General features: G+C 37.5%; 18 protein-coding genes across 27 annotated transcripts; 9 read left to right on the forward strand and 9 right to left on the reverse strand.

Annotated features, from left to right (window-relative positions):
• The first annotated feature begins 27,690 nt into the window (after positions 1 to 27,690).
• On the forward strand, positions 27,691 to 29,056 carry tilB (touch insensitive larva B). The gene has a single exon (XM_034970664.2). The coding sequence runs from the start codon at positions 27,740 to 27,742 to the stop codon at positions 29,033 to 29,035; it is 1,296 nt and encodes a 431-aa protein (XP_034826555.1). The 5' UTR covers positions 27,691 to 27,739; the 3' UTR covers positions 29,036 to 29,056.
• Positions 29,057 to 29,338: 282 nt separating this feature from the next.
• Positions 29,339 to 45,640, reverse strand: LOC117983862 (annulin-like). Of its 2 annotated transcripts, none has more exons than XM_034970493.2 (12): positions 45,216 to 45,640; positions 38,071 to 38,295; positions 36,471 to 36,749; positions 36,005 to 36,156; positions 34,927 to 35,167; positions 34,267 to 34,427; positions 32,908 to 33,093; positions 32,103 to 32,213; positions 31,682 to 31,861; positions 31,159 to 31,359; positions 30,608 to 30,850; positions 29,339 to 30,185 (listed from the first exon to the last, which is right to left on the reverse strand). In XM_034970493.2, exons 1-12 carry the CDS (start codon positions 45,340 to 45,342, stop codon positions 29,994 to 29,996), a joined length of 2,298 nt encoding a protein of 765 aa, XP_034826384.1. In that variant the 5' UTR covers positions 45,343 to 45,640; the 3' UTR covers positions 29,339 to 29,993. The 2 variants fall into 2 exon arrangements, with proteins under 2 accessions (XP_034826384.1, XP_034826391.1); XM_034970500.2 differs by lacking the exon at positions 45,216 to 45,640 and adding an exon at positions 38,959 to 39,234.
• Positions 45,641 to 53,192: 7,552 nt separating this feature from the next.
• LOC117983788 (hemocyte protein-glutamine gamma-glutamyltransferase-like) lies at positions 53,193 to 57,727 on the reverse strand. The gene is made up of 9 exons (XM_034970409.2): positions 56,982 to 57,727; positions 55,895 to 56,733; positions 55,616 to 55,811; positions 55,345 to 55,533; positions 55,048 to 55,267; positions 54,624 to 54,888; positions 54,251 to 54,535; positions 54,039 to 54,164; positions 53,193 to 53,950 (listed from the first exon to the last, which is right to left on the reverse strand). The coding sequence occupies exons 1-9, from the start codon at positions 57,583 to 57,585 to the stop codon at positions 53,798 to 53,800; spliced, it is 2,877 nt and encodes a 958-aa protein (XP_034826300.1). The 5' UTR covers positions 57,586 to 57,727; the 3' UTR covers positions 53,193 to 53,797.
• A 2,161-nt stretch (positions 57,728 to 59,888) lies between these two features.
• LOC117984182 (transmembrane protein 231) lies at positions 59,889 to 63,027 on the forward strand. Its single transcript, XM_034970799.2, has 5 exons — positions 59,889 to 60,171; positions 60,650 to 60,819; positions 61,400 to 61,528; positions 62,010 to 62,238; positions 62,522 to 63,027. Exons 1-5 carry the CDS (start codon positions 60,033 to 60,035, stop codon positions 62,779 to 62,781), a joined length of 927 nt encoding a protein of 308 aa, XP_034826690.1. The 5' UTR covers positions 59,889 to 60,032; the 3' UTR covers positions 62,782 to 63,027.
• A 452-nt stretch (positions 63,028 to 63,479) lies between these two features.
• LOC117984374 (mitochondrial import inner membrane translocase subunit Tim21) lies at positions 63,480 to 65,300 on the reverse strand. The gene is made up of 3 exons (XM_069498069.1): positions 64,859 to 65,300; positions 64,267 to 64,449; positions 63,480 to 63,714 (listed from the first exon to the last, which is right to left on the reverse strand). Exons 1-3 carry the CDS (start codon positions 65,186 to 65,188, stop codon positions 63,559 to 63,561), a joined length of 669 nt encoding a protein of 222 aa, XP_069354170.1. The 5' UTR covers positions 65,189 to 65,300; the 3' UTR covers positions 63,480 to 63,558.
• A 3,534-nt stretch (positions 65,301 to 68,834) lies between these two features.
• LOC117984244 (solute carrier family 66 member 2) lies at positions 68,835 to 83,611 on the forward strand. Of its 6 annotated transcripts, none has more exons than XM_034970868.2 (6): positions 68,835 to 69,234; positions 69,658 to 69,794; positions 70,421 to 70,546; positions 71,416 to 71,632; positions 73,385 to 73,517; positions 75,097 to 83,611. In XM_034970868.2, exons 1-6 carry the CDS (start codon positions 69,032 to 69,034, stop codon positions 75,151 to 75,153), a joined length of 873 nt encoding a protein of 290 aa, XP_034826759.1. In that variant the 5' UTR covers positions 68,835 to 69,031; the 3' UTR covers positions 75,154 to 83,611. The 6 variants fall into 6 exon arrangements, with proteins under 6 accessions (XP_034826759.1, XP_034826767.1, XP_034826773.1 ...); XM_034970876.2 differs by having other exon boundaries at positions 70,469 to 70,546; XM_034970882.2 differs by lacking the exon at positions 70,421 to 70,546.
• Positions 83,612 to 85,361: 1,750 nt separating this feature from the next.
• LOC117984345 (ubiquitin-conjugating enzyme E2Q-like protein 1) lies at positions 85,362 to 112,291 on the forward strand. 2 transcript variants are annotated; one of them, XM_034970972.2, is made up of 6 exons: positions 85,362 to 85,435; positions 96,559 to 97,228; positions 106,406 to 106,598; positions 107,020 to 107,221; positions 108,576 to 108,817; positions 109,531 to 112,291. In XM_034970972.2, the coding sequence occupies exons 2-5, from the start codon at positions 97,098 to 97,100 to the stop codon at positions 108,809 to 108,811; spliced, it is 762 nt and encodes a 253-aa protein (XP_034826863.1). In that variant the 5' UTR covers positions 85,362 to 85,435; positions 96,559 to 97,097; the 3' UTR covers positions 108,812 to 108,817; positions 109,531 to 112,291. The 2 variants fall into 2 exon arrangements, with proteins under 2 accessions (XP_034826863.1, XP_069354442.1); XM_069498341.1 differs by lacking the exons at positions 85,362 to 85,435; positions 96,559 to 97,228 and adding an exon at positions 104,742 to 105,010.
• A 269-nt stretch (positions 112,292 to 112,560) lies between these two features.
• Positions 112,561 to 113,981, reverse strand: Nedd8 (Nedd8 ubiquitin like modifier). Its single transcript, XM_034971068.2, has 3 exons — positions 113,764 to 113,981; positions 113,556 to 113,686; positions 112,561 to 112,764 (listed from the first exon to the last, which is right to left on the reverse strand). Exons 1-3 carry the CDS (start codon positions 113,779 to 113,781, stop codon positions 112,680 to 112,682), a joined length of 234 nt encoding a protein of 77 aa, XP_034826959.1. The 5' UTR covers positions 113,782 to 113,981; the 3' UTR covers positions 112,561 to 112,679.
• A 977-nt stretch (positions 113,982 to 114,958) lies between these two features.
• On the forward strand, positions 114,959 to 119,068 carry Tango6 (transport and golgi organization 6). The gene is made up of 5 exons (XM_034970422.2): positions 114,959 to 115,171; positions 115,972 to 117,977; positions 118,142 to 118,355; positions 118,497 to 118,648; positions 118,736 to 119,068. Exons 1-5 carry the CDS (start codon positions 115,120 to 115,122, stop codon positions 119,051 to 119,053), a joined length of 2,742 nt encoding a protein of 913 aa, XP_034826313.1. The 5' UTR covers positions 114,959 to 115,119; the 3' UTR covers positions 119,054 to 119,068.
• On the reverse strand, positions 119,067 to 145,850 carry LOC117984055 (uncharacterized). Its single transcript, XM_034970708.2, has 6 exons — positions 145,475 to 145,850; positions 122,709 to 122,863; positions 121,416 to 121,647; positions 120,757 to 121,021; positions 120,191 to 120,387; positions 119,067 to 119,987 (listed from the first exon to the last, which is right to left on the reverse strand). Exons 1-6 carry the CDS (start codon positions 145,560 to 145,562, stop codon positions 119,716 to 119,718), a joined length of 1,209 nt encoding a protein of 402 aa, XP_034826599.1. The 5' UTR covers positions 145,563 to 145,850; the 3' UTR covers positions 119,067 to 119,715.
• Positions 145,851 to 146,468: 618 nt separating this feature from the next.
• Positions 146,469 to 151,423, forward strand: LOC117984355 (tetraspanin-7-like). The gene is made up of 5 exons (XM_034970983.2): positions 146,469 to 146,646; positions 147,037 to 147,225; positions 147,894 to 148,055; positions 149,453 to 149,581; positions 150,105 to 151,423. Exons 1-5 carry the CDS (start codon positions 146,569 to 146,571, stop codon positions 150,258 to 150,260), a joined length of 714 nt encoding a protein of 237 aa, XP_034826874.1. The 5' UTR covers positions 146,469 to 146,568; the 3' UTR covers positions 150,261 to 151,423.
• TfIIFbeta (transcription factor TFIIFbeta) lies at positions 151,415 to 154,273 on the reverse strand. The gene is made up of 4 exons (XM_034970935.2): positions 153,817 to 154,273; positions 153,183 to 153,394; positions 152,340 to 152,465; positions 151,415 to 151,775 (listed from the first exon to the last, which is right to left on the reverse strand). The coding sequence occupies exons 1-4, from the start codon at positions 154,118 to 154,120 to the stop codon at positions 151,605 to 151,607; spliced, it is 813 nt and encodes a 270-aa protein (XP_034826826.1). The 5' UTR covers positions 154,121 to 154,273; the 3' UTR covers positions 151,415 to 151,604.
• A 2,215-nt stretch (positions 154,274 to 156,488) lies between these two features.
• LOC117983756 (uncharacterized) lies at positions 156,489 to 166,474 on the forward strand. Its single transcript, XM_034970381.2, has 7 exons — positions 156,489 to 156,739; positions 157,609 to 157,814; positions 158,639 to 158,852; positions 159,534 to 159,715; positions 160,380 to 160,518; positions 162,024 to 162,154; positions 162,467 to 166,474. The coding sequence occupies exons 1-7, from the start codon at positions 156,698 to 156,700 to the stop codon at positions 164,769 to 164,771; spliced, it is 3,219 nt and encodes a 1,072-aa protein (XP_034826272.1). The 5' UTR covers positions 156,489 to 156,697; the 3' UTR covers positions 164,772 to 166,474.
• A 283-nt stretch (positions 166,475 to 166,757) lies between these two features.
• On the reverse strand, positions 166,758 to 171,900 carry LOC117984120 (growth hormone-inducible transmembrane protein-like). Its single transcript, XM_034970775.2, has 8 exons — positions 171,728 to 171,900; positions 171,339 to 171,535; positions 170,405 to 170,510; positions 169,743 to 169,884; positions 169,045 to 169,220; positions 168,366 to 168,526; positions 167,579 to 167,711; positions 166,758 to 167,087 (listed from the first exon to the last, which is right to left on the reverse strand). Exons 2-8 carry the CDS (start codon positions 171,526 to 171,528, stop codon positions 167,000 to 167,002), a joined length of 996 nt encoding a protein of 331 aa, XP_034826666.1. The 5' UTR covers positions 171,529 to 171,535; positions 171,728 to 171,900; the 3' UTR covers positions 166,758 to 166,999.
• Positions 171,901 to 173,896: 1,996 nt separating this feature from the next.
• Positions 173,897 to 185,639, forward strand: Got2 (glutamate oxaloacetate transaminase 2). The gene is made up of 9 exons (XM_069498423.1): positions 173,897 to 174,081; positions 176,600 to 176,756; positions 176,895 to 177,038; positions 178,550 to 178,756; positions 180,330 to 180,425; positions 180,900 to 181,050; positions 182,067 to 182,241; positions 182,905 to 183,055; positions 184,284 to 185,639. The coding sequence occupies exons 1-9, from the start codon at positions 173,990 to 173,992 to the stop codon at positions 184,404 to 184,406; spliced, it is 1,296 nt and encodes a 431-aa protein (XP_069354524.1). The 5' UTR covers positions 173,897 to 173,989; the 3' UTR covers positions 184,407 to 185,639.
• Positions 185,640 to 193,617: 7,978 nt separating this feature from the next.
• LOC117984529 (BRCA2-interacting transcriptional repressor EMSY) lies at positions 193,618 to 202,153 on the reverse strand. 2 transcript variants are annotated; one of them, XM_069498435.1, is made up of 6 exons: positions 201,958 to 202,153; positions 201,642 to 201,816; positions 199,687 to 199,990; positions 199,345 to 199,516; positions 197,455 to 199,257; positions 193,618 to 196,317 (listed from the first exon to the last, which is right to left on the reverse strand). In XM_069498435.1, exons 1-6 carry the CDS (start codon positions 202,016 to 202,018, stop codon positions 195,845 to 195,847), a joined length of 2,988 nt encoding a protein of 995 aa, XP_069354536.1. In that variant the 5' UTR covers positions 202,019 to 202,153; the 3' UTR covers positions 193,618 to 195,844. The 2 variants fall into 2 exon arrangements, with proteins under 2 accessions (XP_069354536.1, XP_069354532.1); XM_069498431.1 differs by having other exon boundaries at positions 193,618 to 196,320.
• Positions 202,154 to 205,181: 3,028 nt separating this feature from the next.
• Positions 205,182 to 214,313, forward strand: LOC117996740 (centromere protein I-like). Its single transcript, XM_069498439.1, has 13 exons — positions 205,182 to 205,518; positions 205,973 to 206,125; positions 206,387 to 206,472; positions 207,241 to 207,348; positions 208,553 to 208,699; positions 209,096 to 209,158; positions 209,271 to 209,380; positions 210,058 to 210,218; positions 210,351 to 210,508; positions 211,431 to 211,577; positions 212,355 to 212,487; positions 213,074 to 213,242; positions 213,753 to 214,313. Exons 1-13 carry the CDS (start codon positions 205,350 to 205,352, stop codon positions 214,138 to 214,140), a joined length of 1,992 nt encoding a protein of 663 aa, XP_069354540.1. The 5' UTR covers positions 205,182 to 205,349; the 3' UTR covers positions 214,141 to 214,313.
• A 32,219-nt stretch (positions 214,314 to 246,532) lies between these two features.
• Positions 246,533 to 251,168, reverse strand: LOC117984469 (uncharacterized). 2 transcript variants are annotated; one of them, XM_034971091.2, is made up of 2 exons: positions 250,938 to 251,168; positions 246,533 to 248,683 (listed from the first exon to the last, which is right to left on the reverse strand). In XM_034971091.2, exon 2 carries the CDS (start codon positions 248,679 to 248,681, stop codon positions 248,187 to 248,189), a length of 495 nt encoding a protein of 164 aa, XP_034826982.1. In that variant the 5' UTR covers positions 248,682 to 248,683; positions 250,938 to 251,168; the 3' UTR covers positions 246,533 to 248,186. The 2 variants fall into 2 exon arrangements, with proteins under 2 accessions (XP_034826982.1, XP_034826991.1); XM_034971100.2 differs by having other exon boundaries at positions 246,533 to 248,687; positions 250,938 to 251,165.
• Positions 251,169 to 288,358: the final 37,190 nt, after the last annotated feature.

A 288,358-nucleotide genomic window follows, 5' to 3' on the forward strand; every position in this document is an offset into this window, starting at 1 on the left:
TATTACCGAATATATTATGTATACAAGAGTTAATATAGTTCCATAATAATATTTTTTGGGGTCGGTGCCAATGAGGTGCCATTGTGGAGTCCCATAAAAATATGAAGTCTAGACGATTCGCGCAGCTAAAGCTAATTGGCACCGGAACCAAAAAGTATTATTATGGAACTATATTAACTCTTGTATACATAATATATTCGGTAATAAATTAAATTATTTTTCAATTTTTAGTGTTTGTGTAACGAAGTCGGTTTTTATTTTTTTTGTAAAAAATTTTTTTCAGCTAAGTTATTGGATTGCTTGATGAAAAAGTCAGAAAAACTAACTAGGTGACTAGATAGGTAAGCACTTATATTATTATAGATACATATACCTAGGTAGGTTTTAATTAAACAAATCAATAACTATTTCATACTCTTTTTCTCTTGAATGTTATAAAATTATGTGTAACGTTGGCCTTTACTTTAAAAATATTATGGCTCTAGGAAATTGGTAGGTAGGTACCTAAGTTAAGTAGCCCTATTTGTGCTTATCATCCCTTAGGTAGGTATACCTATCTACTTATTACTTATGTGCTATTATTCTGGCCCTGCAATCTCGTAGAATTCAATTATCTTTATAATAATTGTAATAAATACAAAATAGAAACAAAATTAAAAACAACAGTCAAAAGCTAAAGAAAATATTACACTATGAAATCGCGCGCGCATTCACCGCGTCCGCGCCGCCCATTAATTTTGATCAGTAGATTAGAGCGAGTTAGAAGTCTTATGATATCTTAAATAAACTGATGTCAGAGCGGGACAGCACTATATTCGTCTAGACAGGCATAAACTGGTAAGCAGGGGAGCTGCGTTAGTAGGTATAGTATTATTGTGTGACAAAACAAACAATATGGAAGAGCTTTCACCACAGAATAATTGCTTCCACTAACAGTATCTAATATAAGAGAATAGGTACCTATAAGAATCTCTATAGGTATAATATGTGTTAGCTATAGGAACTGCTAATATTTTAGGAGAGTTTCCTGAGAACGAGATTCTAACGGCTGTGGCTAGTTAGGTACAGTTCTTGCATTCACGAAGGCGAGTGGCTCATGCTAGTGTTTAAGTCTTATCGGTATAAGTAAGGTGCTTGCTCGCGACTGATTGGTCCGACATGCACGCACACTAACGCAATGGCCGCGTATCTGACGTAACTACAAGTAGGTAGGTAAATAGGTACCTACTTAAAGTCCACTCGCCTTCGTGAATTGCAAGAACTGTAGGTAGGTACTTACCTACCTATACCACCCTCACCTTGCCGACAAATTTAGCGTTCCGATGCCATGCTGCTTAGAAACCGACCAGAGGTATTGTGCCTATCATACATTTTTACAGATTAGCGCGCTACCATCTCCGGCTGCATCACCAGTTAAGTACCACCGCAGGTGATATCGAAGTCAAGGGCTAACTTGTATCTAGGAATAAAAAATTGAGAAAGATTTTCAGCGCCACTATCCGTGGAAAACGAAGTAAAACCTAATGGGAATAGATTCAATAGACCATAGCTATACAAACCCGAGGCATCAGGCATCAGACATCAAGAAATAAGTATCGCTAGTTAAGGCGGTAGGTACCTACCTACTTACTTGTAAATACCATCTGTAGTAAGTAGGTAGGTATAGGTACCTACTTACCCACTTATTAATCTGAATCCTGATTTGTCTGAACATTGCTGAGAAATGGCTGAGAAGTGTGTAAGCGTCAATTCCGAATGAACCATAATAACCCGAACACACTTTTCTCCTATTAAGTATTTGCCTCACTATTCACTACCCGTACCTATATCTATCATACGTGGTACCTACTTAAATGCGAAAGTGTGTGTATTAAAAATCATAACAAGACAACGTGATTTTTTGCATGTAGGTTGTAGATAAAGCGTGATATACTTAGGTAGGTACCTACTTGGATATATAGGCTACTTTTTATCCGGAAAATCAAAGTGTTCCCACGTGATTTAAGAAAAACTTTAGTTTTTTTGCATGGCTTTATAAACGCGAACGAAGTCGCAGGTATCAGCTAGTCATAACCTTCCATTTGTGGTGTCGTATATATCTCGTTACACATCAAGTTATTTAACGCATTAGGTAGGTAAGCACACCTCACGTATTCTCAAACAATAAGTAAGTATAACATAGGAGTTGTAATATGAAGCTATATGAGATCTCGTATAAATAAAGTCGGTTTTAGCTAGAGAGTTGGCAGTCGTCATAATGTGGGTCGGCGAAGGCAATATTTCACGGTTTGTATAGTTAATACACGGAGAGGCACATGAAGAGACGCTCTGTTCTCATTTTGCTTAAAAGGGGGTGAATTATTAAGAGGCTGTTATAGATGTCGGGTATCTTGAGATATGATAGAAGTAGACATGGTTATGTTCCTGTCTATATAGCATTTGTTGGTAGAGTGAAGTTTTCGGTGTAGAGACCTACTCATCATAGAATAAAATATAAGAAGTCGGAAAAGTTTCATCTATACCTAGCTACAACTTGTAATGAAATGCAGTCAGTAGGTACCTACCTACTCTTGGCACCACTCTACGCATGAATGATTTGTAGAGTAGGTAGATAATAACCACCTAGACCTACCTATTAGATCAGGCTAGCTTTAAGTTTTTTTGTACTGAGCATTTCTTTTAAAGAGCTCCTGATTAAGATTTAGTTTAGATTTTTATTTGGAAACTTATACCTACCTACGTATACTTACTCAGGAATTTTTCTATCTAGGTACAGAAATTTGCAAAACCCTCTACTTACGTATCTAAGTACTTTTATGTTTAATTTCTGGTTTATTTTAATATACCTACGAAATAAATCCAGAAAACGTTACAAATTTCATTTCCCATAGATGAACTCAACAAAAAATGAATTGAATGAAAAAAAAATTGTAAAATCGGTCAAAACATTCCAAAAAACCGGAACTCATAATTCAATCGAAACATCAACAGAATCTTATCAAAGGGAATAGCATAAGAATAAACATCGAATATAAAGGACCCTTTGTAAGTTGCGTTGTACAAAACTCCAAGCCCGCAATATCCCGCAAAAGTGCCAAAGCCGGCGCCCGGTTTTTCAAAACGCGGAATATCGATGTCGGTTCGAAATGTACAAATGTTTGCTCGGAAGTGTACACACGTGGCAGGCCACACAGGACGCCATCTTGAGGCATTGTAATCCGAATGCATTTCTTCCGAGTTAATAAAAAATACCTACTTACTTGCTTCAAACCAAAGTGTTTTAGATAATTTAATAGGTAAGCAAGGTAAGTACCTAAAGTATCTATAAGTACCTACATACTTGTGAGTAATTACGAGTAGGTAGGTAAGTTCTTCGTCAGTTAGGTTATGCTATAGTAAGTATAGGGTAGATTGCCTGACCAATTAGTTCATTAGTCCTATTTATTGGTTTCTTCAATACTTTGAATTATGAGTTAATCCTTCATTTTTATTTTTGACTGTAGATAATATGACTTTATCAATAGGTATGTGGTAACAACGTGACTATAACCCGCGCCAAAAAACTTAAGTTACCCTGTTACAAACCTACCTACTTACTTACCCATTATGCGAAACTACTGTACTTATAACTAGCGAAATAGCCATCACGTCATTGAAAATCCTCCTTTAAATTAAGTAGCTGTACTGCCTTAAACGCTACGGTTTTGCTACGGAGTGATCGAATTAGCGACAATTATCAAGCGTGAAATGAGAGAACGCATTGGAAATCAGTACAGTTGTAGCGCTAACTAGGACTTAGAAAAGTTATTGGGAGTGATTTGCAACGCCTTAGTGCAGGTTAGGCCAACATATTGGGACTGTCGACTGGCAGGTCCATCGTGCAAGTTCATGAGGTTTTGGTCGCACCTAACGTGATTCGCCTTAGAACACGCTGGTTTTTTTAGGTAGATTGGCACAAGACGCTTTTAAACCAGCAGAGACCTTAAGTTCTTTAGTTACTTATAATTAAAGGGGTTTGCGTGTATATTCTAAAAAAGATTTTTATTTATTTTTATGCAAAACAGTTTTTGATTTATCGCGCAAAATGTCGAAAAATACGACTTTATTACGGTATACGGTATACGCGAGTCAGATTCGCGCATCGAGGATACCGAGCGCGAGTAGTTTATACCTACGGATAAACACTAGGTAGACAGGTTTTTTAAAATATTGCAATATTCTAACTTCAAATATAGGAATAAAGAATAAGTAAAACATAAAAAAGGCGAGAGGAGCAGCAACAAATCGCGCGCATTATACATGACAAATGTAATGCGCGGTGTCGGGTTGCGCCCACCCGTGCGACGGATTAGTTTCTGATCCGAAGCCCCATTTGCATCCGACACGACTTTGTAGTCTCTACCGTCAAAACCGCACATCGAACTTACTTTATTTGTCGTCTTTGGGCGTTTGTGCACTCATCCGTGATTTTACGGATCCGACAAAAAAATACGAATCGAATGTAGGTACGTATTTGCATAACGGCCACTTCGAAAAATCACGGATACGAACCGAATAGTGATGATTGCACAAACGCCCTTCCGTTGGTTGCCAATAGGTACCACAGTTCACCACAGGAAACTAACTAATAACAAAACGCGTCACTGTCAAGCATCAAATGTTATCTACATTTGACGCTGGGTAATCTATGAAATGCCAAAAAACTAACTTAGGTTTCTTTGATTTCACGTCACCCCTAGTTTAATACCTACTTATTTGACAGATGTTGATTCAGAATCAAAACCGAGAGTTTCCTCACTCTAGTTCACTCTGTCAATACTCAACAGCTGGTGCCCTATCGCGGTAGTTTGACAGCTCAGTGTCACAGTGTGACGATCGCAGTCACTTCTAATTACGACCGACTCGCTCACTATTGGCTACAATGCATTGTTACAACAAGAATCCCATCATCATCATCATGATCAACCCATCACCGGCTCATTACAGAGCACGGGTCTCCTTTCAGAATGAGAAGGGGTTTGGCCTTAATCTACCACGCTGGCCATGTGCGGATTGGCAGGCTTAACACAACTTTCAGAACAAGAGTGCAGATTTCCTCACGATGTTTTCCTTCACCTTTAAGTAGGTAGGTATATTTAATTACTTTGCAAGTGATATTTAAATACTTACCTAAAACGCCCATAACTCCGAAAACTTACCTAATGGTGCGTGTCCGGGATCGAAACCCCGACCTCTGAATAAGTAGGCGGCGGACGTCTTAACCATCTTGATGTTGAATACCTATTGCGTAGCTTATCGGATTGGTTATTGTACCTAATGGAAACTGACTTCCAGCTTACTTTCCGCTTGCTCCCCAAATAGTGCGCCCTCTGCCCTTGACGTTTGCCACGCCATCTATACTTACGACTCCTTTAAATAATTTGGTCGTTAAAACGAGTTCTATTTCTGAAATCACTAAAATAGATCCCGTAACAATAATTAGATTTCTAATAATAGAGAGCGGACTATAAGGCTGCCTGTCCACTGGTGCGGAGCGGAGCGGAGCAGAGCGGAGCTGTGCAAATATTAACCAATAAAATTGCATAAAACTCCCGCTCCAGTGAACAAGGATTTAAAAAATCATACACTTAAACGGGGAAGTGCATGTTTCTCGTAGTAGGTAGGTAAGTAAGTAAGTATCTATACAATTGCCCGCCGCTAGTAGCTCAAATGACTAAGTAGTCAAGTGCTCGCAACTCCGCTCCGCATTACTTTCTCATACTGCTCCGCCATCTAGCTTCGCGTCTATGGACAGATACCTACAGTCCACAACTCCGCTCCGCATCACTTTCTCGCTCCCCTCCGCTACCTAGCTCCGCACCAGTGGTGGACAGGCAGCCAAGGCGTCGATGTTACAGCCAGTGATTTAGAGTTAATAAGTTTAAGGTTTAAATAGTTAATAAGAAAATAAGATCTGCGTTTCGCAAAGAAAGAAAAAGAAAGGTCGATATTTCTTGCCGGCTAATGTAACAACTAGCCCATCAAAAGTTATATCTATAGGTTATATACCTACAGTAGGTACAATTTTTATAATAATTTATAACCTGTCAAATAATTACTTTTGTGTGGTAGACAAAGCCCATGCAATCACATCTATCATAATTTATCCATAGAGATAGTAGGTACCTAAACACAGAGCGCAGAACTCTGAACTTTCAAAGACCGCTCGCTATGGGATTGTCACCTAAAGATGCGTAAGTAACGCTTCGCTAACAATGGTATTCAAAACAAGTCAAAATATGCCTACAAAGTTCTTCATCCTATGCACATTTTTCGAGTTAAGTCACTTTTGAGTTGACGGCCTCGAAACCCAATTCATCTTGGCAATAGGTACTTAGTTATGTAAGAACAACATTCTTTCACAAATCGCTCATAATATTAAACACACAAATGCTTATGCTTTCGAATTTATACAAGATTCAATCGATAACAACCTAAGCTCGATCAAGTTGAGAAATGGCCGATAATACCTCATTACTGGTAGCTAGAGCCATGGCCTCCACGGCAGCCATTGTTGCGTGGATAAGCCCATTATTTATGTACTATTAGGCGCAATCTGTACTTAAGTTTAACCATTTACATGTAGGTAAAACCGCCCACACCACGCCACCATGAATTTCTAAATAGCATGCGTTACCTTGAATTGTTAATCCTAGAAAAGACGTTTAATGAACAAATAGTTATAGCATAGGTACCTAGGTACATATACCTACAAATCATGTTTCTTAATTATTTTATAGGTACTTATTCCTTATTATTTTTAACTATATTTTTTTTAAATGAAAATACAATAAACAAAAATACCAAAATTATTCTAGAACATAAAAATTACAGATCGAAAATATCATCTAAACCGAAATATCATCTATCAACGAGGCAGGGTGCCCAGAACGGTGGCAGCGTTACCTCGTTGAATGGCCAGACTAATATGCTGACCGAGGTAACTGCCAGCCCTCCGGTCCCACGTGGATTCCGCGAGACGGGATGAAAGGTCCTTAAAAAAGGATCTAGCCCCACGAACCCATGGTCTCCACCCCAAAAGGCACAAATATGAAACTATTTTCTATATTCCTTATTTAATTTCCAAACTTGCAGATGACGAGTGCTGAAAATATATATAATTTAGCTACAGGTACTTACATTGATATTTCTATATTGACCACTCCATTGTCTTGTCTACGAAATTAGTTTTATGAGATAAAAATAAGTTAAAAAAACCTAGGTTTCCGTACTACAGTCATATTTTTTTGACATTTTACACGATAAATCAAAAATTATGCCTCATGCATAAAAATAAATAAAAATCTGTTTTAGAATCTACAGGTAAAGCCCTTTCATAATAATATGGTACCGCACTTGGTATAATATAATTTTACTTTGAAAGTTGAAAATACTGATTATTTCTTCATGAACACAATATAATTTTTTTTTGTGATGTAACCACAAATCCACTGATTTCGGATTTTTCCCCTTACGGGTACTATAAGACCAACCTACCTACTTCATGATTCTAGGTCAAACGGAAAGTATCCTAATAGGTTTCTTGACAGACAGACAGGCAACAAAGTTTACGGGTTCCGTTTTTCCTTTTGAGGTACAGAACCCTAAAAATAGTAGTAGTGATTAACTTTAACCGTCTAAAGTAGTTATAAAATTGACTGATTTTTCATTTGAAAAACGATAGGTAGTTAGTAAAAAAAATATTTTCTGTAAAAAAATATTGTTATTAAAGACGAACCCTAGAATTATTAATGGTACAGTAAGTAGGTACAGAAATACTGCGTTGAGCAACCTTTAACACTCGCGACTGCGGTAGTGTCGCTTAACCACTTCCATTACGCATTCACATTTCACACCAGCAGCCCATTGAATAACTTCCAGTTGTGAGTATTTAAGCTTTTATCGAGGCACGGCCATAAATCGCTGCGCGGGCGCAAGTAATCCCTTCCCCGCGCCCCACGGCCAGCTATAAACAGAAGTCAACGTGTTGGACTTATAAATCCTGCTCTTAACTATTGTATCTCACGCCACAATAATGAAGTTAGCTCGTTCAGGAAGAATTATGCCACCACGTGGGTGGGCAACGCGGTCGGAATAAATCCTTGAAAATTACGTATGAATGCGATGCGATTTTTTGTGCAAAGCGGTAGCGTCGACACTGGAGGTTGTGCAGCCGTTGAAAGGTCGCCTGAAAAAACAAAACCGCTCAGGCCGCACCGTGGTGACGAAGGGTCAGGTTGCGGAACCGATGGCTTGTAAGTAGCGATGGGCATGATTGTTAATTTTAAATGATTTTCATTTAGTGAAATTATTATTTTTCTTCACAGTGATTTCATAGGCGATTTTTCACGGAAAGTGATTTTTCAACTTTAGCCTTCACAATCGTTTTCTACATTAGTTAGATACATGATCAATATCAACGGGGGACCGGAGGGCTGGCAGTTACCTCGGTCAGCATATTAGTCTGGCCATTCAACGAGGTAACGCTGCCAGCGTTCTGGGCACCCTGCCTCGTTGCGGTGGTTTAGATGATATTTTCGATCTGTAATTTTTATGTTCTAGAATAAGTTTGGTATTTTTGTTTATTGTATCTAAATATATAAAAGGAAAAGGTGACTGACTGACTGACTGAATGACTGACTGACTGACTGAATGACTGACTGACTGACTGACTGATCTATCAACGCACAGCTTAAACTACTGGACGGATCGGGCTGAAATTTGGCATGCAGATAGCTATTATGACGTAGGCATCCGCTAAGAAAGGATTTTTGAAATTTCAAGCCCTAAGGGGGTGAAATAGGGGTTTGAAATTTGAGTAGTCCACGCGGACAAAGTCGCGAGCATAAGCTAGTAATATATATAGTTAAATAAAAATATGAAATAAAAAATATCAATTTATTATAGCGCTGATATTATGTCGCAGGTTGATTTCACGGATAGAGAATTTTTGTTTTCAAACCTTTGTTTGAAATGTGTGAAAACAATAAAGGATTAAATACAATAATTTTCAAACTATGTGAGATATTGGTTTATGATTTTTCATAGTGTAACATATGAAAAGGCTTTTCGAGTGATTTTTCACATGTTATCTGTGAAATGGTCCATCTCTGCTATAGGGCTCTTTATGACTATCCGTCGGTTGGCACGCCGCGATCAGTCACGTCAGTCAGCAGTAAATCATCATCACAAGTCGTTACTCATAGTTTACAATTTCTAATATTGCTTTTGCTATAAATCACAGCGAAAACCTTTTTCCGAGAACATTTAGGTAAACATTAAGGTATAAATGTATAGATAAGTTTTATGCGTGAGGGATTTTAGGAAATATAAATTTATTAATCCTTTAGCATTTTGACTATCGATTTAGTTTTAAATAATCATCATCGTTATGAATAACCAACCATCATAATCAACCCATCGCCGGCCCCACTAAGCACAGGTGTCCTTTCAGAATGAGATAGGATTTGGGCCAGGCTGGCCCACCGCCCACTGTGGATTGGCAGACTTCACATATCTTTGACAGGTTTCCTCACGATGTTTTCCTTTCCCCGTTAAAAAAGTAGCTGTGAAATGTTAGAGATGCGTGCCCGGGATCGAATCCCCGACATCCCGAATGGGAGTCCCGCTCCGCTACTCATTTAGTTTTACATTTAAACCTTTAGTATTACATTTTTATTTCTGTTTTATTGATATTTAACCCTACTACATAATAAATCGGGCTATTTCACAACAAAATTATACTAAACGCGTACCTAACAATATCGGTCGTAAACTTTTCATAGAACAGTTTTTGTACTTTTAGCAATATTTTCACCCACTCAGGTACAACATGCAAGGTTAGCACAAACCTGTGACGAATGCGAATGAACTGTGAAGCGAGCATCGAAAAGGCGTGCGTAATCGCTCCAATGTGTATAAACAAACACTCGTAGTCGACACTAAAAAACCGATATATTTCACCAAACTTTTATATCCGTTCGCTCCAACTTATAATATATTACTTTTTCTTTAGCACCTTTTGTATCTTTTAGTGCGTTGTCCCCACTTTTATGGGTGCAAGGCGGTTGTAAATCATTGTAGTAGAAGTGGTGTACAATCGTAAACAATACGCGTCCCGCAGGGCGCTGGGCGCTGGGCGGCCGCGGCATCAGGTCACTGCGTACACCAAGCTGCTCGCCTTTCAGAACACTCTTATTAGGGTTCAGCAGCCCAAGTACAATCAATGCGTTACATCTCTCGCTCATTATACATTGGACAAAATGTTCTTCTTTTTCTTCTTTGGGGTTGTACAGTTCCTTGAATTCCCTGTATCACTTCGACCGTCTCTAATTCAATGTACATAGTACAATCAATGGGTTACATCTCTCCCTCATTATGCATTGGTCAAAGTTCTTTTTTTCTTCTTTGGGGCTGTACAGATCCTCGAATTCCCTGCATCACTTCGACCGTCTCTGATTCAATGTAAAGTGTATAATAAAATGTAAAGTGATACTGACTAATTGGCTACTCACCCTTAATTATGACCAGACTGAACTACTTCTAAAATCTCAAATATAAATTCTTACATTACACTCACACTTTACAACACACACACCCATACACCTACACTTTTTATATTATTAACTTACCTACTTGTTGTTGCATGTAACTTTGTAATTCAATTTTTAGCTCTTACTTTGATTAATCTAATGAATGTTATAGTTAATGTTTTGTATTATTATCATTATTTCTTGTAATCTATAGCAAATAGTTATATTTAGACTTTTTTCAATTATGTGTTTCATTACTCGAGGGATGGGCGATAGAATTGCGACGCAGTGTTTCACTAATGCAGTTCTATCGTTTGTGTTGTTTTTGTTTACACATATTACTTTAATGATTATTAATTATTATAGTGGTTTTTGTAAATTAATTGATTGTGTACCAAGTTATTAATAAACAAATTCTAATTCTAATTCTAATGTACATAGTACAATCAATGGGTTACATCTCTCGCTCATTACGCATTGGACAAAACGTTCTTCTTTTTGTTCTTTGGGGCTGTACAGATCCTCGAATTCCCTGTATCACTTCGACCGTCTCTGATTCAATGTACAATCAATGCGTTACATCTCTCGCTCATTTTGCATTACCTAGACAATACGTTCTTCTTCTTCTCCTTTGGGGGTATACAGATCCTTGAATACCCTGTATCAATTCGACCGTCTGTGATTCATTGTTATCATCACCAATTTTAAAGTTCCATGGACCATGTGCCCGTCAGGTACAGCAGCAATTTTCTGACTGAAATTGAAGTAGGTTCCTCAGGTACCTACCTACGATGTGTTTCCCTAGGTGAATGCATTAGTGCATTAGAACGGAGCAATAAATAGAAAATTATGTGCATCGGAGTCTCGTCAAACTCCTGGTTGTCTGCAGATGGGCAAAGCGTTGCAAAAGCCGCGAGTCGATATGCGCGAGTTAGCCCTGATTGTGCTTAGACAGCTGATTTGTTGACATAATATAAGTATACATAGGTAACTATACACCTATACATCTTCCAAAAGTGCGACTAATTTGAACTATCGCAACACTTATCCACCATTCCTGCTTTCATACATGCAGCTACTAAATGCTGAGATTTACCTAACTACTTGCCACCGCCCACTTTTCCATTTTCTTTTAAATTGCATAGGTACCTCCGTTAACTTATCAGATGTATGCAATTGATATAAGTTGCTAAAAACTATTGTCCAAAAATGACCAGATTTTTCTACACAATCTATACCTACCTATAAATAATATAATGAAATAAATTAATAAGATGAAGCAGCATACTTATTGAGCACCCAATGTCACTGAAAGCATATTAAGCAATAAAAAGCTTATTATTATTTACAACAAAGGAAACAATTTCCACGTTGGGACTGAATGTGGACATTACATTACCGATAACAGTTAATCCGAGACGCGACAGCTGTAAATTAAACTTTATATCATTTTTAACGACCGCCTCGAATGGTGTTTTGATTGCGGGCGGCTGGAGGCGTCGACAACTCGACACGTCGATAAGACGACAGATATCGCGCGACACAAAAAACGCGCGTTTAATGGCCAAAAAAGTGACTCTCACGCACCAGCATCATCAAGCTCCTCAGGCACCAGCCGAAGACTTAAACTTTTATGTGGATTCCTACACTGCAACACACTTCAATTTTACGAGCCGTTATAGGCCTCACTTGGTGTTTGTTATGGGGACGTCATCGATATTTTTTTAGTGTCCACCTAAATAGCTCTTTTAGCATTTAAACACAGTGAGGCAGTGAGTACAGCCGGGATAGATATTATTTAGAACTAAATAGCTCTGTTTTTTAAGTCCTTATAAAGGTTTCACTCCGTTTCAGGTATATAATATATTTACAAAAAATGTCTTAGTTACGAATGCTAATTTTATTTCATTTCAAATTTGAAGTATTTTTTATTTGTAGTTATTATTTAAAGCACCTAGTTATGTACAGGATATTATGCAGGTAGGTACCTGGTAGGTACGGGGTACCCACACAATATTATGTGACACTACACTTTAATGTTCAGATAGTCTCAAGAGATGTAAAAGCTTTTTTAAAACTTATTTGGGCGGCAGATTTGGCACAATCCGAACATCTAAAAGATTGAATTATGTGTACGCATGAGGCAGGCATCGAGACTTCTTATCTAATGATTTCATGCCCGTATTTTTTTTTTACTACAGGGTGCCTAATACCTATCCTCTGTCATAACATAAAACAAAATTTGTAGAGTCATTAATGACCACGACAAACGCCACAAACTCTATTGGTCTTCTTCATAATAAAGGTAAAAGCGTGCTAAACGATTGAATTTTTCTGTATACTGACCAATTTGTTTTGTTTTAAACAAAAAGTGATTTAACGCTCATTGATATTATTTAACGTGGTAAATAAACCGTGAAACGAGACCACAAAACATGTTAAGAGCATCAAGTGATAACAAAGAGGCGGCCATTAATCTCTCATTGTGCGACGTCGTCGAACGTCCTGTTTTGTTTGGGCTCGTCCCGATTTATTTCAGACGCTCGTTTGCAGTGCTCTATTGTCCTAAACGATCGGGTGTGATTGCACACAAAGAATGTTACAAATGGGGCGAGAATCACAGTCTATACATCATATTTGTGTACACAAACCATAAATTCAGTCGAACGGCGAAACGAATTTCAGCGGAAACTATATTAATTGTCGCACAAAGTTAATTTATCATTATAATATTTATAGTGTTAGCAATGGCTTACTCGGTTTTAAATGTAATCCGTATATCTGTGATATTTTATTTATAATTATTATTATTCTTTATTATCGTAGAGCCATATTTTGAATTTATGTCGTTGGTATGATAATAAGTATTGACCATCTGCTGAGCACACCATCAGTGTAACTCTACCATACACAGGCTATGATCTATAAAGCTTAGCTACCTAAGTCCTACTTTGATTTTTCTCAGACTTTAAAGAGTTAAACGAAACAGATCGTCGCATAACACTGCCTCGTTTAATTCTATGTAAACTCTGAGCAATGTCAAAATACGCTCTAAAGATCTATAGCCAGATTTCAGGTCTGTTTTTTACTATGCGCTATATTCAGGTACGTTAGTAGGTAGGTAGGTACTAAGTAATATATATTCTGTGATGCAGGTCTTACAATGGCAATGTTACGTTTTTGGAATAATTCAACAATTCAGAAATAACCAGGGAACTTAATAATCCTTTGTCTGATCAGCATTGATTTTTTTGATATTGAAACACGAGACTCAAAAGAAGAGTTTTTTTAGTAGAACAGAATTTCTGAGATTCAAACAACTGACCAAACCAGTATCGGCGAATTGTAAAGTAATTAATTTCAATGCGTCCAATACACTTGCGACTAACGTGCGCCTGGGGGCCGATCGCTCATCAGTTAAACGTTAGGAATTTGTGTATTTTAATGTTCCTTTTGTCAGACCGTCATCTCTGGCAGCGAGAGGATCACGTGTATATCCTCCATTTTTGCGGTTAATGGAGGACAGTCCTAAAATATTCATAACTTTTAAGATACCTAACTACTAAAAATTATTCAGAAAAGTCCTTAAATACAGTAAGTTTTTTACGCATCCGGAATATTTTGCAGTCTATTTATTAAAAAAAAGGCATGTCAGTAGACAATTATTTAGAATGTCATTAAGATACGTCTCCATCATCATCATCATCAATCTGCACGTTAGTACCTATCTATCTATTAAGTAGGCCTTTAAGACACGCAAGCATCTTATCGTAAGCATCAGCATATTTTTTTTTCATTTTAGATCTCAATTTTCATTTTATTCATTCAACAATAAATAACGGCAATGATTAAATACCATTTCATTAAAGTTCATCAGTAATGTAAGAATTTAAAAAGATGATTGATTACTTACCTATTATTGTTTTATTTGTAAAATTAGCCGTTTTATGCGCGTAGAAAAAATGTCCCGAAAAAATTGGCTGTACATTTGGTGACTCGTGTCTCGTGGGACTACCCGCTTCTCATGCTCCCAATTGACAGACTGACGTGTGACGGCCATTGTCAAGTTGACATGTTGACACTGTCAAACTTGACTTCTGCCGGATTCCGCATGTAAATACGGAAACATTACCCTCGGCGAAGCACAATGTACCGACAAATTAAATAATGGAAAGGTAAACTAACTCCCGTTTGAATCCAGCTGCCGTTATTTGTAGAAATATTTGAGAGGGTAAGCTTGACTTTTTATTGTAGGGTGATGCGTGGTTTGCGCTTTTCCAATAGGTACCTATCCCGTCTGAGGCAGGACCTGCATTCATTATTATCATCACTTCAGACATCAGCCATCAGCCCAAACTTATTTCATTTGAATTGGAATTATGTATTTTCAACACTTCCTCATAATTGATAAAAAAATATTTATCAAAGCTACTCACGTTAAAGTTTTATTTTTAAGCGAACCAAGTCACATTTAAGTCGATATTTAAAATAGGCAAGTTTTAAGTCATGATAGCGTTTCAACGTCCGGAAATGAAACAGCTTAAAAAGAATTTAAGGCGAGACCATTGTGGGCGACAACACGGTCATAAATAAAGCGAATTGTTGTCCCGTTGAATATTCCTAAACAACATTAGAGTTGAATGTTTGAATTGTCACTTTGTCACCATTTTGGTTAGAAAGAGGCTCTGCTGGAGACGGGGTGGAAGCGCGCGGGGGTCGCTCGCCAGGGGTCGTACAGACGTGTTTCAATAATAGGTATATTTTTTTGTTTCTACTTTGTAAAAGAGTGTTGACATTTTTTTGGATTGGTGTTTCTTTAACGAAGCGTGCTGTGCTAATGTGTTGAAATGATAACGAATCTGATGGTCAAATACTGATAGCGTAGATATTTTCTATTTAAATATCTCTAAGTAAGTAGATATACAGTTACATACTATGTATGTAGAGAGTAGAGACATAAGAAATCTTAGGCACGGTTTAAATAGATTCAGTAAAAGTCGAATATGTGAGGCTAATCAGTTAAGTCTATGAAGAATTAAAATACTTAGCTATTTCTTCTTCTGTTCATGCTAATACGCATGCTGTTTTACTTCTTCTGCAGTACGGAACTCTCGGTGCGGTATTTTATTGGAGTAAAATGATGTACTGCAAAAAGCTCAGTTAAGCTTAACACCATTAAATCTAGTAAAAATATACCGAATATTCGTTTAATCCGAACAAACTATCCTCATTAATAAACAGACTAGTTCGCTCTCGTGTGAGTTCACACCATAGACACGTGACAGGGGAAGTTTTGTCTGCTCTGCGTAGTTCCACAGACACTAAATCATGCCAGAAAACAAAACTTTCCATTATTACCTACCCTACTTTCCATTATTAACTGCCTTCTGCAATACAGGGTTTTCCTAGTGCAGAGGGTAGGAAACTTGTTTCTTGTGCCTAAATTCTAAATTCAAAATAAATTATTCTTATTCTTATTCTTCTTCTACCTCCCTAGTCCCGCAAATTGCTATTGCGCTGGAACCATGTCTCATTAACATCAAAATGACGTAATTTTGACGTCAGCCGAAATAAAAATATACCATCAGCTCGAAACTTCAGTCTAGTGCTGACGTCACTAAAATGGCGGCCACGCGCATTAGCAATTTGCGGGACTTTTAGCACTATACCCATGGCGTTATATCATCGCACATAAAAACATCGGCCAATTGCTAGTCAGGCTTGCGCACCGAGGGTTCCGTACTACAGTCGTATTTTCTCGACATTTTGCACGATATTTCAAAAACTATGATGCTGAGATATGTTGTGGCCGTATGGTAATAATTAAATGCGGCAACGGTGGAAGATGTTTATTGAGAGCCGGCTTATGATCTACTCCCGCTTATGGACTAACAATACTAATAAAGAAATCTTACATACTATTGTTTAAATCTTATTGCTTAACTACCTAACCTACATAATTTTGCATCACCTCTCTTTCAATCCGATGTGCAGGCAACCTAATTCGATATATTGAGGAGTTGCATTTTTATGTTACTTAAACTGACAATTCGTACATATTACAACTCCCCTGAAAATGTATGCGGTTACCCCTCCCCTTAAAAGAAAAAAAAATGTTAGACGCTACATCGAATCATAAGAAAAGATGATGACAATCACAAAAAATAAAATCTAATGCTAAATAAAATTAAATTAAAATTATGTAAGGAAACATTTTTTTTATCTTCCTGTGCTCAAGTGCAATTTATCTTATCTCTTACTTCGTATGGGCATACTTTCAACCTTACTTATAACTAGAAAAATCGTAATCTATTAAGTGCAGTCAATGATTTAACTTTTACAAAAGTTTCGAAAAATCTCATCATAGGTAATAAGATAATCTCAAAATAGCATCATAGGTATTAGATATGTATAAGCTGAGGTATCGATTTCACTAATCGACTTAGTTGTCTCAAAAGATTCTTTGACCTATCAAATCGTCGTCATCATAAGTATACAGCTGTCGTATAGCATCGTCGTAAGACGGTAAATATAAGGTTTCTATTCTATAACCCATAATAATACCTATTATTAAGTAAACATCTCAGGTATTCATATTTCCTGGACAGTCAAAATAAATCTCTCCTAGTCTTCATCTTCCTTTCAAGTTACTTCTTCACATAATACAAATAAATAAACAAATCAACAAACGCGGCGCGTACTCTCCTAATAAATATTTAACATAACATGCTTGCAAGCATTTTTCATAAGACTTATAGTCTTCATCAAACTTATTTCTTTCAATAAGTATTTCAATAACATTCAACTTTTCATAAAAATTCTAGGTCTTTCACTAACACCAGCGCGGTAGATAATGATCAAGAGTCTAGACAAATATAGTTGAATGAGGAGGTACTAAATATGCGCAAAATATCGCGTTTAAACAAATAAATAACAATCATCTTCCTACGTCAGTATGTCTCAATCCAAAATAAATATTGTATATTTTATACCTAGCACTTCTACAGCCGAAGGGTGATCAAGCCTTTGGTTTGCAGAGTCCTAATTCGTTAAAGCCGGGTATAGTCTTATATCGTTAAAACTTGCAAGAAACTAGACGAAAAACGTCTGTAGGGAAAAAAATTCTCCTTATTTCATATTCATTTCCTTGTATTTGCAAATTGCATCTCGAGCAAAACCATTGTCTCTTATAACAATACAAAATGTTCGGGTACGCGTGTGTCGTTGACCACGCGATGACACCGTTATAATTCTCTGAATTATTATATTTCGATTTTAACACCGAATATTTACGAAAGAAGTAAGTATCTACTTATTCATTTATTAATTATCTATTATTATTTTAAACTATCCTACACACTATATAAAATCTTACAAATAAAGTACGAATGGAACTTATTAGTAGATAGTGGAGCAAGTATTATTTATTATTAAAAAACCAATATTCACCTAACCTACGTACATAATTAAATTATTTATCCAAAAAAAATATTTCAATTGTTACACATTTTACCTATTTGCCCATTACGAGAGATAAATTGCACTTACTTTAACTGTTAGCGACGCATTTCAATAGTCAATTTCGTGACCGCCGTGTAGTCGCCGTCGTCATCAGGACTGGTTTTGGTCATCAGGTCCGGAGGTCTGGAGTCTGCGCCTCTTCTTTACTGCATCTTAGTGGGCCGGGAAAACCCTGGACTCCTCGAACTGGGCCGGGAATACCCTGGACACCTCCAAGTTGTGGCCGGGATAACCCTGGACGCACGATGATGCTGGGCCGATCAATGAAGCTTGAGATGTCTTCTATTCATTATGGATTCATTTTGGGCTTATTTCTTGATGTTAGTGCTTCTTGATTTTTTATACAGGACGTGGAATTATTTTCTTCTTTTTGTTCTAATTGAGTCTTGAATCTTGATATTCTTTTGAAAATTGTGTAGTTCTTCTTCTTGATCGGTGCCCAGCCGGTGCACGCACTTAGATTAGGCATGCACCGACTGGCAAGGGTCGCCATGAGATATGTTGTGGCCGTATGGTAATAATTAAATGCGGCAACGGTGGAAGATGTTTATTGAGAGCCGGCTTATGATCTACTCCCGCCTAAAAATAATGCATAAAAATAATTAAAAATCTCTTTTAGAATGCACAGGTAAAGCCCTTTCATATGATACCCCACTTGATATGGTTATCTTACTTGGAAAATTGAAAATACTAATTATTGGTTCATAACCACAATTTAATTTTTTTTGTGTGATGTAACCCTAAATTCACGGTTTTCAGATTTTTCCCCTTATGTCTGCTATAAGACCTACTTACTTGCCAAATTTTATGATTTTAAGTCAACGAGAAGTACCCTGTACAGACAAACTTAGCATTGCATAGGTGACCGCGGTAAGTAGGCATAGGTATCTAGGTATTGTCAAAGCCACAAGCAGGAATTACGCAGTTGTTGATAAGGCTTTACAAGCGTGTTCATGTAATTTTCAAGTAGTTTCAGTTTTAAGGCTTCTGTTCAGTAATAATCTGTTATTCTTAGTACCTACAATATTGAATATACTGATCATACTGTCCACTATAGATTTATAGATTAAAATTTCAACACTCGAGTATTAGGTAGAGTCTGTCGACTGTCCCCGCTGACTGTAAATTTTTTTTGGAAAGAAAAAAAATAAAAATAAAATAAAAATTTAGTGGTTGGCAAAGTTTTCTATGTATAGGTAAATAGGTATTTTTTCTTTGTACCTATTGGTAAATTTATGCATATACTATGTACGTACGTGTTAATTAAGTAAAACTTATGTATAAAATATTAGGTATAGCAGACTTGTGATCACATACTGATTTTCAGTATTGCCATGCCAATAACGATTTGTCATAAAATAACATAAGTACCCATTTATGAGAATTAAGTTACGCATCTCCTATTAGTATTTAGTAATAAATAATGAGACACAATCTTCTAAGTCGTACAATTATAGATAGCGTGAGGGGAGCCCGAGATCCGCCCCAACTATTAGGTTCGTTTATCTTCCCTCTGTCCACTAATCCGGCGGGGAAGTGGCTAAATATCTTGTACAAACAAACAACCCGATTGTTGTATTGTTGTGCTTGGGGGAGTGAGTAGCTGTTGCGAATCGGATTACGCGGCGTGCGGTGTGCCTAATTAAAAGAAAGATTTATATTAGTACAGTGTACGTAACCTGAAACACAAGTGCTTCTGATATCTATCCGTACTCATATTATAAAATTGCGATAGTGTTTGTTTGTTGGTTTATTGGTTTGTTGGTTTGTCCTTCAATCACGTCGCAACGGAGTAACGGTGCGATGTGATTTTTTTCATGGGTATAATTTAAGACTTGGAGAGTGACATAGGCCACTTTTAACCCCGGAAAATCAAAGAGTTCCCAAGGTATTTTTAAAAACCTGTATAAATGCGAAAATTTGTTTGTTTCTTTGTTTGTCCTTCCTTCACGCCCCAACTAAGCAACCAATCGACTTGATTTTTAGCATAAAGATAGGTGAAAGGACGGAGAGTAACATAGACTACTATTAAATAATTTTAAATACATATCAAAAATTGCGTAACCGGCAGGAATCGAACCTGCATCTTCTGGGTTCGCGCCCAATGCCTTGACCAACTCGAGGTTCGATTCCTGCCGGTTACGCAATTTTTGATATGTATTTAAAATTATTTAGTAATTTCCTTGAAGTGTAGGTAAAACACTAAAAATTATAAAAAATATAGACTAGATACTATTTATCCCGGAAAATCAAAGAGTTCCCACGGGATTTTGAAGACCCTAAATCGATGCAGACAAAGTCGCGGGCATCAGCTAGTAATATTAAATGTGAAAGTGTGTTTATGTCTGTCTGTCTGTCTGCTAGCTTTTTACGACCCATCCGTATGATCGATTTTGACGTTTGGTAGCCTTAGAATAATTAATCTTAGTTGGTAGCTTTACCTAGTTTCCATCTTGGAGATGGACTTAAGCCAATTTTTCTCTCGAAAAATCAAAAAACTCCCACGGAATTCTAAAAGCTCATTGATCGACTACAAAGATAGCTTGCTAAGTCTAATTTTTATTGGTTAATATAAATAGCCAAAAAAATCAGTAACTTTTTCAGTAGCTAATTCTTACTTGATTCTATCAATCAGTTCGTGCATACCGAATATTAAACCAAATTAATTACAGCAAACCGTCCTTGGTTGGTTATTTACATACCTCATTGTATACGCTCGACTGGGCGGAGTCAGCCTGACTATGGAGACGCAGCATTGTTAGCTCATGTAAATTGATGCAGACTCCCGACCTCACTAACTGCTGTTTGTTTTCGGTAGTGGAATGTGACAGCTTTAACATCGAAAGACTAGATGTTTGATGGGATATGAGGACTGAACTCCGCAGTCATGGTGATAACCGAACAAGTAATTCCACCCCGATTGAAATCACGACCTGTCGCGTAGGTAGGTACCTACTATAAATATGTCTTGTCTTGTACGATGGTACGAAACACTTCGTGCTCGAGCCCAACTCGCACTTGACCGGTTTTTATAATGGAGTCTGTCAACTGCTAGGATATAGGCTATGGTTCTAGGATACTAAAAGTGTATTAGGTAGACGATGTTGAGTTTCAGTTACCCGGAGTGATGCCTAGCTATTCCGAACAAAAAGTCTACCAAAATACGTGAAATCCATGTACTTTGTTAGTTTTAAGTGTAATAAACATTTAAATTATCGATTAAACTAAAAAAAATACGTCAAATGATTGTGACGTCACATTTCTGTATTTCATAGAAGCTCGCATACCTACTTACTAAGCGCGCGTTTTGACGTTTGATAAAAAGTTACTGATTTGACTAGTTGTCAAATACCGTATTACAAATCTACTGCAGGGTGTCTATTTTTTGCAGTTAACAGCTTTTTAATAAAGAACGGCAGAATTGTGTTTCTATATCTTCAATATACCTATGCCTGATGCAAATGTTTTGTATTCGACTAATATTGAAGACACAGCCGCGTTTGCTAGCAATGATAATGCACATAGCGCTGAGGGCTGACTATGAAATGCTTATTCATGAGAGGAGCAACTGCTGCGCACCCTCGTCTCTGCGCATTTGAATAAATACAATTAACTTGTTTGTTTTGCTCGCCCTGTCACGCCCAGAGGACACCGTGTTCCGACGACACATTCTACCACTAACATCACTTGATTTATTTGTCTTTCCCCCTAGGTATTTACAGTAGAAGAGTACACGCAAGTAGGTATCTGTATACCTTCAGGCCCATGGCATGTATGTATATTATACCTATGTATAGATACATTGATGGCTAAATTATCTTGCGTTTGAGTTGGTGATAGTAAATCACAAGGGTACATTTTACCTTGAAAACTGAAGGAGTTTCGATTGGAATACTTAAATCTTGAATAACTCAGAAATAACCAAATTTTGGATATGCTATCACATAATATGATACCATATCCAAACATAACAAAATCATAAATGTTTAAAGACAAAAATGTTTTGTAAAATAATTTTTTTTCATTTTCATTTAAGTATAACAAAATTTGCAGCAAATGAACTCTGCTTCAACCGCTGCCTCGCAAGGAATGTATCGCGTTTCCAGTCACCCTGTATAAGCAACCTGATTCAAAGTTCCATGGTAGGTTAGGTAGAGATTACCATCACTAATGACGATGCACACCTATTGCTAATACTCTTGTCTGGTCTTTGTTGAATGAGAAGTAATCTTTTGACTTTTTTTTTTTTAAATAGTCTTTGTTTAATTAACTCAGAAATAATTACCGCTTACTCATTTACGAGTAATCCAGTATCTTGGTCCATCCCTTTCAATTAATGAATTTCTAATTTTTGCGAGGATATTCAAATTGCGGTTAATGGTGATATTTGGCAGCGGGCGCGGTACCGGCGAGATCAAAGGGGCACCGGCCGACGAAGCACTGTTATTATCTCAACACCATCGCACCAATCTAACCCATTCCTTTTTTAGCAGACACCTCCGTCTCCTTCGTTCCCTCTTCGACCGAACGGGACCCCCGGTCATTTGTAGTAAACTCGACTCCGGGGCGTTCCCTCGACGATTTATCATTTAGCGTTGCCTACAGACATTATTTGAAACGCATTAAAATCGCGCTCGTGGAAAATTTGTCGGCATCGAAATTAGTACTTCTCCAAGAGTGCATAATTTATCGCTTACAAGCTACACCGCATCCGGTACGCGATTTGATGTTTCTAATTAGGAATTCATTGACGCTGATGATCGACTTCTGTTGAATTATCTCTAGTTGATATCCATCCTTAAGTGCTTTTTAGTAGCCATAAATATAAATTAGTTTTTAAAGGGTGTTAATAACTTTTATGTTTATGATCCCTTGGAACTTGGAGAAGGATTTTGTTCAATTAAGTTCAATAAAATGATGAAATAATAAACAATTGAACTTTTGATTCTATTGTAATTCTTATAGTTTAGGTAGCTAAGAAGTTTTTGAGCACCAGAGCAATTAGGGATTCCCATAACCACCGCGACCTAGCCATACTTTTTCTAAATATTTTGAAAAAAGTTTTTGAATTACCTACTTATCGCCAAAAAACGTGGGAATTTTCAAAAACAGATGTTATATTTTGATTTATTAGGTAAGTTCCTAATAAAGAAAGCTACACAGGTGACAGGCCCAACGTAAAAACTAACTGAAAGCCTTGGTCCTATAGTGCGCGTCAGGTCGAGATGGCAATCGGGATATGAGGCGGGGGACGTCCCGCATACCCGTACAGCCCTCGCCCTAACCCGGTGCGGGATAGCGCGTGTGTTTTTAATTTATCGTGCAAAATATCGAAGAAATACCCGAGCACGGAACCCTCGATGGGCGAGTCTGACTCGCACTTGGTCGGTTTTTTAGAAATAGAATGACAGCATAGCAACTCTTCTTGCAAATAACAAGCAGTTTGGTCGGCGAGTCTAGTCCCGATCGCGATCGAAAGTGCCCTGAGGAAGCAGTCACGCGCGGCGTTAACACGTGATGAATATGTATCGGGCGGCCGCTGCGGCGCCTTGTAATTTGAGACTCGCCGGTAATTATTTACGTGAGAATGGCCCCTGGTGTCCCCCGCCCCGCTCCCACGCCCACGGCCACGGCTGCGAGACGAATCGTTGATTGCGCGTGAGTTGATGCGGGATTGCTCCTCATATCTAATGCGTTACTTACTGACCAGCGATTGCACCGACTCATACATTTTTTTTATTTGATTTATAGGCTGGGCTGCAATCAGACCCGCTGGCAAGTGATGGTGCAGACTAAGATGGAGCGCGTTTGCCTAGAAGATGCCTATCCACTTGAAGGTAGGTAGTAGGTACCCTTAGGTAGGTAAAAGTGGAGGGGAAGGAATGTCGAAATTGTGTTCCATTATCCTACCAGTTCGAATTAGAAACGAGTAGGCAAACCGCTTCGTACGTATCCGTGGAATTATGTACGTGCGTAGGTATAGACAGGTATGGTGCAGACCTTCACAAGATGCCTTGCGGTACGATAGTAGAAATGTGAAGGAGGAATCAAGTCAAAAAGTTCTTGGGTGCATTCTCCAAAATATTTCCTGTAGAATACAGATAGCCAGACAACTTTGCATCTTACTCTAGTTATTAAGAATATTGTAATCTGTTCAGGCTATGCGTTCCCTGCTGCATCGTTACTTGTTAGCAAATTTGATTGCAATTTGCAACCAAGCGCTAGTGTATGGTAGCGCAAGCGGATGGTAAGTAGGTATAAAAACGAAATGAGCCCCTATCATACCCCTTCCAAGTAAGATCGCTACTATTAGTCTGCATCAGGTCAGAACGAAGTCAAAGGATAACTGGTTATGAAAAAAAAGAGAAGAATTAAGTATACCTAATATACCTACCTGCTGAGTTTCTTACCGTTTCTTTACAATAGACTCAACTTATACAAACAAACAAGCTTTCCATAACTGCCTTTAAAGTTAAGACGTCTACGTGGAAAAAACCGGCCAAGTGCGAGTCAGGCTCGCGCACCGAGGGTTCCGTAGGTACTACAGTCGTATTTTTTCGCCATTTTGCACGGTAAATCAAAAACTATGATGCATAAAAATAAATAAAAATCTGTTTTAGAATGCACAGGTAAGGCCCTTTCATAAGATACCCTACTTGATATAGTTATCTTACTTCGAAAATTGAAAATACTAATTATTAGTTCATGACCACAATTTAAATTTTTTTGTGAGATGTAACCCTAAATTCACGTTTTTCAGATTTTCCCCCTTATGTCTGCTATAAGACCTACCTACCTGCCTAAGTTAACGCGAAGTACTTACTGTAGGTTTCTTGACAGACCGACAGACAGATAACCAAGTGATCCTATAAGGGTTCCGTTTTTCCTTTTGAGGTACGGAACCCTAAAAAAATGTTAGTCACGGAACGGTGGAGTCTGGAGTCCCACCACCAGAACCGCTCCTTACTTTTTCATATTAACACATACGTGGTAGAGTGATGACGGTTGTTTTGACTGATACTGACATTTGCGTGTAAAACACTCCGCCGCCGGACCCATTCGGCCCTACTGATATTGAGTCAGACGTGTCTCGCAAAAAATTAAGATCGAGACAGATTAAAACTACCTACCTACTGCAGAATCCGTCTGATGCGTTATTAAAAAAAACTCTTGCTATCCAAGCCGGGTTTATTTATTTATTTATCTAAATATATAAAATGAAGAGGTGACTGACTGACTGACTGATCTATCAACGTAGAGCTCAAACTACTGGACGGATCGCGGGCGAAGTCGCGAGCATAAGCTAGTATTATATAAAACTAACGCTTGGCTGCAATCAGATTTGATGGCAAGTGATGATAATATACGCTGTAGATAAGAAATACACATCACACAGTTAAAAATACAGTAGCCGGCAGAAAATATTGCACATCGACCTTTGGAAAGAGATAGGCGGTTTCGTAGAGCATTGTCTCTGTCGCTGAGACCGATAAAACGTCACACAAACTCCCTTTCTAAAGGTCGATGTACAATATTTTATGGCGGCTAGTGTACAAACTCTATCAATGAGGACACTTAAGTATTCATAGATTAAAAAGAACTTGTAGGTAGGTAGTAGGTAGGTACATTATGAAATTGAATAGCGAAATTATTATCTAGGTCTACGGTCTACCAACAACTGATAAGAGATTCGTCATCCGTGGTAATAAATCTACTAGTATTCTACTCTTATAAATAAGCTCCTGGATATCACTTGCAGGACTTGTAATCAAGAACCAAAGTTTTTATTCTACAAGAACCATTTCTAAAAGCAAATCATTTCACACATCTCACGCATTTATTTTGAAAAGAGCATTCGCCGAGTTTCTTGCTGGTTCTTCTCGGTAGGAACGGCATTCCGATCCAGTGGTACATTAAACTAGTTGACGATTCAAAAGCACATGTAAACTTTACTTCAATAAAAATATATTCTATTCTATTCTATTCTATTCTATTCTATTCTATTCTATTCTATTCTATTCTATTCTAACATCTTCAATATGAATTCCGAATACCTACCTACAGTTTATGAAAAGTTGGTATCTACTAGTGTGCATGTTAAACCAAAGCCTATTCACATGGAACTAATGAAAGGCAGATGGTTTTACTTAGGCCTTCCGTTTTTGCAAGATGATTCTCACTTCACTAAGCAATCTCTTATGATTGGAATACAAGGTCGATGAAAGATCGGGCGTCCAAAGACCACCTGTAAGCTGGTGATCAATAACTACTCAAGGTGAAAATTTCTGGGACTGGAAAGAAGCACCTTAGGGAGTATAGACTAGAGAGAAATTGTAATAACTAAAAGGTTTCCGAGCTTCGAAGTTTTATGCCTTTTGTAAATTAGCAAGAAAAGCTTTTATTATTGATTGTTTCAGAAATCAGAATACACTTTTCTACTCGTAGCGCCATCTATCACTAAATAACAAAACTAACCTTCCTGTACCTAGCACTTTTTTTTCAAATATTAATGATGTTTAATAATATTTTGAATGCGATATTGATTCAACGCCATAAATTACCTTCATCAATATTTCCTAGAGAGCAACTGGGTGTTTGTTTAAACAACAAAATGTTAAATCGACTGCTTTCAATAAGTGGGAACGTCGTTCATGTACGACAAGAAACATCTGTCGGTTGTACTTTAAATGTAGGCGAACTACAATAAACCTTACACAGAAGTGGCAGGGGCTATATTTGGGAATGCATAGTAATGACTTTTATGGAAATAAGACTTGTGTTGTGTACGTAGCTCACTAAGCAGGCAGCGGAGCACCCCGCTGCGTCAAGCCCCTAAAAACACACAGACCGCGGGGCGCCGCACTCTACCAGCGCCTTTTACTAATAACACCGTATTTCCCTCTGTCATGCCTTATTTCATCCAAACGTCTCTCGTTTTTTCAACGTCTTCGTTTTTTTTCGTCCTAACCTCAAACAATAACAATAAAACGAGTCGCTGATGATAGTAATCCTTCATCCTCATTGTCTTTTGGCAGTTTCGTGGAATAAAATATGCTCTGCTCTTGCGACTTGATATCCGAACGCCATATTATAAATGGCGTCGTTTAAAATATTTTAATACCCTCTACATCAAGGCGATATTAATTTAGTACGCTTGAGTTGAACGGGCCGGGTGCCACCGATGGAATGTTAAATGACGGATTACCCGCTGCCGAGATGGAAAGATAACCGTTTCATATCTCGCTGATTCTATCATTGCCCTGCCCTTCATTACTTTACTAGCATCTTTAAATAGGTAGGTATTCATTTTATTGACTTATCCTAAAATACACCTATCCGTTATAATGTGTACGCGACAGGACGCACTTTGGCAATCGGGGAGGGAGCGCCCCGCACTGCAAAGTCATTTTATACTGACTTGGACCTTGGAAACCAGATACTAGACCTAGACAGTGATTATTGTCAGTATCACAAACAGCCGTTGAGGCTTTATATTATCTACTCTACTCTGTCAACGTTAGACGAAGTTACTTAGCAACAGTAGTCATGACTCTGTTGTCAAGAACTAGTTGTCATTTTCCTATATACATCCAATACATCGTTAATGTCTTTCGAGATCATTGTGCAATAAAGTTTTCTAAAGAGGAATGGTGAATATAACAGTGGATTTGGTGCGAAAGAAAGCAGAACATCATGATTGTTTGCTGGCCCCATTGGAAGAGATTGCTTTGCATCAAGAAAATATTGAAAAAATTGAAGATTTACAAGACTGGTGTCCAAAGCTCAGAATACTTTTAATGCAAAGCAATTTAATTTCAAAAATAGAAAATTTGAACAAATTAAAGCATTTAACTTATCTGAATTTAGCTCTTAACAATATTGAAGTGATCGAAAATCTGGAAAGATGTGAGTCGTTACGAAAATTGGATCTAACTCTTAACTTTATTGGAGATATCGTCAGTGTAGAGAGTCTCACGGATAACTACAATTTGGAAAACTTATATTTAACTGGAAATCCGTGTACGGACTACGAAAACTATCGTGATTTTGTAATCGGAACTTTACCTCAACTTAACTCACTTGACGGTAAAGATATTGAACGATCTGATCGCATTAAAGCTTTACAGAATCTTGCTATTATTAGATCTGATATAATATTTGAGCAAAACATTTATATATCTCAAAGGAAAGCTCAAAAATTACGCCTTGAAAAAGACATACAAGATAAATGGGAAAACATTTACAAGAACATGGATCAAGAGGAAAGAAATAAGAAATTTTGGGCTGAAAAAACAGAACACGCTCCTGAAGTCAGATATGAAATTGAACGTATGAGACAGCTAAAACTAAAAAGCTATGAGACGGACGTGAAAAAAGAAGAAAACCGAAAATATAAATTACTTACTGATGATGGCAGACCATTCAATATAAACCAACCAAAAATAGATTTTAAGTTTGGTGATGAAGAGCCAGATAAATATATTTTAGATTTAGCCGTGTACAAGCACTTAGACACTAGTCTACTTGATGTGGATATTCAGCCAAATTATGTGAGAGTTATAATCAGAGACAAAATATTTCAACTTCATCTTCCTGAAGACATAAATACAACCAACTCAAAAGCTGAAAGATCACAAATTACTGGACATTTAGTTATTACGATGCCGAAAGCAAATTTCATCATAAAGAAAAATGTTGTTCCAAAGAAAATTAAACAAATAACACAACTTTACACTGAACATAAATTAGAAGATTGTCAAGTTGGAATAGCACAATCAAAAAGGGAATTATTAGAAATAGGGCCTTTTGACAGCGTACTAGATTTTACAAAAATTACTCAACCAAAATCAAAACCTGACTACATAGACCCAAGATTGAAACTTGAGGGTAAACGACCCTCTCCAGACTTCGTTGACAACCCAGAAGTTCCTGAACTTATTTAATGTGTCAATAAGTTAATTTATGGAGTGTAAAATTATATATTATGTGGTATCTAAATATTTTACTCCTAGATAGTTGCATATGATGGTTGCATGTGTCAAGGTGAAAGATCTTTATGTAACTAATATTAATATATGAACTTAAATATGATTAAGTTGTAATACGCTAATATTTCCAGTACCTACTAACTATGTAGCATATTAGCACGATCCGCATTGCATACCTACTATTAACTCCAATTTTGTTAAACCCTGGAAATAAAACTTTTATCGATACGTTTAGGTAGGTAATTAAAAAGCTCTTAAAGTTTTATAACAAATCTAATATTAGGTATTTACATTTTAACATTTCTGGCATTTTTCCGTTTAAACTAGATTATTGACATATTCAGACATTTAGAAAAATTAATAATGCACCACAATTATAATTACATTAGGTTTAGGTATTTGTTACCGTTCATATTATATTGATAAATTATAATATTTAATACCGTGCACTGTTATATTATTACTACTTCTGAATAAAAATATATAATATTTAGGTACTTTGTTATATACCTACTTAGATCGGTATTGAGATTCCAGAATCATTTCAATTCGCCCTTCACAGATACACATTCACGCTTTACAAACACAAAATTTAATACAGCCTCTTATCCAATAGGTTTAACATATAATAACACAAAACAAACATACAAGTTCGTATTATATTTATATCACACTTAGTGCCGATTTCACTAACCTCGAGTGACGTTTAAACCGAGGAATAAATTGGGAGTAATGACTGTTTTGTTTTTGTATTGAAACCCTGCCAAAATATGAAATTTACTCTCGGATAAGACTCATGTTGCGTTGGTGAAATCGGCCCTTAAAAATTCAAAAGGTTGAATATAAATATTTGTAAATACAGAACTTAATTCCTCTATAGTACATTATTGTGGCTGTTTAGATCGTTGACTTTTTAAATCTGCCTTGTTTCGTTAGCGTCTATTAATGGAATACCATTGGTTTCAAGAGCTTTGACCATAAACGTATGGAAGCCGTCCACGTCACGCATTTCTTTGGAAGTAAATTTGGCTGATATCTGAAATCGACCGGCCCATGGTGGGGTGAGCTTGAACTGCGCTTCTGCGATGGCACCTGGAGCCACATTCTGTAATAAAAGCCGAATAATTTTAGCAGCTATGACTAAATGGGAAGTTAGGGATGGCTTAAAGCGAAAAAGGGGGAGACAACGGAAGTGCTGGGTTGATGACATAAAGCAGACGTCTGGGACACGAGACAACTATATGGTCCACTACGGACAAGAGAAGCTCAAAACAGACTCATTTGAAAACACCTGAAGGAGGTCTCTGCGTCAGAAGACTCGTTGATCGCAAAAGAAACCTAATTTGAATTAATTGTAATTTTTTATCCGTGAGAGCGTCGGGCGCGATCCCAGGAGACGCGGGTTTGATTTCTGCCGGTCCGCAATTTTTGATATACATTTAAAATTATTTATAAATTCCCTTAAAGTGTAGGTAAAAAACACTATAAAAATTATAAAAATATTTCTAGTATAATTTAATTTCATACCTCAGTAAGCTCAATCTTCATCTGCTTCTCAAGTCCCGTCCCTTGGATGTAGAACTTGCCATTCTTCAAAGGTATTGGCAAAGGATTCTCCACCTTCAGAATAACCGTGCACTCTTGCCGTGTTTCTGGTTTTCCGTCTATAGAAATCTTGATGTCAGGGTTCCGAACTCTGAAGTCGTCTTGTGCGAAATAATCGAAGTTCTTCTCTACGATCGTCGCCAAACACGCTATGTTGAAAGATGCCTGTGAAAGAAAATTTTAAAGTTAATAATAGACATGCAGTATAACCCCCGACTTGAATCCGCCGACGAGAAGCTGTGATAGCCTAGTGGTTAGGATGTCCGCCTTCTAATCGGAGGTCGGGGGTTCGATCCCGGGCACGCACCTCTAACTTTTCGGAGTTAAGTGCGTTTTAAGTAATTAAATATCACTTGCTTTAACGGTGAAGGAAAACACCGTGAGAAAACCTGCATGCCTGAGAGTTCTCCACAATGTTCTCAAAGGTGTGTGAAGTCTACCAATACGCATATACTAGTACTACTACACCTTACCTGGTCAACCAATTTCTTGTAATAATCATCGAATGTGACGTTGACTGTGATATTTTCCTTCGCCTCTGGCGCTACCACCTTATCGAACTCGTGCCTCTTGACTCCACTGCCCGTCACTCCCGTATAGGTCACCGTGTCCACCCGTAGCACTCCCTTTACGTGATACTGATCTATACTGGAACGATTCCTAATGTGCAGAACCTGGAACACAGAAAGTAAGTATAAGTACTAAGTATAGAACGCCACAGATCGAGATGTGGATGTGGCCCCTACGGTGACCCGGTGCGGGATAGCGTGGGTAACGTGCGGGGCATCCCCCCGCCTCATACCCCGATTGCTATCTCGACCTGTCGCGTACTTAATTTTCTACGTCGACGTCACTGCAAGCTTCATTATCAAACAAAAAACGTTTCTTATCTCTAATTAAGTTTCAGCTGTCTAAAAAAATTACGCGTTGAATTAAGAACGTCCTCCTTTTTTGAAGGCGGTTAAAAAATGGATGCACACGTTATTTTTTACTTACCACATTGAAGTCCTGGCCAATTTTGATATCATCTCTAAGTTCGAAATCGATAGTGACTTCATTGTAGGCATCATTGAGGTAGTATCTTGCGAAAATACTCTCAGATTTGCGGAGTGCTCTTTCCATAGTGTCGCGCTCTTCTCGCGTTCGTTCGGGGTACTTATATAGACTCGTGATATCCTGTGAAAGATAAATAATAAAATATAATAGCTACTATGTAGTTACCTAATATTTTGCAAATATTTACTTATTATTCTTACTTATTCGTTTCAAATAGCCTTGAGCTTTAGAAAAGCAGAGCGTGTGTTAAGAAAATTTGATAATAAAGTTAACCAGGCGTTACAAACAATAAAATACGAATAAGCTTCAAAAAAGTTAATACAGGTTGTATTGGTTAAAAATAATGGATAGTAATACATACCTCTCGTTCCATACGGCCAATTGCTTTTGTAGAAATATTTTGTCCAATTGATACTGTATCACGTGCTAAAAGTTTTAACGGTTGGATTTCACCGAAATATTTCCACAGAACCTAAAACAACAGTTAGATTTATTTTAATTTGAGAAAAAAAATATCGCAGAATGTGATAAAATATTGAACGATCATAACAAGGCTGTTTTCTTTTTTACAAAGTATTCAAGTAGGTTATTCATAAATTCATACCTACCTACCTATGTAAAATTAATAAATAAATAAATATCATTCATTCAGCCATAACAAAAAAGGACAGAGCTTCGTAGTGCTCAGGAACCAAGTAGCCGACCAAAGTTTATGCTTCTTGGTTCTTCGATACTCAGGTACCCACTTCTTAAATCTAGCTTAGTACCTATGTACATCAACTCTTTGATTTTCCGGGATTAAAAATTGCCTGTGTCAACTTCCAGGATGCAAGCTACCTTTGTACCATATTTCATACAAATCGGTCAAACGTACGGCCTTGAAAAATCCCGTGGGAACTCTTTCTTTTTCTGGGATAAAAGTAGCCTGTATGTCCGTCCCTGGGGTGTAAGCTAGCTCTGTACCAAATTTCATCAAAATCGGTTAAACTGTTGGGCATTTATATTATTATCAGTAATTAGTAATTAGTATTAGTATAAGTATATTAGTATGGATAGATTAGTATATATTAGTATGGACTATGGATGGATTAGTATATATTAGTATAGATGGATGTTTGTGTAAAAATATCATTATTTATTGAATTAAACGGGGCTCAGTATCCCACCTTGTCGGCGTTCACTTGCGCGAAGACATAGGTAGTATCGTATGGTTTCTGGATGTCACCATCACGCACTGCTCGTAAGGAGGCCGGTCCACAGCGATACACGTCCTCTGAGGTTTCTTGAGGCGTGGAGTCTATTGCTTGCCAGCCGCTATATTCGGCGCCTAGGTCAGGACGATCCATCCACACCTATAATTATAAATAGGACAAAAAGTTATACAAAGATACCCATCAGACACAAGTACACCGAGATCGTTGATTGAGGTACATCTACATAAGAGTATTTGACTATATCAAAAATAAATTATTTCTCAGTGATTATTAAATAGAGGATCTTCTAAAATAAGTAAAATCCACGCCCTTTGTTAGTTTTAAGTGTAAGAACCATTATCCAGTATAGTGTACAATTATCGATTAAACTAAAAAGACGTCACATTCCAGTATTTCATAGAATCTCGCATACTAAGTAAGCGCGCCTTTTGACGTTTGATAAAAAGTCACCGATTTGACTAGCTGTCAAATACCGTATTGTATGGAGTTTGAACTTTATTAGTAGATAAAAGATTTTCGACAATATCATCATCGTTAACCGATAGACGTCCACAGCTGGACATATGTCTCTTGCAAGAACTTCCACACACCACGCTCTTGCACCGCCTGATCCAGCGATGTCTGTCTACCTAGTGTGCAGGCTTCCAACGCTGCGCTTCCCGGTATGAGGGCGCCATTCTTGGCACCCCAACGTCTATCAGTTTTTCAAACTATGTGCCCTGCTCATTGCCACTTCAGCTTCGTACCCGCTTAGGCTAATATGTAGGTTAATCTCGTTCTCCTACGATAGACCCCAAGCTTAAATTTCTCCATCGTCCGCTGAGGGACTCTGAGCTTTTAATAGATAGTTAGCGACCATGTTCATAACCATTTTCCACAGTATACGATAGCGATAAAACTCTCGCAATGAAATAATCTATTGTTTATCATATTTTGTACATACCTACCAACTCTACTCTGTACTCTGCATTCCAGTATATTTTAACGGACCTCGAGCAAAATAGGTATCTATAATAATTGTATAATCTACCAAATCTTACGTAGCAAAATTTTTATCAGAATAATGTGTATGTGTTACGCTACCTAGTACCTACCCACTTACGCAAATAAAGCGTTCTTTCATTAATATGTACCTACCTAAACCAAGTTCAGTCAATGCTCTTACCAAGAATAGTTTTATATGAAACAGATGCAGCGAAACCGATAAAGTATAGCATTCTATTAATATTCGTTGCCAAACAATTTTATTGACTTACGTGATTGCTCTTAACCACTAAATAACGGCTCTATTAAGTTCTAAATACAGCTTACCTCATTCCAAACGTGGTAATTCCATACGGAGTCCCTTGTGAACTCTTCCAGGGTGTTGCCGTCCTCATCCTTGATGATGTCAATGGTTAGACTTCCCTGGCTGTCGTGTGCCGCGTCGTAACCTGTGATTGGTCTACATGGAATACCTAATACTCTGCAGACTGAAACAAATGAGTAATAGCCGTTGAAATATTTATTTCGTTTTTATCGACCACAAACTAAATCAAAAAAAATATCAAAATTTATTTATTTTATGTAGGACATACTACAACTAGTGTTTCTTATGCAGCGTTTGTGACTCTACCTCTGATTCGGAATAGAGAGTCTACTAAGGAAGAAACTCCGCAGTTGCTTAGTTCGATTCATAAGAATATAAATAGGTAATATTGAAATATTAGACGCAACACGTAATTTTAACTAGTTAGTTACCCATTATAGCAGAAGCAGCATTAATTTGTAAAAAAGTCTGTCACGTTCCATCATTTTTACCATCGTGGTTTCACAATTATAAGACATCACGATGTTCCGACTCAAAATCGTTTTGTAATACTTACCTACGTAGTTTTCTGGATCAATGTAGCTCTACCAGAATAGAAACCAGTCTCTAGTACCTATTATATGCAAAACTTTGGATTGGATGAACGTTGGATTGGAACTTACTTGTTGTCAAAACACCCGCATACACCCAACATTGCGCGTACTTCACTGGCTTCTTCTTTTCATAGTATTTCTGCAGGATGGCTAAAGATCCGACCCATTTGAGTGGGTGTGTGCCTCCACTGTAGTCGCTCAGCTCTGTGGCCCAGTTTCCGAACAAAATACCGTTGTCGTCTTGAACATTGACCGCGGCAGACAATGCTCGCACTGTTCTGATAGGATCTCCTCTCGCTCGGCCTTTAACCTGTAAGCAATTTAGCAATTTTTCCCTTAGGTAACTAAAAAGAACAAACTGCAAAAAATAATTTTGAGCTATCGCTAAAAACGTGAAAATTTTCAAAAATATTTCTGAAAAATAATGCTACTTTACTTAGGACCAAACTAAAAACGAATTTAAAATCTTAGTCCTACATAGCCTTTAGCATTATTTTGTAGAAACATTAATTTCCGAAAGTTCCCATAACTCAAAAAATATTGCTTGCAGGTGTAACAGCTTTTTAGATAAAAGACGGCATTAGGTATTTTATTATTTCTGTAGTTTTTGATATTAGATAATTGATAGAATGTATTAATATTTTTATCTACTATCTTTTAAAGCAGAATATAAGTACATAATAAGTAAATTGGTACAATAATGTTCGTAAAGGTAAAATTCCTTTCACTTCCTTGCGAATAGATAACGTTACTCACATTGATAACCTCTTCCCCATTTACCGAAGATAATGGAGTAATTGATGATTAATGCATAAAGTAGCAACCTAGATACATTGAAAGAAAATACCAACTAAGTAGCCATAGAATTTAGGACATTCAAAAAGCATTGGAAAATATTATTCTTGAAATGATATTCTTTTGCTTTGCCAATTTTTTTTGCGTCTTAAATCTAAATGCTTATTTCATAAAATATTTTAGGTACTTATAACAAAACAGCCCTCCAATTTTGAAACAAAAACTCATTCATTGTTATCGTAATCGACAGAAAATTCTGCCATTTGATTGGTTGATTCGATATTTCTATTTTTCACTGCCAATTAAGGGGCACCATTTGCTAGCGATCACACAATTGGGGGGCAGATCTTACCTTTCCAACCTCTCTGACTAGATATAGCGCGCATTCCAATATATCCTTCTCGTACTGCGCATAATTCCATGGCGTGGGTTTGATTCTATTGTACACTCCTCGGAACATGAGTCCACCGTCATCTTGCACGTACTCCTCGCGATGACTGTGACCTATATAGGAAAATCCATACTAATATTATTAATACGAAAGTGTGTCTGTCTGTTTGCTAGCTTTTCCCGGCTCATCATGTTATTTGAGATGCATCATTTTTCGGAAAGTTATGTCAAATTAAAATCTTACTGAGAATCAAAATTGGAACGACACCTGCACGCTTATCGGAATAACATCTTAGTAGGTTTGGAATGATTAAAAGTTCTATAAACAATTGAAAAATCGGAATTATAAAATCTAAATCAGTTTTGAGTGATTTTTGTAAAAAGTTGAATATTTGCATTAACATAAACATCAGATAGAAGTAATTCACCTGGCATGTAAACGCTATCATTCAAACACCAAGGATTGAACAGCACGTAAATAGGCAGTGGGTGTGTGTAACTGAGCGATCCACCCGCGTTCAATTTAGTATCAACGTCGAGACGCCAAGCAGCAACAATACAGTCTGCAGCCGGGGTCACCGCCACCATGAGATGCGAATCCATTTGACCTTCGTACACAGCATTCCATGCACCCGAGGTTTCCGATCCTTTCTCCAACATAGGTACAGCTGCCGACGTATCGTCGGATGGCCCACGTCTCTCCACATCTGTTGGAAAGCATTCCGTTTATATCTTTATCATACTATAAATAAACACTGACTCATTGCTGTAATTATTTATGTGCATATCAGCAAATTGATTCACCAAAGCTTCTCTTCAGCATCAAACTTCAATTATTTACAGACTGCACTCCAGAGTTAAAAACTGCAATGCTGCCGTCCTTTAACTAAAAAGCCGTTATTTGCAAAAAATATTTTTTGAGTTATCCTTATCACCTTTATACTTTACACCTAGGTACTGAGTTAGGTATATGAAGAATGCTACATAGGACTAAACTAAAGTCTAACTAAAAACCTTGGTCCTGAGTAGCATTCTTTTTAGGAATATAAGAAACATTTTAATGAGCCTCAATAGCTCAACGGTTAAGGCGTGGACTGAAATCCGAAAGGTCGGCAGTTCAAACCCCACCCGTTGCACTATTATCGTACCTACTCCTAGCAAAAGCTTTACGCTTAGTTGGAGGGGAAACGGGAATATTATTCATGATTAGCATGACAGAATGAAAATTCTGAGATCAGAATTCATGTTCAATCACATATTATTTTCAAAGAGACAATAACTTAATGCTAATGTTAGTTTTTGTCCCATAAAAATTAATAGGACACAACGGGCCATAATTCAAATTTCTTGCATCCAAGCTATGGTCAAAAACATCCCAGTCTTGATAATCATTTATTTTAAGAATTTTATTTTTACCCATTTAATCGTAGTTTTGTAGATACATAGTAACTAATTAGGTAACTATACCTACCTACCTTATTTAACTAGGTTCATGACTCATAGTCCATCCATACTCCATAGACCTTAGTTAAATTTAATTTAGTCGTACCTGCATTGATTTATGAGGGTTCCGTACCTCAAATAAAAAAAAGGAACCCCTATAGGATCACTTCTTTGTCTGTCTGTCGTGTCTGTCAAGAAACCTAGAGGGTACTTCCAGTTGACCAAGAATCATGAAATTTGGCACGTAGGTATAGGTCTTATAGTAAACGTAAGGGGAAAATCAGAAAACCGTGAATTTGTTGTTACACCCCAAAATAATAACATCTGTTCATGAACAAATAATTAGTATTTTCAACTTTCAAAGTACCTAAGATTAATATACCAATCGGGGTATCATTTATGAAAGGGCTTTACCTGTACATTCTAAAACAGATTACATTTATTTTTATGCCAAATAGTTTTTGATTTATCGTGCAAAATGTCGAAAAAATACGACTGCAGTGCGGAACCCTCGCTGCGCGAGTCTGACTTGCGCTTGGCCGGTTTTTTATTAATATAATTATTCGTAATAATCAATAGGCATACCTGACACATAGAAGATGAAGGAAACAGCATCTCGGTTAGCATCGTACGGCCGGCTTAACAGAATATCCAATTTGAAGGCCTGACCTCGTCTCACAACCAAACACTTGTCAACGTCTCTTGTCATGAGATTGAATTTATTTGTATGATGATTTTCCCCATTAGTTTCGACGCAGAAGTCGATACCTTGCACTGCGAGGACGCCTTGTCTCGTTCCGTCGATGACATCTGAATAAACAATTAAATATGTATTAGTAGTAAGCAAAATACATCTAATTAAAGTGATCTTAAATAAACATGACTAACACAATATAGTACGCGACAGGTCGAAATAGCAATCAGGATAGGGATGCCCCGTACACCCGCACTTCCTTGCGCTAACCCGGCACGGAAAAGCGCGGGTGATGACGTGGGGGTGTGCTGGGTGCCCCCCGCCTCATGCCCCGATTGCCATCTCGACCTGTTGCGTACTATACTAGGATTTGTATTTTTTTTAAAGTGATAAAGCTGATATCGCTATCTATTAGTTATAATATGTTATTTATTAAGCGATCACTTAAAAATCAATACGTTCTCTCAATTATTATGTATTAATATTCGGAATTTTCTTAAAATCTAATATTCTGATATGACGTAACATGAAAAATATGTTCGGTTTTCTTTAATCATTTCTCGTCATCGCTAAAAATTTTCGCGCCTTGCAAGTTTGGGTTCGAGCCAAGTAAATTAACCACAAACGAATCACGCTAACTTTATCGACAGATAACTAATAACACAAAATATTTTTTCATTCTTAGCATTTCAAACATTTTTCTGAAAGTAAGTAGAGATAATTTTGAGAGCACTTAAATGGCGCAGACTTTCAAGATGTCTTTGATCTTTGAGGTTTACCTGGTTGAAATGGTATAATGATGTACTTCTGTCGTCCCCCAAACCAATGCCTCCACAAGTTCTTAATGTACTCCATTCTGATAATTTAAAATACACTTAACGCGCTTTTAACTTTTTTTTCAATCAATCATAATTATTTCAGAACGCTATACTTTTATCATCTTTATCGATTCGAACGTTATTTGGTAACTACACGATTCGGTTCTAGAGGATGCTAATTGATTGAACAAACGTGTAGTTCCTCATAAATGCCGTCATGGACTGTTAGTTGCCGCTCTAGGCTCCATCTATAATACTCCTACTTCTCGGTGATGTCACGAAGTAAACATGGCTGAAAGTGCTACAATGCAATACTCTTGAATCTATTCATTGACGGAACTCAGAGATTACTCATGTCTCCTAATGAAAATTATGACCAAAAAAGTAATTCCAAAGATCCTGAGTCACAAGGAGTAGGTAAATAAATCTGAAGCGGTGTCAAATGGTTTTCATAAAGATTGAAATCTATCTGGAAATAGGCAATCGGAAATTGAGTTTGCCATGGTGTTTGTCGGTCTAATCCATACTAATATTATAAATGCGAAAGTGTGTCTGACTGTCTGTCTGGTTTTCACGGCTCAACCGTTCAACCGATTTTGACGAAATTTGGTACAGAGATGGCTTACATCCCGGGGAAAGACATAGGCTACTTTTTATCCCAGAAAATTGAAGAATTCCCACAGGATTTTAAAAACCTAAATCCATCATCATCATCATCTAGTAGGTACATAGTTACTAAAGATGTACTTAAAGGGTTCTCTGTCTGGACCTCGATAGCATGGACAAGTACAATGCAAGACAATGGTTAACTGAACATTAATGTTTATAAAATATAAACATTTTTTATTCAATATACTTAATTTACTTTTGAATTCTCAAATGCATCTACCTACCATTGGTTCGGAATTATGCCTTTCCTACCAAGAAGAACCAACAAGAAACCGATTAAACGGATGAACCGTTTAACTGATTTTCACAAAATTTGATACAAGAGATAGCTTGCACACCGGAGATGGACATAGGCTACTTTTTTCCGGAAAATCAAAGAGATGGAAGAGATTTTTAAAACACCCTAAATTCACGCGGACGCGAACGGAATCGCAGGCATCTGCGTCTGTTTTTCTTTAGAAAAGTCTTGCATGCTAGTGGAACTTAAAATAAAATTATTTTAGGAAATGCCATCATCAGTTATTAACTAACTGGAACTTGGTACGGTATGTCTGTAGCGATTTTCAAGAAATATACTAAAAAAGGCCTTACCTTAAGAAAAGATTATAAATATGCAACTATTTGCCTTCCATGTTAAAAGATGTTGAGATCACTCATTTGTAGACTTGATTTATAGTATATCGCCTACTATCTTGCGCTTGTCCTCGAGGCATAACGAACAAAGCTGACCCTTTCATGACCATAGGTCAATTAGTACCATTCAATCGTAATATATCTCAATTTGGCATCAATGATTTTTTTTTCTTACTAGGAAATTGTAGTTTGGTAAGTCATTTTTCAAACAAAATTTACTTTTCGGTACATATGTATTTCTGCCTGTGTGGTTTGATAAAAATTTGGGTTATAAAGTACACAGGTAAGCAAGTAAGTATAGGAGAAGATCGTATTTTTTCCAATATGATGCTTTTATACCTACTTCATTTTAATTGAAAAGTTTAGTTTAGGATATTTCCAAAATGCCTGATTTGAGATGACCAAAAAAATCGTTCGGCACGATCTTATACAGTTTAATATGGCATTAATTACCTACTAGCGTGGGTGAAAACATCTATATCTGGATGCATAAACTATCCAATCAAGGCCTGACTGGCAGAGTTAGGTTTCCCACGCACGCGTAGGTTTCTGCATACTGCATAGGCAACAGGTAAGATCATCACAGTAATAATACCTAGATCTTTTAACAAAGTAACAAAAAAGTTAATTTTTGTTTAGCTAAGATTTCAATTCAAGTAGGCAGGCAAATCCAAGACATGACTTGATTTTTAGGGTTCCTAACCTCAAAAGGAAAAACGGAACCCTCATAGAATCCGACCCTCATAGACAGACAACAAAGTGATCGTATAAGGGTTCCGTTTTTCCTTTTGAGGTACGGACCCCTAAAAACTTATGACTTTGAACCAAAGCCTTGTGACTACCTTCACTGCATCTCGCGTATGGAATGGAACCCTAAATCCTCTGACACTTGGTACGGTGGTACGGTCAGACGTCCACTGCTAAACATAAAGATCTCTTGTAGGGATTTCCACACGCACTGGTCCCTGCAACTCGTTTGATATCGTCTGTCCACCTACTGGGCGGTCTTTCAACACTGCGCTTTCCGGTGCGAGGCCGTCGCCATTCGAGCACCTAATGTCTATCAGTTTTTCGAACTATGTGGCCTGCCCATTTCTACTTCAGGTTCAGCTTCGTAACTCTTTGAGCTATATCGGTTAGATACAATCTGCTCTACCGATTTCCTCATTTTTGATTTGACCACGTATAGAAACTCCAAGCATAGCTCTTTCCAACGTTCGCTAAGTGACACTGAGCTTTCTTATAAAACAAAGAGAAAAATGAATTTCTTATCTATCCTATCTAATTTTCAGATTGTTGGAATAAGCGGATGTACCTAATCCGAACTAATCAATCAATTACCAATCAGACTCTTTCAAGCCTTACAAGATAAGTAAATATATACCTACCACTATAATCTGTCACCGGAGAAGTAAAGTTATCATAATATAAGTCCTTTAAGTCTAGCATTCTTTCTGATGTCACATTGTAATTTAAACTTTATATCCAATGCATAGGATTGAAGGTCCCGTTAAAGGAAGATCATTCAGATGTAGGTATGTAGGCTTCGCGCGTGCACCGGTTCACCTTGAACGGCATGCGCACGACCACGCATTTCATTTTTCAAGTTACTGGACCAGACTAGTTTCCCGCCAGAATTCATCACTTGTTTATGGCTACACATATTTTTTACGCATGTCAGCTGATCAGGTATCTGAGGTCAAGTTCGTCATCGCTCGAACTATACAATTTTTACAATTTTGATAAAATAAATAAATAAATATATGTGAATAATAACGATATTTCCAATTCCTATTCCTACGCCGATTTGATTATGTTTGAGGAATGTTTCTGTTATTTTATTTATTGTTGGTTTTGTTATTTTTTTTTTTTAATATTTTTTAAAAATATGATTATAATGACTCAGCTCAAGACACCCACATTTACACTCTAACTGTCATTTACTCACACTGCCTAGACAAACGAGCTGGTCTACTCTCTAGGAGACTCGACATCTACAAGGTAAGTGATATTGCCTATGCACGTCTCTATTTCTCCACAGATCGATCAGCCGATTTGGTTGTTAGTGCGACCCTGCCCCTAGCCTGTCTGGGCGCGGTCCTGCTCATGGGCCCCAGGACCCGGGCTCCATTGTGGGGACAGGCAGAGGCCGTAACACGATAAATAAATGAACGTTAACGATATTTTGGCTTTTCCTCCATTTTCTGAATAGCATAATATAAATGTTTATCTATCTGTCATGTCTTTTTTAACAAACCTATAGGTGTAACATTATGTAGGTATCTATTTCTGAATCTCTAGTTGTTTTCCTAGAGAATTTTCCAAGTTTTAAGTCACAATAACATACATGCCTTTAGCTAAAGATTCCGGATGTAGAGCTCGGGTTAGATCACTTTTATGATAGGTAACTACCTACTAGCTTTTTCCGCGATTTCGTCCGCGAATTTAAGTATTTTGTGTTAAAGCAATAGGTATAATAGTAAATCTGAAATTGTCAAGACAAGGTGTTTCTGCGTAAATGTAAATTGATTACGCAATTCCTCACATATTTAGACCAGTGCCAGTGCTAAGAATTAAAGCAAACTATTGGTGTCGAAACCATTGAGATATCCACGAAAACGTCAGAAAACCGCGAGTGTTTTATTTTTGGCCAACATCAAAGGACAGAGGTTCGTAAATTTCATTGTGATTTTTATTCGTTTGTCTCACATTGTCATTAGCTTCGTACAATAATGCATGAATAATGCAGACTATAACATATTACATAAATCGTTGTTTATGAGTAGATTTATAGACAAACTGTTTTAACTAAATAGGTACACCGTACGACACGATATTTTTAGTTCTTTTTCAATAGCCAGGCAAGTCCCAAATGTAGACCAAAACGACGTTATGAGCCTCTAAAACTAAAATACTCAAGTTAGCGCTATACTTATACGTATAATTTAAATATATATGAGATAATGAATTTAGAATACCTACGTAGAACATGGGGCAAACTGACTATGGCACATTAGCTAACTCCGATACCTCTAAGACCGAAGCATGTGCATCTGCACAGGGTTCGGTTATGCATCCAGTTACGGACTCGATTCAATGTTGTTTATCCAGCTCAATCTATTACACTGCAGAGGAAATCAATCTTTTTCAAGAATAGATAGGTAAGTAGATCCCTTTCAACAATTTTAATACTACACTCCGATTAATTATTTTATCTCACACTGACACGAAGTTCAAGAATTTAATGACATTGATTATGTAAGTACCTATAGCCTAGGTATTTATTGCTTTATGTTCTATTACAGGTATTTTTTGTATCATGTTATAGCTAAGCTAAGTGGGTATTAAGTATCGAGTATCTACATATTCTTCTTAACTACTTATTACGATTTTCCTTGTCTCTATTAATCCTATGATTTAAAGACTTGGACACATATAATTTTGTATAATTCTAGGATAAGAACGCTCATTTACCGTGTGCCAAACACCACAATCTACTAACGAACGGGACTAACTGACATTGCTTTGAAAGTGTCCAAGGTTGAAATGGGCAGGACATATCGTTGTTGTTCTGCTTCTGAGGCAGGACATACAGATGGACAGATGGACCTCTTTGCTAAAGAGAAACGTTGGAAGTCAACCATCTGTACGTTCGACGACATCACCAAGCTTGTGCGAAAAACCTCGCCCAACATCGGAAAGAATGACATACAGGTGAGGAGGCCTATGTCCAACAATGGATAAATAAGGGCTGACAAAGAAAAAGGAACAATTCTTTAAAATCAAAAACCGACTTCAAAAACGACGACGACGAACACTAAAACAAAAAATATTTACTACCGAATATATTATGGATACAAGAGTTAAAATAATATTATTGGATTCGGTGCCAATGAGGTGCCGTTGTGGAGTTTCAAAAAACAAGTGTAGACGATTTGCGCAGCTAATAATTATTATTGGCGCCGGCTCCAAAATCCATACCTAATAAGTATATAATAATATAATTTTTATAAATTTTAGTGTTCGTGGTCAGGTATTTGAAGTCGGTTTTTTTTTTTGAAAAAAAAACTATTTCACAATTTTTAGTGGCATCACGTATTAAAATATGCTATGTTTGGTTGAAAACCTAGTGTTTATTAAGCTATTAAGTACACTTTTCGTGAGCAATTTACTCTTATCCGTGGAGGAGTTCCACTTCTTCGAAGATATTCATCAAATCTTCACCAAATTTATATGGAACCACCTGGGAAGTATACCCTTTCAAACAAAAAAAGAATTTTCCAAATCGGTCCAGGCGTCTTCGATTAATCCTCCCCCTTTTTTGAAGTCGGTAAAAAAGGATAAGATTTTTTCTTTACGTCAAGCCATAGGATATAGGTTTTGATATTTGGGAGGTGATCGCATTCCACTAGACCGACAAACACTAGCTGTGAGAGCCACAAGAGCGCACGTAACGCCTTTCCCAATAGGTACCTACTGAAAACGCTACTGAAGGATTAGGCTGCATCGACCACATCGAAGAAGTGCTGATCTGTGTCAACCTAGACTTCATGGCATACCATAAAGTCCAGGTCAGCACTTATACGGGAGTAAGTAACTAGATAAGTATATATACCTATTATCGCGATTTTCCTAAACTGAACTGAATATTGAACCTGGGACAAAACAATCCCCGACAATGACGATGTCGTAGATCTTAGTCCCTTGTTCTTGTTTTCTAGACAGATGTCAGATGAATACGAACAGCGAGAGACTGACAGCGAAGGCTTAGCAATAGGGTCCCGTTGGCACTCTTTGGGTACGGAACCCTAAAAATGATTTTCATATATTATGACTTATTATGTCCGGACAACATATGGAAAACAGCTGATGCATCAGACTTATTGTTATGAAAATAGTTGTAAGTAGGTACTTACTGACACCGGTATCCAACTGCGGAGGCCGTGGAAGATCTTTTAGGTCATAAGAATCAGCTCTCCGATGTCCGCAGCATCCGCACCGAGGCGGGCACCACATCGCGAGCTTACTCTTCACTGCACCCATCTCACTTATCAACAAATCATGGATCCCAAGATTTAATTAACGATTGTTTTAAGATTACCACTTTAACACTAATTATCAAGATTTCATATCAAACGCTTAGATCATCTTTTGAACCACTGAAATTCACACAACGTTTGAACAGTCTAGTCGGCCATGAGTAAACAAAGGCTAAATTAGTGGTGGCCAAAACAACATAACCCACTTAAAAATTATTAATATCCAATTAATGGTATAATGCCGATTAACACAATCGACGCGTGCGTTCTACTCGCGAGCTTCGATTCATCTGATCAGTTAATTGTGGACTGTGCAGTGCCATCCTTGGTACCTTAATACCTATAAAATTATTCATACGTGACCTCTTATCAGGTCGTGGGTTTAGGCAAGGGATGGCTCAACAAAGTACAACGTAATATTGAATCATAATCCATCACTATATTAGTCACCGAGGTCGGTGTACTCGGTAGGTACTCGGTGGCATTTCACAGGTCCCTTGGTATGTCAAGGATACAGGGGCTTGCGGTCTTAAGAAGTTCAGGTCATCAAGCTTACCTCACACCTTCCTAATAAGGTTAGGTAGAAGAGCATTCCAATATTATGACAATACCAGTGATTTAGAGCTACGAGTAGAGTGGAAAAATTAGATGGACGTTCAAGCTTTGAGAACATTATCTTTGGAGTTGTGTGGCATACCTACCGTACCTAGCCTTTTTTATACCGTTACAAGTTTCTGACCTGGTAGTAAGAGATGATGCAGTCTAAGATGGAGGATTTAAATTAACTTCCCACTTACAGAACTGCATTATGCTTTGCTTCGGTGTGGTCCCTCGAGTTTTTCTTTCTCTCTCTCTTTTCTTCCTTAGTAGATAACTTTTTTTTCTTCTCATCATGATTGCCCTCAACGTCTAGCTTTACCTTTGACACTCATCAGTCGTCTAAATTGTTTATGTACTGACACTGCAATGTTACTTGGGTATGTACTTATCTACATGCTTACTACATGACATAATATCTACCTAATGTTGTGTATTGAATCATACCTAGGCCCTAAATTCTGTAGTTACTGTTATCTAGATGGGTAGATCTACCTATTCAGATCCAAGAATAAAGAGGATTTCCAAAAAAAACCGGGTTACTTAATTTATTACTACTAGGTACCTACCTACTTGTTTATCTCATAATGGTGAAGAGCATTTTACTAGAAACAATTGAATCCTAGGTACTTATTTTCAAATCATACAATAGGTAGGTACCTATAGTCCGCGACAGGTCGAGATGGCAATCGGAGTATGAGTCGGAGGTACGCCCCGCACTCCCGCATGACACCAGCGCTATCCAGCACCGGGGTAGTGCGGGTGTGCTGGGCGTCCCCACCCCGAAAACCATCTCGCGTACTATACCTACAGTCCGCGACAGGTCGAGATGGTAATCGGGCTACGAGGCGGGGGGACGTCCCGCGCACCCGCACGCATTGATGTTGGAAAAGCCACCCATGCCCGCACGTCACCCGCGCTCGCTCGCAGCGGGTTAGCTTGGAGGCTGTGCGGGTGTGGAAGGCATTCCTTCCCCGATTGCTATCTCGACCTGTCGCGTAAAGAACTGAAATCTATTCTGATCTTACGAGATCAGGAACCATTGTATAAGATATTAAATTAGATAACAGGTAACAATGTTTGATAACGTGATACATCCACAAAGTATACACACGATTATGTTAATTTACTACTCCGTGACATCACCCAAACAGCATCGAGCGACACATATGATGTCAATGGCAACTTACGCCGAAGGTCTCATGATAGCTGTTTACCTTTTAATTAAACGTGAATGAAATTCCTTAGACTTGAATGGTTACCGATTTTCCTGTAAATGGGTTCGACGTAATCCTCGTGCCATTTTCACTACTAAGTAATACATTTTCCTTGAAATTATAATATAATTTAACAAGAACTTTGAGTTACGTTAGTGTGGTTTGTGCTATGATTTTGTAGTAGGTAAGTTATTTTATTAAGTACCAAATACATAAATCAGTAAATGGCATTGTAGAGTTGACGTATCTTCTAACCTCCCGTTCCTACTTAATACTTATCGTTTGTAGGGTCCGGATTGAAATTGGATGTCCAGTGGCAGAACATTTTATATGAAGCTATTCACACTTGTCGGAAACCGATTTTGTGTCAACTCAAAATGTACTGCCACTGGAACATCAAGCCACAAAAGACGACAAGTGGGAACGGGGGGGGGGGGGGGTAACATAACTTCCCTCATAGTGACTCCGCTTTCCTTGAAATATTTATCATAAACATAACAAGAACTTTGAAATTTGAATCACGTTTTGCGATGATTTTACAGTAATGTTTAGATATTTTGGGTTTTCTGCCGAAATTTTATAGTAGGTATCTACCTAGGGAAAAAGAAGACGAGAAAATGCCCTTTAATTTGATTTTCAGAAATTCCTCCTGAGCGAAGCAGGGGCGGTCCGCTATTTCATACTAATATCGATTATATTATGGGTATCACTACCCATATTATAAATGCGAAAGTGTGTTTGTTTGTTGGTTTGCCCTACAATCACGTTACAACGGAGCAACGGACGACTTGATTTTTTGCATGGGTACTTACAGTTGAGAGTGACATACTAAGTTCTACTTTTTATCAAGAAAACTAATGAATTCCTGTGGAATTTTAAAAACCTAAACACACGCGGACGAAATCGCGGGCATCAGCTAGTCAGCTAGTGATGTATAAAAATAATATTTATAACTACATACCTTCAAAACAAATTCCTCGGAGGGTTCAGTGGACTGTATATTTTCTTGATCACAATTATTATTCACTATTTTCAGGTTCACAGTACTTCAAGTTCTAGTTCTTCTCAGTTCAAAGGCAAGAGGCGAAGTGATTCTTTACAATAAAATCGATCTTATATCTAATTCTCCCACTCGGCAAGCGCATACGGTCATACCGAGCGGGAGACAAGGCGATCGCGGGTGGTGAAGGCGTAGCGGGGCACGGGGGTGTCAGCAGCCGACCAATCAGGGTCAGTCATTGCCGGCGCTGCGCATGGCTCGAAGCTCCTGTCCGCAACATTTCTCCCCTCAGCATAGCTCTTGCGTTGCTTCCTTTTCCTCGTCAGGACGGTGAGCTTCTTCTTGGATCGAAGAAAGATGCGGTCTTGATTTCTTACAATGACGTGGTGTGCATTCACATTTGGTTCCGAATGCACCACAGGTTTACCATCTCGAGGTCTGCATTGGGTCGATGCAAGCATGCAGTTCTCAACCAGTTTGTTACTGGCGTATTTTGTTGTGCGGTGTTCAACTGCGAGCAGTGGCTTCGTAGGTGAGTTCGCAGGTATGTTGTCAAGCCAGTTCGTCGGCTTAGGTTCAGCCAGACGTTTCGTTGTCTGGATGATGTGACCAGTGAACAGCCTGGTCGGTTCGTTAGCACCGCTCTCTTCTTGATCTGCGGTGCTCCACAGCTTTATGGTTTGCTCAGGTTGACGCTTCTTTGAGCTTGGAGATCTTCGTAGTCGTCTAGTATATCGATGGCTTGTACAGTTGAAGTGGTTGGCTTTCGGGATCTCATCTCGTTCTTCCATCGTCGTGGTATTAGTTTGCGGAGGTATTATTGCAGTGTAGGCTGGAGCTCCGACTTCGTGGAAAGGATGCTCATGGGATCGCACTCCCCTCGTATTACAATACCGGGGGAGTTGGAGTTCTACTGTTTCTTCTACTAGATTCTTCATTGCTCTCTCGTCATCTTTCTGGTTTGGATCATGAGTCGTTCGCTTGAAAGAGACGTTGTTCTCTGCGGGTTTTGATGGTTCATGATGTTGGCATCTGACTGGTTCTGTTGAGTCATCGGTGCTTAGGTGGAGCACGTGTTCTACTTGTGAGGCATCGTGGTTCGTATGTGATGCCTCGCTTGTAGGGCTACGTTCGTGCAATAGCGGGTGATGCGAATGAATGCAGCCGTTAACACCGCATTGCTTCGCCTTGCACTCGGTTCGTGGGTGGTTCTTCGTTAGGCATTTGAAGCAAACTCTGCTTGCTTTGGCCCAATCCCAACGTGCGTTGATGCTCATGTCTTTGATCTTCTCGCACTGTGGTGGTTTGTGGTCACCACCACAGCACTGACACTGCTCTTTGTCATTGGCAGTGAACATGTTGGGTTCGTGGTTCTTCCATGTTGTGGATACGGTTCTTGTGGATCTTGGATGTGGTTCTTTCTGGTTCAATGTGATTGGAGCCAGTGGCTTAGAGTAGGTAAACTCCAAGCCTATTGCTGCCTCGTTGTTCAAAAAGCGAGAAAGGATCACAATATGCGGTTCTTTTGGGCGACGGTTCTCTGAAGCATATCTGGCGAAGCTTCTTCTTAGGTCAGGTGGTAGTTTTTCTACGATGTCTCTGGTGAGCATTCTGTTCTGGAGACATCCGTCGAGGCCTTCAACATTGGTGATCGTAGCCACGATGTTTCTCACTTTGACAGCGAAGACGTTCAGTTCGGTTGTAGTCGGTCCCAAGGGTGGTAGTAGCTTGATCTCGTCTAACGCCTTATCGATCAAGGCTTCTGGACGGCCGAAGCTCTGTTCTAGAGCTTCCATAACTTCCGTCGGGTCACAAGCCGTGTACAAAAGCGAAGCAACGGCGTCTCGGGCTTCTCCTTTCAATGCGTTGCGCAGGCGTTGCATGTTCTGAATCGGTGAGAACTTGTGAAGCCGCGTCGAATCTCGCATGGATGCTTTGAACGGCAGCCATTCGTTCTCAGACCCGCTGAATGTAGGTAGCTCCGTAGATGATCGTGGTGGTGGTCGGTATTGGCTCATTTGGTTGAAACATTCCACCAGGGCTTCTAAGCTTCGGTTTCGTGAGTGATTCGGCGTTGGTGAGCGAGTTCGGCGATCTTCGTAATAGTGTTCGGATCGGGGTTCGGTGATGTTCGTGCCGAGTCTTACAGGGGGTGCAGCGGCGGGAGGGGTTCGGGTCTCTCGCGCAGGTCGGTGGGTGGCTCTCCTCGTGTAAGATCGGCGCGGCGCAACCAATCTTCCGTGCGTAAGTTCGTGATGTTTGTTTCTTCGGGCCCTCGTGTGCTCCCTTGGCCGTCGTCCTGTATAGCAGCTAAGTCAGCCTCTAACTTTTTCCGCACCAGTTCAGCTTCGACCTCTAATTGCTGCTGTTCGATCAGTTGTTGTTGTCGTAACTGACGCATTTTAATGGCGGCAAGTCGCTCCGCTGCTTCGTATTCGGTTTGTTTCATGCGGGCAGCCGTACTCGCCGTGGATCGTTGCGAGCGGGTTGATCGAGTTGGTGATGGCGGCCGAGCATGAAGGGAGTGTTCTTCACAGGCCCTTCGTGTGTCAATGCTGGGTTCTTGCCGGAGACCGGCACTTGTTGATGGAGACGCCTCCATGAAGCGGATCTGAACAGGGCGAGCTGGGTTCGTCGCGCGAGGGGTCGGTTCTTGCGTTGCAACGTGCTCGTCGTGTTCATCTTCATGTTCTGAGGCCTGACTCCTAGTTCGAACCATCTTGATCTTCGGTTCTTGAGATTTCGGTTCTTGAGCCTTCAGTTCTTCAGACTTCGGTTCTTGGGACTTCGGATCTTGAGGCTTCGGTTCTTCTGATTCTTGATCCGGCTCGAAGGACCAAAGATGTTGGGGAGGGATTCAAAACAAATTCCTCGGAGGGTTCAGTGGACTGTATATTTTCTTGATCACAATTATTATTCACTATTTTCAGGTTCACAGTACTTCAAGTTCTAGTTCTTCTCAGTTCAAAGGCAAGAGGCGAAGTGATTCTTTACAATAAAATCGATCTTATATCTAATTCTCCCACTCGGCAAGCGCATACGGTCATACCGAGCGGGAGACAAGGCGATCGCGGGTGGTGAAGGCGTAGCGGGGCACGGGGGTGTCAGCAGCCGACCAATCAGGGTCAGTCATTGCCGGCGCTGCGCATGGCTCGAAGCTCCTGTCCGCAACACCTACGTAAGTTTAAGTACATACTTAGGTAGGTATGACCCCACATGAAATCAAACATCTTGTGTGCAAATTGCAATAACCATTTTATTATTAGCTGTTACAGTAAATGTTTGCATATTTCTGGATAACCTTAGTGGAAGCACGTTTCCCGAGTTATTTCAGATCTGGAAAAGTGGGTATTTAGGATGAAACAAAAGCTTCTGTTTTTAAACCACTATACACTGTACCTAGTATTAACACCTTGCTCAAAGAACTGCCGTAAGTTCGTAAACAGCTAAAAGCATGCAGTAGAGAAAATACTATTTATTATTTATACATACTTAGTACCTAGGTAGTTACTAAGTAGTTAGGTAGCATGTTACACGCGAAATAGCGTCTATCCAATAATAATTTTATTAGTGCCAGTATCGAAACCCCAACAGCGCGAAAAGATAATGTTTGTTTATCTATTCTTGGCACATTACGGACTAATTACCTACGTATTTTCAGAAAAGGTTCAAACCCAATAATCAAGTCAAAATTGAGATTTATAAACAGACTGGATAAATTACCAGGATAAATCACCAGGATAAATATCTTTTGCGAAGCGAGTTTGCGACATGTTATTTTACCGTAATCGCCCAGCTGGTAGATAGCTACCTGCTTAATATTTTTTTTAATATGTCAATTTTGATTGTGGGTTGGAAGGTAGTGGACTATGGCTAAACCCTGCTGAGAGGAGACCCCGTGCTCAGTAGTGAGCCGACGATGGATTTATAGTGATGATGATAGGCCCCATTACACATGCAAACGTTGTCGTTAGACAATAGTTTGTTAACTAGGTGTCAAGAAAGTCTCAGTCTTGGTATAAAAGCGCTAACTACATTATTTGTTGAGGAACGTGCTCTTGGAATATCCACATATAGAGTTAACTTACAAGTTGATTCAATAGTGACCATATAGGTAAAATAGAGCTAAGCAGGTACATTTATATAGAGAATATCCTTGATCAGTGGACATAAATAGTAAATACTTAATAATTAGTAGGTAACCACTATTTTCTCATTTAAAATTACATAATATTTAAAATTTCGCGATGGCTGTGCTTGTTTCCATTTTGCTTTTATAAAATAATATACTTAAAAATAAGTAGTTGTTGTTTATCAATTGTATAGTAAACAGTAACCTCATGAAGCCAGGCTGAATTTTTTTTACAATACTTAGGTATTCTAAAAAAAGTTCTGTTTCTGTAAAAAGTTCGTAGGTACTTTGTTAAAAAATCAAAATTCATTCATATGGTTCTTCCGGTCCAGGGATATTTTCAGCGGCAGCCAGCCTAAAAAATAACTAGAGATAACAGGCAGCCCAAAAAGCGCCAATGTTGATAAGTACCTACCTACTTACAGAAAGTCTAGGTATAAAAGGGACTTTTTATTGAATGTTAAAGCTTGATAGCGTCTGAATACAAAAGTCCCGATGAGTAATTATATCTATCAGTGAATAATATTTTGAATAATGACACAATTCGATACTCATGTAAGTAGGTATGCGTACGTGCCTTTCAGGATATCTAGGTACATTTATCTACAGACTACAGATATCCAAGTTATAAGTAGAGTAGTATAGTACGCGACAGGTCGAGATGGCAATCGGGGTATGAGGGGAGGGGGTATGAGGGGAGGGGGGGACTCCCCGCCTTATACCCCGATTGCCAAATTGAAATTGCTTCTTGAATTTGAAAAGAGCACCGAGTTTCGTCGCGTTAGGAATGGCATTCCCATTCCCAAACAGTGATAGATTCAAAAACTTGTTCAGGGTTGAGGTACCTATTTTAAAATTGTAGGAAGCATTGTAGGGTAAGAACTATTGAAGGAAAATAAAAGAAAACCTCAGCAGTGACTGCTTTATTATTTTTGAGATCCCAAAAACACGCAAACACAGTGCAATAATATTTTTAGTTCATAATACCTAACAATAAAAATACAATAAAAGAGGTTAAAAATGTATAAAGATATTAAATTTATTAACAACGAGTATATCTTAACTCAGACCTTATCTTAAAATAATTGTAATACTAGTAGGAATATTAAAATGCTATAACAAAATGGCACACGAAGCATCGGTTTCCTTTAGATATTAAAATTAAACATATTATAAAAATCACTCCGTGCATCGTGTTCTGTTTAAGAATAATTGATTTTTTTGTACTTTTTAATAAATTGTGCTGGTGCGTAAATCTCATCTTGAACCTGTTATCAAAGCCAAGTCGTTATATTCCGTTTGGTACACTAAAGTCAATTTGCTCTTTGCAAATACACCATATAAACTTCAAAAGGAAGTTTACATATTACATGGATGTTAATATAAGCACTTCCTCCTCTTGCACAAATACGTGCTCAGGCGCTATGTATGACCAATAGCAGCGGTCAACTTGAAGCGCCTGGTGCAGCGGCGGCCCCGACGCGTGCTTGGGCTGTCGGGGCTCGGGGGCTAGCTAGCCGCGCACGTTCACCGTAGCGCAGCCAAAGATCTCGTCGATTTGCCGAGTTGAGAATGTCACAACAATCTGAAGCTCTCCAGTGCGAGTGGGCACAAACTTGTCCTGGTAGCTCATGAATTCGCCAGGCTTGACGTCACGAAACTTTATCTGCATCAATTAATTTCGTAACAATACCTATTCTCTAAGAAAAAGAATTTGTATTGTTACCATTCGTAAAATTATTCTAAAATGTTACCTGACGCGGCCTCTGCACACCAGAACCTTCGAAAGTGAAGTAGCAATCCGTCAAACTAACACTCAACGGATTTTGGAAGCTAAAAGTTATTCCACAGTCCTGACCAATGCTGGGTTGGCTCCTTGTCTAAAAAGATAATAAAAATGATAAATAAGTAGTTATTTAACTCAAATTACCTAATAAATTAATTTATGTTATGAGAACCCTAATACCTGCACTTGAAGTTTCGGCTTGTGCAGTGCGATATCGTCCTCCTCGGACCAAGCTTGCTGTGTTTGCTTGACAAAAGCCATCGCGTGCACCTTCACCATTGCATGATCAACCAACTTGTCCATGTACTCTTGCGGTGTCACATTCAGTTTGAGGGCTTCACGCTGGCCTGCCCTTACAATAAATTCCCCTTGAGATCTTCGCACTCGGGCTGCAATAGCACCCGTGTAATAACACGAAGAAGCTGTCAGTACACACCAGATTGTTCGGTCTTCGGGTGATTTGTTCTATCAAAACAAATTGACATTACCCAATCGTTAACACGTAAAATTACATTAATAATATTAATAAATATTAAAAAAAAATAGACACTACCTGAATATTCATCGTGCAATCGAAGGGCTGACCGTAAGGTATAGGTTCAATATCCATTAAGTCAAAAACGACATCCTCTGAACTACGATCAGGAAGTTCGTAATATTGTTGCAAACGTTGAAAACCGCGAGAAGAAGCAATAACAGAAAGACGTTCCGGAGAAGGACTTTCAACGGGTTTGTATTCGTGAGTAATCTCTAACAAATCACTATCCCCCTCGTCGTCTTCGCGACTTGGATCCTTAGTTATAATCTTCCGTCCAACCCTGAAAACAAACAGTGTAAATACATGATAGGTACCTACTACTTGCCATATCTCATAAAGTTAAGCAAGCTCAATCTTAAATGCATCATCACTTCAGTCAAATAATTCATTTATTTATTGTTATATTAGTGCACATTATGATATAGTTTAAAATGCTTACTGATATTGGTTAGATGCCATTCTAACAAAACCCCAGTCAGAGGATTCTTCCTCTTGGAAGTGGCATAACTCAGCATTTATCTGAGAGTACATAAAGGGTGTATCATATTGGAAGCCAACTTCCCCACGACGAACAGCCTCCACACTAGCTGGGCCACACTTGTATACAGATTCAGCTTCCTCCTGAGGAGTAGCATCTATTATCTGCCACCCACCATATCCTACCAAAAAACAAGTTACCTACAATTGAATGAATTGAACATACACAAATTGCATTGCAGTAAATACTTGTACGTACCCTGTGGCAAGTCTGTCCTTTGCATCCATACATCGTTCCACACATGGAAGTTCCAGCACGAGTCAAAACAATCTTCATCCGGACCATTCGGTACTTCATTCCCATCTTTGTCAAAGAATTTATCGATAGTGAAGGTTCCATTCGTATCGTGTGCTGAGACGTAATTTGTCACAGATCGGCAAGGAATACCTACACATAACATTAAACAGCTTTTATAATGCTGCAATTTGACTTTTATTTTACAGTAGGTGTTATAATTGTTCATAAATACCTAAAGCTCGACAAATAGTGACCACTAAACCAGAGAACACCCAGCACTGCCCATATTCAACAGGTCTGCCTCCGTTCGTTAGGTATCGTTCAAGAATAGCAACCGAACCAGTCCATGAATGTGGAGATACCCCGTCTTTATATTCACCATCGTATCGACCGACCATTAGGCCATCACCATTACCTTTAGAATTGATCTACAGTAAAAAAAACAATTATTAAAAATTTATGGCATAAAAATTGCATCATTTAATTTGTATTAAGCCCTAACGAAACTTGCCATAGCTGAAATCGCCCTCGTAATCCGAACAGGATTACCACGTTCTGAATGTTCCAGCCCACTTCGCTCTAATAAATAGATGCAAGCTGGAAGCACTACGTCATCGAACTGTCCGAAAATCCATTTACGACCTTTAGGTTGGCGCCACGTGCCGCTCCATATTTTTCCTTGCTCATTAAGAATATATTCCTTTCTTGACAATTCGCTGTCCATGTAAACTGAGTCCTCGCGGCACCATGGATTGAATAAGATATAAATATCTTCATCACACTTGTAATCTTGACGATTATCACGCTGTCCTAGTCTCTGAGTTTGGATCCAGCAATTCCAAACTCCAACTGGAGCAGAAGCTGGTACGTGGACTTGAAATGTAATCGTATTTCCGTCTTGGCGTTGAATACTCAAATCCCACTTTTCCATCTCGTTAGCGACGGACGCCAAATTTTGCGTTGATCCGTGATGAGAACCATAGCTGCGTCCAGTTGAAGGCGGCTGGGGTGGCCCACTATGTCGTTCAACGACGGGTCGTGGTGGTTCCGCAGCCCCGTGTGGACTAAGAGGGCTTTGTTGCTGAGGCACAGGATCGCTGCTAAAGGAACTACGACGACACGCATATGTTGCAGTTTCTCTGATGCCGCTTATTGGACCACTAATAGCACTAATAGTAGTAATTGTTGCTGCTGGAGCCATTGAAGCACTACTAGTCTCTTGTATGCGTGACACGGCCATACCCATTCCCATACCAATAACATCACGGGCATGTTGAAAGACAGTTTGTTGCGTGCTCCAATTAACTGTTAAAACAACTCGAGTTCCCTTCGTAACGCATGGTTTCGGACCTGAAATTATATCAGATATTAAAACCCATCAATTTCTTCTATTAGTAATAGGATCGTTTTCAAAGTATAACTTTTTAGGTGTAATAAACAACGTCAGACAGGAATTACTATTCATCTACCTATACTAGTATTAACCTAATAGTAGGCCCAACACCGGGAAGAATGACGTGCGCATACTAAATCTATATTATACTTATAAGTAAAAGTAAGAAACTAAGAACTTTAAAGTTGTAAATTTGTTTACTTACCAAGACTGAACACGATTCGAATTATATCTTGTTGCTTGTCGCAGATTCTGTCAAAACGCATGGCAAAGAAGAAGTTCTGGCCTCTTCGCAAGACCGGGTTTGGAAGGGTGGCATCATTCACCAATTCATATTGGTCAGTATGGTGATCTTTACCATTATCACGAGCATAAAATTCAGTTAATTCCACCTTAAGTGGTTGCTGCGAATAATAGCTTTGGGGAACCAATTCTAGAGTTTCCTGGAGTCGTCTACGTTCATTTTGATCAGCCAGCTTGCAGATGAGATCATGAGCGTACGCTGTATTTGGGTTGTTCCTTGATGAATGTTTGAGGGCCCCAGCGCTGTGAGAACGTCCAGGTCCAGGTTGAGCCGTAGGTCCTGCCTTGGCAATTGGGCAACGACGACTTTGGCCTGGACGTTGGCAAAAACTCGAAATGTTATAATTCGCTGACAATCCTGGGACATAGTTTGAAGCCATCCCTCCAATTGTTATTTGCTGTTCCCTTGCACAGCTGAGAGTGCTTATTGCAGTTGTCAATCCTGTAATTCCACCAAGACCCATGCCGGTTATGCTAGACGTCATGCTTGAGGACATCTTCTCCATGCTTTTTTTGGTATAAGCATGGACTATACTAACAGAACTGTACTGTACCCCGGCCCGAAACCAGAGCGAATGCTGTTCCTAATCAACTCAGGAACCTTTATATACAACAGGATTTGTAAGGGATCATTCACCGCTCCGGTGTCAGTTGTCAGGCGCCCAGCTTTGTTCATAGCTATTGTCTGCATTCACTGACTTGTTTCTAACCAGGAAAGCAAATAGACATTATAATATAATGAAAACCTACTCATACCTACCTACCACTAAGTTCGGTTTAGTAAAATTTCATTTAGGAACACACGACAAATAAGTATTTTTCAGGAAATCATTAGAACGCAGTTTTTTATTTTAGAGTTAGTTCCGCTACAATAAAATTTGTTTTTGAAACCATTAAGTATTATAAAACAACAACCATATAAAAATCATCACCCATCACCATCAACAACCCTTTGCCGGCCCCCACAAACTGAGCACGGATCACCTCTCAGAATTTGAAGAATTTAGGCCATAGTTCACCAAGCTGGCCAAATGCAGACTGGCAGTCTTAACACACACCTTTGGAAATATTTTGGAGAACTCTTAGCTGCATGGCTGAGAGTTCTCCATAATGTTTGTGTGTGCGTTAACTGTGTACCTATATTTGATTACGTGCCTGGGATGGGATCGAACCCGCGACCGCGACCCCCCCGAACAGGAGGCGAACGTCTTATGGTCTTAACCACTAGTAGTTAATTAGGTTATCACCGCTTACCACTAGGCCATACAAGATAATGAATACACTACTTATGTACCATAAAAAAACCGGCCAAGTTCGAGTCAGGCTCGCGCAATGAGGGTTCCGTACTACAGTCGTATTTTTTCAACATTTTGCAGGATAATTCAAAAACTATGATACATAAAAATAAATAAAAATCTGTTTTAGAATGCACAGGTGAAGACCTTTCATATGATACCCCACTAGATATAGTTATCTTACTTAGAAAATTGAAAATACTAATTATTAATTCATGACCACAATTTATTTTTCGTGTGATGTAACCACAAATTCACGGTTTTCAGATTTTTCCCCAAATGTCAGCTATAAGATCTACCTACCTGCCAAATTTCATGATTCTAGGTCAACGGGAAGTACCCTGTAGGTTTCTTGACAGACAGACGGACAGACAGATAGACAGACAGACAGACAGACAAACAGACAGACAGACAGACAACAAAGTGATCCTATAAGGGTTCCGTTTTTCCTTTTGAGGGACGGAACCCTAAAAATTAAGTAATTAAAAGACACCAGGTACCTACTTAATTAGTTAGCTACCTACAGTTAGACAGATAACATTATTTTTAATTTTTATTTGGGAATCAAATCCAGGACGTCTCAGCGAGAGTTCTTACCGCTGCGCTGCGCTGTAGAAACCATTAAACTATATCCTTTTTAAAATTGCCTATCAGGCCATTAACAGAGGTCTACCTATTGTCTACTGGCTACACAAAACGTAGAAACCACATGGTAACTGACACCGGAATGTTAGCTGATAGGTAGGCTAAATACAATATAAAGAGTGCCTTTTGTGAGGCTGTGAGACGAAGCGAATCTAGAAAACTTTACCTATAGCTCCCCACAATCTAGGTAAGTAACTAACTACCTACATAGGTAGGTAGGTACATGGTTTATTTGTTTAGTTGGGCTACCCACTGACTACTGAACAGTGGGGACGGGCCTCGGATCTTACTGTTTTAATTGTTTTAAACAACTTCGACGACCTCCCTGGCGCAGTGGTGAGCGCTGTGGTCTTAAGAGTGGGAGGTCCCGGGTTCGATTCCTGGCAGGGGTTTGGAATTTTATAATTTCTAAATTTCTGGTCTGGTCTGGTGGGAGGCTTCGGCCGTGGCTAGTTACCACCCTACCGGCAAAGCCGTGCCGCCAAGCGATTTAGCGTTCCGGTACGATGCCGTGTAGAAACCAAAGGGGTATGGGTTTAATAAAAACTGCCATACCCCTTCCAGGTTAGCCCGCTATCATCTTAGACTGCATCATCACTTACCACCAGGTGAGATTGCAGTCAAGGGCTAACTTGTATCTGAATAAAAAAAAAAAAAAAAAAAAAAATTCGTTCTACCAAAAAGTTTAGGAACAGGGTGAGTTATTAGTTAACTAACTAATATTAATACTTTTTTTTATAAACTTAAATATGAATGATCTTGCAACACTTGATAACTTTGCAACACTAGTTGCTAGGCAACTGCTTTGTTTGTATCACAAAATAATATGTCAATCATAAATTGTTAATGTCAGCAATTGTCAATGTCAATTCACCCAATCAATAAACATTGCAATTTGCAAAATGAAGCAAATATTTATATTTTAAAAATTCAACGAACTTAGTATCTGTTCAGTAGCCAATAATATTGAAAAGTACAATGCAACGAGATATCACAATAATTAATACCTACCAATGGCACTTTATAAACTTTTCAGTCATAGCGTTGAGGTCCAGTACAAAAGTCGTTTACTATCGAAAGCGACATTGTTTACAGTAATAACAACAATATCGACTATTGTTTTGCCTTTTGTTGTAGCCTACAGAAGTAGAGGTAAGTTATCTAAGTGTCTAACCTCGCACGAAACGTTTTTTGCTCAACATTTGTGATACAAACTGCTAAGGACTAAGGTGTGGAAATTTTAAATTAATTTTTTCAATGTTTCCACTTTCCTGCAACTAAATACCTTCATACATTGATGTCTTCCAAGCAAGAGTGAATAAGCAAGCGCACTCCAACCATCCAACGTCATCATTGCTTTTTACTAAGGATTGTAATTTTAAAAATCATGCATTTAGATTTTAGATTTTGGAATAATATAAGTAGGTATCTAGTTTGGCACTTGAACAGTAGGTACAAGAAAATGTTTGATACTCCCAACAGATATACTATAGATATCTGTTAGGAGTCTTAAATTTTTTTTAATATTCTGTTCTTACTGCACAGCTTAGTTGTTTTAAAAATTAAATTACTAGTCTATCTAGTAACGGGTAATTCATAGCAAATTATTTTAAGTATGCTTACCTTCCAGGATTTTGGTTGAAGTCATCATACTTCTATGAACAACCACTTGTACACTCCACATATGATTACTTACTTATAGCAGAGACTGATGACCCTAGCGTTAATATTATATGCGGTGATGCAGCTGCTCTAGATGGTGATAGAGTTGCAGATGAAGAAAATTGTGTAGAAATTCAAGTAAGCTTAATTTTTGTTTTCATTTTACGAATGTACACAGTTTCTTTACAAGGTAGGTTTAATAGATTAACTTTGAAGTTAACTTTCATCAGACTATACTGTAGAAAATTTGAACTACAGATACCTTATGCTATCCAAATATCAGAAGTCATAGGATTTGAACCTGCACCTATTTTTGTGAAGTTTTTGAATTTTGGACATGGCATCAACTATTTTTTTTTAACGCACAATAGACAAACATTAAAGTGCAGAAACTAGCCCAGAATGAAGAAGATCAACTATTTTGGAGACTATAATAATTATTATTACTAATTACCCAAATTATAAATGCAAAAGTGTGTTTGTTTTTTTAGTAAGTCATGCTGCGGCCGGTAACGGTATGCCGTAATTTTTTGCATGGATATAATATGTAGCTGTTAAATATTTGGACAATGCTATAGACTAATTTATTCTGAGTTCGCAGGATTTTTAAAAACCTAAATCTATCCAAAGGAAGTTGCTGGCATCAGCCCTAGTATGAAATATGTAAATAGTAAATACTAATAGATGTCTGATTATTGTTCTATTTTGTTGATTACAGATACAAGAAGATGACATTAATAAAGATGGGAAGAATGATATTCTTAAATTTAAGTTTGACCTTATTGTACCAAAGGGTAGAATTATAAGTTCCATTATATTAATATTAGGTATTGACTTCCAAATAAGGGTAAGTAGATAATAATAACTAACCATTTACCAAATAATGTTGATATCTGTCAAATATTAGGTATTTGAGCCCTAAGTGTGAAATCAAAGATTTAAAAGTATTAAAATATTTAAAACACAACGGTCCATGTCATATACCTAGTTGTTTCATAGCCTACATTAGACGCCTGCTAAGTGCTAGTGTATGTGAAGCCTCAAGGTTTTATTACAAGTTTTATAACTGTGAACTGTGCCATTACCAGTGGCGTGCACAGTGTTTGAAGCCAGGGTAGGCATTAGTTAGGTAGAAACGTGTTTACTGGCAGGTCATAATGAAAAATATGCATTGAGCTATTACAACTGGGGTAAGCAGTGCATTTATGCCTCTATGACCTGCACGCCACTGGCCATTACTAAACCAAATTTTTCTCTTTCTTTCCCCTAGCCTTGCCATTAGCCTATTATATTACTAAATCAAATAATTTTGTTAAATTATATTTCAGAATGTTTGCCCTCTTCAAATGCAAAGTCTAGCAGTTCTAACCAAAGAATTCAGTGGTCAACCAAGTGGATTTAAATACTATGGAGACTTACAAATATATCAAACAAGTCACCTGGCATGTTTGCGAAATATCCTGGATACATCTCACAACACCTCACTATTTAACCATGACAATTACAATACCAAAAATATAGTAGATTTTATTTTAGAAGAATATCTGATAAGAGAAGGTAATTTTTGATTATCCAAACTAAATTGTACAGATTTTAATAATTATAATAAATTATTAATAAGTATAGTATTTGTACTATATAATTTAAACATTTACCTATATTCTATGTATTTTTATAAGTATATTATTGCACTACCTATCTACCTCTATCTGTAGCTATGTCATTTTACATCAAATACCAATAATATTATATTTGGTTGGGCTTTTGTATTTTGGTCTCTACTGATTTTTGTGGTGTTACAATAGACTCATTCATTCAATATAATTCAATATCTTTACAGTTACAACAGTAGTCAATCCCATCTATTCAAGAACACAAAATGGCCACACTGGTACTATGGATCTGAGTATTAATCTAAGAATTGCAGAAATGAAATTTCGATATACTCCAAGTCTTATACAAGAACTGAAATGGGCTTGGCCACAATACCTGTCACTTCTTCTCATCTTCTACTGGTTATTTGGAAGGATAAGAAAATTTGTCTTCAGCAATCGTTTACTGATGGCTTGGGAGATAATTCCTTGGAGAAAGAAAGACTAGTTATATTTTCAAGAAGGACAATGGTAATGTTCCATATTTCAGTTATGGAAACCCTTGCTCAGCAGCTATTATGTACTAATCCAGTCTTTTTTAAACAGCTGCTTAACCTTTGATATTATTACCAAAGATATTAAGTACAAAGATATAAATTTGGGTTGTGTAGTTGCTTAAGAATGAAGCAGTATTATTTTACATTTAAGTTTCATTAATTCAGTACTTTTCTTGTTGCACTTACAAGTGTTGAATTTAGTTTTTATTTCACCTGTGATGCACATAGGTATATAAATGGTGCATCTACACTACAGTTACATTACTGTAGATCAACATGAAACATAAATCAGATGTTACCAAAAACAATTTGAAAATCTACTAATATTATAAATGTGAAAGTGTGTCTGTCTGCTAGCTTTTCACGTCCCATCCGTTCAACCGATTTTGACGAAATTTGGTACAAAGATAGCTTGCATCCCAGGGACAGACATAGCCTTCTTTTTATCCCGGAAAATTGAACAGTTCCCACAGGATATTAAAAAAACTAAATCCACATGGGTATCACCATGTTAATGAAACAGTATTACTATATTTGTGATGATTTATGTGTTCTGACTTCTGTCTACTTATGTATAAGGAAACAAATTACATATTTTTCATTTGATATTAACTGTAGTAGTATAATATGCCTAGTAAAAAAATAAACAAATAATGAATAAATTTTATTTACATAATACTTATCTAATTAATGTACATTTATCTACAGGTTGAATATTTAAAGGCTATTTACTGTGTAAGAGTTAATGTAGGCAGCTGTTGGCTTCCAACTTCAGATTTTGCATGATCCAGAAATGCACGATTATCTTCAATGATGAAAGTTTTTCCACTGTAATCATCTAGCTGCACTAACAGATATCTGCATTCATAGTTCCCATACTCATTCTGAAAAATAAAATATATAGATGAATATAATATATGTCTAGTGTCTACATTATAAAGGGAATCCTTGTGCAAAATTTCAGCATTCTATATTTCATAATTTTTATGATGTTTTCCTACACCTACACTTCAAGGAAATCCTAATAATATTATAAATGTGAAAGTATGGATGTTTGTTACTCAATCACGCAAAAACTACTGGACGGATTTGGCTGAAATTTGGAATGGAGTAAGATTATTATAGCCCCAGAAAATCAAAGTTCTCTCGGAACTTTGAGAAACATAAATCCACACAGACATATCGTCGTACAGTCGCGGGCATCAGCTAGTTTCTAGATAATTTTTAAATACATAGCAAAAACTTGATTTTGGGATCACGACCGACGCCGAAGAATTGAACCATGGCCTAGCTGTCAGATATGTATTTAAAAATTCCAAGAGTTTGGGCTGGATTGATGTGTCAAGGCTTTTCTTTCTCCTTTTGCACATATTATATAACACCTGTCAGGTGCCACTATAACTGCAATAATAGTCGATTATTGTAATATTACGAACCTGCTTCATGTCTAATTCAGCAACACCTTTGTTCCTAATTCCCTTGATATAGAATCTCATTCTCATATGTTTAACTCCATCCTTTTCATACACAGCATGACTGACTCTAGTCCTTCGCCTCCTTGTAGTCTCCTCACCATATCCTTTTATAGGAGAACCGAGGGCTTCTTCTATTCTTGGGTCCTGTAAAAAATACATCTTTATACACCTATTTAATTTATAGTTGGTGTGTCTGTTAGTGATTGTGTAACTTTCAAACAACTTGACTATTACTGAGATCATGTTCACACCCACAATATATTTGTTTATTCTAAATGATGGATCTAGATGGATGCTAGAATCTAAGGGTGAGATCTATAGAACACACTATGACTTTGCTTAGGCTTAAGACAAATTTTAAATGAGATGGATATATATCTCTCACATAATCTCATTTTAACTCAATAATATAAATCTGAGCAGTCAAAGTGCGCTCTACAGCTGCCACTGCAGAACAGGTAAGCCAATACAGATTGCCTGAACGGCCCTACAAGATTTTTTTAGAGTTTACGGTAAATTTGATATAAATAAAAATATGCCGTTGATTACTTACGTTTTTACATTTTTCTAGCGCTACTGAATATATGCTGTTGGGGCTATTGCTAGAAAACAATTCACGAAACACGTAATAAAATATAATGCCAGTAACTCCTAGACCAACTAAGATAATACCAGTATAAGACACAGTTTTACTCGTCTCTTTAATCTTTTCACCGAGCGGCCGGACATCTCTGGATATTTCAACTCTTTCTTGACTTTGTGTTAACCCCTTTTCTTTTGCCGTAGCATAGCAACGACCGCTTCGAAGTTTATTTATTCCTACGCTCACTGGAATAAGGTCAATTGATCTATTTGCACGTAGTAATTTTGAAATTATAGTCATAATTAAAATTTACTTAACCCTAAACTAAAGATCAAAGCAAAAGTACTCTGTGAATCAAACTCTGAGGATCAAAGCAAACTGGAAAAGTAGGTACGATAAAAGATAAAAGGTAGGTAGGTACCCTACCCAATTTTTTGATTTTTTCGCGCTATAAATGTCAGTGTCAAAAAGATAACCACAGATGAACAACTAACGCGGAAATCAGCTGATTTCTGGAATGCAACCATAGCACCATAGCAAAACTTAAGTTATCTATGAGATTGATTATGGGTCCAGGCGGACGGATGTTTGCTGGTTTACAAGCAAAACCATAGCTAAACACTGTATAAATCGACCGAAAAGAGCATAAATTAAATGAGGGCGCCACTGTCGTTCTTGTGACAGCACCATGTACTACAACCAAAACAATATTGATATTCAATGACATTCTAATAAGCTTATTAGAATGTCATTGTGGTTATTAGAATGTAATTCCTTTGTACACAATCTCTAAACTAAACTAAAATATCACGTCTAAACCTATTGCTATCCCTTTCATAATGTTGCTTGCGGAAAAGGAAAGCACTAGATTTAGACCTATTAATTTAGTTTATTTTAGAGATTGTGTACTAGAGAATCGGCCCCAATTGTTGATATTTGATATTTTTTTAAATAATGCTAAAATAATATATCTGAAATGTTTAAGCGGAACATCGGAACATGGACAAGGCGTCTAAACTCAAACCACAATAAATCAAGTGGTTAGCGTTCTGCATGTCGTCCAAGTTCACTTTTTTGCATTTTCGTTATCACAGTAACATAAATTAGCTATAGAAAATATGTCTTGCCTGTTTTTTTTTTCTCTAAGTGGTTTTTTTTTAACACCACGGCCGAACTCCATGTATGGAGTTCGGCTATTTTTAATTCGGCTTAACACTATTGTTAGTTTTGCATCACAAGTGTACACGCCATAAAATTGATTCAATCACAATTTAGTAATGCCTAGCGCACATCCACTTATTACACGCTCAAGCGCCACAAGATTACCTACTAAGCTTCTCATTCTTGATTATGCATCACTAATCCATACTGGTTAAGAAGACGTCGCGTTGGTCTCCTATTCAGGGGTCCTGAGTTTGATCCCGAGCGCGTACCTCTAACTTTTCGCAGCTATGTTTGTTTGCCATTAGGTACTATTTACTGAAAGAAAACACAGAGCCGTACTGTTTTAAAAAATATTAGTGTCATTGTCAATGTCAAACCTACGTCAGCTGCAGGCCGATTGCCGTAAACTGACATGTGACATCTCAATAGAAATATCCTTAAGAATCGTGATCGTTACAGTTGATAAATTTGCTATCGCGGACGACTAATGCACTATATCGCATTTGGTCATTATCGACATTTTGATGACGTATTGGTAGCACGGACCTATTTATAACCCGACTAAATCTAATATCTATGGTAATCACTTGGTAATCTAGCAATTTACATGGACATAACAGTCTCCTAAATTTGGCTACGTTACTTATTACAAATAAGTAGTTAGTCTGTGGTAACTATTTAGAACCCCAGACCACAAAGTACAATTTTTTGTTGTTTTTCCTTAGTTTACGCGTTTGTTTTTTGTGATTAATTCTGCAACTTTGCTTGCTCCTCGGACTCCGGAGACTTAGTTTTTCTCACTGAACTTATACGCAAATGCCTGGGCACTGATTTGCCTAAGTATTGGGACCCTTATTGACGGACTGTGGCTGCTTGGAAGTTAGAACTCGTAAGTTAACAAACGTTATAATTCAATACAAGTAAAGGCTCTCATGCGGGTTTCCTCACGATCTTCCTTTTCCTTCACAGCTAAGCAAGTGATATTTAGTTGTTACAATGGTATTAAACTCCGAAAAGTTAGAGGAGTTTTAACAGCGTTTCATAAAGTACCTATTATACAAATTGAGTCCATTGCTACTGGTGGTTATGACTTCATAGTAAGTACCTCCACACTACAAGTGCTTTCTTGAGTATGTTTCCTTATGTATCTAGAGCTGCCTAAAACGTTGCTCTTCATATGAAAGTTTGGATGTTTCTTACTCCTTCGCACCACAAATATTTAAAGAAACAATTTGGATTAGCTAAATTAGTAACAAAGATACCATATACACTGATTCTAAAGTCTTCGCAGACAATGTCATACCTAAACAGAAGCTGGTAGTGCCTAGTGGTATAGATTAAGCAACACAGTCAGTGGTCACTTACTCAGTTATCATAATTTTTTTTCAGGCAAAGGTGATACAGTGCTGCATTCATTTCTTCATCCTGACAAAGATATGGATTGGGAAATGTTGTGAACTCGAGCTCTTGGACCCCGTGCAGAGACAAATAAAATAATGAACGGTGGCAGATTAGATTTATAAGAAGCAGATGGTGATATAATTAAAATGTCAGAATCTAATCTACTTTAATAAAAGAATACATAAAAAAATCATCAAACTGTTGTTTTATTTGCCTAAATAATTTAAATTCCAAAGTAATTTCCAAAGCTAAATCAATTAAATCAGAAAATGATTTGACTTTTGGACATTACTTTGGGGAATAATTTTAGAAGTTCCCCGAAGAGCCTAGTGGTTAGGATGTCCACCTCTGAATAATTGAAGGTTGGGGGTTCAATTCTAGGTACGCATCTCTAAGAGTTATGTGCGTTTTAAACAATTAATTATACTTAACTTGATTTAGCGGTGAAGGAAACATCATGAGGAAATCTGCATGCCTGAGAGTTCTCCATATTGTTCTCAAAGGAGTCAAAGGTATACTATTATGTTCAGCTTGTCGCTGGCTCACTATAGAGTACGGTTCTCTTGAGTGTGAGAAGAGTTTTGGCCATAGTCTACCATGCTGGCCAAATGCGGATTGGTAGACTTCACTTCACACACCTTTGATAACATTTTGGAGAACTCTCAGGCATGCAGGTTTCCACACGATGTTTTCCATCACCGTTAAAGCAATGATATTTAATTATTTAATTAAAATGCACATAACTGTTCTCCAAGAAGTTATAGGTGCGTGTAAAAAGTACTCTGTGATTCTCATTTCTCAGTGTTAGTATACCTCTATATTTAATGTACTCTGTGCATCAAACCTACTAATGAAAGAGTCATCACATATTCTTTTAAAAGCACTTATGAGACTTACATTAATCTAAAAATACTTTTATACTATTATACTAGCTTCTAAAATTAATAATTGATTTCTTATCTAGCAGAAGAATTACTATAGCCTTTTTTAATCCCTTTCATAACTTTATTTTAATTAATATGAGTAGTAAAACGATTTGCGGATAGCTTATGTCACTGATAAAAACACCTCTCGAGTTGTTTCAATGAAAACCTCATTTGACGTAACATTTGTCGAGGTTCTTATATGACATCAAACTTCAAAACGCGTCCGCAATAGCATTTTTCATACAATAAATTTTATCGATAGTGTAAATGAACTGTCAAAACATTTTTTTGTCCACATCTATCCTTTGTGGACAGTCTCACCGAACCGTGATAGGAAAACCATATTTTGACATTGATGCTGTCAGTAAATGATAGATGCAGTCGATTCGCAATCGGCCTGCTGTATTGTATCGTATATTATCTATGCCTACGTCAGACTTCTTTTTAAAAATTCAATTCTGTCTAATGTCTTAATTATTTTCGGGGTTTTTCATTATTATAAATTAATCGCACAGTGAAGACTGAATAACGTGAATCAATAAATTGTTATGATGAACTTATTATGTTATTCTTACAAGTGTGTAATAAAAAAAAGACTGTTATAGTTCGGTAGGAACTTCTGAATATCAGGGCGTGAAAAACATTATCAACAATGGATTGGATAATATCTGATGAACTAGGGCTGACTGTTGGTCATTTAGTCGGCTGGGGTGCAGCTACGGCAATGATTGTAGGGGGAGTAGCTCCGTACATTCCACAGTATAGACAAATTAAAAGAACTCAGGATGCTGAAGGATTCTCCTTATACGTTTGTTTGACGCTATTAATAGCCAATACATTGCGAATATTATTTTGGTAAGTTTTCATTTCATTTCATATTTTATTAAAAAACCTACTTCCATCTGCCCATTTCATGTACAAGTTAGATGTACCTATCCGTGAAATATCCAAAAACTTGATAATTATTTCAAGCACCTTGATTATAAGATATACTTTTAGGTTGATTTATCTCTAAATTGGTGCTAGTTCTCATGTCCTGTAATCATTCTCCCTGTAATAATTTTATCAGCACGTTTCCAAATGACATGGGCATCTATAAGAAATAAGGACCTTAGAAGAAGTTTATAACAGTACAGAAATAAACTACAAGGGTACAAGATATGAAAACAATTTAAATACTAATAATTTTAATATCTATTATGTGTATTCCAAAAATAATGAGATCATTATTTTTGGGCCTTTTCTGAATTCAGGATATTAATTCTATCTTATTTTTAGGTTTGGCAAACGCTATGAAATACCATTATTAATTCAAAGTATAGTAATGAATGCAACAATGTTTGCTATGATCCATCTTTGTGTGAATGTTCGGAAAAAAAATCAAATTATTAGAGCGAGAGACCGAATTTTCACAGGTTTGTTAATGATACTTTGTTTCAATTAGTAGCTTGTATTGTATAATATATTTTCTCACTGATTTGTAATATGATTGTTAACTCTAAAATATTTACTTATTTTTTACATTCTAACAACTTTAAGTGGCTTATATTCAATAAAATTTATTTTTACTGATTAGTTAATTAATTACACTACTAAATAAATAATGTTTGTGACTTTGTTTGTGTGGATTAAGGTTTGTAAAAATCTTGTGGGAACTTTTTTATTTTCTGAAGAAAGTGGGAACTTTTATTTTTCAAAGAAACATGTTAAGTCGAGATGGGGAGGGAATGCCACACACACCCGCACAGCCGCCGCGCTAATCCGGTGTTGGAAGCGCGGGTGACGTGGGTGTGCAGGGCGTCCCCCCGCCTATAACCACTCAAATCTCAACCTGTCCTTTTAGTAGATAAAATTGACTAAAAGTACTAAAACAAAATATATACTAATTCAATAGAGTACATATCCTAATTTTCTTTTAGCTACTTGTTTACTTTATTTATAAACTACTTTGGCATTCTTAACTTATTTATCTTTTTATTTCTTTGTTATATGTTAACTTTATTTTGTTTTATTTGGTGGTTGGTGTGAATGGTGACATTAGGTGCAATATTCATGTTATATATACTATTATGTTGTGTAAACGGCTCAGCTCAGCCAGACGATACTGCGCAGAGGTTGGGACAACGCAGTGGCATTGTTGGTGGCGAAATACCACACCGCTTTTATGGTGAGTGCGCGGAAACGTCTTCATTATGTTAACATGTATTTCATACTCCTATATTTTTGTCCATTCATCATTATTTCTTTTTGTTCCAGTTGCAAAAGATGATCATGATTGTTACTTTTGGGCTTTTTAACATTTTTTTAATGTGGTGTTTATGTTTTTTGCTGTTAAGTATCATTATGAAGTGTGCAATAATATATTAGTTAATTTACGAAAAATATAGCTAATACCTACCTAATTATTGTGGAAATCATTTAATAAAGTGTTTGAAAATAGAATACTGTTAAAGCGTATGATTCATTTAAACTGCTTTTTAATATCTGTGCTCTTTGGTTGTCCATTGATCCTTGTCCTATCATTGTGCATTAACTTGGCATGTGTCTGCAACATCATCACCTGCATTATTGCGGTAATTCATTGCTAATAAAAATATAATAATTATTAGATCCGGCCATAGACCAGATTCGAAGTTATTTGAGTGACAATTTGCATGATATTTCCTACATCATAGTGGCTTGCATAGAGTTTGAGCACATGTATGCATTTAGGCAAGCACCGCTAACAACGGTTATACTATGCGTTTTTCGTCCTCGTTCATCAGTAAAATCAATCCGTAACTTGACTATTGTAGCTCCTATTAATTTCGTCTGATTTAGTAAGCTAAGCGTCTGGTAAGCAATGCTTTTTGCATCTATGAAGTGCATGCCACTGATGATCTGATCATACTAAATTATAAGATTGAATCAACTGATTGCGAACTTTGATTAGGAACTGCAATATGTGATCAAGATCACTACTGACCAAATGATAGTAAAATTCGTAACTCACATCAATAACAAATCATAGATTTAGCTGTTTTTCTTTTTTTTTAGATATGGACCGAAAGTATTTTTGGGCGTGGACGGACTTCCAAAGCTATGTAGACTGTATGCTAGTATTCTCAGTTTTCGGTGCAGCTATCACATATCTGTTGATCGAATTCTCGCCGTTTGTGGAACTGATCGGGTTTCTCGCCGTATTCACTGAAGCCATGTTAGGAGCACCGCAGATTGTTAAGAACCTAGGCAACAAAAGTACGGAAGGCATGAGGTAAATAATAAATTATTCAGTAGTATATTTTTAATGTTGTTATGATTGGCGCAGTATGCGCAAAATAAGACTGAACTTTATCGTTACCGCGCGAATAATAAGGCCTCGCCTAAAAATAACTAGTTTTGAAGTTACATGGGTATAAACATTTGTTTGTAAATTCTTGAGACTATGACTTTGAAAGTAAATATTTTAAAGGAATTTGTAAGACCACAGACATATAATTAGTTCCTAGAACATATCTAAAAAAATTCATTGAGTTCAATTGGTTTTAATTCAAATAAGAGCCAAATTATATATTTGTCTAACTTAATATTGGGCACAACGAATAAACCCCTCTTTTTATTTGGCGATCGAAAATCGGACCTTAGATAACACTTTTTAATGTAGCCTGTAAAAACTTGTACCTATACCTAGCCGTGGCCCCTAAGAGTGATCACGCACTCGTCCAATCCGAGTCCGTGAAAATATGTTCCTTTTTGTTTTGCGAACTATTTGTATGGTAGCTTATGACATTATGTCGCAGATATTTTTTTTATACCCGTATTTTCACGGATTTGGATCGGATGAGTGCGTGATCGCTGTAAAAGTATTCGATTTATTCTATCGTCATAACAATATGTATAGTACGCGACAGGTCGAGATAGCAATCGAAGTACGAAGAGGGGCGCGCTCGCACGCACCGTTAGCGCGGGGGCTGTGCGGGTGTGTGGGGCGTTCCCTCCCCGATTGTCCTTTCAACCTGTCGCGTACTATTCTATCCGTCGCCCGTAAAAGCATTCGATTTGTTGTATCGCCGTAACAAAATGTAGGTATATTGCAGTTTCATTGATATCACAGTTACTACACTGTTTACCGATAACCCCTTATAAACCGTAACAATATTACAGTTCACTTCCTTAAATCAGCTTTGATAACAGATTTGACGTAGAGTTAAAAAAAACACATTGGGTTAAATTCGTTGAACTTTCGTATATGATAACCGTTGCCCGGATGATTTGTAGCTTTGTTCTTCCATTCTACACCAAAATTTATATAAACCCAACTGTAAATTAGTTTGTAGTTATCTATAGGCACTTACAACTAAACTGTTGAGCGGGGTCCGATCCCGGACACGCAGCTCTAACTTTTCGGAGTTATGTGCGTTTTAAGCAATTGAATATCACTTGCTTTAACTGTGAAGGAAAATTATGCGACGAATGAAAACATGCCTGAGAGTTCTCCATAATGTTCTCAAAGTGTCTGCTAATCCGCACTTGGCCAGCGAGGTAGACTATGACCAAATTATTTTTATTCTTAAAGGAAACCAGTGCTCAGTAGTGAGCCGGCGATGGGTTTAGCATGAGGAACATGATTGGGTATTGGGATGATTAGGTTTTTAGGTTGTAAACAACGAACCACAGGATCAGAAATATTTTCGCCATGTCTGTCTGTCCATCCGTCCGCGGCTTAGCTCAGACACTGTTAGTACTAGAAAGCTGTAAAATCCTGTATCAAAAACAGAGATAGAAAACATCTGCCATATGACATCTTGTGCTGAGTGCATAGCCTTTAGTATTATCATATCAAATATTACATCCAACCTAACTACTTAATATTTGTAATAATATTTGCCCTTTATGAGACTAGGTCTGAATCAGATTTCTCTATCGATCTTGCTCGTTTTTGAGTTCCTAATGCCACTTCTGTGTATTTGATTACTGTTATATTAAAAAGTATACCTACCTACCTATATTATAATTATTGTTTCAGCCTTAGCATGGTGATAATGTGGACTTGTGGAGATTTATTTAAGACTGCTTATTTTGTTATAAGAGAAGCGCCCGCACAGTTTTGGATGTGTGGCAGCTTACAAGTATTGTTAGACATTATTATACTCATACAAGTAAGTATATGCTGAACTATTATTAGGGTAAATATCTCCAGACAAAAAAGACAACCCTTATAGGATCACTTCGTTGTCTGTCAAGACCCGCCAAAGGAATCAAAATGTATAGGGTACTTTCCGTTGATCTATAGCACAAGTAACTAAATATAAAAATACGAAAACCCAGAATCATAAAAAAATTAAAACGTGGCATTTCTTGAACAATGGTACGGAACCCTTCGTGTGCGAATCCGACTCACATTTGACCTGTTTTTTTCTTCTCTAGGGCTAAAAGAGTCGTTATCGTTTATCGGTTTATTTGTTAGCTTGTGCGTCATATTAAAACCACTCGATTCGATTGAGAAGAAAAAATATTTGAAATGCAAAATAACTTGCCGAGTTCTAAAGCATGTGAGATTTCACTTAGTAAGTACTTACCTAAAAGTCGTGGGTACTTACTCAAATCACACATGCATTTAAACTAAAATTATTTTACACACTTATCCAAAATCTGACTATGGCTAGATAGCCAATGGCAGACATAAGCAAAAAAAAGGTTAACTGAAATCAGGTAATCCCGTCATACCAGTAGAACCTGAGATAGAGCTTTAGTTTTTTTTTACAAAAACTTAGTTTTTAATCAATACCTACATTATAAATGCGAAAGTGTGTTTGTTTGTTTATTGGTTTGGAGCAACTGGTTGACATGATTTTTTGCATGGGTATAGTTAAAGACCTGGAGAGTGACATAATTGGCTACTTTTTATAGTTCCCACGGGAATTTTAACTTAGTCAACGCGAAAGAAGTCGTGGGCATCAGCTAGTGGTTTATGAATACGAGAAATATTTGATGAAAACTGAAATTTGAAAACAATGTTATACAGCGTTTATACTATTTATCACCACTATTATAATTTATAATTAATATTATTATAACATTACTGCGAAACACGCTATGAGCAAATCGCTTTGTAAACGTAGAGATTATCAGTTCATTAACAATGTTTGACGTTTTGGCTTTAACACCTATACCTATAATAATCTATTTATATAATCATAGCCTGTAATTACTTATTTGTAAATGTATAATATTTAGACATCGTAAATTGTGCAATTTATATATTAAACAAGCTGATGCCCGCGACTTCGTCAGCGTGGATTTAGTTTGTTTAATTCCCTTGGAAACTCATTCAGTTTCCGGAATAAAACGTAGCTATGTCACTCTCTAGGTCTTTAACTACTATACCCATGCAAAAAATTCACGTAGATTCGTTGCTCCGGTGCAACGTGATTGAAGGACAAACCAACAAACAAACACACTTTCGCATTTATAATACGGTGACTTAGCTTTAGGCAGCTCGTGAGGTAGTGCGCGGGTCGCGGGAGGGTCACAGTTGACGTAAAATTCAAGGAATTTAACGTCGCTGTCACTCTTCTTAAACTTTTCTCTTCCTTACCTATTGCGTTCCATTTTTTCGTTTAACTTAAAATATAATATTTTATATTTACCAAGAGCAAGACTTACCTCAGACCCTCGCTTAGGCCCTAACAAAATATCAGTCATATAAATTATGTTAATTCATTCATTCTTCGGCAGGTATGGCTGTACCGACAAAACACCGTGGCGGCACGGCGCGTCCGGCGTGGCGACTAGCAGTGGACAGAGACCGACTTATAGCGCTCGCTGCGCTCTTCCCGCTACCGCCGACCAGCCCCGGCACTGCCCCGCTTTATCTCCACCTTATGACGAACAATTTACTTCTGATGAACCACGTGTGTATCCTGTTATATTTGTTATAATCCCCGGTACACAGAGTACCTAGGTAGTCAGGTTTCATAATGGCGACCACATACAATAAAATCTAAAAGTGCGCACCCTGAGTTCTTGCATGGTAGGTACTATCCCGCCCAGTCGTCTATACCTTATGAACAATTAACTTCCGATGAACCACGTGTGTATCCTGTTATATTTTTTATAATCCCCGTTACATAAAGAGAGTAAACAGCCATTCCACTATCTCTACCTCGTGGCGACGGATACAAAACCAAGTCGTGTGGTTATTATTATTCTTTGTCGACTTTAAGTCAAAAGCGCAATTCGAAGTATCTTTTTACCGAAATAAGAGTCATTTCGTCGCTAACCTTTATAATTCGTTCCTTTCGTGTAGTAAAAATGATTTAGAAACTAAGCTCCGTACTGGCATTGACCACGAAAAAAGGTGCTGGCACCGTCTTGAACTGTCTCGTAGAAGTGAAAAGCTTCCCATGTTTTTATTAATATTTAGTAATGATAATGTTGTCGGAAATAATTCGCTATCAGATTGTATGTGAAACTAATATTTAATCTTAATGGGGTATATATAACTTTTGTATTTATTTTGTACTGTGAGTCCGTTTTAGTTCAATTTTAGCATGGGCGCGGACCGAGCGGAATTCTCCTTAGACTGAGTTCTATAATCTATAGGCTGTACTTTGACTTTGCTCAGACTTAATAATTCAGAGTTAAAACGAGATAGATTCATGGAGAGATTTAAAACTGTCTCGTTTTAACTGTCTTATGTCTGAGCAAAGTCAGTGTGCCCTCTATAGATCATACTTGATTAATTATTATTATTAGTGATCACTAAACACAAGTCAATCTAAAAAATCAATCAACCATTAGTGTTTTATAAAATTGAACCAAAACACACTTGGCAGCTATATTAAGAAAGTACAGTCCGTTTACATAAGTACTTCATTCGTGAATTATTATTGTTGCTAATAAGAAAATGATGTTACTCTATTTAAAAAATCGGTCTTAAAGCACTTATTTTAAAAGAATATGAATGCACTTTTAACTGGTTTTAAAACCTCGAGAACCTAATCCTTAAGGTATAGTTCCGATCTCAGTTTCTAGTACGACAATGACGTCGCGGTAGTGTCGCTGATATTAACTTAAAAAAACCCTAGATAGGTATTAACCCATACTGTGTTCGTATTCGTACTATAGTACGCGATAGGTCGAGATGGCCATCGGGATATCAGACGGAGGGACGCCCCGTACACCCGCACGTCGCCCGCGCTCGCCCGTGTGCGGCGCGTTCCCACCCCAATTGCCATTTCGACCTGTCGCTACCAGTATACATAATATCTTGAGAATCACAAAAGTACAAACAAAACTAGTCCTGTTGTGTGTGCGATGCGATCGGATTCTACATTTTGTATGAACACAAAAGCCTGTTACCGCGCTCTGGTGTACTAACGCTCGAGCGACGATCTGCCTATTGATTGGCTAACTCAGTAACTCAGTGTCTAACACTGAATGATAGCCACCAAGCTCATTTGACATTTATTTTTAATCCATTGAAAGTTTTATACGAAATTTTTTTATGATGTCACACAATAGAGCAGCACAAATCAATGTCAAATGATCTCGGTGGCCATCTTTCAGTAAGATGCCCACCGAGCCTTAACGATATTCCCTGATTTTATACTTGATAAATGAATTTTAGCAAATACAAAGTGCGTAAAATCGCAATGGATGTTTATGGCATCATTTTCAAGTGTGGCGTGCGTGTTGTTATCGTAGGCATCCTATTGTATACAATACTCCCATTATGTCGCGGCGACACTAACAATGCTTCATTGTCGGCATAGAATGCGTAGATACTGAACGGAACTGTACCTTAAATCTCGCTGTTGTATTAGTGTTTAAGTATAAGAAATCGCTGTGAAACGCATTATATAATATTGTGATAAAGTCGTATTTCATGTAGATAAAATGATACAATGAAATACATTCATTTTTGTAAATAGAATTCATTGTATGATGATTAAAAAAGTTTAGATGTAATTTTATTAGTAGGTTGTAGTTAGAGGAAACGATTTAACTATGCAGTTTTTGACTATTATTATTCTCTCTACTTATAGACAAAAATCAAACTAATTGTATTGGGTCATGACTTAGGTCTTTTCAAAATTTGTTTTTCGAGTGCTTAATAAAATTTTAGAAAAAAATCTAGGAACATATCACAAACTTTTGAGTCTTTGGACTTCACACTATGAGCCAACACACAACAAATAAACAAGTGCACTAATTAAAAATCATAAAGATGCTTTTGTTTTTGGAGTAATAATGTGCCAAATTATACATACAAATTATAAATAAATCGAAAGCTGTGTTATTTATTTATCTTTTTTTTTTGTGTCATATATTGTTTCCATTACGTCCTGGGAAACACCAAATTCTACAAAAGAAACCATATTTATGCAAAAAAAAAAATGACATCCTAAAAACTACCAGTATTACAGTAACTGTAAGCTACTGAACAATACCCAACAAAAATAAAGATTGTGAGATTTCGATTTTTAATTTGAGCACTCGCCTGCATTGGCCCGTAGTGTGAAGGTGCCTACATAGTGCGCATAAAACAAGTGTGCAGTCCAATCTGAGTAAGTAGAGAAGTAATCTGAAGTTGCAACATGGCGGTTTGCATAGATCATATACTGAGGATGAGATCTATAGAGCGCACTTTGACTTTGCTCAGACAGACACTGTTAAAACGAGACAGCGTTATATCATTGGCATAAATTTGTCTCGTTTTAGCTGAAACTTAAGTCTGAGCAAAGTCAAATTACGCTCTATAGATCTCAGTATAAGAATTAAGAACGCAAGCCCGACGGAGATCTATTTTGTAGTTACAATGCGCAGTTATTTGCCTCGTGTTCAGATTGGACTACGTATTTTGAGCGCGCTATACGTACCAAAGACGGAAAAGGCGCGTCGGCAGCCATTAGTACCAATTCTGTTGAACACAATCTTTAAACTAAACTAGATTGACTGGTCTAAATTCAATGCTTATCCTTTTCAGCAAAAACCATAGTGCAAAGAATAGCTATATATTAGACCTGTCGATTTAGTAGTTCAGAGATTGTGTACAACAGAATTGGTACCATTGTATACGTTACGTCAACATATCCAACAGGGCTTCTAAAAGTTCTGATACAGTTGTGTCAGGAGCTCTAGGGGAGTGTGGAGTGGATGTGTAGGCCCATTAATACCAACCGCCGAAAGATAGACTCACGATAATATGTATAGTTTCGTTACCTATACCTTCGTGGGTGGACTGAAGAATTAGACACTCTCTTTATCACGTCCCACTTAGCACCTACTACCGAATAGATCGATAATAATTCACCCACTGCACTAGTTCAAGATCAGTAATTTTGGCTTGACGCGATTTGTACAGAAACGCTCAAACTGTAGAGTGCGCATAGCAGCTGCGTTGGTATTGCCTTCGCACCTCAGTATGCCCAGGCCTTCGAGGACCAATAAAATTTTAATGGATTAAATAAATCCAATACTCAAAATGTACTACTAAAAAGGACTGTTATCCTTTACGCGTAAAATAATGTAACAATTTATATTGAATCGAATGGAAAACATTCTACTTTAGATAAAAGTTTAAATATGCTTACTCGAAACGTGTATATTTTATGCAACACGACTCAGTATTATACAGGGTTACAGGAAAAGAGGACACGATCCCGTTACGGGGTTATAGTACAGGACATTAGCTATCAAACGACCCCTAAAGTGCTTATGCGAAAGTGTATCGTTTTCGAGTTATTCATTTTTTTATTTTTTTCTTGGTAAAAGGGTGTTTGCCACTTTAAAAATTAATAAAAAAAAGGAACAATGTATTTCAGCAGATTTTTTTTTATTTCTTGCTAGTACATATCCTTGTTAATAATAAACAGTTATAAAACTAAAAAAAACTTCAAGCATTTTAAAGTTACAGCCCAAAAACTGTACAAGTTTTCGATTTTTAAATTTAATTCTTTGAATAACTTGCAAATTTTCTGTAAAAATTACTATGGCACTTATCCTGCGGATTATTTTAAAAACATCTACGTTTCGTTAGGTATCCATTGGTACAAAAAAATTACAAAAAAATTATAAAATCAAGAAAAAATTACACAACAATGAGACCAGGTAGAAAATTCTAACAAATGCTATTGCCAAAGAATTAAATCAGAATCAATGTAAAAACGAGTTAAATGCAAAATAGTTAAAGATTATTTTTAATAAGGTCAAAAGGTAACATAAAATCAGTCAAGTGCGAGTCGGGCTCGCACACGAAGGGTTCCGTACCATCGTACAAAAAATAACACTTTATTTTATTTTTAATTTTTATGGCAGCCATTTTGTAATTTTTAGTATTTATGTTATAGCGGCAATAAAAATACACATTCTGTAAAAATTTCAAGTCTCTACGTATTAGGGTTCACGAGATACAGTCCACTGACAGACAAACGGACGGCCGGACAGACGGACGGACGGACGAACGAACATGAAATTTTCACAAAATGTGTATTTTTATGGCCGCTATAACAAAACGCTTGACTGATTTTATATTACCTTTTTACCTCATTAAAAATAATCTTTAACGATTTTGCATTAAACTCGTTTTTACATAGATTCTGATTTAATTCTTTGGCAATAGCATTTGTTAGAATTTTCTACCTTGTCTCTTTGTTGTGTAATTTTTTCTTAATTTTATGATTTTTTTTGTACCAATAGATACCTAACGAAACGTAGATGTTTTTAAAATAATCCGCAGGATAAGTGCCATAGTAATTTTTACAGAAAATTTGCAAGTTATTCAAAGAATTAAATTTAAAAATCGAAAACTTGTACAGTTTTTGGGCTGTAATTTTAAAATGCTTGAATTTTTTTTTAGTTTTATAACTGTTTATTATTAACAAGGATATGTACTAGCAAGAAATAAAAAAAAATCTGCTGAAATACATTGTTCCTTTTTTTTTATTAATTTTTAAAGTGGCAAACACCCTTTTACCAATAAAAAAATAAAAAAATGAATAACTCGAAAACGATACACTTTCGCATAAGCACTTTAGGGGTCGTTTGATAGCTAATGTCCTGTACTATAACCCCTTATCGGGATCGTGTCCTCTTTTCCTGTAACCCTGTATAGTCTAATTAAAAGAACGATAATGGTACTAATTCCGTTGTACACAAATGGCAGGTCTAAAATGACTCGATTGCGGTAGTTTGGCAGCTAGAATGTGACTATTGCAACATTGCAATCGCCTCTTATTGGCTAACTCCTTTGCTATTGGCTGAAATGTACTGTCGCATTTGAATACCTTAGATTGATGTAGTATAGTGATGTTATTTTATTTGTAACCATCTAGAGAGCCATGTTCGCCAAGCGATCAATCTCCTATGATAAAGATAATAATTCTTATAGCAAAATTGGGTTTCTGTCGCTTGGTATATTTTAATAGTGTTTTTAGTCCGAATGTCAGAGATAAGAACGCACGCGCAAAACTAATTTTATTAATTGCGCATGTGAAAATTGAGTACCAAATCGTGTACATGCGAACAAAAAAGAAAACGACACAGCTAGTGATGACAATCTGTAGAACTAAATTAGCACCACTGTCTGTTATTATTTACATGCCTTTAATCACCCAATATAGTGGTTAAGGGTCCAAATTAACCTGAAACGTATATGTATTGTAGATTTAGCAGCTTTCTAATCAATTTAACTCAAGTTTCTAGAAAACTGATAATGACATTACGTTCCAACAGCCTTAATTTTAATAAATTACATTATGTATTTAGTTTTTTAGGTACCTAGTACTTATAAAAGCGGTCAGCCATTTTTCTGTAATTACTTAATTTTATTATTCCTGTTTCTAGTAAGCATATTTTTTCTTGAGGCTATATTGCTATATATACCTACTAAGTTGCATATAAGTAACATTTAACAATTATTATTTAAATATTTCTGTAAAGTATTATTTGTGATGTTTATTTTAGTCAAAATATTCCACCTCAATGTACAAAATACTTTAAAGTATCTCATTACATAGAAGGTACAATAAGGTCAAGGTATATTATGTATCTGTAAAGGCTTAATTAAAACATAACTTTGAAGAGCAACACGTTTATTGGCTTTTAAAATATGTTGTATTATACATACCTTGGACATGCAATTGAAGAATTGAGTAGACATTATGTGTGACTTAAATAGTCGATCAATATTATAGTATTGACAGACTTCCTCTAGTCACATAATTATTACATAACTCATGTGACCTAAGCCCGCGTAACGCTTATCCATGACTTAAGTAGTCGATTTTACACCATGCAAAATATATTGACCATTTAATGTCACGGATAAGCGATGCGAAAAGAGTTACTGAAGGGCGGATTTAGGTCACGGATCGCAATAAATGTTATTTTTCTCTGTTTTTTGAGTTTGTACTCTAATTAATAAAAGGAGAGCTTAAAACATTTCATTTTACCTATACATAACCTCTTAGATTTGGAGCAAATCATATTGATGTATCGATACGTAATTTTAATAGTGAATAGGGTAGACTGAAATAAGTTTTCTGTGACTTTAAGGACATTGTTTTATCAAATAATAATTTTTGTAAATACGTTTCTTTGCATAATTTATGAAATATATTTTGACAAATTATTACAATACCTGTACAATTATTTAAAAAATATATCGGCGTTTAATTTTTTAGTCAGTTTTACTATCGAGTATAATGTCTGTTTAAAGAAAGCTGAGAGTGAAGGTTGTGTTCTAGAATCTAGATGGAATAGTTTATTTTAGTTAGTGTAAAGTGTAAACAGAAAAGGTGCAAATATTATGTAAATCAAATATTTGATATTTAAGGCATCTTTATATTTCTAAGAATGACAGACATGCGAATAATTATTATATTGTTGGATTCTTCGATTCGATTATTGTTTAATATTGAGTAATGTTTAAGATTTTAATATTGGCAATAGTTCTATACTTACCTACTTACTTAATAAACAATAAAATATTTGAAATTCTATTGAACATAATTTTGTATTGTAAAAATTTAATACCTGGATAATACCGACATTTGTCAGGAGAGGTCTTCCTGTGCATTTTAAGTTAAGTATAATTAATTACCTATTAATAACTTTAGCAAGAAATGTTCTGTGTTCAACGAATTATATGAACGTTTACAGGGTGTAATAAGAACGCTAACAAAAGCGAAGACAGGTAGATAGAACTGATGATTATAAGATACTGAAAATATACCACAAATCAAACGCGAGAAAATAAATTAAAAACCTGTATTATTTTAAAGTTCGCAATGTATTGCAAATAAAAAATCTGACTGACGCTAGTCAACGAACGTTGCGTAGTTAGAGGTGTCATGGGGTCAATGCCGCATCGTATGCGGGGCATTGACCCGAGTTTTGTACGCTATACATTGCAGATTTGAAAAATACTGAATCACTTTAATCTAAGTACCTGTAAGGCAAATGGTTATTGGTATTTGATTGTGTTTACGTAGAATAGTATAGCGCTGAGATTTTGCTAGCGTTCTAATTACAGCATATTGTATGTATGAGTTTTCAAAAAATTTACGATGTATATAAAAAAATATATAAACATATCATATTAAATATGATATTAATAAAAATACTTATACGTTTTGGGCCTGACCTGACGTTAACCAATGTCATCTACCCTATATTCTTCAGTACCTAGGCGACCTACTTAGAGCGGTTGCGCACTCATCCAACCCGAATTCGTGAAAATACAGATATAAAAAACTTGGATATTGCTTACGCACTAATCCGATATCCGATCAAAATCTAAGCTATACAGTGGACATCTTTGACATATCTACGTCATAATATGTCCGTTTTGAATCTGAGGCACATCCGAGATATTCTCACGGATGACGGAAGTCGGATCTAGTGCGTAAGCTACCATACAAATAGTTCTATGATTACTTTGGAACGTATTTTCACGGACTCGGATCGGATGAGTGCGTAACCGCCTTTACTGTTTCAAAGTGTTGGTTTCCTAAAATATACATATCAGTACAGTACATAAATAATATTGCCATAGGTTAACTTCTACTCACGCCCGCCGTAAAGTTGTTTTCAGGATTTTGTTAGTTTGCATAAATTGACAGGAAGTCAATTAAAATATTATTATGTAGGTACCTCTAGAAGCATTGTACTACAAAATGAGTGTAGACTTGTTGTGATTAAAAGTTATCAATTCTTATATACGAAATAAAGTTATGTTGTTTGTTTACCCCTTATTTTATTTGAACTCCCGGTCCCGATATTGGCATACGAGACGAACGAATGCTGGTAGCCTGCAGCACTTGGGCATGAGCATGACGTGCTTATTTTTTTATTGTTGAGAAATGCATTTACGCATCCCTCCCGGTAACGGGCAAGGTATGTGGGACTTGCCAGCTGAGAGGCGACCGGAATACCCATTAAAACCCAACGGCGCGGGCGCTCCTGCGCTGCACTGGCGACTGGTTTACGGGAACACTGAAGCATTTCTTCCACCGGGACATTTACGCACGTCCGACGCCCACGAGTGCGTCTCCCGACCCTGGGTCTCAACGGGCGACAGCTGATAGGTCGCTCGGAGCTCTCGCTAAGGCTTCAATCGTGCGCATGACGCCTGCGCCCCATCCTTCGGCGACGGAGAGGGTCCGCGTTTGCGTCGGCTTCCCTTCCTGCTGTCGCTCCGCCGCCTCCTTCTGGGTCAGCATGATGTGCTTGGGCGAACTAAAAGTTTGCTGTGTAACTTAAAATGGCACACATTAAGAAACTTTGAAGCTCTACGATGCTTTTGTAGTTTCTGAAATATAGAATCCAGCCTTAATGGGCTTCCGAGTCTGTCAAGCACGTAGATTTTGCTTTAGCCAAGCATTTTGACCGTTTACAATGTTTGTTTGATGCTTCTATATTTTTGCCCGACGCGACGCGAACGTTCGGACAGTGTACGAGTTTCAAGCTGCTCGACGCTCGCATCAAGCTGCTTGATGCGAGCGTCAAGTAGTTTGATCAAGCAAAACAAAACTACGTGCTTAACGACAAGCAGCTTGACCGTGTCGGACGCCCTTAAAACTACCGACAAGCTATATTTCATTTAATTTTACTATAAAACTAGATTTTGCCCGCGACTTCTTCCACGATACGTAATAATATATTAAGTAGGTACTAGCTGATGCCCGCGACTTCGTACGCGTAGATTTAGGTTTTTAAAAATCCCGTGGGAATGCACATGTAGCCTTTGCACTTCCCCGGGATATAAGCTAACTCTGAACCAAATTTCATCAAAATCGGTTGAACGGTTGGCCGTGAAAAGCTAGCAGACAGACAGACACACTTTCGCATTTATAATATTAGTATGGATGTGTAATTTATCTTATAGCTAGCACGCGGGGATAATGTAAAATGATCAATGAAAGAACTTTTATAATTGGATGAGCAGTTTTAGAGATTGCCTACGTCTTACATCCAAACTTACAAAACCTCTTATTAATAATATAGATTATAATAATACCAGTATCGGCTTTCTATTGAAAGTGCATTAAATATGCAAGTGAAAATCAAAAAAAAAATCACATTGAAATTGAAATCAATTGAACGCGTTCCAGAGAGTGTTCGTTGAATATAATATGTAGATAGATTAGATAGGTCGTAATCTAGATATCTCGTAATCGGGACCTTAAAAATGATTGTAGATAGGTAACTACTAAGTACGTAATAAAAGCAAGACAGGAGATTAAAAACACAATAACGTTCTCCGTAAAAACATAAAGCTCAGCAATCACCGTCACTAAGCTCTACGCGTTTTACGTCATCAGGGATCGCTTGGGAATAGTTGGCATGTGGGGGGCAGGGCAAAATGCGCTCTACTCCAATTCTAATAAGAGCGGAGAGGTGTTCAGGGATGGGGAGACGAAGGGTGGATCGATGGTCTGAGGTTTGCCAGAGGGACGCCCTCTCGCGACTCGGAGCTGCGATCTCAGTGTGCGGGAATCGCCGATATGGTCCAGCCGCGTGTGTGACCTCTAGCCTCAGTCCCCTTTACCGACCTTCGATTGTGCAGAAGGTAAGAAGTAAATATTTGACTATTAAAACAATAGATATTTAATTACCTAATTAGGACACATGCTTAATGAAACTGAAAACATTTCAAATTATTATTTTGTTCCGAGATGATGAATTGTCTATAGATGTTACGAATGGTACTTAGTACTTAGGTTGTAAAACAACGTAATATCAATAGGTACTTATTAAATATAGTAGGTAAGCCTACCGTTGCGTGATACTCAGACCGCGGCAATCTAAGGGGGCATTATTTTGTTCCTATTTTACATTTTATAAACAAGTTGAGAAATTCCAGAGGGATATAATATAAAGACCCTATTTTTAGATTATTGCAAAAGATAGGCTTAACCTAGACCATAACCATTGCTTTATAAAAAAGCAATGATGAGGCCTAGGTTGGAGCGCGCTTGCCTAGATGATGTGTTGCCTGTAGTCACACTTGCTTTGAGGGTATTTAGATTATACGTGGTAGAACATACGGACGGACGCCGGAAGAGCATTATACACCTTAGCTGTTCATATTATCAGAAATGTTGAGTAATAAAAACGTTTTAAGCAACACTCAGACCAAATTGTTCAAAAATTATTTGAAAGAATATTTATCTCTAGCTTTACTTAGCTTTTTTAACTACGTAATATCACTATGAAAATAAGTCTACTTTTAATATTACCCGTAATTATGGGTCATGGGCAGTGGCGTGCAGCTCATAGAGGCATAAACGCACTGCTTACCCTCATTGTAAGAAATCAATGCTTACTTTTTCATTATAACCTGCCGTAAAATAAGTTATACCTAAATGCATACCCTGGCTTAAACTCCTGTGCACGCCACTGGTCATGGGTCCATCGCACTCATCGGCCTGGCGATAAGCTCACATTTCCACTATACAGGCACTCTAATGAATCTTAAATCTTAATGGCTAAGGTACCGAGGTATGTACGTATAGAACCAGACTAGATAGCTGAAACACGAAACACTATAATAATTAAATCTCCCACTAATTGGTTTGAAGCTGAGAACAGTTTATGTAGAGAGTAGAGACATGATTCATTTTATCCTATCATTAAAACGAGAATTTCAAATACATGAGTGCAGCATCGTTAAGCCTAACGATGTTTATTATGGCTATACAACGTGGCGCCTGTTGATGATTATTGCTGGGATGTCGTTAGACCTCCATAAAACAAGAGACAATGCTCCTAGCTCAGCCGAATCGACAGTATTAGGCATCAAAAACGGCCAAGTGCGTGTCAGGCTCGTGCACCGAGGGTTCCGTACTACAGTCGTATTTTTTGGACATTTTGCACGACACCTAATCCAAAAACTATGATGCATAAAAATAAATAAAAATCTGTTTTAAAATGCACAGGTAAAGCATTTTCATATGATACCCCACTTGATATACTTAGTTATCTAAAATCTTCGAAAATTGATAATACTTACTAACATACAACTTAATTTAACTTTGACCACAATTTAATTATTTTTGTGTGATGTAACCCTAAATTCACGGTTTTCGAATTTCTCCCCTTATGTCTGCTATAAGACCTACCTACCTGCCAAATTTCATGATTCTATTTCTAAGTCAACGGGAAGTACCTACTCTGTAGGTTTCTTGACAGACCGACAGACAGACGACAAAGTGATCCTATAAGGGTTCTGGTTTTCCTTTTGAGATACGGATCCCTAAAAACCGGCCAAGTGCGTGTCGGGCCTCGCTGTTTTAGGGTTCCGTACATAATAATTATGAACGTCTTATTTTAGGTGCTTGAAATATTTTTCTTACGAGCTAGAACTTCCCAATAAACCGTGAAAGAAAACCCCCAAAAAAATGTTCTTTCGTTTTCGTCACAGCTTACAAACTATCATATCCTTAAATCGTTGTTTTCAGTAGGTACTTATTTGCTATTCAAATACAGTATTATGGTGCATAATATACCGAAATTTCATATACCTAACTAGTTACTTAGTATAGTTTTTGAGATAGCCCCCGTCACAAAAATGCTCTAAAACTGACAACTGACGGCCCTCCATTTCCTTACTTTTAAAGATAGAAATAAATAAAAAATATTAAAATGAATAAAAAATTTGTACTCTGCTCAATGAGCTCTAAACAATGATACCCCACATGCTATGGTAAAAAAAACGGTAGATACGGAACCCTAAAACCCGAATTAAATTATCATAAAAATCAACATCGTTTAGTTCAAATCTATACTATACTAAATTTTGATTTGATAAACTAATGTAAAATATGTCTATCTAACTACCTTCATTTCCAATAATATAAATCATTTTCCAAAGTTTATTTGAATTTTGAATAGGTAGGTACCTAATTCTTGGGTGTATGATTTCATTATACTATATTGAAAATTTTCAGCATGACTTAACGAAAACACAAAGAAATTATTTTCATGTTTTCTGTAACATTATGTAAAAACGCAAGGGTCTGAGATAAAAGGGCAATTTCTATTTCGGTCACGTCTCGTCCTTGTCGGGCAAAGTTCACAATCGAGTGGCTACTGGCTATAACTGCAGATTACGTTGACCGTACACGATAAAGTAGGTCTAGTATGCGACAGGTTGTGATAGCAATCGGGGAGGGAACGCCCCGTACAGCCCCCGCGCTAACCAGGTACGGGCGACTGGGTGACGTGCGGGGTGTCCCCCGCCTCATACCCCGATTGCCATCTTAACCTGTCGCGGACTATAGCTGTGTTAGCCTAAGTGGTAAGACGTGCGGCTCCTATATTCGAGAGGTCGACGGGGATTCGATCCTGGGCATGCATCTCTAACTTTTCGTAGTTAGGAATGTGTGTTTTAACTTTTATGCAATTAAATTATTATTATTAATTAAATTGCCCTTTGTTTTTTAAGTGTATCCTGTATTCTTACTCTCTGTAATTTTAGTAACAATAAAGTTGTTTTAAATTAAATTAAATAACCTTTCTTTAACCCTTTCTTTAACGGTGAAGGAAAAACTCGTACAGAAACCTGCATGCCTGAGAGTTCTCCATAATGTTGCTGGCCAGCGTGGCGGACTGTGGCCACGCCAGTCTCTCCTCCTAAGCTCGGGTCTCCTCTCATTCAAAGAGGAGATCCGTGCTCAGTTGTGGGCCGTGTTGAGCATGATCATGATCCTTCTATATTGATACAAGTAAGTTCAAAAGAAAGGGCAGCTTGAATTACTTGATACACGTTTGCGAGTATTACAGCCGGTCAGCCAGGCACAGAATATTAATTGTGGGTGACCAAACAAAGTAACAAACTCGTTTAAATTCGGCACTATAAAAGAACCGCTTTGATTAAGTTATTAAAGAATAGCCGTCAGAGTTTATTTTGAGTGTCTTCTGACCAGGGTGCGTTTAGAACCGTCGTAAAAATATACTTATTTAAATTATTTAACAAGGTTTTGTAATAGGCGACGATAAAAATACCTATTTTTCGCATAAAGAAGCATTCTCATTTTCCGCCCACGGAAAGCTCCAGAGAAAAAGGTGGAAGCAGGGACTGGGAATGTAAAGTTTGCGGAGTAAAAAACCACAAATTTTTAATGAAACAGATAGGGTTACGAACATATTTTTTAGGGTTCCGTACCCGAAGGGTGCCAACGGGACCCTGTTACTAAACCTCCGCTGTCCGTCTGTCCGTCCGATATGTAAATGAATTTTAAATATGGGGCCACATTTGAAGACCAAATTAGAAAATTTAAAAATAAAACCGGCTAAGACTTCACTTGGTACCTACAGTTATCTTACTTTGAAAATTTAAAATACTAATTATTTGTTCATTAACGAATTTTAATTTTTTTTGTATGATGTAACAAATCCACGGTTTTCGGATCTATTCCTTTACTTGTGCTATAAGACCTACCTACCTGCCAAATTCCATGATCAACGGGAAGTAGGTACCCTATAAGGTTTTCTTGCCAGACGGACAGACAGATAGACGACGGAAAAAAGGAACCCTTACACTTGTAAGGGTTCCTTTTTTCCTTTTGAGGTACGGAACCCTAAAAAGTTTTGCAAACTGTATCAAATGAATGGCCTTGTTGTGAGGGTCTAATATTATTTGTATTTTTCTACCATTTTAATATAGTTAAGTTATATTTAGCAATATTAATGTAGGTATATACCTAGATAAAAAAAATTGGGGTAAAATGGCCAATTTATCTCATTTCTAAAACTAATGAGCCTAAAATGTTGAAAATAATACCGAAAATAGTTCAATTACCGCGACCTCGTCCGCGAATATTTAAGAATTTTTAAATAGACTATAAAATATTAGCACGGGATAATAGGCATGGGCCATTATCCCGTGTATCCCTTGTAGATAAAACTTCAGGGATAAAATTTTTACTTCCTATCCACGGGTTCAAAAAAAAATTAGGTACTTGGTACTTACATCAGTGCGGACGAATTCGCGGGCGAGCGGAATCTAGTAAGGTAGGTAATAAAAACAGTCCTATTAAGACAGTCATAAAGTTAATGCTGAGACTACTTGAGACAGAGAGATAGGTATAGGTGTTCTCTCGTAGTGAATGACCCTGGCCACAATTTATATCGTACGCGAGGCTGAGGGCGGATATATTGACGTTCATCGAATACTTCCTTTGATCAGCAAGCAGCATCACATTGTTTCGCATAGGTACGTGACGCGCCCGGCTCAAATTGTTGGCTTTTGCGTGTTTTAAACATTGCTCAACTATTTCGAATTTTTGTTCTGGAACATTTTGCGTACAATATGTAATGCATATTTGCAATATATAGCAAGTAGTAGTAAAAAATTGAATACTTACCTGCCTAATTTGTTTTTGTTAAAATATGATGAAGAAGCGTAGACCGCAGTGAGTTGGGATAATCTTAGAAGTTACGAGACATCAATGAAAACATGGCAAGCTGCCATTAGATTTGTACTCTAGTATTGTATTATGACTTAGCTACTGTTTGTACATAACCTATCTTATCTAGTATCTAGGTATATAATATACTCAGTCGGTACCTAGTTACTCATGTATGTAGGTAAAAGTATCATAATATTAATAATTATTAGTATCTAAATCTATTAGGAAAGTAACAAGATATGTAATTTTTAACTAGTGGGCATCTTGATAGGATATCAATAAAATCGTTATTTTAAATTCCATGCACGTACATCAACTGCACAATATGCAAATTTTAATACCTAGCATTGTGTGTGGTCCGTCAATTAGTGCCGCGGCCCGCAATGCCGACAGTCTTTTGTTTTGTGAGGATGGAAGCCTTTTGAATCGTTGTAATAAGCATAAGCTCTACACGGCTCTACACTGCATCCTGCCGTCTAGTCTGGCGCTCGCAGCGCACGTCAGGAAAACGCTGTACCTGCCTGCGTGTCTCTCAAAAACTAGACGTCTCGAGTGTCGGCGTATCGATGGTAAAAAAATAAAATAAAAACCGACTTCGATACACAAACACTAAAAATTGAAAAATAATTTAATTTATTACCGAATATATTATGTATACAAGAGTTAATATAGTTCCATAATAATACTTTTTGGTGCCGGTGCGCGAATCGTCTAGACTTCATATTTTTATGAGACTCCACAATGGCACCTCATTGGCACCGACCCCAAAAAATATTATTATGAAACTATATTAACCCTTGTATACATAATATTCGGTAATAAATTAAATTATTTTTCAATTTTTAGTGTTTGTGTATCGAAGTCGGTTTTTATTTTTTTTGTAAAAAAATTTTATTTCACAATTTTTAGTGGTCCCATGGAATAGGCTACTTGACAATTTTTTTAAGTTGGTCTTAAATGGTTAATATTTGTCCTATTATATCAAAAAAATTAACACTATATTTTTTTGCGCCCTAAAAACCGTAAAACTTTAATTTAAAAAAATATTTTTCTTAGACAGGTGAAAACACTGTCGGCCATGTTTGGCCGATAGATTATCTGTGCTCTGACGTCATGCATTTGTAAACAACAGTACAACCCTGTGGTTATACTGTTGTTTACAAATGCATGACCCTGTGGTTATACTGTTGTTTACAAATGCATGACGTCAGAGCACAGATACCATTTAAGACCAACTTAAAAAAATTGTCAAGTAGCCTATTATGCTATGACTGGTTAAAAATCTACTGTTTACTAAGCTATTACACTGATCGCGAGCAATTTACTCTTATCCGTTGAGGAGTTCCAGTATCTATCTTCGAAGATGTTCATCAGATCTTCACCAAATTTAAATGGGACCAACTTTGAAGTATACCCTTTCAAACAAAAAAAGAATTTTCAAAATCGGTCCAGGCGTCTTTGCGTAATCGGGGAACATACATAAAAAAAAAAAGATTCCGACGAATTGAGAACCTTCTCCTTTTTTGAAGTCGGTTAATTATTGCGGAAAATGCTGTCATAAAGATATCTTGGGTACCTGCTTATTTTATTTAGTGTCTCGTAGTAGACATTAAAGTACAAGTAGGTGAAGTAGGTATTATCATGTATTGTGATACCATCTCAAAGAGCATTGGAATAATTTATTTATTTATTTATTTATTTTTTTTTTTATTTATTTATTCACAACTTAAAACTATCCTTACAGGCTAACCTAATACGATAGCTAAGTAAACTTAAATAACCCTACTTTATTTAAAAACTTAACAACAACGTTGTGGCCCTTATGAACTCGCCCAGTGAGCAGCTGAACAGGTCGATGTGTTCAGCGACCGAGTTGAGCGTGCAAGTCGCGCGCGTGAGCGGCGCCCGCTGCAGCAGGCAAGTGCGAGCGCGCGGTTGCGCCAGCAGTGGAGGCCTGCGTCTGCGTGACCCACTGTCGTTCGGCACGCAAAAGCGTAACTCCTTCAGGACAGCAGGGTTATGCACCTTCCCTCTTAGCACCTTAAATATGTACGCAGCCATGGACACTTCTCTTCTTAATTCCAGTGTACTGTATCCCACCATGCCCATGACAAACAGAGTGGGATACAGCAACGGGTATCCCGGATACACTCCGTACAACTTTAGGTACATAAACCTTAAAAATTTATTTTGAATGCGTTCCAGCATCACTTTGTACTTAGCTTCACCCGGTGACCATATGGATGCGTTGCATTCCAGATGGCTTTTCACCAGGGCTTCATACAAAGCACGCAACGCCTTGATGTTAGTGAACGCATTCGCTTGTCTTAGGACAAACCCCAAATTCCGATACGCTCTCTTACATGTATCGGCTACATGTTTCCGGAAATTTAGGTCGGCGCTGAACTGAATCCCTAGGTCCCTAACCTCCGTGACCCGCCGCAGCGTCTGCCCCTCCAGCTGGTACTGATGGTGGCGCGGGGCGCGCGCGCGGCTGAACGTCATCACAGAACACTTGGAGACATTAAAATGAAGCTTGTTCTCCTGGCTCCACTTGCTAACTGCATCTATGTCTCTCTGTAGTCTATCGTGATCTGAGATCTCTCCTACTTCCATGACTAATTTCAGGTCGTCAGCAAACAACAGGCACGTCGACTCAGTTACCACCTCCGGTAAGTCGTTTACCATTAAGATAAATTGGAGGGGCCCTAAGTTGCTACCTTGACTGACGCCTGATCTCGTATAGTAGGGCTCCGACCGGTGTCCACCACAGTCGACGTACTGACGTCTGTCCCGCAGGTAGCTGGCGAAGAAAGCGAGCGTTTTGGGCGTGCAGCCCACGCGGGCGAGCTTCGCGAGTAGGACGTCGTTGTCGACCGTGTCGAACGCCTTTCTAAAATCAAAATAGGCTACGTCTACCTGCACTCCGGCATCCACCGCTGGTACCAATCGCGTCATAAGATGCAGCAAGTTGCCAGTCGTTCCCCGCCCGGGGCGAAATCCGTGCTGTGCGTCTGACAACTGAGCACTCACCTGTTCGTATAGACTGTTGTGTACCGCCGACTCGAACACCTTCGCCGGAGTGCACAGGACTGCTACGGGCCTGTAGTCGCTGGGCTCAGAACCTCCCCTGCCTTTCGGAACCGGTACTACTCGAGTGAGCTTCCAACGATCGGGAAACGTTGCGGTCGCGATACAGGTGTTGAATACATGCAGCAACGGTTCCACTAGCACCTTGCGGCAATCCTTAAAGATAAACGGCGGTATTCCATCCGGCCCAACCGAGCGTTTCGGCGGCAGTCGCTCGAGCGCTCGCACCACCGCGTCCGGCGATAAGTTGCCCAACTCCACGCGCGCCGCGCTCGCGCCGCCCGCCGCGTCCGCCGCCGCCGCCACGCTCAGCTTGGCCGGCTCTGAATTGTACACAGAATGAAAGAACGAAGCGAATTCATCAGCGCACTCTCGGTCTGGTAAAATTCGCCCATTCTTCACTAGTTTATTTTGGTTTATATTACCTTTTTTAGACCTCATGTAGCTCCAAAACGCTTGCGGATCCTTTGCCAAGTGGCTCTGCACGCGATCTCGGTAGGTATCGTGCGCGATCGCCGTCTCCGACTTCACTCTCGCCCTGATCTGCGCGAACGCCGCATAGTCGCTTTGCGACTTACTTTTTTTATATTTTTTATGTAATATGTATTTTTTCTTTATATCTATTATCAGTTGGGAGCTGTACCAAACCGGGTATATATATCTGGTTTTTCTAGGGAGCTGTTTTTTTAAGGGTACACATGCATCAAAAATATTTGTGATTTTAGCGTAGAAAAGGTTCAACACAGTTTCAGGGTCACTAAGATTGTAAATTTCAGTCCAGTCTTCTATTGCTATTAAATTATATAATTGGTGGAAGTCGGCCTTGTTGAAGTTCCATCGTCTAAAATATGTCGGGTCGGTTAGATCGACTAGATCGGAGAGCGTATCGGAGGCGGGCGAGGCGGGCGAGATGCACGATAATAATAATATAATATAATCTGAAAAAATAATAATATAATATATAAAATAATAATAATATAATCTGCATATTATAATATTTTGTTTTGTACCTAACTACTGAGTTTCTTACAGGCTCTTTTCAAAAATTGGTTTTAATAATACAGCGTTCCAAAAAAGTCAAGGTAGGTACCTACCTACTTACTAAAATGTTTTATTTTTTTATATAAAAATGTAACAGGCTGGGGAAAGTTGGAGGAGGTCACATACCTAATCCCTTTTAGGGTTGTAATAGTATCGGGCAATTTGCCAATATGCGTAGGCTTCCGAGTACTTCATCTAGGGTAACCAGCTCTTTGACTTTTCCGGGATAGTTTCTGAATTCAACAAACTAATATCTAAATTAAAAAAATAAAATAAAAAAACTAAGTAACCATTAGGCCACAAATGAGTTTCTCTCATCTGTGATTAGGGCATAGGTAATATTATGACACCTGCGTAACTTTGACGATCTAACCTAGGTTAGATCGTCCAAGCTGCGTAATAGGTGCCTGATTACTCACCTATCCGTATGTGCTAATATTATAAAATAGGTGTAGATTCGGTACACAGTTTGTAGATGTACAGATGTGATCTGTTTGTACTACAGACCGATTTTGCTGAAAGGCAGAGAGGTACGATGCATCCTAGAGACGGAGATAGGATAGTAGGTAGGTGCCTCTACTCATTGAGAAGTACCTATCAATGGGAATTTTGCAAAAACCACGTTCATGAAGTCAAGGCATTAGATATACCTAGGTAGGGGGAGTAAAAAATAATTCCTATTATCATTTATTGGAATATTAAACTTGGACGACCAATATCGAGAGTAAATTTTTATTATTAAGTAGGTATTTAGTATCAAAATAAAATTGTAATAAGTAACCTACTACGTAATAAAATTATTTACCGCGAAATAAACCGCATTCCTTTATTGTATCTCCCTACATAAAATAAAGGTATAGAGTGCATGTCAGAAAATAATGTTTGCAAAAGTGGATTTATTAGGTACCTTGCAACCCTAGTGGCCGTCCAGCTCCGTCCCTGCTCCTCCGTAAGGGCAAGCCAAGGTCGACTTGGGACGTAAATAAAAAGGTGCTGGGAAAGCAATGTTTATTTATCAAAGGCCTTGTGTAATATGTTTGGATGGTTGGTCCGAGTGCTTACACAATCTGCTAAACTTTTCCGTAGAATTTTCACGTGAATTGTTTAGTTTTATTTGGAGGGGACATTATTACGTAGCGTAGGTACATACTTAAATGCAATAAGTGTGACGTATGTATAGACCTAAAACATTTACGTAACGTGTCACGAATTACTCCGTTATGTTGTCCTTTACGTAACGTAACATAATATTATTATGATGACAAAAGCGTGGGACAAGGTGTTGAGAAAATTTGATATAAAAAATAATGCCTACAGTACAGTTAATTTTATTTTTATCGCATAGGTAACGGTTTGAACCAATTTGGTAGATACCTATAGTAGGTACGCGACAGGTTGGAATGGATGGCAATCGGGAAGGGAATGCCCCTCACACCCGCACAGCCCCCGCTATAACCCAGTGTGGGCGAGCGCGGGTGATGTTCGGGTGTGCGAGGCGTTTCCCCGCCTAATACCCCGATTGCCATCTCGACCTGTCTCGGACTATAGATAGGTTAGATTATACGAAAAACTGTCACCCGACAGGAAAATAGTCCACGATTCGGGAGGCGCACCTTTGTGATCCTGGTGTGCCTTAGACGGTGTTTAGGAATTTCATTGATCCCGAAGGAGGGTCTGCCGCAGTATAGGCGCCGCTGCTGGATTGTGCGAACGAGTTAGGTCCAGTAGCCTAGCCACCAGGCGATGCATTGATAGAACATCGTCGGGTTTTAGACGGTAAGAGTCCGACATAACCTCCGTGTCTCCTCGGGCACGGTGGTATCCATGAGAATTTCCCCACGAGATTTAAAAGAACAAGTCCACAGCAGTGGTACAGTTTTACTCTAAGTGAATAGACCGTACTCACTTACCTATAGCACAGTTACAGCCTGTTTTGTATGCAAGGCTGCACCTGTTTCTCACTTAAACTAAACTTACAATGGCTAGGTAGGTAGGTACTACAATAATTAAATAACGCGTAATAAATATACAACAAAAACGAGCAATGGAAATATTTAATATTCATGGTCAAAGTTAATTGTTGCCTCTAATATTGACCCAGTTAACAAAAGCAAGTACGTGTACTTAAAAACGATTTCCTTTGTTTCAGGGCTAGGCGATCCGATCGGTTCACGCTAACCAGAAAAAGAGATAATAAAAGACTATAAGTTGTAGGTCATACACACGTGCAGCGCAGCGCCGTGTGGCAGCCCGATATGCGCCGACGCATTGTATCATGCGGGTGACACAACGTCCGCCGGCCAATACATCGCAAACGACCACCAGTCACTTCCATCCAATGTGCCAAGATACGGTTTCATCGGCACTCTCACTTCGCTAGTAGTCGCACGTGCACCATTGCACGCAGCGAGACTGCAAGCACAGAGTACATTTTGATGGCATCAACTACCAAGTTGCAAGCATCGAACTATAAACAAATGTGACACTGGCAGTTTTGAACGGATTCGAAAAAAACATATTGTCCGTTTGAAGGACTGTCGCTGTTAAATTCAAATCTGTAAATAAACCATAGTACCTAGTACTTCCAACTTCTTTGAAATAAACAAAGAGGATAGTAAAGTGGAAAATAAATAAAAAGTGATTGCTCCCGTTTTTGGTGTGCTAAAAGTGATTAATAAGTGGTGTAAAATGACGTCGCGATCCAAGGAGAAGATGGCTGCCGCGTTCCGGAAGCTTTTCCGGTCTCCCGAGAAGCTGGACAAAGATGGAGCTGGGCCGAGCGGCTCGCCAGCCAGGCGCGGGCTTTTCCGAAGACATAGGTAAGAAACTACAATTTCAAATTTATAAATCCTAATAATATTATAAATGTGAAAATGTGGATGTTTGACAAAACACTCTAGATTTTAGAATAGAGTAGGTATAGATCTTCAATATTTTTTTTAAAAACTTTTATTTCAAAATCTTAAAGGATGATCGAAACTAATTGGAAACTGCATTGTTCATGGGCGGCGGTAATCACTCAACTTAAAAAATTGTAAAAAATCTACCAATGGAAACCACTTAATGTAGGTAGGTACCTACCTAACAAAAACTACAACGTGTGACTACTTCCGCGCCTGTTACGTACAAAGTTACATTTTACAAACAAACATACTTAATATTGAATTAATAAGCTTAGATAGACTTGGTGTAGCTAGAAATTATTCTAATATAAATAGTTCTCACCGTAGAGAGATAATACTTACAATATTATGTTCTCCGTAATACCTAGATATATAATATTGTGCTCTATCTCAACATAAATGTTTGTACCTACCATCCAAATGTTTGTGCAATCCAAAGTTTAAAAAGTTAAACGTTCCTAATCATCGAAACTAGGTACTCACTAGAAATTTTGTTTATCAATAAGTACCTAGGTACCTTATCTCTTCCGTTTGGTAAATAAACCTTCATTTGTTTAGGTCTGTAAACCAAATAAAACTACTTAAGTAGGTACTAATAAAGCTCCAAAGGAGATATTTTCCGATCCGTAGACCGATTTATTCTTCTTGTGAGTATAAATTTTGTTTTATTGTAAACGTTTCAATACTCACAGTTGCTGACCATATTGACGGTGTAAGCATGTGTTAAAAATTATTGTTATGATTAAAAGTTCTGTGCAATTATTTCGGTCTTTGTTACTGAAACTAGGTACCTACAGTACGACATTAGTACTTAGTTCAATGAGTACGCGGCAGAAAATATTTTACATCGACCTTTAGAAAGAGATAACGGTTTCGTAGAGCGTTGTCTCTGTCGTCACAGAATATATTATACCTGTTATATATAATACTATCGTTGAGACCGACAAAACGTCACAAAGGTATGAGTGACAGAGACAACGCTCTACAAAGCCGAAATCTCATTCTAAAGGGCGATGTAAAATGTTTTTGGCCGGCTACATACTTGTAGGTACAATAATTTGATCGCCGTTTTAAGTTTATAGGCATAAATTGGTGTTACGAAATAGAGAACGCGATAAGTTCAGGCAAAACGTACACAATCCTACTATTTATACCCTACAGATAGGTAGGGAGGTGACAATTATTGTAAAAACATAAAATACTTAGTAAGTATGATTTTTTTCAATACAATCTCTTTTTCTTCCTCAAAATCACTGTTGCTTTTTTTAGTGTTCCGTACCTCAAAAGGAACCCTTATAGGTTCACTTCGTTGTCTGTCGTGTCTGTCAAGAAACCTATAGGTTACTTCCCGTTGACCTAGTATCATGAAATTTGGCAAGTAAAGGAAAAAATCCAATAACCATGAATTTGTGGTTCCATCACAAAAAAAATAAAGATTTGTTTAATTTAATTTTATTTATTAATTTTTTATGGAAACAAACAGTTACAATTACATGAAACAGTTACATTTACATGAATAGTTAGTAGGTACATATATAAAACACTTAAACTTAAAGTCTCCAATGAAAATACTTATCACAAAATTATGTCTACAATTAAATAATTGGGTATAGCACGCACATTCCCGAATAATTAGTTTACTAAATCACTTGCAAATTTCGATTATACTGGTTTGAGATTTCTTGTAGGTACGATGGTGCGGAACCCTTCCTGTGCGAGTCCGACTCGCACTTGACTCGTTTTTACCGTTTCATGTGCGATATTTCACTTACCAGTAAGGTAACGTACATAATATGCTTACAGAAAAATACGTAATCAATCCGCATTCTTTTCTTCTTTGTGCTTGTTTGTAAAGGCATTTCTGGAATTAACAACATGAATATTAATCAAGGACTAATAGTCGATTTTGTTATACCTTCGTTATAAATAGTTTTATTAAGCAAATGATAACTTCTTGCCTTGACCACAATTTTCATTATAATATCAATCTAGCCTAAAGTACTTAAGTATAACTGCATAGTAAAAAGTCAGCCCGTCAGGCTGTCTATTTAAAAGCCCTTTAAAAAAGTGCTTGTTTGGATTTTGAAGTTTTTTTTAAAGAATTTATAGCGGTTTACCACCTGCATCACTTTCTACACCTCTGCACCAAAGGGTCCAGGTATTTTCGCGCCAGAGATGATAACGCCAGAGGCCCTAGAACAAATCCTAACTCCATACTAATACTATATAAAATATGCGAAAGTGTGTCTATCTGTCAACTTTTCACGGCCCAACAGTTTAACCGATTGTAATGACATTTGGTACAAGAGTTTTTAGCTTACATCCGGGAAAAGACACAGGCTACTTTTATCCCATAAAATCATAGAGTTCCCACGGGATTTTTAAAAAGACCTAAATCCCCGCGGACGAAGTTGTGGGCATCATCTAGTCTATAATAAGTAATTAATCAAACATTTTAAAATGGAGTCGGTAAATGTTAATATCGACATGCAATCTATTCAGTGTAACTATTTTACTCTAGTTTCACAAATATTTTAGATACTCACTCGAGGATGGGACCTTCCATCCACCCAGCGAAGTCCGGACAAATCGACTAATTAATACTTGTAAAAATGTCCATCTGATAAATTGGTATACCTAACTCCGAAGCAACTGTTACGGCAAGCTAGGCTGTTGCAGTAGGTACCTAATATCTAAACACTCCTCAAAACTTTACATTTTCCTTATCGACCGACTGCAATACATTACAAAGGCATAACGCGTTGCATACAACAATACAATTCTTTTCACGTCCTAAAAAGAAAAACACGTTACAATATACAACGTTAGTTTTAGTGAACGCTAAAACCGAAACAGGTGTTGAATATTTTTACATAAAGAAATTATATACTTACCTACAAAATTCCAAAAATATTTAATGAATATTTACGAAGTTATAAGCTTGTTGTGTTGAGTCGTTGTCATTGCAAAAACATGGTCACCCCAAGCGAGCGGCTGTGAGCGAACGGGACGGCTAGCGTCGATCGTGCGCGCTCCCGCTTGCGCGGCTCAAATCAGCTAGGCATGCGGTCATTCAACTAGGTTTTCAAACTTGCAGGATTTTAATTTTTAAAGTATTTTTGGTCAAAATATAACCCGTTGCAAAAATGATTGCAATCGATTCTGTTACTGATACTGAACAAACTACGTGGGTACTTTAAGGTTTTGCGTTTACTAAAACTAACGTTGTATAGTTCGCTAGAGGTCGACATGACAAAGCTTATCGTATTATAATTCCTTATTAAGAAGTACCTAGTACCTAGGTACATATTCCGATAACTAATCCGCAAAGGACTATAGGTATAGAGACTTATCCAGTAGGTATCCATTCCTATTTCCACAAGTAAGTAGGTTACCCATAATTCCTATTTTGATCAATCGTTCCCCTATTCACATTAAAAATTGCCAAACCACTGGTTCAGAATGCCTTTCCTACCGAGAAGAACTAGCAAGAAACTCGGCGGTTGCCCTTTTCAAAGACTTGATATACAATATTATGCCATGTATAAAAAAGTATTTGCAGTCCCGCGAATTGCTGGAACGAGCTGCAGGTCAAATCCATTTAACAAATTAGATGGCCAATTCGATTCTGCACTTCCAAATCTACCGTTTTATAAGTAAGTATACAACATATAGGACGACCGTGACCTGATGCTGCAGCAGACAGGTGAACCATGTAGTAGTCAATAGTCATAATGAAAAATTGTGTTTGGCCTCCTTGAGATTCGTAGTTTAGTTCAAAGGTAACTTTAATACCTTTATAGATAAATATAATACATAGATATATAAACAAACACTACGTAAAAGTAGATATCGAGTAGGTATAAAATATACTTACTTAAGGAAATAAGTAATTATAATATGATTTTAGCTAATCTCATAAAAGCAAGTTCCTAAGCTTACCTACTCACATCATACTCGTGTCTCGAACCTAGTAGGTACAGCTGCTACCTACCTAGATAATAATAATTCACAGGATACCATATACGGACTTTCCTGTTTATATTAAGACTAGCTGATCCCCGCGGCTTCGCCCGCGTAGATTTAGGTTTTTAAAGATCCCGTATAGCCTATGTCACTCAGGTATTAATGTAGCTTTCTACTGGTGAAAGAATTTTTAAAATCGGTTCAGTAGTTCCAAAGATTACCCGCTACAAACAAACTTAACGACCTCTTTATATAATAGTATAGACTACATACCTTTACCTACCTAGGTTAAATCATTTAAGTACCAACTTAAATTCAGTATTTTATTGCAATAAAGAGCTCAAGTTACTAAGCTACGAGCTTTTAAACTACGAAAATCTTGATTCGTGAAAATCGCAAGAAACGTTTTATAAAGGTAAGCTTACACGGGCAATTGAATTCCGCAATTCCTATATACTAGTTGTAGTATGTAGGGAGTAATTAAAGTTTTTTTTTCTTAGTAAGTAGGTACAATGTTGTTTGGTTGACCAACTATTTGAAATATTTATTTCTCGTAACTATCTACCTACCTGATACCTACCTTACAGATTTCAATTCATATTATATAGTTATTAAACTTTCATGTTATTAGGTTGTTAAGTAATTAAATAAAGTATAGGCAACAGAAGTGATACCTAAATAGCAACACGGTCAGATTGCGAAAGACGAGCTTGCTTCAAGGAAGCGCAAATCGCGTTGACGTCTCTGTTTTGCGCTGTACCTACTTAGGAGACAAAGACGTTGTTTACTTTTGACGTATACCACCTGTCTACTTATTATGAGGCCACCCAGTGATGTTCCGAAGATCGAAGTGACTACTACATTGCCACCTGCGTCATGCCAATGCGGAACATATAGGCACTCTACGCCACTTCTAACTACGACATCTGATAGAATCCATAATCATTAATCTCCAAGTATAGGCAATAGGTATGTAGGTATTTTTAGGGTTCCGTACCCGAAGGTTGCCAACGGGATCCTATTACTAAGCCTCCACTATCCGCCGCCGTCCGTCCGTCTGTCTGTCTGTCAGCGGGTTGTATCTCGTAAACTGTAGGTAGGTAGAGAGTTGAAATTTTCACAGAATGAAATAAAATATATAGAAACGGCAATCCATTCTAACAACAAATATAAAAAAATCCAAAATGACTGCTGCCATGAAATTTAAAAATAAAACTAAACAATCTACCGAAGAAAAATACCTTGGTTTAACGATTGACAGCCAGTTAACTTTTAAACCGCACATAAGTAAAGTAAAATCAACACTGTCATCTCTTCTAGGATCGCTAAATGGTATAAAAATTGTCTACAAATAATCCAAAATAAAATAATATTCTTTATAATTATGACTTCCTTACCCCTACAAAAATTATTTATGCAAAAACTAAATTAATGAATATCCTAGGTACAAATGTATTACTATAATACATGCATAATAAAAAAAAATCAAAGAAAACTCATTCAAAATTACTTATAATTTAAAACTAAAAGGGAACTGGGATGCCGACCTTTACGTTACCTGATACTGATAACATCTAAGGTTCACGCACTAATTACGGTACCTAAAAAGAATATAATTTTTGAAGGAGCACAAATGTTTAGTAAATTACCTACTGAAATTAAAAATATTAGTAAGATAAACATTTTCAAAAAGAAACTGAAAGATTTTGTTATTATAAATATCTGAGTCCGGCCCTGCCGGCAAATGAGCATTGCCATACCTAGGTAGGTATATTATTGGACATTAGACTACCCGCTATTTCACGATCGTGTTGTTGCTTACCACCGCGCTGTGCCGAAGCCGAAAGACAAAATTAGCTTAAGTTTGTTACTATAATTTCTCACTTTTGAGAATAAAATTCTTTAACCACAAACTACGGAACTCTTCGTGTGTCAATCCGACTCGCACTTGACCGATTTTTTTACATTCATAAGTATGTAGTATGGACTATAGATAAAGCTAAACTATATGCAGAACACTGGAATAGGACAAGTGAAAACGCTTATTTGATTACGCTCCACGACCGTGATTCGCAGGCGAGTGCAGCAGGCTTTATTACTAAACACTGTTGATATATCTACATAGTAATACAACCAACTATCGGAATCTACCCGGCCTTCTATTTTGAATGGAAAACTTTATGATATCATCCTCAAGTAATTTGCCCTTGCTCAAATAAGCATAACTTTTTTAGACTTGATGTGGAATTTTACTTCAAGTAGCTGCATATGTAAGTAGTTACTCCGCTTAGCATTGATTCATCGATTACAACCAAACGTCTATGAATAAATTACTGTTACATCCAATGCGTGTATGATTACATCGATCATGTCTCAGAGAAAGCTGTCTAGTTACACGCCTACCGAGATACGTTATCACGGTGAGGCTATTTATTAGTGGAGCGACAGGCCGGCTAGGGCATACAAGGGTTGACACTTATCAGTAAAGGCGTTTTTTTTTAATTTTTTATTTTATTTTAAGGTTTTTAGAGTAAGTACCTAAAATATCAATTCACCAGCAAAACTTTCGAAATCCACACGGCTTAGGACTTCCTTGCACCTTACAGCATCAGAATTGAAGAGTTGGGACTTGGAATTCAATAACAAAGTCTATGCTCGGCATTTACAATATTATTTCACCAGGAACAGCTCCTGAATCTCTATAGTGTAGGAGTGCTGTGCATCATCAACAGGTTTGAGGAGCTCGGACTTGGAGTGTAATCTTGAAGCCGTTGCTTGATACCTGAAATATCAATTCACATCAGAAATTTCCGAATCCCCACAGCTGAGGAGTTCAGTACCTTGCAGCATCAGGACTGAGGAGTTGGGATCTGAAATTCAATGGTGTAACAAATAAATGGTGTAAAGGTGTGTCTATGCTTGGCACCAAAAATACTATTGCATCATGCGCAGTTCCTGTATCACTATAGTTTAGAAGTGCTGTACTTTACATCATCAGGGATGAGGAGTTGGGACTTGGAGTCCATGCATAAAGTCGTTGCTTGGTACCTATAATATGAATTCACTATAAACACTACCTGAATCTTCATAACTTAGGCGGGCAGTAACCCAGCATCAGGATTGATTGAGTTGGATCCAGAAATTTTTATGGGGCCACCACGGAAACATTCCCTGTTGATTAAAAAAATATTTGCAATTCGGTCCGAAACCAAGAAAGCCTTGTCACATTGTATCCAACTTTTGACAACACCCACGATGTGGGTGCCCTACGCTGGAAGGGTTAAGGGCGTCTGGTAGGGCTGGGTAGGGCACACGCCCTTAAAGTTTTAAAGTTTATACTACTGTCTGTGCACAGGTCTGTGATCTTGGTCTATCACAGACCAATAACATATAGGAGACAAGAGTGGTTGGTCTATGGTAAATTTGGAGCTTGCACTTGTTATTGACATTACGCCACATTACGCTAACGCGCTCCTTGGAAGTTGGAGTAAATGTATTCTGTGCTAACGCGGTACGCGGTACGCCCCTTTTTTTCTGGTTGGTGCATGTGTGCATTACGCTTTTGTTACGATACCTAATTTCGGTTTTCAGTAGATAATCTTATTATTTTTCAACTAAATACATTAAATTTTACACCATGGAGGTAGATTGTTTGTCCGTGGATAAAAATAAAGCCAGAAAACGTACCAGAGAACCTGAAAAATGGGAGGCAAATATTGCCAAAGCAAACAGGTAAGGACAGGCTCAGAGCCGGATTCATTTTCATCCTCTCCTGGCAATATACGCCAGGTTTCATAAGGTAGATATGGTACAGAAGCACTTATCACTTCAACGTCCCCATAGAGGTTGGAACGTAGATGCTGAGATGTGGAAAAACCATTCGGACTGGAATCAATAAAATCTTTGAAGGCGCTTTGGACTGCCCCATCGGAGTTGAATTTTTTCCCTTGCAAGAAGTTATCCAAATTTCGAAAAAAATGATAATCTGTTGGAGCAAGGGCCGGGGAGTACGTTGATGTCATAGACATTCCAATTGAAGCTCCTCTAATTTGGTAGCCGTCTGTTGTGCAGTGTGTGGTCTAGCGTTGTCCTGAAGCAGCTGTGGCCTAGAGCGATTGACCAGCCTCGGTTGTTTAGCAGCTAGCTTTTCCGTCATGGTTTGCAGTTGCTGACAAAAGAAATCTGCCGTAATCGTCTGGGATTTAAAATCCCTTCATTATGTGCCAGTTGAGTAATATAACAAAGCAGTTGACGCGCGTTTGTCGGTTTGCTGCACTCAATTCATGAGTTGCCCACCTTTCAAGCTTTTTCACCTTCCCAATTTGCTTCAAGTAGATTATAACAGTTTTATTTATTTATTTATTTATTTTATTGTTTTTGCAATCAACAGCGATATATACAATATAATTTTACATAATAACAGACTGAAAATAAGGCCAAATAGGATTACAATTTTTTACAGATTACTTAAATAGATATGAAATATAAATTATTTATAACAGTACGTACGCCGCAGCCTGCAGCTAGCTCGGACATGGTTTGCGATGGATCCGCTTCCACAATAGCCTTCAATTCTTCATTATTAACTTTGGCCGTCCACGGTGCTTGTTTAATGCAGGTTGAAATTTCCAGATCAAAAACGTTGGAACCAAAAACGCACTGTGTTTTCTTTTGCGACACCGCCGCCATAGATATCATTAATTCTTCGAGCCGTTTCTGCAGCACTGGTGCCACGATGGATCTCATACTCGTAAATAACGCAATATTTCAAGCTTTCCATTTTGTATACTGAGTGACGCAAAGAAAATACCAAAAGAGGAAAAAACAAATGAATTAGGGTTTTCAAAACACAAAAGTATGAGTAAATATCTGTATAAATTGGCATTCCTAAACAAAGAGGAGATATTTGAGATCATAGTGGCCAGTAGGACAAAACGCGAATGTCATAATATGTGGACCAACATTTGTTTTCTACTATAATAGAATACAAATTTTTCTATTATAACCCTACTTAGGTTTTGTATCCTTTGGTTCTAAATCCACACGGGCATCAGCTAGTCTACAATATTTTACAAGAATAGGTATGTCTAATTGTTTAAGACACACACAATTTTATATAATTTTCAGAGATGGAGTCAGCCCAGCAGAAGCAGCCGTGAGTTTGCCGGCCAGTCCTCCCGCCTCTACGCTGGCAAAGAAGATAGCAGTTGGCGCAAACGACACGCGGGAAAGAGCCGCAGAGGTGCGCACGCGCCGCCTCATGAAGGAGCTGAAGGAAATACAGCGGTTGCAGGAGAACAGGCCGGATCCTGTATTTACTGTAAGTATTCTGCTTTCTCAATACACATCTGAATTTGTAAACACATTTAAGGTTGGGATGTTATGGATATGAATTTTCGGATCTGGATACAGATACATAAATCAAATCAAATCCATAAAAACACTTTCTGACCAACAAAGTTGTTCACAAATGGAATAAATTGCCTAAGGATGTATGTGGTTATGTCAAGTTCTGTTATCCAGTTCAAGAATAGATTTTTTTTTTCAGTGTACGATTTTTCCCACAGAATTCTGTACCATCAAAAATTGTATGAAGCCGTTCGCGAGTTATTCTATGAGTATATGCTGCTTCATACAATTTCCTCACAGAATTCTACGAAACAATCGCGTGGTGCTTACCCTAACTATGAACAAAGAGGAAAAAGAAAAAAGATTCCAAGCAACTTTGTATGCAATTTCAGGTTGAATTGGTGAACGACAACTTGTTCGAGTGGCACGTGCGGCTGCACCAGATCGACCCGGAGAGCGATCTGGCGGCCGACCTGCGCGAGCTGGGCGTGTCGAACATCCTGCTGCACCTCGTCTTCCCGGAGAACTTCCCCTTCGCGCCGCCCTTCATGCGCGTCATCGAGCCGCGGATAGAGAAGGGATTTGTTATGGAAGGTACGAACTAGCCTTGTACCCGATGGCATTTCTCAGTCATCATCCCCTATTCCGGCATCAATCTTTCCCTCCACTTTTAATATCCGTGCGCGCTCCATCTTAGAGCGATCACGCGCTCATCCGATCCGAATCCGTGAAAATACAAATCCAAGCTATTCAGTGGACATCTTTGACATTTATGTATATACGCCATATGTGATATGTCCGATTTTAATCCGAAGCACATTAGAGATATTCTCAAGGATGACGGAAATCGGATGTAGTGCGTAATGCTACCATATAAATAAGTAGTTCTTTGGAACATATTTTCTCGGACTGGTATCGGATGAGTGCGTGATCGCTCTAGGCTGCACCATTACTTGGCTGCAGGGCGATTGTCTAAAACCTGCATCAATCATTATTACAATCTCAATTGTTCTGATTAGCTGAATTTGTGCGATTCTTGTTGCAACAATGCATTGTGGCCAATAGTGAGCGAGCATTAACCAATCAGAGATAATTGCGATCGTGACATTGTAGCTGTCAAACAACCGCGGTAGGGCCACAGGTCTAATTGCAACCCGGCGCGAGTCTAGGTTAAAAAAAAAACACCGCAACCTGTGAAGATGACAGACTATTGTCCTTACTGCTACAAAGGTCTCTTCTCAAAATGGTTTACAGGGTTCACACCATAGTCCACCACGCTGGACAAATTCAGATTGACATACTTCACATGCAGGTTTCCTTACAATGTTCAACATCAAAACAAGAATCTGACAAGTGCGATATTTGTGGTATGGCAGATGATGTCCAGCACGTACTAGTGGAGTGTAGCAGATATAACTTGCGGAGGGAGATGCTGGTGCAGAAATATAACATGAATAAATATGACATAGGTGGTTTTACGAGTCTTCTCAGTGTACCGACAACAGAAAGTTTTAAATCAATTATTGAAATGTTCCTGCATAAGCAGTAATATCTCTTCGGGTCTATCTGTTGCACTCCATTATGAAATTTAGATTGTAATTTAGGTTACGATGGGGCTGGCGTGTCCGTGTCGGGCAAAAGTCCCAAAAAAATAAAGATTAAAAAAAAAAAAAAAACATCAAAACAAATTAAATTTAGCTCCGAAAAGTCTAGAGGTGCATGCCCGGGAGCGAATCTCAGACCCCCTCATAGAAGACCGAAGTTTTTAACCACTTAATAGCATAATAGCTCTAAGGCTGAAATCTATAGAGCACACGTTGCTCAGACTTAGGCCAGGTAAAACGAGACAGATTTATGCTAGCCATTGTCTTACTCTTAAGTCCTAAGCAAGGTCAAATTGCGCTCTACAGATTTCAGTCGTGAAGTGGGTATGCGTTGTATTGTAAAGGTGGAGCAATATGTATGGAACTGCTAACGCCACGCGGCTGGGCGTCCGCGTACACCGTGGAGGCGGTGGTGATGCAGTTCGCCGCGTCCGTGGTGAAGGGGCAGGGCCGCGTAGCGCGCGCCCCGTCGCGCTCGGCGCGCGAGTTCTCGCGCCGGCGCGCCGAAGAGGCGTTCCGGTCGCTCGTCAAGACGCACGACAAATACGGATGGGTCACACCCTCACTGTCCGACGGTTGAGACAAGGTAACCACAACCTTCCAGCATCAGTTTTCCCTTCCAATTTTAATATGGGTACCTTCAAGTCAAGAGTGAATAGACATCTTCTAAGCAAGCGCCCTCCATCTTAGACTGCTTCATCACTTCCCAACTGGTCTGATTGCAGCCAAGCGTCTATATATTTAAAAATTAAATATCTCCTAACTCCTAACTCCTAACTATTTGTACCTGCCACCGAGGCTGAGATCTACAGGGCATACTTCGACTTAGCTCTGCCTTAAGTTTCAGTTAAAATGAGACAGATTTATCTCAGCGATATAACGTATCGTATCGTAACGTAGCGTATCGTTTTAACAGTGTCTTGAGTCTGAGCAAAGTCAAAGTGCGCTCTTATAGAGCGCAAGAGCTCTTATATATCTCACCATGAGACTCAAAGACCTCGTAGGAGAACCAGAGAAACCAACATAGCTCAACGGTTTACGAAGCTGAAGTGGCACCGAAAAACCGATAGACCGAAGTTGCCCGCGACTTCGTCCGCGTTCATTTAGGTCTTTAAAAATCGCGTGGAGATTTTGATTTTCTGGGATAAAATATAGCTTCCTTCCCTGGGATGCAAGCTATTTCTGTACCAAATTTCATCCAGATCGGTAGAACGTATGAACCGCAAAAAGCTAGCAGACAGACACACTTCCGCATTTGTAATATTAGTATGGATTGTTGTGAAAAAATTTTTTTTTCAGATAATGGTCAACCGTAGCGCTGAATGGATCTCTTAGTTAATTAACTCAATTTAATTGTAATAATTTTAGTTGTATTTAGATTAAAAAAGCCTATACCTGTCTGCAAGTGCAGTGACAACTTGAAGAATATCTATTTCTTTTTTATTATTGTACTTAGATTAGTTGTTGTGGAAATAAAATCTTATGCGCAATGCACTTCTGCAGAGTAGAGCGGTGCCGACCGAGCGCATCGTGTTTTAAACTTTTTCTTCTTTTTTCTAAAACTGATATTTTTATGGAGCTTTTGTAGGGTGACCTATTATATGCTAGCCCCCTCGTCAATGTTGGCTAAAAGTTAACCTGATTAACGATTAAAAAATTAATCGCGAATAAGATTAAAATTAATTAATCGTAATTAAAATTTTCACGATTACGATTAATCAATTAAATCGATAGTCGCGATTAAAAGTATTTTATTAATGGTTGTAAAAGTTCTACAATAATTTTTAACCGACTTCCAAAAAAGGAGAAGATTTAAAATCTTACCTTAATCTGTCAAAAATATTAATCAAATTAACGATCAATCTTATTAATCACGATTAATTTAATCTGATTAAAATTAACTGTTAAATGCCAACACTGCCCAATGTTACACACTAAATTAAAAAATCAAACTATGATTGAATCTAAAAACCGGCCAAGTGCGAGTCAGGCTCGCGCAATGAGGGTTCCGTACTACTGCCGTTTTTTTCGACATTTTGCACGATAATTCAAAAACTATGATGCATAAAAATCTGTTTTGGAATGTACAGGTGAAGACCTTTCATATTATGATACCTCACTTGATATAGTCACTCACTTCGAAAGTTGAAAATACTAATTATTAGTTCATGACCACAATTTAATTTTTTTTGTGTGATCTAACCCTAAATTCAAGGTTTTCAGATTTTTCCCCAAATGTCAGATTTACCTACCTGCCAAATTTCATGATTCTAGGTCAACGGGAAGTACCCTGTAGGTTTCTTGACAGACAGACAACAAAGTGATCCTATAAGGGTTCCGTTTTTCCTTTTGAGGTACGGAACCCTAAAACCGATAACAAATTAGGAGAATGGCTGATAAAATACACTTTCATTGCCGAAATGCTCTTATTTACTTAAGCATATGGTTGACATTGGTACAAAAGAAAACAGGAACACTGGAAGTCGTCGCCACTAAAGTAATAAAGAAGGACTTTAGTTATCCAAAAATAACGCTGCACCTCCACTGCACTCTGCAGGTATGCAACTGCACCTTAAAGTAGCCACGCAAGAGTATACATCAAAGGAAAACCTACTTAGTTGTGCAACATGCACACTTCAAAGTGTGCTGTGTGACACAGATCACTTCCATATTGGATTCATAGAAAACTAGCTGATGCCCGCGACTTCGTACGCGTGGATTAAGGTCTTTAAAAATCCCGTGGGAACTCTTTGATTTTCCGGGATAAAAAGTAGCCTATGTCCCTTTCCAGGTCAACTATACTCATGCAAAAAATCACGTCGATCCGTTGCTCCGTTGCGACGTGATTGAAGGACACCAAAAAACTAACAAACAAACACACTTTCACATTAATAATAGGGGTAGTGATAGTAATTAAATATCCATTTTACCATTCTTCTAGTTTTAAATTCTGTGCCAAACAAATATACTTAAATGTATGTATTGTGCTCAAATAGCATTGCCTATCTACCTAAAGTATTTACATTTCTATTTCTTTCTTTTGATAACAATCTTGTTATAGTTATGCTTGTAGGCTCAATTTTATATACTTAATAAGTATTAAAGTACACACATTTTTAGAAATATTAACATGTAACACTTTTTCCAAAATTTTAAAAATTTAATTACTTATAATGTGTCCGTCCCAAAGTCATTTAATAGTTTTTGATATGATGATGTATAAACTAACAAAAACTTTAAAAGACATTGATGTAAAAGTAGTTTGGTATAGTCGTCAGGTATCCATTGTAATATTATGTATTTGCATTTTCTTGGTTTTTCATTTGTGTGGGTTTCGGTTTGATCACAGGTGGAACATCTGAAGCACTGTGCTTAGCGTGATGCTTGTGTGTTTCTACAAGATTTTAAATGCGATTTGTATCTATGCTAAGGAAAAATAGATTAAAAAGGCTAGTGATCTAATCTCTACAAATCTTCACATCAATTTAGGATACTGTACAATTTTGAATATGACAACATATTTAAAATCAAGTCCCAAATGAAAAATAATGTTAGCACAAAAATAAAACACCAAGGATACCTGACAAGTTAGACATAGTGTCTCTATAACTTTGAGCTAGAACTCTTCACAGTATTTTTTATTAAGTCTTTGATGACACACATAGGTAAAAACCTTACAAATATTTTAATTAAAGACACTGAACGTGAACATTGGTCTCAGAAAAAAGTCACTTCTATTTTTTTCCAATAATTCATTATTGTACGTTATTAATTATATCTTAATAAAGCCTCAAGAGTACTCATGCTCAAAATACTGATTGTGTACCTATAATGTACCTATTTGTATACAAAATGTGAATGTGTCTCAACATCTGAGTAGGTATTGACTATTGATAGATATTATGTGTATTAAAAAAAATGTAAATTGATGTTGTTGATTTGTTTAGTGAACCAAAGATGTTTATTTTTTATGGTAAAAATAATTTAGTGCAAGAAGTGTATAGCTGGATTATATGTACAATGTTATGAGTGTAATAAATTACTTGCTCAATTATAAAAACTTTTTGATTAAACTAACCCATGTCCCATAAAAAGTAGGTCTATTGATTAAACCAAACATGGTTGTTCAATGCTTTGGTTCAAATTTCAGATATATTTTAAGTACCTTATCAAATATAACAGGCAATAGGCAGACCCGCCAGACGCTGAGTTAGCGAATCTAGTAAAAATCGAAAGTAGGCTGGGCACCTACATAAGTAGAGCACCTCATTTATTTTGATCAGTAAAAATTGCCAGAATGGATAACTAACGAGAATAAAAGCAATAAAATAGTAAATGTTTGTGTTACTTTAATTAAAAATAATAGTTTAACATCACTTTACCTATGTTATACTTAATCCAAGAAATTAATAAAATTAAATAAGTGTTATAAAACTGAGATGGATAGATCACTGGCCCCCTCTGAGGGCTAACACCAAATGCAGCACCGACCCTCCCTGCACTTTGTAATCCTGGGCTGTCTTTTCATCATTCCTGAAACAGAATTATTAGTAACTAGCTGATCCTCGCGGCTTCTCCCGAGTGTATATAATATAGCCTATGTCACTCAGGAATAATGTAGTTTTCTATTAGTGAAAGAATTTTCAAAATCGGTTCAGTAGTTCCAGAGATTACCCCCTACAAACAAACTTAACGACATTACCTCTTTATAATATTAGTATAAATTTAAAATATATATATACCTGCAATCTACCTAATCAAGTTACATTCAGCATATAAATTTTTATTTAATTTACTTCTAATTCTATTCTTATCCAAGATACTGTTCATATAAAGACAATTAATTGTTACCAAAATTGGAGACAGATAACTTAGAAATAATTCAGTAGTGGAAATGTTTTGAGTAAGAAGACTTTAGAGTACAAATGACATTTGTGAGGTGATAAAATATACAAAATCTGGATGAAAGGCAAACCCTTAAACAGTCCACTGCCCTTTGTTAAATTTAAAGCTTATCAAAACTTTGTGAATGGATCTATCTTAATGTAATAATAACAATGCCTCAGCCGCTGGCATAAGAAACTTGAAATTTTGCACCTAGGGTATTAATGTTGTGGTAGGTTAATTTTACATGTTTGGAAATTCTACCCCCGAGAGTGTATATCCAAATAATGGAGGAAATTTTGTATGAAAGTCAGTCATTTTTCAAGTTAAAATGCTTGAGTCAAATCAGGGCGGTTAAGTGGGATTTGACATTTGTCAATTGAAAAATCTACTGCCTTTGAAGGGTTGGGTTGTTACTACTCTAATAAAACAATACTTACATTTGTTTTCCGGAAAATATCAGTCGTTGTTGCTGTGGAGGAATGCCTTCTTTTTCTTCAACCCTCTCTTTGATTCTCTCTACTTTATCAGTAGGTTCTATATCTATTTCGATTTCTTTGCCAGTAAGCGTCTGTAAAAATGAGGTTATAATAAGTGACTATCATGAATTTTGTAAATAAAAAGCTTAGCGAAATCCGTCTCTCTTACCTTAACCTTGATCAACATCTTTAGTGATTTCTAATTGATCCAAATACAAAATGATAGTATCGTCTTTTTCTTTAATAGGTTTACTTACGATATCTACGTGAAAATTGTCTTTTTCGAAATAGTAATGGTCACTGAAAAATGGTAAAAAAATCGACTCTGCTCTACGCTTACAAAATTTTAGAAATTGGCAATCATTGACAATCACCACCGACAATCACATACAATCTTGACAATATGACATTTCACGGTTTGGGTTTGAACTTTGAAGCATGTTTGAAGATTGGTTTGAAGAAGGTTTGAAAAGGTTGGAAGCGTATTCCGTGATATTGTTCCGTGCGTGCGTTCCAATAAAAACTAGGAACAATGGAAACGGGTAACATTGATATAATACCGGGGACTTTTAGGATGTCATCCAAATTAGAAAATGGTTTCATAAGCGTTTGACGGTTTCATTTAAATGTCGTCTCTATGTATAATGTTAACTTGTGTTCATAATGGTAAGGGAAGACCAAGTAGGGATTTTGGGATTTACTCGAGTGTGTCAGATTAAGGCAAGGTAAGTTAATTAGATGCAGAAAAGTGTGCATTTTAATAAACAATTTGAATGTGATATAAGGAAATGGAAGAGTCACAAAATTTCAAAAATCAAAAAAAGTTTGAACTAATTGAGGGTTCACTTAACATCCCTTCTCAATATCCGATACGCTCGATAACAATTTTTGGTTCTATTTTATTTTTCCTTTTTTTTTAATTTATAGACTTGCGCTTGGCTGCAATCAGATCTGGTGGCAAGTGATGATGCAGTCTAAAAAGGAGCACCCTGCACCCCCTTCTCCCCCTTCAGCATGCAAACTGGCAGAATATATTTTTCGTAGAACAGAAACACGTGGGAGGCATACACTAATAATATTTGAAGCGCATGCGCTCCCCACCAGTGAAAGGGCATGTATCATAATATTATAACCTTTTTCTTTTTATCACCTTCACAATCCAATAGGTCCCCACGACGCTCGAGTAAATCCCTATTTAGCCTCTTGGTGGGCTAGAGAGAGTACATATTAACCTAAGAAAAGATAGAACGTCGTTCTTTTGTTGAACCTTCCTGAAAACCACAAATCATTTTCTTACCTATGGTACTGTCAATTACTGACAGTTGACACTTGACAGATTTCTGATTTTATTATTGTTTACTTAGGTACCGTCTGTGTTGTTTACAAAAAATAAGAGAACACTCTTTGTGGTGTGTACAAAAAAATTAAAAATAATACAAAAATAAATTGAACAGCTTTCTGGCATTATAGATAGTTTTTTCAAACACGATTAAAGAAAATCAGTTATATTTTATAAATTATAAGTATGACTGAGGTTGGTGCAATATTTCAGCGATTAGAAAAACTTATCAAAACTGGTAAGTTAGACATAACATAACAATTAACCATTTACCTACATTGTAAGCAATAAGCATAGGATAGGCATAATTTAAATAAAAATAGTTATCGTTTTATCAAGACATTGTAACTAAACTTGTAAGCCAAGTAAATAATTCAACTTATAACTACCACCATCTGTGGTCGTGGATTAATGTAGGCACTATAGGCAGTGTGTTACATACGGTTCTGTTTTATTAATTAGTACTAAAGTAATTTTACACTTTAATAATAACACAAAATACTCATTTAGTATTTATATCTATTTAATATAAAGTAGGTATTATGTTCCATAAAGTTCCTGACAGGATTCTGTTAGGAGTACATGTACCCCATTAAATAGCCACATTGATGTTTCAATAGGGTTGATAAGGGACAAGATGGCACACTTGTAACTTACAGAAAAGTTATTATGGTACATCTACACATCTGTCCTATCCTTAGCTTTGATAATTACTTATTTTTATATCCACTATAATAAAACAACAGGTATATGCAATATATTTACTTACCAAAAAAAGTGGTTGGGGTGAATAGGAGAATACAAAATTCATTTTTGTATTTTTCTAAATAAATTCTTAATACAAACATATTGGCAAAAATATCTTCATGTTTGTGATGATAACAGCGTCCAACTGTCCACAAATTCCAAGATGTGCCATCTTGTTCTTTAACTACCCTATGGAAACATCAATGTGACAGGATAACAGAGTTTAGTGATCGTTTAATAAATTTATTAATTTTTTGTCATAAAAATGTGTAAAAAATTGTATGATTTTAGACAGTAATAATGAATTCATGACATCAGTTTTCAAACATATCACATCTATAGACAAAAAGGGTAATGGACGCAATGATTGCTATGAGCTTTTAAGCACATTCTTGAAGAACATTATTCAGGAAATTGACACTCTAGCCACAGAAATAGAGAAAAATTATGGTGTGCTTATTAGTGTAAAACACCAGAAAGTACTACGTACATGTTATCAAATAATTTCATCATTTGGTATTGCATCATGTTTGATACCTGGCTTAGGCATAAGCTTTTCAAAAAGATGTGCAGCAGCACAATCTTTGCCACCAATTTTATTATCTGATGAACAAAAATATAAAATTTTAGTGTTGTGTACAGATTTTCTACATAGAAGTTATAATGTACCAGTCCTAAAAAATATTATAGTAACATTTCATTTAATTGACTATTTGGCTGCATTAATACAATTAGCTTTTGCTCCTTTAAAAAAGCCTGGTGCCTATCCTGACTTTACTATGACTCAAGAAATGTATGATACATTAAATACTGATAGACAGAAATATGTTCAAGTATATGAATATTTAGTCAGTAACTGCTTCCAGCCAACGCTTATGAAAGAATTATTAGTGCTTCAAAATGTAGCAGATCAAAAATCTCCTTTGTTTGTTAAAAGAGTTATAGCCAAGGAAATGAGTAGGCGCCTCACAGTATCAGGTGGCTTATTGAGTCTGATAAGATGTTTTATTGATGGTCAAGATATGGATACAGGACTTGAATGGAAAAAAGTTGAAATGATTTGCAAAATAGTCTCAACTAAACATGGAAACCAGAATGAGAGTGATTATCTAGTAAACATTACTGCCCAACTGAAACAAATATTTACTATAAATAATACAAAATATCTTGCAACTGCAGTTTCATGTCTCATGACTTTATATGAAAGATATAATAATGCTGAGCAAGTTAAAGATTTAGTTAATGATATTTTGAGAAGTCTTAACTATGACATTTTGTTGGAAAAATCTCATTTACCCGGTACCATTATTCTAACTCCTCAAGAAATAGAACATAGTATACAAATCCTTTATGTCTGCACATATATTACTCAGGTACACATACCACCGGAATTTGTAACATCAAATTTGCATTTACTTTTTCTCCTGAGAATTAAATGTACAAACAATGAGATGAAAGTAAAAATTAGCAGTATAATTTCAAAAGCTTTAGAATTAGTTGATAAAACTAAAATGTGTGACCTAATAAAAGAGCTATTATTTGGGCAAACTAAATCGAAAGAAGCTGATGTCCTAATTGAAGAATATGAAGCAGGCTTGACAGTCAAGTATGTTAATTCTCATGTGGATTATCCGGTAGATGATTCATTAGTTAATTTTGTGGAATTTTTCAATGCAGCTGAAAACAGTGCACTTATAAGCAATTTATTTGAAGCTTGTCTTCAAATATTTGTAAATGTAAATAGCATGAGACTTGTGAATAACACAGAGACTCTATTGAGTTTGGATGATGAGCCTGTGTTGCTAAGTTCAAACGATGAAAAGTACGCTCGTATGCTGACTATTTTGTCAGAGATATCAACATCACAAAAAGTTGTAAAGATTTTGCAGGAAAATCCTTTAATTGTGATTAATTTTGTTGAGGCGATTTTACTTAAAAGTATAGACAGCACAAATGACGAATGTAAAACTATTGCTTTAGTTTTATTAAATATTATATTATCTAATACTGATAATATGCGTAACTTGAAAGATAAACTACATACTTTTCTACCAAAATTTGAAATGATGGCTAGTAATGATACTGAATACATTAAAATTTTATGTAAAGAATCCATGTCGTTAATATTATCGGAATATCCTAAAGCTAAAGATAGTCCATTTGAGAAGGCACTATCAAACATTTCCGACAATCTACTCCCATTAAGAGCTCATGGAATCATGGAGCTTGGGAAACTTATAGAAAAAGCAGATCCTGAAACTATATCTAAACGACATTACGTATTTTGCCTGCTGCAGGTGTGTATAGATTTTATATATGTTTACCTACGAATAATATCTTCCAAATTCATTTAGTTTATTATTCATTACTTAAATTGCTTGGTTTGTCAAAAACAGCACAAAAGGCTTTAACAAATAATACTGTATTAAGAAAGTACTTACCTAGGTATTGTAATTTTTAGGAACAACTCAAGGACCCAGATTCATATATTTACTTATCAGCCATAAATTGTATAGCATCACTTGCTTCACATTGTACTAGTGATATTCTTGGTGTTTTATGTAAGGAATATTTGGATATATCAACTGAACCGGAAAGTAAGGAAAACCGAAATAGGGCTGCTGAATTGAGGGTGAAAATTGGTGATGTAATTGTTAAAGTTACTAAAAGACTAGGTAAGTGTTATTGTAATAAATTATAGACTCTAGAATTTACTAAGGAATTTAGTACTTACTATTTTAATTTTAACACATATTTGTGGAGTGTTTAATGTTAAGTAACTAAAAATAAAATAAGTAGTGACTTTTTACTTTCAGGTGAAATGGCGGTACTGCATAAAAGTATTTTGCTTAACACAATACTATGCGCTTGTAGAGATGATGACCCATTGATTAGAACCTCTGCTTTATCTAACTTAGCAGAAATCGCATTAGTACTGAATTATAAAATGGGCTCCATTATATATGAGGTAATTTCTATACATGTAAATAATAATCTAGATTCTATATAATCATAATTAGCTAAGCTAATCATAAATATTGCTCATACTTTTTAGGTTCTACTTTGTATTTGGACAATAATTGAAACCGATAAAGCAATAGAATGCCGCAGAGCAGCTGTCATGGTTATTTCAAGTTTAATTAAAGGACTGGGAAAAGAAACATTGATAGAATTAAAAGAAAATCTACTACCAATTTACAGAACTTTAAATAAACTATATAAATATTCAAATGAAGATAATGTTGTCAGACTTCATGCTCAGTTGGCTTTAGAAGAACTTAATGATATTGTAAAGCAATTCTTGTTTAGTGAGTTACCTATTGAGAAAGAATTTTCAATGTTAACAGAACCAAGTGTAATAATCTTTAAATAAAAATCAATTTCAATCAATAAAGTTTTTTATTAGTTATCAGTAAAGCAAACCACAAACTCCAGTGAGCCACATTGCATTGCAATACACAACAACAATATCTATGAACTTCTTCACACTAGTATAAGCTTTTCATTTATCCGCTTGTTGCTATTTGATTTAACTAGTTCAATAGTATATTTTGGTTCATTATTACATTCACATCATTATTGTATTAGAGCGTAACAATGCGGCTAAAATATCTTAAACTAAAATTTGTGAATAGTGAGATAGCTTATGGCAATAGTGTCGTAGTGAATTATTAATACTGGCCAGATGTAAACACATACATCCGCATATTATATCTAATAGTACTTTAATATTAACTAACTAAAGGTAGGTAATTCTACTAGTTCATTAACTATATTTACAGTTTCAATACTTAACGGCATTATTAACCTTGATATTTCGTCGTAGCCTATTATTAGGGACCCCGCAGTTATTTCATTGATAAGGACTGGAGTTCTCAGAATACCAATCTTCCGAGGTATAATATTGTCCATAAAATTTTCCATTTAATTAAAATCATAATTATACGGGTAGGTCTGTGTTGTGACTATTATTTAAGCCCATTAGTTTTAAAGAAAGCTTAAGGCGGTTCGTCTGGAATTCTATCTCATGCCAATCTAGGCCTCCGAAGTATTATCGCCTTCACTAGGCTTTTTAACAGCTTCGTCTTTTTCCGAAAGCGTTATTGAATATACGGAACTTTTATCGGAAAATCTGTCAATATTCCTCCTGTTGAAAATCCCGCTGCGAGAAAGGGAAGACACTGTAGATATTGAAATATTGTCCATGCTTTTACCAGCTTGTGGTACCATCTTCCATATGAGAAGTGCAACACCTCCAAATGCTGCGACAACTAGGAACATAACGAGGGTTATCTCTCCAAACATACCTGAAATAAAAATAACTTCCTTTTTAATCTTTACGCGTTTGAGTAAAATTACTGAATAAAAATTTGTGCTGATTAGGTATGTCAATAAAAGTGTTTGTTAAATATATTGGTAAAATTGGAAAATTGCCCTTAAATTAAATGGTCCAGGAAACGACTTCTAGTCGGGCTTTTGCATCTAAATATATATAAAAAATGTAACGCACTTTGTTGCGTTTCTTCCTTCGTAGCCTCAAGTCGAGCTGGTTGAAGCCTGTTGTCATTCACTTCTTGTTCGTCGTATGGTTCCACTACTCCGTGAGACTTAGTTTCCACTAAAACATCGCCAGGATTAGCTTTTGGCAGATTGATTCCAGCTCGTACCGTTAACGTTTCCGGTTTGTATGTGCAGATTACTAAGAACCTAGAACAAATTCAGAAAAGATTGTAAGTAGATTCCCGAAATTACTCATTGAATCAATAAAATATATTTAATATAGGTACCTACTCACTACTAATAACAGATATTGTTGTTTCAAAACCAGACATTACTATTATTAGACTAAAAGAATAAATGATTTTCTGATTCTTTATACATATTATCTATATAATTTTGGTAGCTTAGTTTCCTATTGTATACATAGGTATACAACAGGAAACTAAGCTACCAATATCCAATGAAAATCCGAAGTTACTAAGCATCTTTGAAACGAAAGGCCTTGACCAATAAATCATCCGCTAACAAGCATGAAAGTGAAAATGTTTAGCACTTTTTGTTCAATATGTGACTCACCGGCGTGTGCTGTGCGTAAGTATTGGCAAGTTTTCTTGAACGATCACATAAGTGGCCACTGTAGTGTCGTTGACCTCTGAACCGCATTCGTCATGATGTATTCGCAGGATATACGCGTCCTGGGCACTGTTCGGGTTGCCTTGGATTGAACATCTTTCCGGGCCCCCATCTGCTGCCTCAACGGCTATTCGACCACCGAAATATGGGCCCGTAGATACCTCAACTTCGCTCGCGTGTGGCAAACATTGTGTGGCTCGAGCAGAAACTAAAATAAATTAATAGGTTACTTCAAAGACAATTTAAGTTACTAAAATTTTGTGGAAATGCTTTTGCAATCCTAACAGTTGTCCTTTGGCTTCTGGCTATTGCATGTTCTAGAAGTGTTTTAACTTTTGACTCAAAAGCGCGGGTATTAAATTTCTTGGAAAACTCATTTTATTTCTAATCATTGCTTCCAAACGTTGCCAAATAGCAGAGAAAGGCAATGTATCCACCCACATACTTTGTCCATAGAGATCTTCAAAGAGAAACTTAGCTTTATCATTCTACATTTTTATATGGTAGGAACCATTTACGTTAAGAATTAGTTACAGCTCAAGTTCGTAGGAATATTAGAAAATCTAGTATGCGTTTTTCTATTACACATGTGAATCACTTACATCCTTTTGTGGGAACTATGATAATTTTCGAGCCAATGGAGTGCGGATCAGCCAGATCTCGAGCGTCCCGTCTCACCGGCCGCACTTCGAAGGAGTACGTTGTTGCCATCCGTAAACCAGTGATATATGACGTGTAGGTACGACCACGCTTAACACTTGGAACGGGCACCTTTGCTGTAGTTGTTTCCACCATGGCCTTAGCAGATCTATCTTCTTTGACATTATCAAGTACCTGAAAAACAATATTTTATTAGACTAAATAGCCTGCATGTTCTGAAAGACGTCGTGTTTTGCTATTTTCTATTTCATTGTTATTTTTAGAAGATTACTTATTTGCAATTAGCATCAAAATCCTCATTAGATGACTCTGGAGTCCCTTCATTTCCTGAATATAACTTTCACTGCTGAGCACGGGTCTCCTCTCAGTAAGTGCGGATTGGCAGACTTCAGACACCTTTGACAACATTATGGAGAACTGTCGTGCAGGTTTACTCACTATGTTTTCCTTCACTGTTAAAGCAAGTGATATTTAATTGCTTAAAGCACGTAACTATGTACGAACAGTTACAGGTGCGTGCCCGGGATCGAACCCCGACCTTCCGAATACGAGGCTGACGTCTTAATCACTAGGCTATCACCGCTGAAATATCTATAACTAGCTTATGCACGTGACTTTGTCCGCGTGGACTACACTTCCAGACCCCTGTTTTACCCCTTTAGGGATTGAATTTACAAAGATATACCTACCGGATGTCTATGTCACAATAGCTATCTGCATGCCTTTCAGCCTTTAATATAATGTATGGTATAGATTTAATCAGTATAAATAAAACGTCAAAATAAAATAATAATATGCTTCCGCAAATAACTAGGCAGTTGTACGACACTGTCACGGCGTGGCGCGCACGGCGAGCTATTATCCCCCGTTCGACAGTGGTGACTGGTGGTACCGACAATTACCAGAGCATTCCCAACGAATCGACCTGTAGGTATAAACCATGTAACACTAGTTGGTTCTCAAAATGACTAATCTTCTTCTTTCCCTGCTATTCTAACCGCGAAAATTGTAATACCTACTAGGTACTCATGAAGAGCAGTCCATTTGGATTCAGTACATACCTATTCGAAATTATGCGTAGAGCTTCTTTTGGAAAAGTTGTTTCCAAAATCTACATCTTGATATTTAAAATCGATTAAATTATGGTCAACGTGTCAAGGTAAGTTCAACTGCAGTTGCAAGTGGTCTATTGAGACAAAACAAAAAGGAAAAACTTCAAGCTCGAAATAATTCACCTTAGTTCTGCATCGGTACTGGCCCCAGGCTTGCAACTCGCAATAGTGTATTTGAAAAGCCAACAGTTTCCTGTTATCAGATTCTTCACTTTTGCCGTACTCCCACCGAAGTCGAACATCGCGGAAGTCCGGCTCTCCTATAAGATGTAGCACCTCTGCAAAGAAATTGTTCAATTTTATTTATTGATCTAGAAAACTGTAAATCACACAGACCATCCCAACTGTTAAGAATAAAACCGGGCAAGTGCGATTCGGACTCGCACACGTAGGGTTCCGTACCGTCGTCGTACAAGAAATAACACTTTTTTTGTGATGTATGATTTATGATTTATTTATTCATTTGCTTTCATGGTTACATGAAGCCCCGTTAGGGCATTGCAAAGTTAGGTACATTAACAATACATACATGCTAAATATATAATTATTATACAATTACATGCAAACTACGTGTTACATTATTTTATAATAGATTTTATCATGTAATTATATAGGGCATTCATTTGAATCGAAATTATTTTTATTTATTGATCGCACTAATTAATTAAGTTTGTTATAATGTCAATTAGTTTCTTCTTTGTTAATAATTTAGTAATATTAAGTAGGTACAAGTATGTTAATATAAAATAGTTTCGATTATCAGTAAGAATGTCATATTAAACTTAAATTAACAGGTTATAGTAAGTACAACATAGTCTGAAGCATGGATTTAGAAGTAATAATTCTTATAACTTACATAAGTATTAGTAGGTATTTAAAAATTCTTTGGTCTAAAGTCTAAACATACAAATAGGATATGCAAATATAGTGTCGGTCGTGCAATTGAGGTCATGTATTAAATAGGTAGGTATGATTAGTTTTGCAGTAATTCGTCTATCTCATAGAAACTATTCTGTATGAGCCATTGTTTGAGTTTACGCTTAAAGGTCCTATCGTTATTTTCGTCTGTAATATATTTAGGAATTTTGTTATATATGTGAGTTGTTCTGTATAACGGGCCGCGACTAGAGATGTACCTAACTACAAAACGGTTTTCGGATTTTTTCCTTTACGTGTGCTATAAAGCCTGCCAAATTTCATGATTCTAGGAATAATGGGAAGTGAGTAGGCTTAGAGTCCCTTGACGGGCCTTGACAGATACGACAGACAGACACGAAGTGATCCTATAAGGATTTCTTTTTTTTCTCTGGAGATAAGGCACCCTAAAAACCGCAAAAGAAAATGCTTGAGCACTTATTGCGTACCCATTTATTCTAAGTGGAAATATCTTGTCATCTACAAACACCGTTACGCTATTAGCGCTTTATTTTCCAAGTCAATTTCAGTAATTGGTTTCCTTAGACCCCGAGACGCTTGGATGCCTCGGCGATGCACCGATCCGCGTACCCTATTAACCCAATGACTTGCTCACTGGGTTGTCCATCATCGAGCCAGTAACATGACCGACGACGTAATGAGATATCTCTCGATTACAAAAACGCAGAGATAAGTAACCAGTCGTGGAATGGAATGAGAGAGGAATGAGAAATCCTCTCTAATCTCTCTCTCTCTCTCTCCGGTCGTTCCTTCATTGCTGAAGATCGTGGTCCTGGCAACCTGCCCTCGAATGGATTATCTGTTTCCATCGGCGGTCAGGGGTCTCCGCTCAGAATAAGAAGTGTTTAGCCACCAGGCCAAGTGTGGATTGGCAGACATCACACTTCTTTGACAACATTATGTAGAACTTTCAGGTACCTATGCAGGTTTTCCTCATGATGTTTTCCTTCGCAACGAAAGTAATAAAATAATTTCTTAAAACGCAATATTAGCGGTGCGTTATCGAGTCGAACTGCGGAGCTCCCTAATAGGAAGCCGACGTTTTATCTCCCTTTATACACTGTAGTCTGTGGTTTTACCTTTCACCTATTAGGGAATTTAAATTGTTCATTGAATCGGAGGTAAATGTGAGTATAGGTAGGTGTGGTAGGTAGTTAATCCGCTACGACACCTGCAGGCGTCGCAAATCGCAATCGCAGCCCTCCGTACGGTATTCCTCCCAGATACATAGTAATAGCACACGCCGGCCGTGGTAATGGGAAATTTATCTATGTGGGGCGATAAAGTGTTACGTTTTAAGCGGTATTTTTCTCTCCATAACAATGTAAAAATTAAAGAAAATCATGATCAAAGATTATATCTGGAAAGTGCAGTTAAATATGACAAAAGATCCATTAAGATCTATTGTAGGCTAGATACATTACATAGAGCCATGTAGAGCAAAAATCGTTTAAAAGTAGGATCTGAATCTGATCTCTTTCGGAAAATTTCTTCTCAGGCTGTCTTTCAATTTGAAGCGCCAAGCAACGCTCGTCCAATCTTGGTCATGAACCAGAGTCCATATTGTTTAACAGACACCTAGGCTTTGTATTTGATTGTATTTCAAAATGTAAAATGTGATTATTTACTGATTAGTATTAGGTAATGTTGGCAGGCATATTGTTTGAGGCCGGACGTGGCCACTGGCCTCGCACGACACGGCACTGGTGTCATAGATTATTATGGGAGACATACGCAGTGGTGTGAAAATGCCATTATACACTTTTATGTGTGCCATGTTGGTATAGTTACCTAGTGATACCAAAAAATTAATAGCCTTATGCGATAGGCCTCGAGAAGCGAGATACAACTAGGTAGTATATTGTACCTATGTCCAACTAGAATATATTACCTACTAAGTACTAGACTTCGTCCGCGTGGATTTAGGTTTTCTTTTTTAAATTGTGGAAACTTCAATTTTCCGGGATAAATCGTAGCCTACTTAGAATAATAGGTAGGTATAGGTAACGCTTATGTTCGTCTCCGGGATGCAAGCTATCTCTGTACCATATTTCGTCAAACTTGGTTAAACGAGTGGGCCATGAAAAGCTAATAAACAGACACACCATCGCATGTTCATAATACTTATTAGTTAGGTATTCGTAAGTATGGATAAATCGAATATTTCTGATTTTAAGCACTTATTTGGTCGCACTATTGTCAAGAATAGGTAGGTAAGTAGTAGGTAGAGATACCTACCTAAGTACCTAATAGGCAGATAGCAGTTTGAAATTTAAACCTACCTACTGATACCTTAATTAACTAACATTCTCTGTAATAAAACAAACATCATACAATCGAAAGTAGTCAAGCAACAGTTTTTAGGGTTCCGTACCCAAAGGGTAAAACAGGCCCCTAATTACTAAGACTCCGCTGTCCGTCCGTCTGTCACCAGGCTGTATCTCATGATGGAGTTAGACAGTTGAAATTTTCACAGATGATGTATTTCTATTGCCGTTATAACAATAAATACTAAAAAGAGAATAAAATAAATATGTATTCAAGGGGGCTTCCATACAACAAACGTGATTTTTTCGTTTTTATAGATAATGGTACGGAACCCTTTATGCGCGAGTCTGACTCGCACTTGGGCGGTTTTCTATATAACAGAGTTTACGTTCACGTTAATGTAGGTACTTATACTCGTAGGTATGAAACATGCACGAAATGACGGATGCTGATGACTGAACCGTAAAAACCTATTGTATTTTGAAGACCACATCAAACAAACGGCCAGCAGCGTTTAATATCGGTACGAGTATATAGGTACCATGGATAACCTTAATATTGTTTACAAAAAACTCTATCTACAAAATAGATTTACCTACATTTGACCACGATTAATAAAGGTAGCTGTAGTAGGTACCTATAGTACGCGACAGGTTGAAATGGCAATCGGGGAGGAAACGCCCCGCACAACCGAACAGCCCCGCGCTAACCCGGTGCAGGCGAGCGCGGGTGACGTGCGGGTATGGGTCATCCATCTTCATCATTTTGATGATGATGATAGAATCAGTTTTACCTTTAGCTTTAGCCTTTACTCTCAAGATGTTTTCGTGAAAATGACTCAACCTAAATTCGAACCTAGGATCTCTTGATTAGTAATTACTTAAAGAGAAGTAACCCTAGTTTCAAAGTTACACCGACCGCACTCAAGAATTTATATATGTAGATATTATAAAAAAAATTGAGCCGTGTAACTTTAAAACTTTGTTATAGAAATTTGGAAACCACAGATACAGATAGGTAGGTATTTGTTCCTAGAATTTGTTCATTGATTTTGATTTGGTAATACTTAAGTATCAAAGAATACGTTTGTATGGAAAGCGCTGGCCACCGCGCTAGGGTTAGATAGTAGGTACTTCTTTTAAGTGCATCATGGCCTTAATTAAGTCAAAAGATAAATAAACCACATAAAATAACTTATGGTTAAGTTAACAGTAAATTAAGGTGTGATAAGCAACCAAACCTACTCTCATTTGAAGGTACGTTTATTCACATAGATTAGACGTAGACATTCAAAGACCGGAGAGTGACATAGGCTACTTTTTATCCCGGAAAATGAGAGAGTGCCCACGGGATTTTCACAAACCTAAATCCACGCGAACGATGCGCGCGGCATCAGCTAATAGACATATTGGCTTTATAACAAGCAATAATGAATAATCATTTTAGGTACCTACAGCTAACGAATTTATGGTCAATGCGCTTGCGCCCGCAATAGACTCGATTGTGTGAAGTGTGTGGTGCGAAACGGATATTTGTCAAACAATGAATTTTACACGTTTTGCTCTTCCTGTCCTGTCACTAAAGAGAATGTACCTACGTGTGTCGTCAGGACTGATAAATCATGAATTGTTTTACTTCAAGTAATGTGACGGAACGTGCTAACCACACGGTGCTAACACTGCACTGGAAGGGACAACAAGACAACGGACCAGTAGATTCACTCGAGTATTGAATTATACAGCGAACACATAAACTATAGAGTATAGCGATATCTATCCGAAAAGTCCCTTTTAAATTTGAAGAGACCTAGGAAACGTTCGTATCGGGCCTTGTGTTATGACAATTTCAAGAGCGGCATTTGTGTAGGTACCTAGCGCTACCTACATTTTTCACTACCATCATATTGCATCATGACTGCAGACTCACATACCACCAGGTGAAATTGCAGTCAAGGGTAACCTTGAATGGAATTTAAAAAAAACTTATTAGCTAACGTCCAACTGAAAACCATTTGTATTATTACTTCTTTTTACTGCATGGACAAAATTGAATTAGGACATGACCGATCCAAATTGGTGCATATAATTTAGATGAAGATTCCACACGTCTCCATTAGAATTTTAACACTGTTAAATGGCAGAGAAACGATATGAATCCAAATCTTATTGTAAAGTTGGCCGTGCGTGTATAATCGTCGTTTTTTGCTGTATTCAATTAAAAATGACCCACTGACGGAAGCGGCAGAACAAAACGCACTGCATCTCGCTCCGAAACATTGAAAACCCCGAAATTCTTGCCTCATTTTATTTATGCAAGTGGTAAAATTTGGGATACTCGAAATAGAATCACGGTTGGGTAGATTGATTTTAAAATGTAAGTACTTAGGTAATTTCATTATACGTAGGTATGGGTTGAATCAACGAGTATATTGTTAGGTAGGTACCTACCTATACACTTTACTCCTATGTAGAACAAATCATTGTTAAAGCTCGCATCCAAGACGCGCATTATTTGCTTTTGTTAAATCCGCCATTGGATTTTGCACTGAATGTCTTTAGCCATTTACGACCTTCCAATTAGGTGGATTGGCCTTCTTTCCATTTTGCTATAATAAGTAGAAGAAGTAAGGATATTTACTTATGGATCATCACTGTCGTCTAGGATATTACCATCAATAATTGATGGTAACCCACTACCTACTAGGTATAATTGGGATCCCAAACTTAATAAAAATAAAACTTCATTATAAAATTCACCCCGATTTCTTTTTTCAAAAAGTCAAAGAAAGCATATCGATACCTCTGGGCTCAAAGGTCGTAAAGGACAAAACGCTACTTTTCAGGAGAAGCAAAAAACGAAAAAAAAAAAATTCTTTTTTCTCTAACATCTTCGTTTCTTTAGCTATTTAAATGAAACCTAGGAAGAAAGTGCTTAGAATTTATAGTGTTTTCTAAGGCAGTGTTCAAAAATTGCCCTAGTGCTGTATTTACTGAAATAGATTTCCTTTACGACCATAAATTTGAAAATAAATGTCCTTGACACCCTACAAATTATCATTCTATGATATTACCTAAGGGCGTAAATCTACTTTACTGCACAAAATTGAACAAAATAAGGAAATAATCGACATGTGTAATAATTTTTAGGTTCTTAAGGGTCACCCGCTAAGGTATTCTGTAAGTGTTCGCGCCATAGACTTTAAACGTTGACAATTAGTTTCGATCGACATTTGACATTGACAACCAACAAGTGACATTGAAGTTTGTGTGAATGAAAATTCGTTATTTCATGAGTCATTGTAAGACATTCGTATCAGTAAAATCATCGTGAAAAACAGACAAATTTCGTGCAAATTAAGTAGTGTGTGATTCAAACCAGTGTTTCAAAAAACGAACATTTAAACCTAAATTCAGCACGGGTAATTATAGTGTGAACACGGTCCTTCGATTCCCGATATTACAAAATTATGGATGACATCAACCAGTTGTTGGCGGTTCAAGAGGATAGGGCGTCAAAAATTAATAAAGCATGCTCGAATTTTAGGAAAACTCCGAAACAAAGATTGACTTTAGCATATTTAAACACTCGTTTAGAGTCGTTAGAAAAGACGTGGGAATTATTTACAGCCAATCACGATCGCATAGTTGCAATTGCGAGCAACGAGTTTAAGTCAGTTTCAAATTACTTTACAAAAGATATATATGAGGACATTGAAGAATCATATATAACCTATAAAAGTGAGCTACAAAGTAAGATCTCGGAGTCAACACCACAAGAGCAAGCCAACAACTCCTCGCACAACTCAGGTCAGACCAGCACAAACACAGGCAATGAGGTAAAGTTGCCCACTATTAATTTACCTACTTTTTCTGGAAAATACACAGAGTGGCCATCATTTCATGATTTGTTTACATCCTTGGTAGATAACAATAAAAATTTAGATAATGTAAAGAAACTTCACTATTTGAAATCTAGTTTATCAGGAGAGGCGGAACAACTTCTGCGCTCAGTTACTATAACTAGTGATAATTATAGTCAGGCATGGTCAACGCTTAAGAAAAGGTACAGCAACAAAAGATACATCTCTAATTCTGTATTTAAGCGACTTTTTTCTTTGAAACCCTTGACGTCAGAGTCGGCTCAGAATATTAAGTTACTTTTAGATACAACTGTTGAATGCTTGAATCTGCTTAATAACATAGGTATTCGTACAGACCACTGGGATCCTATCATGGTTTACCTCACAGTTTCAAAGTTAGACATAGAGAGTCACAAGTTGTGGGAGCTAAACAGTTCTTCGGAAAGCGAAGCCCTACCTACTTTTGACACATTAAAGCAGTTTATGGAAAGTAGATTCAGATCCTTAGAGATGATAGAGCCATCTAAGCCATCACGGCCAGAGCCTCTGAGAGTAACCAAACCTAAGAGTTTTCATACAACAGCCTCAGCTGATTCTCCCAAGTGCGCACTCTGCAATCAATCTCATCATTTATACAACTGCAAAGAGTTCTCAAAGAAGAGCATTAAGGATAGATATGAATTTGTTCGTAATGCGAATCTTTGTTTCAATTGTTTCATTCCAAACCACATGGTGGCTCGGTGCGGGAAACCAACTTCCTGCAGGATATGCTTTAAGAAGCATCATTCACTTTTACATCCAGAAAAAGAAGATTCTAGCACTCAAGAAGCTGATACAGAAGAACACACTACGCAATCAACCAGTATTTCAACAATTTCAACTCACTTTATCAATCAACCTGGTCAAGTTTTATTGGCAACAGCTTTGGTGGACATTATAGGAAGGAACAAACACACAAATGTCTACCGTGCTCTCATTGACCAAGGCTCACAGGCGTCATTTGTGACAGAGAGTCTCGTACAAGCATGCGGCTTGAAACGAGAAAGAATCAGTGGCGTCGTTTCAGGATTAAGTGAGGGCAAGCAACTCAGAACAAAATACATGGTTCAACTAGAAATACAATCAAGATACAAACCACATTTAGTTTTCCCTATCAATGCATACGTTCTCAAGACACTCACAAGCTATTTACCTTCGCAAGAAACCACAGTCTGTGACTGGCCAGACTTGGAAAATATTACACTAGCAGACCCAGGTTACAACACCCCGAACAGAATCGACCTCCTGCTAGGCGCTGAAGTTTATAGCAAGATCATAGACAACGGCTTGAAGAAGAGTCCCAATGGAGTAATTGCTCAATACACTCATCTTGGCTGGATATTGTCTGGAGACACCCATAGTGAACAACCTACAAAGAACAAACATGTGATCAGTATGCATATATGTACATGTGAGAATGACCTCTTAAGGAAATTTTGGGAAATAGAAAATGAAACACTCACCTCTAAGAGAAAACTTAGTGTTGAGGAACAAAGGTGTGAAGATATTTACCAACAAACAGTAACAAGAACTAATGATGGTAGATACAAGGTTAACCTACCTTTTAAAGAAGATATTCAGGATCCTGTTGCTGCCTGTGGAGAAACTAAACAAATGGCGATAAATAGATTCATGTCTTTGGAAAGAAAGTTATGCAAGGATTCTATTCTTAAAGAAGAATATACAAAAGTCATAAACGAATATTTGGAGCTTGGACATATGACCCTAGCCGATGGAAACAAAGAAAGGGCTATTTACTTACCTCATCGTGCAGTAGTCAGACAAGACAAGGAGACCTCTAAGGTCCGGGTCGTATTTGATGCTTCGGCTAAGGGGTCAAAGGGTTGTGCCCTTAACGATACCTTGTTGATCGGACCTACTATACAAAAAGATCTGCTGACTTTGCTTATGAAGTGGAGAAAATACAAGATTGCAATTGTTAGTGACATTGTTAAGATGTATAGACAAGTCCTGGTATCTGATGAAGATTCTGACCTACAATGTATCATATGGAGAAACCACCCCGATGAATCACTTCAGTTTTACAAATTATTAACAGTCACATTTGGTACAGCCTCGGCTCCATATTTAGCAATCCGCACATTGTTTCAAGTCGCAGAAGATGAAGGTAAAAAATACCCCCTTGCAGCTGAAATTGTTAAGAATTCATTCTACGTTGATGATCTCACAACTGGGTGTTATACTATTGAAGAAGGAAGAGAAATTTATGAACAAACAACTCAGTTGCTACGTTGCGGTGGATTCGAATTACAAAAGTGGTCTAGCAATTCAGCAGAATTTTTAGAAGCCATTAGTCAGAGCTCATACAACAATCAACAGCCATTGGCAATAAAACTAGATGACAACATGAAGATATTGGGTCTGAAATGGGACAAACAAAATGATGATTTTAAGTTTACTGTGAACCTAGGAGAACCCACAACGCCAGTGACAAAGCGTAATATTCTATCAGATGTTGCAAAGCTCTTCGATCCGTTTGGATGGCTGTCACCAACAATTGTAATTGCAAAGATGCTTATGCAAAAATTATGGTTATGTAGCTCTGACTGGGATGAAGAGGTTCCAGCACAGATTCTTCAAGAATGGATTAATTTCAGACAACAATTAAATCATTTACGAGATGTAAAAATAAACAGATGGATTCATATTCAACGGGAAAACACACACATTGAACTCCATGGCTTCGCAGACGCTTCAATTTCAGCATATGCTGCTGTGATATATGTCAAAGTAATACACAATGGACAAGTTCGAATCTCCATGCTTGAGAGTAAGACAAAGGTTGCTCCACTCAAACAAATCTCAATTGCCAGACTGGAACTTTGTGCAGCGGTGTTACTGGCTAGACTTCTATCACGAGCAACTGAAGTTTTAGATGTGCCAAAGGAACAAGTATATGCTTATACAGATTCAATGATAGTCTTGGCCTGGATTCAATCGTTACCTATGAGATGGCAAACCTTCGTAGGTAACAGAGTTGCAGAAATTCAGACCCTTTTAGCAAATGACAGATGGAGCCATGTTACATCAGAACACAATCCAGCTGATTTGGCTTCTAGAGGAGTGTATCCAGCTGAATTGGTGGATAAAGAAATGTGGTGGAACGGACCCTCATGGTTGGCCACAGAGAAATCATCAGCCCAAAAGGTTCAAGTACCTGAAACAAAGGAAGAAGAACGGAAACAAAAGATGAAAACCTTTAATATCAGTATTGAGGAAGATCCAATTTACACAAGATTCTCTTCGCTTACCAAGATGGTTCGGGTACTTAGCTATTGCCGAAGAATGCTCCAACTGAAAGACAAAAAGGAAGTTAGAAACCAGAATACAAAATATTTGAATAATAAAGAATTACAAGCTACACTGAATAGTTTAATAAAAATAGATCAAGAGATAGATTTTGAAGAAGAAATTAAAGATTTAAAAGAAAAGCATAAAATCAAATTGCGAAGTAAATTAATAACATTATCTCCTTACCTGGATGATACTGGATTGCTACGGGTTGGAGGTCGATTGCAAGGTGCTAAAGTAGCTACAGAATTTAAGCATCCAATCATCTTATCTCAAACATCTCACATCAGTTGGTTATTAGTGATTGATACACATGCCAAGTTATTACATGGAGGATATGCGATGCTGATGAACTACTTGAGATCTCGTTATTGGATTATTGGTTTGAAACAATTGGTGAAAAAATGCGCTCGCCAATGTGTAACTTGCATTCGACACAAAGCACTAACACCACAACCCCCTATGGGAAACTTACCTGAAGTACGAGTCAACCCTGGACGACCCTTTAAATATGCTGGAGTTGATTATGCGGGTCCAATCCAGATCCGAGCAACAAAGGGTAGAGGACATAGATCATACAAAGGCTATATCTGTCTCTTCATTTGCATGAAAACAAGAGCAGTTCACCTGGAAGCAGTAACTGACCTCACCACTGCAGGGTTCCTCGCTGCTTATAGAAGATTTACATCCAGGCGAGGAAATTGCGCAGAAATCTGGAGTGACAACGGATTAAACTTTGTGGGAACGTCTAGAGAGCTCACTCTTATGTTGAATCAAGCCAAAAGTAGTTTCAGTCAGGAAGTTGCAGAGTTGTTAGCCAATGGAGGCACCACGTGGCACTTTATTCCCCCTAGGGCACCTAATTTTGGGGCAATTTGGGAGGCTGGGGTTAAATCAGTTAAAACACATTTGGCCAGAGTAGTAGGAAACTCAACTCTAACATTTGAGGAAATCACGACGTTGCTGTACCAAATAGAAGCCTGCCTGAATTCTCGCCCTCTGTGTCAAATGAGCGATCATCCCGAAGATTTGACGCCTCTTACGCCTGCTCATTTCCTGGTAGGAGAGCCGTTGTTGTTAGTACCAGAACAAAACCACAAAGAGACACACCTATCTATTCTCGATAGATGGCGCTTAGTTCAAAGAATGACTCAGCACTTCTGGAAACGCTGGTCTGCAGAGTTTTTACACACCCTTCAGCAGCGTTATAAGTGGCGTACAAAAATCGAGCCGCCGCAAATAGGAGACCTGGTGATTATAAAAGATGAGGACACACCACCAGCTACATGGCTGATGGCAAAGATTACCAAACTCAACCCTGGTCCTGACAATGTTGTGCGAGTTGCCACTGTGAAGACCAAGTCATCGACACTAACGAGGCCGCTGTCCAAGCTGGTCTTGTTACCCACGGAGAAGAATTAATAAAGAACGGAGTTCTTGGGGGCCGGCATGTTCGCGCCATAGACTTTAAACGTTGACAATTAGTTTCGATCGACATTTGACATTGACAACCAACAAGTGACATTGAAGTTTGTGTGAATGAAAATTCGTTATTTCATGAGTCATTGTAAGACATTCGTATCAGTAAAATCATCGTGAAAAACAGACAAATTTCGTGCAAATTAAGTAGTGTGTGATTCAAACCAGTGTTTCAAAAAACGAACATTTAAACCTAAATTCAGCACGGGTAATTATAGTGTGAACAGTAAGGATAAAATAATAATTACAGTTAGGTATTAAACGCATTATGTAATTTTGTATGTAATTATGCATAAACTATTATATTTTCTCTAAAAATAATAATGAAAAAACATATTGTTAAATAAAACGTATTTTTTCTAATCAAACCGAGATCATTTATTTGGAATTGAACACGAAGCCTAACAATAAATCTTATAAATTAATATTTTGGTAACTAACTATTTTTTTATCCACTCTCTTCTTTAATGTTATAATTAGTTTCACTTCTTTCTTAAATCAACTTTATAAACATAAGATGATTTATTTATTCATCTTCCTTCTCACTTTCTTCATCATCCTCTTTATCTGTTTCGTTCAAGGTTTCAAGTAGCTCATAATCGCATGGAAGTTCCCTGTATTCGTTATCAAATCTTTTACGTGTTGTTCCATTTTCACACTAGCTTATCTGGTAAATATAAAGTATTTAACTAATGATTTTAAGCTTATTTCGTAATTTAACGAAATATTTTAATGTATTTAACGGGTACGGGTACGGGAAAGACAGATGGCCTACCTACCTTTTGTAAAAGGAGTAACTGATAAAATAGGTACATTGTTGAAAAAACAATACAACATTAAGACCGTGTTTACTCCCTTACAAAAGATTGTCCATTTGATGCTATCAACGAAGGATCGTCTGTCATACCAATGTCCGGGTGTGTATAAGATCGACTGCGGCTGTGGGAGCTCCTATATTGGTCAAACGAAGAGACCCATAGCAACTCGGGTATTAGAACATTTCAAAGCGGTAAACAACGATCCTCAGAAGTCTGCGATCGTGGGGCATATTCTACAGCCAGGCACAAAACATTGGATTGAACTCCACAATCCTCGAGTTCTCTCCATAGACCTCCACTATATACCTACCTAGACTAGTGCGCGAAGCGCTTGAAATTCGCAAACACCAGATTTTCAATCGTGAGGATGGTTTTAAACTAGCAAGTAGGTATGTGGAATCCAGTGGTAGAATTATGCAAACCAAGACAGCATCGGACAACATCGAAAGTTAATAGTGACGCTGTAAGTGTATTTTGCCGGACAGCTCGTGAAGTTCCAGCGAAAAGAACAAGAAAGAGGGTAGTTCGCTACTGCCCATGACAACTCGAACTTCATCTCTCGCAGCACCGCAGTCCCGTTGTAACCACGACCCGTGCAATTGGGTTGAAATGTCGACAAATAAAAACAAAAATTAATTGTGGTATGTACCCGTTATATACATTAAAATATACAGTATTTATATAATCTTTCTTATTACAATTTACTTACTTTAATTCTAAGATCAATAAAGTACTTGCTTGTACTAGGTATCTTAACCTAATTAAAAAAAAGTCATTTATATTAAATAAAAAATGCCCAAAAGTAATTATACTTCTTTTTTCTATGTTCATCTTACAGGAATTCTGAGACCAATCATGTAAATTCCTATAAATATCCTTATTTACGGCTAAAATATTTCTACTATTTACTTCTGTGAGATGTGTAAATTTGTTTGGTGTACTAGTACTATCATAGATATAATTTTGTCTGAAATTAAAAGTTTGAAATCACTGGAAAACTCGAATAAACCCTCCAAAATTATATGTTCTATCGAAGCAGGCGTTACTTTGCGGAAGTCCATGATATACAATGAACCAAAAGCTTAATGTAGACCTTACAATCCACAATTGCAAAATTGCAATTGTGGATTGTAAGGTCTTAAAATTGATAAAATTGATGCTGAGCCAGCACCTATATTAGATAACAGTGAAAGATGTTAGTATGTTGGCCAATTTGAAGTATTTATAATAAACGCTTTTTGTAGTCGAGCGAGTAGTGTACATTTAAAGATACATAATATGTAAAAATGACATCATAAAACCATTGGAATTGTTTTATAATATTGGCATTTATCGATATAAAATATTGTTGTTCATATAATTTTGTATGGTTATTTCAAAAATTTGACAAGAATAGTATTAAAAATCAATATTTTTACTTCGCGCAGACACCGACATGCAGTTTATCATTTCAGGTTCTGCTGAAAATGTGATGTTTCAAATAACACATTTATATTTTTTTGTAATTTAGTAGTGTATGAACTAATATAATATTTATAATATCATCAATCAATCAATACTTATAATAAAACTGTAACAGGTCAAATTCTGTAATTGAAGATATTTTGAAAATTTTTTTTCGAGGGCACTCTATAATCGATACTGAACCCAAAACTGTAATTTTTTTCATTTTTGTCTGTCTGTCTATCTGTCTGTCTGTCTGTCCGTCTGTCTGTCTGTATCACGGCCGCGCATCACGCTGAAACTACTGAATGGATTCCAATGAAACTTGGTACGATTTGAGGTCATACTATGAGGAAGAATATAGGATACTTTTTATCCCGAAATTCAGCATGGTTCCCGTAGGAGAGGGGATGAAAGTTAAAATGTATACCGAGTTGTAATTCATTAACGCGTAGTCCGATTTCATTCATTCTTTTTTTGTTAGAAAGGGGATATTTTAAAAATTGTTCCGTAAATATTTCAAGGTCATTGGTTTTTAACCGACTGTCAAAAAGGAGGTGGTTCTTTTTTCTACATCGATTTTTTCGAGGTTTCTGGACCGATTTGCAATTTTTTTTTAAATCAACAAAAAAAGTTTTCGTGGTGGTCACATAAAAAAATCTGGATTCAACTCCTTAATCCTGATGCTGCAGGGTTACTGCCCGCCTGAGTTATCAAGATTCAGGAAGTGTTCATAGTGAATTCATATTGTAGGTACCAAGCAACGACTTTATTCTCAGACTTCAAGTCTCAACTCCTCAACCCTGATGATGTAGGGTACAGCACTCCTAAACTATAATGTTTCAGGAACTGCGGATGATGCAAAATTATTTTAGGTACCAAGCATAGGCTACATCATTGAACTTCGGATCCTAACTCCTCAATCCTGATGCTGCAAAGTACTGAAGTCCTAAATCGTGGGGATTTTAGAATTTCTGATAGTGAATTGATATTAAAAAAAAAAAAATTTGAATCGACTGTTAGGCGGAACGAAGTTCGCCGGGTCAGCTAGTTAAAAAAATAAAATTAAAAAAGGTTTCGTGTAGTGTCAGGATTTTTTCAAAGTGTGTTGTGAATTACAATGCACACTGCCAAGAATAGGGTTAATCAAGTTAGGTAGTATATTCTAGGACTTATGGGACTATTCCTCATCTACTTTTGTTTATTTACGCCCTTAATGGCGCAAATGAAAGCGCATTATTAAAATGAAACTAGGTAGTAAAGGACGCTTTCATTTTTTTATTTTAAATTGTAAGGGTGTACAAGACAATTTGTAAACGTGATGTCCTTTACGTCCAAAATTTTGAGGTGTCATATTAACCATCTAAGGTGGTATAAGACAATTGATAATTTATTTGTATGTTACGCCCAAAGGTTTTTTTTTTACTTTGCTTTACTACCAAAAGGAGTAGACTCTGGTAACCAAGTGTTACTTACACCCATATTTTCACGATAAACTTTGTTTAACGTGCCAAATTATGTGGGTCGTAAAGGCATTTTTTTTACGAATTTCGTGAAACTGAATATACAGATCGATAGAGAATTGAAAACTCAACAAGCAGTGTCAAAAAGTCATTTTCGACCAAATGTCCTTTACGACCTTTGAGCCCAGAGGTATCGATATGTCTTGTTTTGGGAAGCTAATTACCTACTTACCTGCCATTTTAGGTAGTCTATATAGCTTTAAAAGCTAAATAGTATATACCTAGGTACCTAGTTCTGTAGGGATACCCTGTAGGTACAGTAAAATGGTAGATGGTAGATGATTGACTCAATTCATCATTTAGGTATGGCTTTTTTCTTTAATCGCTATATTAATTGAAAACTGACTGCGTACGTACTCCAGTAACGGTTGTTCATCGTTTTATATAAAAGTGAATAACAGTTCAGTTGCGCAACTGGATAGATGATAGATCATAACTCTTGATGGCGTAATGCCGTCACTTCTTCGAGTTATCTACGCCTTTTGTGTTTTAGTTTTAATATCATTTTTCTCTACATTACATTTTATCTCTAGGGTTTAAGAGCTAGTCTTTAATAGAGTTCGTATGAGAGACACTCTTAAAACTGAGTGGTGTGATATGATAGTTTAACACTTTCAAGTTTCAAATACAATGTCCGGTGGTATATTTGTACCTATTCTCCGATATTTACACTCTTGAGATTGTAACCAAGTTACAAACAAAAATTGGAATACAATATGACTTCGTGTAGGTAGACTCCATAATCGAAAATGGCAAATTCAAATAAGGTTAAACAGCCGTTACTAATCGATGTGGCGGCAAAACGGCGAATTTAATGGAGATAAGCCCAAGTTAGAGCTTAAGAAAGGTTGGTAATTGTAAAGTTATAAACTTGGCGGTTTTGACCTAAACGAAGTTGCTAAAGGAGGCCCGGTCAGCGACCTGGCACATAGTTATAGTAAGGACATACAAGTAGCTTAAGTTCCACCGGTCGTCCTACATCTACCTACTGCATACCTCGTTACACATTCTGCATACTTATCTAGTGAAGGTAAAATGCTTAACGGACTAAACAACGTCTTTATGGAAGATATCTCAAAGCGTTGAGAACTTTAATCTATACTTCAAAGGAAAATATTCCAACGCAACGTTAGAATTATTAATAGCCTTCGTAGGTAGTAATTTGCTGCGTAAAGAAAGTCAACTCTGCCATGATTCATGAACCGCGGGAATGTGCTACCGTATCGGTCGATCCTATCGCTCTTTCTGCAAAATAATATGCAAATCAATTGACGAAAGATGTTCTGCACTTTCTAAACGACAAAAAATACAGTCTGATGTTCTTCACGCTTTGACATTTATCTCGAGATCACAAAGTAGTTTTGTGACAAGTGATCAAACATCTAGCTGATACGTTAGCCCCTTCTATAACAATAATTATTATTTAGCAAATTAAAACAGCTAACCAAACGCGTTTAGTGAAAGTCACGCGTGGTCCATTTCTTAGTAATGAGAGTATAAAGCTGTTTGGCGCGACATTTACATTTGAATTCAGCCGAACCGCACATAAATCTGACGGGGGTCAAACTCAAATACGGGGGAAGTGTGTCGTGGTAAAGTAGGTATGTAACCTTAGTTTATTGGGTTAAAAAGACTACTTATTTAGTTATATGAATGCTCTTGACTTGTTGAGAATTTTTGAAATTATAGCTAATTAGGTACATTTATATCTCCTTCAAAAAATAAACATAGCTGCCGTCCTTTCATTAAAAAGCTGTAAACTGCAAAAAATATTTTTGAGTTATCGACAATAACGTGGGAATTTTTAAAAATAATGTTTCTAAAAAATAATGCTATGTAAGACCATGGTTTTTAGTTAGTTGTTCCTACGTTGCATCGTCTTCAAGAACCATTATTTTTTTAAATTCGCGCGGTTTATGGCGATAACTCAAAAATTATTATTTTGCAGTTACGGCTTTTTAGTTAAATGAGGATAGATATAGGTTCTCTGATGCACCAAATGATATCTAAAGTCAAACAACAGGAGAACCTAAAGAAAAGCTGCTGTAGAAGTCCGTTAATAGGTAATAGGTACATCCATCTTTTACTAGCGAGTAGCGAGTTAGGTTTTCATGTCATATCGAAAGGAACCTGCAAATAAGGCGATGGTTACTCTTTCTCGTGCCGCTATTACCGATTTTATCGGATCCATCTCAATTAGTATTGCTGTCGTGGAGTCTAGCAACGAGTCGCGCGACCGTTAGCGCATCCATAATGCCAACCGCGAGCTGATGTAATGACGCTGTGGGCTGCGGCCTGCGGTCTGCGGCGCCCGCACGCTCTGGTCAGACTCAGACCTATTGACAAAAACTCACAAACACGCAAACTGGGTCGATTACACGGTAAACACTTGAAGCGGTAAACATTTTTCAAAGTCAGGTGATTTATGTGGTGCGAGATAGACGTTTGACAATAATAGAAAACGTGTACCTAAATAAATAGTTATATGAGAAGTTTCCCAGGGCTTTCCATACAAACGTAGTATATTTCTCATTAACTCATCAAACCTAAATGAAGTTTTGTAGATACTTTCCAGAAAAATACTAAGTAAACTGTGTCTGTGGTTTCAAAGTTACACGGACTCAAAAACATGTACCTACAAAACTACTACTTTGAGCTCTTGTAACTTTGAAACTAATGTTCAAATCCGAACCAAACCTCGTTCGTATGGAGCGCGCTACGCTATGAATACCTACCTATCTTTTCTCCCGTAAACCACGTTTCATCCATACTAATATTATAAATGCGAAACTGTGTCCTGTGTGTGTGTGTGTGTGTCTGCTAGCTTTTCACGACTCAACAGACAACAGTTTAACCGATTTTGATGAAAGTTGGGTACACAGTTAGCTTACGTTCCGGGGAAGGACATAAGCTACTTTTTATCCCGGAAAACCAAACAGTTCCCACGGGATTTTTAAAAACCTTAATCCACGCGGACGAAGTCGCGGGCATCCGCTAGTTAGAAATAAATGATTTCTCCCACTTGCCTAAGTGGGTACCTACATGATGTTTTGTAAAATTTTGTCTAAGCTGCTAAATACATATAGTACTTAGTATAGTATTTACTTAGCACACTGCACTGAATGTGTTTAACATTATTGCCTTATTAACTTTTCCACTTTTACTAGAAAGCTTCGGTAGGTACTTACCTACTTGACCTAAGGCGATACGTGGGTACGTGGTTCCTATCCTCAAGCTAGAAATCTAGAATCTGGATAAGATTAAGTATCTTTATCTACCTATTAAACTCTACCTACTTTACTACATGCTTCTGAATTTGAGCAAAAATAAATAAACAAACTTGACGATTTTCATCCGCCTGGATCCAGGTCTTTAACTACCTATATCCATGCAAAAAATCACGTCGATGGATTGCTCCGTTGCGGCGTGATTGAAATACAAACCAACAAACAAACACACTTTCGCATTTATAAGTAACTAGCTGATGCCCGCGACTTCGTCCGCGTGGATTTACGTTTTTCAAAATCCCGCGGGAACTTTTTGATTTCCCGGGATCAAAAGTAGCCTATGTCTTAATCCAGGGTATAATGTATCTCCATTCCAAATTTCAGCCAAATCCGTCCAGTAGTTTTTGCGTGAAGGAGTAACAAACGTACACACACACACGCACATACAAACTTTCGCCATTATAATATTAGTGTGAAGTGTGATATGGGCACTGAAATATGAGTACCCACAAAATAGTAAAAATACCCACAATATAGGTAAAAAGCGCCGTCATTTCATGTAACAGTAAATAAAGGCGTCACCTTATTTCGAGCAGTAAAAACGTTATCCATCATCTTGGCATTGACCTAATGTAGGTCTGGGTTAATACTATTCAAACGATGGCCATGTACCTACCTATTGGACAGGTTTTTGCCCTCACTGGTGATCTATCACAGGCGAACGGGAACTATATCTAATAGCTGACAGCAGCCAGATATAGCTCGCGGGTAAGTGCTCGTTATCGCAATTTTAAGCGATATAGGACAATTTGATTCACATTCTAGGTAAGTATTCTTATTTCGACTTACAGCTTACTTACGACAACTTAAAGCATTTTTAATAAAATGCTTTAAGTTGGAGTCATCACTGCTTTAGTTACGGTGAAGTAAAACATCGTAAGGAAACCTGTTCACAAAGGTGTATGAAGTCAGCCAATCCGCACTTGGCCAGCGTGGCAGACTATGGCCAAAACCCTTTTCACTCTGAGAGGAGACCCGTGCTCTGTAGTAAGCCGGCGATGGGTTGATCATGATGATGATACTTATAACTTGCCTCCCAGTCCCGGGCATGGACCCGGAAAAACGAAAAGTTCGAAATCGAAATTTAAAAACAATTAATTGGTACAATCAAAATTGACCCAACAGAGGGCGACACGAGTCACGACACGAGCATGTAAATCGATGTTGCTGAATAGGATGACGGGTGAGCACAACTAAAAATCTAAACCACGTCATATAAACAAGAAAAAGATGAACCGATAAAGATATAATTGAATTCGCTTTGTTTCATAGATAGGTACCATGGAGCTCAGAATCAGCTTAGCTTGTTTCATACAACACAGTTAATTCGGTCAAAGCTGTACTTTGATAGCCCGATGCAAGATAAGCTTTGCGTTTCTGATGCAACGATTAGAGATCTAGGTAAGTACCGAGATACCTACATTCGTCGTACGATACTGCAACATTATCAATCCCTGTCGTGATGTTTTAGACTTTTATGATGAGTTGCACGCAATATTCTTACCTAATTGCTACACTAAGATAATCTTTTACTTACTAGGTAGTTTTAGTTACCTAGGTAAATAGATAGAGAACCTTTAAATTAAATAAAATACTACCTCTACCCGTTTGAAATTGTCACAAAGAGTATCCACTGAACGGATTTTATTTAAGTTGTCACCACTCTCTGAAAGTATCTCGGAAAAGACTACTACATCAGTGCCTACCTCTGAGTAGACAAAATACATAATAAGTAGGCCTATCCATCGGCTACCCCTGTGAAGCTGGGGCGAATCAGCTAAGCATTCGTGAGAGACTTTGCCAAAGGGCCTCAAGAACAGAAAATATAATAGGTACCTACCTACTTAACATTTCAGAGTAAGTTGATAGGTACACCACTGGAGTTTTCTGAATAAGAAGGAAAAACGGGACCAGTGATTATTTTTCATGATTATGTCATTTTCAAACATAAAAACCGGAACGGGGGACGCGATATGACGACGCGCGACGTCGCAGATTGCAATGAAACCATTACTGTTAAGTTCAGAGCGAAGAGTGTGAAAATCTCTAATTTGCAGTAAACCACCATTGTTACCACTCTTATACGTAATAACTATCGTGGGACAAATAATTATGAGTTCCGTTGCTGATATTATACTTAGATAATTCTATGCAATTTTATGCAGGAGCAACAAAAAGTAGACATGAATGCAATTTGCAAGAGGTCTTTTAATTTATATTCACATTTTTTACTCTATCGCCTTTAGTATTAAATTCACTTGAAGTGTTGCGTGGGTAGGGCTATTTTCTAAGATACTTTAGATACAGGATAGGCAGAATAGGCAGATATAATAGGTAGGTACAGAGGCGGATTAAATGTCGAGAGCGGTCCTCTAACAGCCATATTTAAAAAATTACTAACTTCAAAAGAACGAGGAATCATCTCATTCATCTCATCTCATAGCTGGTAGTTAGTGATTATACCTACTATTTATGTAAACGAGTGATGAACATCACGTCATGACACTTAGCTATATTAAAGAAGAGACAGTATCGGTCACTCCAAGATAATATTACTTAGTAGGGATAACTAGGTAGGCGGTAAAGGAACTCTAATAGATCGCGCGCGCTTCTTCAAAGAGTTCAAACTCAAAATTCAGGCATATGCTTAGTTTGCCTTAGGGATACTCTGCCTCTGGGTAGGTATGTTTCAGTCATTTCAGCATTTATTCAACAACTAGTGTAAATGAGTATCACTACTTAGTTTGCGTAGTTTTTTTAAAATTCTGTGGTAATTTTTGGTTTTTTTCGGGATAAAATATCTTTCTCTGATGCAAGTATAAAGTACCTACCCAACGTCAAAGTCGGTTTAACGAATGGGCTATATAAAGCTAGACTGACAGACACACTTTCGTATTTATAATATTACCTCGGTATATAAGTATGGTTTTGCAAAATTAGGTAACTACATCGAATTCCGCTTTTTCCTAGACCTAAGATTAAGTGGTAGAGGTAGAAAAATACACTACTTAACTTCCTCCTTCTTCTTAGAATGGGTGGCTTCTGTAAAAATGTTTCAGGAAATAAAGTATTGTCATACTTACTTCATAATTTTAAGATAAGTAATCACGATTTCTCGTAGAACTAAATTTCGAATAGGTGACCTAGGTACCTACCTGAAATTTAGTTCTACTAAAAGTAGGTAGTTAGGTAAGTACTTAGTTCTGCTACGCTCTCAACGTAATGCATACTGCTAGTTGCTACGCTAGCATTTCTATAGCTCCTCATAACAGTCATTGTATTTTTTGCAGAAGTAAACAGTAGCAAGTGAGTAGTAAGTAGTAGTAGTCAACGGTATGTAGAACAGTCCATTTAGAAAAATCATAACAAAACAAAAACTGTTTTCCTCAAAATAGAATACCGAATACGTGACATTGTGTCGACCTAGTTTTCCCCTAAAGTGCAACAATAGTAACAAAGAGGCATATCTTTTTAACTGTCGCCTGCTAACTCAAGGTTTAAAGGGCAGTTTAAAACAAACGTCCTAGGTAGTTCTATACGAGGCGTGCTTTTTGTGTGATAACAAATAGGTTTTTTGTACATTCCTATCTAAACAATTTTATGACTACTGACAATTCTTGATGGATGCAATTTGAAGAGAGAACTCCTAGATAGATCAGAGGAGGTCGAGGAAAACCTAGAGAACGGCGGACTGGATGGCGGCAGTTCAAAGTTTAAACGGCTTCGCTTAGGTAATGATCGACACCGATGGAGTGGATGGTGGAGTGGAAACCCCTTCTACTACAATCCTCATAGGTACCTAACTGAAGTTAAAAAATATTTGTAAGATAAGCCATTTAAGTGTAGGTACCTACCAAAATCATATTTCAAAAAACAACTAGGAAATATCCCTAAAAATATATAAGTAGGTATTAAATGATCTCACCATCATCCCCCTCAATTTCAGTGATCGGTGACACAAACGTAATTTGCAATATAAATCCGGCTACTAATAAATTCACGGAAGACACCATTTTGAACTAATTGATGGTATTTTAATAAATCACCATCGGTCTTACAGCTTAATAAATAAAGTTGAAAATCACTTATTATGTTGCTCGTATAAAGTGATCGTAAATGTTTACGAAGCTCGAATGCTAGCGAACGGTCGAGCAGGCAAGCATGCGCTCGCGCTGTACGGTGACTTCTGAACGACTAACAAAACTATAAAATACTGAAAGGTCTAACATATACGGGCAAGCCTTTTGCCTAAGCAATTAAGCTCGGAACAGGGAAAGAAAGGAAGTAATACGTTCTAAGAGGCTGGTATTTATCTTGCAGTGGGCATTCAAAGAAAAGCAAAAGTTAAAGCTATTAATATCTCGGCCGCTGCAAGTTGCGCTGCTTAAACTCACCTTAGATATAAACTGGTTATTTTAATTCAATTATTCTTCTGTGGTTGAATTAACTAGGTTACAATGTAGAGAAAGAATAGATAACCACCTGTTATTAAACTTTTATTTCATTTTGTGATGCATAATTTAATCAGGTATTTTGTGACTGAACTCAACTTTATGGTTCGAGTTCCTTTTTGCGACATACCTAAGGAGACCAACATAAACTTAGGTAAACTTAAAAAGCTTTCAACTCAATTAGCTGATTCCTATCTTACTAAAATAAACAGAATGGTATTAAAAACGTGACAAAGTGCTTTACTTCTATTTTTAATTCGTTAAGTTCGGTTGTACTTTCACGTTCAATCAATCGAAGCTATCTCAATAGAAACAAAAGATCTATTAGTAGATGATTAATAGCCATATATTGCTGATAATCTAAAGCCCAAAATAAACTTTCATAAATGTGTGTACCTACCACGATATATTTACAAACAAAAGGGAGATGCCAATTTATTGACGCATGCGTTCTGCACCAGCGCGCGCACTGTTATCATATAAGCCCATTCACTCCGGCCTTCCGAGCCAAACATTTTGCTTACCAAAATTAACAGTCTAATAAAAATGTAATACAAATTCAACCACAATGGGCAACCAATTCAAAAACGTGGCCGTCATAGCTTGCCTCAAGACTTTGCTTTTTGTTTTCAACATTGTGTTTTGGGTAAGTTTTTTAACCAGATGTATATATCTGTCCTCTTTCAATAAAAGCGCGTAAAAATAAAAACTGCTAGGTACATCCAAAAGCTCTCAAAAAGTAAAAAAAAATTGTAATGAACTACCGAGTCTTCTCTTGGATGAGTTCTTCTGCAAACATACATAATTGGGAAAAATCCAAATAAAATCTCGAAAACCCATTGTTTTTGCGAAAAATATCAAGATGCCAAATTTTCAATAGCATCACGACTATTATTTTTAAAATTAAAGTTATCTTTCTAATTGATACTTTCACAAAACGTGAAGTCAGAAACGGTTTTTCTTTTCTTTATTGTCAAGTTCTTTGTGTTCTTTGTATGAGTTTGGTTTGAATGATGCGAATGCAACACTTTCACAGCTGACGGGCCTTCTCATCCTCGTTGTGGGTCTGTGGGCGGAGTTCGACCTTTATAAGTATATGGAGTTGTCCCCAGAGTTCTCTGGGACTGCTCCGCTTGTGATCATTGGTATCGCCAGCCTGATCGTGCTCATCAGTTCCGTCGCATTCTCATGCATCATTAAAGGACAACCTGTGCTACTGTACATTGTAAGTAAGCTAAATAAAAATTACATAAAAAGTTACATCAACAATCGTGGAAATACTTAAGTCTACTCGAATGGGTGTTCTACAAGGTTCAGTTCGGGACCTTTTCTATTTTTATTGTTTAACAATAATAGATAGGTATAAAGGTACCTACCTACTTAATAAGCTATCTACTTAAACATTAATAATTTGAAAAAATGTTACTTCAGCTACTTTAATGTAGATTTGTACATAGGCATATAAAAGAAAAGTCAGCAAAGTGCATGCAATGTGATACACCCGATAATATAACATAGTGCGGCTATACCTACTATACGTAGGTTTAGGTATCTACTCGCAGAAATCTGTTGACAATTGACATCATCGAAATAATAGTTGACCTACATATTAATTATTATACTAACTAGCTTACGCTCGCGTCGCGACTACGTCCGCGTGGACTACATAAATTTCAAACCCCCATTTAACCCACTTAGGGGTGGAATTTCGATAAATCCTTTCGTTGTGGATCTATTCTTTACAAAGAACAAACCCTCCAAATTTTATGGCTCTAGGACGAGCGGTTTAAGCTGTGCGTTAATTTTCGAGTCAGGGCTTTAAATTTCATTTAAACAGTCCACAGATTAAGTAATTAAAATTCTAAATGAAATTAATCTTAACGAATTTTGCAGTATGGTGGATTTCTGGTCTGTATTTTTATGATGGACGCGGGAGTTGGCGCGTCGGCGGTTTGCTACCGGGACACGTTTGCGAGAGGTCTGCACGATGGACTGACAAAGACGATAATCTCCTATAATCCAGAAAAGGCCAACTTTGACTTTGCTCAATCGACGGTAATCAAGTTTTTTTTCAACGAAGGTTTTATTTCTACGTATCGCAAAACGCCAGTCGCCAAACACACCTTCTCTACATAGTATAAAATAAAGTCGCTTCCCGCTGTCTGTATGTATGTATATGTATGAACGCGTAGATCTTTTAAAATACGAAACGGATTTTAATCCGGTTTTCACCAATAGATAGAATGATACAAGAGGAAGGTTTATGGCTATAGTTTAATTCTCAAAAAATTAGAGATCTCCAGAGAAATTGAAATAATGTGAATTAGGTCGGAAAAAAATCCTTTCATTTGAGAGTTTCCGAGGCAATGACACCTCAATGACACCACATTAGTATCTACATTGCACCCATGCGATGCCGGGGCGGGTCGCTAGTAGAGAACATTATGAAAAACTCTCAGGCAGAATCCGAAGTAAGTACATAGGTATACCTATACCACGGTAATGTTATATATATATATTTATATATGATAATATTACCGTGCTTATACCAACATCGATAACCAAAACAATACTCTTGCCCTCTAACAAATAAACCTGGAATAGCGGTGGAATAGTTATACTCTGTTTTGTCTTTTTCCTTCAAATGTCAAATTACTGATGACAGGAGAAAGACAAAACAGAGTATTACTATTCCACCGCTATTCCAGGTTTATTTGTTAGAGGGTATGACTTTTGTTTTAATGGTCAGCTCTATTAATGACAAATTGAGTGCGGGTAGGTACCTATCTACCTATACTGATCTAACAGAATACCGTAAAGATTAAATCTTTACGGTACGGTTATCAGTAAATTTTACTGAATTCTACCTAGCCATGAAATTGCTATGCAATTAAAAACCTGAAATAAGTAGGTAAATCCTAACTGCTGTCTGGCTGCGTATCAAATCAAAGTTGGCACAAACAAGGCCCGTTTACTTTTAGCGTTCCGTACCTCAAAAGGAAAAAATGAACACTTATACTTAGAATCACTTCGTTATCTGTCTGTCTGTCGTGTCTGTCAAGAAACATATAGGGTGCTTCCCGTTGACCTAGAATGATGAAATTTGGCAGGTAGGCAGGTCTTATAACACACGTAAGGGGAAAATCCGAAAACCGAGAATTTGTGATTACATTAAAAAAAAATGTGTTCATGAACAAATTAGTATTTTCAACTTTCAAAGTAAGATGAATGACTACTAATTCATATGAAAGGGATTTACAATTTTAGGGAAAACAGATTTTTATTTATTTTTTATGCAAAACAGTTTCTAACTTATCGCGCAAAATATCGAAAAAATACGACTGTAGTACGGAACCCTCGGCTCGCGAGTCTGATTCACACTTGGCCGGTTTTCGTTGTGTTTAACTGAAGTTTGTAAGCTATCTCAACGAAACTTGCCTGGATTTCAACAGTTGCAATGCTGCGGCGTCTCTAACTATACGGACTGGATGCGACTGTCTCCCCAGCGAGTGATTCCGATCTCTTGTTGCCTGGACAAGACGCGCTGCGTAACGGCCAACTACAGCGACGTTTACCAAAGAGTAAGATGAATACATATTATTAAACTTAACTAATGTTTTTAGGGTTCCGTACCCGAAAGGACCCTATCACTAAGCCACTATCCGTCCGTCCGTCTGTCTGTCAGCGGGCTGTATCCCGTGAACCGTAATAGCTAGAGAGTTGAAATTTTCACAGAATGTGTCTATTTCAGCTATATCCACAAATAATAAAAATTTAAAAACCCAGCCAAATGCGAGTCAGACTCGTGCACAAAGGGTCCCGTACATCTTTATAAAACGAGCAAAAAAATCACGTTTGTTGTATGGGAGCCCCCTTAAATATTTTCATTCTGATTTTAGTACCTAGTTATTTGTTGTTATAGCGGCAACAGAAATACATCAACTGTCCAACTATCACGGTTCATGAGATACAGGCTGGTGACATACGGACAAACAGACGAAAAAATAAATTAAAAATTCTTGTACGTTGGTACGGAACCCTTCTTTAAACTCTTTGGATTAAACTCAAATCAAAAAGGAACAGTTAATTTTATCCCATTTTCAGGGATGCTTTGAGGTGATAACAGAGTATCTCACGACTAACTTGAACATACTGTTTGGAATTGCTGTTGGAACAGCACTGCTGCCTCTATTGGGCGCCATGCTGTCCTGCTCTCTCGCCAGGTACATCGAAAAATCTAAATACGACGTCATTAATTGAAAACTCTGCTCGACTACCGGACATTGGATTATATCGACTTTGAATCTCACGACTGAATAGTTATTTAGTGTATTTTATTCTATTTATTATAACTAGCTATACCTGGCATGCGATGCATTGCGATTCGCGCGCCAACTTTTGTATGTTGATTAACACTTTGTCAGAAACCTTCACATACAGACAATTAATGTTAATTTTTATTCATAAGATCTACAGAAATCTAAATATATAAAAGGAAAGGGTGACTGACTGACTGACTGACTGATCTATCAACGCACAGCTCAAACTATTGGACGGATCGGGCTGAAATTTGGCATGCAGATAGCTATTATGACCTAGGCATCCACTAAGAAAGGATTTATGAAAATTCAACCCCTAAGGGGGTGAAATAGGGGTTTGAAATTTGTGTAGTCCACGCGGACGAAGTCGCGGGCATAAGCTAGTTTTTCATAAAATCAAAAAGATTCCTGAAAGTTACATTACTTTTACGTTTATTTATTCAGATACAAGTTAGCCCTTGACTGCAATCTCAGCTGGTGGAAAGTGATGATGCAGTCTAAGATGAAAGCGGGCTAACCTGGAAGGGGTATGGCAGTTTTTACCCATTAACCTTTGGTTTCTACACGGCATTGTACCGGAACGCTACCTTTGCAGCACGGCTTTGCCAGTAGGGTGGTAACTAGCCACGGCTGAAGCCTCCCAACAGACCAAATGTTCTTTATTGATTTGCAGAAAAAGAAATTGTAGTAAAATTACACTTAACTGTATAACTACTCTCCATAGTATTGAATGTTGTTGTTAAAAATTAAAAAATACATGTAAAGTACGATTCAAACTTAAATGTGTCTGCGTGAAGTTGCGACACGCGCGCAGTTACCCTCCTCGCTTCCTTCGGACACCCAAAATGTGTGTAGTGCGCAACGTCGTGCGCAAACTTCAGGGGCGCATTTAAGTTTCAATCGTACTTTACATTAAATTTGTGGCTAACCGTTTTTATAGTAATTTTCTCAACCTATACCTACATTAAATCTATCTACATATTATATTAATATAAATGTTGGTTACTGATCTTTCAATTCTATACCCTTCTTGAAAAACTTGTCAATTTTACTACGTAAAAATTAAAAATAAACATTCAAAAAAATAAAGTGAAATTACGAACATACAAATTTTTCATTTAATATCCCACACTGAGATAATCATGCCAGAAATGCCCTTAAAAATGATTTAAAACAATAATAGTTGTGGCTTAAAAATTCATTTTATTACAATTATTAATAGGAGTCATTATCTCATAAGTCATAATATATAAATCACCATTACCATTTGCACAACAATATTAATCTATTCAGTGTCAGAGCTGTGCTTGTCCTCCTTGGTCTCAACGGGCGCATCTTGTTTATAATGCCTATATTCTGGTTTCAGCTCCCACATATTTTTATGGGGGTTCTTCAAATTATAGTTGCATACTTCTTTTAATATCTCTTTTAAGTATACGATAGGCTGTCTAGTGATCTAAAACAAAAAATAACAAGTTATTGAACAACATCAAAATTGGAGATTCTTCATGTAGTCATGGATGCAGTGGCGTGCAGGTCGTAGATGCATAAAACCTGTGCACGCCAATGGATGGATGGATGTCGATAATTCAATAATTATTTTGCACGTAATCTCTACACTAAACTAAATTGACAGGTCCTAGTCAAATATTCAACTGAAAGATTACACATCAAAATATTTTTATTTGAAACCAAAGCTACCGATTTTACTATCCATCGATAAATATTGGTTACTATCAATGGCTAATATGTAACCAGCTAGCTTTTTACGGCCTCTCCGCCATGTACACTATTTAAACAAACTAGGCTAGCCGATTTTGATGAAATAATTGTGCACAGGTAGCTTGCATTCTGGGGAAATACATAGGCTACTTTTTATCCCAAAAAAATCAAAGAATTTGCTTGAGGTTTGTAAAAATCTTAACCCACAAGGATGAAGTCATAGGTACCATATTATGGTTGATATTATAAAATCATTTGTACAATTTAAGGGTCCATCAATTAGTACTTTGGGGTTTACCTTTTGGAGATCTTTAATGTTATAATACTGATGTTTTTCAAATGCTGCAAACAGTACATTGAGCACAGCCTCTTTATCATCACGAGCCTTTTTACCCTCAGCTTTCTTCTTCTCCTGGTATTCAATCTATAAAAGAAAACAATTAAAGATGTTAATAAGAATATAGGTATTATTATCCTCAAAATAAGGTAAATTCACACAATGTCACACAGACAAAGGTTTGCTGTAATAAGTCTGTACAACTTATAGAACTTCAAATCTAAATATATAAAAGGAAAAGGTGACTGACTGACTGACTGATCTATCAACGCGCAGCTCAAACTACTGGACGGATCTGGCTGAAATTTAGCATGCAGATAGCTATTATGACGTAGGCATCCGCTAAGAAAGGATTTTTGAAAATTCAACTCTTGATGAGAAATGTGAAATAGGGGTTCGAAATTTTGTGTAGTCCACGAGGATGAAGTCGCGAGCATAAGCTAGTTTTGGATAAAGGTTTAATAAGAAGGTTGCCTTACCAAATGCATATGAAATGTGAGTGACAAAATATGAATAAGGACCTGGGCTATCTAAACTATCTGGGCATGTAAAGAGTCAGTGTGAACTAGTTTATATTTATAATTTAATCAAGACAGTTAACAGTTTAAAAATTTTAAAAGCAAATTAGACATGCAGACTTTCAAACTATATAAAATTTGATCATAATCAGTTTCTAGAATAACTGCAGGTATAGCACCAAACTGATTATCACAATCATGTAGAACAGATAGACAACATCTAAGTGTGGCAATAGGCCCAAAAGAAAGAAGTGACAAGCCAAAGCTGTAATAAAATGTATCTTACATTGTGCTTATGATCTGAAACTGGTCTAAAGGTTTGTACAATCCTTTCTAGCTGTTGCACTTGTCTTTGAGGCATAGAAGCCTTTCGGATAGATTCTGACTTCAGTTTATAGTAAGTAGGGTCAGCATATGGCCTGCACTCCAGCTTTTGAACTATCCTTCCTTCCATGTATAGTTTCTCAGATTCTGGCACCACAGCATCTGTGTTTGAAGCTAAAAAGAAAATTTAAGTTTTGATTTAATAAAGAGTATATTTAATTACTAAATGATGCCTGCAACTTTGCATTGATTTAGGTTTTTAAAAATCCCTGGGGAAACGCTTGGATTTTTAAGGATTAAAAGTAGCTTATGTGTTAATGCAAGGTATAAGCTACCTCCATACTAAACTTCAGCCTATCAAGAAGAATCAAGGAACTGGGAGCCTTTGTATCAAAAAAATCATAAACTTAATAATTATTGGTTTTGGTTGCTTGTTACTACGACACACAGTAGTATGACTGCACGTTTAGAATTGGCTCATGTTTTGAAATTATACTAATCATTGGGTATGCCTGAAGTCAAGCACTGATACATCAAAAATTCTAATAAATAAACTAAAGCAAGGCTAATTTTTCTTTTATCAACACAACACTTACGGACTGCATGAGAGAATACTCCCAACGACTGTCGAGTCACATTCGATACATTAAGACGGTGTTCTTTGGGTATAGACTGCTCCCCTGGCTCTTTAAGACACAACACAGCTTCGGAAAGCGACAGCTGCACTTGAGCCCTTTGCCCAGAAACACGGGAAATCTTTAACTTGCCCACTTCGATTTCGCCAGGAGCTTTATCCCATTTATTCGCTATATACTTTGGTACTTTAACAAGCCAAACACCACGACCTGTGTTTGATAAATCCAACTCGCGGTCAACTTGAGGCAAATGGTTCACACTCATTATTACTTAGGTATTATCTATTGACTAGCCTTTTGCAATTAGATAAGAAATTCACTTTAGAAACAAATGCTTAAATTGAAAAAGACTGAAGAGTCTCAGCTGAACCGATTTTTTGATTTTTTGTTTTTACGTTTCGACGTTGACAACCACAGAGTACTTTGTAATATATGAAATATATAATGTACTCTGTGTATGAAATAGAGACCAAAGCTCGAGTTCGAGCCTAAAATTGGAAATGCATTACAAGCGCCCCTAGATTTGAAATTTGGAACAATGTTGATTGAATCTATATCTACGTATATATGTAATACATAGCCATAGGTACTATATACATTTATACGTATAATATAGGTACGTAGGTACTAGGTACCTATATTATCCTACTTTCTTATTATTATTCTAGATTTGGGTTACATAGCTGATTTTTCAATCGTCAAAATATAACGATGGATTTTTGATTTTGTGAGTTTTATTTGGCGATTGAAAAAATCAGCCCTGAATAAAACAAAGTTATTTTTAAAATAATGTAGGTTATATTTTCTATACTTAATGAAAACAAAATTGATCATTTACATCGTAAAATGTTTTGCTGATGACATGACTACACTATAATTTACACTAGAAGTAACTTTAATACACTAAATATGCACTAAAAGTTTAATACAATGAATAAAATACACTGACTATACCTACTAACAAATCCTGTCTTTAGTGTTCCACGCGCAGAACAAAGACAGTAAACAGTTGCGCAAATATCACTGTAATGAACCTGACCGCATGAACTAAAGCTCAACTTAAAGGCCTTAGGCAAATTCACATTTCGCACGTACCAAAAATCTTAGATTAGGTTATTTAATCCAAAAAATACAACACAACTCACGCGTCCGACATTTTCATTTATTGACTTTTGTTGTTTTTGTCAATGACCAGTGCTGCCAGTGTGATTTAGCAGAAATACAACTAAATAAAGATAAATTCAAAATATTTTATTTTTAACTTCTTAGAAAGAATTACGGAAAAAGCTATACAAAAAAATTTATACTTAACTTCTTTTTTTCTTCTATTCGGCTCTTTATACCGTCGTTTTGTGATTCGCAAAAATTCCGCCAATGTAAATTTAGTAGAGAAACAACGTGATAATTCTTATTTTACTTTTTCTTTTCTTTTCTTTTGAATACAAGTTAATTACTTTTAATAAAAAAATAAAACATAAAATAACGCTTTTTATAAAAGCTACCTACCACTTTAGTTGTTTATTTTGAGCTGGTATAATCATGGAATGAGACATACCGCCATCTACTGACGACATTGGAAAACATACGCAGCACTACTGCCCTCTGAACTTGAATTTTTGAATTACTTGATTATAATACTGCTAAATTAAAAATACTTGTTAAATAAGTAACAACCCAGAATTTTATGTACTATGTAATTTTGCAGTATAGTACGCAATACATTTCCCTACTATTTGATCTAAGTTTACGCACCCTGTAGGGCGATTGTCTAAAACTTGCATCAATCATTATTACAATCTCAATTGTTCTGATTGGCTGAATTTGTGCGATTCTTGTTGCAACAATGCATTGTGGCCAATAGTGAGCGAGCATTAACCAATCAGAGATGATTGTGATCGTGACATTGTAGCTGTCAAACAACCGCGGTAGGGCCACTGTTGACAACCAATCACAATGATTGTCAATGTCATTTCTTAGACGTCACTCAGCACAGAATAGAAAATCCCGAGCATATGTAAAAAGTACTCTGTGATCCCGAGCGCTGAACCACGGCTGAACCCGATGGAGTTAAGCCATCTCATACGTCCCAACCAGTCCCAAGTCCCAATCTGTTCAAGTTCTCGATCTCGCGGCTAGCGCTTTACTTTCAGAATATGTGGATAAGCTAGTGCCTCAGGAGCTAAGACCATAGTCTTTTACATAGATTATCTACTATGGTCTTTTAATAAGACAGAAAAGAAAACTTAGCACCACAGCTCAAAACTGTAAAGTGCCCCGTAAACAGTCAAACATGTTTGTCAAATATTACGTGTTTGTTAAATTATTTGATTTTCTGCGGTCGTGTTTGATGTGTTTGTCAAACAAACTACATGTTTGGCTGGTGTATTTGACAAACATGCTTGAAGGTGTACGACTGCATTTGTCAGACAAACTACGTGTTTGGCTTTGATTGACGCCGACGGCGTGTTAGACAAACATGTTTAGCCGTGTACGGGGCACTTAATGTTAGAACGTAGTGATTATATTCTCTTTGGTGATTACTGATTACCTATATTCTCCACCGATATTCTTTTAACTCTTGTCTTTGGTAATGTATTTGATGTTTGATGTCATTTGGAATTGGAATCATTTTGATTTGGAATTGGTCGGCAGTATTGTTTGATGTTGATGATGCTAGAAAAACTAGGAAATGAAAAAAATTGCTTAAAAATATATAAATGTGAAAATAATTTATATGGTGTATGTGAAGAGTAATGGTTATTTGACCTCACTATTACAATTATAAAATCATAACAATAAAAGTAGGCAGCTGGCAGCAGTTTCAATAGTAATGTGAGACAAAATGTTTGGCTACAGCAAAGAAGCAGTTCGAGTGAAAGTCAAGGTTTTTAATTTTTTTAATACAATTAATAGTTATAAATTGTTCTAAAAACAGCTATTTGCACGAATTTGTTATACACAATATTTCATCTTTACTATATTTTAGAGACTTGTACTTTTATTAGTTAACATTGAATATATTATTAGATTCAATAGTGAAAATTCCAAGAGAATATTGTACGTATTTTTTTTTAATTCTACCTTCACTGAGGGTTGAGGAAGTAGAGGCATATTTTATCATTCATCCATAAATACTTTTAATGAAAGTGGGTTAAGACTGTGAATTTTATTAGTGCTGAGAGACTAGTATCGTTGTCCCTTCATTTAGCTTGACCTACTCGACTTTCATTACTCTTCAGATGACAGCCTACCTCGTAAGCTCCCTTCATTCGCAAGTTAATTTGCACTACAGTATAGGGGTAGGGCAGACTAGATTTTGTGGAGTCAGAGTGCTCAGATTTCATTCTGGGTCACATTCACATTCAGTTTCATTGTGCATTATTTTATACTGAATTTTTTGTGCAAATTTTCTCATCTCTAGCAAGTAAAATCAATGTTGGCGGTTCTGCTTAGACCCCCTGGAGTCCCCCACAGACACTCAAATCACAACTCTTGATAAAGGTATCAGAATTCAAAACGTAACCGGAATTGTGTAGTTAGCTCAATCTACATTGATGTAACGGGTTCTTTGTCTCAAACAATTACAGTTATAGCATGAGAGTCGGCTAGAGTGTGAGTTCTTTTGTTATTTTGTTGTTCAGTGATATGTGCCAGCACATGGAGATATATTAGATAAAGATTCCCTGCATCCCATGGTTTTCTTACTGGGTCGCATTGTTGTAGACTGAACAATCTGTGCTTCGTTATTTACAGAAATGCGAAGGAAAACTGCAACCCGAATTACGAAAATTTTCAGTGGACCCTCAGATAACTTCCCTGGAAGTGTTACAGAGCATTTTAGTAAAAGCATTTGATATAAAGTCAGACTTCACTCTATCATATAGAACTGTTGATGATTATGGACAAGAAATTTATTTGCCTTTGCTGTCAGATTGGGATTTGGATGCTGCTTTTCTCAAGTAAGTGTAGAATAGTGGTATACCGTGTTCACATCATCATCATCAACCCATTGTCGGCTCACTACTGAGCATGGGTCTCCTCTCGGAATGAGAAGACTTTGGCCATAGTCTACCTAGTGATGTGCAGACTTCACACATCTTTGAGAACATTGTGGAGACCTCTCAGTCATGTGGCTTTCCACACTATTTTTTTCCTAAACAATATTCAATTTCTTCAATTACACAACTCCAAAAACTTACAGGTACATGCCCGTGTTGCATGTACTGCATGCATGTTTATTTTACTGGCATATACAAGAATGTTTGCACCAGTACGATAAACACAAAAGAGAATTCAAGTGGTGTCACCCATACTGTACTTGTGACTGGATTTACTTGAAGTTTATTTAGTACAAGAATGGCGTCGATTCTGTTATCTTTCTCTAAACTAATTTTAGAGTATCTGCATCTTTTTCCTTATAGTTTTGCTAAAAAGAGGGAACATGAATTTTACATTTGAAGATTCTAAATTTTAGTGCACCCTACAAATTTAAACAGTAGGCTTGCAACTGGCAGCAAAAAACGGCTCTAAATTTAAAATTGTCACACTGTGTCTGTCCTTTTCATATTACATTAGCAAAAAGGATGTGAATACTCTAAAATTTAGGGTGTGCTCAGAATCAGTACCAATGTTAGCCTATAGAAAATATTTTGGGTCTTCTCTTCTTAAATTGTTAAGCTTTTACTGTATAAAGTTAAGCTGGAATGCATTAGTGATTTTTGATGTTACTTCTTGTGAATTCTAATATTGTATTTAAATTAATTTGTTAAACAATATTTTGTAGGGCTCATAATATAGCTCTTACTCAGAGATCAGAACCATGTGTACAGCTAAAGGTAGATATGAAACCTTTTGCGGAGGCTTCCGAGGACTGGGAGCCCCCCGCAACTCCATCAGCCCCTGTCAACCAAAGCAAAGAGCAGCCAACAGTGTACCAAGCTGCTCAAGCAGAGAAGCAAGAAACACAGAGTGGTTTTCAGGGGCTTATTATGAACCAGGTGAATAACTTTATATAGAACTAGCTGATGCCCGCGACTTCGTCCGTGTGGATTTACATTTTCCAAAATCGCGCAAATACACGTAGGATAAAAAGTACCCTACGTGTAATCTATCTCCATTCCAAATCATCCAAATCCGTTCAGCCGTTTTTGCGTGATTGAGTAACAAACATCAAAACATCCACACTTTCACATTCATAATATTAGTAGGATTAAGGATCCGCCCTGGCTTCGCACCAGTTGCTTATTATAATTTTCATAGGGATCTCAAAAAAAAATATATATATAGCATATGTCACTCAGGAATGATGTATCTTTTTACTGGTGAAAGAATTTTCAAAATTGGGTCATTATTTCCAGACAATTACCTTGTACAAACAAACTTACGAACTTTACCTCTATCACATGAAGGGCTTTACCTGTAGGTTTTAAAACAGATTTTTTATTATGCATAATAATTTTTGATTTATCTTGCAAAATGTCGAAAAAATGTAGTACGGAACCCTAGGAGTCCGACTTGCACTTGTTTAAACCTGTGGGAACTCTTTGATTTTCTGTGACATAAAGTCCATCCCCAGAGTAAAGCATAATTGGTTAAACGGATGATCTGTGAAAATGTAGTAGACAGACACGCTTTTGCATTTATAATATTAGTATAAGTATTGCATAAATTTTGTACAGGTTGAGAAGACATTTAACATGTTTTCGAGAGCACTTAATCTCTATGATGACCCCACCAATCCACCGCGGCCACCGCTCAGCGACATAGAGTTCAGGGCATTCTTAGATGCAGTCGGACAGATTAATAACACATCTAAACTGAGGGAAGTTATATACTGTGGTGGGATTGAACCTAGTTTACGGTAAATATTTTATTTTCCACTCTAAGGTAATTTTTTGTGCTGTTGCTATTTTATTCATTCATATAAAATGTATACATATAATATAATGTTTATGTATTTGTTTGTTCGTTACCTATGTGTTTGTGCAACGTTCATTGAAACTACAGTTGTTGCCACTATGAGGGTTTCTGACAGTAGGAACCTTCACAAAACCTTACAACTTCTAAAGTAATGAAAATAGAAACCTTCTGAAGTACCACCAACGTGTCATCTAATGATGACCCATCAGTCGCATCAGTCACAACGCATACCGGCGGGGTGATTACGACGTATCTAGCGACAGGCGTAAATCTCGCAGTCAAACGTCACACGTAACAGCGACTAGAGAGACAGCAATAGCCACAAAGCAAATAAGAAGAAGAGAGACAGCAAATGCACTGTCGCATTGCTACTGCTGTTGCGTTGCTGTCGCTACTGCAACGTTTTTCGTAATCACCCGGCGGTATTAGGTAGTATCTAATTAAGAATAGACTGTTTAAAGTAGTTACTCTTTATTATGCTGGTTCTGCAATTTTTAATATACATATTTAAAAATTATTTAGAAAATTTCCTTGAAGTGTGGGTAAAAATACTATCATAAAAAAATTATTTACTACCTATAACAATATATATGCTATTCTTACAGAAAAGTTGTATGGAAGCACATTTTAAACGTTTACCCAGATGGGATGACAGGCAGAGAGAGAATGGACTATATTAAAAAGAAAGCCAATGAATATTATGCCTTACGAGCTCAATGGAAGGATTGCATACAAAAGGGGATGGTAAGTAAATATTGCTGGGTTTCTTGAGCATGTTGCAACATTGAACCAATTCAATAAGAAAATGGAAAACTTTGGAGTTCCAATTTTAGCCATTTACTCTTCACCTTCCGTACAATGCTATGATGTTGTAATTTGTATAGACTATAGGTCTATAGATTATATACATGTTATATAGGTCTAGATATTATGTACATATAGTGCAACAGTACAGCACTGCAAGTCCTGGGCAAATAAATCTTTTAACATGAAATACATGCGCGCTACGCAGTTCAATTGCGTTCATAGAGTATTCAGCTTCTAAGGACCACTTTTGACACTTTTCGTCGCTCGGCGTGTTTGTCCAAACCTTTAGCTACATCTTGCAATCTTCTTGTATTCCATCTTCATCTACAATCAGCCTGCATCTTCAAGGCGTACATAAGTTATAGTACGCGACAGGTCGAGATTTCAATCGCAATTCGGGAAGGTACGCCCCCGCACACCCGCACAGCCCCCGCGCTAACCCGGTGCGGGCGAGTGTGGGTGTGTGGGGCGATTGCCATCTCAAACTGTTGCGGACTATACTCTGTACTTACACAGGATTATTAAAAAACTTTAATCCACGCGGACGAAGTCGCGAGCATCAATATGTGTATCATAAAAATCATGCAAAAAAGGGTATTCCAAACCTGATGTCAGACGTCTTATGTCTGTGTTCTGTGTAAACAATTTTTAGCTTGTTAAAACGAAACAAAAACTAAAAACCGCCCAGTGCGAGTCAGGCTCGCGCAATGAGGGTGTCGTACTACAGTCGTATTTTTTCGACATTTTGCACGATACTTCAAAAACTATGATGAATAAAAATAAATAAAAATCTGTTTTAGAATGTACAAGGTGAAGACCTTTTATATGATACCCCACTTGATATAGTCACTCACTTCGAAAGTTGAAAATACTAATTATTAGTTCATGACCACATTTTTTTTTTGTGTGATCTAACCCTAAATTCACGGTTTTCAGATTCTTCCCCAAATGTCAGCTATAAGATCTACCTACCTGCCAAATTTCATGATTCTAGGTCAACGGGAAGTACCCTGTAGGTTTCTTGACAGACAGACAGGCAGACAGAGAACAAAGTGATCCTATAAGGGTTCCGTTTTTCTTTTTGAGGTACGGAACCCTAAAAAGCTGGTTAAAATACAATCAAGTTTCAAAAACTTCTCTTTTACATTGCAGGCAGGCCCCTCTTTCCCACTGGGCACTCTGGGTACGTGCCCAGGGCCCACGATCGACAGGGGTCCACTAGTCCCAAACTATAACCAACCGGCCAATATTTTATTACCGAAAAACTTATTTATTTCGATATAATCAAAAGTCAAAAAGGTCCTCTCAAAGGACCATAGAGATTGTTAAGTAGTCAAGACTGACTTTATTCGATCTTTTTAACCCCCAACCCAAAAATATTAGGCCCCATTATTCTAAAGTGCCCAGGGCCTCCAATAAGTTAAAGACGGCCCTGATTGCAGGTAAATGCTGACTTGGCCTACGTGACGAGTATGGTGCGCAAAGACGTCCTTCGAACCGATAGACATCACAACTTCTACGCAGGCAGCGACGACAACCAAAACATAGCATCGCTCTTCAACATTCTCACCACGTAAGGTGTTTTCTTTAGTATTTCATTCACATTATATAATCAATACTTATAATTTCATTTAATAGGGATGTCAACTATTCAAATTAGCATCTCTTTGTCAAACGTTACGTCACGCGTTTGGTATAGGAACTTATGAAATAATGAAATCCATCATAAATATTTGATATCCTTTTTTAGTTAAATCGTTAATTTAAAATGGTTATCAAACTTATTGGTTTAAAAAAGTCAAGAGTTCAGTTTTTTAGACTGATACCATATTTAAGGCCTTTCTGAAAATGTCCTAGTTAAATTTTGGTTTTCCCTTTGTTATAGGTATGCCTTGTACCATCCAACAGTGAGCTACTGTCAAGGTATGTCAGATTTAGCGTCTCCTTTACTGGTGACGATGGGCGACGAAGCTCATGCGTATATTTGTCTGTGTGCGCTCATGAGTAGACTGTATCCCAACTTCCTATTGGACGGGGAAGCTATGACGGTGAAATTCACACATTTGACTGAATCTCTGCAAGTGTACGATCCAGATTTCTACAATTATTTGAAATCCCAACAAGCCGACGATCTATTGTTTTGCTACAGATGGTTGCTTTTGGAAATGAAACGTGAATTCGCCTTCGACGACGCCCTCCGAATGCTGGAAGTACTCTGGGCTTCGCTACCACAAAAAACTCCCACAATGGAATTATCTTTAAAGGAGAAGGACTTCGACTCCACAGTCGAAGCAGAGGTCGATCCGCCTCCGCTGAGCCCCATGATAAAAGCACCGCGAGAAAACGCATACACCAAAGTATGTGCGATGCGCCGTCAAAGTTCGAGTTTTAGTTTAGCAAACGTAAAAGCGCCCAAGCTTGTCACTACGAAAAAAACAAATCACAGTTTAGACGAAAACGCGGCGCGCAAAATTTTAAATAGTTCTTCATTAAAACACACCAAGGAATTCCAAAGCTTGGATGACGCTGTTTTACAAACAAAAAAATTGTCGAACGAAAATGTCGCCGACAAGAGTTCAGAAACGACGACGACGTCGCAAGAACATAAAGTCAATACTAGGAGAGGCATGAAGAGTGTACCGGAACACGGAAAAGCCTTTGATGTCCCCGAGTCGACAGCGATAGTTTGGTCGAGCGCTGGAAACTTGTCCAATGGAACAGCACATGCTGAAACCAAAGAAACTCCTTTAGGAAATCAGATAAGATTGTTGAGAGATAAAATATCAGTACATAATAATAAATTTTTTTCTTCCTTAGACACTCTAGATGATTCTACAAATTCAGATTCTAATAAACCGAAAGTTAGAATGATTAAAAATCTAAACGAATTTCTGAACTTCGCTACTGGAAGTAAAACTAATATCGTTAAACAAGACAAGCTCCAGAGGACTCATTCGGCTATCGAGCGTTCCCGTTCGAAAGAATGCCCCAAAATAATTTTAACCAAAACATCGTATGACGAAAACGATTTATCATCAACAAATTTAAAGAATCAAGGACTCAGCAAAGTTAGCAAAATGAGTTTCGAAACCAACGACGGCAGCAGTCCAGATGATTCGCAAGAATACTATCCCATGACGACATCTATGACGAGAGAATTGAGACTGGAATTAGAACATTTAGACCGCCAAGTGTTCGGACCCTCGTACGTTAATCGCTGTAGTATGATATGCGATTCGCCATCGGACTCTACGAGCACCGAAGATAAACCGGCAGCATTTTACGCAGAAACGAAAGCAGACTGCGTCGCAACCGATGCTCTAGAAGTACATAACGAAGTAGCAGAATCTGTCGAAACGATAAAAAGGTCACCGCTCCTCGAAACTATAAAATCTAATGCGAGAAGCGCGGAAGATATATACCTGTGGGAAAACCCGTTGCACAGAAACACTCCTACCACTAGAACTTCTGCGAGCTGCCCTCAGACGCCCGACGAGCAAGCAGAGTTAGATTTCGATGGCGATACGGGAGAAATTTTTGAGGAACATTCGGGTAAAAAATCTATAACACCTATTAGGCTATTGAGAAAAAATCACTCTTTGGAACCCCAAGAATCATTAAAAAATATAAGGCATTCCAACACACATTCCAGCGAATCAGATTCCTCTGAAAAAGACCCCGTTGAATCGATCGACACGCCTACACTACACAGTCAGCAAGAGCTCAATTCAAAATCCCACAAATTTTTCTCAAACATGTCCCAAGAATTAGAGAACGCGAAGAAAAATTGTGAATCTCTTCTAAATGTCAAACAGTCTAATTTGCAGAGTGTGGCATCGACGATCAACAATTTTCAGAAGAAATACGAGGTTTTTAAACCTCCCGTGCAAAAGAGTGCGGGCGTTCCGTCGGTAGGTACTGAGACTTCGGTCAAAAATTGCATCAGCAGTCTTCCTTCGCCGACAGTGTTCGGTGGTGGGAATCCATTTTTAATGTATTTATGCCTGACAGTATTGCTGCAGCACAGAGATTACATAATGAGAAATCGCATGGACTACAACGAATTGGCGATGCATTTTGACAAAATGGTACGCAAACATAACGTAAACAGGGTATTGAATCAAGCGCGGCAAATGTACGCCCTTTATTTAAAGCAACAAACACACAAGACTGGTGATGTTACTACTTGAAGTTTTTTTCCTTTAGTGACAGTAAAGATCTCCAATAAATTCTTTTTATTGCTCACAATTTATTAAATATAAGCTTAACTTTAGGTTTGAAATTAGTGCGTCGAATAAATTGTATTTAGACGAATCCAGTAACTATATTATGCATTTCAAAGAAAAATTAATATTGATGAAATTATAAGGTGTGTGATGTCCTTTTATGTGTTAAGAACAGAGGCCTTATTTTAAGTCTTTAATTTTAGTGTATATTTTAAGAATGATCCGTTTATACTATGGGTCTACATTTTATTTTGTCACACGTATATTTTTGACGATAGACAGTTTTGTTCTAAAACCCCTAGGAAATAATTATATTATATTTTAGTTGTTATTATGTTACAAGAGTCAAAACACACGGCAGCCGCATTAAATTCTTAGGCCCACTTGCACAAGGACTGATTTAGTTAAATTTTTAATGCTGTGACATTTTGCCAACCACATTATGCTCTTGCCAAAAAGTGATAGCAATATATTGTATAACTAGTGGGCCTTATCTGCTTCCACAAAATAGACAAGATGGATGGACTCTAATGCTGGGGCATTTAAAGTTATTTCCAACAGACTACTGTGGCGAAGCATTTCTTACACTTGCTGTTTTGTTCCAAGATTTATTATGCGCAAAATTTTCGAATATATTGAATGAACATCCTTGTATTTCTTATTCCAAAGATTAGGTTTGGACGCCTATTGTGATATTATTTTATTTAAGTTTTTATATCTTGCAGTACCTAATTGACTTAATTTAATCTATAAAATATGCATTTAGGATCTTGTGTGAGTGATAATAATAAATGCACAATCATGCTCCTAAGTTAATGACTAATGTTTTAAGTAAATAACTTAGTTTTACGAAGTTTAATTAAGTAATGTATAAGCTTCTCTAAAATCAATCAAATTAAACCCAGTTTTAATTAATGTTCATTACAACCGTTACAATACAAATAATCCTCACTATCTGTTGAAATAGTTATTTAATGTTCTATACAGTCATTGGAAATGCATAAATGTATATTATTATTGTCATTATAGCACAGAATTCCTGTGGCATGCGTCCTATTTTTTTCTGACAGAAATTTCTGATATATACCTATGCGGCCGGTTTTAAATTGTATTCTGTTCATCTGATTTCTGTAAGACCTTTTGGACTAAGAGCCAGCGCGTGCCAGACCTTCGTTATTTTTACAAAAGCTGAAAGTTTCTCTGCGTATTGTCCCCAACACAGGCAGGTACGATCAGCGGCTATAGTTTGGATCATGGTGGCTTTGAGAGATTTCTTATACTCGAAAAATATAAAAAATATTAGACTTTAGACTTTGATGTTAATTTGTTTTTACACCTTTATTTCCTGTTATCTCCCAAAGCCACCATGATCCTAACTTTATAGTCGCTGATCGTTTCTCCCTGTGTTAGGACAATATGCAGAGAAACTTTCAGCAATTATAAAATAACGAAGGTCTGGCACGCGCTGGCTCTCTCTCTATTTGTTTGTAACGAAAATGAGTTGCCAAATAATTGGTTAGATTCAATCGCCGATAGTGAGGAATTTGCTGAACTTATGAAATTAAAAATAATAATTATTATTATCATCAAATGCTGTGCTTAATTGTTCATAATATGAATACTAATTCAAGTATAATAGCCTGTAAATAAAGTATATAGAGCTATTCTTTGAATTCGTTTTACTTTATAACCAACCATGCATGTTACCTTTATGAACTAATAATCCATACTAATATTATAAATGCGGAAGTGTAAGAGAATAAACACACACTCACCTTATTGTGATTCATTGTGGAAATGGCACTACTGTCATAAGTTTGTTTACAACCGAATTAGTTTCACCCGCCCGCGCCACTTAGCTAAACGCTTAGTTAAAACAATTTGATTAAACTTTGGAAGATGGTCAACAGTTCACCCTTGACACCGCACTTCGCCAAATAAAACCAAACGTTAAATAATAAACACTTGTCAATTTATTAAAGAAAAAATATACTAGGATTATTCTATTTATGCAAACTTAACGATACCTTAGTCCATTACTCTTTACATTATACAATATCACATCAGCTTTCAATTTCACGAGTCGAAACGATGCGCGAGAATTTGCTAAGCTACAAAGTACATAAAGCCGAAATGTAACTTCTGCTTGCTAATTGAAATAAAATACTAATATTGAGTGCAGGTGTTGTCGTCTACTTTCGTTTGTTACCTCCGCCGCCCGCAAGGATCATGGCAATGCGCATAAAGATGTTCAGGACGTCTAGGTACACCGAGATTGCTCTGAAAACAGAGAAACATTTACTCCAGTCCACACTAGACCCTAGAGTGATTTTAGGGACAGCGGTCTAGGGTACACCTAATACAGTAGCCGGCAAAAAATATTGTACATCGACCTTTAGAATGAGATCTCGGCTTTGTAGAGCATTCTGTCACTAATACTTATGTGATGTTTTGTCGATCTCAAAAACCAGAGAACACTCTACGAAACCGCTATCTCTTTCCAAAGGTCGATGTACAATATTTCCTGCAGGGTACTGAACTTTTTTTAAATAAAAATGGCGAGCAAACGAGCAGACGGGTCACCTGATGTTAAGTGATTACCGCCGCCCATGAACATAAGCAGTAACAGAGGAACCACCAATGCGTTGCCGGCCATGCTGAAGTGATATCTCTTGGGATTTTCTTGCGTCACCGTTCTCACGCAGCAAATGCCTTTGAAACATTAGTTATTTATTCGTCACGCCAACTGTAGCTGACGCTCTGTCACTTACGAGTTAATTGGGTCATAGGGCTGGAATCCGTATGTAGGGTGCATCTCGGCTCGCTTGATGATGGCTTGCGTGTCGTACAGGAGGAACCCACCGAATACTATCAGCCCACCGTACAAGCTCAGAGAATACAATCCTGGAACAAAATACCTTTATTTGTGAAAAGGTACAGAGTAAAAAACCAAAATATAAAACAGTCAAGTGCAAGTCAGACTCGCACACAAAGGGGACTTCTGCACTATCATACAAGAAATAACAAATTTTAATTTTATTATAATTTTTATGGCAGCCATTTTGAACGTTTCAATTTGTTGTTATAGCGGTAATAAGATATTATATGAAAATGTTAACTCTACCTAATATGGCTCATGAGATATAGTCCGCTGACAGACGGACAGACAGATGGAAAGCTTAGTAATAGGGTCCCGTTGGCACCCTTCAGGTACAGAATTCGACAAAGAAATGAAAAGTATTAATTAATTTTAAATTAACTAATTACTTGGTCTTTTTAAACCGTTTATTTCAAACTTTGTGATGGTGTCTAAACAGTTCTCCTTTGATGAAGCATGACATCACAACCGACTGACTGACTGACTTCACAAACTGACCCCACAATGCAAACCCCTGGCCCCAACATGATCTCCAGATCCCCAGACGGACCAACCCCACAACCTTCCAGCCGCCCAACGCCCTCACCCGCCAACTTCCGAACCCCGTCAGAACAACTGAACTATGGACCACAACCTCCCAACCCCAATTCCCTAACGCATCGACCCCCCGTATTATGTACCTGCGCCGAGTGCGGTGGTAGGCGGCAGGAACATGCCGGCCAACGACGCGGCGAACACGGCGCCCAGCCCCATGGCCAGCGGCGCGCGCATGTTGAGGAACTCGCCCGACGGCGCGCACACGGCGATCGTGCTCAGCCCGCCCACCACGCCGGCTGTATACCTGCACACAAAATAAATGTTCATTTCATCGCAATAGCTTGAAAAGGTTTGACGTTCGAAATCTGGAAAAATTCATACTTCAAAATAAACTCAGAAACATGGTTCATCGTTAGTTTTTATCTATTAGTGATACATTAGTATTAAGTATGCTTCATTTTTATTTTTAGTACCCATGAATTAAAATTTATACTCAGTTTCAGTTTTATTAAATAGATAATAATGTTTATTTTGTAAAATTACAAAAATTCAAAAAGGGATTTTAAGGTATCATTTTTGCTATCCATACTTCCATACTAATATTATAATCGCGAAAGTGTATGTCTGCTAGCTTTTTACAGGCCATTTGTTAAACGAATTTTAATGAAAGTTGGTATAGAGATAGCTTACATCCCCGGAAAGGCTTAGGCTACTTTTGATCCTAGAAAATCCAAGAGTACCCACAGAATTTTTAAAATTCTAAATCCACACGGACGAAGTCGCGGGCATCATCTAGTTACAAATAACAATAAAAATATTTACCAAGCCGCACGCATCAGAATAGGTCCTCCAAGGAAGCACATAGGCGCAATGACAGCTCCCATGATGCCTGTATGCACCATCCAGGCCAGCTGTTTAGCTCCGAACCCTGGCTGGTACTCCATGCCTCGGACAACCATCCCCGAACCAATCATCAGTGCCATAGTCACAATAATTGACTGGAAAATAAAAAAATACAATTTTATTAGTCTGATTACAAAACAAAATAATAATACCGCCTATAACTTGAATTATATAATAACTTAGCACCTAGGATTTGAATAGTGTAATTTTTTACTGTACGATTCTGTTGGTGGTTCTTTAAAATAAAATAAAAAATACCTAGGTTTTGTGTTTACAATGCACATGTCATACCTAAGGTTTTCTAGTAAACAATAATTCAGCATTAAGTGAAATCTTTTTAAGGAGCACATGAATGCACTAGTCCAACTCCAGGATGGATATATTTCTGCTAAGGTCTAAACCAGAAAAGCTGCACCAATCATTGTTATAGTATTAATTCTGTAATTGGCTGCATTTACAGAATGTTTGCTGCAACAATGCTATTTAGCAAATAGCAAGAATGTCAGCCAATCAGAGGTGATCGTATTCAATACACCTGCAGCTGTCAAACTATCGCGGTAGAGCCTCTTAGTCAGTTTTGCAATCATAATAATATTATAGTGTATGAAGTTACTTACTATCCATCCGTTACGAGCAACCAAGTTAAGAAGGGCTGGTGTTCTGAAAACAGTGATGGCACTACCAGCAGTGAGAACTAGTGATCCAGCAATATATCCATATGTTGCTTTGATACGATCCTTTACATATTGTGGCCACAGGCTAAAACAAAGAATATATAAATATGTAAGTACATACTTAGTAAATATTTAAGTATAACTTCAAAAGTTAAACCTAAAAATTGTTTTGTTTTGACTTGAAGTGATAAAAATGCATTGATATAATATGTAATTGCAAGTTTGATTTAGGTAAAATATTGGTTTTGTATATTTTTCAAAAAATTGTTGCTAAGTATGTTAACATAACGGCTACAAAAATAACAACTTATAGATTATCATATGAAAAATATTCATTCAATGCCAAGAGCTTAAAATAGATTCAGTCTTATCATAATAAACAAACACCATTTCATCATTATATTAGCAAACTGATGACGGCTAGGAACCAAAACCTGCATGCCTGGGAGTTCTCAATAATGTTCACAAAGGTGTGTGAAGTCCGCCAATCCACACTTGCACACACACACACAAACTATGACCTTTTTCATATGACCCGTGCTCTGTAGTGAGTCGGCTATGGGTTGATCATGATGATGATGATGATTAGCTAACTGATGACTCACTGTGCTTCCTGTAGTGTGCCAGGCTTGACCCCGGAGCCATAGTAACATAATGCTGCAAGGCCCACCGCTGATGCGCCTGCTAGTGCACCTTTACCCAAGCTGAAAGCTAAAAACAACACAAGTCGCACAATTTGTTTGAGGTAGAAATAACTAAAGATGACAGTGGCACAGTTCACAACACAACCTCTAACAATACATTGAGGCTTCAACGTCAATGGCAGGCGTCAAATGTTTGTACAGTTGACACTAGGTAGCCCTAAGCCTAATTTTTCTTTGATATCACATCACCAAAGCCTAATATGTGACATATCATCAATTTACGATTAAACCAAGAGTTCCCTCAGTCTAGTTCACTCTGACAGTGAAAGCTGCGTATAGGTTGTGTTGGTGCTGTTATTTATTTGAACTGTGACCACTAACAAAATACATTTTAAACATTATATTTTACAGCTTTTTATACAAGAATTAATATCAGCCCTTTTATAATTGGGTCCTGCCTTGATTTCAACATCATAGTGAATCAGGGCAGATTATGTTACGTACTACTACTAAATAATTAAGAAAATGATATATTACAAACTTAATACCTAATTTACTAGCATACTGCATTTTATCTACATGTACACATGAATATTGGAACTGATTCTTAGCCATTTGACAAAATTGCTTTATTATTGTGTTAATAAATAGAACAAATAGTTGCTCTTTTTATTATCTAACTGTTAGATTTGAATTAATATATTACTAAGGCGTAAAAGGCCTTGGTTTAAAAAATAATAATAGTTCATTTAAGAAATGTAGGACTATATGAATGATACAAAATTTATGCCAGTGGAATATTATTCTAAAATAGTTGTATTTGGATAGATCCTATAACCACCCAAGCACAGAGATTGCGAGTGCGTAAATCATCAACATTAAAAGCTCATTTTACCATTGGGGCCAGCAGGGGCCATCAACCTTTCCCAGATTGTTGGCTGTGATCGCGTGGCTACTCTGGAACGAGGCTCGCGTGCATAGTTGCGCACTATATAATTTTTTGGTACAAATCTTTGAGGTACTGGAGTTTTCAGTGTATGGGTTACACTAAACGCCGAGCGGGTTACGCACAATCGTGAAAGCATGATGCAACTGTGAAAGAAAAATTAACTCTTTAAACTCAACATGTATTTTTATAAAGTAATCCTAAAAACTAGCTAAGTCGCTAAATTATTGTCCTGCAAAAAAATTTTTAGTCTAGATCAATAAATAATAATCTTCAACATATATGTAATTTCGGCAAATCACGTACCTATGCGTGTCTGTTTTAAAGTAAGTTCTCACCTTTATTTTTACCAGTTTGATATGAATATTTACCCAAAAAACGTAATACTTTAATAGCCCAGAATGTATAAATTATTTGTTATTAAAAAAAGAATTCTAAATAATATTTCGCAATTCGCAATTTGTCCCATATGTAAAAAGTACTCTGTGATTTGTCCTTTGATTTCTAGAAAATGTATGCGAACCACCGATGCGAACTGACGTTGACAGTTGGTTGACAGTAAACAATTGAGATTGACAATGACATTGACCAAGGACTATGGTAAGCTCAGAATAAGGACTATTAGAAGTAGCCCTATTGTGACACTTACTGTTAGAGCGAGATAGCTAAATGCATTTAAGCTCTTATTAGGACGTGACATCGTGGCCACTTTTTTTGTTTGCCAAAATGTATTTGTACGTGAGTATTTGGCAAACAACTTGAAGTGTAGAAGGAATGACATTTCAAAAGTATGAAAATCTGCTTGAGCGAGAGAGACTGAGGGGGCCACGCTAGTTGCAAATCTGATGGTAAGCAATCATAGATCTATATATAAAAAGGAACAGCCGACTGACTGACTGAACTATCAACGCACAGCTCAAACTACAAGACGGATCGGGCTGCAGATAGACGTCCGTTAAGAAAGGGTTTTTGAAAATTCCACCCGAAGGGGTAAAATAGGGGTTTGAAATTTTTGATGTCCACGCGGACGAAGTCGCAAGCATAAGCTAGTAAGCAATAACTTTATTTCTGGTCGGTGGCAATAACTAGATTATTAATTTTCCTCGGTGATGATCAGACTAATGGGTGGATTAAACTTTACACAGTCGTCACGGGCACAGACTAGTAATCCGGAGACGGGTAACATTGTAACTCATAAATAGTTAGGTATAAAATAATCAATCACCTGCAAAAACGAATTCCATACTATTATTATAATTTCGTGACTCGATTTATTCGAAAATGGTACCAAACTTGACTTTAGTAGATCTATCAAAGGGCTCCCACATGAAAAATCCTATATGGATCAGTCCTACCAAATGTGTACCAAAGGAAATAATTATAATCTTGTTCATGAATCGACGTATTTTTCATTTTTCTTTTTTTTATCATGTACCTACTAAAATGTTATCTCTATCGGTGAAATGATAACAATATATTATAGTGGTGTAAGCAGGCGTAAGCTCGTCCTAAGAAATTCTGACCTTTCCTTGACTTTGTCTTTGATGACGTAAATTACAAAATTGCATGAATTATGTTAAATGTGACCAGGATATTAAAAATTCCTCGAATAAAAGGAGATTTATTTTTCAATTTCAACAAAATTGAATGATATAATCATTGTAGTATTTTAAGCATCGATATCCATACTAATATTATAAATGCGGAATTAGTTATGTCTATTTAGTTTGTCTATCTGTCTGCTAGATTTTCACGGCTCAACAGTTTAACCGATTTGGAGGTGGTAGTTAGTTAGGTACCTACAGATTTAGTTTACATCCCGAGGACGGACACAGGTTAGATAACTACCTACTTTTTATCCCGGAAAATCAAAGAGTCCCCATGGGATTTTTAAAAGTTCTATATCCACGCGGACGAAGTCGCGGGCATCATTTAGTTGTAGTATAAAGTTGATAAGTCATTCTTATTAAGCACGTTTATCAACTTTATAGGTACCTACTTGCAGCTAATTAAGCGTCACGAAAAAAGAGCTCTGACCCTGGATAGATGATTTTTATACTACCTACCTTTGCGCAGGCTGGAGCTACACATGTTCCATATAAATTATAAAAGTAGGTAGGTAGGTACCTACTCAAAGGACACTTTCCTTCCGGTATTTTAATGTACAGTATGTGGCAGAAAATAATGTAGGTACATCGATCTTTAGAAAGAGATAGCGGTTTTACAAAGCATTGTCTCTGTCGTTGAGACCGTTTACATAGGTATGAGTGACAGAGACAACGCTCTACAAAGCTGAAATCTCCCGTAACACGTTTAAAAATTAAAAATTAAACTAATCATCATCATCATCATCATGATCATGATCAGCTTATCGCCAGCCCACTTCTGAGAACGGGACTCCTATCAGAATGAGAAGGGTCAAGTGGTAAAACTTATAAGAATAATAAAATATAATTAATATGTATGAGGAGAATATTAGGAATTTCACCTGGTAACCCAGCAGTCCATATGTTTATCACTGTAGGGACAAGGGGTTATTTCTTGTCGAGTCGTTCACTTTAGTTAAGAATAAACCGGCTTGCATTTACTTAGACAAAATAATGGCACAGGCTTTAAGGAAATTATCGACGCAGGCTTTGAAAAACAACTATGCGGAGGCGATCACGACTGGCATCGTTTCCAGAGCAAGTAGGTAATGTACCGGCATAGGTTGTTTAAGTATTTACGTAATATTCGTAATAATAAATTCTACAGCTATTCTGGCAAATGCCTCTGAATTTTGTAAAAATAAAGCTCTTTAAAATAAATATTCTATTCTAAGCTTTCACAGACTGAACTTAGCTCGACATTTGTGTTGCAACTTGAAATGTAATCAGTAATCACTGATATGGATATAAATTATCTAATTAAAATTATAGTTTGTAGTAGAGGTCAGTGGTTGCAACTTGCAATACAACTCTGCCGCCACCTATTTTTTTCATCTTGATTTCACTAGATATCTTAGAAACCTTTACGCAAGTGCCAACAACAACTGTACAAAGTTTCAACTCATTTATGCTACGCGAACGCATCGATTTATATAATTTAAGTTTAGTTTCTAGGTTGATTTAGCTCAACTTGCACATTTTCCAATTAGTTAATTGTTAAGTTACATGAAATGATTAAATATATTTTGTCTACCTTGATTCTTACCTTCTCTGTCACTCGTACCACTGTCATATTTTGTTGGTCTCAACAACAGAGACAACAAACACTACAAAACTGCTATCTTTTTCTAAAGGATGTGTGATATTTCCTATGGGCTACTTTAAGTAGTTACTGGCTCATTTCTGTGACTATGGTTTTTGTAGATTTCTGTTTTTAAAGACAGGAATATCTCAAAATCCATAGTACACCCATAGGATACTCAAGGAAATCTCTAGATATAGTATGCAACAGGTGGTGATGGTAATCGGGGTATGAGGGGGGTGGGGGAAATCCCCACACACCTGCATGTCACGCTCGCCTGCACCGGGTTAGCGCGGGGACTGTGCAGGTGTGCAGGGCGTTCCCTCCCCGATTGCCATCTCAACCTGTCGCATACTATACACTGGTTAAAACTGTGCTGTCTCTCAGTCAGTTAGCCATAGTACTGTTTCATAAGTATTATATATAAGACAAGTCATTTTATATGTATAGATACCCAGTATGTGCACATTTAACACATTAAAAAACCTAAATCTAAAACTATCTTCGCATTATTGCCTTTCTAATGAAACCGAATTGGGGCACATCAGTTGGATGGTTTCAAAGTCTATAACAGACAACGGTAGAAACATTTAATGGGTTTTGTATGTTAAGAAGACACAGAATAATATAATAGTAAAGATAACATGCTGGTTACTTTAACATTATTGATTATAAACTTTATCCCTCTAACAAATAAACCTGTTAGGCTAACATGCGCACCACGAGAAAATTTTGTCTACGCATTTACTCGTCTTATTTGTATGAAGAAACACGAGATAATGCGTAGACAAAATTTTCTCGCGGGGCGCATGTTAGGCCCTCTGGAATAGCGGTGAAATAGTTATACTCTGTTTTGTCTTTTTTCTTCAAATGTCAAATTACTGATGACAGAGAAAGACAAAACAGAAGATAAATATTCCACCGCTATTCCAGGTTTATTTGTTAGAGGGTATCACTTTAAAGTTATAACGGGCATAATTTATGTTGTGAATTCTATATGTAAAACAAACATGTTATTTAATATTGTAATTGTGAGAAATTATTAGTACAACCTTGACAATTAGTTAAGAGCAATATGGCATTTTTATACATAACAATATTATGTATTATGCAGTGAATAACTAACACACTTTTCACGCCCTCCCTCCTCTGAATCTCTTGTAATCATGTATTGTGTTGTATAGTTCCCGGCAGTTAAATAGTCGCGTCAAGGTCGCGTTTGACCTACGATGCAAGTGCGAGCTTGCGCTAGTATTGTTCCATGCGCTCGTGTACTGTGTACGAATTTAGCATTCACACTAATGCAGATGGCGTATGCGGGGTGCGGCGCGGCGCCGGACTGATGTGTTCCGCTCCCTCGCCTCGCGCGCCCCACTGACGCCTAAAAAATGCTATTGCGACGTGTCTTGCGGTTAACTTAAGAACGACTATTTAATTGGTGTGGACTATACATACTTATTAATCAACATACATTTTGAAAAGATTTATCCCTAAGGATTTTTCTACTTCGAATACCTTTTCCAAATTTAAATAAATGGGGTTCTTAACTATATTATTAAAATAGTTGGCTCAGATCCTAGGAATTTGGCAGCCTTTGCTTAGTGGCCTCATCCTGTATTTGCATCAGGGATGTTGCCTTGCCTTACTCAACACACTTGGTTTACGCTGGCACTTTATGATATTTTAGGGTTTCATATCCAAAGGCTGCCAACAGAATCCTATTGCTAAGCTTCTGCTGTCTGGCTATATCTCACGATGAATCTCTCATAGGTAGAGAATTGAAATTTCCTATTGCTGCACACAACAAATAATAAAAATAAAAACCAAGATGGCGAATTTCAAAATGGCCGCTATGGAAATAAAAAAAAATTAAAAAGTATGTAGGTAGTGTTAAATCTTGTACGGTGGTACGAAAGTTGGAATCCTTTGTATACGAGTCTGACTCACACTTACCTGGTCTTTATTTATTTATTATTTTTTAGCACTTTTTGGAGCAATGTGCAGATGGGACCACCGGACGTCATTCTCGGTATAACAGAAGCATTTAAAAGAGACACCGATCCTAAGAAAGTAAACCTTGGTGTTGGAGCTTACAGAGATGACCAGGGCAAACCTTTCATTTTGCCTTCAGTCCAGAAGGTACAATAGTTTGCTCAGATCCGTGTCTTGGGCCTTAAAGCCTATTCTTTTTTCAACTTCATAATAGAATACTTAGCTCTTTGTAAAGGGATGAAATAATTTTTAGCCCCCTATTTAAATGTACATACTTTTTTTTAGGCAGAAGAAATAATATTCAAAAAAGGATTGAACCACGAGTATGCTCCAATTGGTGGTGAAGTTGCATACACAGACGCAGTCGCCAAATTGGCATTTGGAGAGGACAGTCCAGTTCTTAAAAACAAATCCAATTGTACTGTGCAGGTAAATGTGATTCAAATATAATTTTTTTTGCAGATTTTTTTACATATTTTTATGAAGTTACTATTGTTGCCATTAGAAATGTTTCTACTTACAAATCAAGCTTGCAAAAATAAATATCTACATGTTAAGAACCTGCGAGGAGCAAAAGCCCCTCTCATGATCAATGGCCCCCGGCGGTGGCGCCGGCTCACAGAACACGGGTCTCACTATGAGAAGGGGTTGTCTATAGTCACACTGACCACCTTACATACATAGATACACTGGCCAAGTATGGATTGGCAGACTTCACACACCTTTGAGAACATTAGGGAGAACTCTCAGGCATGCAGGTTTCGTCACGATGTTTTCCTTCACACAGGTGGACTATGAAAAGCTGGCCCACAGACAGACAGGCATACTTTTGCATTCATAATAATATTAAGTATGGATTTTGCTGGATTCTCAAGTTCAAATATCATTTATGTTTATTGTTTCTTAGTGACTGAGAGCTGATAGGATATCTTGCATGTTATCTACTTACATAAATAATATCCATAAGTAGTTAAATTGAAAATAGATGCCTAGGTAAATAAAAATAATATTTGCAAAGACAAATCTTTAATTTTTAATATCGGTTTTTGGGAGTTTGTGTATAGTTTTTATTATTTTTATAAATTTCAATTATTTTAATACCTATTATGATATTCCTCTAGCTTCGTACGGGAATATAGTGACCCGTAGTAAGACATTCATCACTATCATCATCATTATTTACTGAAGGGTTTCTTCTCAGAATGAGAAGGGTTTAGCCATAATCTACCACTCTGGCAGACTTCACACACTTTTGTGAACACTATGGAGAACTCTCAGGCATGCAGCCTATGTAGGTTTCTTCACGATGTTTTCCTTCACCGTTACGGGCGGCGGTTAGGCACTCATCCGACCCGAGTCCTTGAAAATACGTTAAAAAACTATTAAAAATATGCTCCTTAAAAAGCATATTACACAATTGAAGATTATCTAAATGATAAAAGAGCTTGGATTTGACCTGCAGCTCGTTCCAGCAACGCACAAGACTGCAAATACTTTTTTATACATGGCATAATCTTGTACCTATATCAAATATTTGAAAAGAGCAACCGCGAGTTTCTTGCTGGTTCTTCTCGGTAGGAAAGGCATTCCGAACCAGTGGTAGATGCATCTGACTATTCGAAAGTACTTGTAAAAGCTTATTTGAAAAAAAAAGATTTTTATTTTATTTATTTATTTTTATTCACACGGACGACGGATAGAACTCGGATAACGGAAATGCAGTGCGTAATCGCTCTAAAAGCAAGTGATATTGAATTGTTGAAAATGCACATAACTGCGAAAAGTGGTCGAACCCCCGACCTCCCCAATAGGAAGTGGACGTCTTCACCTATCACAGATTTTTTAAAACAATCATTATAACATCACAAGTTAGCAACGACCTTATAATGTGCTGACGCGATAATAATTGATTTTATACCGATTTCCCACCACTTTCACAGACTTTATCTGGTACTGGTGCATTACGGCTCGGATTAGAGTTCATAACCAAACACTATGCCAAAAACAAGGAGGTCTGGCTATCAAACCCCACATGGGGCAACCACCCGCAGATCTGCAACACTCTCAACCTATCACACAAGAAGTACCGCTACTTCGACCCCAAGACCAACGGATTCGATCTTAAAGGAGCTCTTGAGGATATCAATGTAAGTATACCTAAATACTATAGTTATCAATTATTACCCCAGGATTATTATACTAGACTTTATATTATAACTAGCTGATGCCCGCGACTTCGCGTGGAATTTCGTTTTTTAAAAATCCCGTGGGAACTCTTTGATTTTCCGGGATAAAAAGTAGCACATGTCATTCTCCAGGTCTTTACCTATACCCATGCAAAAAAATCACATCAATCCGTTGCACAGTTGCGACGTGATTGGAGGACAAACCAATAAACCAACAAACAAACACTTTCGCATTTATAATAAGGGTACCTACTGATGTTTAGTACAGTAGCTACACTAGTACCCTAACTTATCTTGCTATCTTCATTGTTATAATCGTACCTAGATATTTCCTTAATCTATACCTTTTCCATAGCACCTAAAGTGTGTTTATCCAATTAACACTTACTAAGATAAGCATTCACAGTGTTCTCTGCCTAACTGAACAATATACTTATTTAGTATGTGACAGGTCAAGATCGCAATAGGGGAGGGAACGCCCGTTTGCCATCTCGACCTGTCGCGTACTATATTTATATTTCTTAGCAAATCATAATAGATATTAAGTACTTAGTGATGAAATGCTCTTATATTATGTCGATAATATAATAATAATATTATCATCAAAACATAACGTAATAATCTATTGAGATTGATAGCAAGTAATACTACGTATAGCTACTAGCTAGGTCGCGGTCATAATACGCAAATATGATAAGCTTCTAAAATAGTGTTCACCCGTAGAATTTGGGCAGATACGTGAAATAACGTCATTGTACTTATATATATATATATAATAGTAGGGTGCGTAGGTGCGCGGACCATTGAAGTGGGCCACGAACATGCAGCGTTGGTTTTTCAAAATGTGAACTTTATTCGCCATACATTTTCTATGGAAAAATAAATTCCGCCATCTTGATTTTTTTTTCTATTCATCGAGTAGACCTTCGAATCCTGATCATCTTTTGCAAAGAAACTACTCTTCCATCTTTTATACTCTCCGCGATAGACGCCGACGAAGTTTGTATGGCGGCCATCTTTTTTTCGCCATTTTGAAATTTTTTTCAGCTCATTGGCAATTGGATGACGTTTCGAGTGACATGACATTTGCTCAAGCACCCCCCCACCTATCTTCAATACCTTAAGCGTGCTCTTCACCCGTCTCCGAAATCCTCAATCATCAGCTCTCTCCGTATTTTTCCTCCGAATGAATTTTTGTCCTCTATGACCACCAACAGTGAAAAAAAAAATTTCATACAAAAATGTTCAGGAGAGATGATCAATGAGTGAGTCAGTCAGTGAATCAGCACGAACAGCTATATATATTTCGGAGAACAGGATATACTTATGAACACGAACCTTTTGCATCTGAAGTAAAGTAATCAACCCTAAAACCCTTTATTTAACTCTTATCTCTATCTTAACTAAGCAATGACGTGTGTTTACGTAAAGCAATATTTCAGACATGTTTGCAATCATTTCTGTTTTAAACAAAATTTTAAAAACCTTAAAATCGACTTAGCAGTCTTTCTGATAAGGCAATTGTTTATTTCAGAAAATTCCAGAAGGTTCCATCATTTTGCTACACGCGTGCGCGCACAACCCCACCGGCGTAGATCCTAGACCTGAGGAATGGAAAAAGATCTCAGAGGTAAAAACTTAGATTATTATAAACTAGCTGATGCCCGGACTTCGTCCGCGTGGAATTAGGTTTTTCAAAAATCCCGTGGGAGCTCTTTGATTTTCCGGGATAAAAAGTAGCATATGTCACTCTCCAGGTCTTTATCTATACCCATACAAAAAATCACGTCAATCCGTTGCACTACATTTTCAACCGATGTAATTTTTTTTATTCAGATACAAGTTAGCCCTTAACTGCAATCTCACCTGGTGGTAAGTGACGATGCAGTCAAAGATGGAAGCGAGCTAACCTGGAAGGGGTATGGCAGTTTTTAATAAACCCACGCCCCTTTGGTTTCTACACGGCATCGTAGCGGAACGCTAAATCGCTTGGCGGCACGGCTTTGCCGGTAGGGTGGTAACTAGCCACGGCCGAAGCCTCCCACCAGACAACTTATGTGGTACTAAATGCACAGTACCTTGAGTGTGATGTGGATTTTTGCAGGCAGTGAAAGCGAGAAAGCTGTTTCCCTTCATCGACATGGCGTACCAGGGCTTCGCGACAGGCAGTGTGGACAACGACGCCTTCGCCGTGCGTCAGTTCGTGGCGGACGGACACCAGATCCTCCTTGCGCAGAGCTTCGCCAAGAACATGGGTATGTTATAATGTAAATAATAGGTCCGCCGTCCGTTGCATGGGTTGTGGATGCACGTCATGCAACTGGGTCGAAATATCGATGTCTCAAAATCATCGTATCAATCGTAGTACGTGCCCGTTATCTAAATATATAAAAGGAAAAGGAGACTGACTGACTGACTGATCTATCAACGCACAACTCAAACTACTGCAGATGATGAGAATGCAGATAGCAATTATGGCGTAGACATCCGCTAAAGAAGGATTTTTGGAAATTCAATCCCTAAGGGGGTGAAATAGGGGTTTGAAATTTGTGTACCCTCGTAGCTTTAGTTTTAAGTTTGCGTAATAATTATCACCACTATATCTTAGAAATCCAACATCTGACCATCAAAAAGTTATTTATTACCTATTTTGAATAAATAATTTGACTTTGACTTAGTCCACGCGGACGAAGTCGCGAGCATAAGCTAGTTTACATTATAATATGTCTTCAAACCACGAAATTAGCCGGCTAAGATCTAAGAAAGAGACAACGCTGCGCCCTTCATTGACATGGCGTACTAGGGCTTCCCGGGGCTGGTCCCGCCCCAGACTATGCCGACAGTGATATCCTGAACTTATTATTAATGTTTCACATAGTATAAATATTCAAAAAATCCTGGTCTACTCCCACCCCTGCCCAGACAGATTTGATAAGGATTATTCACTACTAATGTGCCTGTGACTTTGTTCGCATGGTCATATCAGCTTATGCCCCGAGATGCGTGATATCTCTGGACCTTTCATTGAAATCGGTTAAAGGGATGGACCATGAAAAGCTAGCAGACAGATAGACACTTTATCGCATTTATAATATTACTAGCTTAAGCCCGCGTGGACTACACCAATTTCAACCCCTTTGCATGCCAAATTTCAGCCCGATCCGTTCAGTGGTTTCAGTTATCCGTCGATAGATTAGTTAGTCAGTCACCTTTCCCTTTTTTTTAAAGTATGGATTAGTACATATTAAAGTATGGATATTGTTCGTCGCAGGTTTGTACGGCGAGCGTGCGGGCGCGCTAACATTCTTGTGCGGCGACGCGGATTCGGCTGCGAAAGTCATGTCGCAAGTCAAGATCATGATCCGCACCATGTACTCCAACCCGCCGCTGTACGGCGCCCGACTAGTTACTGAGATCCTCAACAACCCAGAGCTCAAGCAACAGTGGCAAGTGATATATTTTTAAACACCAAAACTCTAGCAGTAAAATCAGTGTATGAGTGGAAGCAGTGACGTCACAATACTTATCATCATCATAATCGTCATCATCAGCAATCGTTAGACGTGCACTGCTGGACATAGGTCTCTTGTAGGGACTTCCACACGCCACGGTCTTGCGCCGCCTGGATCCAGGGGCTCCCTGCGATTCGCCTGATGTCCGTCCACCTAGTGGGAGGTCTTCCAACGCTGCGCTTTTCGATGCGAGGTCGGTTTTTATAATTATGTGCCCTGCCCACTGCCACTTCAGCTTCGCCATCCGTTGAGCTAACGAGAGTAACCGACAGGTTACTCTGGTTGTCCTCATTTCTGATTTGATCACGTAGAGTAACTCCAAGCATATCATCATTTTGTAGGTACTTTAACCTGACTTTACTGAGACTGATGTACTATTACGACCTGTACAGACGAGGGATATTGTCCGCGGAAGACAAAAATGGATCACTAAGAACTGCGTAGCGTTTTATGGACTAAAAGTATGGTGTAATAAACGATAAGATCCGCAGACAAGTCCCTCCTTGTGTAGGCCTTTAAAATACTACCATAGAGGGAATTGTTAAGATTTTATTTTTATGTATTTTCTGATTCTTGTTACCTATTATTTGAACGTAGGCTATGCGACGTGAAGCAGATGGCCGACCGCATCATCAGCATGCGCACGAAGCTGCGCGCCGGCATCGAGGGCGCGGGCAACAAGCTGCCCTGGCAACACGTCACCGACCAGATCGGCATGTTCTGCTACACCGGCCTCAAGCCCGACCAGGTATAGTGCATAGACTAGTATAAGGCACTCTGCCCACGTCCGCCAATCGGTTTTATCAGCAAAAACTGAAACATACAGATCGCAATATTAAAATGCACAAGTTCTACAAAAAGTCGTTCAAAAAATGTACGACAAAAGTTGCCGAAATTATCGACCCGATTATAGAATCAACAAAAAGTTGACGTGGACGCAGCGAGCGCCTTAGTGATTTAACTCAAAAGTGGCAGATGGCCTAACGGCGTTACGGTTAACGCATACTGAAGTGCAAGAAATAATTCCTTGTGGATTTTCTCTTGCACTAAATTTTGAAATCTATTTGAGTTGTAATGTACTTAAACAATCCATACTTAATATTATAAATGCGAAAGTGTGTCTGTCTGTCTGCTAGCTTTTCACGGCTCAACCGTTCAACCGGTTTTGACGAATTTGGTATAGAGGTAGCTTGCAACCTGGGGAAGGACATAGGCTACTTTTAATCCCGGAAAACTTAAGAGTTCCCACAGGATTTTTAAAAACCTAAATCCACGCGTATGAAGTCGCGGGCATCAGCTATCCATACTAATATTATAAATGCGAAAGTGTGTCTGTCTGTCTGTCTGCTAGCTTTTCACGGCTCAGCCGTTCAACCGATTTTGACGAAATTCGGTACAGAGGTAGCTTGGAAGGACATAGGCTACTTTTTATCACGGAAAATTTAAGAGTTCCCACAGGATTTTTAAAAACCTAAATCCACGCGTACGAAGTCGCGGGCATCAGCTAGTTTATCAATAAAATTGCTCGAGCATTTTGCTGCTCAGTTTGCGCTGACCCTTATTAGGTCTTTCTGCCATTTTTATCGTGACATACTAGTGATGGTTTTTATAAGCCAGAATTTATTTATAAGGTGATGTTTCTCCGTAAACAATTATTTGAAACTGTGTGCTAACTAGAGTTGCCTATTGTTAATATCGATAGTCTATCGATAGTCTATCGATAGTTAGGGCAAAACCGATAGCAACTGCAACCGCGTAATTCTGAATACTTCGAGTTTGCAACTCACCTATGAGACGAACATTTGAAGAACAATGCAAAACTTACCATTTCAGTATATTTTACCTACACTTCACTGGCACTGTCACTGGCAGCAAGCGAGCCGTAGCTTAGAGGTCAGAGCGTCCCAGGAGACGCGAGTTCGATTCCTGCCGGTCCGCAATTTTTGATATTTTTTTAAAATAATTTACCATTTCAGGTTGACCGGTTAACCAAGGAGTTCCACATTTACTTGACGAAGGACGGCCGCATCTCCGTGGCGGGCATCTCCTCCAACAACGTGGACTACGTCGCGGAGGCCATGCACAAAGTGACGTCCTAATCGACGTCTCGAATGTACAACTATACTGCCATATAGTTCGTACAAAATGACTCATCACGCGCTATTTTTAACTCTATGGGTCAACTGTCATGTCGAAAGTACGGTTCATCTTTAAAATAAGGACTAAAATCATACTTATGGCATGAAATTTGACACAAAAAGTTAAAATGGCGCGTGAGGAGTTACGTTTTAAGCGTAATCAGTAAATTATATACCTATTAGTGAATCAACACAACACTATTTTATATAACATATTAAGTTCATACTTATACACTTATTTTTATCAGTAAGCAGTTAAATGTACCTATAATATTTTACTACAGTACCCCGCAGGAAATATCTCAAGTCATCGACCTTTAGAAAGAGATAGCGGTTTAGTAGAGCGTTGTCTCTGTCGTTGAGACCGACAAAACGTCACATAGGTGTGAGTGACAGAGACAACGCTCTACGAATTCGAAATCTCTTTCTAAAGGTCGATGTACAATATTTCTTGCCGGCTACTGTACATTCACGCGAGATAACTGCACTGCTAATCCGCACTTAGCCAGGGTGGTGGACTACGGCCTAACCTTTGTCATTCTGGAAGGGAGCCCATGCTTAGCAGTGAGCCAGCGCGGTGAAGGGTAGATGATGATGATGCACGATAAGCATGCCTCGATTCAAGATTATACCTTGTATGAATTTTTCATTTGCGTTTATTATACTAATGAAGGGATAAGTCGAATTGGCTGCTGTTTTTATAAGAACATATCGGTTATCTATACTTATCTATACTAATATTATAAAGAGGTAATGTCGTTAAGTTTGTGGGTAATCTCTGGAACTACTGAACCGATTTTGAAAATTCTTTCACCAATCGAAAGCTACATTATTCCTGAGTGACATAGGCTATATTATATACACGCGGGCGAAGCCGCGGCGATCAGCTAGTATATAATAAAAAATTTAAGGTCGTAACATATCGTAACGGGATAATATTATCGGAAGAGGGCGACATCTTGCCTCACAGGAAAAGAAAATCTGGTCACCAATTATATTTTTATATGTAATGATGTTTATGAGAAAAGACAGTTCGTCGTGGGCGTAAACAACGGCTCTAAGCCAAAGGCTGTTTTGTATTATGTTTCGACCTTTTCGTAAAATTGTTATTAATAATATTATTTAAAAATTATATTATTATTTGCCATTTGATTGTGTATCTAAAGATAAATATAACTCTGTTTTTTATTATTATTAATGTTTTTATTTTATTGTCCTATTTAATTCTGAGTTGACAGAATTGCAAATAATGCGATATTTAATCAAACATCGACCTTAACCCATTCAAATAGAGTTGTATTTGTAATTTATAAAGACAAAATTGGATGCAGTGGATAGCGGTTGGCATCATTTTGGTCACACGGAAACTTTAATCGCTTAGCGGCGATGCTGTCTGCCGGTAGGGTGATAGCCAGCCACGGCCGAAGCTTTTTCGCTAACTCAGTCATCTTCACAAAATGAAAGCCAACAAACTCATTTGATATTGATCGGTTCTACATTGCTGCTTCACTGAGTGGTAGATAGAAACAAATATAATTTAGCGTTTAAACTACCGTGAGTGTTTTCTATTCTCACACCACACGCGACACACGTGAGTAACGCCGGGACAGATTAGTTAGAACAAATATAATTTTTCGTAGAAAACCTTCAATGGATTAAAAATAAATGTCAATGAGCTTGATGGCTTTCATTCAGTGGTGATAAGTGAGTTAGCGAATCATCCCGCTGATCTCAGACAAAAGTAGTGGCAGGTGGGGCCTAGGGTTGGGCTCACTTGGTCACGTGACCAGAGAAATTGTGGGACCACCTTGGTCGCTGGTGCGGGATGGAGGTCTCCGGTTCACTCCAAGGAGTCCTTTGACAAGGTCGTCGTCTTCTTGTCCACTTCACTGCACCGTACATTTATTTTAAAGTAACTTTCTATAGCACAAATTGTTCGGCGTTTTAGATTATTCCAATGCTCATAGAGGTTATTTAGCGCGTATAGGATGCGTTGATTTTATTAAAGCAAAAGTATCGAGTTTAGGATGCCACTGCATACGTACTATTTTAAGTAACATCTTGAGCATCTGAATCAAAATTAAAATTGCGTGCGGATTTTTATGAGCTAGGAATTTAAATGCTATTACAATTTAGGTACAATTGTTAAGAGCTGTGATAGCCTAGGGTTACGACGTCCACCTCCTATTCGGGAGGTCGTGGGTTCGATTCTGAGCACGCACCTCTAACTTTTCAGTCATGTGCGTTTTTAAGTAATTAAATATCACTTGCTTTAACGGTGAAGGAAATATTGTGAGGAAACCTGCATACCTAAGAGTTCGCCAAATGTTCTCAAAGGTGTGTGAAATCTACCAATCCGCACTTGGCCAGAGTGGTGGACTATGGATGGCCAAACCTTTCTTGGTCTGAGAGGTTACCCGTCCTCAGTAGTGAGCCGGCGATGGGCCTCATGAAGAGGTACAATTATTTGGAAGATATTTCATCAGTTTTCCAACACTTGTGCCACCCTGACGTTCTCAGTTGAAGCCTTGATAGTATAAGAATGCACTTTTTGAACCCCCATGTTCAGAAAGTAGACTAGGTATGAATTTTAATGGCAAGTACACAGTTCTAATAAAAAATTCATAAGTATTAATTAACTGTTTATTTTCAATATCAGTAAATAAAATAAACTTAATGCGAAAACACAAATCGTAATAACACATTTGCGATGATTCTAAAACGAAACTAAAGTCTACGCAAAATATTTACAGCCCGCAAATAATGTTATTCAACATTTTAGAATTCATGCAGATCAATAATAACTAGTTAAATATTTTTCTGATATATCTTAAATTTTAATTTATTTTTATTTCATAATACATATTACGTTCGGAAACAGTTTTTAACAATTTAATTTATTAAATAACAATCGTTAATACCTACTTATTATTAACCTGCATTGATATATAAAATGTACCTATAACATATTTTTACTTAGGTAATTCATGTAAAACATACATACATATTATTACTACACATTTAAAAATATGTTTAGTAAAGTTAATTATTATTAGCTTATTATAGCCTAATTGAATGATATTTCAATAAAAACAATATAACTTTGTACAAAATTTGTCACACACATTATCGAACATTAACTATAAATATTTATGGCACTATTTCTTTAGAATGTAACATTCATTTCCAATATGTACCATTGCCAACATGTTTCAACTAAAATGGAAGAGTTTTATATTATAAATATTATATAATATAATTTTATAATATATAAAATTAGACAGAAAAATTTAATAATTTACAAAAATTAAGTAGAACACTTGAAAATAGTATGTACATAATATGTAGGTACTTGTAAAACTTCAGACATATCAATGTATCAAATTTCTGTTCTAGAAACTTGAGATTTTGATTTCTTTATAACAAACGAAGACCCCCACGAAAGCCCAGTTGCATGACAGGCGGTTAAAGTTACGTTACGGTTATCGTTGCCCACCATAAAAAATATTTGGTAGTATAGTAGGTACGAAGTGAAATAAGTTTTTCTGTGAAGTTAGTGGAAAAGATCATCAATATTGTTTATTTAATGTCGATAAAAGACATGTCCAAAAATTTACTTTTTAATTAACCGACAAAACTTATATGATAATTGAACAGAGATCACTAGATCTCGTTTTTTCAAAATAATTTCTACAATTTTTAAAACCGGCTAAGTGTGATTCTTCGTAGCTGGAAAGTTTTTTGGGTAAAATTATTTATTAGTCTCAAAAACAAATAGGTACATTTTCTTTGGAGCTGAAAAACTAAGTTTGATTATTGATAAAGGTTTGTTGCGAGTTTATTTTTTTAGAAAAACGGTGCTAGATAAGACTTAATTTTATTTCATTTGTTCTGTTTCCATTATACTGCTTAAAAATATACATATTTGAGAATGTGCAAATGAAGCTCTTTCATAATAATATAATACCCCACTTGAATTAGTAACTTCACAAATCCCAAACTATCAAATGATCTTGATATTAAATTGGAGTGCTTACTTACTTCTACTGTATAGTTAAGAACATAAAATTGAACTCCTATATTGCAACACAATCTATAATATACACATTAACCAAAAAAATAATGCACCATTTATATTACGTAGGCATCTAGGTATATGTACAATATTTTTCTATTACTTTAAAAGATTGATAAAGAAGTGAGAAAATATTATACTACATATAATATATAATATTACCGCAGTATAGTAATTTACACAACAGGGAATTACTTAAAAACGCGAGTGATTACTTTCGTCATGTTGCTATTAATACATTTATTCATAGATGTTTAAGTAGCGATCCTACAGTCGTTGTATGTATAAACACATTCGTTGCCCTTCTGTATGATTTCTAACCTGAGCTATTACTTTGACAATTAAACGGCAGAAATTAATAATGAATCCATAGAAGCAACCTAATCGGTAATCGGTCGATTAATTACTTAGCAACGTTGTTATTTGTCAAAAATTGTCTAGCTCAATGGTAATTAGTATGTACTTATAATATTTTTGACAAATAACATATAACATACGCATGGCTAAGGTTTGAAATACTCTTCCACTCCACGATATGTGTTTCCTACCAATTACAATCTGGGTATCTTTGAAACAAGAGCGAATAGGCATCTTCTAGGAAAACGCGTCCCATCTTAGGCCTCATCATCATTTTCCATCGGGTGGGATTGTGGTCAAGCGTTTGCCTATAGTGAATTTTAAAAAAATGATACTTATCGACAGAGACAGATAAATTGATTAATTATTATCATTAATTAAAAAATGACTCCTCACGCGCCATTTTAACTCTATGGGTTAGCTGTCATATCAAAAGTACGGTTCACCTTTAAAATAAGGACTAAAATCGTACTTTTGACATGACATTCGACACAGACAGTTGACACATAGAGCTAAAATGGCGAGTGAGTTCTTATTTTGTACGGATTATATGTACTATAGGTACGACCGAAATTAATAAAATCAATCTATGTGTAATCTGTCTGCAAGTAACTAATATTGTTATTTGGCTAAATAACCAACCACCAATAAAATAGGACCTTAGCACAGTTTTTGACAAAACGACTTTTCTAAGTAACTTATCAACAGATAGGTTGATTAACTATTTATTGATTTCGTCCGGTAGGCACTGTGGCACCACCAGAACTACTATTTCTACTATAATAAGTTTTATAGTATAATAAGGTTACATTGCTTTTGTGCGATACGATATTTAAAATTAACATTTTGGGATAACTAATTGAAATCTATAACATAGTCACAACACTTATTAATTAAGCATAAATTAATAAATCTAGAGTCAAATGCACAGTATATTTTTTCGTTAATAGTAATTAAATTGTTTTTTATAATGCCTCCATTGTCAGCCAAAACAATAGTGTTGAATTGTGATTGAATTCCATACCAAAAATAAGGAGATTATGACGTCATAATAATTTATTATATTATTCATAATTTATTAAAAAATAATTTATAGAAGGAATTTGGCCCATATTTATTTTGAAATTGAAATTTTATCTTGTCAAAATATTGGCATCCGCAACAACCCTGCTTTGTATTAAATGAAATACAAAAATATACTGTGCAGTTTAAGCATAATAAATAATATTATTATCTATATATTCGGGGATATTTTATAATGATGCTAATTCAATTCTGTCAATTTAGTTTAGATTATAGTTAGGGAGGCGAATAGGGGAATTTTCGGCAATACTCGAGCGTGGCAGTTTAAGATATGAGAGATACCTTAGACCTAATAGAACAACCTTGTAAAGTATTTAGCTCTATATGTAGTGACGCGCGCCTAGGATAGACGATCAGCCCCCCAATTGTGTAAGAATAACCATTTCATGGCTATCGCAATCGTCAAGAATTCTGCCCTTTGATTGGCTGTGAAAAAATGTAAACAGCGAATCAACCAATCAAAGGGCAGAATTTCTTGACGATTGCGATAGCCATGAAATGGTTATTCTTACACAATTGGGGGGCTGATTAGTAAAAAAAAATCGATAGTCTGAAATACTCGAGCGCGTCAGATTAAGATATTGGGGGTTGATTTTAGTGTTTTAAGACTAAATTTAACAAATCTGACGATAAGTCCTTGACGCCGCCGAGTTATAAGGTCGCGAACTTGTAAAAAAAAAACGTTAATCCGGAATTCTCGAGCGCGATTTTTTATTTTTTTATTTTGAAGAATATAATCTAAAATTTACTAAAAATACAAAATCTGCCGGTTTCCGCGTGACCGGAAGTGTGGAGGAGCCATTTCGTCTTCCGAAAAACGCGTTGCGGCATATAAGTCGCGAACGATACATTTTACCAAAAAAAAGTTTAAATAAACAAAAAAGGTAATTTTATTTTACACAAAAAAGGTCTCTTTACATTTTTGTCCAAAGTTAAAACTTTTTGACTTGAAGCATCATAAAAACTCAAACTCCCGGTTTTTTGAGTATATCTCGAAAACTGAGGGTGTTAAATAATTGATATAAAATAACGATAATTAAATTATGTGACTTTTATTATATCTCAAAATTTTTTTTTCTTAAGCTTCTCGACAATTTTCGTGGACTCGGAAAAAGTTACGCGTATCTGTATACAAAAGTATCATTAACATGTACAGTTTCATGTATGTACATTATTCAATAGCCTGTTGATCCTCAAATTGTTTTTTTGGACGTACCGTAAGCAAAACGAAGTGAAGAATTGAAGCAAAAAAGAGGAATTTGCCATAAACATGTAATACAGACTGAGCGCTTCGCGAAATATGCCGTCCTACCAGTATTTTTCCTTAATTTCAATTATCAAGGAGAAAGAAAGGAAAAAAGAAACCAAAAAACCTTTTTCGGTCAGATTAAGAGAACCCACCAACATTTTTGTCAGATTAAGAAAATATGCTTTCAGGCTACCGAGATAAACCTCCCCTATGAAATCTACCCGCGCTCGAGTATTTCGAAAAAACTTTTTTTTTGCATTTTCAAAAATTCATCGTAACTTATCGTCGCGCCGAAATCGTCATTTTTTTTAAAGGGAGCTTCCTTGGGGCCTACTCAACACCCCTTCCGAAAATCTGACGCGCTCGAGTTTTTTTTTTTTTTGCGACATCATTCCTCATACGCAAGGCTAGTTCGCAATACTTTTCGGCGATCTGTATTTCCTGCCAGTTACAATCCGGGTAACTTTAAAACAAAAGTGAATAGGCATCTAGATAAACGTGTTCCATCTTAGGCCACATCATCGCTTCCCATCAGGTGTGATTGTGGCCAAGATTGTGCCTATAACAAATTAAAAAAATTGCCAGCGAACATAAGGCATGCGCACAGGCATACGTCGGGGCAGTTAGCGCGTGTGCCTAACGTAAGTTGAAAGCGCACCGATGCACTATGGGACGAAACCGACAATATCGTCTCAAAAATGCATTTTGTATAACTATGATTACAATAGTTTTTTTTTAAGATATCATTAATAGAAGACTATAAGCACTTGTTAATGTAAAAATTATATACAAATATCCATTATTTACATTCAAAACTTGAACTTGAAGTGGTGAGTCGAATTTATGTAATTTTCGTAATGTAGCGAACCAAGATTTACGATGTCGATTCTGGGCTGGTTTTAAAATAAAGGTATATGTGTTGTATATGGTTGAAGAGGTAATTCATCCTGCTTTAAAAAAAAATTAAAACGAAAATTCTAAAATTCTTGTACAGTGAGTTACAAAATATTTTTATAGAACTTAAAAAATGTCTCTTTTTAAAACTTTAAATTGACTTTTGACAGTTACCTACGTTTCCCTATGTGGAGATATTTATGTCATTGAATTCAATATTTTCCCCATTATATAAGGCAAGAAAAAAATCTTGCCCGAATTTGCCCCCTTTCAAATAAAACACATTTATGCATCGAGTGGTAAAAATGATGAATTTTGAAAAAAATCAATATCTTACTTCTTTTTGAGTTTTATTAGAGTTTTCAGTTTAAATATATTTTACTGGATTATTTCAAGCCTTTCTCATTTTAATCCAAGTAAAAATATAATCAAATTCCTGAATATTTGCTTTTTGATGAAATTTTATGTTGGTTGATAAATAATGTTATTAGTGCTGACCAGGTTCATTATTATGGATTTAATTATAATAGTTACAATGAAAAAATGATTTTTGGGTGCAAAACTGTTATCAGTTCGCTTGTAGGGGCTAATTTACTAAAATTCCTTGAGTTTCGGGTCATACCTACTGTACAAAATACCATCAATTTACACCTCATCGATTTTTTACGAATTATCATTGCATTTTAGAAATTAGAGGAGTTGACAAAGATTTAATAAAGGCTCTATGTAATTCTACAGGCCTTGGCATTATGTAGGCCTGCCGATCCAAAAAAGTTTGGCGAATATACAAAACTGCTCAGTTATTATTATGTGGATAAAACATAGCTCTTCAGTTAACAAAATTTTAATAAGTAGCTAGGTACATGAAGAAAATAATAATATATTAAGGCACTTTGCTTTATTTTTGCATATCTGATACTTGTAGTCAGCTGCTGATGCCCAGTAATCAAGAAGTAAGTACAAAAAAAACTAACCACGCACGAAAGTGCTTTAGGTCAATGACAAATGAAAACGTTTTCCATGCTCTTATATACATAAACTTCTAATCTTATAAGATATCCAGTCAAAGAAACAATTTGAAACTATTTCAAAAGAGCTCTTTGAAGTAACTAAGAACGTTTTATAACCATCCTGCATCTAATTATGATAAAATTGTTAGCAAATTGTCAGTTTCAGTATTTGTAATTTTTAAGGGAAAAAAAATTAATGCCTAAATCTTTTAAATGGCTGAAATTTCGTACAATATATTTGCGAAATGTCATAAAAACTCTTATTTAATTTTCTTTTAAATATTATACGTATTTATATTCGCAAAATGTCATAAAAAAGCTTATTTATTTTACTTCATATTTTTTTATTATGTTTAGTAAAAAATATTTACCTTGAAAAGGTTAAAATATTAAAGCTTATATATTAAAGATTATATGTAAAAAAAATCATCGGTTTATTTCAAATAATAAAAAAGTTACGGATTTTTGAGACGCTACACACCGTTTTGTCCCACAGTGCGATGTAGTTAGACCTAATAGTTAGTTTAAAAACAAAGCATTATAAATTATCCTGAATTGGCCAAATGTTTTATACACATTGCTAATGATAATATTATAAACATAATAAATATATTTTTACTTATGTGTAAAAGTTACAACTTAATTTCATTAATACGAAAGTATATTACACATATAAAATTATGTAAATTGAGCAAATACATAATTATTAATTATCATAATCGTTTTTTACTTTTTGGTTAACAAACCTGTGTAATATATATAGTCTAAGAGCCAGCGCGTGCCAGACCTTCGTCATTTTATAAAAGCTGAAAGTTTCTCTGCGTATTGTGACCAACACAGGGAGGAACGATCAATGACTATGAAGTTAGGATCATGGTGGCTGTGGGATATAATAGGTAATGAAGGTATAAAAATCTTACGTCAAAGTATAAGTCAATTTTTTTATATTTTCTTCGGGATAGTATTAGAAATCAAGACTCACGTCATGCGTTGCCATGGTAGACGCTTATTATTGTGGCAACTCCTGCCAGACATGACATCCTTAAACTTTAATAAATTAATAAACTTTAAGGGCGTCTGGCAGGGGGTTGCCACGACACGTGTCTGGCAATGCATGAAGTGATTTCTCCGAAGAAAAAAAAATGACTTTGTACTTTGGCGTAAGATTTTGTACACCTATTATCTCCCAAAGCCACTTTGATCCAAATTTCATAGTCGCTGATCGGTCTTCACTGTGTTGGGGACAATACACAGAGAAACTTTCAACTTTTATAAATTAGAATAGAATATATTTTTATTCAAGTAAACTTTTAGAAGTGCTTTTGAATCGTCGACTAGTTTAATTTACCACTGGTTCGGAATGCCGTTCTGATGACCGAAATGGCGAAGGTCTGGCACGCGCTGGCTCTCTCTCTAGTAGGATTACTTGTTAAATATTATGTTCTAATACTTGAACTGTTTAACAAGTAGTGTCGAAGCGAACCTTAGGCTTTGGCTTCGGCCAAAATAGGCCGAAGTTTTGGCCGAAGCCGAAGGTTTCTAGCAAACGCCGATATGTTGAATGAACTGTTACGAATGCGCTAGAGTGCAATGGAATAGAACATTATTTCGAAGGTGTTATTATTTATGACCAGTTCAACAAGAACACAGTCAACATAAATAAAAAAAATACATTATTTTATTCACTTTTAGAATGATTTTTTTACGGTTAATAGCGATAGCCGATTAATCGGCTTCGGCCTGATAGATATCGACGTTTGGTCGGACACTAGAGTTAAGATTTTTGATATGCTCTGACATTCCAGGTAACCAATTGACGCCCGGTATAGAATTCTCGCATTATAATAATGATGATTTAATCAGAGTCTGTATCATTGACAAATATATTTTATTAAATTATATCAACCACATTTAGTATTAAAATAATACAAAATTATTTATTTCTTCCTAAATATTAGGGCTCGGTGTGATTAGTATTTTTTTGATAACTTTATAAATTATGTTTGAAGATTCCGGTTGTATTCAACCAAAACGCAGGATTAACACGAACACAATACGTTAAACCACATCAAAAATATTATATTAATAAAGCTGCATTTGAAAAAATAGGAGTAGGTTTTCCAAAAAAAAAAAATTTTTTTTTAAATTTTTAGCCTCATTTTCCTGGACATTTTTCATTAAAAAAATATACTTTCAATAATCTACAAAAATCACATTCTTAGAAACCGCATTCACAAATTACGATTTACGTACTATCGCAGACAACCGAAAATCATGACATGACAGCAGACAGTCTAAAAGGCTATAAGTGCCTTGGTCTTGGTTAAGACAAAGGAAGTCTTTCTAGAGTCTACACTCATGCGCAGTCCGACCACCGACCAATCAAAGTAGACATTGGCTAAATTTGACCCTGAGTGTAAACGTAACAAAATACTATAGAGGTCTCCATGAGCATACATTAATTCAAGTGAATTAACTTATGTGGACACTTAAGCAAATTAATATTTTCAATACAAACATAAATAAACTGTGGTTAAATGAAAACCAGTCCCATAGATTGTCGCCAATCGCCGAAATCGGAGAGTGACCTTGAACAATCGTGCAACAACAAACTCAACAATCATACTATTAGTCGCTGATCATCTGAAAAGGTCGACTATCTGCGGTAGACCCACCACAAGTAACTGTTACATTTTAAAGAAATATTTGACCCATATGCCATACAACTACGTTATTGCTCATTCTTGTGTAAAGGCAAAGTTTCACTTACAAGTTGCGAGTCTGTGGACGAGTTGGCGGAGTCCTCGCCCAGCAATCGACTCAGCTGGTCGTCCAACACGTCCCCCGACCGCGCGTCGCGCTTGCCGTCCGCGGCGAACTCGTCGTCACCCGCCATCAGAGTCTCGTCGAGATACGCGAACGAATCCAGATTGATGTCGGACGTCGTAATTGCCGTGCTGTATACGTCTATCCGCTTCTGTTGCGACCTCGCCTCCGCTACTTTCTCCGACAACTTCGCTCGGGCCTTAGACAGCGCTTCCGATTCCGATTTGTCCAATTTGATCTCGCTATCCTTTACTTTAGTACATTTTGCTTTGATTGCAAACGACGAATCGTTACTGGACGAGCCGTCGTCTTGTAGCTGACTGAGGAGTGTCCTCGTGGTTCGAGATAGAGCACTTGAACTATATCTGTCGAGGCTATCTACTGCAAAAATATATATAATAAAACCTTATTAATATAATTTGTAAACGTTTTAATTATGATGTATAGATTATACTTCTATACTAATAAATAAAATTGAAGTGTCCGTCTGTAATTTTGAAATAACTACTACAAATGGTTATTTGGACATCATTGCATCGCATGTTTTTAAAATTTCGGTCTGTTTGAACGGGCTTATCTTCGAAACGGCTGAGCCTTGTTTGACGGGACTTTCACAGACAAGTAGAGTATTAACTAAGGAGTAACATAAGTTATTTTTTAACCAACTTTCAAAAAGGAGGAGATGTGTTTTTCTATCTATGTACACTGAAATCTCCAAGATTTCTGAACCAAATTGCGTAATTTTTTAATCGATAGATAAACAACTCAATCACGTAGGGCGATTGTCTAAAACCTGCATCAATCATTATTACAATCTCAATTGTTCTGATTGGCTGAATTTGTGCGATTCTTGTTGCAACAATGCATTGTGGCCAATAGTGAGCGAGCATTAACCAATCAGAGATGATTGCGATCGTGACATTGTAGCTGTCAAACAACCGCGGTAGGAGTTGTGTTTTTCTTTAAATGAAATGATTTTTTTACCTATGTACACTGAAATCTCCAAGATTTCTGAACCAATTTGCGTAATTTTTTTAATCGATAGATAAACTTTGCGACATTGTCCCATAAAAAATTGGATTCCAACTTCTCAATCCTGATGCTGTAGGGGAACTGACCACCAAAACTAATGGGATTTAGTAACTCTCGGTTATAAATTGATACTGGAGCTGGAGGTACCTACCAAATAAAGAGTTTATCGTTGAACTCGAAGACCCAACTCCTCAACCCTGACGCTGTAAGGAATTGCATATCTAAATTGTGGTGATTCCACAGGATTTTTAAAGAATCATCGGTTTGAATGTTTTAAACGTAAGTACAGGCTACTTTTTGTCCTGGAAAATCAAGTTTCCACAGGATTTTCAAAAATCTAAAGGCGAAGCGGGCATCAGCTAGTAGATAAATAAAAATCTATAAATCTTTCAGTTCTGAATTTGGGTAATATCTGGGTAATAAGTGATATTGATTAGGATATACATGTTAATGACTCATGCTTTGTGTTACTGTTTAACTCACCAGTGGGTGTAGCGCTCTGTATCCTCTGAGCAGGCAAGTGCTGGATCTTCGTCTTGTGGCTATCGACGATGTACTCATTTTCACTATCGCTCGACATGCCGAGATCTAAATGTAATGAATTTAATTTATCAACTTCTTTACTTTTCCCGGACGTTTCCAAGTCGATCTCCCAATCTGTTACGCTCGAGGTATCTTTAATTTCGTCGCCTTTACTAAAGCTAGATTTATCCTTAACACTTTTGTCCATTAAGCCTAAACTAGATTCCTCTAGATGCTCTATTTCCCGCAAACTCGTGCTTGAATCTAAGCTGCTAGTGTTGCAAGTGTCCGGAGTTATTTGTGCTTCGAACAGTACCGGCGTGTCCTGCGTTATCCGTCGCGCGGAACAAGATGTATCTTGCTCAGTGATACACGGCGCGTTAGTATTTCTGCTCTCCAAAATCTCGGACATGGTTGTGGTTCGGGCAGTCTGCTCGTTATTGAGCTCTAAAACTATGACATTTCCCGCCTTGCACGGGTCTACTTGATCTGGTTTCGTCGTTTGTAATAGCTTATTCACATTTTTACCCATAATTATTTTAGAAACGTCACTACCATTTTTAGCAAACGAAAGGGTCTTACTTAGCGTAGCGCCTTTTTGTACGACTATGAGGTTACCCTTGGCGTTCATAGGTCTCACTATGGGGTTAGTGATTTTAGGAGAAGAGACCGCCGGTAGACCTTTCACGGGAACGATATCCGCCATATTAGCTGTTTTTATAGGTTCCACTCCGACAATTTTTGCATTCGAAGGCATCGCGTTCACGATAGTCGGTTTCGATACACCAGTTATTCCCATCGGCTTCGTGACTTGAGTATTCAGTTGTGAGCTAACAGTGACCAATTTCACAGGGGTGGGCATTCCTTTGAAGTGAAATAGAGGAAGCTGGCCCTCTTTATTGGCTTTCGCCGGCACCACTACCATCTTTTGGCCCGATTTCGGATTCAAAACGAAAGTCTTCGCGGATACTTTCAGATCGGTCGCCGGTATACCTTTCGGGGTCAAAGCTTCCGACGTTTGGATGGCTCGACTGGATGCGCCACTCGTAACTATCTGCGGACTGTCTCTACTAGGGGTGGTTATCACCGAGGAGTTAATTACAATTTTTGAATTCGGCAACCTGTTTTCTACCGACGCTTTAGATACGACGATCATTTTCTCCGCCGGCAGAACGGTCGCAGCGGAAGTTCGAGGTTTCGGCAGGGTGCCGATGACTTTGGTGGTTACCATTTTGCCAGGTGGGCCGGTCGGTCGCTGCATCGGGCCGGCAGTTGCGACCGAAGGTCGACTCGTCACGAGTTTTATTTCGTCCGAGGGCTTCTGTATGACTTTGAATTCGGACATTTGTACTTTTTTATCAGCTGCGACGTCACCACGCTTTTTGATAATAAGGTGGCAAGGCTTTCTGGCAACGAGCTGCTTGGCGGCGGGCGAGGCCTGCGCGGCGGGCGGCGCCTCGGCCGCCACGCCGGGCGAAGGTTTGGGGTTCATGTCGTCGCTGTAGTCGGCCGTCGTTTTGCCGCCCAGTATGGACTGCGCGTAGCTGGCCTGGAAGGAGCCAGGCGGGCCCGAGTAGTCGAGCTGCACGGATCCAGCATACTGCTTGTCGGGCGACGGCGGTGGCTCCTGGTTTTTCTTTTGTGCTTTGGACGTGGCGCGTTTTTGCGCGCGTGGCTTGGGCGCGGCGCGCGGCTGACTCGATTTACCAGTTGAAACTTTACTCACTTGATTGTAAGAATGTTTCGAGTGTCCGGTCGCTTTACCTGCAAAGGGAAGAACCAAAATTAATAATCATGTAAAATATAACAAAAATAAATATATTGTTTAAACAGACGTAAATCTGTACATACTCGCTGCCGGCTGAGAGAAGCGTGAATACACTTGTGATAGATTGAGATGCTTTTGATTAGTGTTAACAGGTATGTTTCTCATATTTTTGTTAGGTGGTGGTGGTGCTTCGTCTGGTATAGCTCCACTTTCAGGTATTTTTCGTTTGCGGCAAATCAGCTCTGTTTCCCAAATCTAAAGGTTCAACATACAAGGTTTTCTTAAATGTGACCGATAAAATCATTATTTATAACAATATTGCTTACAACTATTATATAACAAGGTCATTTATGATTGACTAAAGATATAGTTTAAATATTATTGTTATGGATTGAAAATAACTTTTTTTCATACAGGTAACTTACTTTTGTAGTGTGATCCTCCATGGCTACAGGGGTATACAACATTTCATCCATGACCTCATTCGTATGAAGGCCAGCCTCAGCAGTTTGGCCCTCAGCATCCAGCATTTCTTCCTCATTAGTCTTTGGAGCGATTAACTTCTCGCTCTCAATTCTATTTTTGATTTCTTTATTATCGGCGGCCACGGTCTCGGCGGCTCTATCGGCCAGCTCCGTGTACATGGTCTGCGCGACGCCACGCGGCATGAGCGGCACGCGCCGGCGCCCCTCGCTGATCCACCCTAGAGCCGTGTTAGGACCAGCCAACCTATCAAATATTCATTCCTTAGATTTCTTGTGCTGTCTATCAGTCTAGACTCTAGATGATAAGTAACTAAAAATGTAGCATAGTATGCTAGATATAATATAAGCGACATTTTACAAGTATTAATCCTTCTTAAGAATGAGAATGAATTCCTTAGGATTGATGAAAGAAAAAATAACAAAAAAGAATAGCTTAATATTTTTTGTACCTTTACTTTCAGATTGACAACACTTGAATTTTATACAACCAAAGCACATTAAATCAAAGTGTTGTAACGTGGATCTTTTTTATGATGTTGATAAAATAATGTCAATACATATAGGTATGATTCTGAGCGATTTTACAACACAGATGCTAAGTGTAATACTAATAAAAGTCACAAATTCTCAGCAAGTTTACACAAAGCGTTTTAGAATAATAAAACTTTTGCGACCGCTCCCGTCTTTCTAGTGTTAATCTTACTTTGAAAATTGAAAATACTAATTACAGTGGAAACTTTAACTTTAATTAGTTTATTTACCATAGATTAACCGGGCTAATTGTTGTCGTTAGGGATTCCGATAATCAAAAATCCGGATAATCGAATGTATGAAGAAAAGCGGGTTTTGTGCATATTATGTAGTTCACTATAATAGTATTTTCAATTTTCAAAGTAAGATAACTATACCAAGTGGGATATCATATGAAAGGGCTTTGCCTGTACATTCTAAAACAGGTTTTTATTTATTTTTATGCATAATAGTTTTTGATATATAGTACAAAATGTCGGAAAAAATACCAGAGTATGGAACCCTCGGTGCGCGAGTCTGACTCGCACTTGGCTGAACAATTTTCGGTTGGTAGTCCGGATAATCGCGAATCTGTTTAACCGAGGGCCGGATAATCGAGTTTCTACTGTACATATTTGTTCATGAACACATTTTAATTTTTTTTTGTGTAACCACAAATTCAATTCAATTCATTTCAATTTCATGATTCTAGGTCAACGGGAAGTACCCTATAGGTTTCTTGACAGACAACGAAGTGATCTTACAAGGGTTTCTTTTTCCTTTTGAGGTACAGAACCCTAAAAATAAATTTGTAATGGCTGCCTCTAGAAAACTCTTGAGACTATAGGATTTGTGTGATAAAATTAATTTAATCTCCACTTAATGGTCAGGCCCTAACTTTCCCAGGCTGAATTAACAAATTAAAAAAGTTGTGATAAAAATATGAGTCGGTGAAACTATTTTTAGTCAGGATAAAAATATATTTTGTCGAATTACTCAAGTACTTACTAGAAAGGTTATCTTGAAATCCGTATGCATTTTGTAAATTACAATGGGAGTAAAAAAAATATATTTCTCTTCATGTAAGGTATAGTGATTTTTTATAACCTAACATTAATGTATGAAATTTTAATAAAGTATCAAATATGACAAATTTTTAATTATCTATAAGGCCAAGACAAATCAAGAAATAAAATGGTACAACATGTCATACTTTATCATGCATTCAGTTAGAAAAGGGTTATAAATTCTGTAGAAATGAATATGAGCACAGTACAACTACAATACATATGGATATTGATACATTTCAGCCATCTTAAAGTTTGTTGTACTACTGTTTAAAAATAAATCTTGTGCTCAATGCAAATATCCTATTGTAAGCTTACTGTTCTGCAATGGTTGCTAAGAGCTCGTCATTAGAGACGCGACGCGCTTCAGCATTGTGGCGATCGCTGCTTATATGTAAAACGGCGCGTAGTTCCTCAAGCAACTTTTTTCTGTTGTCTTCTAATTCCCCTTGTGCTCTGAACACAGTCATCATATTCGAGTAAGCTTCTAATTCTACAAGAAAACAAATCATTCATGAAAATGAGACATAAATACAGCCACAATTAGCAACAATACAAGTTGCATCGCTCTAAGCATTGTTGAAGAAAACCATAGGAGGGAAAACGAATGCCATTTATAAAACTAAATATATACCGAGTCTTCTAAGCGTCCGTCGACATTCGTCGCGTGTCATATTAAGAAGCATAGGCCACATGTTTAAACCTTAATCCTTAACACTCATAAAACTGTATTTATTTGAATGATTTTAACCATATTTTATTAAAATAATCTACTGGCAAATATCCATACTGTTTACTTCAAAATAGGGATAACCGAACCGATTCATGAAAATACGAGTGTCGAGTACTCTTCCAATACTTCTAAATCGATTTTAGTTTTTACTCGATATTATTTTAGATCGAAGTGTCAAGCCGACCTGTCAAACAGAGGGCAATTTTTTTAAAAATATATTATACACTCTTCTACAAGTACCTATCGATGCACAAAATAACATCAAAGAAAATTATTAATTTAAATTATAAACTCGTATTAGTTTAAATTGTAATTATTTCAATTAAATGAATTATTTAACTAAATTATAATTAGTTATAATATTAATTTAAATTGTAAACTCGTATTATTAAATTAAAACTAGTTTAATTAGAAATAAGACTAATCATGAGATTTTATTAAGTAGGTACTTATCGATAGTAGCTTTACGTGCAACCTTGCGATATTTTATAGATTAATAGGTACTTTTCTGATTTGAATAAAAAATGTAACTCATTTTTTATTTTTATACTATTTTAGCGTTTAAACTATCGAGAGACAACGACATCCAATACAAATATAGCTGATATCGGCTGTACTCATGTGGTTAGTCGAATTATTAAGCTCAACTAGTTTCCGAACCCATCCGGGCCCTTTTTCACAGGGACTCTACTTGCAACGCGGCGCGGTTGACCCCGGATGGATTCGAAACTAGTTAGTCAGGATTACTTCGACTAACTACATGAGTAGGTACAGCCTGTATAAGCAATATAATATTTTTCTATTATTCAAAATACCTACCTACTCAATTGCATATCTAATCTAATAAAGCAGGTACATGCAAGAATAAATAATATATACCTACCTAACTATATAATATAGTTATAATTATAATTATAACAGTCGTTTATCAGCTAGGTACCGACTTTTTTCACAACTCGGCGAGTTGAGGCGTTCGATAATTATTGCATTCCAATCAAATGCAGCTTTTGGTTTCCTATTGATAACAAGAGAGTTTGGTAGACGCATAATATGTGCGAGGGTGGGATGGATGTAGAAAATGTCATCGTAGAACATGAATTTCTTATAGGAAGACCGAAAATGTTTCAAATTGTGTTAGAATACCAGTAGGGCGATTGTCTAAAACCTGCATCAATCATTATTATTGCAATCTCAATTGTTCTGATTGGCTGAATTTGTGCCATTCTTGTTGCAACAATGCATTGTAGCCAATAGTGAGCGAGCGTCAACCAATCAGAGGTGATTGCGATCGTGACATTGTACCTGTCAATCTCCCGCAATCGCGCAGCTGGACTCACGTAGTGAGAAGTAAAAAAAAAGATTCCGACGAATTGAGAACCTCCTTCTTTTTTAAAGTCGGTTAATGACGTGGTGGTTGTGACAGATGTACAAACATTACAGAATGTTTTACAAAGCTATTTTACAACATTATAGAAACTTGAAATTTCCAATTTTTATAATACAATGCATTGTTAATAACATTTATTCATGAAATAAATATGCGTTGTTTAATTTCTAAAATACTCACAATTTTTTCCCAACGTTCGGAATCGAATGATTCCAACTAGTTATTGTGGGAACTTCAGTTTCAAACTGAAAATTGTAAATGCTATATTCCAGAAACTTCAATTAAGTATTTGTAATTCCTCAAGTTCCCTCTGAGTGAAGTCGGGTGGATCAGCTCATATTATTTAAAATAATGTCGAATATAAAATATCGATATGTTTTGTATTTAATCGATTACCTGCAGCAAAGTACAGCATCTGTACTTCGTTTGTACATCTTAACATCACTACTTCGGACTTCGTTTGACATTTCGAGTTCCGAAAGAGTCCATAATTTTGTCTATGAATTTTAGGGATACTAGTACTTAGGTACCAGATATAAAATTACCATTTCTAACAAGAATATCTATACTAATAAATGAAATTGATTTGTCTGTCTTTAATTTTTAAATAACTATCTCATATTGCTCATGTGGTTATTTGAACCGCACGTTTTTTAAATTTTTGCCTGTCTGTTTAAATGGGCTAATCTTTGGAATGGCTGAACCTATAAACATAGCCCTATTGTGACACTTACTGTTAGAGGCGAGATAGCTAAATGCATTTAAGCTCTTATTAGTACGTGACAAAATGATTATGTTTTGTCCTTATCACCGTGGCCACTTTTTTTTATTTGCCAAAATGTATTTGTACGTGAGATTTTGGCAAACAACGTGAAGTGAGGTTATGTTGACTCATGTATTGTAAATAAATAATTGATTCGTTTTGTTGTTTTTTGTTTTTGAAGTGTTGTGGGTTGTAGTATACTAGGCTACAATAGCCGAAGCGAACGTAAAATAGCCGGAATTACATTTCACAAGTAAGTACCTCTCCTTGAGCGAGAGGGACTGAGGGGGCCACGCTAGTTGCATATCTGGACATAACTATCTGTGACCGACTAATACGACTTTCAAAAATAAAGGAGTTGTGTTTTTCTATCTATGTAGCCAGAAATCCTCAATCCTGATTCTGCAGAGGACCTAGAACATACCTAGAACCACTAAAACTGAAAGGATTTAAAAACGGTCGGTTATAAATTGATATTGGAAGTACCTCTAAGGTGATTTCTAATATTTTTTTTTTGAAGTGTAGGTAAAACACTATAAAAAAATTAAAATTGTAAAATATCCTAAAATATCTATAGGTGGACCAGAATCTCATGAAAAATACACCTTCAACTTGGGATTCAAGCATTCAAGTGCCAAAAGAGCCTTGTCATACTGTACCTTGGACTATTTTTGTACGGACTATAAATAAAAAAGTATTTATGCTTTTAAGCGTTCACGAGACGTGCGTACTTGATTGGCAGCTTTGCCTGGACGTCTGTCGTCACTTCTGATTGGTTGACGCTCACTCACTATTGGCTATAATGCATTGTTGCAACAAGAATAGCACAAATTCAGCCAATCACAACAATTGAGATTGTAATAATGATTGACGCACGTTTTTCGAAAGCGCCCTACAGGTAGTGTCGGGTCGTGTAGTGAGCCACTATGGTGGTACATATTGTCGTCTGTGGAGCTGTCATTTATAACGTTTTATATATTTTCAATTTTGATTTTTGAATTTCAAAATGTTGAACTTTTATCATGTTAAACGTTTAGGTATTTGTTGTGGTTAATTTTTTGTCAACGATAAAAGAAATAAAATATTATTAATTTCATTAAATTTCTTGAATGGTTTCAAGTAGATAAAGCTTAATTTTGAAAGATGGCAGATGTTGACGAAATAATAGACTATATTAAATCACTGAAGAGAGGTTTCGACAAAGAATTATTTCAAAGCAAGGTAGACGAATTGGGCTATCTTGTTGATAGCATTGGCTTATACTACGCGGACTTTCATACTTTATTTAAAGTGTGGCTAAATTTGAGTATACGTAAGTACAAGTAATTATATTTCCAATAAAATAAAATAATTATTATTTCCATGCAAAGCACACAGCATTGTGTATTTCTCATCTCTGTGTGATACATATTTAGGCTCTTTCTCCTGAGATCTCTTCAAAAATTTAATATTTAACTCACATATAGGGATTTTATTATAAATTTTAAGGATTAAGTATATATCATGCTAGATAAGTAACATTCAGGCTTACCCTATAAAAGCAACTATTCGTCGAAACAATGGGCAAAGCTCAAGTATCTCAGAAACAATTATAACACTTGCCTGCCCGATGGGTACTCCACTGCAGTGACCTTACCGAGGAGTGAGTTGGCTAGCCAAGACAAAACATTCAGGTGCACTGTTTAAAAAAAGAGCGATATTACTTTGTCATTCCCATTTATTTGATGGAGTTTAGCTATCTAGGGTTAAATAATTTCTTTTTACAGCCATACCAAAATGGGTAAACCTTGGTGCTTGCTTAGTGCCACAAGAAAAAGTCAAACAAAAAACAGTGGAATACTCTTTACAATGGATTCTTGCAAAATATGACAGTACAAATAATACAACAAGAACTGGCTTTTTGCTTGATTGGCTCACAGGTAAATTATGATTACTTACTTACCCTTCTTCATTATAACCAGTTCCCAGTATTTAATCAATCAGAACATATTTTCTTCTTAGAGTTCTGTAGAAAAACCAGGAACCCTATTTAATTAAAATTAAATTAATAACCTTATTTAAATACAAGTAATTTCACCTAGTATGTCTGTGTCACAGCCATTTTTAGGGTTCTGTACCAAAACGGTAAAAAAGGAAGTTAAATAAAATTAATAAGTCATAAAAAATCATTAATGTTTCAGCTGCTATGGACACTGATTCCATTGACTTGAATGCTTTGGAGACAGGATATGAAGTATTTTACACATTGCTGACATACGAAGCATTGGCAAGTATCTAATTTTACTAACCAACAAGTTGCAGCACAGAGAAGTTCACTATATTAACTAATATTCACGTATCTATCACCAGCTTATTCCCGCGACTTCGTCCGTGTGGACTACACAAATTCAAAGGCACTGTTGTACTCCTTTAGGGGTTAAATTTTAAAAAATCCTTTCTTAGCGGATGTCTACGTCATAATAGTTATCTGCATGCCAAATTTCAGCCCAATTCGTCCAGTAGTTTGAACTGTGAGTTGATAGATCAGTCAGTCACCTTTTCCTTTCATATATACGAGTAGATGTATAGATATTTTTCTTCATATGTTTTAGATGGCTCAAGATACTTTGTAACATTTTAGGAAAGGTGTTACAGCTATATGCTACAGTTTTAGTTGACGCAAAAACCGAAACACCTGTCAAATATTTTTACATAAAGAATACTATGTATACAAAATTTCAAAAATATTTAATGAAGATTTACGAAGTTATAAGCTTGTTGTGTTGAGTTGTTGTCCTCGAAAAACATGGTCACCCCAAGCAAGTGGCTGTGAGCGAATGGGACCTAGAATCATGTTTTGGCAGGCAGCAATGTTTTATTAATTTAGTTTTAAAAATAAAATTTAAAAAGTGTTATTTTTTAATGGTACGGAACCCTTCGTGTGTGAGTCCGACTCTCACTTGACCGGTTTTTAGATAGTGAAATTCTGCTCTTAATTTTCTTGGTTCTAGTGTAGTGGGAAAACAAAAATCACTAAACTTTATAATCTTTTCAGACACCTTATGTTATGAAGCTTGTATACACCTTGACAAAACCATCTGATGTTACTAGAAAACGAGTTCTGGAATTAATAGATTTAGCCAAAAAAAGGGAGGGTAAAAAGGTATGTCATCCATCCATCCATCCATCAGCCTGTTTGCGTCCACTGCTGGACATAGGCCTTTCCAAGAGCGCGCCACCAAACACGGTCCTCCGCCTTCCTCATCCAACCGCTCCCCACCACCTTCTTCAGGTCATCGGTCCAGCGGGCGGGGGGTCGTCCTACACTGCGCTTACCGGTACGCGGTCTCCACTCCAGAACACGTCTGCCCCATCGGCCATCGGTTCTGCGACAGACATGGCCTGCCCATTGCCACTTCAGCGCGCTAATCCTTTGAGCTATGTCGGTCGCTTTTGTTCTTCTGCGAATTTCCTCGTTCCGGATTTTATCCCTGAGAGTGATACCCAACATAGCTCGCTCCATAGCACGCTGAGCGACTTTTAGTTTGTGGACGAGGCCAACTGTCAGTGTCCACGTTTCCGCTCCATAAAAGGTATGTAACATGTATTATTATCATTAATCATTAAGTATTTCCGAAAAGAATTGACTGGGATGTATAGTGTATACTAATACATCCCAGTCAAATCTTTTCGGAGGATTACCATGAATGCTGTAATTATCTTATAGCAATAATCTTCATGTTCTGATCATTATGAGTTCACCCTGCAACAGTGCATTTAAGATGTAGATATATAATAATACTATTACATAATACACTTGATATGAAGTTGATGACGTATTTATATGAAGCAACTTGATTATTGCCATTTTGGTGCTGATAGAAGCAGTGAGTGGCATGTGAGCGTACTCGGAAGCGTACTCTTAGAGATAAGACGTTTGTCAACACTGTGAACACAACAATTATTTGACACAAACTGACAATTTTAATTCCGTTATGTTCAGTGGAAAAAAAACAGTAATTTTGTATGGCACACCCACAAATGCCTTATTATAATAAACTTGCTTATTCCCGCGACTTCGTCCGCGTGGACTGTACAAATTTCAAACCACTATTTCACCCCCTTAAGGGTTGAATTTTCAAAAATCCTTTCTTAGCGGATGCATAATAGCTATCTACATGCCAAATTTCAACCCAATCTGTCCAGTAGTTTGAGCTGTGGGTTGATAGATCAGTCAGTCAGTTAGTCAGTCCGTCACCTTTTCTTTTTACATATTTAGATATCTGTGATTTAAGGTAATAAGTAAGAAGGCAATCAAACTTGTATTCATTTAATTTTAATTTTTTTTTAATATGTTTTTTTTACAGAATATGTTTAGGCAGATCCAAGTCCTCCTTGGTCTGTTCAAATCGTACAAACCGCAGTGTGTGCCCGAGGCAGTGCCCTCAATATCTATACACACAGCGTTTAGAAACGTTAACGTTAAATTACTCACTCAATTCAAAAACAGTCAGGTATCTAATACTATCAAAATATAGGTATTGTTTACATCAAAAGTTTTCAGCCGCCAAAATTCAGCTAGTGACTTAGTCACTTGCCAGCTGGTCTGATTGCAGCCAAGCACTATATGTACAGCGATCACGCACTCATCCTATCCGAATCCGTGAAAATACGGATATAAAACTATCTACGACATATGTCATAAGCTTAAAGCTACCATACAAATAGTTCGTACAACAAAAAGGGTCGTATTTTCACGGACTCGGATCGGATGAGTGCGTGCTTGCTCGTACTCTATGAATTGCTCATTTTATTTTCATTCGGTGGCTATCAATATTTTTCGTGTGAGCAATACCTAATTGTTAAAATTATTTAAAGAAGTTAAATACTAAGAGGTTCCTTTTTTTTAGAGCAAAAGAAACAGTACAGGCAAGGAGGCAACACATCTTTTTTGGAGTAATCCCTTTAATTCAGTAAGTTTTAATATTTTAAACTATGCATTTTGTTAATTAATTGGGAACCAATAATTGCTTTCATAGAGCAATAAATTATAAAGTATAATTAATTATATAACTATTGTTTCAGATATCTCAAAAGACAAAGGCTGACCCACTGATACCCAGTATGGAATTTCTGAACATTGGGTCGCAACAATATGACGATTCCTTAAAGAAGAATTATTTAGATTTCTCTGAGTTAGTTTATTGTTATTAACTAACCAGGCGGGCGCCCCCGGTTTCGCTACCGACAAAAAATATTTGTCAGTTATTTTCTCGGTCTATGTCTAGCAGTGGACGTCTATCGGTTGACGATAATGATGATGATTTTCTCGGTAGAAATTGTGTTTTATTATTTGGAGATAGATAATTATACTTTTTTTAGAAATTCACTATGATGAAAGTGAAATATGGACTTTTTCAGTTTTGACCTAAAGTCCAAATACAAATTTTCATTAATATAAATTGAAAAGTTATGGACGTTCATAGAAACTTTTACCCCCTAATTAACCACGGTGGGGTGAAAAATTATTTCTTAGTGAGTGCCTACGTTATAAAAGGAACGTATTTGTCAAAATTTCAAATTTCTAACTCCACCAGCTTACACGTTACGTTACACAGCTTACATTGATAGAACAGCCCACCATCTCCCTATAATATGCGCCAAATCGCGGGAGGGGCACATTTGGTACTTAAACGTGGCTCCTGGGGCGCCTTCTAAACCTCCTATAAATTGTTTATCCCTTTTCCTCCTTATCCCTATAATATATATTATGTCTTTCTCTCCTTTCTGGAGCAGATGTCATGTGTCCGTGAAATTCATTGATAGATCAGTCAGTTAGGAGAAGTCTTTTTATATGTATGCTCACTTTCAGCCCAGTATCACTGCTGCAATACAGCATTCGGCACGACATGCGGCGGCCGGCGCGCCTGCGAGCCCTGCTGTGCAACCCCACCGGCCTGGCGCTGCTGGTCGCAGCCTCCGACTCCGAGCATGCCTTCCTCTGCTATGACCTGCATCGTGTGCTCAATCATTGTGAGTGTAGAAACAGAAAATCGCTACAATAAAGCTAACTAAACCACTTACCACTAAACTAAAGAACTTACTTATAAATATACCGAAATTATCCACCTCTGTCTAATTTCTACTTATCTGACTATATTGCAGGTTTTCTAGAACATTCGCCGTATAGCTACGAGGAGAAGCAGCACTTCTTGCAGCGCCTCGCGACCTACCAAGCCACTCTGCTGCAAGGTCTGCCTGTGGTCACTCTGTTCTTGGCACGGTATCTACCGTTTTGGAATGAGAAGGACTTTTTTGCTGAGGTAATTTTACTATTTTTTTAAAATAAAAATAACGAGCAAGCGAGCAGGTGGGTCACCTGATGTTAAGTGATTACCGCCATGAACATTTGCAGTACCAGAGGAACCACCAATGCGTTGCCGCCCTTTCAGGAGTTTGTTGGTCCGCCCCTTGAATAACCCCATGTTGTAATCTAATTAATAACTTGTATTTTATTACGTTTACTACTGCTTTACTAAAGAAGGAGATGCAAAAAATATTGGATTCATCAACTAATTCTAAGAGAAAGTAGAAAGTGGTGTCGTGAGACGTAGTGCGTCGTCAGCAAGTTCATACTCGTTATGTACCGCCGCTACATCGCCACTGCAAAAATCTGGAAACAACATAGCGGTACCGACGAAGCCGAAAAGACGTCTGCGAAACGTGACACACGTTGAATGACTAAACGGTCCATAGAGATATGTGGCGCTCAGAGTCGTCACCGCATTTTATCGTGCCCATAACCCAAAAACGATCTTAGGGTGACCAATCAACATTGAGCTATGGTGCGCTGTTGTGCTCAGCTAAGCTAACTTTCTGCCGCTATGTTTTTTCTACAAACAACATTGAGCTGCGCGGTGTGCTGTGCGACTGCGACAGCGCGACATGCATAAGCTCAAGTGCAAGCGAGATAAACGGAAGCCTGAGCGGGATGGGCAACACACGAGCCAGTGCGTATCGCGTGATTCTTGCTATGTTTTAAAACATATCATAGTCGTACATAAACCAAACGTCGTACAAAGCGCAGCTCAGTAGGGTTTGCTTGTATCTTCATTATAACCTAAGAGTAGCGATAGAGCATAGCACAGCACAGCGCAGCATAGCTTAGTGTTGATTTTTCACCCTTTTATTGTCAAGTCATGCCTAAAGAGCCTGCCTGCTACTTGAGTATTGGTGTTATTTTAGATTCTTCAGCTCATGGAATGGGTGCACGCGGAAGGCGCAGAGCACGTAGACGCGATAGTAAGCGCAGCGACACGCGCCTTTCACCGCGCGGCTCCGCTGCCGCAGTGCGCGCTGCTGGCCAGCCTCACCCGCATGTACACCAACCTTGTACGTCTACAGACTTCATTCAAGGGCTTTATTATAATAATAATATTAATAAATCTTTTTTATTCAAGTAAACTTTTACTAGTGCTTTCGATTAGTCGGATGCATCTACCACTGGTTCGGCCTTGCCTTTCCTACCGAGAAGAACTAGCAAGAAACTCCGCGGTTGCTCTTTTCAAATATTTGGTATACAATATTATGCCATGTATAAAAAAGTATTTGCAGTCCTGTGCGTTGCTGGAACGAGCCGCAGGTCAAATCCATGCTCTTTTATCATTTAGATAATCTTCAATTGAGTAATATGCTTTTTTCAGGAGCATATTTTTAATAGATTTTTTAAACTTGTGCAAGGGTAAGTCCAAAATAGTTTGCGGGATTTTATTATAAAAGGTTATACCCATACCCACAAATGACTTTTGTCCGTCAGGCAGGGGTCTGGGTTAAATGAAACTGCCATATCCATTCCAAGTTAGCCCACTTCCATCTTAGACTGCATCACAATCACTTACCATCAGTTGAGATCAAAGTCAAGGGCTAATTTGTATCAGAGTAAAAAGAAAGACTCACACTACCGGCCGCATTTAATAATAATAATATAATCAATCTTACCTGTAATCTATCTGACAAGTTGCTTATACTTTAGTTTTCTTTAGTTTGCTTAAAAGATATACAAATCGCAGAAACGCCAAATCATAAATTAAAAAAATAAACATTTCACTTTGTGTGTTTGTATGTATGTGACTAAATAACCATGTAATTAAATCTGATATTGTATTTTAGGTATACGCAAGTACGCGGGAACGCCATTATTTCCTCAGTATGCGTCCCTCTGAGGCCGCCTTCGCGAATATATTGCCATTGGTCGCGTCTCGCATAAGCGATATGTGTAACAAAGGACTGCAAGCTTCTCCTGGTAAGTGCTGGACTATTGAAGCGAAACTTATTATTGCGTTGCGCGTTCGGCTGCTGGTGAGTAGCTAAACAGAAGAAATAAAAGGCTATATTAGCGCACGGATACGAGCTATAACTCTCAACTCTTCTTATAACTAAAATATAGCTAGATAGATACTTACCTAAATAACCAACGAACGTGGCGATGAAACGCAACTAATTATTTATTATTGGCTGGGTAGTGCGCCCATATGAGTGAGCTTTTTGTTTATGATGGAGATCTAAATCACAGAAAGTGAGACGAGCGAACGAACGCGGCGATTAATTAGTTCCACTGTCTGTGAGTTTGGTCTCAATCGCCGCACTCTGTAGCCACGCACTAATGGAGAGGGTAGTAACGATAGGGTTCTATTTCCCGGCGCCAAGCCTGTAACTACGCCATTAGAAGCTTTGCTTCAAAACTAATTATCTGACACTATATTTTAACCGCTGCTGGCCAAAATACAGTTTAACGACTTGCTATAATACCATACATTCGGCCAATGACAACTATTGCCAACTGATGCCATGTTCCTAAGTAGGTGACAGTATGATTGATCTTGTTGCAGAGAGCATGTGCGTGTTGTACGGCGTGGTGCGCGCAAGCGTGGCGTGCGCGCGCGTGGAGAAGCGCTGCGGGCGCGCGGCGGGCGCCGTGCCGCGCTTGCTGACGCTCGCAGTGCCGCTGCTGACGCCGTCGGCGGCCGCGCTCGAAAGCCTCGCCGCACTCTTGCTGCTGTAAGTCATTAGTTAATGTAGCATTCGGATCACGGCAGTCGCGACCCGGTACCTGCGTCTCGGCAGGCGACAGGTGACAGGCGCAACTCTTTGTAGGGATTTGTATGCTTTGCCGATACGCCGATGCAGCGTGGCCAGTGGACTGCGTGCGACGCAGTAGGTATGGTCGCGCTGCTTGTTTATGCATTTCAGATCCATTTTATTAAGGTGCCGTTTTACCAGGATTTGGTAACTACCTTCATCAACTCTGGATATATAAGTGAACTGTTTTATTCCTCTTTTATGAAAGTAAGAGCAACATTATTTCATCATATTCTCCATACAGTGTCCTATAGTGTCTCCTTATGGCCACCCTCCCCCTTGACATGTGGTGTAGTTAATGATCGATCCCTCGTCATATTGACTGGTCTCTTTTGGTTCAACAGGACCATAAATATTGATGGTGGCAAAATCCCCTTTTGATCGCGAAGAATGAAGAAAACGCCTAATGAGATTTTGTAATTGTTCTAGGTACAAGCAAATATTCATTGGTGCAAAAACGAGGGCTGATCGTAAAGATGAGCAGTACCTCCAGCAGAAGCAGATTTTGATACGATTCTCGTCAGATTTCATCAGCTGTTTCTACGAGGGGATCCTCAGCGAGCGCAAGAAGGGCGTAATCTTCGGCAAACTGCATCCGCAGATCGTCGGCAAACTGACAGATTCAATACCCGATGCGGATTCCAAGTTGAGTATACGGAACCATTTGGCACTCGCGCCTTACACTTATGTAAAAGTACTGGGACTAGATCCTAGAGAGGCGGACAACAAGATTTGGTTCAACACGGTTATTCAGGAGGAGTTCGACAGTTTGAGCCAGTTCGTAACGCAAGCGATGCCAGGGTTTCAAAAGCCATAAATAATATTTTATTTATACTAGTTTAAGTCGGCAAGATCCTCCGCGGACGCAAGAGGGGCGTGATCTTCAGCAAACTACGTCCGCAGATCGTCAGCAAACTTGACAGATTCTATACCCGACGCGGATTCCAAGTTGAATATACGGAACCATTTGGTACTCGCGCCTTAGACTGGGGGCACGCAAAGATTACGCCAGACATAAGTTTTATATTTTTGTACCTATAATTAAGTAATAATAATGTTATAATACTAAAATTTATTCAATTAAGTACATTAAAATAATGTTGTAATACTTACAATTTATTCAATTTACATTAAAATACTTTTTATATATCTGAGTTTATGTTTATACTTACCCTTTTTCCTGATTTTCCGTAAAGCGTGCTTTAAATTCGCGAGCGAATCGCGGCGCGACATAACAGTACAGATTGTTTCGCGTCGTTCTCGGCCTTTGCGCCGCATTTCCTACGCGAGTGAAGAGCGGGCAATTTTAATATGGAGTAGGTATATTAATGTAAACAAGAGAGATAATAGGCTAGTTGACACTTTTTTTAAGTAGGTCTTAAATGGTTAATATTTGTCCTATTAGATCAAAAAAATTAACACTATATTTTTTTGCGCCCTAAAAACCGTAAAACTTTAATTTAAAAATATATTTTTCTTAGACAGGTGAAAACACTGTCGGCCATGTTTGGCCGATAGATTATCTGTGCTCTGACGTCATGCATTTGTAAACAACAGCATAACCTCCCAAAGTTTAATAAACATGACTTCTATACTAGTTTACATGAAAAATAACTTCTTTTAATTAAAGTAATTATCGTTATTGAATCATCCGAGAATGTAAAAAACGCATCGATAAAGACCACAGGAAAGTTGTGGACTAGAGTGCCCAGTGAAATAAATATACGTAACACGCGAAGACTTGCTTAAAGGGATCCTATATGACTAACGACTTCAACCCAAATTTATTATTGCAAAGATCACTTTGTTGTAAGTCTTACTTAATAACTTATTCAGTTTATAAAGAGAAAACGATATTTTTTTACGTTTACTATGAGTTTTTAGAAATATATAAAAACTAGCTTATGCTCGTGATTTCGTCCGCGTGGACTTCATAAATTTCAAACCCCCATTTAACTCACTCAGGGGTGGAATTTCAAAAAATCCTTTCCTAGTGGATAGCTTCTCTTTACCTACAAAGAACACACAGACCAAATTTCATGTATCTAGGACCAGTTGTTTAGATGTTTAGGCTGTGCGTTGATATATAAGTTAGTCAGGACTTTAAATTTTATATATATGGATACTACGTTAGTCCCCGCGTGACATAGGGATGACATTTCTTTGTTTACATATTTAATGACGTCACATCATGGCTGACAGCGTTTTCTGCGTTTCAAATAAAAATAAAAACTGTATTTTTTTAAATTGGATTTATATATCCATCCTGCGTTTTTAATAATTGTTATTGATATATTTCGTTGTCTTAAGCAAAATACTATAATAAATAATCATTTATTGGACGAAATTAGATATGAGTCAAGTAGCCCATTGCGGTAATATCCTAGTGGTTAAGACGTTGGCCTTCTGTTCGAGGGGTCTGGGGTTCGATACCGGGTACTTTTCTATATCGCATGCTTTAGCGGTGACTGAAAACAAGTGAGGAAACTGCATGTCTGAGAGTTCTCCATAATGTTCTCATAGGTGTGTAAAGTTTGCCACCGCTCTTGGCCGGCGTGATGGACTTTACCTAAAGCCTGAGAAAATACCTGTGCTCAGTAGTGAACCGCGATGGGATGAGATGATGATAGGGCTAAAGCTTGAAACACTACGAAGTTCTACACTTAAATATTTTATTAATATAAAATGGTATAGATTGTAAGTTCGAATGTTGGCGGTAATCTCCGAAACTACTCATCCGATTCCCAAAATTATTGACGCTGATTATTCAAATATCACAGCAGTGGTGAGCTTTGTGGTCTTATAAGCGGGAGGCACCAGGTTCGATCCTTGGCAGGGGCAATTGGGGAATTTATCATTTCTAATTGTCTCTGGTCTGGTCTGGTGGGAGGCGTCGGCCGTGGCTAGTTAGCACCCTACCAGCTAACCATACGTGCCGCCAATGATTAGCGTTCCGGTACGATGCCGCGTAGACTAGAAACCGATAAGGTTTAATAAAACTGCCATAGCCCTTCCAAGTTAGCCCCACTTAACAGGTGAAATCGCAGTCAAGGGCTATTCTTGTAATAAAATAGAAGAAAATCATCCAAGTACGAGTCGGACTTGCACACGGAGGTTTCCGTACCATCGTACAAAAAATAACACTTTAATTTTTTTAATTTTCGTGACAGCCATTTTGAAATTTTTATGATAAAGCGGCAATAGAAATGCACGTTCTGTGAAAATTTCAACTCACTGCCTATTACGGTTCGCTGACACACAGACGGACGGACAGCGGCGGCGGCGACGATTGAGTCCCGTTGGCACCCTTCGGGTACGGAACCCTGAAAACGCTTGCATCAGGCTCGCATCCAATGTGCCGTGGCGTCCTGCCGTACAGTTTCAGACTTCCATAGCGCGTTGTGTGGTTCAGCCTTGACGGGTACTTTAAAAACTCTTGGAAAGTATAAACTTGTCGGTGCTGGACTGGCTACCTTTTAGACGAAAACATTTGTTTTCACAAAAACAAAATTTACAAGCGGAAAATTGAATAAACTGCCGGCCTGTGTCAGTGTCCATCTTTCAAATTTCAACTCGAGCTTAAAAGTAAAGGAAAACAAGGAATCAAAATAAGCTGAGTGCTCGGGTCCCCATTAATTACAGTATAAAAACTGGCCAAGTGCGAATAGAACTCGCACACGAAGGATTCGCATAGAAGAATGGTATGGTACAAGAAATACCTAACAACTTTTTTTGTGACGAACCACAAATTTACGGTTTTCGGATTTTTCCTTTGGGTACTTTGCAATAATATGACACTCATCATTGCATCCTATTGGAGAACTCTCAGTATGCAGGTTTCCTTACGAAATTTTCCTTCATCTAGTGATATTTAATTGCCTAAAACGCACATAACTCCCCGTCTTACAGTTCTATAAGTTCTTAGGTATGGGTTGCCTGGAAGAGATCACTTTAGTGATAAGGTCGCCCTCTGTTTTTTAAGTGTACCTATCCTGTATTCTTACTCTCCGTAATTTTGTTAACAATAAAGTTGTTTAAATATAAAAATAAATAACTCCGAAAAGTTAGAGTTGCGTGCTCGGGATCGAATCCCCGACCTCCCGAATTTGCATAATGCCAAATTTCATGATTCTAGATCAACGGGAAGTACTACCCTTGGGGTTTTGATTCCCCTTGTCTTGACAGACACGACAGATACACAACGAAGTTATCCTATAATGGTTCCTTTTTTCCTTTTGAAGTACGGAACCCTAAAAACGTCCCGGGTGCCTCCCCGCGCGGTGGTAGCACAATGTACTTACCAGTACCTACCTAGATATTTACAGTGTTACAATATTCAGTGATGTATTATGTGCTTCGTTCATACGCTGATCTTTGCTGACCCATGGTGGGGTGACAATCCGTTGCATTAATAGAATAAAGACTATAAAGTAGTTCCCATTATTCTAATATAATAGGGACTGTAGTAATAAAATGAAGTGATTTTTTGTATAAGCGATTTTTTATATAAAAATACGACTGTAGTACGGAACCCTCGGTGTGCGAGTCTTACTCGCATTTGGCCGGTTGTTTCAAGATCGCGCTCCTCGCGTTGTAGACTCTCAAACATAATTTCGCGTTTCCATTTCCTTTCGTTTCTGATGCTCATTTATTTTTCGTGGTCTGTTCGAAAGCATAAATTATGGATACCGTGGCTGGAGACTGCCACGTAGCAGGGTGCCGCGGCCCCCACCTCTCGCACCCACCCTCGCCTCGACGAGAAATGTTTCAGGGACTTTTGTACCCTTATGCCCCTTTTGTGTGAGCAGTAAGGATATTGTATTAATCGTATTTTATGTAATTTTTTGAAAGTCCTAACTAATTCCTGGTAATTTTTTGCCGTTTATAACAGACTATAGCTGATGCCCTATAATAGACTAGTTGGATTTACATTTTTCAAAATCCCGCGGTAACTCTTGGGTTTTCCGGGATAAAAAGTAGCCTATGTGTTAATCCAGGGTATAATCTATCTCCATTCCAAATTTAATCTAAATCCGGTCAGCCGTTTTTGCGTGATTGAGTAACAAACATCCAAACATCCACACTTTCACATTTTTATAATAATACTTATTATTAGGATTTCAATAAGGAGGAAGTTCTCATATTTCTAGGGATCCGTAGTAAAACAAGGCAGTTTTATATTTTCGTCCGGTCCGTCCGTCAGTCTGTTTCACAACTATTTAAAACGAATCCATAAGAATTAACCTTTTGTATTCTCTGTAGGAAAAAAAATCAGGGTAAGTACTTAAGTTCCTCCTGAACGTGAAAAGTTATTACCATACACACGTAGGTATCATATGAAGTACTTACATAATATTTTAGCGATAATCGTTGGCGCGAATCACTAAAGTACTATCTACCTCATTTTTCCAAATATTAACGTAAAAGCGTAAGTAGAAAAACCTTTTATGATAAATCGTATCATCGTAACGTAGCGCGCCATTACACGCAAACGCGACGCGATCTCACGCCGTCCAAGGGTTTGCGTAAAGTAAAAATATGCGTAATGGTAACAATGATAGGGGAGCCCGCGCGAGCACGCAAGGGTAAAGTAGTTCATATCTTGCGAAACCCTTTGTTCCCCTAAGCTCCTTTTATCCCTACTCAAAAATCGCTTCGAGAGTTGGTGTTTTCGATGTAACTACCCTACTGGTCTCGTTTTACGGAATTATGCTACAGGGGTGAAGTGCACTGTCCTTTTTTATTTTTCAGGGTTCCGTACCTCAAACAGAAAAAGGAACTTGTAGGATCATTTCGTTGTCTGTCTATCTGTCTGTCAAGATCCGTCAAGAGAATCAAAACCTATAGGGTAAGCACTTCTCATTGACCTAGAATAATGTTTGGTAGGTATAGTGTCTTACAACACAAGTAAATGGAAGATCCGAAAACCGTGAATTTATGATTGCATAAAAAGTGTTATTTCTTGTACGATCGTACCTACGGAACCCTTAGTATGCGAGTTGACTCGCATTTGACCCGTTTTTTGTATCTACGATTTATTTAGAAACCTATTAACTTGCATTTCGGGTACAAAATTACTGGGTAATTAACAGTGATAGCTTAGTGGTTAAAACGCCAGCCTCCTATTCAGATTGTCCGGGGTTTGGTCCCGAGCGCGCAACTCGGACCTCTTGCAGTTATGTGCGTTTCAAGCAATTATAAAATATTACTTACTTTAACGGCTTAGGAAAACCTCGTGAGGTGACCTGCATGTTTGAGAGTTCACCATTATGTTCTCAAAAGTGTGTGAAGTCTGCCATTCCGCATTTGCCAGCCACGTAGTGGTTGCAGTATTACTTATTCTTTATTTTTGGTGAGCAGTGACTAGAGGTGGTATAGTCCGTAATGACTCCTCACGCGCCATTTTTAACCGACTTCAAAAAAAGGAGGAGGTTATCAATTCGACTGTATGTTTTTTTTTGTATGTTTGTTACGCGATTACTCCGTCAATTATGAACCGATTTTGATGATTCTTTTTTGTTTTGTAGGACATACTTCCGAGGTAGTCCCATTTTAATTTGGTAAAGATCTGATGAATATCTTCGGAGATGGAGAACGGAACTCCTCAATTAATAAGAGTAAATTGCTCGCGATCAGTGTAATAGCTTTGTAAACAGTAGGGTTTTAACCAGGCATAGCATATTTTTAATAGACTTGAAAAAAGGAGGAGGTTCTCAATTCGAATGTATGTCTTTTTGTATGTTTGTTACGCGATTTCTTCGCCAAATATGAACCGATTTATAATGATTCTTTGAAACAGTAGGTTTTTAACCAGGCATATCATATTTTAGTAGATACGATGGGATGGGGCCACTAAAAATTGTGAAATAAAAAATTTACAAAAAAAAAAAAGTCTTCAATAACTACCAACTCTACGGGTCAACTGTCATGTCAAAAGTACGGTTCACCCTCACCCGGTACACCCAAGGGTACACCTTTAAAATAAGGACTAAAATCCATCGACATAGAAGGTAATAATCCTTACACGAAGTACCTAGTACATAAAAATTCTTTGCTAAAATCTTACTTTTGACATGAAATTTGACACAAAAAGTTAAAATGGCGCGTGAGGAGTTTACGCATTTTTTTAGAGTTTCAGGCATGTTTCAACCGGCTCCAAAAATATTACTATAGAACTACAATAACTCTTGTATACATAATATATTGGGTAATAAATTAATTTTTTTACTTTTTAGTGTATGTGGTTATTGAAGTCGGTTTTCATTTTTTTTTGTTTTTTTTAAATATTAAATAAGTAATACGAGTATCAGGTAGTACCTAGGTAGCTATAGCAATGTTTATATTGAATCACTGCATTGAAAAACACAGGATACAAATACAACGCATCTATCTGTGGCGTCATCAATCAAATCGTTTGTATCGTGTTTGTATCGTAAAAGCTTTTGCATGTAAAAGCTCGTGATTTTATTTTCTCTCTAAATAATATCTACGAATGATTTTGATTATTGACGGGTATCCTAGCTATGAACCTTAGATTAACAAAACTCATTTTATTGTACTTACTACATAAGCCAAACAAATAGTCAGGCACTTGCTAACTCCGTAAACAGCTGAACCACAGAATATATTATAATACTTCAAAAGTTCAGTCACGCACACACGGAAAAATTCATATTTTGAGTCGCAAAATAGAGATGTTATTGGTACCCTTCAATTTGTGGTTCAGTGTACAAGAAAAATCGGTCAAGTGCAAGTCGTATACGCTCACGAAGAGTTCCGTACCATCGTGCAAGAAAGGATACTTACCGTTGGCATCCTTCGGGTACGGTACCCTAAAACTGAACTGATTCCCTCTATTTATATTCTTTACTCTCTACTTCTCTAGGCATTATTATGTTGAGATATAGGTACTTCATTCGCATTAGGTATATATCTATAATACGAACATGTAGATACATAGCTGCTTAGTTATACACGAGTAGTGAGATTGTAGGAAGATTAATTATCTTCCATATAGCTCAGAAGCTTAGGAAACCTTTTATATTCCCACCGGCGCAAGTTCACAACTCTCCTTTCACTAGTGGCTTTAATAAGTAAGGAGCTTTAAAGGAATTGCACTTCTACGGGATTCGGTGAATGTGATACGGTTAGGTACTTGCTTATTAAAATACCTACTTACATCTTACGACTAACCTAATAGGATTGTAGCATTAGATTTTGTTGAGATAGATTGGTAAACAGGTAGGTAGATCCCTACCAATCTATCTCCACAAAATTTAAATTATACTAGATACATAAAGTCATAAGTACCTACCTATACGTGTGATTCAAAAAAAAAAATACGTGATCAATGCCATCCTCAATTAATTAGGTACACCTACCTACCTAGTGATCGATATTTTTTTATATTATATTTAGATACAAGTTAGCCCTTGACTGCAATCTCACCGTGACGATGCAGTCTAAGATGATAGCGGGCTAACCTGGAAGGGGTATGGCAGTTTTTATTAAACCCATACCCCTTTGGTTTCTACATGGCATCGTACCGGAACGCTAAATCGCTTGGCGGCACGGCTTTGCCGGTAGGGTGGTAACTAGCCACGGCCGAAGCCTCCCACCAGACCAGACCAGAAATTTAGAAATTATAAATTTCAAATCCCCGCCGGGAATCGAACCCGAGACCTCCCACTAATAAGACCACAGCGCTTACCACTGCGCCAGGGAGGTCGTCAAATGTTCTCAGATGTTCTTAGAAACTTAAATTATAAGTAGGTACTGTCCAGTAGAGTTCAATGCATTTTTTTTCTTCATCTACTAGTAGCTAGCCACGGTCGAAGTCACTCACCAGACTACACTAGAGATAATTTAGAAAATATGAATTGCCCCTGCCGGAATTGAAACCGGCTCCTCTCACTTATAACACCACAAGCACTGTGGCAGGGATGTCGTCAAAATTACCAGACAGGCAGACAGAATGGCAGAGACCCCAACTATAACGATGCAGGGAGCCGCTGGATTCAGGCGGTGCAAGACCGTAGCGTGTGGAAATCACAAGAGACCTATCATGTTCAGCGGTGGACGTCTACTGGTTGACAATTATGATACATAACTACTTAGATCAAAAAATTGGCGATTTTTCTGATTCTACTGGAGCCAGCAACCCACAGAATGAGGCGCAGCGGAGGCAATCGTAAGCACTTGTAAAAGTTTATACGAATAAAAAAGATTTTCATTTTCATTTCATTTCATTTTCAATCCTAGAGAAAGCTGACCGATAGCGAAACCGACCGCACTTTAAAGCACTAGATCAAACTTGTGAGATAGTACTTATTTATACTTAGGTACTTATAGGTAGGTACCTAAAATTTTATACCTATATCTGAAATCTAAATATGGGCAGAAGGTTTTGTTTATTTTAATTTTTTTTGCACTACATAAAGATTTATAATTGGCTTTTGCTGAAAACGCTCGGGGTTGGTAAATTGCTGTTTAAACATAAAGTAGGTACGTGTTAGCAAATGTCAACGCTCCCTTAACCTCTAAAATCAGCAAACACGAGCGTTGAGTCGTGGCAGTGTAGGCTAAAGCTCACCCGGCTGCTGTCTGTATCCGAATCGATAAAATTCGGGCCCTCGCCCCCGTGCGTTGCCATGACAACGCGCCCGGGCCGCGCCACCCCGCCGCATCTCTGAGAACACCGATGTTGACTTAGACGGATAGGGTAAGAGGCTTATTAATGGTTTTATGTTACTTTGCTTGCGATCATAAAAGGGATTTTCTTTTAAAGTGTTTGAAATATTAGAACACTTTTTTTTTGCAATATTCCTAAACCACTTTTTTAATTGAATCAATCAGAGGAATCGAATTTGAGTAGGGAAGACACTTAAGTACGCCTTTTTTGTGAATCTTAGCGAACGAACGCAAGTTTACCTGCCTAGGTACATACATACAGCATCACCAGGGTACGTACCTAGTAACTATTCTTTAGAGATTCTAGATACAAATATGTAGGTATAACGCGTAAGTTTTAACTCCTCACGCGCCATTTTAACTTTTGTCTCAAGTTTCATGTCAAAAGTAGTCCCTATTTTAAAGGTGAACAGTACTTTTGACACGACAGTTGACACATTTTTTACGAAATATACCTACCCCTACTTTCCTTTAAAAAAGGGGTTAGAATTTAGATTAAAATTATAATCCAACTCTACCTGAATAAAAGATTCTCTGCATACTGTTGTTCGATTTCATTTCCCGTGATCTCTACAAAAAGTGAAGAGCATCCCGTGAATAATGCCGGTATATTTCACGTTACTAGCGCCGCCATTTTGCCAGACCGCGTGACGCCATTTCAAATTGTGTACGTCTACGTTCACGTTTGTAGATACGTCTTCGGAATTATTTACGTCCATGATTTAGCACATTACCCACTCAAGGGTCTCCTTGTGCGTTGAGGCAACCGTAAACTATTTACCAAAATAAATAGTACCTAAGTAATAGGTTGGTAGATACAATATACAGGACAGCTAGGTATGTGTGGACGTGAGGACTTTTTGCTAAGTTGATGTAGGCATTATTTTAATAGTCTATCGCCAATAACACGATTGCATTTTATTATAATGCTATAGGGGTGATCCCCTTGCCTTTTCGAGACTTGGTCAGCTTCTACAGTTTATCTAGGGTAGTATTATGGGGTGGTTGGCCCATCGCTACTGTTTTAACGACTCTCAGTTATTTTTGCAAATGGATATAGGTACCTACCTACATAATATCCAGAACGATACAACTTTGATTTGGAAAATTTCTAAGAAAAAGTGAGGTTTTTACTCATAAAGTTTGTTGGTATTGTTGCCTAACTATAATTCTTTCAGCAAATTTGAATCTAGGTATGGCAGTGTAGCATGAGATAAATTCGTGTTATTATTCCCCCGGCGCGGCGCAGTCTTAGCTCTTTTGTCTTGCACGGCAGGCAATAAAGAGGCAGGCGCCTGGAAATGTGCTGCATTTATACAGGTTCCAAGCGCTTCTAACACAGAGATTGTGTTTTATTTTCTGCGCTCGACGCTCCTTTGCCGTGCCTCTTATTGCTTTGAGACTAACAAGGTTTTTAATTATTTCCTTTAACGTCACTTTCAGGTGAAACGCACAAAGATTTAGACAAAGGCTTTGTGATGGAGAGTGGGACCTCAATGTAAGTTATTAAATTTGCACACAGGTAAAAATATCTAAGTTGGCATTAACGCTTGTAGGATTTTGATCAAATGGCAGATAATAGGAGATATGGGTAAATAAGTACAAAGAATAGGGCATGATTAAAACAACAAAATCCTTGATTATTCATATCTTGATCTTGGTTTACTTAATATTTGGTAATTTTGTTACTAAATTATGTTCCTTTCCAAAATCTTCCCGGCGCGGCGATTCTCTCGAATTTATTCCTGCTGACGCGGGCATACTCGTAAAGATGATAAGAGCTCGTAAGGCGGGGTACCGTAGTTACTACGCGACAGGTCGAGATGGCAATCGGGGAGGGAATGCCCCGCACACCCACACAGCCTCTCGAGTACTTATTAGATTAAAAAACCATCAATGTACCTATTGAATTCATTCAGTAGACTTTATATAGAATTTATAATAGGTACCTATACATGTTAGGCTATCTATAGGTTTGGTATAGTTTGTAGTAAGGTACCTATTTGAATTTTGAATACTGTGAGCTGTCTATGTACCTATTACTGACTCCTATGTTTTGGAACATAATATAAATTAAGTAGTTAGCTACTGTACTGAGGCAGAACTTCTGACTTGCATTGCACGTGTTAATTCGCAGCGGAGCAACGTGCTTGTCTCTAGATTCGATTCACCATTCCATAACCAATTTGGAATATAAGAAATGTAGGTGCAAATGCTTCTTTTGCTACTTTACAAAATAGAGTACCTACCTATAGTACGCGACAGGTCGAGATGGCAATTGGGGTGGAGAGTACCTATAGTACCTATGGTATAGAGTACCTATAGTACGCGACAGGTCGAGATGCCAATTGTGGTGGAGACGCCTTGCACACCCGCACAGCCTCTGCGCTAACCCGGTGCGGGATAGCGCGGGTGCAAGGTGTCTCCACCCCAATTGCCATCTCGACCTGTCGCGTACTATACGTACCTATGAATAATCTGACTGCCGTCAACCAGTGATTCTACATTCTAAAGAAGTTTGTTAGCATAATTCACGTCTATAATTACTTTCTTCAATATTCGAAAACTTTCCTATTTTTAAAACAATAAGCTACATAAATGCTGTAAATTTCCCTTTGGCACTCAGTTATACCTATTTGGTTTCAAGGAAAGCAGCAGCGAAGTAGGGTGGTTTGACGCAACGAGAGCAGTGAATCTTATTAATGATTTATTGGACCCTTCCGTCCCTTGCGACGCGCTGAAGGTACCTAGATAGGTATACATACGGCGACCGACAATACCGGCCTTTTTTCGCTTTTTTTGTTTTTTTGTTCGCTTGACCATATCTTGTAATTTATATCGATGGCTAAATCTCTTGGTGTGTAAATTGTTAAACCAATACAAAATGGGTATCAAAAGTAAATCGTAGGTAGGCAGAGTACGTACCTATATAAAGATAAAGTACCTATACAGTAATGTGCTAAGCGGCAATATTTATACGACACGTTTTCGCTGTGATAACATACAGGCCAGAAGGGGTAGAATTGATAGCTTTGTTACGGCAAACACCAACGCGGCCGGGAGACGCTATAAATCTCTGTTGAGATTAATGCCTCCTAAGGATGGGGATGAGTGGGGTAGGTACCGCTGATTTTTACTGATTTTGCTTTTTAAATTGGTTAATTATTTTACTTAGCAAAACGTGTAGTATCTAAGTCAAATAAGTTATAATAAGTAATTAAGTTTAAAAAATAATAAGCAGTTTTTAAATAATTTTTTAATTTGCAAAACATCTACAATAACATAATCATTGTTAGGCAGTAAATTAATCTTTATAAGCAAATAGGTAAATGATACACATAATCGACATCATTATATCTATCAGAAATCGTTAGGAGCGCGTTATATCGTCTACGCAAAGTGCAAAAAATCTTTGTGGGGTCGAGTAAGTATATATGTAAAAAAACCGAAAAGTTTTCAGATTTGCATGAATTGAAACATTGTGCTAATCAGGATTTGAAAGTCGTGGTTATTATAAAATTGACGAATTTCTAAATGACAAGGTTACATGGAAACGGTCGGCTATGCATTCAGCAGCCCACAACGTGAGTGATTACACTAACTATTAACTAATAAGTATTAAGTAACTATTAAGTTACATTGCTTATATACATTTGTAACATTTTGTTTTTGAAATAAAAAACCATTTCATTTAATTCAATTTATTTCGGGAATGATAGGTTTCACCGTAAGGGCGTTGATAAGTTTCCTGGAGGTATTTCCAAAGTCTAGTGTCGTGTCGCTTTTGTTCAGCAGCACTATTCGATTCCCTCTATGTCTCTTTAACACTATATTTTCCGGTGTATTTTTTCGCCATTTCGCACGATAAATCAAAAAGATTCATAAAAATGAATAATAATCTGTTTTAGAATCCACAGGTGAAGCCCTTTCATATGATACCCCACTTGATATAGTTTTCATACTTAGAAAATTGAAAATACTAATTATTAGTTCATGACCACAATTTAATTTTTGTTGTATGATCTAACCCTAAATTCACGGTTTTCAGACAGACAACAAAGTGAAGTTCCGTTTTTCCTTTTGAGGTACGGAACCCTAATAAAGGCTGTACTAAGTTTCATATAAATCGGTTAAACGGATGGACCTTCATGAATCCCGTGGAAACTCTTTGATTTTGCGGGATGAAAATGTCCTTACCCGGGATTTAAGATAACTCCGTACGAATTTGATCAAAATCGGTTAAAATGTTGGGCCGTGAAAAGCTAGCAGACAGACGGACAGACAGACAGATAGACAGACAGACAGACACACTTTCATATTTATAATAATTGTATGGATAGAGTATTATATCACTCGAGGATAATGTAGTAGCTAGCTATCTATCAGTGAAAGAATTTTTAGAATCGGATCAATTAGTTCCGAAGATTATCCCCTATATCAAAACTTACATGATATTAACAGTAGATGAACATGACATTACAGGGCCATATAGTTTAGGTGGTGTAAAATCTTTTCAATTACCATTATTTTATACAAAATCCGGATATGAAACAAGCCTGCAGTGTAGAGCTCTACGCCCGAAGCATACAATCAGTAATTACTCAGTTCAAATTCCTGGAACAAGTTATTAATTTGCAGTGAATATTGCCGGCAGTCATGTACGAATGCTATGTAAGCACAGTATATAATAATGCTCTATCGAACAGTATGTAAAGTTTGTATATACACGAGTAGGTAGCTAGAACATGTCGGTCGCAGCTCGAGCCCGGATGTAACTATTGGCAACGTCTGGCCCCCGCGCCCGCCGCCTCCGCTTCTGCGACCTATTTTAGCAAATAAACTCACCAGATATACGGGCCGAAATTGCGTGGTAAACGTGCTAAAGTTACGATTGTATCCTGCTGTCAATTGCATATCACCTCTCGCCACCTGATTCCCGGCAGCGGGAGGGTGTGCCGCTGGCTGTTTGCCGCCTGCTTGCTTTGTGCCCGTTTAATGAGTACATTCGGCTGTTTGCGACTGCACACGACAGTGCTGATGTAATTACTTTTGGAGTAGGTAAGCGATTGTTCAATACCCATTATGTAGCCATAACCGCTTCCAGCTAAATCGGACAGCAAATTGAATCGGGCGCGAGCTTCGAGGCGGACGACAAAGGATAATCGTAGCAGGGGTTGATTGAATATGATGTTTCTGAAACAGGCTTTGAAGGATTAAACAATGTATTTTAATGTATAATGCCCAGAGAAAATGTACAAATAAAGATATGTATAAAATGTTAGTTTTTATCAATAATAATCATTCAGTTGGCTTCTTAAATCTGATGGAGGGAACATAAAAAGAATATACTTACTCGTTCTTCCTAATTACAGGTCAAAACGTTACCTTTTGGACTGCGTTGCAGATAAGCACTTACTCGCAGTGACAACTTACTTTTTATTTTTTAAGATTTGAATTAAAAATATCATGAAACTGTACTCTGGTCTCTGAACAATGAACACATAAATAAATAAATAAAAATATTAATGAACACGTTTTTTCCACCGATATCTCAATCCGATGTCTCGTCGTCATACAAGTAACTACTTACAATCCCCTCACTTTTGAATACCTACCTAAGTACCTAGCACGTAATTTATGAAATGCATGAATAATTTAGGAAAACCATCAACTTTCCTAAATTAATCGTAGGTATAATATTATCCCACAATTTTGAACAGTAAATCGATAAGTTGGTGCTTGTAGCTATAAATATTTCAATAGAGACAGGTTTTGTTTCAACGTCACATTCAATCCGAAGACCTTAATTAGGCCCGCGAGGCTTTCATCAGTTCGACAGGCATCACAGTCACTGACAGGGGAGTTTTTAAATTACAAATTTTGGACACGACGCGCGACGCGTCGACGGACGTGTCCAAAGTACAATGTAGTTTTGTACGAATGCACTTTTAACACGTGAAATAATTAATGATTCTGAAAATTGATACATTACATACTTACGTATTTCCTAATGCCTGTTTATATTTACATTTAAGTACCTACTCTAAAAATATATCTAACCTGTTGGGCGAACTATGAGAGGCTAGTTCCACTTGAATATTAATATGTAGATAGGTTTTGATCTAAACAGGCATTCCGAACCAGTGGTAGATGCATCCGACGATTCGAAAGTACTTGTGAAAGTTTACTTGAATAAAAAATATTTATTATTATTATTATTAAAAAAACAGTAAAATAGTTTCGATACTTCAACCAAACACACCACGATGTATCTTCCACTGTGAAAATGCCGATGCTTTGTTCTCAGAAAGTAGAAATACCTTGATACTGTCTCTCCTATAGTTGTAGCTGCACCAATTTTCAGCTCCAATGAGTGCGGAAATATAACCAATACAACTCTGGGGCACATTGTTATTGTACATTGGTAGTTTAGAATTTGCTTTTAAGGTATACAAAATGTGTTCTGTAAAATTTAGGATGAGAAATAAAAACCATTTTTATACACTCAGAAATGTCACTAAACTTTAACTTTTTTCTACTCGTTGGTACTGCACTAGTAGCAATCTTCCGCTTCCGCTGGAGCATGCAAATAATACTCGTATACGTATGCGAGAAAAATTGCGGCAGGCCATGTTGATTGTCTCTACATTTCTATACTGTTGCAATTCTCTACGACATAACTTAGCAGAGAAAAAATAGGGAAGTAAAATATCCATCCATGTGATTTATTTACAAGTTTTATTTATTTTACGTATTGCTTATTTTTTATTTCCGAAAAATTGGTTGTTACAACCATGTAGTAGGTAACAATTTTCTGCACCAATAAGACAACAGCGGGGAAAACGGATCATTGTGCATTTTCAGAATTTCCAGTACAGTCGTAGCAAAATATGTTTACGATTTGGTTGGTTAGAGAAATAAAAACACTTACGAAGTAACTTATTAGCCGCGGCTTCGTCCGCGTCCCGCGGGAACTGTCTTTTCTCGTGGATTGTCCAAAAAATTTCTTTCATGGAAACCTTTTCTTAACAATTACGAACATATAAAAAAAAAGAAACTACTTATCCAATTTAGTGCAGTCATTCGGAAGCTATGCGCGTACACACATTTCGGCGCGTACCTACATACCTACATTTATTTATATAAAAAGATAAGTAGCAATTTGTCGCACAAATAAATATATTACCTATTGTAGAAGATCGATGCTTCATTTATTTTACAGATTTACATTAGTTTTGGTCATTGCGGTGCTACGTCTTTGCTACGCTAGTTTAATAAATATGGATTTTTGTATGATTTTAGATATGAATGCTCTATTTTATAATAAAATATGCGAGTTTCCTGTGTCAATTATATCTTTTTTAACTATTAATATTATTAAAGAACAGCAGCTTATCGATGTAAATTATTATTCTTAAGTATCATCATACAACTGCTACGAATTCTACGAACTAATTTCAAAGTTTTTATTCAATAAGTATAAGAACTCCACATTTCGTATAGACTTATGGTAGGAAAATATAATAGAAATTATTATTGAGGTAAATCATATTTTGTGAGTATAATTAGCCATCATTTATTAGAGAAAAATCAGTAATAAGGTTGTTGGTGGAACTGCTACAGACCTGCTACGGCACTGCGTAGACTCTACGGAGAAATATTTTTTGGCAAAATCTACAAAACAATTTTTAACCAACTTTAAAGGAGGTTTCAGCTTACCCCGTGTATGCACATTGCACAGATATGAGCAAGTATGTGCACATATAAACATGTGATTTTGTAATATGCAGATTCAAGATGGTAGGTATGTTTCGTAGATATCCAGCGATCACGTATTTTATTGAAGTGGCGAACCGTAACGAATTTTATGTGACAGAGTATGGGTGACCTATTTTGGTGAAGATTTTCGAAGATGCAGGGTGTAACTTATTACTCACATATAATATAAATTTGTTATTGTTTTTAACAATTAACAGTTTCATTACTGAATTGGATTTAACTTTTTAAAAATCTTATCTAGTTATTTATATAATATTTTATCTATCCAGACCTCCGAATAGGAGACCAACGAACACGTCGTCGGTTTAAGAACTAACCACTCATACAATGAACATTGCATAATGCATTTTGCACAAGTTGCGTTAAGTATCTAAATAATATTTCAAAGCAAAGAAAATGATGTCACTCGCTACATTGTAACAATTGCTTGTTTCCGTTCACCGTGCCCAGTCAATCACAGCACAATTGCCAGGTATTCATATAATATTTTACAGCAGAAATGCTACAAGGAAATGGGACGTCGCGTCTTTGTATAATGCTGAATAGAATGCAGGAAGACTTGAGAAGGGTGCACCGTAACATTATTACATTTTCCCGTTTCCGAGAACGTCGCTATTTGAAAAATATGCACAAGATTCAAGAAATTTTCTTCCGTAAGATCAAAGAAATTTCCATCTCAAGTTGCTTATAAAATTCTCACTACTTGCTTGCGATTATTTTAGCACTACTTACCAGTGGCGTGCAGGTCATAGAGGCATAAATGCACTGCTTACCCCAGTTGTAATAGCTCAATGCAAATTTTACATTATGACCTGCCAGTAATCAGGTTCCCCTAACTAATGCCTACCCTGGCTTCAAACCCTGTGCACGCCACTGACTACTTACCTACTGTCTCAAAGATTGAAAACATTGAAGAGGGCGAAAGCCCTATTCAATAGTTTCAATTTTTGTCACTTTTTAATTTACTATTAAACCTAAGTAATAACTACTTAGCTAATTTAACTCGCCCCTATCTATTATAGGCACATAATCATCATCATCAACCATCGCCAGCTTACTACTGAGCACGGGTCTCGTCTTAGAATAAGAATTGTTTGACCATAGTCCGCCACACTGGCCAAGTGTGGGTTCACAGACTCTACACATCTTTAACCACGGAACATCATGGAGACCTCTCAAGCATGCAGATTTCCTTACGATGTTTTCCTTCACCGTTAAAAGCAAGTGATATTTAATTGCTTAAAACGCACATAATTCCGAAATTTAGAAGTGCGTGCCCGGGATCGAATTTCAGATTCCCCGAATAGGAGGCCGACGTCTTAACCACTAAGCTATCACCGCTTTTTAGCATCTAATACTAGGCAAAGTTTTACGTTATTAAAAGTATTCTTCGAATAAGTTTATATGATAATAAGACGCATAAAGAAGAGTAGTTTAATTTTTTTTTAGTAAAGTACTTAGACTATTAATCGAAGGCAACCATCGTTTAATTTTTTCTGTAGAAGAAAGACGTTGTTGGTAGCGTTTAGAACAATAGTTTTCTTTTATGAATAAAATATAGACTTAAGTTTTTTTGAAATACGACCCCAAGAAGCCTGAAAAGGGGTGTGAAATCAAAGGAAGCAAATTTGGAGGGCTTCTTAACTTGAAATTTGGAACCCTCGTAGGGAATAATTGAACAATTGAGCAAAGAAACGTTTTACAACATTGCTATAAGAAATTGGAATTATCGCTGAATACCTTGTGATATTTTGGTCAAAGCTGAAGAAAATGTGGCGAAAGTATAATGATAATGTTATAATAAAGCGGATTTGAGAATTGATAAATGTTCCTATAAAGAGTCGAGATCCAAGACGTGCCCTGCAGCGGCTGCCTCGGATGTTCGAGATATGTTCGTCTACTCATAATATTTTCCTAATTATGTTTATACAACTTTCATCTCGGCCCCAGTTGGAGTGCTGCCATCTCTAAGCCTTTATTAAATTTCCTCGCGCTCCTTTGTTCAACAATATACACTGAAAGAGATTTATTAAAAAATTCAACGTAATCCCCGATCCTCCATAACGATTTCTCGAAGGTTTCGCCGCAAGGCATCTAATAGCATCATAATCTCCCACCGAATGTTGCGGGTGAATCGAATTGAATCATCTCGTTAGAGATTATATCAAAACGGTCTCACCTAGAGTGAGCTCGAACAAAAAGATCGTTCCCGGTGCGAGGGACGGCTGTGCTGCCATCTCGCGCGTTGCTAGGATACGCAGCGATCAATACAGCCTCCGCCGGGCCGCCTAATTACCAGTCCGCACTCCCCGCAGCCTGCGCCCCGCTCGCTTCCCGCCCGCCGCCCGCGCCCGGGGAAACTCGCCCGCCCGACCGCACCGCTCCTGTCGGATTTAAATATCGGATGATAGAAATTCACGTTCAAATGTTTTCAACATTTTACATGAATATTTATTATACAGGGTCTTTGTTCTTCAAGAGAGCCCTGATTCTTATTCTTTTTAGTAAGTAGGTGTTATATTTTTAACACCAATAAAAGTGTTTTACTCCCAACAGCTCTTTAATTGTTTCCATATGGTTTTTTGAAATACATATAAATGTATGTGAAAGAGTCGATCGATAGATAGAACTCGATTCACGAGTAGAAAATGCCTTAAATTTTTGAAACAAGTTTTTTGCAGAAAAAAGGCTGAAATTTTCTCATAAGATGTCATGGCGAGAACCGACTTGATGTTAGCAAAAAATTTGTTACAGACCACAACAGAATAAACATGGTGCTCCAACTTCACACATCAGTTACGCAATGTTACTCGTACATACAACGCAGGATAACATTTTCCAGCATGTTTGATAAATTTTGCTACAATCCATACCTACTAATATTATAAATGCGAAAGTGTGTCTGTCTGTCTGTCTGCTAGCTTTTCAGGGCCCAACAGATTAACCGATTTTGATGAAATTTGGTACAAAGTTGCTTACACCTCGGGGAAGGACATGGGCCACTTTTTATCCCGGAAAACTAAAGAGTTCCCACGGGATTTTTAAAAACCTTAATTTACGTGGACGAAGTGGGCATCATCTAGTTTGTTATATTTTATAAACGCTCTCATACTGTTTCAATTCGTCGTTCACCTCAAGCTGAGGCTGCCAGCTGGCAGGTCTAGTTCACCAAACTTATGCAACGCAGGACTTTCCCTCCATACCGTTTTAGCTGTATCCAACCAACACTACCTTCTTGAAAATGCAGGACTTCACCCCATACCGTTTAAATAGCTGTATACAATACCTTCTTTAATATTTCTTAAGTCTCTCAGGCTATTTCTAACCTGTTAAGTCTTTCCATACCTACTTTGGATCATCCGCAATCTTATACTGTCAAAAATGCATTAATACATAACGGTATTAAAGATTTTAAAGACCATGTCGTACAGTTTTTGTCAAGCAACTATCTGAAATATGTTAAGTACTATCCTACTATTAATTTATTATTTACGCTTGCCGTGGAGACCCTGGGGCCATGGAGTCTTAGTTATAAAAAAAAATTACGAGACATTTCACCGCGATTAATAGCCTCGTCTGGTGACAGAATGGCTGGCTCATTATTTTGCACAGCGGATCAGCCTGGCTGTACAGCGTGAAAATGTAGCCAGTATTCTTGGCACCATAGCACGAGGGTATGATTTGTATAGTAATTAGATAAGGCTAGCTTAAGGTTTTATTTTAATATTTTCAACATTGTAATTTAATTTATATAAAGTTTAATCATGTTCGTCGTGTAAGAGGAAAATAAGTATGCTTTGAAATTCATAGGTACGTAGCATAGAATATCTACGGCGAATAGAATTTCACATTCTTTCCCATGACAAAGGAATATTGTACCCTCCACCTGAGTTTGGAATAGGGTTTGAAAGTTTTCTTTAAGTACGTGAAAATTTATTTACCAGTATGGTAAGGAAGTGAGAACCCTTATTATGAGTGTGGGTATTATTGTACCTGCTACTACCTACCTAACTTTTGTCATATGGCGATTTCAAAAAATTGATATGGTGGTGCCATGTGTTTCGAATATTGAATAGCCAAATAGGTACTTTTTTCAAGGGGTTTTAAGTACGAGACGAGGGTACAGTCAGCGATATGAGTATTTACAGGATTTGTATTAAGTGCTTCAAAAGCAACCCGAAAATTAAAAGCAAAAATTATGGTTTGACCTTATTTCAAATTAGTCAAATTTTAACTTATTGCTTAGTTTTATTTTAGAATCAATTTTTTTTTCAATAAAAAAAATCCTGGCCACTCGAGTGATGTCACTGTGATCGTGATCTATCATCTAAGTTCATCATTATCATCATGAACAACCCATAGCCGGCTCACAACAGAGCACGGGTCTCCTCTCAGTATGAGAAGAGTATAGCCATAGTCCACCAGGCTGGCCAAGGGCGGATTGGCAGATTTCACACACCTTTGAGAACATTATGGAGAACTTTTAGGCATGCAGGTTTCCTTATGATATTTTACTTCGACGTTAAAGCGAGTGATATTTGATTTCTTAAAATGGATATAGCTCCGAAAAGTTAGAGGTGCGTGCCCGGGATCGAACCCCCGACCTCCCGGATAGAAAGTGGATGTCCTGACTAATTACTAGGCTATCACGGCTTAACGGCAACGGCCACGGCTACGGCTTACGGCTGTCATCTATACCTACTTATACTATTCTGAGATATCACATGGGCGCAGTTCACGACAGTTAGGGAACTTATAACAAAATATCGAGGCTTTGACGTTTCTGGCAGGCGTCACAGGTTCCCACATTTGACGCTAGGTAGGCTATGAAACAAGGTATTTTCTTTGATACATGTCACCTATAGCCTAATATTTAACATATCGTCGATTCAGGATCAAACCTAGAGTTCCTTTACTCTATTTTACTCTGACATGGGTACAAGACATAAAATTAACGTGTTAAAATTATAGTAGGTACTATTAACCTTTGCAAGGCAACCCTAAACAGGTACGCCTATTCGTTTAGCTCTGCACAGGTGTCTCTTGACATTTTAAAGAGCCGGTTTATCTGACAACGAGCACACTGCAGCGTGTGTTAAAATTTAAATTTTTCAGCTAGGATAAAGAAAAACATGCATCCAATTTCGTTGCACCCTGTTCTTGTTTTGAAATAAGTAAACGACATCATCAAAGCCCGTTTACATGAAGCCTTCGAAATGTTCGAAATTATGTTTGGGGAAAGTCGGAGTTTCGCGGAGTATTTCAAACTCTTACGGTCGGTCGTCTATTTGCGAATTCATTCCGGAGCCTTTGACGCAGAACGGTCCAACGTTGCATTCATTTCAAGTTCTCAGCCGTGTCGTAATATACTTAGTGTAAATGTAAAACAAACAGTATAGGCAAAGAGGAAGACAAGACTGCCAGATAGTGATTTTGTGCGCAAGAACAAACATTTTTGATGTATCAAGGCAGTTTCCATTTAAGGTTTACCGTTATCACAACTCATCGCTGTCCCACTACTAAGACCGGGTCTCCTCTCAGAATGAGAAGAGCTTAGGCCATAGAAAAATTCATGAGAATTCTTTATTTCGATTTTCAATTGATTGATCGAGTGTGTAAGACTTTACACACATTTGAGAACTCTCAGGAATGCAGTTTTCCTCACGATGTTTTTCTTCACCATTAAAGCAAGTGACATTTAATTTCTTAAAACATCACTAGAAAAAGTTAGAGCTGCATGCTTGGAATCAAGCCGCCGACCCCCAGAGTAGGGGGCTGATGTCTTAACCACTAGCTATCACTGCTTTGATGCTTATAGAGTGATATCACAGTCAAAGTCTAACTCGTCATTGAATTAAAAATCTTTTAATGTTACCTCACAACACAATGGGACCTCTAGCTCGGATGGTGAGAGCAAGCAGTTCAAGAAGGTTATCAAAACACTGTTTTTGAAGCCTCTCCTTCTTCTTCTCCTTCTTATACTTCGACCGTCTCCGATCCACTGTGATCGCCTCCATTTTACATTTCCTTGCCAAAACCTGTCGCCATGGTTATTTCATCACCAGTTTTTTTAAAGCTTTTACTCTAACATAACTTTATTAGGTAGCTACAACATTGGTAATAACACAAGTGAGTACAAAAATGAAATAAGATATTGCAGTACACTTCTGGGTAGAGCGACGTCGGAGAGCCTTTGCTAGTGATCTTTTCATGTCTTGAAAGGTGCACCGAAGCAGAAGAGAGCCACTGCCGTCTTCAAGTCCTTTGAGAGCGCAAACATAGGTATAATTGGATTGCTTCGAGATTCTTAAATAAACAGTAAAACGAGTTTCTGCTTAATGCAGTTAGAAAAACCGGTCAAGTGCGAGTCGGACTCGTACACGAAGGGTTTCGTACCATTGTACAAGAAATCGCAAATAGTAAAAATTTATCGCTCTAAGATCTGTACAACATTGTAGTTAAAGACGGACAGCGCTATCGTCATGTGATTTAGTCATCACTGGATTTAGTAAACTAATTATTTGGTTGTGGACACTAGTTTTTGGCAGGCCCTAGCCGTTAAATTCCAGATTAAAGACGCAAAGTTGCCCTGCGCCCCACCTGGGTAAGGAAGCTATGCCTCGAGGAACGTACCCCCGCTTGACCGTCCCGGCCAAACGGAGAAGACCCGCACTACTACTACACTAGATTTTTTAAATGATGTAACCACAAAATCACGGTTTAGGGTTTTTCCTTTACTTGTGTTAGAAGACATGGCTACCTGTCCTAGACCATGATTCTAGGTCAACGGGAAGTACGGTAAGGTTTTAATTTCCTTGGTCTTGACAGACACGACAGTCAGACAGTCAACGAAATGATCCTATATGGGTTCCTTTTTCTTTTGAGGCACGGTACCCTAAAAACGGATTTGATTGATCTCAATGTACGTACGACGTCGACTACGATCAATGACTACGAGACAATAAGGATCGACATTCGTAGCGTTGTAGCAATCTTGTAGCATTTACCTTCTTACACGGGGTTGTATAGGTGCTGCAGTATTGAAACATCACATTCATGAAAACTGAATTGATGACTCTTATGTTTGGTAACACTAATAAGTCTGCAACAAAAGACGAACTGAAAAAAGAAGCTTGGCAGGAAAGTTTTCAAAGTAGGTAAACTCTTTAAAAATAAACTCCCCCATTTCTCTTCAACGATCATGATTATCCTAAAAACATGTTTTTCTCAAACCTTCAAACGCTGTTTATATCTCGCGCCCTCTTTCGCCAATCATCTTTTTGTTAAAACCGACGCGAAATATGCAATATTCTGTAAGGTAAGATTAAGTATAAATGTTTTCAAAACGTTGAGTGTCTGTATTTATCAGAGCTAACGCCTAAGATCTTTTCTATATCGATGCCTAAAGCTGGAGATTGACTTGTAATATTTTGGTGTAATGTATCGAGTTTTTGTAACTCAAATTGAAGTCTGACTTAAAACATAAGTTTGTAATGTATAAATTCGCGGCGAGCGCTGCGTGCTCCACTTGACTGTCGGTTTTATCGCGAATTCTCTTTGAGTGATACATTATACTAAATCAGTGCAGGTCATGGGTGCGCAGTAAAAATGGAGCACACTTGAGTCAAGAGCGCGAATGATACATGATTACAAACAAACGGTGTAAGTCAATCTCCAGCTTGAACCATACCGACACATTATGAATGCCATTATTTACACTAGTGTTTAGTGTTCAATAACGTGATAATTTAACCTAGGTGGTTTCAGCATTTTAAAATGTTATTATGGTAAAATAAATAAATTAACTACCAACCACATAACTGGAACAAATCAAACACAGGTTCGATGCTAACTGAGTTTAATGGTGATACGCCGGTACCCGCGTTTACATTATTATTTTTCCTACCTACTGATTACCCTGCACTTTTCCCCCCTTTTTAAACAGAAAATAACATAGTTATACATAACTAGACCTTTTTATTACGCTTATATGCTCGCAGAGCTCTAGCAGACGCGTCCGGGGGCGGCGGTGTTGGAGAGTGCACCTCAGGCGCCTGGGCCGAACCCTCGTCCCCGGACACCCCGACAGCGTCTTCGAATGTAACGTCGGCATCGCTATCAACCGCTACCCTTTCGTCGGCATTCTCCCCCTGCTGCTCGGCTTCCTGACCGAGGATGCTAGTTCGAGCGAGAGAGTAACGATTTTTTTTATTTACTTTGATTACCTGATCTCGGTGTCTACGCCATTCTATGCCCTTACCAATATCTACTTTATAAGACACCGGTCCTGTCTGACTGACTACGACTCCTTCAGTCCATTTGTTTCCTTTAGAGGAATAATCTCGTGCCATGACCGTATCTCCAATATCTACTTGTCTCTGCGTACCCCCTTTCTGACTAATCTGGCGATCTTGTGCTGAGCGGACTACCGAAGATACGTCCGGACGCAACGCGTCCAGTCGCCCACGCAATCGCCGGCCTAGCATCAGTACGGCGGGGGACACACCCGTCGTAGCATGTTCACAGTTTCTATATTGAAATAGAAATTTATTTAGGGCAGCTGATACATTTTCTTTAACAAATAAAGCGCGTTTGATAACTTTTTTAATGGTTTTCACCATATTTTCAGCCGCACCATTACCCTGCGGTCGATACGGTGCCGTCGTTACACTCTTGATGCCGTTATTAGCACAGAATTTCTTAAAATCTAAGGCGCTGAACGGGGGGCCGTTGTCAGTTACGAGCTGCGCGGGCTGCCCAAATCTGGCAAATAATGTCTGAAAGACCGAAATTGTCGACTCTGCATCCGTGCGCGTCATACCAATTACTTCTACCCACTTTGAATGAGCATCTAAGACGATCAAATATTTCTTACCCGCACATTCCGCAAAATCGGCGTGCACGCGTTGCCACGGACATAGTGGGAACTCCCAGGGGTGAAGTGTGGCGCGGGGTGGGGAGTCGCGGACTACCCGACATGCTTCACATTGTCGACATAAATCCTCGATGTCGCGGTCTAAACTGGGCCAATAGACATAGCTACGTGACACATTCTTCATTTTATTAATGCCCAAATGGCCTTCATGTATTTCTTTTAAAACTTCTGTACGCAATGACGGCGGAATTATTATTCGATATTTATAAATTAAACAACCCAGTTCCAATACTATCTCGTGTCGCCTAGCAAAATAAGCCTTTTCCTCCTCGCCGCCCGCTACTGACGACGGCCAACCGAACATTACATAGCCGACTATTTTACTTAATAAAGGGTCTCTCTTCGTCTCCTTACTAACATCTTTAAAACTAATCGGCAAGTTATCTTCCATAAGTTGGACATAGCTTACGCACTCCGAAGGGGTCGCCCGCTGGCACGGCAAGGGCAGGCGGGACAAAGCATCGGCCGGCCCGTTGTCCGAGGAACGCACAAACTCCACCGTAAAGTCGTAGGCCGACAAGCGCGCAGCCCACCGTTGTAAACGACTGGCAGCCGTCTGGGGGATTCCACATTTTTTTCCGAAAATGAAACTTAAGGGCTGGTGGTCTGTGCGCAATATAAACTGTCTACCGAATACATATTGGTGATGTTTGGTAATACCAAAGAAAATAGCTAGCGCCTCCTTATCAAGCTGGCTATAATTTTTTTCGGAATCATTTAATGTTCGCGAAACACAGCTAACAGGGCGTTCACTGCCGTCCGGATAACGGTGCGCGAGCACAGCGCCCAAACCGTACGCGCTGCTGTCCACGGACAGTACCAACGGCCGACCCTCTTCATAGTGAGCTAACACTTTATCGCCCAACAGTGCGCTCTTGGCTCCCGAAAACGCGGCTTCACAACGTGCATCCCATTCCCAAGGAACGTCCTTTTTAAGTAACGCGTGTAACGGATATAATAATATACTGAGGTTAGGTATAAATTTTCCATAGTAGTTTAATAATCCGAGAAAACTTTTTAATTGTGTCACGTTTTCGGGGCGAGGCGCATCGTGGATCGCTTCTATTTTATTCGGATCAGGGTGCAAGCCTGATTTATCGATAATGAAGCCTAAATACTTTACACTAGGTTTAAGAAAACTACACTTACTTAACTTAACAGTAAAACCCATCGACCGCAACCGTTCAAGTACAGCTCGTAAATTGGCTAGGTGTGTTTGTCTGTTAGACCCCGTCACACAAATGTCATCTAGAAACACTACCGTTCCAGGAATACCTCGTAATGTTTCCTCCATTAATTTTTGGAATTTTTCAGGAATGCATGATAGCCCGAATGGCGTACGGCGGTATACGAACGTACCTATGTGCGTAGTAATAGCGGTATAAGCTTGGGAGTCCTCGGATAACATGACTTGTTGATACGAATGCTTTAGGTCTATTTTCGAAAACTCTTCCCCCCCGCTCAATGAAGCAAATAGTTCCTCAATTCGAGGTAAAGGATAATAATCGCGTTTTAATTTTGGGTTAATCGTAACTTTATAGTCCCCGCATATTCGTATTTCTCCGCACGCCTTTACCACCGGCACGATCGGCGTGCCGTACTCAGAGTGGTCCACGCGGTACATGTACCCCTCCCGCTCGAGTCGCTCGAGCTCGCTTTGCACGCGGCCGCGCAGCGCGAGAGGTACCGGCCGGGCCTTCACATAAACAGGTTCCTGGTCAGTGAGCTGTAATTGAATGGTCTTTTTACAAGTGCCTAACGTATCCGTAAATACTTCCGGAAATTCGGCGGTTAAACGGTCCACAAATCGATCTTCGGCTATCTCTTTTAATGTTATTTGTTTAATATCTAAGGCTCGAAGCCAATCTCGGCCCAACAAAGGTCGAGAACCGTTTTTGATTACATATAATGCCAAGTTAGGTACTCGCACGTTCCCAACCGTGACATCTACATGTACATAACCCAACGAATCGATCTGTGTACCCGAGTAGCAACGTAATATTAAATTATCGCATATTATTTTTTTATGAGAAAAAAGTTTGTAAAAAAGTTGGTCACTAATCGCCGAAATACGACTACCGGTATCAATTTCACATTCCAATAGATGCTCGTCTATTTGCACTTTAAGAAAATATGGTCCGTTACCTTTGGCTGCCAGTTCGATCTTAAAGAAGTCGTCTTCCTCCGAGACACTTCCCTCCTGTACATAATTATTTCGCACATTAAACCCGTAATTATGCACTTCATCACACATGATTTTTAGGTGTCCGCGGCGTCGGCACTTATCACAATTAAATTGCGCATATCTGCATCTGTTTGCACGGTGCGGCTTTCCGCACCGCCAGCACCGCACAGCCGCACCCGACTCCGCCGTCGGTCCCGGTGCGCCGCGGCCGCCGCGCCCTCCCGCGCCGGCAGCGCTCGACGCCGCTCGCGCCGGGCCGCGCCGCCCGCTCGCATGATGCAGGCCCTCGCCTGCCTCGCCGCCCGCACCCGAGGTCGATGTCGAAGTCACCGTAGACCCGCTCACCTCCGCATGCTTTTCTGCAGCCTCCAACGCCAGAGCTAGCTCGATTGCCTCCTTGTATTTGATGTCTTTTTCGGCGAATATTCTAGATCGCATCAGTTCGTTTGCCAAACCTGACACGAACTGATCTCGTAAGTTCTCCTCTAACATTGTTCCAAAATTGCAAGTTGTTGCCAGATGTTTTAAGTTATGTAGATATTCCGTGAGGGACTCGCCTGGACGTTGGCGACGTAAGCGAAAAACATGGCGCTCGGCTATTTCGGAACGTTTTGGCTCCAAGTGTTCCGAAACCAATTCCACTAATTCTTCGAAACCTTTCGATTCAGGATGCGCCGGCGAACATAGATCGCACATCAAGGTGTACGTCGCTTCACCCACAATCGTAATTAGTAACGGCACTTGTAATTCAGCCTTCACTTCGTTTAAGATAATATACTGCTTAACTCGCCTTATATACGCGGGCCACTGTTTGGAATTCAAGTCAAACGGTTCTAATTTACCTATAGGCATTGTATTTTTGAAATAATCACTTTAAATCGCGTGGTAAATAATATAAAATACACAAACTCGTCGCCAGTGGAACAAATCAAACACAGGTTCGATGCTAACTGAGTTTAATGGTGATACGCCGGTACCCGCGTTTACATTATTATTTTTCCTACCTACTGATTACCCTGCAATAACCAAAGTTAAAACTTTTATTTTTTACATAATTATATCGTCTATATTATTATTTATAATATAGCTATAATATTCTAATCATATATTATCTTAGGTAAGGAATAAATGTAGGTATTATGGCGTGGCGATCGAATTTAACGACTGCGATGCGACTTGTTCGCGTATGCTCGTGCAAATCGTATGAACATCAATTAGGAATTCGAATAAATTAAGATCGTCGCGCGTCGTCGGTTCGTTCAATTGATAATGCGATTCGATTGTCATATGTTCATGCGAGCTATTACCAAGAAAGCGTCTATTGGGGAAAGATCCTCACTGCTTCAATGAAGTAATTAACTAATAAATCTTTTTCCCAATTTCTATCATCATTTTCTCTAGGCTCCAGTCTGTCTCAGAATGCGCAAAAATTCTGAAATATTTTCATACTAGCTAATGTCCGCGACTTCGTTCGCGTGGATATAGGTTTTAAAAAGCCCGTGGGAACTCTTTGATTTTCCGGGATAAAAGAAGCCTGTGTCGCTCTCCAGTCTTTAAATATATCCATGCAAAAAAGCCAAGCTCAAGTGGCAGCAGACAGGTCATGCCTGTCGTAGAGGCGATGGCCGTTGGAGCCGGATCTAAACCAAAGATAATTTGTTCTAAGCGTACCTTTAATATCAATTCACCATCGACAATTCCTAAATCAGCAGATTCAAATCCAAAAGTGCAGTAGTTACTCGCACAGCCCAGTCACCATCATGATGATGGTTGAGAAGTTGGGACTTGGAGTTTAATCATGTATAGTACGCTAGGTATATATCAGGGCTGTTTCCAAAAATCCTTTCTTAGTGAGTGCCTACGTTACAAAAGGAAGCTACTGTCAAACTTTCAAGTTTTTGACGTTAGCAGTTTAGGCTTTGCGTTGATAGATCAGCCAGTCATCATCATCATCATTATGATCAACTCTTTTCCAGACTACTACTGAGCACAGATCTCCTCTCAGAATGAGAAGGGCTTAGGCCATAGTCTGCCACACTAGCCAGGTATGGATTGGTGGACTTCACACGGCTTTGAGAATAATAAGGAAAACTCGAAGGCATCCTCACAATATGTCTATATATAAAAAGTCCTGATAGTCCAGCCAATTTTTATGTACCTACTTATTTTAAAATTTTATACAAACCTATTGTGATTGTTTGTTGTGTGTAAAAATTATTCAGCAACAAAGTGCAAAGTTGTATTTAACTAGTAAGTAGTTAAAGCAAACTTTAAACACGGGACTTGAATCTCTGCACGAGAAGGCAGTTCAGTAACTTGATTACGAAGGCAATATCCGCCGTTGTCTCCGAGAGATCGCGTCAAACCTCCAACGTGCCTTAATAACTCTCTAATGCCGTTACGTACTCACCCCGTTACAAGATTAGCCGTGACAGACGCTTTGAACATCAGTCTAGGCAAAGCTTTAGTGGTTAGCAGTTAGCACACATCATCTGAAACTTGGCAGTTTGCACCTCAAGAACTTTGTCTTTTGAGATTGGGGTCGTATGTAGGCAGCTGTTATTTGGAAGAGGTAGGTAAGTATCTAATATAGAGGTTAAGTAGGTACTTAATATATTTGCAGGTAACAGGAGTCATCATCATTGTCACTAACCCATCACCGGCCCACTCTGAGGACGGGTCTCTCCTCAGAATAAGATGGGTTTAGGCGTTCAATAGCCACACTTGCCAACATTATGGAGAACTCTCAGGCACGCATGTTTCCCCACGATATTTTCCTTCCGCCTATAACTCCGAAAAGTGAGAGGTGCGTGCGTGAGATTGAACCCCGGATTTCAAGAATAGGAGACCACAGTAGAAGTCACAGAATAATTATGTTAAAATGTACCTAAATAGGAAGGCGGGAGGACGCCCCGCACCTCGTTCGCTTGCCCGCACCGGGTTAGCACTGGCTGTGCGGGTGTGCGGGGCGATATACGAGTAGATCTTCCGACAAGTCGCTTGCTAAGTTAGTTTTAGGGAAGATGGAAGATTATGCTGATGCACCTCCCCAAAATTTGCCTACGGACTTTCGGGGCAGAAGTGGCCATCGTAGGTACAATTTTATTGTAAAATGTAGTGATATGTACCTATAAACCTTTATAATGAGTGTAACTACTAACTAGTTACTACCTATCACTCTCTTTGAGTCCACTAGCGAGCAAATTGCACTCACAGCGTAGCCCTGATGTCTGGGGCTAACAGCCACTTGACGACGCTTTTAACGGCGACACAGCTAGATAGACAACATAATATATAATTAGTTCATAATATAGTTCATAAGTATAAGTAGTTATATAATTAGTTCATAATATAGTTTAAACTATCCTATTACTTTTATATTATTTTAGTTATAGAACGTAAATATTCTACAGTTATTCAAACGATGAGTTTATGCCGAAAACCACTATTATGGTAGGTAGTAGTTTATATTTTAGTCAATGATTTTATTTTATACTTTGCATTTTTTAATTGCAAATTTTAAATGAACCTCTTATATCTTTTGAGTCTTATCCTGATTACTGTACAAATCATGCCCATGTGGAATGCCAATTAGCGACTGCATTTTCACGCTTCACAGGTACTTAGGCTCATCCTTTGCGAAAAAGTGAGTTAGCCCTTCTGTCACTAGATGCGGTAACCGCGCACAGTGCCACGGTGAAACGTCACATCTTTGCATCTATGTTCCGTACTTAATTATATAGCAGGAATTAAGTTAATCACAAGATATTTATATCATAAAGATGCTGCTTGTGGATTCATATGCAACACCACATTAAAAAAAAGCCGTCAGGCCAGAGCCGGATTAAGTCATCTAGAGGCCCCTTGGCAAAGTTGGCGTACTTTCCTCGGTGCCCCTAGGCAATACAAAACTTGAGGCACCCCTCTCCCTTTTTCAATTCGAATAAAGTAGAGTCCATATATATAGGCTTATTAGGGTTCCGTACCTCAAAAGGAAAAACGGAACCCTTATAGGATCACTTTGTTGTCTGTCTGTCTGTCAAGAAACCTACAGGGTACTTCCCGTTGACCTAGAATCATGAAATTTGGCAGGTAGGTAGATCTTATAGCTGACATTTGGGGAAAAATCTGAAAACCGTGAATTTAGGGTTAGATCACACACAAAAATTTAAATTGTGGTCATGAACTAATAATTAGTATTTTCAACTTTCGAAGTGAGTGACTATATCAAGTGGGGTATCATATGAAAGGTCTTCACCTGTACATTCTAAAACGGATTTTTATTTATTTTTATGCATCATAGTTTTTGAATTATCGTGCAAAATCTCGAAAAAATACGATTGTAGTACGGAACTCTCATTGCGCGAGCCTGACTCGCACTTGGCCGGTTTTTTTTATTGCAAAGCAAATTTTAAAAAAAATCCTTACTTCCCTAACTAGGCCGGGCTCATAGGCAGCTCCCTACTTTGCCTATATCTTAGATAATCCGGAACTGTTCCAGGCTCGTGTGAATTGTATCGTATATAATATTCTCGTAAGTATGAAATTGTTTATTTTTTGTTTGTTACCTTCTAAATAATTCTAACATAATTTTTTATTTATAAATTAAAAGTCAACATTACATTTTAATACCTTTTATTAAAATTAAACTTATTAAGTACCTACTTACTTAAAAATATAAATTAAATATAAATCTCAAATAATAACGTAGTTTGGCATTCGATAATTTGTATCAATTTTTCAACATAGTCTGTTGTTTTAACAACCAATATATTTTAATAGGTATTATTTATTAAAACTAGTTTTAAGAGATCAAAACTTATATCAGGTAACGACAACTTTGTAGGTAAGTTAAAGGTACAACGTTGATATATTTTTAATTTAAATTAGCAAAATACCACTTACATCTCTTTAGAATTTCAAATATAAAACTTACAAAAGAATTTACCATAACATTCCCACTACTATCACCATTCACCATTATCACAATTTACTTTACTAATTAATAATTTACTTCTTCGTGGTATAGAATAATACAATATTATATTACAATACGTCTGTATTAGTGGCGTACATTTCACAGGGTTACATTGGTAATGGCATGTTTAGCCTTTAAAGGTATTGAAGTTTTTCAATAACAAATACATTCAAGTACCTACTTAATACAATGTAGACTGTTCTACAGTCTTAATTTTTATAAAAGAATGAAATGCTCGCCACAGCTTATAATGTAAAAGATATTTAAGAAAAAATAATGGTATTATGATAATATTATTATGCATTGGAATGTACCCAGTTGTAAAAAGCGGTCAATTTTTGAATTTAAAATGAGTCAAATGTAGAACAAAAATAGAGCCACTATCATAATAATTATAAACTGGGTATAATCAATAATGTCAACATATTTTGTGATATTGTATCCCAGTTATTGAGAAGATTCTGATAATGTCAATAAATAACCTTGGTTACCATTAAAATTACATGAAGAAATAAATAAAGAGGCAAAAGCTGTCAAAGGTAGGGTTCACGTTTTGGTAGAGAAATTTACTTTAAGACATATGAAGCAGATTTTTGAAAATTCTATGAAAAGAGCAAGAAAGGTAAACAATATAATTAGGAAATGACCTTTTTGATTTGGCAAACACGAAAATTTTGTGTGTGTGTTTATTAATCGAATGAAAAATGTGAGGTAACAATTTTATTGACAAAATTGGTAGAAGAAGGAAAACATAATTTTATTATTGTTAGACACTTTACTCTTGATATGTTCCCTAATTTACACCTCTTCCATTATCACAGCCCTTTAATAACCGATTACCATTAAATAACAGAATATAAACTATAAATAAGAATAACTTCAATAATGTGCAGGATGTTAGTTTCGATAAGTACTCATTTCAAAACAGCGTACGTAATTAAGTAGTAGAACGAATGAAATAATTATTATAATAAATAAAAAGCCTATTAATTATTTTTATTATAAATATCGAGAGAGCTATGCTCTTTTAATTTAAATGTTTTAATTGTCTATTAATGTAACACATATATTAAGTTTTAATTATTTTTTCTACATGCCTTTATCTATAAATTCCGTTGATAAGTTAAAATTAGCCTAAATCACTTGCAGTGCGTAAAAAAGATTTTTCGAATATAAATTCTACTATATTGTACACAGGTTGTGTTGTGTCTTCAACATTCAATACACTTGAGGCTCCGTTGGGTGAGCTTCAAGTGACCTTGGATATTAGAACTAAATTATGAATTAAAATTACGATCATGATTGACACATGAAGTGATAGAACTGGTCAAAGTTCACCGGCTCTAGTTCATAATCCTTTTCTGATCTATGAAGCAGCTCTGGATTTCTTTTAAGAAAATTCCTCACCCAATCTTCACCGGCCATCCGTGTGTTGCAATCAAAAGGATGGTTAAGATTATTATCTTCCGCGTACTGGAATGCGAGCTCCCTAATGTCTCTCCTGGATACGCCCATGAAATATTTTTCCATACTTTTAATGTAACCGACTAAGTCCTTCTCTTGATTCTCTGTGAAGACACGCCTGTAATGTCCCATGAGAGGCTTCGGGTCATCGGGTTGTTGGTAGCGAACTTTACTTGCTCTTCTTTGGAGGGTGGAACGAGGTATATGAAAGGTTCTGGCGGCCAGCTTGTAGCCCATTTTACCAGATACCACGGCTGCCACTGCCTTAGCCATTTCTTCTTCATTCCAGGATTGACGACCACTCATTCTTTCGTATTTCCGTACCATGACTATCTGAAAAGAATCGAAATTCTGTATGAGTAAGTGACTAAGTAAGTATTAAAGTATAAACGAGACACCGGTCGACTGGAGAACTTGTTGAACATAGGAAGTCTTGCGTAACCGAGTGTCACAATGTGAAATGAGGCCATGATCAAAGTTTGGACGTTGGAACTATTGTTAAATACCTAGTTAACTTCGATACCCTTACGTACTTATAACCAAAGTAAACTATTTAGTTATGTAAAAATTACTTAAATATAAAGTAAGTAAGCAACTATAATACTATTTGCCATCTGCTTCTGCGGTGTCCGGCGAAGGGTAACCGTGGCCTATCTACCGGTTTGTAAAGCGCGGCCAATGTCGAATCGAGGCAATGGTTGAGACGTTTTAGAGGCCATTTCCAATGTAACTTGTAATATTCATAAATATGTAAATGTGGCTCATCTTTATGTCTTTATCCAGTAGGTAACTATGTAGTGTTAAATAAGATTCATTTTTAATTGAATATTTTTAATTGTAATTTCATTGCTGAGTTACAATAGAAATTTTATTTTCGGCTGAGTTTGTTGTAGGTTCGATATCAGACCTCGGCATGTTTGAAACGCTTTAGTTTAAGTTGACGTTAAATAGATATTAAATTCATCTATTTGCATCCTATTTGAATTTCAAAAAGTGTTCATCACCATACCTATTTCGAAAAATAAATAAAGTGATTTTGGTTTGATGAATCATTTTTTAATTATTTTATTGGGTTCATCGAAATAATTTCGAAAGTAGGTACATCTGCCAATACTCTTAGACAGCATACCTACACATGCATTTTAAGTACCTATTTATTCATTACTTCTGTAAATAGCCGTACCAACCACCTAGAGGCGAGAAATAAACCGAATGAAAAATATTATTTGGTGTTCAAAGTCAGGGACTTTCAAGTCCCAAATGCTATAGAAATAAGATACATTACGTATTAGGTACTTCCAACGCAAACTGTAGTTTTATGTGAGGAATATAATGTGTAGGTACCTATCTAGTTAAACAAAAAATATTTCTTTACTTTGTAGTGGCTTTGGAAGTTGGTTTTTCTAGACCAAGCTGTTGGAGCTGTACCACGCTGACAATGTCTGCTAGTCTATCCTTTTATGCATGTGCTTTTATATAGATACATAGAAGAATAAACTATAGGTACTTAGGTAGTAGATATCTCCTCTAGGAAAAGCCATCATGGCATTGTGAATAAATTTGTAGGGGCCAGATTGACGTATTTTCGGTCAGCTGTTGAATAATTGCAAAATCGCAAACAGCATTTTGTGTACGACGCTATAAAGTTGGTATTTGCGTAAACAACAATGACTAATCGTGTTGGCGATCGCGCACCGCATCGCTCGCTCGCAACGCAACAGCTGATAGTGACTAGTACAGCACGCGATAAAATGTGGCGTGTTTTTCCAGCGCGATAAGTCGGGAAATGCGGTTGAGGCCCTCACTTCACGTGCAACATTACATTGCCAAAGTATGACCCAAAACCCGTGAACTACGAGCCGAATATCAGTAGCGGTTTAATTACTAGTGTCGTTTGTGTACCTACGTGATTAATAATTGTGTAGCACACTCCGGTGTGCTCCGGTGCCGTTGAACAGGAAATACCTCTCGATAGTTGTTGACCGTCCTTGAGCGACCGCGTCTTATTTTTTATCTGTTAAAAGAACTACGTCGAACGGTCAGTCAGCTGTTTGTGCTCGCTTTATTACGCGTACCTACTCTATCAACATGCCCCTATATACGAATACAATTAAACGTATCAAAAACGCGCGAAATCTGTTTTACTAATAATACATTGCCTGGTGAAAATGGCATCTCTGTGGATAGCGCTCGCTAAGAAAGCAATATATAGCGTTCAAGGCGATAAATCAATAAGTATATAAACATGAGACGTCACTGTAGCGGCACGAGCACGCCGTGAGCCGAGGTTACTGTGACGCGTGACTTGCAAGGTCCCCGCTGCATTGCACGATGCGCCAAGGTTGCCACGCTCTTCGCCACCAACACGAGAAATCTAGGTCTCGTAATATATTGAATTGCATAGCAGGTTGCAGGCGAATGGTAAAGGAAGAGAGAGCACCCGTGCCTTGCGTGGGTATCCATGGTTCGGTCGAAGCGCCAGAAGTGAAAACTGCATCGGACGTTCCCAGGGTGCATCGATTCGAAAATGATTTTCGGACGAACACACAATGTACGCAGGGATAAAGAGTTGTCAGTACTCACGGGTGGTGCGTCGGGAGCGGAGGGTGAGTGGAGTGGTGTGGTGCGGTGGCAGGCAGCGGTGCGGGCGCGGGCAGCGAGACGGCGTGCGGCCAGACTGACGGCGCGCGCGACACTGGCGCGGGGCCCGTCTTGCCCCGCCGCGGCCCTGGCGCGCTGACGTCAGCTGGCCCAGGGCCCGGCTGCACGACTATTTTTGTCCACAACTAATTATCGCCTTCCTTTGTCCAATCATATTATGTTATGTACTGAAAAGGAAATCTGGTTTTATGCCTACGTGCATCTACAGAATAAAGAACACATACCTACGTAACTAGGTACATAATTTTATACTTAATGTATTTATCTACCACTACAGAGAGTAGCAACTTTGCGAATGCAAATGACTCATGCTAATTAATTACCTAACTATGTAGGTAGATAAGTACCTATAGGTAGCCCTACCTACCTACTTGTAAAATATTTTTGTACACAAAAATAATCGTCTTTGGCCATTTCGTTCTTTCTCTTCTTTCTACTTTTATTAAAACGAAATTTAAACTGACCTAAGTATACCTACCCTAATTATATTATTATACCGTACCTTTGCCTTCTAACATTAACCTACACAGTCCAAAACAGTTTTTTAAAGTAAATACCTAGTAATAGTAGGTTCTCGTAATAAACGAGAAAAAAATATATAACGTCTACCTTAGTAATGGACCTAAGTATATATTAACTTACCTACCTATTATCTTCGCTTACCATAATATTATATTTTGTAATTTCTAGTGGGAACTCTTTGATTTTTCGGGATGAAAAGTAGCATATGTATTAGTCCAGTCTCGTTAACCTATCTCCATTCCAAATTTCAGCCAAATCCGTTCTGTAGTTTTTGCATGAAAGAGTAACAAACATACAAACTTTCACCTTAACAATATTAGTTTGATTAGTGTGATGATTTACTTACCAATTTTCCATAAGCATTCAGAATTCATACATAATTCATAAAATAAAAATATGCCTAAGTACTTAATTAGACAAGAAATAATAAAAACCGGCCAAGTGCGAGTTAGGCTCTCGCAATGAGAGTTCCGTACTGCAGTCTTATTTTTTCGACATTCTGCACGATAATTCAAAAACTATGATGCATAAAAATAAATAAAAATCTGTTTTAGAATGCACAGGTGAAGACCTTTCATTATGATACCCCACTTGATATAGTTATCTTACTAAGAAAATTGTTGAAAATACGAATTATTAGTTTATGACCACTATTTAATTTTTTTTGTGTGATGTAACCACAAATTCACGGTTTTCAGATTTTTTCCCCTAATACCAACTATAAGACCCACCTACCTACCAAATTTCACGATTCTAGGTCAACGGGAAGTACCTACCCTGTAGGTTTCTTGACAGACAGACGGACAGACAGACAGACAGACATACAACAAAGTGATCCTATAAGGGTTCCGTTTTTACTTTTGAGGTACGGAACCCTAAAAATAGATACATAGACGATTAGAGTATAATAATAATTATGCATGTCATGCGTTTAATAAAAAAAAAATGTTTTTAATAAAATAAAATAATGCGTAGGTAGGTAAGTAAAATTAAAAAAATATATATCGATGATTTTAATCTCAAAGTCTGACAGCTGAAAGTGAACTACTTATCTACATAGGTAACTATTTGAAACAAAAAATACTCAGGCGTTCCACAGAAGACGCATCGTTTAGTGAGCTTAAGCATTGAATTTGAGCCAAAATGCTTATCGCGGAATGACAATGAAGAAATTCCGTGCTAATACATACCTACTCCGTACTCGTAGTCGAACGACGTGTCGCGAATCGAGATGAGTCACGCCGGTTTTGTCCCGACTCGTTCTATGGACCGTAGATAAAAAAAAGTATTTTCCCTTAAACGCCTTTCGTGGTGACACTCTCCTGTTTACGTACTACTCATTTGGGTCTTACCAATAAAATTATTACCTACTAGCTGATGCCCCCTTTGTAGGAGATAAAAACTAATGTGCTAATCCAGGGTGTAATCTTTCTCTATTCCAAATTTCAGCCAAATCCCTCTAGTAGATTTTGCGTGAAAGAGTAACAAACATACACACACACACACACACATACACACACACAATCTTTCGCCTTTATAATATTAGTGTGATAGTGTGATGTACTTATACCGCCGGCCGTCATCCGAAAGCTTTGTTCCTTACGAGGAAACGTTTCTGTCTTTTGTTTATGAAAAAATAAAAAAAATTGATGAAAATAAGTTGTGAAACCTCAAACAGTGTCAGGTCTCCACCATATTAACGTTTACTCCTGTAAGATAGAGGAACACCTACCTACTATACATACTTTCAGCTGGGTATATGAAATTATCATTAATACCTATCTTTTCAGCATATGGACTTCTGAATAGTCCTCTACGTAGATGACTCTTTTAAATAGTCTTGGGAAAGGGAAAGTAAATAAAATCAGCGAAGGATAAAACATAGAAGATGATCTAACAATTGACATTCAAAAATAGAGGCCTCAAATTCACGTCTGTTAATCACGTACTTCAATCAATTAAATTTGCGTAGGTAAATCAAAACAGGCTTATACTGTGTGTCGATCGACACTTGCCATACTGTCGTGATTGGGTTACGGAGTTACAATCGAACTGAAGACGTGTGCGGTAGAGTATCTTTGTGTACCGCCCATCACGGTAGAGTTTACGTTATGCTATAATGACGCATAAATAATGCTTCTATGTTTTATATTTCGCTGTAAATAATAGACTATTAATTGAAAAACATCATTTAATTTTCACACGAAATAGGTACCTACAGCTTTACTTCAAGTTCATAATAATATTGTGTAAGGTATGAGTATCTTTCCCCTAATAAATATAGAACTAAGCCCACCTACTACATAGTACATTTTAATGAAAACCACATAATTAGGTAGGTACCTATATCTTCGATATCCAGTAGAACGTCTTGACTCCCTAGGGCGCAGTGGCGCAGACTTTAGGAGCCATACTAGTCTAGCACAAAGTCTAGACAATGTTTACAAAAACTACATCGTTCAATGCTTGAATGCATAGTGTAGTGTAGCATATAGTAGGTATAGTTATTGTGGGTTAAAGAAAAGATAATGCCTATATAGCTGCCAAAAATAAATGCTTAAAATAATAATTATACTTACTACCTACATATTTTGTGATTCGAAGTAAGGATATGACTGATATTATACATAAGTTAGATTTTCATACAAAGTCGTTTTTCAGATAGACTCCGTGACAAAACTGACTGAAACTGTGAAAGACTGAAAACAGCGGCTTTGAAAGCCTCCAAATCGTCAATTTATTAAAATTACTTAAAATAAAAAAATCAAAAAAAGTTTTTGAAAAGTATCTTTAACGATACCCCACAAGTCTATGTTTTTCGAATGTACCTGTGTCGATAATTTTACTAAATTAGCATTTTCAATTTTAAAAGTACGATAACTATATATCAAGTGGGGTATCATATGAAAGAGCTTTACTTGTACATTCTAAAACAGATTTTCAATTATTTTTATGCATAATAGTTTTTGATTTAGCGTGCAAAATCTTGAAAAAAAAAATCCGTTCCTCCGCCCTTATCTCCGAAGTTTACCAGTCGAAAAATCTACAATAATAATTATGGTCAATAGAAGTTTATCTATATTTTACAGAAAAATAAAACTAACGCTCTAACAATCATAGTTTTTTTGATATTAACAAACCAAACAAAGTTTTGCGGTTCATTAACAAAAGTGATTATTACCGTTTTACTCCTTCCGTAGTACGGAATCCTTATTGCGCGAGTCCGACTCGCACTTGGCCGGTTATTTTTATATTTCCCATCAAATAAGCTAAAATCACAAAGCCTCTTCCCGTTGCAACTTGCATCCCATCAACACTTCTACATACTCGAAGCACCAACCTGTCAAATAAAAATAGACTTTTCATTTAAGTAAACTTTGACTTTGAAAATATTGTTGCCACTATTAGTTTTTTAAATCTCTTTGAATAATCAAATACTTACATTACGCGGTACAAAGTAATGTAATGTACATCGACCTCTGTCGTTGAGACCGACAAAACATCATATAGGTACGAGTGACAGAGACAGCTCTACAAAGCCGAAATGTCATTCTAATGGTCGATGTACATTACTTTCTGCCGCGTACTGTTCTGACACTTTTGTGAAACTACGGTTCGTTAACAGCTTGCGTAGCTTATTGTTTGCAGTTTGCACGCTTATAGGTAGGTATATGAATTTTATTCGTTAAATTGCTAGGATTATTGCTCGACTATTGATTTCGTCCGGCTAATTTTAGTGGCACAGAATTCTAAATTAGTAGGTAGCTATTCTGAATTTAGTGTGCAGAATGTATCTGTAAATGTAGGCGCAACCCCACGGACGGAGAGACGTCGAGGCCAGCTTCTTTTTATAAAAACTTTTTTTTTTTTTTTTTTTTCCTTATTGTTGAGTGCCAATTAGCTACTCAATTATATTACGATCTAGCCTAATGTATGACTAATAAGTAATTTTATTTTAACCTAAACTTATAAATTATCTTATATACTAAGAAATTGTCCACTGACGCATCTTAGTCTTTCTTGATTTGAGATATGACACTTTGTTCACGTGTTCTTTCAGTTAAAAACTTAAACTCAACTTATTTAAGTACTTACTTTGACATACGGTTGAAATTGTTATGGTAAAAAAATATTAGGAAAACTCACTTGTAAAACCACTACAAAGTAAAAAAAATAATTTTTTGTTTCTACACGTGTAAATATGTTGAAGTCGCGTGAGCTTCACGCTTTGATTTATAGTTTCTTTTACTGCTTCATACATACTGTACCTATGTATTTCAATTCAATTCTCAACAATTTATTCTTCTCAATTGTAGGCCTGTTACACTTAACAATTTTGAAATGGAACTGCACACAACTTTCAAAATCGATTTTACTTCTTTTTTCCACGTTAGCATTGAAATAATTGAAACTTTAACTTTTAACTCTGATACATTACTTGGTTCAAACTTATATCCAGTAAAAGCGATAGTAAATTCACCCTATGGATTTCAAAGACCAGCTTGCAATCGCACTGCGTGAAAAGGGGTTGAAATGTAACTTTAGATTTCTGGGGCGATTACGGCAGTTTCTGTTCCCCAGGCCACTTAGTGATGATTTCTAGTATCGCATTGGAGTATAATTCCTAGCACGACAGATTCGATAATGAGTTAGATAAAAAAAGGGAAATAAAGTACTTATGTTTTTTTGCTTGCGGCTTTATTTAATTTTATAAGCGACGCAGATTGATAATAACGTGGTCCCACAAAAAAACGGCGCGGCGCCTACTACATAAAATAAAGAATTGAAGAATTAAAAAACCTTTGTTAGTGGATGTCTACGTCATAATAGCTATCTGCATGCCAAATTTAAGCCCGATCCGTTCAGTAGTTTAAGCTGTGCGTTGATAAATTTAGACTAATGCAGAGAAAGAAATAAGACTTGATGTAAGCTCTCAATAGGCTTGATTTCTTCCGACATCTTGAACAATATTATCGTCATATTTCAACATATTAACACAAAACAACATTAGACTATACGTATAAATTCCCTCCATTTGAAATTCAAATTTTGAATCACTCTATATATTGATGATTTAAAAGATCTAAGCGACTTTGTTTTAACCGACTTCCAAAAAGAAGGTGGTTCTCAATTCGGCCCATTTTTTTTGTTACTGTATGTACATCGATTTTTTCCAGGTTTCTGGACCGATTTGATTTTTTTAAATCAACAGAGGATGTTAAGGTGGTGGTCCCATTTTAATTTCTGGATCCAACTCCTCAATCCTGATGCTGCAGGGTTACTGCCCGCCTAAGTTATCAAGATTCAGGAAGTGTTTATAATGAGTTAAATGTTGTAGGTACCAAGCAACGACACTATGCTTTAGCTCCAAGTTCCAATCCCTCAACCCTGATGATGTAGGGTACAGCACTCCTAAACTATAGTGATTCAGGAACTGCGGATGATGCAATATTATTTTTAGTGCCAAGCATAGACTACACTATTGAACTTCGGATCCCAACTCCTTAATGCTGATGCTGCAAGGTACTGAACTTCTAAGCCGTGGGCATTTTGGGTATCAAGCTATGACTACTTACAATAAAAAGCTTAAAATAAAAAAATATTTAAAAAACCGACTTCCAAAACCACTACAAATTAAAAATAACTTTTGTTTCTACTTAGTTTCTACACGTGTAGGTATGTACCTATGTATGAAGTCGGGCGAGCATAAAATAATCTAGAAATCGAAGCGTGTAGCTCGCCCGACTTCAACATACATACCTACACGTGTAGAAACTAAGAAACATATTATTATATATATTTTTTTAATTTGTAGTGGTTTTGGAAGTCGGGTTTTTAAATATATTTTTTTATACTACGTGGAGATAGAGAAGTTCTCATAGGCCACAGGCACAGAGTTGGGATGGTTTATTACTATCAGAGGTTCAACGAAGCCGTCTAGACAGAGGAAGCGTGCGGTAAACGGTAACGAGCGACCCAGGATCTCCATAATGCAGAGACATTTAACACGAGATCAAACCCGTTGGACCCGTCTCCTTAAATATATTGTGCCACATGTCTGGGGACGCCTGAATATATGAAACTTTACAGATACTTTACTGCTGCAGCTACCTTATTAAATGAGAAGGGTTTTAATATAATGACATTTTAATATCGATTTTATACTAAGAATAAATAAACTATTAAGTACAGTTCCATAGTGAAACAAGAAACCTTTTTAGGGTTCCGTACCTCAAAAGGAAAAACGGAACCCTTATAGGATCACTTTGTTGTCTGTCTGTCTGTCTGTCCGTCTGTCCGTCTGGTTGTCAAGAAACCTACAGGGTACTTCCCGTTGACCTAGAATCATGAAATTTGGCAGGTAGGTACATCTTATAGCTGACATTTTGGAAAAATCTGAAAACCGTGAATTTAGGGTTAGATCACACAAAAAAAATTAAATTGTGGTCATGAACTAATAATTAGTATTTTCAACTTTCGAAGTGAGTGACTATATCAAGTGGGGTATCATATGAAAGGTCTTCACCTGTACATTCTAAAACGGATTTTTATTTATTTTTATGCATCATAGTTTTTGAATTATCGTGCAAAATGTCGAAAAATACGCCTGTAGTACGGAACCCTCATTGCGCGAGCCTGACTCGCACTTGGCCGGTTTTTTTCTGTGTTACAGCCAATTAGTCATTTTACAGTAGGTACCTACCTATCTATCCTTCAGCTTCTATATCTGCTATCTTCATAACAATTATTAAGATACTATTTTAAGTTCAAAATGATGTGCTCGAGCCTTACCACAATAAGTCGGTACATTAACTTACATAGGTAGAAGCGACCATAAAATTGCTCTACCAGTTTTGTCGACAAGTTTCAGCTCCAAGCATTTATGCCTTATTAGCGAAAATAGATCTTGTACTTTTATGATGTGCAAACAACATTCAACCTTAGGCAATTTTATGATCAATATTACGTAGGAAAGCGGTGATAGCGTAGCGGTTAAAACGTCGGCCTCCTAGTCAGGGGGTCCGGGGTTGGATATCGGGCATGGCATGCAGCCTCTGTGTGCATTTTAACAATTAAGTATCGAGAAGGAAAACGTTGTGAGGAAATCTGCATGAAAGTTTTCTGAGAGTTCTCCATAATGATCTCGGTAGTGTGAGAAGTCTGCTAGTCCGCACTGGTATGAAGTCTGCAAGTCCACACTGGACCAGCGTCGTAGAGCATGGTCAAACATTTCTTATTCTGAGAGGAGACCCGTAGGTACTCAGTATAGTGAGCCATCGACGGATTGATGGCGACGATGAATGATGATGATGATGATGATTACGCAGTAGGTACTCATGACTAAAAAAAATTCGTTGAAGACAGCCAATGGCCTATTATTAGTTAAGTACGAAAAGTTACCTACCGAAAGAAATAAGCAGGGCTTTGCATATTAAATTGTATAAGACAAGGGTTCAAAACATTCGTGAGCTCAAAATGATTAAGAATAATTATTAAGATTTTAGGCCAAGATTTAAAAGTTTAACTCAGAAAGTAAGGTAGCAGAGAGTTATTTTGTATGTCACGTACAATAGTAAGTTACAAGATAAACTCGTTCTGGTCACGGACGCTACGTGACTTCCGACTGTACTAGTACTCGACAATTATCTCGAGTGCATTCAAAAATCTTCTTGATTGCTCCTATATTATGCAATCATGAGAAAAAGAGCAGCTTCAGTGATGAGCAGAATCCGAGTTAGTTCCAACGGTATTCTGAAAACTTTATCTGGAAAACTAGATAATCCATTTATGAGACACTGGGTTGGTTTGCACATGCACTCTCAGTGTCTCATGGGTGGTAGATTCATAGACAAATAAAATGGTTCATAAAAGAGCCTACTTACTAAATATAGTCATTAGCAATTAATTTTATTACTAACAAAATGGATGTAATATCTGAAATAAAGATGATTATTATTATATTGAATCAATCAGTACAATTCAGTATCATCCGATGGCCAACTTTTTAACTTTTCATACTAAGTAAATAAATACATATTAGCATCAATATTATTGGCTCCTTATTCTACCAAACTGGATTTTGCCTGTACTATTATATAACGTATTCTGAGGTTTTGCTAAGCAGCAGTCCATCCGTACGAAGGTACACTCATTAAAAATAAATAAATAAAGAGGTGAGATTTAATAACAATATCTCTTTGTAAAAACTAATATTTCACAAATAAAATTAAGTATGTAGGTACAAGTTTTTACAATAATCATTACATTAGGAGTATACTAGGTCAAAGATTACATAGATCACATCAATGCAATAAAACTTTGACAGTCAGCATAAATCTACATAATGGTTTCAAAACAGCGCGATCCAATACTAGTTACTGTCACGAACGGTACCATCTATATACTTTACTTACCAGCATTGCATATTTTGGGCTGCGAATTCAGTTCTTTTATTTGGAGCAAGGTAATTGACCGACTTTGTTTTGTAAGTATAGTATAGTTGCACACATGTCCATTTTACTCGTGTGGTAGTGACTAGTGATGCTGTTATGTGAACTATTTACCTACGTCATTAAAGTATATTAGGTTATTATGGTACTACTGAAATTAGAGATATCTATAGATTTAGTATATATATTATAAGTATAGATTACATAATATGTATATTGTATATTTTCTAATTTACAAACTATCGCATCTGGCAAATATAAGGTAGGTACGTTATGTAATAGGTAAGTACATATTATATTATATAGAACGGATCACTTTTGAAATAATAACGAAAATTATAACAATAACATCTTTAACAATTTCATGCTTGATACAATCAGTAAATATAAGTAAACATCTAATTAACAGATACAGACAGGAATTGCAGGAAATGCATTCACACAGTTTTTTATATTAATTATTATTATATGTATAAGTATAAGTTATAAGTATTTTACTAACAAAAAATTTATTATTTCAGTCAGCAGAAACATAAAAGGGTTTGAAATTACTCAGTACCTACTATCAATTGTGTTGTTTATATGAAGATCCAGCTGATGCCCGCGACAAAAACGTATTAGCTACTTATCATTTACGGGATAGCTTGCATCCCCGAGACGGACATAGGACATAGGCATTATTTTATCCCGGAAATTCAAAGAGTTGGGATTTTTCAAAACCTAAATACACGTGAACAAAGTCGCGGGCATCATCTATTTGGTATACTGATAGCTTGCATCCTCGAGACAGAATCTTTATATCCCGGAAAATGAAACAGTTCGTACGGGATATTTTTAAAACCTAAACCACGTGGACGGGCATCATCTAGTAATAAATAATTATTGTTATTATAATATCTTGATCTTAGCCTTCATTGTAGTAACATACGATGATTCTTTAGGTGAACGCTAAGCTAAGATTTCTGAGGTATCGGTGCTTGAGTCCGCTCTTGGCATTCACCGCGTGCCTTATGACTGTTATAACACATAGAGGCCGCGCAGTGAACGCGAGGAGGTGGACTGTTATCTTCGATCTTCTCTCTCTGCTTCATATTCCTCATTCCAGTGGATTCCTATCTTCACTATTTTTCTTCTGGATGCTTCATATTACGTACCTACTTGTCACGAAAATTACTACATACAATTACGTGAAATTTTAAATGTTTTGAAAAATCTCTGCAGTAAATTAAAGTTGTGTAACTTATTAATTACTAAATTGTATTGATAAAATATTTAAAGAACTATTGATGTTAATTTAATACCTACCACAGAAATTAGAATAAGTCTTTTGTCACAATTAAAATATAAGAATAACATACAAACAAACTAAACAGTCGATGGTATTAGGATGAATCTAACAAAAAACGCCTGATATTTCTTATACACTAAATTATTTTATCAGTTATTTGTTAGACATTGCTAAAATAAATATGGTAGGCACTTTAATTTGCCTATACTTTTTCAATAACTAAGTATATTCGAACCTTTTCACCTAGATTCATTTAAATATTTATTGTCATGTACTGAATACAGCGTGTTTTGGCAATAATTAGGATCCTCAGAGCGTACAATACAAGTGACTGCTTGTCTGAAAAACAATTTTTGAGACTGGAAATCGAACTTCAGACCTTTAAGCCAGAAAGAAAACATTTTACTCTAGTGTCGCGCCAGAGAGTTGTACAGTATCTGTTGTTGGGATATACAATTGTTTTTAAATAACTTTACAAGGGAATTGACAAATAGCGAGCTATTAAAATAGTACCTACCCTCGAACTATGTTCTATGGCGGTTCTACGATAGCGTGCACACTGCATCATAGCATAGATCAGGGGTGCACTGCATTGTACCAAACACAATGCAAGATGCAGCTGGCGTCATTGACAATGGACGTTCGTGGGGTCGCACTTTACTGGATTAGAATTCTAGCCCGATAGGCCCGGTGTGATTCCAGTTCTAATGCGCAAGAGTCATTACTCATTTGTAGGGAATAGTAAAAAAGTTTAGCTAACTTTTTAAAATATCCAAGTGCTTCATCTAAATACAGCCAGTAGCTACAGACAGTCAGTTCTTAATAAAGTACTCGTACCGAGTAAGGAGCACTTAGTTAGTACTCGTATCGTAACGATTTGCTTCCTAGTTTCTAATACGCAGTTCCAGAATATGGAATGTCTTTCCGGCTTCCATTTTCTCCTCTAGTTAAAATATTGGGATTTGGGTTACATGATTAACCCTCTATTCAGGCGCGCTCCACCTTAGGCTGAATCATGAGCATCACTTACTATTTAGTATGATTGCGGTCAAGCGCATGCCTATTTAATTTGGTCAAGTGCAAGTCGGACTCGCACACGAAGGGTTCCATACCATCGTACAATAAATAACACTTTTTAATTTTCATGGCGATCATTTTGAAATTCCCATTCATTTCCCACCACTAGAAATACACATTCTGTGAAAATTTCAACTCTCTAACTATTACGGTTCACGAGATACAGACCGCTGACAGACAGACGAACGGATAGTGGAGTCGCGTAATAGGGGCTCCGTTGGCACCTGTCGGTAACGGAACTCTAATACACGTATTCTTTGTAAAATTATTTAAGTATACCAATATTGCTTATTGCCTGAAGACAATAGTTTTTATCAGTGTGGTCCTCTCATCCTCATGACGCTCGTGAATACTGTTGACGGGGCTTGATCTATTTACTAATTAATTAAAGTCATAGCAAGCTATGGAGAGGGCTGTGTTAGGCGTTTCTCTGAGGAATAAAATCCAAAATGAGGAGATCCGCAGGAGCTTCAAGGTCAATGATACTGCCCAAACCATCAAAAAGTTTAAGTCGCAGTGGGCAGGCCATGCTTTTCGTAGGAGAGATGACCGCTGGAGCCGGAAAGTTCTAAGGTGGACTCAACAAACAAGTAAGCGTAGTGTGGGATGCCCTCCAGCACAATCAATGTGCCAACGACATTATAATGCAGTGCACAGTGGCGGGAAGTGCTTGAATGAGGAAGGCTGAGGACCGAGTGTGGTGGCGTTCTTTGGGAAAGGCTACATTCAGCAGTGGAATGATAATGATAGTGATGATAATATTTATAATTTTAATTTAGATTTTTTTGGGTTTTGTTATTGAGGCTGCTGAGTTATCGACAGTTGCCTATTGACCTAGAATTTTGGAATCGAACGGATGATTTTAAAAATCGGTATAAATATTTAGGATTAATCTTTCACTTTGCCATAATATAAGTAGTACCTACTTTACTAGCTTCGTTTGCATAGATTTAGTTTTTAAAGATCTCGTTGAAATTTCGCAAAAGTGTAAATCCTTCCTTAGTGCATGCCTAAAGTACTTACTTACTAAAGAAATAAGTATTATGCCCTCCGAATTCTAGTCCGTAGTAGTATATTATGTCCACTGGGTTAGGCTGTGCTGTCAGTTAGTCAGTACGGTATTGTTTTATTTGTATATTATTATTATTATTTATTTATTATTTAATTAGAACGGCCATAAAGCCAATTACACTAATTAAACTACTATTATATATGTATACGGGAAGTCGACAAGTATACAGAGTTACAGGGTAACTAAGTTGACCTAGATCTATTAAGAGGTTGTAGAGAAGATCAAAGCTATCAAATGACTCCTGAATACCTTTGGGCGATGGCCCATTTTTGACTTATTGATCGTTTTGTGTTTTTCAGGAAAAACACGAATAATTGTTTCTTTAAAAATTAATAAACTAAAGTAATGCATATTTTACTTTTGGTTCCTAGATAACAAACATCCCTTATCAATTATTTATGAGCACTAAAAATGTCTTAAAGATTTTACGGGGCTTCGAAACTAGCAGTTTATTTTTATTTTTAAATTTTGGTATTTTTTGCTCTTAAAAATATTTATCAGTTTATTGAACATTTACATATTATAAGTAATATATAACATTAATAGATACATGCAAATATAATTAATAGGTACATGCAAATGTTTTAAGTATAGAGCCTACAGGAACAAATTCAAAATTTGCCATAAAACAAGGACAAATGAATGTAGTTAATTTTGTTAACTTATCGTTAATTTGGTAATAATTTACAGTAGGTACCTACGTAGTTGCGTCGTGTCTAATCAAAGAGGGTGTACGGTGTACGGCAGTGCACTCTCCATGGTGAAAGAACGTAAACATTGGGGCAATTAACCCGAACGTGGGGGCGGCTGAGTGCTGTCGAGGGGCCACGCGATTGTTATGAAGACTACCATTTTGTACCTAACTAGTATCGTATAGTTTTAAGGTAACACTGCATCATGATCAACCCATTGCCGGCTCACTACTGAGCACGAGTACGGCTTACGCCTGGCCACAGACGTGGATCCAGCGTTGTGGGCACGATGGGCTCGCCCACAACCCTAATAGACTTGTGAAGTCACACTTTTACGGTCTATTCAAATAGATAGGCTGATGATATTGGTTAGGTATATCCAATGCCTTGATAAAAGAAAATAAAAAACAACTCTCCCAGTCAGCGCAGTTACCGCAGAGAGATCTATTTCAACTCTTCGCAGAGTAACTTAACTTAGAAAAGTCAGAGGTGCGTGACTGGGATCGAACCTCCGGACGTTCTACCTTCTAACCACTAGGCTATCACGGCTTACTAGATAACACTTACTAGGTATAAAACTGTCGTAGTTGAAACTTATTTACACATTACACATTTTTGACACAGACTGTGCTGGAAAATCATCATTATCGTCATCAACCGTGCGACTCGTTTGATGTCGTCTGTCAACCAAATGGCGGATTCCCAAGTTCCAACGCTGTGATATCCAGTACGAGGTTGCCATTTTAGCAGCTTAGGACCCCAGCGTCTATCGAATTTTTAAACTATGTGCCTTGCCCATGCCCATGGCCACTTCACACATGTGTGAAGTCAGCCAATACACATGGGAGAACATTGGCAGACTTCACACACCTTTGAAAACATCATGGAAACACTCAGACATGCAGGTTCCCTCATGATCTTTTCCTTTACCGTTAAAGCAAGTGATACTTAATTGCTTAAAACGCACATAACTCCGAAAAGTTAGAGGTAGAGCCCTGGATTGGCCCTCGGACTCCCAGACCAGGAGGTCGACGTTTTAATCACTAGGCTATCACCATCACCCTTATTATAAATGCGAAAGTGTGTTTGTTTGTTGGTTTATTAGTTTATTGGTTTATTGGTTTGTTGGTTTACTCTTCAATCATGTCCCAACGGTGCAACGGATTGACGTGATTTTATGCATGGGTATAGCTAAAGTCCTGGAGAGTGACGTAGGCTACTTTTTATCCCAGAAAATCAGAGATCCACGGAATTTTTAAAAATCAAATTCCGCGCAGACGAAGTCGCGGGCATCAGCTAGTCAGCTAGTTTACTATATATTTGTTGTTAATTATAAACTGCGTCCCAAGGGGCGCAGGAGGGCGCATGGTATGACAAGAGCGAAGCCCTTCAACGCTTCCGATGACATCACACAAGTGCGTCTGCGATCACGTACTGGAGCATTGGCCTTAGCCGCTTATTGTGTAGTATTACCGCATTAGACATCAACATCGATTTATGAAACACTTTTATTTCGCTTTAGGTAATACTTTCATAAAGATTCAAATCTAGAGACGGATTTTCATTAATTACTTCCACTGAATTGTATCTTTTGGAACTGTACGAACATTAATGTTGTGCAGAAGCGGTGAAGCGTTATGACATCGGCTTCCTAGTCGGGAGACTCACGGTTCAATCCCGAGCACGCACTTCTAAATTTTCCGAGATATTGGTGTTGTGTAAGTTCCCGCGGGATTTTGAAAAAGCCTATTATAGGTATTACTAGCGTAGGATGGGCGACACCCCGTCGTCGTCAAGGAGATTTCTTAGAAGTATTTTACGGCTCTAGAAAATGTAAAGAAACTAATAGCACAATCAAATTGTTTTTTTTTCTAATGTTTATTAAATATCTGCATTTTATAATTCTGTGACTTTCCGACAATTTAATATATTTTAGTAAAGATTAGTGTTTAAGCATTAATGTTTGATTGAGTGTTTAAGTTTAAATGGATGAAATTAATGAAATTATCTAGCTGCTAATCCAGCTATAAAATCGACAGATGATGGCAGCCTTTATGCCTGAATTATACAATACTTAGTAGGTACAATACGCATAATTTAATTAAGATACAACAGCATTGATTCAATTATGTAGTCGTTTGATAAAATTGTAGATTATATTGCACACATGCGATGCTCGTTTAAAACATACCTATAGGTATAGGTTAAATACCTATACCTATAGGTATGTTTTAAACGAGCATCGAGCAAACGAGCATGCATAGCAGCTTAACTTGAAAACCTTGATTATATAATCTTAAGTTTCGCTATTTAAATCTACAATTGTACATCCATTAGGTCATCATCACATCTTAGTCAAATATATCTTCCTATAGTTGGCGTCAGCTCGAGAAGGCAATCAGGGTGGGGACGCCCCACACACCCACACATCCCCCGGTGCGGGATAGCGCAGGTGACGTGCGGGTGTGCGGGGCTTCCCCCGCCTCATACCCCGATTGCCGTCTCGTCTCGACTCTCGGCCTGTTGCGAACTATATCTACTAATCGAAAACTTCTTTAAGATCATAATATACAGTACGCGGCCGAAAATAATGTACATCGACCTTTAGAAGGAGATAGCAGATTTATAAAACGTTGTCCCTGTCGTTGAGACCGACAAAACGTCATATAGGTGTGAGTGACAGAAACAACGCTCTACAAAGCCGAAATGTCATTCTAAAGGCCGATGTACATTACTTTCGGCCGCGTACTGTACCTTATGTATGCCTTTATTAGCTAGTTCATGCTCACAACTTCGTCCGTGTGGACTTAAATTATTAAAAATCCCGTAGGAAATCTTTGATATACCGCGATAAAAAACAGGGCCTATATCACTCTTCAATCACGTTGATCCGTTGCTCTGTTGTGGCGTGATTGACGGACCAACTAACTAATAAACACCATCACATAATCTTACCTTCACATTTATAATATGTGATTATTACTCAGAGATAGAGCTACCTATATAAATATGTATGTACATTAATCTAATGTAAATTTTTATTTTCAAGACAAAATTCATTGTTTTCATTGCTACCTAAAGGTAAGAATGAAGTTTTAATTGTAGTTTTAACTATTTACACGTAGATTTAAATTATTTAACTTGATAAAAATTTCCCTGTTTATAAAAGTTTCCGTAAACAATCCACACGCGATGGTTTGACCTTCAAGCTTAATTGGAATGGGATTTCCCTAAGTCCTGTTCTACTTATCGATAAAGTTACTCTGGTTTTTGATAGACAATAGTGTGAATTAAACCGGAGTTATGTGAGTTTCAAGCAATTAAAATATCACTTGCTTTAACGGTGAAGGTAAACGTCGTGAAGAAACCTGCACGCCTGAGAGTTCTCCATAATTATTTTTAAAAGGTGTGTGAAGTCTACCAATCCGACCTGGGCCAGCGTGGCAGACTAAGGCCTAAATCCTTCTCATTCTGAGAGGAGACCCGTGCTCAGTAGTGGGCCGGCGATGGGTTGATTATGATTATGATGATGCTGAGTTTCAAATATACGAACATTAGATCAAGAATGTGACTGAGCATTTTCAAAGAATAGGTGTTTCGATTCGATACGCGTCAATTTAGGTTTTTGAAAATTCTTAGTGAACTCTTTGATTTTCTGGGATAAGAAGTAGCCTATGTCCTTCCTTGGGATGCAAGCTATCTCTGTACCAAACGTCAAAATTGGGAGAAAGCTAGCAGATAGATAGATACCTATTTTATGAACTCAATAATTGTTGAATAAATTATGTAATAAATAATAATATTGAAATGCATGAAATAAACTAGACAGCATTATTACATAGACTAGGCAGCATTGACTTATAAATATTCTAGGCAGACAGACAGATAGACGTAGGTGTTGAGGTAAATGTGCCTTGTAGTTTTAAGGCTATTGTTGTACTACGGTACATATATTTGGTCAAGTATCCTTGAAAAAGGGATTATGTAAATATTTTATAGCCTTATAGGTACTTACTAAGTTACATAAAAAATTCTAGTATGACTTTTTATTGTATGATCGAAAAATGATAAAGATATAAAATAAAATACAAATCCACAGAAAGTTAAAAGTAAGGTAGGAGGTAAGTAGGTAATTGATAACTTGATCAGTACCCTTATCATAAATGCGAAAGTGTGTTTGTTTGTTGGTTTATTGGTTTGTTGGTTTGTCCTTCAATCACGTCGCAACGGTGCAACGGATTGATTTTTTTCATGGGTATGTAGATACAGACCTGGAGAGTGTCATAGGCTACTTTTTACCCCGGAAAATCAGAGTTCTCTCGGGATTTTTAAAAAACCTAATTTCACGCGGACGAAGTCGCGGGCATCTAGCTAGTAGTTTATAATTTTGTACCTGATTAATGCGAACATCGAACTTGTATTACGCTAAAAAAAGAATCCTGTACCCTTATATTTATAGCCCGGACGACCTTAGCATACTTACGCGCGTTTTTTCGATCGTATTTTAATACGAAGGGGTTATTTTGAAGGGTTCGAGTGTCGCGTGGCGCGATCGGTAGTGCGGCGGTACGTTGACCTCAGTTTGCTTTAATCATAAAACTCATCACTATTGAAATCATTAATTTTTCCCTTGAATCTAATATATTAATTACTAGCTGATGCCCGCGACTTCGTTCGCGTGGAATTAGGTTTTTAAAAATCCCGTGGGAACTTTTTGATTTTCCGGGATATAAAGTAGCCTATGTCACTCTCCAGGTCTTTATCTATACCCGTACAAAAATCACGTCAATCCGTTGCACCGTTGCAACGTGATTAAAGGACAAACCAACAAACCTAACAAACAAACACGCTTTCGCAATTATAATAAGGGTACCTACTGATGCCGATAATAATAATAGCTCTGTCATATCCATGTCTTACAATCCATCCATACTAATATTATAAATGCGAAAGTGTGTCTGTCTGTCTGTCTACTTGCCTTTCACGGCCCATCCGTTCAACCGATTTTAACGGGTACAGATATAGCTTGCATCCCGGAACTAGTTTTGATGCTACTTTTTATCCCGGAAAATCAAAGAGTTCCCATGGGACTTTTAAAAACCTAAATCCACGCGGACGAAGTCGCGGGCATCATCTAGTGTAATATATTTCGAACAAAAATCATGTTCGCAAGTTTTTACACCTTTGTCGCGTACTGACAGGCTAGACAGTAGTGGTACCCGTGGGAGATGAAACCCCGTCAAAATTTTATAGCTCGCCGCGCCCCACAGCTGTCACGCTAATGTATGAGCTGATCGATTGTTTGATTCACGAGCACTCATTGTTCCTTGACGATTGTTTCCGTCACACTCTTTGTGATTGCGTCGGGTTCCGTATCTATTATGTGAAGGCTGCAGTTCACACGACCATTTTAGGAATTTCTTGATCAGACTTTCTTTTATAAAACATTTTGATAAAACTTTCTTTGATTATTTATCTTAGAATGCAAAAGATTTAGTTTTTGGCTTTTTAGTTCCATTGTTTACGTACCTAATTAATTTTACTCAAGTTAATTAACAATGGAACTAAAAGCCAAAAACTAAAGTAAACTTGGAGATGGCATACATTAGTGTTAAAATTTAATTACAGATGACATTTGAAACAGATGTTATCCATGATGTTAAAATTTCATCCGCTAGTTCAAGGGTCATCGGTTAAACTAGAGTAGGGTAGGGTAAATGCATAAATAAATTTAAATATAAACTGGTTCTTTTTGGTTTACATTTTCAAATATCAAACGAACGGGTGGCGTATGCTTCAAATCCTATGACGCATACAAAGAGTTTAATGCATTTACTTATGCAGATAGCCCGTGCAAATATCGTTCGAATGTAAAGTACAGTCCTAGACAATGCGGGTTGAATTAATAACCCAAAATATGGGGTGCATTTTTTGGGCGTAAAGTTTGAATTGCCTAGGAGCAGGGGTCGTTGTACGCACGCAGCTGCGCGGGTGCGAATCGAATTGATACTAGCTGCTAGCACATGGCGCGTGCGCGAACGGCACGCAATATGGCGTATGGCGGCTGTCAAATGTTGCATTGCATTCATTGATTATTATTAATTACTAGATGATTGTCCGCAACTTCGTCCGCGAGCATTTATAGTCTTTTAAAAATCCCGTAGGAATACTCTGATTTTCCGAGACCAAAAGTAGCCTATATCCGGTCCCCGGTATGTCTCTCTGTACAAAATCGGTTAAACATATGGGCCGTAAAAAGCTAGCAGACAGACACACTTTCGCATTTAAAACAACAATACTTAATGATGCCCGCGACTTCGTCTATATGCCCGTCTGTTAGCATATTTACGGGTCATATGTATTGCATCTCGGGGAAGGTCATAGGCTACTTTCCACGCCGAAAAATCAAAGAGTTCCTACGGAATTCATAAAATCCCATCAGTTTAACAGATTTTATGAAAGCTACATAGTATAGAGAATACCTTGTATCAGGCAGGCATCATCTAGTGAATGGATAAAATAAAAGGAAAGCCTTCATATTCAATGTACAGCTAACTACGAAGAATGTTTTAATATTTAAGTAAGGCAATTTCAATTTCAAATGAACATGTAGTCCCCTCACCCTAAGTCCTAACCACCGGCCATTGTATTATCAACGTACTATTTCGTTATCATCAAAGAGATAAAGCTAAATATACTATGAATAAATCAAGCATACAGGTAAGTCTACATTACTAAAGTAAAGTATTGTACTGGAAACGGAATAAAACAATACCAGAATATACACCTCTGTAATTTCCAAAATTAAGTTCCAAAGTGATTAGTCAAAATTGCTTAAGCGACTGCGCCTATGGGTCATATTTGAGTCCTGCACAATACCTAAAATGTTACAATACTTGATACACATGGCTAGATGCACCTTAAAATGTAAACGTAATTTGTAATAAAAAAAACCGGCCAAGTGCGAGTCAGGCTCGCGCAACGAGGGTTCCGTACTACAGTCTATTTTTTCGACATTTTGCTTAATAATTCAATAACTATGATGCATGAAAATAAATAAAAATCTGTCTTAGAATGCACAGGTGAAGACCTTTCATATGATACCCCACTTGATATAGTTATCTTACTTCTAAAATTGAAAATACTAATTATTAGTTCATGACAACAATTAAATTTTTTTTGTGTGATGTAACCACAAATTCATGGTTTTCAGATTTTTCCCCGAATTTTAGCTATAAAACCTACCTACCTGCCAAATTTCATGATTCTAGGTCAACGGGAAGTACCTTGTAGGTTTCTTGACAGACCGACAGACAGACAGATAACAAAGTGATCCTATAAGGGTTTCGTTTTTCCTTTTGAGGTACGGAACCCTAAAAATGTGCTTACAAATTCGTTAATTATTTATTACTTCTTATTTTAGTTTATTTTTTTAGCGACACCCTTTAGTTTAAAGTAAGTAGTATATAATATATCTAATATCAGCTAAGATAGATGTCAGTTTGTGGAACTTACAAGCTCTGTACAAGTACTTATGAATCTAATCTATGTATGTACTATGTAGTTAAGTAACCAATAGGATACAACTTGAAATCTTTTGCAAAATACCTAAATAAAATTTTGTGGTTTCTATTCAGTTCTATACATATAATCTATACTAATATTATAAAGAGGTAAAATTTGTAAGTTTGTTTATAGGGGGTAATCTCTGGAACTACGAAACCGATTTTGAAAATTGTTTCACCAGTAGAAAGCTACATTATTCCTGACGGACTCCCTACGAAAATTGCTACCTGTGCTACCGGTAGTAAACAAAAAAAAAACGAAACTCTATTTTAAAATGTACAGTTAAAGCCCTTTCATATGATACCCCACTTGGTATATTTATCCTACTTTGAAAGTTGAAAATACTAATTTAGTTTATGAACACATTTTTTTGTGATGTAACCACAAATTCACTGTTTTCGGATATTTCCCTTTACATGTGCCTATAATGATAATATATAATAATATATAAGACCTACCCACCAGTCAAATTTCATGTTACTAGGTCAACGGAAAGTACCCTATAGGTTTCTTGACAGACAGACACAACAAAGTGATCCTACTAGTTTCGTGTTTCCTTTTGAGGTACGGAACCCTAATAAAATAATAATAAAAACTTATGCATGTAAGAACAATAAATTATTGATAACAAACCAACAAACAAACACATTATCGCATTTATAATAAGGGTACTTTTTATTTTATTTTATTTTTATTTATTGCATTTCCATAACTCATTACATCATATTAAGCATGTATAAAGTATTATGGATACCCAGTTTGGGTGTCGCAATTTGGTCCTTAGACCTTACTGATTATTCCAAACCCCTATTTTACCCAATTAGGGGTTGAATTTTCAAAAAATCCTTTCTTCGTGGATGTCCATGTCATAATAGCATATGTGCATGCCAAATTTCAGCCCAATCCGCCAAATAGGTAGTTTGAGCTGTACGTTGATAGATCAGTCAGTCTGATGACTGATTCTAAATATTATTTCAAATCCTTTATTGAAGCAATTGCACCTACTTATCTGATAAAACCCTGTAGTAGGTAAGTTCATGCATGAATTTCATGATTAAAGTCATCGATTTATTGATAAACGTTTGTTATCTGATTGTTTCATTAAGTATGACAAGTCGTACGTAAAGTATTCATAAGTCTTTCTACAACTTTTAGAAAGAAGACTTTAAAAATGATTAAGATCTTTTCTTTTGTATTTTAAAATTTCACACTTTTTTAAAGTAATAACATTATAACATATCCGTGCCTCGTCCACGCCTCGTACGTGGCACGGCCCGCACCCGTCACGTGTTGGCATTATTCATCCCTAGGGATGATTTTCATTCCCATTGCCGGGCCCGAGCCGTGCGGCGTCCGAGGCACCAGATTGAGAATTTGTACGAGGTCACATCAGACCGTGCCGTGTCCGAGTCATCCGAGCCTCGTCCGTGTTTCGTTTCTTCATAAGAAATTTAAATCCGTGGATCGTCCGCGCGTCGGACGTACCTGACAGCTTCAACAATGACCTCTACTAATACAAATAGGTACACACTACACTGGACTTGTTATTGCCTACCTGTTTTTGAAACAACTTGATTTTCGCCATTTTGGCACTGATTGCAGCAGTGAGCGTCATGTGAGCGTACTCTGAACTAAATGTTAGTGATGAGATATCTGTCAACATAGTGTCAACACGAAAACCATTTGACACAAAGTGTCAATTTTAATTATTCTCGGTATGCTCAGTGGGGCGCTTTAATTCAGCACATATAATAACTGTCATTTTTGTATGGCACACCTTATCTAGCGTACTTGTAATATCCATTACTGCGGCTTCATACGTGAATAGAACACGATATTTGTTTGAAATAGCGTTTCAGTAGGTACTAATTTAGTTGAAAGCCTTTAAATGATTTTTTTAAATATTTTTTATGAGCAAGAGTTGATAAAATGTAATAAAATAGTACCTAATTAAAATTCTGGTTAAATTGACTAACTAAACACAACATCAATATTACCATACCATAAAATTGTAATCCATAAGATCCGGTTACATATGTTCGATATTAATGTAATATTATGTTAACCAAATTATCCACCAAAGAGTTATCTTCACAAGTTACAAACTCAATCAATTCCAAATTAACATTTTAAAACTACTAGGTCTATAAATAGAAAACTGCCCAAAGTTACGTTAAAAAAGTTTTAAATTGCGTTTGGGCGGCAGTGGGCGGTGCCAGCGCTCGCCTACGCAGTCTCGTAGCTACTGCTACGTGCTACGTCACGCGCTGTCATGAAGGCAGTTGTACTTTACAGTATTTCAACCTTTTTTTAAATTCAAGTTATGCTTTCGCCTGAAGCTAAGGTAGGTATATAAAGTTAATTTAATCTAAATAGATTTTTAGATAATAATATAGGTATTTATCATGTTTAGATTTCATTCATCGTATTGTAAAGAACAAGGATCGTTATAATATTATAATGGCATGAGTCATTCCGTCATAGCAGATACATGAAATATATACAACATGACAACACAGATACATAAAGACAGCGCAAGCGACATAAAGCGCAACATAAAATACGTGATGTGTAAGGCGGTGAGGCTGGCAGCGTGCCAGCCGGCAAGGTGAAGTGGCGGCGCCAGTGAAAGTCCCCCTCGCCACCCCCTCGCTCTCGCCCTCTCTACAGAACTATCTCTAACTCTCCTCGCGCCGCCTGTTCCTATTGCAGCCTCTCAAGCCTCAGTCTCTCTCATCTAAGTGAATATTGGTAAGCTCTGCTTCTACGGGGCTTTATTTATAGACACGGATACGAAGATTTTTTTGAAGTATTTTAATTAATATAATGTTAATTAGGTAGAGACAGCCAGCCCGTGCCCAACCGTCCTAATTTTATAAAAGCTGAAAGTTTCTCTGCGTATGGTCCCCAGCACTATGACGAACGTTTGTTTGGATGTTTGTTTGAATCATGGTGGCTTTGGGAGATAACAGGTAATAAAAGTGTAAAAATACTTACGTCAAAGTATAAAGTCGATTTTTTTTTATATTTTCTTCGGAGTAGTATTAGAAATCGCGTCCTGCATTGCCAGACACTTAGTGTCGTGGGAAGTTAAGAACCCCCGCCAGACACCCTTAAACGTTAATAATTTATTAAACTTTAAAGGTGTCTGGCAGGGGGTTGTCCCTATACTAAGTGTCTGACAATGCATGACGTGATTTGTAATCATTCCGAAGAAAAAAAAAAATTGATTTTATTCTTTGACGTAAGATTTTTTACACCTTTATTGCCTGTTATCTTAAGCCCAAAGCCACCATGATCCAAACAAACATCCAAACAAACGTTCCTCCCAGTGTTGGGGACAAATACGCAAAGAAACTCTCAGCTTTTATGAAATAAGGAAGGTCTGGCATGCGCTGGCTCTTAGACCATGAGATTTTTGAAAAACTAACAGGATATGACACATCCGTATTGACAAATCTTTTTAAAAAAAATCACCAAAATTCTTTAATTTGTTTTCAATTTAGATCTAAAATGCGTTGAAATCTAATATTCTGTAATTAGTTTCATTTCTTATTGTTATCTCTATCTTTTTTTTATTTATTTTTTTATTTTTTTATTCATTATAGGTGTACGCTTGACCACAATCACACCTGATGGGAAGTGATGATGTGGCCTAAGATGGGACGCGTTTACCTAGAAGATGCCTATTCACTCTTGTTTATCTATAAGTATTTGTATTTCTGTACTCTTATTAGTGTATTTAAATGATTGAAAAGAAGATTTTTTAATTTTGCTTGCATAAAAAGGTATCAGTTACGTGGTTTCGTACATAATTATAAATCATAGACTAATAATTATATTACTTATCATCTCTACCTAACCCACAGGGGGCTAAGTAAATTATTTTAAAAACTAAAAGCGCCTAAATAACTAAGTCTAAACTGCTTACCTTTCGTTGCACTTGAACTCGCTCCGATGTTGAGAAGATGAGAAGATACGGACAGTTAACGAAACAAAGAAAGCTTAGACAGATCATGCAAAACATAAAGCCAACATTGTGGATCACGAATTGTGCTTTTTTATTCCATATTTTAACAAAAACGTTATAATTCTCTACACACTTTATTTTGTTGAATTCCTAAATATTTTTCGTATTAATCGTTGCATCTATAATGTCAAAGAATCACAGGGCCGTCACTCTTTTTAATTTATGAGAATACACAATCTGCGGTCCCGGGGTAGTTAGTCGACGTACACATTCGGAATGAGCGCAGAACAGTATGGTGCGACACGGACGGGCGGTGCATGCGTACGTACCTCACGGTTCACTCACAGTACTGACACTCGCGGAGCGCGCGTACAACGGTACACGACGTGCAAACACCAAAAGCAAAATGGACATACCTGAGGGTGGCGGCTGGCACCGGGCGCGCTCGCTACTTGAATGAGCTTCCCGGGCAAAGCGGCGCGCGCAGGGGGCGCGGCTAGCCCGCGTGGCTCCGGCTGCCTCGCCCGCGCCCCGCGCCGGTGCCCCCGCCGCCCCGGGCCCTGCGCCCGCCTGCACCGCTCAGCTGAGCCCTGATTAGCCCCGGCCGGGCTATTCAATTAGGGGTTGCTCGGTGCATCTCGCGAGGTTGCCCGGCAGCCCGGTCGCCTAGCCTCTCGCCGTCCCGGACGCCCGCTCCGCTCGATGCCTTAAAGTACACTTCATTACGACCTCTCCATAGCTGATCCCGTTATTTATATTCAACCCGGGAATCTAGATCTTTTTCAACCTGGATGTTTTGTTTGATCTTTATTATTTTATAGTTTACAAAAACCTTTTCATGTTATGCTCTATGAAATTGTGAATCATGGTGGAGAGGTGGACCGTCTTATTTGAATTGAAAATTAAGTGGAACGTTGTCGCAAGTGGTCCCCGGTGGCGCGCTCATTACAGCTACGCGAGTTGCCAACAATTACATTACTTTAATATTTAATTCTATACTCTAGTAATTGAGTTAGGCTGTAGAAGATTATTATCTATCCTATATTTTCAGCGGAAATGATGATGATGATGACTCTACCAGAGAACAGCGAGATACCATGAGCGTTGGCATCCTTATATGTGGTCGAGATCTAATCTACACGTTTGAAAGGTTTTCGCTCAACGAAGGCTTAAAGTGTTAGATGCACTTTCGGCATCCATAATCCATATTTCCTGCCACATATACTTAACCCAAATACCTTCTAGGTAAGAGTGAATGGGCATCTTCGAGGCAAAAGTGCTTCGATCGCGAAAATACACATTCATGGCACACGGGGAAGCTTTCTACAAACCTGCACGAGAAATTTCCGCTTGGAAAGCGCGACGACACGTGAAGCCATTCGAATCGAGTTTGCACATTTTAAACTCGAAGTGTAGTTGGAAACTACCTGCCTAGCTTCCGATGTAGTTACTTTACAAACTACAGTCGAAGGCGACCGGGGATAACGAGCATACTTAGTTAGAGCCTGGGTCGCGGTTTGCTCGCGTTGCAGAATAAGTACTTAATTAGGTATATAATTTTTGTATGGGTGCAACATCCAAAAAGACGAGGAGAAAAGTCTCGGCACCGTGCCAATATTTAAAAACGATCGCGATAATACACATTCGCGGCACACGGGGTAGTATTCTACCAACCTGCACGAGAAAGTTCCGCTACGAAAGCGCGACGACACGTGAACTCATTCGAATTGAGTTTGCACATTTCGAACACGGAGTGCAGTTGGATCGGAAACTAGCGGTAAACGAAATGGCAAAAATATGTTGAAATTTCATACCGTAGGAGCTGAAACGTTTTAAAGTGATTGCCTCGCTTCCAACGTAGTTAAAAGTAACTACATGACTGTAAAGACAGTCGATGGCATCAGCATATCAAGAGATCATGTCCATTGTCCGAGTCGCGGTCAACTCGCGTTGCCGGATGGAAATCTAGGTTTTATTCAAAAAGAACCTTTGCGATATTGATAGGGTATATTACGCGCTGCATTTGTACTTTGTATGCAGCAGGTTTTTGTTGTATGTGCATAGTAGAGATGGCCATGATTGGTATTTTAAATCATTTTCATTTGGTATAATTTATGATTTTTTTCGCAGTGATTTTTTATGTACCTAGTCATTTTTCAATTTTTGCACTTGCAATCGTTTGCTAAATTAATTTCACTAGAAATTATGATTAAGATCAATAGTGCTAATTTTCCGAAAATTCGCTTATCGTGAAACTTAAAAAGCGATTGTTTCCGACATTAATTGAACTACCTAGATGATTTTCCATTTCACAGTAATACTTGTTCGCGCGCTCCTTAGCTCGGAGTGATGACCGTGCGCGTGAAAAAACTATAAACAAAGCAGGATTAAATGTAACAATTTTCAAACTTTGTAAGATTTTGCTTCGCGATTTTTCCCAGACTACTTAAACATCGTAAGGTAGCAAGTGTTAATATGAAAAGGCTTTTCACGTGATTTTTCACATGCTATTTGTATAACGGTCCATCTCTAGACTAGGTGCATAGTGGCGTGTAATGTAGATAGTGTGCGAGGAGCGGGCGGCGCGCGGCGTGGGCGGCAGGTGCGCCGGTGTGCGTGGGAGACAGGTGAGTTAGTCGATCGTGCAGGCTTCCAGGGCGGCGCGAGCCCGGACGAGCTTGTTACCATAGCGATACTCAGGATCTAATATACATGCAAGAGAATAAAAGCAAAAAATATATTAAGTGCACGCCGCGCCGTTTACGTTATAGAAACATTTGAAAAATTGCGCAGATGAATCCCTATCGTTTATAAGGAATACAACAATAGGTAGCGATTTATAGAGCTTATGTAGGTTCTTTCTTGAGATGTAAGTTTTACCATTAACTAAGTCATCATCATCATCATTATCATTTCAGCGTGCGGAGATCCACTGCTGAAAATAGGCCTTTCCGAAAGACCGCCACCACTCCCGGCCCTCAGTGTGCTTCATCCAGCACCTTCAGCATCTTGTTGAAGGGCGGGGCGGGGCGAACACTACGCTTATTGTTCGTGGTCACCACTCTAGAACTTTCCAGTTCCACTGGCTATGGCTCCTATGGCAAGCATGGCCTGCCCATTGCAACTTGCTCATGGTCCGGGCTATATCAGGTACTTACCCTGGCTCTCCTATCTTGACTGAGTCCTTAGTTATATTTAGTTTTGTCGCAAAACTCATAATCACTTTTGTTGTATAGCATACGTAAGATAACCAGTGTTTTTAAATATCTATGACTAGTACTATACTTATAATTTACTTATAGTTGTCATTATCGGAAATCCCTCTACGAAATAAGTACCTATACTTACCTACTTCGTGAAAAGAGACCGATTGTAACTTGTTCTAAACAAAATATGAAACTGTGTTTAATTTTTCCTTTTATATGTGCTTTATCCGTTTTTTTTTGAGAAATAAATGTGCAAGAGAAAATTTTAAATATATTCATGCTCTAACGGTCTCGTGCAAAAGGTGAATTATAAAAATGAAATTAAAATCTTTTCATTGAAAATATCCCGGTCCTTCCTCATTTATAAAACCTCATCTCTTCACTAAGACAAAGCCGACGTCTGTTAATAATCGGCTTATACCCTCCCGTTCTAAAAGCGTTTATTCAAAAATTCGAGACAGACGAGGAGCGAGTCCATTTAATTTAGCTTTGGATAGAATCTCGTTACGTGGTGTAGAGTACGTTATGAGCATAAAAGATGTTTACTGCGGCACGGCGACAGGAGGGTACCGAGGGCTTCAGACATGCCACACCGAAGGAACTAACGTCCTAGTGTAACTAATATGTACTGTGTACGGGACGTCAATTATGTATTAATTTTATGAACAAGGTTTTCAGTTTCTTTCTGAAAGTATTTAAATTATGATAGTGAAAATCATCATAATCGGTTCATTAGTCTAGAGATAATCGCGACCATACATATTATGATGGACCGAATATAATAATATTATATCCTCCTTTTTTGAAGTCAATTAAAAAGCCGAAATCTTTTTGGCCTAATCCAGACGGCCAATGCCATAATATTTTTTATTGAAAGTGTTTAATTTGCAACCCTCGTGGATAGTGATATTGGAGTCGGTACAAATATTGGCAAGTGGCTCAATTATGCCTAAACACGAGCGAAGTGCCGGAGGCGCAGCTCGCAGGGGTAGCGCCGCAAAGGCATGTATCTCTCGCCTGATGCTCGACGTATCTTCCCTATTCATGAGCTTTTATTGCCGAACTTAGTAAATATCAGCTCTGAAATGGAAAGTAACCTCGTATCACATTAGCATACTGAGTGTGTTAGGTGGGTAACTATTTTGCGTCTGCTGTTATTTTTGTGATATTTTGGCCTGAATCAATTTTGACGACCTCCCTGGCGCAGTGTTGAGCGCTATGGTCTTCTAAGAGGGAGGTTTAGGGTTCGTTCCGGCAGGGGCAATTTGAGAATTTATAATTTTTAAATTGTCTCTGATCCGGTTAGTCAATTGTCAACTTGTAATGAAAATAAAATTGAGCTGTTTCGTTATGGTTTCGTCACTTACATATTTTGGGTAGAAAAAAAAGCACATAAAATAAAAATTACCAATTCATGATAATAAAACAAAATAAATATCTACTAATCTTAGGTACTTTGAATTGTTGGCATTCCTGTAAACTAGCTTCCGGCAAAAAGTATTTTCTTGAGATACATATCAGTAAAATATTGGATGTCTATTGAACCACAAATAAAACGGTAGAGTGCGTTTACTTTGAGTTTCCAATAGGATTGTCCCGGAAAATATTAAGTAAAAAAAAAAGATTCCGACGAATTGAGAACCTCCTCCTTTTTTTGAAGTCGGTTAAAAAGCTTCTGTCACATTTTTTTTTTAAATTACGAGAATGGGCGCAGCTGGAGCGAATTTCGTAAAATTTTCCAAGGATAATTTATAATTTTCATTAAAACAGTGGGGCGTCTTATTGGTAGACCTTATGGCATCGAAACTTATTATGACTTCAGATAATTTTCGATGATTTAATTTCTAACGTTTTTTTAGGGTTCCGTACCTCAAAAGGAAAAGGAAGCCTCTCATTACCTAATTTTTATATATTTCATGTTTTGTATTTAAGTAACATAGTATATTTCCTACTTCCAACATTGTAAAGCGTGTAGCTCTAGCTAGTTAATACTGCTGGAAAGTTTGACAAAAGAGCGGGTGTCAGGTGGCACGTAGCAGGAAGCTAATACGAAGCGTGCACATTGGTCCTTGCCTCGAGCGAAACCTCGAACTCCACTTGTTAAGCCTTCGCCGGGGAAAACAACTTTTCAAACAACTCTATCAAACGTATGTGTAGTGTCTGAAACTTTATAGGTACTCGTCTATCTACTACGTTGGATTTCAAATATTGTTAAAAATAATATTCATGTAAAATGTTTTAAGTTTTAAAAGTAAGTTAAGTTGTACATTGGTATTTAAGCGACACTATTATTAGGATGATAGAGGGACTGTATCAGCAAAATTTTTACTTACCTGCTTAGATCTGTAAGTTATTATATTATCATCAACATCTTTTTTTTCGACGACCCTGCTCTTGACCGCGATCTCACCTATTGGTAAGTGAGGATGCATTTTGGGGTTGAAATGGGCTAACTTGGACGGAGTTACTCTTGCCTTCCTTCTTTCCACAAAGCACCGTATTGGGACGCTAAATCACTTAGCGGCTCGTTTTTTGTATATAGGTATACGGTGAACTAATCACAGGCGAAGCATCCCATCAAACTAGACTAGAGTCACATATGGACCCTGAAATAAAATGTTATACTTAAGTAAAAATAACATCAAATCATCCCCAATATAGATTATTTTAATACCAGAAGAATTACTCGCCAACGTCATACATTTGTTATGTTTCAAAATTAGCAACCATCCGCCCGGGGCGATGGGAGGTTCCATGAGTGATATCAAACAGCCTGCGGCGAACGGCGGCCGCATACAAAAGTTGACGGACGTCCGCCGTGATTGAGTGGGATCCCTACTGATACAGATCCTAAGGGTCTCTGCACACTACTTACGACTATTATCGCGGTAATCTCAGAAGTACTGAAATCGTTCTACTCAGTTTTGCTCTCATGTTTTTACCATATTAGGGTTCGAAAAAGAACTAAATTGCAGATTTATACGATACTAGCTGATGCCCGCGACTTCATCCGCTTGGATTTACGTTTTTCAAAATCCCGCGGGAACTCTTTGATTTTCCGGGATAAAAAGTAGCCTTTGTGTTAATCCTGGGTATAATCTATCTTCATTCCAAATTTTAGGCAAATCCGTCCAGTAGTTTTTGCGTGAAGGAGTAACAAACATACACACACACACACACACATACAAACTTTCGCCGGATAATAATATGATAAATGATAACTAATTTACTCGTAATTACAACTATTTTTTGTTTACCTTAGTTTTTAATGTTTGTAAGTAGGTATTCTATCTCGATAATTGTGATCTGTCCCAATAAAATAAAATAAAGAAATAAAATGAATCAAGCCCTAGTAAAGTGGTTCATAGTAACGCTTAATCTTAATACACAGCTTTATTTAGTTGCCTATAATAAGAAAACAAAGCACTTTATCTTCACGACACAAAGTACTGAAAAGTTTACTTTCAATGTAACTATAATGACGCAGATTGCACAAGTTCCAAAATAGCAGTCTGAATAGTGGAATGAAACCCTAATGGCTCGACAACATGGAGTGGGGAACGGGTGGGAACTGGGGATCAATGAGGCTTTGCGTATGGCTGGACTTGGCCGGGGCTCGACGATAAAGAGCGCCCGGGCTCGCGGGAGCACAGCATTTGTGTTTATTGTGGAACGAGGGTACGTAAGTAGTACGTACCTATAAGTAGGTACATAATATAATGCTATTTGCTAATAGTATGGCTTTGCTATCCAGAAAGTTCCGTGGGAACTCTTTGATTTTCCAGGACAAAAAACAGCCTACGTCTATCAAAGGGACGTAAGCTGTCGTGAGTAGTACCTGCCAAATTTCGTCAAAGACGATTAAAGAGATGGACCCTGAAAAGCTAGCAGACAAACAGACAGACAGACAGTTTTTACATTTATAATATTAGTATAGATTAGGCTTTAAGGGCCAAATTGCAATTACTGATAACGATTTAACCCACCAAGATAATAGCGGCAAAGGCAGCGGTGTACGTGCTTATGTACCGTACGCACGGCGATTAGGTATGTAAATTGACGCTAATGAAGTCTAATATTACAAATGCGAAAGTGTGTTTTTTTGTTGGTTTGTCTTTCAATAACGCCGCAACAGAGTAACGTATCGACATAATTTTTCCATGGATATAATTAAATACCTGGACAGTGACATAGGCTAATTTTTATCCCGGAGTTCCGACAAGATTTTAAAAACCTAAATCCACCCAGATAAAGTCGCGGGCATCAGCTAATCACTACCGTTCATATTATAAATGCGAAAGTGTGTTTGTTTGTTGATCCATTGGTTTGTTGGTTTGTCCTTCAATCACGAAAAAAAATCGAAATCCACGCGTACGGAATCGCGGGCATCGCAGCTAGTACTTTTTTATCCGCATATATGTAGTTTAGGATAAATAACTATATCTAAGTTCAATAAAAACAGTTATTCTGAAATGACGGACTGCTTCAGTTTTTGATTTTGATGTATAGATAGGTATGGCATAATACTCGCAACGAATGATCATATATTATGTACAAGAGTGCGTCGCATGATATATGAGGGACACGATTCGAGTGAAGCTGGCGGCGGTCACCGCTTGCCGCGCTCAAAGGAAATCTCATTTTGCAGCCTCCCCTGGGCGGCGACCCGACACTAGCGATATAAATGTTCCACTAGATGAGTTACAGTCCTTTTGCTAAAATTAAATTTGCGCGATAACTCAATCGAACCTGACCTGCCCAAATCGGGGTTCCGGCTGAAGATCAGCGCTGTATGCTTTTGCGTTTGTGCAGGGTGTACACCAGCATGTTGAGTTGGGACCTTTTCTGTGTGCCGGAATAAACTAGGTATGTCATGTGTGGCACTACCCAAAAAAACCCGGCCAAGTGCGAGTCAGACTCGCGCACCGAGGGTTCCGTACTGCAGTCGTATTTTTTCGACGTTTTGCACGATAACTCAAAAAACTATTATGCATAAAAATAAATAAAAATCTGTTTAAGAATTTAAAGGTAAAGCCCTTTCATATGATACCCCACTTGGTATACTTAGTAATCTTTTTTTTAATCTTGAAATTATTAATTATTTGTTCACAATACATTTTATATTTTATATTTTTGTGATGTGACCACAAATTCACGGTTTTCAGATTTTTCTCCTAATGTCTGCTATAAGACATACCTACCTGCCAAATTTCATGATTCTAGGTCAACGGGAAGTATCCTGTAGGTTTCTTGACAGACACAGACCTACAACAAAGTGGTCCTATTAGGGTTCAGTTTCTCCTTTTGAGGTACGGAACCCTAAAAAAGGTTCCAACTCACACTTCAGTTTCACAACTTAGGTAGGTTCTGGTGATGTGTGGCACCACCTTTAAAAAAATAAACGTTTTTTCTTTCTTTTTTCTTTCTTTCTATAAATTTGACTAGTTTCAGTACCTATACTTTGTTCTAACATATTATCTATTATGTTCGTAGAAACGGACTGTGTCTAAAACAAATTACGATTGACAGGAGTGCGGACTAGTGCGGACATCGGTGTTCGTTGGAAGTTAGAACAATATGTTGTTACTTACTATGAAGCGCCGCATCTAGTGGAAGTTCGAACATTTAACATCGCGGTTTTGCAGCCTCCCCGGCCGGCGGGCGGTGATCCGACACCCACCGCCCGCGCGCCGGCCGAAAGGACTTCTATTAAAATTATTTGAGAAAACTCAACACTTTGCCAGTCTCGCCTCCGCAGTCTGTCAGCCCTATTTATAAGTTTTTTTATGTTTTTTACATTCTTTGTTGAATGTGAACGTTAATTAGATATCGGCGAGAGCTGTAGAGAGAGCTCTTACATTTTTTACGCAACTAAGTAATAAAATTTAACTAGGTATAGCTCTAACTTAGTACTATTTCAGCCGTCTTTAAGATGTTTTTTATCCTTCAGTTTTTTTTAGGTTTCTAGGCATTATTGCATGTTCGAAACTGCTGATAGAACTGAAAACTCATAAAGCTGGTTTTTTCGGATATTCTTTCGAAATCAATTGTATCTAATTACTTAGTTTACTAGTTTTTACATATTCTATTTGCACTCTGTGCACTTTAACAAATGTAGGTCTAAGTCCCGCAAATTTCTAATGCGCGTTGCCGCCATTTTCGTGACGTCAGCACTAGATTGAAGTTTCGAGCTGATGGTATATTTTTATTTCAGCTGAGGTCAAAATGACGTCATTTCGATGGTAATGAGACATGGTTTCAGCGTAATAGCAATTTGCGGGACTTATATGGTGGCAAGCTGGTCTGGCTGGCTGTTGACCGACTAGATGCGTCATCGACATGATGACGCAATCTTGAAGTTTTTACAACATTTCTATAAGCATTCATTTGTGGATCTTATTAAATATATTAAAACTGAACTTTAGAAGTAAACATGTCGTGGTTATTAATAGATTGGTATTTGGTTAGTCTTTAAATCCAGCCACAAAAAGCGGTAATTTTCTGCCAGTAAAATGCTCAAAGAAAATTATTTCACGTAGCTGCCTTGCATAGCACCAAATGTAGGTACCTTCTTGCTTGAGAGTCGTGTACACAAAGGATCTAGTGTTAGAGTCTTGTATATGGAAATATAAATGACGTTAGGTACATGCAGGCGAAGGAAAATAGTGAGATACTAGCTCTAGAAAGCTCTAGAAATTTCCATTTTCTTACAAGGGTTTTTCATGTTGCAATTTTTTCAATCAAAAAAATGTTTGAAAATTTATAAAAGTTAAACAGGTATACTTTCAAGACAAGTTTTTAAATCTGATGATTAGCTTTTGCCCGCGACTTTTTGACGACCTCCTTGGCGCAGTGGTAAAGCGCTGTATTATAAGCGGGAGGTTCCAGGTTCGATTCCCAGCAAGGGCAATTTGGGAATTTATAATTTTATTTTTCAGTTAACAGCTTTTGCTTCTGTTACCATTTTCGTTGCAGCAATAGTAGGTACTGGAACGCTTTTTATTTGACTACACACAACGTTGCCGGTAGTGTGGTAACTAACCACGACCGAAGCCTTCCACCCGATCAGACGACAATAATTTAGAAATAATAAATTCCCAAATAGCCTTTGCCGGGAATAGATCTCAAAACCACTACTCACTACGACCACTACGACTCAAGCTTATTTATTAATGCTGAAACAGAAAAAAAAAACTGGATCTTCGAGGCATCTTGATTCTCAATAAACGAGCGAGCATACTGGAATATTTGCGTGGCACGGTGGTTACTTCAGACATTCTCTCCACATTCTACACATGATTCCTTGTGTAGTGAGTTCCTCTTCATCAACTTGAGGAACAAAGCTCCTCAGGCAAATTTATGGAATACCTACTAGATGAGGCTCGCGACTTCACCCGCGTAAGATTCGGTTTTTATGAATCCCATGGGAACTCTGACTTTCCGGGAAAAAGTAGTCTATATCTATTCCAGCAAGCTATCTCTGTACCAAATAGATGATGCCCGCGATGTCTTCAGTGTGGATTAAAGTTTGTAGGGTTCAGTACCTCAAAAAGAAAATGGAACTCCTTTGGAATTAATTCGTTGTCTGTCTGTCTGTTTGTCCGTATCCCGTACTCGTACGTATATATTATAGAATAGTATTTATGTACAACTGTAGGTATATAGTACCTATGGACTAAGAGCTGAAAGTTTATCTGCGTATTGTCCCCAACACAGGGAGGAACGATCAGCGACTATGAATTTTGTATCACGGTGGCTTTGCGAGATAGCAGGTAATAAAGGTGTAAAATTTCTTACGTAAAGTGTAAAGTTTAATTTTTTAATATTTTCTTAGAAATAGTATAAGAAATCACGTCATGCACTGCCAGACACTTAGTATCGTGACAACCCCTTGCCAGACACCCTTAAACTTTAATAATTTTTTAAATAATTTGGGGACAGTACGCAGAGTAACTTTCAGCGTTTATAATATAAAGGCCTGGCACGCGCTGGCTCTCTCTACTACCTATATATTTTGGCGATATTGTTTTGTACCAGGTGTCTGTTTCACGTCTGAGATGATTTATCATATTCTCTTGATTTGACGAGGCCATTATTCGAAGGCTGTGAAACAAATGATTACAAATGAATCGGGTGGTGGAGCGGGGAGAGCGTTGCCATGACGACGCGAGACGATCGATCCGCCCCGCCCGCCCTGCGCGCCTTCAATTAAATAATGATTCACACGTTAGCTATGATGAATACGTATTATATCCAAACCTGTTTCGGATAATAAATACATTTGTAGATACTTCAATGACATGGGGTTGATGAGGGTGGCTTTCGGTGGTATGATACATCAAAGAGAAAATGGATTGAAATTTTTGTAAGGATTGTGTTTTATTTTGTTAATGTCTGTTACGTTTTCCACAGGTGACATAATTACTTACCGTAGCCGACAGGAAATATTGTACACCGACCTTTAGAAAGAGATTTCGGCTTCGTAGAGCGTTGTCTCTGTCACTCACACCTATGTGACGGTTTGTCGGTCTCAACGACAGAGATAACGCCCTACGAAACTGCTATCTATTTCTTACGGTCGATGTACAATATTTTCTGCCGAGTAGCTTTCTATTGGTGAAAGAATTTTAAAAATCGGTTCAGTAGTTCCAGAGATTACCCCCTACAAACAAACTTAACGACATTACTCTTTATAATATTATATAGTAATATAGTATTATATATGTATCCCACAAAATTTCTCCAAGGGCACTTGGGTTTCCACTCGCTCAAAACCAGAAGAGACTGCGACCAAATTGGTACAATTTGCAAGATTCTTAGGGGTGTGATCGACTGCTCTGAACTACACAACAAGCTCTGCTGCGTTTATGCACCCTCTAATTACAGCTATCTCCGCCACCGCTCCAAATTTTTCGTAAGTCCGTTTAGTCGCACGGTAGCGCGCTCCAGGTCACCCATACCGCGCACTTTGGCTGCGCTCAACGCGCTGCTGAAGGAGTCCTCTCGCTGTGACATATTTGCTGACAAATAGGCTGACCTCATGGGTCAGATTTTGCACTTTTGTGAAAATTTATAATTTTGCTTTTTAAAATTTATAATTTTAACAATTTTTGTATGTATGTTTATGTTAGTTTGTACTCGTAGTTTAATTAGTGTAATTGGCTTTATGGCCGTTCTAATTAAATAATAAATAAATAAATAAATAAATAATAATAATAATAATAATAATAGTATAGCAGTATAGATTGACTGTTCTGTAGGCACTACGTAATCACTAGTGATGATCGAAACCATACACATATTGTGAATATTATAATGATAAAATTCTGCACGGTATTATATCCCACAATATCGCTTAGGTGTACCGCGTGTACGCCACCAAAAGACACCTTCTTCCACGCGACTTATGACAGATCATGTTCCGGAATTAATTAGTAGGTTCATTCTAGCACCAAAAATAGAGCGCTCACATACGGCGCGCCGAAGGAAATCCTACGTAA

The sequence above is a fragment of the Maniola hyperantus genome, chromosome 1, assembly GCF_902806685.2.
Source record: "Maniola hyperantus chromosome 1, iAphHyp1.2, whole genome shotgun sequence".
NCBI lineage: Eukaryota > Metazoa > Arthropoda > Insecta > Lepidoptera > Nymphalidae > Maniola > Maniola hyperantus.

Bases quoted from the DNA above. Each gene is read 5' to 3' on its own strand.
- tilB (XM_034970664.2), top strand. From the start codon at position 27,740: ATGGTGAATATAACAGTGGATTTGGTGCGAAAGAAAGCAGAACATCAT.
- LOC117983862 (XM_034970493.2), bottom strand. From the start codon at position 45,342: ATGGGTGCAGTGAAGAGTAAGCTCGCGATGTGGTGCCCGCCTCGGTGC. The intron at 35,168-36,004 runs GTAAGATCTGCC...AATTGCTTACAG, and splicing joins TAGTCAGAGAGGTTGGAAAG to GTTAAAGGCCGAGCGAGAGG. The intron at 33,094-34,266 runs GTAAGCTGTATT...TTATAATTATAG, and splicing joins ATTACCACGTTTGGAATGAG to GTGTGGATGGATCGTCCTGA.
- LOC117983788 (XM_034970409.2), bottom strand. From the start codon at position 57,585: ATGGAGAAGATGTCCTCAAGCATGACGTCTAGCATAACCGGCATGGGT. The intron at 55,812-55,894 runs GCAAGTTTCGTT...TTTTTACTGTAG, and splicing joins CGAGGGCGATTTCAGCTATG to ATCAATTCTAAAGGTAATGG. The intron at 55,534-55,615 runs GTATTTATGAAC...TGTTATGTGTAG, and splicing joins CACTATTTGTCGAGCTTTAG to GTATTCCTTGCCGATCTGTG.
- LOC117984182 (XM_034970799.2), top strand. From the start codon at position 60,033: ATGGCACTTTATAAACTTTTCAGTCATAGCGTTGAGGTCCAGTACAAA. The intron at 60,172-60,649 runs GTAAGTTATCTA...CTTACCTTCCAG, and splicing joins TGTAGCCTACAGAAGTAGAG to GATTTTGGTTGAAGTCATCA. The intron at 60,820-61,399 runs GTAAGCTTAATT...TGTTGATTACAG, and splicing joins AAAATTGTGTAGAAATTCAA to ATACAAGAAGATGACATTAA.
- LOC117984374 (XM_069498069.1), bottom strand. From the start codon at position 65,188: ATGACTATAATTTCAAAATTACTACGTGCAAATAGATCAATTGACCTT. The intron at 64,450-64,858 runs GTAAGTAATCAA...TATTTTTTACAG, and splicing joins CGCTAGAAAAATGTAAAAAC to GACCCAAGAATAGAAGAAGC. The intron at 63,715-64,266 runs GTTCGTAATATT...TTTATTTTTCAG, and splicing joins CTGAATTAGACATGAAGCAG to AATGAGTATGGGAACTATGA.
- LOC117984244 (XM_034970868.2), top strand. From the start codon at position 69,032: ATGGATTGGATAATATCTGATGAACTAGGGCTGACTGTTGGTCATTTA. The intron at 69,235-69,657 runs GTAAGTTTTCAT...TCTTATTTTTAG, and splicing joins ACATTGCGAATATTATTTTG to GTTTGGCAAACGCTATGAAA. The intron at 69,795-70,420 runs GTTTGTTAATGA...TGGTGACATTAG, and splicing joins GAGAGACCGAATTTTCACAG to GTGCAATATTCATGTTATAT.
- LOC117984345 (XM_034970972.2), top strand. From the start codon at position 97,098: ATGACGTCGCGATCCAAGGAGAAGATGGCTGCCGCGTTCCGGAAGCTT. The intron at 97,229-106,405 runs GTAAGAAACTAC...TATAATTTTCAG, and splicing joins GGGCTTTTCCGAAGACATAG to AGATGGAGTCAGCCCAGCAG. The intron at 106,599-107,019 runs GTAAGTATTCTG...ATGCAATTTCAG, and splicing joins GGCCGGATCCTGTATTTACT to GTTGAATTGGTGAACGACAA.
- Nedd8 (XM_034971068.2), bottom strand. The intron at 112,765-113,555 runs GTAAGTATTGTT...ATTCTGTTTCAG, and splicing joins ATATTTTCCGGAAAACAAAT to GAATGATGAAAAGACAGCCC.
- Tango6 (XM_034970422.2), top strand. From the start codon at position 115,120: ATGACTGAGGTTGGTGCAATATTTCAGCGATTAGAAAAACTTATCAAA. The intron at 118,356-118,496 runs GTAAGTGTTATT...TTTTACTTTCAG, and splicing joins TAAAGTTACTAAAAGACTAG to GTGAAATGGCGGTACTGCAT. The intron at 118,649-118,735 runs GTAATTTCTATA...CATACTTTTTAG, and splicing joins TGGGCTCCATTATATATGAG to GTTCTACTTTGTATTTGGAC.
- LOC117984055 (XM_034970708.2), bottom strand. From the start codon at position 145,562: ATGGTGTCTTCCGTGAATTTATTAGTAGCCGGATTTATATTGCAAATT. The intron at 121,648-122,708 runs GTGAATTATTTC...ATTGTTTTTCAG, and splicing joins AGTACCGATGCAGAACTAAG to GTACTTGATAATGTCAAAGA. The intron at 120,388-120,756 runs GTGAGTCACATA...AATTTGTTCTAG, and splicing joins CTTACGCACAGCACACGCCG to GTTCTTAGTAATCTGCACAT.
- LOC117984355 (XM_034970983.2), top strand. From the start codon at position 146,569: ATGGGCAACCAATTCAAAAACGTGGCCGTCATAGCTTGCCTCAAGACT. The intron at 146,647-147,036 runs GTAAGTTTTTTA...ACACTTTCACAG, and splicing joins TTTTCAACATTGTGTTTTGG to CTGACGGGCCTTCTCATCCT. The intron at 149,582-150,104 runs GTAAGATGAATA...TCCCATTTTCAG, and splicing joins ACAGCGACGTTTACCAAAGA to GGATGCTTTGAGGTGATAAC.
- TfIIFbeta (XM_034970935.2), bottom strand. From the start codon at position 154,120: ATGAGTGTGAACCATTTGCCTCAAGTTGACCGCGAGTTGGATTTATCA. The intron at 152,466-153,182 runs GTAAGATACATT...TTTCTTTTATAG, and splicing joins TTTCAGATCATAAGCACAAT to ATTGAATACCAGGAGAAGAA. The intron at 151,776-152,339 runs GTAAACCCCAAA...TTTTTGTTTTAG, and splicing joins ACATTAAAGATCTCCAAAAG to ATCACTAGACAGCCTATCGT.
- LOC117983756 (XM_034970381.2), top strand. From the start codon at position 156,698: ATGTTTGGCTACAGCAAAGAAGCAGTTCGAGTGAAAGTCAAG. The intron at 158,853-159,533 runs GTGAATAACTTT...AATTTTGTACAG, and splicing joins AGGGGCTTATTATGAACCAG to GTTGAGAAGACATTTAACAT. The intron at 160,519-162,023 runs GTAAGTAAATAT...CCCTGATTGCAG, and splicing joins ATTGCATACAAAAGGGGATG to GTAAATGCTGACTTGGCCTA.
- LOC117984120 (XM_034970775.2), bottom strand. From the start codon at position 171,528: ATGCTTTCACGATTGTGCGTAACCCGCTCGGCGTTTAGTGTAACCCAT. The intron at 170,511-171,338 runs GTAAAATGAGCT...TGTTGTTTTTAG, and splicing joins GGCCCCTGCTGGCCCCAATG to CTTTCAGCTTGGGTAAAGGT. The intron at 168,527-169,044 runs GTAAATATTTTT...TTTTGTGTGCAG, and splicing joins ATTCTGATGCGTGCGGCTTG to GTATACAGCCGGCGTGGTGG.
- Got2 (XM_069498423.1), top strand. From the start codon at position 173,990: ATGGCACAGGCTTTAAGGAAATTATCGACGCAGGCTTTGAAAAACAAC. The intron at 177,039-178,549 runs GTAAATGTGATT...CCACTTTCACAG, and splicing joins AATCCAATTGTACTGTGCAG to ACTTTATCTGGTACTGGTGC. The intron at 181,051-182,066 runs GTATGTTATAAT...TGTTCGTCGCAG, and splicing joins GAGCTTCGCCAAGAACATGG to GTTTGTACGGCGAGCGTGCG.
- LOC117984529 (XM_069498431.1), bottom strand. From the start codon at position 202,018: ATGTGGCCTATGCTTCTTAATATGACACGCGACGAATGTCGACGGACG. The intron at 199,517-199,686 runs GTAAGTTACCTG...TTGAACCTTTAG, and splicing joins TGGAGGATCACACTACAAAA to ATTTGGGAAACAGAGCTGAT. The intron at 199,258-199,344 runs GTATGTACAGAT...TTCCCTTTGCAG, and splicing joins CTTCTCTCAGCCGGCAGCGA to GTAAAGCGACCGGACACTCG.
- LOC117996740 (XM_069498439.1), top strand. From the start codon at position 205,350: ATGGCAGATGTTGACGAAATAATAGACTATATTAAATCACTGAAGAGA. The intron at 209,381-210,057 runs GTTAGTTTATTG...GCTCACTTTCAG, and splicing joins AATTATTTAGATTTCTCTGA to CCCAGTATCACTGCTGCAAT. The intron at 213,243-213,752 runs GTAAGTCATTAG...TAATTGTTCTAG, and splicing joins CTCGCCGCACTCTTGCTGCT to GTACAAGCAAATATTCATTG.
- LOC117984469 (XM_034971091.2), bottom strand. From the start codon at position 248,681: ATGGTACGGAAATACGAAAGAATGAGTGGTCGTCAATCCTGGAATGAA.